Source organism: Chelonia mydas, chromosome 1 (genome assembly GCF_015237465.2).
Source record: "Chelonia mydas isolate rCheMyd1 chromosome 1, rCheMyd1.pri.v2, whole genome shotgun sequence".
Lineage (NCBI taxonomy): Eukaryota > Metazoa > Chordata > Testudines > Cheloniidae > Chelonia > Chelonia mydas.
Window position 1 is genome coordinate 292,119,933 of NC_057849.1, and position 243,793 is coordinate 292,363,725.

General features: G+C 41.1%; 1 protein-coding gene across 1 annotated transcript; it reads left to right on the forward strand.

Annotated features, from left to right (window-relative positions):
* The first annotated feature begins 15,640 nt into the window (after nt 1–15,640).
* NELL2 (neural EGFL like 2) lies at nt 15,641–243,378 on the forward strand. Its single transcript, XM_037887796.2, is given in 21 exon segments — nt 15,641–16,200; nt 16,632–16,760; nt 44,916–45,066; nt 69,559–69,732; nt 69,846–69,942; nt 75,328–75,400; nt 75,574–75,656; nt 77,891–78,019; nt 79,371–79,473; nt 106,672–106,763; nt 109,862–109,964; nt 115,078–115,206; nt 141,289–141,414; nt 187,754–187,876; nt 189,216–189,232; nt 189,235–189,308; nt 223,638–223,783; nt 231,037–231,230; nt 232,224–232,400; nt 239,277–239,501; nt 242,606–243,378. Coding segments are annotated over 21 exon segments (2,451 nt in total). The 5' UTR covers nt 15,641–16,145; the 3' UTR covers nt 242,657–243,378.
* The last annotated feature ends 415 nt before the right edge of the window (nt 243,379–243,793 follow it).

The window sequence follows — 243,793 nt, forward strand, 5'->3', positions numbered from 1 at the left end:
GCTCTTTTCAAGATATAACCAAGTAATTCCTTTGTCAGAAATCTATATACTCTTATTGTGCTGCCTATGGTATGGTAACTTGTCTTTTTTAAATGATTTACTGAAAGTTATTAAGTATCAAAGTGGACAAAACAAAATAGATATCTTAATACTTGCCTCTGAGCCCAAACATAATTGGTAGTACAAAGGCTTTGGCATTAAATGGTCCCATCCTTCTACCACAAATTTGCTTTATTATTGAGGTACCATAGGCCAGTAAAGGTATTGTCGCTATTAAGGTGATGTGTTCAAGCATAGCTAGTGCTTCTCAGAATATCTTAATGTGTCTAATAAATACTCCACCTGTGTGAGGAGGATAACGTAAACATGGCAGATGAATATACATGATTTGCTACCAAAGTTGCATCCATGGTAACCATTTTAAGCAGCATGTCACAGATTAAGTTATGAGCTGCAGCACCACTTCAGGAGCTTGGGGAGAGAGTCCTTTGGGATGATGAAGGTTGGTGTGACTGCTGTGGTTGGTGTGACTGAAGTTTGGTGAGTGTCGCCCCCCCCGCCCTCCGCCTCTTTGGAATGCCAGGCACCCCCCTGGGGCAATCTGAGGGAAGAGTCTCTGCAGTCCAGAGCACAGGGACTCCAATTGCAAAAGGCTTTTTGTGTGCTGTCTCCCCCTTCTCCCACTACACATCTTCAGTGGCCTGTCTCAATCTGGTCCTCTTTCCCTCCACTTACCACAGTACTGACAACCTCAAGCAATCAAAAATCATGAGTCAGACCCCAAAACCATGAAATTGGCTTAAGAATCGTGCACATTTAAAGATAATACATTCTGGGTTCTCTTTATTTGTCTTCTGGTCTCTGACCCGGGTCACATGTTCAAGTTTTTATTCACTTTTTTTTAAATGAAAGCTGAGATTCTTTGCAATTGCTTGACTCCAGCAACTGGGGCTTTAAGAATAATACCATATATTGCAAGACACACAGTAAAATTGCTGATGTTGGTAATACCATCAAATTCCTTTGCCATTCCAGTTTTTAGAATGGAGATGCATTTCCACAGAGGTCAGTACATGTTTGTGTAGAGAATTAGGTGTACAATGGATAGAGATTATCTGTTAGACAGAAGGCACATGTGGTGGAATCTCTGATGTGCTTCATCCAGAGTCATAAAGAGTGAGTATGAGCCAGTGGGACAGCTCATTGGCTGGGCAAGAAATACGGTTCCCAGCAACAGTAGCAGAATTTCAATCCCTTTCTCTGGAATGGGTTTATTTCTTAAACCAAAACAGTTTTGGCCTCTTTCCTAGGGCCTATAGGCCTTAGCTAAGGACCAGATGATCAGCAGATCGCCTGATCCCTATTGGCAGCCCATCACCTGGGAGGCAGCTAATTAGTCACAGGAGGGGCTAAACCTACTCTTTTTAAAGACCCACCCTTCAAGTTTCAAGTGATTTACCACAGCTGTCAGCACAGAGTAACCTGTACGCCACACAACAAGGAGTTTTGAGCTCTATATACCACATTAGCATTCTTTTCCTGGCTTTTATGGATTGGGGTCTTGATGGCTTGGGCTTCTCTGAGGAATGAAGGTTTGGCTGTGTTTGAACCAGCTGAAATAGAGCATACAAGCCATGGAAATTCCTAGACTTATAGGAAATAGTCATCCAACATAGACCACAGCTGGATGCTTCAGAACTGACTGCTCTGAGTATGGGGCCTATCCCTTCCCCTACATTCATAAACACATTTGGTTCAACTGGAGTTTCCTTTGCCTGCTGCTGCTCCTGGGTATGCACTGCAGGGAATTCCACTCAGAAGTTGATATAGTTTTAAACAGTATTTGCTTCTGAGAAATTGAGGGGGAGACTATGGGCCTGATTCTGCTCTCACTTATACCAGTTTTACACCAGAGTAATGTTGTTGACTTCAGTGGAGTCGCTCCTGATTTACACCAATATAAGTGAAGGGAGGATTAGGCCCAATGTAAGTTTAACTTGTTCCCCCTATACCAGAGGCCTGGTTCTGAGCTTTTTCTTTCCTTCCTCTTCCCCCTTCATGGCTCCCTGGCCTCACCCAGGATCAGAGGAAGGAGATGAAATGCTGTTATGGTTGTCTCACCCCACCTTCCATCCAGAAGCACCCCTCTGCACATGGATATCTGGAGATGGGAGGGCTTCTTTCTGGTCACTCTCTGGCCCATGTCTGTGTTTTTTATGAAGGCATCTGAGAACTCTCCACAGCAGGAGCCATCTGGGTGTGCGTAAAGGAAGGCCAGGCTCATTAGTTGGCCCACTGTTCAGAATTGTTTCCCTGCTGAGACTTCATAAATATTACGGGAGCCAAACACTTTGCAGCCCCTATTGCTAGGAATGGCAAATGATCATATTAACTGTCCATCACTAATATTTTATGAAGTATTAAAATAAAATGAAAGTCAATATTTTAAAAATAGATGAACAGAATACATGATGCCTTCTTTGTGTGTTTTTTTTTGTTCACTAATTAATAGCTTGGAAAGTGATTAAATTTTGTTAATGTGAATTAGCAAGATTCTACTGTAATTTACTCCAAATCCAGTAATGTATACAAGTAGTTTAAATAGTTTGTTCTATAGCTATTACACTGAATTTGGCTACATTGAATTTCATTTGCCACCCCGTTGCCAGTTTTGTTACATCATCCAGGAGTTAGTTTTGTCCAATTTAAATAGTTTTGTGTTGTCAGCAGTTTTGCCACCTCATTATTCATCCTCTCTCCCCAGTCATTAACAAATATATGGGGCTAGAGGGAGGGGTGAAATTGATCCCAATACTGATCCTGTAGTACTCCTTGTGTCATCCCACTATTAACTTCTTTCCATACTGAGCACTGGCCATTTATCCCTGTCCTTTTCCCTTTCCCTTTAATCCATAACAAAGACTATCTCTTACCCCCCTAGTCACCAAGTTTCCTTAAAAGCCTCTTGTGAATGATATTATTGAATACCTTTTGAAATGTCTCTCTAAACGTACATCCACTGATTCTTTTTTCAATATTTTGTTAACTCTTTTAAATAAAATTTTAGCAGGTTTTGGAGGCACAATTTATCCTCATGGATAAGCATATCCGCTTATCTGCGGTGACTTGCAATTTACCCATACTGAATTTCTCTCTCTCTCATACTTATCTATTGTGGGTGTTTCATAATTACCTTCAATGATTTACTCAACTGTTTTTCCTGTTACTGAATTAAGCCTCTCTGATCTTCACTTCCCAGGGTCAGCCTTAAGAGCTATTTTAAAGATTGGTACAATGTTGGCCACCTTCCACTTATCCAGGAGAATGTCTGTTGTAATGATAAATTACATGTCTTTAGTGATAAATTATAGTATGCCAGCTATTGTGTTTCATTCTTTAGTTCCTTCAGAACCTCAGATAAATATAATCTGATCCTGTGATTGATTACAACTGAAATTCCTTAAGTTGTACCATCACTAATATTTTTAATAGCTCTTTATCCATTAGGGCTTCAGCATCACTAGCTGTAACTTGAGTAACTTCAGGGTAAAAATTCATCCCAACTTCCTGTAGTGAAGACAGCCAAATAAATCATTTAGCTTCATTGAAGTCTCTTTATGCTGTTTGCTTGCCCCCTTATCACTTAGCAGTGTAGCAGATCTGCTTACTGTAGCTAGCTTCCTATGTATGATTTACTTAAAAATTTTTCTTAAATTTCTTCTTCATATCTTTGACTTTTTGTTCTTTGTATGTCCTCTTAGCTTCCTTTTAATCTCTGTGTTAGATGTCTGCCAAATGTTCCATTCTATTAGGATTGCTGTAGCTGGGTTTCCATTTCTGAGGACCCAGATGAATTCCTGTACCTTGCCATTTAATCATACTGTTTTTTTCCTTCCTTTTTTGGTTTTTTTCCTGAAATATACAGACCTTCTTCTGTGACCCTTCTTTGAGAGACTTTTGTGAGATTTCCTTGTTGAAATTATAGATAATTTCCTAACTTTCCCTTTCATTCCAAATATTTTTTTCAGTTAAAGAAAAAAATCCTCCTTTGAAACATAGTGAGAAAATACTGCCTCTCAATATGACAGGTTTCAGAGTAACAGCCGTGTTAGTCTGTATTCGCAAAAAGAAAAGGAGTATTTGTGGCAGCTTAGAGATGAACCAATTTATTTGAGCATAAGCTTTGGTGAGCTACAGCTCACTTCATCGGATGCATACTGTGGAAAGTGTAGAAGATCTTTTTATATACACACAAAGCATGAAAACATACCTCCTCCCACCCCACTCTCCTGCTGGTAATAGCTTATCTAAAGTGACCACTCTCCTTACAATGTGTATGATAATCAAGGTGGGCCATTTCCAAGACAAATCCAGGGTTTAACAAGAACGTCTGGGCGGGGGGGGGGGGGGGGGGGGGGGGGCGCTAGGAAAAAACAAGGGGACATTGTAACATTGTAAGGAGAGTGATCACTTTAGATAAGCTATTACCAGCAGGAGAGTGGGGTGGGAGGAGGTATTTTTTCATGCTTTGTGTGTATATAAAAAGATCTTCTACACTTTCCACAGTATGCATCCGATGAAGTGAGCTGTAGCTCACGAAAGCTTATGCTCAAATAAATTGGTTAGTCTCTAAGGTGCCACAAGTACTCCTTTTCTTTTTGCCTCTCAATATGTAAACCTAACTATATAATGCCAGATTGTGATCCCCTTTACTCATATATTGGTAATACCATTAACTTCAATGGGACTACTCATTTAAATTAGGGGATCAAAATCTAGCTCATTTTGATCATTGCTACAGCATTGTAACCACACTAACTACTTCCTGAATCAATTACTTTCATTGTTGTGCTAATGGATTTTGTTCCACCTGATCCATCTCAGCACTATATCGCTTGTTTTGATCCAGAGGTCTATAGTATGCTTTCAATTTTGCATTTTTTTTTTTTTGGCTCTGGAATGTGTACAATAACAGATTTGTCAGTCTCGCTCTCTAAAAGGCTATCTACATTACTCATGAGATCTGACACTTTGTTCCTACTAGACATATTACCATAGGTTACTCATGGTCATCCTACACCCAGATATCTATATTCCTGAATTCCCAACCTCCACAACTGGCTTGCTTAGCACAGTTCAGTTCAACCTTCACGCTAAAAGACTTTCTTGCTGTCAGAAGAATGATCAGCTATACCATCTATTGCTGAAAGGGGTTTCCTTCTAAGGAAAATTACCCATTCATTCTTCCTTGATCTTTTTGCAATGTAATACTGGCTTTCTTACCCTGAGTAAGCCCGTTCCACTCTATCTGTACATCTTTCTGTTTCTTACTCATCTGTGGTTCAGCAACTCAAACGGTACTTAGTTTCTGAACATATGGCTGTATGGCAAGTAACCATGCATTGTGTATTCACTCTGTCACATCCATCCGCAGTCTTTTCATCCCTCACCCGAAGAAGAAGAAACTGCTATTTTTTAGATCTATAAATTATTTATTATTATTTATTATTTATTATTTATTATTTATTTATTATTTATTTATTTAGAGGTTGTGTTGTCTTTAGCTATTTAAGTTAGGGATGTGAAGAATACCCAGCTTCTATTTGAATTTGTACAGCAACCATCTGATATTGAAGATTGGGTAACAATACAGATATTGATTAGCCTTCTGTGCCATTACGATTCTAAGCCCCATGACTGAATATGCAGCACTGAAGCAGACAATCGGGTAGGTGTGAGAGTCTCCATTGGTTGGGACACAATAAGTAACAAGTAATATGTCATGGTTAGAGCTGGTTGAAAACAGGATGTAATTTTTGTGGAAATATTTCTCTTTAACTGAAATTTGAAATTTTGATACAAAGCATTCTCAACCTTTGACACTTTTTACTAGCTCTGCTCAGGGTCTAATGCTAAGAGCATGAAGCTGGGATCCAAGAACTCCCGGGATTTAGTTCTGATTCTGTCACTGATTTGCTGTGGGACTTTTGGGTAAGTCACTCGGGATCTTTTCCTAAGCTACTGGAGTCAATGACAGATGCTGGGTGCTCAGCGCTTTTGAAAATCAGTCCACTTATTTAAATGCCTAAATATAGACTGAAGAGCCTAACCATAGACATTTGTTTTTAAAATCGGGGCCACAATCTTCCTTGGTTTTGTTTTTCCCCCCTCTGTCTGAAAAAGGAGATTAATGGCTATCATGCTTGGTGGTAAACTCACTATTCTAGGTCGTGGAGTTTTGTGGTGATGTGGCTTTGAAAGCACAGCCAAGATAATACTATTTTTAAAATGCATAATGGATCTTTGTAATCTAGGATTGGTAGCTGATTAAGTTTAATACCAGTTTTTTGGTACTGGGGAGCAGAGCTGTGTCAGATCCAGAGGGACCAGAAAAGCAGCCCAGAGAAAGCAGACCCTGTCCTGGGAGCAGAGCTGCAGTCCCAAAGCCAGAGGCACAGCCCAGAGAGAGCAGACTTGCCCTGGGAACAGAGCTGCAGCAACCAGAGCCAGAGGGGCCAGAAAAGCAGTCCACGCAGCAGGTCAGTGTTGGGAGCAGAGTCACAGAAGCAGCCTGCAGAGCAGACCTGTCCTGGGAGCAGAGCTGCAGCAACCAGAGCTAGAGGGGCCAAAGAAGCAGCCCAGGGAGCTGGCGGCAGAGCAGCAGCAGCAGTGCAGAGACAGAGTGGTGGAGCTGGGGCTGGAGCAGTCCGTAGCTGGGTGCGGTGAGCAGCTGGGGAGACCGAGGGGGACCCTGGGCAGCAGGCCCAGCACAGAGAGACACCTCAGCCAAGAGGCTCTGCAGGCTTGGATCGTAACCCCAACAGGACAGGGGCGACACTGGGAAGAAGAGTCCTACCGCTTAGAGCCTGAGAGCGTGTGGCTACCACCAGAGCAAGTGTCCAACCCACAGCATCCCTGCAGCAAAGACAGGTCCTGAGAAGGCGGCCTGGGACTTACAAGGAACAGACTGTGAATTGCCCTGACATTCCAGAGACACTGTTTTTGATGTTCCCTGCCACAGAGCGGGTTGATGTTTCCTTTAACCTTTCCCATTTTTCCTTTATTCTTTTTAAAATTAATTATTGATTAAATAACTTGCATTTGCTTTAAATTGTATGTAATGGTCAGTGGGTCAGAGAAGTGCCCAGTGCAGAGAGAGAGTACCCTGTAGTGGAGACACCCTAGCCCCCCCAGGAATCGTTGGGGTTACGAGGACTCTGCCAGACAGAGTGGAAGGGGAGTCCTCAAGGGCAGGGAGGCCACTGGGTAAAGGAAGTGGGAGCGAGGACTCAGATCCTTTCGCTAGCCCACTTCACCGGGGTAGTACAGAAGCCAGGAAAGTTCCCCACAATAGCGGGTCTATTCCCCCGCTTACATAATCTAACAAATGTCTTAGGATCTACAAATTCTGCATATCAAGTTTGAAAAGCCTATTTGTTATCCAGAGCATAACAGATCCTGTGATATGTTCTTTTCCAATGTTGCAGAAGTAATTAGACCACAGCAGAAAGTGTTAAATTTCAGCCTTTGAGTTATGTGAGGTCAAAACCACATTTTAAACCTTTTTTTTTTTTCTTGTATAATACAAGAGCCAAAATCTGGCTCTGCTAAATTGCCACACAAATGGATGCATACCATTGCTGCAAAACTAGCTTTAATGTGTACTCTGTGTATTCTGGAGAGCCACAGCCCTCTACACAGATTATTTTTGTCAGGCATAATCTGCATGAGGTCTTGAAGACTCTGTGTTAGGGTTTGTACATATTCTGGGGGGAAAATGGACCCCTGACTACGTGTCTTTGCCACTCTTTGGCTCCAAATAAGGAAGGGCTAGAGAATGAACTGTTGCAAGGTTTGTATGGGATCCAAAATTGGGGTGTGATCCAAAGTCAAGTGGAGTCTTTCAGTTAAATTAATGGGCTTTTCAGTTCATAGATTCATAAACGTTAAGGCCAGAAAGGACATGCCAAAGGCAGTGGAAGCTCATTTTTGAATGTTGGGCGGCAGAGTGGAGGTTCTCTGCCAGGGGAGCAGGAGGAGTCAGAGTTAGGGTAGAGGGGAGGTTGGGTGGGTACTCAGCATGGGAAGTGAGAGGAGCTACTGAGACTCTGCAGGGGTGGGGTTAGGTGTGTTTCACTACATGCTCCTGGGCTCACAGCAACTGTTCCAGCCCTCTGGGGCCTGCTCTTGCCTCCCCTTCTCACTTCACATGTGTTTGTGCAGTTTAGAGGGAACTGCATGCAGGGGAAGAAACACAGATCAGCCCCCACAATGTTTCCACTGTATGGGCACTAGCCCCCACTGCTCCCCCGGTTCTGCCACCCCTGGCACAGTCTTCAGAATTTCACCCAACAATTTCTGCTTCAAGCCATAACTTCTAGTTGACCTAGAGTATATCTTTTAGAAAGACGTTCAGTCTTGCTATCAAATCTTCGAGCAGTGAAGAATCCATCACATCCTTAGGTAAGTTGTTCCAATGGTTAATTCCTCACTGTTAAAAAAAATTGTGCCTTATTTCCAGCCTGAATTTGTCTTGCTTCTGTTTCCAGACATTAGATCCTGTAATGCCTTTGTCTGCTAGATTAAAGAACTCTCTACTGTCAGAAATCTTCTCCCCATATGGGTACTGCAGACAATGATTGAGTTCCCTCATTGGATCAGGAAGTTGGAGTAGAAAAATGTCACCTGCCTTCTATTATTGACTTAACCACCAGACCATATTTGGCTCCAAGAATGATCATATAGATTTTTTTTTCCTTAAGTACAAAATGTTAAATACATCCCAGCAGAGTAGATATTTTATATACCAAGGTTATAATACCATGGGAAACATTTAGGATAGAAATGCTGACTCCTCTTTAACTATAATGTTTCAGACAGCAAAATTATAATACAGTAGAACAGATGTATACTTTCATTAAGTTAATTTTCTAGATAGGTTTTTACAGTGTGCTCGTCACCATAGTATCTGAGTGCCTATTCCTTCTGCAAGTGTTATTTTGAAACGAAGTCTGGACTTTGAAAATGTTAACAAAACTGAAATAATTAAATCCTGATCATAAACCTGTTTGAACCATCCCTGTTTGGTACAGTTGTACATATGGAGTATAATGTCAAATCTCCTAACTAGATACAGTAGCTGACCTTTTCTAAAAATAGAAATTTTAGGCACCATAATGTGTAAACTTTACCAGCAGGATGGCCTTTCTACTGTATCTATCAAATGTAGCCTGGCTAAGTTTGCTTTAAGAAAATAAAGCACAGTGGAATGGAGCAAGCTAGGTTAGTATGGTCACCTTTCACCTCTGGAGATCAGGGTTCAAATCTGAGGAAAAATAAAACCTAGCCTGAACCTTCAGCCTTTCCCTATTGGCCCTGAATCAAACAAGAACCTATGTAAATACATCCTGAAAATATCTTCATCTCCCCCTTTTAGTTTTTAAATTACCCCAGTTCTGCTTTCTATATTCTGATGAATCCACCTGTGCTGATTTAGGAACTCCCATGTATCTATTCCCACATGCTTCTTTTTCCACCTGTGACTATACCAAGCTCTAAATTTAGGCTGTAGCATGTGTCATGTCCCAAAATGAGGGACACACAAAAAAGTTAGGAAGCTTAAAGAGATGTGAGATTTATTCATTTGCTGTAAATATCTATAATTGGAGTTTCATGAATCTTTATTTCTGATATAAATAATTTTCCATGTTAAAAGTGAAGGTAAATGTGTGTGGAACGTAGGTAACTTTAGAACTAAAATAAGAAATGCCCCTCAAGTTGATGTACATTTGAGAGGTGTGCCTCTGATGCCTAACAGACCTTCTAACAGGGCTGATGTCTCAAATCTTAGCCAGTCTGACAGTCTCTGCTGGGCCCAGGCCAAGAGCTCTGTTTAAATCTTGAGTTCTCTGGGGCTTCCCTGGTCAAAGCCACACAATGCATTCTTGAGGAGGGAACCCTGCTGCATGCAAGATTGAAATCTAGCTGCCAGCCTTGACCCAGCAGAGACTGAGAGTCTGACACCTTGCAAAGGAATATCAGCAAAAGTGTGTGTGTGTGTGTGTGTGTGTGTGTGTGAGGTTGTTAAAGAGCACGAAGCAGTTGGGGAGTTAGGAAGAAAAGGATGTCTGAGGGAAAATTGAGAGTGATACAAGGAAATGCATGCAACTAGGGTACTATAGGGGTGGTGAGAGGAAGCCAACTGATTGTACATATATGTACAAATATAGGTAGGAGAGAGGGTGCCAAAGGTTTATGGATCAATCTGATCGGGAAGTTGGAGGGAGGCATAGTGAAGAAGACCTCACAAAGAGTGGATAAGCATCTAAACATTTTGAGGCTAATCCAAACAGAACAGAAGAGCACCTGTGATTTTGCTCCTCTCTAGCTGAAACCCTGGTTTAGAAAACAAGTGAAAATGGGTTTGGTGGTTTCACCTTAGTCCCATATGACATTTTTCCACATCGCAAAACATTCTCACAATTTGCACATGTGGCAGTTTCTGTGCAGGGGACTTGGGGGAGTCCTCAGCTATAATAGCAGAGGTAGTAAAGGTCCAGATTGAGATGTATGAGAAGAAGCTCCCAGAGCACAATCCATCTGCCGTTTCCTTAACTTGATCCCATAAAGACCCTCACCTTCAGCAGCATCAAATTCACACCAAATTAAAAAACTGCTGCTCTTTGACAATAGACTACGTGCCACATTCCACTTCAAACTATGTAGTATCATGTTTTACAGATCCTTTTCTGTATAAATGCTGCATTAAAACATTCCAGTTTACAGTGTTGAATACACAACTGTGTATGCTTTGCAACATTAGAGGCACAGTTTCTTAGCTTGCACTTTTTTTTAAGAATCTAAGGCATATCACTGTTTTATAAGTAGGTCAGTGAAAACTCTACATATTTCTTAAACTCATATGGACTCTCCAGGTTTGGGGTAGGAATACGTGGCTGTAATTACAGTGAATAAAATATTTGTTTTTCTTTAAAAATAGACTCAGTTGAGCTGCTTTCCTACTAAAATGTAGTGCTTTCCTAATGCAATGTTGTCATCTGCATGCTTTGAGCTTTTTTCAATTCATCTTATTAGTATATCACAATTAATGAGTTCCTTTTTGCAGTGAAGTTGTTCATGAGTCTGATGCTTGTAAAGTTTCTCTAACTTTAATTTTTCATGCAAACTGAGAACTTAAAACACATTTCATGGTCTGTTTATTTCTCAGTACATTCTAAAAAATTCTAGATCTAATAGTTACTGGTCAATATTTATCTTGACATTTTCCTTTATCCAGAAGGCCTCATAAAAAGGCAACATTAACTTGCCAGAAATCTGTCCTCAATTAGTCATGTTACAGAGCACCCATTTTAGTGTAAGTTAGGCTGAATTACTCCCCTCCATCTCTGCCAACTGGAGGGGAAGAAAGTAGAAGAGCTGGATCTGTGACATGATTCTATTAGTGCTTGTGGAAGTGCTACCATAGGAGCTCTGCAGATGTAGGCCTCTGTGGGTTGCGTGGGAGCATGGCACGGGTAATAGGTATTCTCTTCACCATCAACACTTCTGTGGTGGTCTTCTCAGTAAGGTACAGAGAGCATGTGCAAACTGTCACAGCTCACAATTTACACCATCTGGGAATCTGTCCCCTTGTATTCAACACTTTTTAAAAATTATTTTCATTTAAACATAGTAGAGCACAGTGTCCAGAGTGGGCTGTCTGTAGTTTCCAGCAGTCTGGTCTAGAGCCCACCTTCCAAGATGGATGATGACTTTTAGTCTCTGTAGCCACATCCTTACTCCACACACAGTCTTTACCCAGCTCATGGGTCCAACTGGCTCAAGATAGCACTTACTGAATCAGCATTCCCTTGAATGGCTTCTCCTCTCCTCCATGACCTCTTCTTTGTGAGGACTAGGAGAGGGAGTTCTGGTGGCAACAACTGGGAGGTGCACTGATATGGGACTGTAGAGCCAGTGTGAAGGCACATGGCCTCTCACTGGTGGCCCTGATCTCTTATAGATCCCTGAGTTATGCAAAGCATTATGGTCAGCATGTTACGAGTGCTGAACCCCCCCTGCTCCTTCTGCAGTAGGTCAAATTATGTTTCTTTTCCCCTTCCTTAACAGAAGGAAGAGGAAACTGTGTATACGCAAACTCAGGAAAGTTTCCAGTCACCTACTCTGGGACAACCTTCATGAAGAGCATCTTAGGTACTTACACCGTGTCCATTACTGTGGTATCAGAGTGCTTTCTTCATGAGAGCTATTCCAGGCTATTCTTAATGGGTTGACAATCTGGAAAGGGTTTAGCAAAGAGAAGGATTTTACGTATACTTCAGTTTTAGGCATGTTGGCTTGATCAGACCTAGCAAGGTTGTGTCTACCAAAGCTGGAAATTGCATCTCTGACTCCCATGCAGACATATCCTAAGAGAAGGTAAAGGGGTGACTTGATCACAGTTTAGAAGTACCTGCACAAGGAAAAAATATTTGATAATGGGATCTTCAGTATAGCAGCAAACGTATACCAAGAACCAATGGCTGGAAGTTAAAACTAGACAAATTCAGACTGGAAATAAAGTATGCATTTTTAACAGTGAGGGTAATTAACCACTGGAACAATTTACCAAGAGTTGTGGTTGATTCTCCATCATTGGCAATTTTTAAAATCAGTACTGGATGTTTTTGTAAAAGATAGGCTCTAGTTGAAACAGAAGTTATTTCAGGGAGGTTCTATGGCCTATGTTTTACAGGAGGGCAGACTAGATGATCACAGTGGTTTCTTCGGGCTTTAGAATCTCTGTATATTCAGAAAACCTATTTACTCAGGCTTCATGGAAGAAGAGTGGATTTCCCTTGAGGTCGGCAGTTCTCATTACTTTACTTTTTTTCACTGCTTTGGATCTGATCTCAATGGGAGTTCTGCCATTGACTTCCATGGTGACCTTTGAGCAAAAGGGAAACCCCCAGATACTCTTGGGTGCTATTTTGTGATTGATAAAAGGCTGGTATTTTAGGCACAAAAAAAAAGTCACAAGATGACTGTAAAATACCATACACATGAATGTGACATTTGCAGCAATCATAAAATAGTGGTAAATTTCTAAGATTTGATAAACTAATATTTTGTACTTTTTTTTTCTTTCACTGATAATTTTACACAGGCAAATAACTGTTCGTACCCCCACTTAGAGATGTGGCAACAAAGGTGTGGAAATGTAAATATCTTGCACAAGGGAAGTTTGTTTCAGAGCTGGAAACAGAACCTTTGTATGAGTTTAAGGTTCATCCTTCTACAGGCAGTGGCCAACAGAAACCCTGTTGTCACAAGTTGCAGCCCTCATCACCAGACTGGCGCCTCTTCCTGGTCGTGCTGGGGATTAGCCTGAGGCTGACACCCACGTCCATGAGCTGCGCACCAGCATTCTCTCTGCTCCTGCCTATGGCCCCTCTCTCAGCTCCCAGAACTTCAGTGTCCTCTTTGCAACTCAATTCTCCAGCTAGGTCATCATCTGTGTTTCCCCTTGCCAGGTGGGGGGTGTATCTTTGTCCAACAGTCCAGCCACTTCCCCAGTGGCAAGTGAGGGAAGGGGGCCAGGCCCGCCCACTACTCTGGGCCCCAATCCAGGGACCCTGTCAATAGCAGCCTTCTGCTGCTTCTCTGTAACCCCTGTCAATGCTGCTATATTTCCCTGGGCCACTTCACCCTCACCTCAAGGCACTCAGCTGCTCAGTTCCAGCAGCCAACCACTTCCTGTCCAAGGTGCTTATGGTTCTCTCTGCCCTCTAACTGACCTACTCTGCCCTGCAGGTCCCTTTTATGTGAGCTTGCCAGGCCCGGATTGGTTGCTTCCTGCAACTCCTCCATGATTGGCTGTGCTTCACGCAGATTCTTTGGGCTGTTCGGAGGACTCACCTCCATTGCTTCTTCTGGGGCAGGGCATGATTAACCCCTCTGTGGCTCTGTGGGGTAGGCACTCCATCATACCTATTTTCATGATTTTCAAAATGTCCTCTCTAAAAATCTTCCATTTTCCTACAAAAATGCCCAATAGGCAAACTTAATTTTCACCCATTCTTAAGAGTAAAAAATATTTTTGGTAGTTATTAGACAAAATAGATGTGGGCTGTCCCGTTTCTCATCTCAATTCAGTGAAATAGTGTGTGGAAGTTTTGTTGGGGGAGCATATGTAATATACTCATCTGTAATATTACACTGGCAATCCAGTTTGGATTCCAGTTTACCCCTTACACTGAAAGATCACTGCACTAGCTGATGTGCCACTTCATATGTAAGTTTTATTTAATTACTGGAGATGTCTGATTTTTATTATTATTATTTGTGCTAAAAGATCAATTCGAGACTTCCCCGAGCCTAGAAAATGATATATTGGAATAGCACTTAGGGTTCTTACTTTAATATTTTGACACTGATTCCCAACAAGAACATGAAGATAAAGTGGTAAAGCAGCATCACTATCAAACAGTAAGTGGTACAAGGGCTTATTAAAAGATCAGCAGCCCCCGTCCAATGGGGAAATGACAGTTTGTTACTCACCAGCATTCTCACACCTCGGAGGCTTTTCAATAGGTTGTTTTAACAGGAAAGTTCCACGCGATTTTCCCTGGAGGCATGTGGCGTATATGCCTCACCCCCTCTGTAACCTGAGGCAGAGGGATGCTGAGCCCACCGCCCACTCCCCCCCCCGCCCCCAGTGTCCCTCTGATACTGCAGCAGCCCTCCTCCGAAGCGGCTTCGCTTCTCTGGAAGGGTTCCCATTAAAAATGTTCAAATGGACTTTTCTGAATCTTGCAAGCTGTCATAGGAAGGGCATGTCAGCGCCTCACCCATCCTGCCCGTCATACAGGATGAACCCGCACTTTCTTTCTCAGGGCTCGCACTCACACCCCCATGCCACCTGCTATTTCCAGAGCCCCCAGGAAGTTGAAATCCCACTCTTCCTGCAGGCAGGGCTGCCTGCCACCTTGCCCTTAGCTAGAGGCCCAGTGGGATGGGCACGGGAAAGCTGGGCCCTGCCCTACACACCATGGTCCAGGGGCTAGAGGGGCCCACACAGGCTCCCCCTTAATGAGGTGCATGGAGATCATCCCGATGTTCCCTATATTGTTGGGATCCCTCATCCCACATCACTTCCCCTTAGCTCCTTGGCCAGTGAGTTGCACAGTGGGGAGCTGGGGAGGGTGCTGTGGACCCCCCAATCCCTTGGCCCATTAGCCCCTAGGTGGGGGGTGTGTGCTGAGGGGTAATTGGGGCTCCCCATCCCTCTGCCCATTAGCTGCTAGGTTGGGGGGGGTATTCTGAGGGGTAACTGAGGCTCCCATCCGTCTGCCCATTAGCCCCTCTCTGATGATGAGAGCTGGGGCTCCCAGCCCTTGGACAGGGGGAATCCTGTCCTGCTAAGGGGGTGGGTGGGGCAGCTGGGAGGGCCCCCATCTAAGGCAGCACCCCGGAAGACTGGGCCTCCCCGCTGTAACCCAGCACGGTACTTGGAGGTGCCGAGACGCCGGGCGGGAGGAGCGAGAGGAGGCGGGCGTTGTTGGACAGCCCCCATTGCCTGCAGCTATTGGCCCCAGGCCGCCCCCTGCCCCACGAGTGTCCCCCCTCCGAGCTCGGGGAGGAGACTGGAGCTCCAGCGGGAGCCCGCGAGGGGGAGGCGGCGGCGCCAGCTGCTCCTGAGCCCGGGAGCTGCGCTTGGTAACGGCGGGGAGGCTTGGCGACAGAGCCCGGGGGAGCAAGGGCCACGGGAGCGTCTCATCCTCCTCCCCCGCCCCAGAGGAGCAATTTATTCTCTCGCAGCCCGCTAGGCTCTCCATTGTCTCTGCCCGGCGGCGGGACCGGGCTGCGCTCCTCACTCCGCCGGCTCGCTCCATTGGTCGGCTGCGGCTGGCTTGTGTGCTCGGGCGTCGGCACCTGGCTCGTGGGGCGCGGAGGCTCCGGGCTGGGGCGGCGGCTGCTCCGCGTTCAGGAATGATGTGCGCAGCGGGGAGGCTAAGTGGCTCGCTCGCCTGTTGGGTCCGAGCTTTCTATTGACAGAGGAGGCGGCTCGGGTGCGCGGCTCTGAGATTTTGCTCCCCACAGCTTTCAAAGGGGCGGTGGGGATATGGACTGACTAGCTCTGTACCATGGAGTCCGCGAGTTGGTTAAGCACCTTCTGCTTTCTCTTCTGTGTGAGACCAGGTAAGTGGACGCCCAGAATTTTGAAAAGCAGCATGAAGAAAGCGAGAGATTGAGGGAGGAAAAACCAGCCAACCTCCCCCGCCCCCCATCTCCCAAATCCCACAGCTCGCCCCAAAATCTGGGAAGAGACAGATGGAATAAGCCAGGGCGATCTCTCTCTTCACAGCAGTCTGGGAGGGGGACTCGCATGAATTTTCTGGCGGAAACTCGTGTGGCTTTTTGAGTCAAAATGGAACTTCATGGCGAGATGTATGTTAAAGTAGGTCATGCCAGTCGGGCAGAGTGCTTGTCTCTCCCAGGCGCTGCTGATGACAGGTACTAGGCTGAGAAGGAGCTAGGGGATTAGTCGACTTTGTTCTCTTTGTTGTTTCTTCACGCTGTCGAAAAGTTAAATGCTCGGCAAATGGAGTAACTAATCATTTCTGGGTCAGTTTTAGGGTTTGGTGTGGACCCCTCGCTGCAGATTGACGTGCTGTCAGAATTGCAGCTGGGAAATTCCATAGCCGGAGTGCTGCAGGTCCAAGGGCTGCACAATGGGAGCAGAGCATTTCTCTTCCAAGGTATCGAGCATCTTTCCTATACTCCAGGCTGGGGTCAACCAAGGCCATTTGAATAATTTCTGAACTTGCCGGCAAATGTGTTTGACTGAACTTTTGCATTAGCTTGATGGCTGACACTATTCCTGAGGGATGATGCACAGATGATCCATTTTTAACAGCAAGGTTGCGTCCTGCTCTTTAAGCGTCATGTTTTTTTTCCCCCTCTCCCTGCCTACTTTTCTTTCACTCTCTTGCCCATTTTTTTTTGATTGATGGAAACTTAATTAATGTACAGCAGGGACAATGATGGCAGATGGCTTATTTTGTGAGTCGTGGGGAGCAATGAATAATAACAACACACTCTTCTGAGCTGGAGGCAATTGATTTAGCTGGAAAACGCTAAACTAAGCTCCAGTTCTAGCTAAGAAAATACTCACTGAAAGTTTTATGTGAATAGACCAAAATGCTGAAATGAACTGTCCAGAGACTTGAGGCATGGGGCTAAAAACGTGAATATTTGCAGGGAACAAAAGAGTCCCTTCTGAACTGTAATGTTGCACCCATTATATGAGAGAAAGAGTGAATGAATTTTGGCCATGTCTTAAAACATCTGATTATTTCTCATGCCAGCCAAAGGACAGAAGCAGTAGTCTTGTCACTGTTTGAATAAATAAATTTCAGGTCTTAATTCCAAAATAATAAAACCCTCGTATAATCTAGGTCTCATTCTTAATGAAATAATAATGATAAAAAGATCATTTGAACTCATTGGGTTGGGTTATTTTGTCTGTACCTGTTAATTTTCAAATTAAAAGTTTAATTATAATTTTAAAATGTCATGGGATTTTAAATCAAGCTGCTGACAAGAATTAAATTCCGAGGAAAAGAAATTGCAGGCTTCATTAAAAAAAAAATCCTGAAAGGTGGATGTTTGAAAGTAGATCTGTCATCTGAAAGCAGCTACAATGTGCTTTTTAAATGTGGCTAAACAGGAGCAGGGAAGATGGTTCAACCTATGGAGTGAGAATAAAGCCCTGCATCACTCTGCAGTTTTAAAACAGAGAGGATTGATTGTTCACATCATTTGTTGGGTAGGAGTTTTTACTCTGTTCTGAAATGATTTCTGGTGCAACAGGCAAGAGGTAGTGCTACCCAGAGAGAGCAGTTGTAATTTGAGAGAGGTATAATGTGGGAATAGAAATTCTTTGTCACTTTTGCATTAATGATCCAAAAGCGAATAGTCACTAAAGGTCCTTTTAAAGGGGAATCTCCATAGTGGTGTGTTTCCCTGCTACAGCCAGCATGTGTCACTATGATCATTAACATTGAAGCATCGGCATATGCCTTCAAAAAGGAGCCAATTGACACATGCTGTATTTAAACAGAAATGGGCTCATTATTTCAGAGCTTCGACTTCTACAAGAATGGATAATTCTTAGAATAGCAACACGTTTGTGTGGCTCTGTAGTTTGAGTTCCAAAATAGTTTAAATGTATACCTAGTTGTTCCAGTTTAAGGCCCCATGCTGTTTTTATTGGGGGGGGGGGGAGTCAAAACTCACATTAACTTCAATGGACTATTCTTGAAAATGACCAGTCCCATTACCATTTTATTGTATATTTCTCTAGTGTTGACTTAAAAATCACTGGAGGTTTTTTAACTACTGCCTTTCTCCTTGTGTAACTGCTGTGTCGTTCTCGGATGCATTGCCAATCTAATCAGATACAATGCTTCTGTTAAAGGTCAAGGACCTCAAACAAATGGAACTGATAGGACCTTAAACTCTCAGGCCTTTTTTTATTGTGGTTCTTCTCCCTGGTCCCCTTATTATATCTAATAAAAATACTTTTGTCTAAAGTGGTTGCTGAGGGCACTCAGCATCTCTTGGGAAGCCTTCCTCACATTGCAGGATTGGATGCTTTTCTCCTATTGCTATATGGCTAAATGACTGATTTCTTACAATAAAGACAGTCTTCTCTGGATGGACAGACTTGTATTTTTCTTACTTGCATTTAGGAATATAGGCATTGCCATACTGTATCAGACCAGTGCTCTATTTAATCATTTTCATTCTGGTCTTCCACAATAAAGCACCGGGCGAACGAGACCATCTTTACTTCCTGTATATGAATTTGCTGAATGCAAAATTATTGATTTTATTTTTCCTCACCCTTGCCAGGGCTGTAGTCAGAGACATAAATCCTTAGTCATATTCTGAAAGAACCAGATAACAGAAGTAGTTGAAATGAACAGACCGGAGATATCCTGGATTCTTTACTAGCTCTGTGGGGTCTCTCTTCCCTCTCTTCTCTTCATATAGCTTAACTACATGAGATTTTGCGATTTTTTTTTTTCTATCAAGAGTGTCTTTGGGCTACACCCTCAGCTGGTGTAAATCAATGTGGCTTCTATTGATTATTTGTTAATTGTGTTGCTCTTCCCATGGAAGTTCTTGGCGAAATTGAATGGGAGCAGAATTAGGCCCCTAATTCAATCCTATTCACAACAAATATTCTTGATACAGCTATTTAAAAAGCATAAAAGAACTGAATGCAGAATGTATCATTATCTTTAAACATTTCAGAACAGTGGAGGCATGAACAGCTAACCGTCACAGGACAATTAAAGAAACAAAAGGGAGAAGTGAATGTAAAATAGTGGTCTCTCTCCTGCAGTCCTTACCTGGAGAAAAAGTCATTTTGATGTAAGTGGGAGTTTTGCCTGAGAAGAGACTGCAGAATTGGGTCTTGTACCATTTTGTAACACTGGATTTTTTTTTTGCCTAATTAGGTATTCAGATAAAATTGTCCTTTCAGAATTAATTCTCATAGGAACCTATATTCCCAGGAGATATAATTAACTAATGGGTTATGAATTTAGTTTCACTCTTTCATGGTTCCTTCAGTAGAATCTAGATTGCTTCATACGCAGTTTCAGGTTCAAAAATAATTTGACATTCCAAAGTCACAGCCACTAAGACCCTCTTATTCTGTGTCAGACTGATCCTGCACTATTAAAGTCATTGGTACTTTTGCCATTGACTTCAAAAGGATCAAGATCAAGCACTATGTAGCTACAAGGGTTTCCATCACTGCAGAGATGTAATTGCACCATAATTGTAAGTACTTCAGTGTTGCTGATGGAAGAACACATTTTTAAATAGAAAATGGGGGGAAGTCGTCTTCTAAAAAGGATGATGTTGCTAAATATGGATATATACCAGTCACCAAGCAACCACAAACACAAGTATGGCAAGAACTCTTTTAGAGAAACTGTCCGAATCTTGTAAACCTCGGGATTTCATACAGATTGACTTGAAAGGCCCACAACCAAAACACCAACTGGAAATCAGTATTTGCTGGTTATGTATGACACCTCGAAGTATATGGTGGTGCTAGGGTGACCAGATGTTCCGATTTTACAGGGACAGTCCCAATTTTTGGGTCTTTTTCTTATATAGGCTCCTACTACCCCCCCACCCCCTATCCCGATTTTTCACACTTGCTGTCTGGTTACCCTAGGTGGTGCAGTCACTGAAGGATAAAAGGACTGAGATTATTACGGCTGCACTGAGGAAACATGTAGTATTGCAGTTCAGCCCACCAAGTTGCACCTGGTATAAAGGAGTCACCCTGAGGTTGGGAATTAACAGTCATACCTTTAAGGAAACTCCACTGTCTGTTTTCACAATTGTAACCACAGGGATGTGCTGGCTACCGCTTCCTGCAGCTCCCATTGGCTGGCAATGGGGAACTGTGGCCACTGGGAGGTGTGGAGAGCCGGCTCTGCGGACGGTAAATGTAAACAAAATGTCTCGCGGCCCGCCTTTGGATTACCCTGATGGGACCACGTGCCAAAGGTTGCTGACACCTGTGCTAAACTAAGGGACCATTCAAGGTGAAGTGGCCTGTTAACACCCCTGTAGTCACAGGACAAAAAGGGGGGTTAGTGAGTTACAGATTGTTGTAATAAACCATAAATCCAATGCCTTTATAAAGACAATGATTTTTAGTGTCTAGCTAAGGTATGAATTTTAAGCTCCCAGGCTCCTTTTTTGAAAGTGTTATGCAGGTTTCCTTTGAGAATGAGGGCTGATAGATCAGATATAGAGTGATCACTTTGTGAAAAGTGTTCACCCACAAGTGATAGGATGTTTTTTTCTCTTATCATATTCCTGAGTGAGTTAATTCAAGAGCTTAGTGATTGGTTTCACCCACATAGTTGTTGTTGTGGCATTTAGTGCACAAATGTTTGCATGACAGTGTATAAGATCCATGATCCACACTAGGAATCTGCTGGTAAAAGGCTTTGACATCACCAACTAAAACACTAAGTACTATGACAGGTTTCAGAGTAACAGCCGTGTTAGTCTGTATTCGCAAAAAGAAAAGGAGTACTTGTGGCACCTTAGAGACTAACCGATTTATTTGAGCATAAGCTTTCGTGAGTTACAGCTCACTTCATAAGTACTATGCTGTTTTCTTATCAGTGCACGTGATCACAGTGATCGTTAGCTCAAAGTCTATCAAGTACTTGCGGATTCCAGTCTCATCTGCATGACCAGTAAATTGCTTCTCAGGCAAAAGTGCTTTTGCCATGTTGAAGTATCAGTTGTTATACTTGCTTATAGCAACCAAAGGACATATTTGGACACTGCAAGGAACAACTCTGGTACCCCAGGCAGGACTATATACAGACTATGTTTCTCAGGAGTATGAAAAATCCACACCCTTGAACTACATAATGACAGGTTTCAGAGTAACAGCCGTGTTAGTCTGTATTCGCAAAAAGAAAAGGAGTACTAGTGGCACCTTAGAGACTAACCGATTTATTTGAGCATAAGCTTTCGTGAGCTACAGCTCCGATGAAGTGAGCTGTAGATCACGAAAGCTTATGCTCAAATAAATTGGTTAGTCTCTAAGGTGCCACAAATACTCCTTTTCTTTTTATGACTGCAAGAGTATTTGTTGCATTTTGAACTGCCCTTCTTTATTTCAGGAGTTTCATGGACAACTACAGCATGGATTAGAGACTAATGAAAAGTTTGAACATTATTGGTTTGATCCTGCCAAATGCTGATCTTGTCAGAGTCCAGTAAAATATTTACACACGTATATAATCCCATTTAAATAAATTGTTTAACTGCTAATAGAAAATTGTGTTCTCAGATTTTAGCACCAAAATAAGGACAGTAGGTGTAACTTAGTTTCTTTAAACCACTACTGTGAGTAATACTTTTGTATCATTCTGTCTCTGAAGTTAAGGCTCTGTATCTTTTATACTCTGGTGGTGTCCAAAAGCCCCAGTCCCTTTGATCTGGGTGCTGCACAAACACAAATGATCAGACAGTCCATCATGAACTCCTCTTGCATCAAGTTACAGGAGACGTAGAGTGGGTGAACAGATCATTCTACAGCATGTAAAAATAGGCATATAAAAAAGAGTATCAAGGAATGGTGCTGCATGATGTTTGTGTTATTATTGGATGGAAGTCTAAGGAAAGTATATATCCATCAAAGGAAAGAGAAAATAAGAGGACTGACAGAAAAGTGTAGTCAGACAGTTAATAAATACTGGAATATTTTTGGCTGTAGTGACTTTACATAAGATAAATGTAAAAAGAATATGAAAGAGTAGAGACTTGTCTATGCTACAGGGGAATTTCCACCTAAGCTACGCAATTTGAGTTACATGAATAGCGTAACTCAAATCGACGTAGCTTAGATCTACTTACCGCGGGGTTCAAACTATGTGATGTCGACAGGAGACGCTCTCCCGTCGACTCCCCCTACTTTTCTTGATCTGGTGGAGTACAGGAGTCGATGGGAGAGCAATCTGCAATTGATTTAGTGGGTCTTCACTGGACCCACTAAATCGACTGCCGATGCATCGATCGCCGCACATTGATTCCCCGGTAAGTGTAGACAAGCCCTAAGAAATCTTATGATTGGAATGCTGGATTTTGGAGCTCGTTCAGAAAAGCAACTAGTTTCTTCAGTTGAAATATTTAGCATTTAAGTGTTTATAGACAAAGCCCAGATATAGCTGACGAGCAGAAATGGTCCTGGTGGCAGTATATGGTAGGTTCCAATGAAGAATGACATGTGGTATAAAACACAAAAGAGCAGATTTAATCTGTCAGTATGAATTATGAAATGACTTTAGTACTACTGGCTTTTGAATTGGCACAAACTACTGCCAAAAAATAAAACTAAAATAGGCCAGTTTGTACAATGGTTCATCATGACTATATGGACAGCTAGCTCAGTATATATAAAGGTTAGTAGTACACTGTTGCAGTTTATATGCACTTATTATGTGTCCCTGGGTTTCCCGTCAGAAGGAGCATTCATTGTGTTTTGGTCTGTAATTATAGCTCCTCTCAGTGCCAAATAAATGAGTTAGAAAGAAACTTTAAAACTTTTTAAAATGAAATAAGCTTTCATGTATCTGGAATAGGTTTCATGAAGATTTGATTCTGGCTTTGCACTTCACAAGGTTGTACTTGCAGTGTCATTCCCTTTCTAGTTTTGGAGAGATTGTGGTTTGTCTCTATGGAAGTAGCAGGGGTTTGGCTCTCCCTGGAGGCTACGGCTGTAAGCGTGACGGCTATGTGCCTTTGTACTAACTCCTGGCTCTCCCTGGACCCTTCCAGTTCCTTAACAGCATGGTTCCTGCAGGAAGACACTGTATGTGGGAGGAAAGGTAGGGTTCATGCAGCGTAGGGGGAGAAAGCAGATAAGTCTATGCTGACATGGACACAATAGTTTACCTGCCAAAATCTTGTGCGATTAGGGTGGGCTGGGGAGGTATGATGCCAAAGAGAGTAGCTATCCCTTTGTGGTTTCCACAGCTTTGAGGAAGCGGGAGATGATGCAGTAGGACTGGCACTTCGCTCTTTTTTTACCTCTGCCTGTAATTCAATGGAGTTCATTTCCAATGTCTGTGGAGAGGGTGCGGATAGGATGGTCAATGTAGCTTAGAATCTGGTAATTAATTCAATTTCAGTTACTTCTCCTACCCCTGCTGTTGAATTGTATACCTATAGGTAACAGGCATTGTTGAATTCTAGGAATACTTACAATACAAAAGTGAGGGTGCCATAGTACTATATCAGTTCACTTAATAATCATTTGGGATATGATTCTGCCAGAATGAGTAATACCTAATTCTGCAAGTAATCCTATTGATTTTAATAGGACTACTCATGGAGAAAGGTACTGTTCACATAAGAATGTGAGAATGGGACCCTTCTAATTTTAAGAATATGAGCAGAAATCTGTGCGACTCAGGTTACAATCTGGGCAAACCTTCTTTTGTCTAAGAACTGCTTTTTCCATAGCAATTCTGTTAGCTGGTTTAATGCAAATAATTACACACCATTTACACAATAACTGTTGGCTAAAGCTATTCACTTATAGCTATAAAATAATCATAATTGCTATTGTACATCACTTTCCTGTTCTTGAAGAAGGCCCACATGCCAACTTAATAGAATCTCAAGAAGAAAATTCCTAACTTGGCTGATTGTATCTCTAAACACGTAGGGCTCAATTCAGTATATTTGTGTGAAAACCAGAGAGATTAATATGGCGCATAGCTCCAAAGTATGCACTGTAGGAAAATACGTGCACTCAGTACCAGTATATTCGAATGGGAGTGTAAATTCTTGCTTAAATTGATGAGGGAGACTATTGAGTAAGTCAGAAAAATGAAGGCCAGCAAGTGGAATGGGCATCTGTTTGCATGTGACAGGACACCTAGGCAGCTGGTCAGTAGCAGATAAGCATAGATGGCAGTCACCAAACAACCTCTGTTGAAAGTATAGCAAGACACAATGGACTCTGCTGAAGTAAAATATCTTATGTTTTACATATGGTATAGTGCATAGCATTTTGATCCACTATGTAGAATGAGATACAGGGGATAGGGACTTCTGCACATCTGGTACCCGTCAAACGTGTTGCCTCCACATTGCTGCTCAATACTCCCAGAGCAAAGAGATGGCAACGAGTGGGTGAGGTGTTGCTACTCTGTATGTAATTGTTTTTCTGTAATCTGTCTCTGATGGGACACGTGGTCACCAGAGAACAGCTATGACCAGCTACATAAGGGTTTTTTGGGGTTTTTCACAGCAATGGTCTTAGAACATAGGAATTTCCTGCACAGTACCTGATACTCCGGGTCAGTGCCTGAATGTATTTTTCTTCCCCTTACCCACACCCAACTCCAGTGTCTGCTGTGTGTGAAAGCACAGGTATGATATAAGGAACAGGGTGCCTGAACGTTCCTGTGGTCCAGTCCTGCCTACCCACTTTTAACTCATGTTGTCCAGAGCCCATAGAAGTGGGATGGAAAGATAACTGTAGAACTGCTTGCTGAATATAGAGTCTGTCACAGTTTAAGGCTGACTGCACTTATAATCCTCCTTTATGGTCTACTTTAGGAGTGTCCAGTCAGGTCTCAGACCTCCAGCCCTCACCTATCTCTGGGCAGGGACCCATATCCCACTCCCTTCTGAGCAGGGGTTTTAAGGTTGCACAGCCCCTTGTCTTACTTTGTGCTATCCCAGCAAGCCAGTCTGCCTAATGGCCAGCACCTGGGCTTTGCTTTCTCTCTGAGGGCTGTGATTTGATTTGTGATTTACCAGTAATCCAAACAGCTCTTTCTTAAGCAAGCACATTTATTCAAAGAAGGAAGAAGAAGTGGGACCGCTAAACACTGAGGATGGAGTGGAGGTCAAAGATAATCTAGGCATGGCCCAATATCTAAACAAATACTTTGCCTCAGTCTTTAATAAGGCTAAAGAGGATCTTAGGAATAATGGTAGCATGACAAATGGGAATGAGGATATGGAGGTAGATATTACCATATCTGAGGTAGAAGCGAAACACGAACAGCTTAATGGGACTAAGTCGGGGGGCCCAGATAATCTTCATCCAAGAATATTAAAGGAATTGGCACATGAAATTGCAAGCCCATTAGCAAGAATTTTTAATGAATCTGTAAACTTAGGGGTTGTACCGTATGATTGGAGAATTGATAACATAGTTCCTATTTTTAAGAAAGGAAAAAAAAGTGATCCGGGTAACTGCAGGCCTGTTAGTTTGACAGCTGTAGTATGCAAGGTCTTGGAAAAACTTTTGAAGGAGAAAGTAGTTAAGGACATTGAGGTCAATGGTAAATGGGACAAAATACAACAAGGTTTTACAAAAGGCAGATCGTGCCAAACCAACCTTATCTCCTTCCTTCAGAAAGTAACAGATTTTTTAGACAAAGGAAATGCAGTGGATCTAATTTACCTAGATTTCAGTAAGGCGTTTGATACTCTGCCACATAGGGAATTATTAGTTAAATTGGAAAAGATGGGGATCAATATGAAAATTGAAAGGTGGATAAGGAATTGGTTAACAGGGAGACTACAGCGGGTCCTACTGAAAGGTGAACTGTCAGGCTGGAGGGAGGTTACCAGTGGAGTTCCTCAGGGATCAGTTTTGGGACCAATCTTATTTAATCTTTTTATTACTGACCTCAGCACAAAAAGTGGGAGTGTGCTAATAAAGTTTGCGGATGACACAAAGCTAGGAGGTATTGCCAATTTAGAGAAGGACCGGGAAATCATACAGGAAGATTTGGATGACCTTGTAAACTGGAGTAATAGTAATAGGATGAAATTTAATAATGAGAAGTGTAAGGTTATGCATTTAGGGATTAATAACAAGAATTTTAGTTGTAAGCTGGGGACGCATCAATTAGAAGTAACGGAGGAGAAGGACCTTGGAATATTGGTTGATCATAGGATGACTATGAGCCACCAATGTGATATGGCTGTGAAAAAAGCTAGTGCGGTCTTGGGATGCATCAGGCGAGGTATTTCCTGTAGAAATCAGGAGGTTTTAGTTCCGTTATACAAGGCACTGGTGAGACCTCACCTGGAATACTGTGTGCAGTTCTGGTCTCCCGTGTTTAAGAAGGATGAATTCAAACTGGAACAGGTACAGAGAAGGGCTACTAGGATGATCCGAGGAATGGAAAACCTGTCTTATGAAAGGAGACTCAAGGAGCTTGGCTTGTTTAGCCTAACTAAAAGAAGGTTGAGGGGAGATATGATTGCTCTCTATAAATATATCAGAGGGATAAATACCGGAGAGGGAGAGGAATTATTTAAGCTCAGTATCAATGTGGACACAAGAACAAATGGATATAAGCTGGTCATTGGGAGTTTAGACTTGAAATTAGACGAAGGTTTCTAACCATCAGAGGAGTGAAGTTTTGGAATAGCCTTCCAAGGGAAGCAGTGGGGGCAAAAGACCTATCTGGCTTTAAGATTAAACTCGATAAGTTAATGGAGGAGATGGTATGATGGGATAACATGATTTTGGTAATTAATTGATGTTTAAATATTCATGGTAAATAGGTCCAACGGCCTGTGATGGGATGTTAGATGGGGTAGGATCTCAGTTACTACAGAAAATTCTTTCTTGGGTATCTGGCTGGTGAATCTTGCCCATATGCTCAGGGTTTAGCTGATCGCCATATTTAGGGTCGGGAAGGAATTTTCCTTCAGGGCAGATTGGAAGAGGCCCTGGAGGTTTTTCGCCTTCCTCTGTAGCATGGGTCATGGGTCACTTGCTGGAGGATTCTCTGGTCCTTGAAGTCTTTAAGCCACGATTTGAGGACTTCAATAGCTCAGACATAGGTGAGAGGTTTTTTGCATAAGTGGGTGGGTGAGATTCTGTGGCCTGCGTTGTGCTGGAGGTCAGACTAGATGATAGTAATGGTCCCTTCTGACCTTAGTATCTATGAATCTATTCATAGGGAAAAAGCAACAAGACAAAACATTAAAAAACCCAGTAAACCAATTTAAATGCACACTAAACATACCAGGAGTCACCCATCAATCTTACGGGGCCCTGGTATCCCAAAGTCCTTCCAGTCCTTCAACAGGATTTAAGCCCCTTTGGACAAAAGGTCATGTCCATTTGCTGGCTTAGAAAGAAAGCCCTGTGCCAGTTCAAGCTCAGCTTTTTATATCAAAATCCCTTTCTTTGTGTGAGTCTATGGAATACCCAGTTTGAACCAGTATATGCAAACCTCTGCAGTGTTTCATTAGCAAAGAGTGAAGCTGAATGCAGGTTAAGTTGAACAAGTAGAACTTTGATGTGGACGCAGTGGAAGAATGAGGACAGATTCATGCACAGAATTAAGCGGCAGGCCACAACTTTTTGGTAAATCTGAACACAGAGGAGGGGTGCTACCCACCCATCACACATACTCTCCTATACCAGTGTGTGGATTACAGGGCTCCTTACTGTATAACCTATAACTCAGGGTAGGCTTTGCTCAGCCCATTCCTCCCAGGACTTAGCTCTCTCTGGGTCTGAGTACCCTACTCCCCATGAGGGGACAGAGAGGTGGAGACCATGGCCTACAAGGGCCACAAGGACTCACCTTGACCTGCAAGGGCCACAAGATCTGACCCTATCCCATAAGCCTGAGATCCATCATCAAAATTCCAGGTCTTCTCTTCTCTTAACTCAGCCCCCCATGGTTGGTTAGATCCTGAGAGCTGGGGAATGCTGGCCAATCAGCATGCCTCCCCCCACAGCCAATAGGTGCCAGAGACTCCTGAGGGGAGGATCTACCTAGTGTCCCATAGTGAGTGTCTCCCTCCCTTGCTGCTGGGACTGTCCCCCTTTCACCGCCAGCCCCATCAAGTTCCCTCACCTGTTGAGACAGTTGCATGGCATTTATTAACCCTGTGCATTGCTTTCTCCATGTGGCCTAGCTCCCAGCATTCCCTGTTCCACTGGTGTCCATTCAATAACGGTCCTTCCAGGGAACCTGGATCCTCTGACTCCAGTTCCATTGATCATGATACATGCTGGGGGAGGTACCTTTCTGGAGTTGTTTGGTCTCAGTGACTCGTCTTAATAACCCGCTGTTTTTAGTTCCTGGAGGATTTGTGGTAACCCTCCCACATGGAGCAGAACACAATTGTACATAAACCATTCATAAACTTAATACAGCGGTCCCCAAATATACTGCATGTGGTTGCAATATATGTCAGAGTGTTTTACTTCACACAGGCCAGATATTTTCCATGTGGAAGTGTTACACAGTGGTGGTCCTTAAGAATTTGGCTGTCTCCTGTGTGTCTCAAGCAGGTAAAGAGTTGAGTGCATAATGTATTTAAAGCCAGTATATAAGAGTTTGATATTATATTTGGCTGTCATGGGAAACTCCTCTTTCATGTGGTTACTCTTTAGCTCCCTATGGTTTGTCATGTTTCAATATCTCTCAGGTTTCAAATTCAGCACAGCATCCAATTCTGTCATGTTAAAAGCTCAAGGGAGAGTTGTGTATGTGATGAAGCACTAGAAAATATTTCAGTGCCCTGATCTGAAAGTGAGTCCTTGTCACTTCTCCAGGGTCCATCTGTTTTATCTAAATCCTTCTTTAGCTTTATCTCAAGCTCTAAGGTACGCTAATATGCCCATCACTATGGTATCTAATGGTTTTGCCCTAGAAAAAATAGACTTAATATGATGTAAAACGGGCTCCAATATTATAGTGGAACCCTTTGGTTAGAGGTAGCAAGAGTTACATTGCTTTTCCATTATAAATGCTTATTTGGATAGTTCAGGTAATTATAACTTAGCCCTAAAAATAATAAAACAAATTTGTTGCTAACATAACATGATTAAGGTTAAGCCAGGGAATATGTTTATTTTTATTAAACCTGAAAAAAAATCAATGTAGCTATTTTTAATTTACAGTCTTTCAGATAAAAAATAGAAAGTGGTTTCAAATGTTGTTTTGTACTCCTGTAATTCAAAAATGTCTTTTCTGGTTCAGCAATGCCCCTCTGTAGTTTCCTCAGGTTCACCAAACAGTTGGGTGATAGCTGTGTAATATGACTTTAGAAAAGTGGATTCTGTACCCAACCAGCAACTCTTGACAGATGCTAGCCTTAAAAGAAGGCTAGAGATGGGCACATGAATAGAATAGAACAGAACTCTGAAAACAATGTTCATGAGGGTTTTAGCATATAGATGGAACATACATTTGCAGCAGCAAAATATTGAGGGACGACTGTCATTCTTCAAAAGGAGCTATTACAATCCGTATTGTTAGTGATCCATAAACTGTGGACTCTTCTAGTGAAATTTGACCTGATTGGACCACAGTGGCTATGGTTTATGGTCGCAAGAATCCTTTTCATAAAGAAGACTCATGTCAGCCTTGACAACATAGATTGCATTGTAAGAGTCCCTAAAGGCAAATAGTAAACCAGAAACGTTCCAAAGGAACTTTTGTGGCTTTGAGGTAAAAAATCTGTGTTTTAATAACTCTCTAAACATGTATTTGCATAATGGACCATTCAAGGCAGCCCTTATAATCACTATCTCTGGAACTAGTATCATTGGACTTTAAACATCATCACCTGTAAAAGTCTTAAGGGCCCAACAGGAATAAGTAAGTTCTCTGGTCAATAATCCTCTTTAAATTTTCTCTAAATACATTTTTTTAAAATGTTGGGGTATAAATAGATTAATCCAATGGACCACGTGGGGTTTGGGGGGAGGGGGTTTGCTGCAAAGGCAGAGGCAGCCAGTCATGGAGCAGGAATTTGATAGTTGGCTTTACTGAGACCACACCTGCAATTTGCATTTGTTTCTGGGCTCATCCATCTCAAAATGACATTGATTGAAAGCAAGGAGTTCAGAGGACAACAATAAAAATGATTATATAGCAAGGAGGATTGACTTACTAAGAAAGATTAAAGGAACTAAATATATATAGCTTGTCTAAGCAATGACTATGATGTAAGATGATAACAGTCTACAAGTTTTAGAAGGCTGTAAACCCTAAGAAGGAAGGAATTATTTAGTATTCTGAAAGGTGAAACTAAGAATAATGTAATGATATTAAGAAAGAAAATTTCAAGTAACAATCAGAAAAATCTTCCTGACAGTGAGCTATATTATATTGTGGCTTAGTCACTGAAAGGAAATGATGGAAGTTCCCATCACTTTGCTCTTGTAAAGGCAGAGTGGAAAAATTCTAGAAAATTATAAGCTAGGTTACAGTCATATTTTAATGCATTGGGTGGGGACTGACTGGCTGACCTAATTAGCATTTTTCAGCTCTATTTTATATAAATCTATGGTGATGAAGGATCAGTTAGAGCATAGTGTGTGTGTGTGCATGTGTGTGTGCGTGTGAGGGGAACTAGAGAGGCAGATTTTTAAAGGTATAAAGGGGAATTAAATACCCAACACCAGTTAAGATTAAAGGGTTTTCCTTTATGCCTTTGAAAATCATTCCCATAGTTTTCACATATTTTAGAGTTTACTTTAAAAGTGTTTTACATAAAACTGACATAATGAACTAAAACATACAAATGCAAAGAAAATCAAAGTTCAAGCTGCTGTTCTAACCTTTGTTCATCCTAGCATTGTAGATTGGGCATTACTTTTAGTACCTATGATAGTATTCACTGGGACTCGTAAAAAAAATTTAAAATAAAATATTTTCCTAGAAAAAGGGTATTTATTGAAATCTGATTTGGGCACAATTTTCCATTAGAAAAAAATCAAAACTAAATAGTTTGTGCTGGGTCAATATTAATCTCTAGTGTGGTGTCTCATGGGACCTGTAGTTCTGGTTCCCTCATGTCCCCATTCTTCCCATGGCCTGTGCTCCCTAGCTGGACTACATCTCCCATCACACATGGAAATCTCTCCTTCTGCATTCATAATCAAAATTTTTTAAGAACTTCTTTCCACAAAAAGATTTTATATTTCAACTTTTTATCCCTGTTTGGCATTAAAACAAATGTTGAAATGGCAGAATTTCCCTTGGGAGGGGGAAATTCTGGTTTTTGATCACCTCCAAGTCAATAGCTACTGACCCGCCTTAATTTTTAGTAATTATAAGCCATGTCGTGTTTGGGGCCAGGAAATAAAGATCAGTCTCTATTAACACTTTATTCACCAATTTAGACGAAAGAGTAAAACTTTAGCCCTAGCATCTAACAAGCTTGTGGAACAGTCAATTAACCTTGAAATAGTTACAAAAGAACTATACACCAGGAAATCAGCACACAACAGATACTATAACAATAACCGCCATTGCAAATGTGAGGGATTAGCTTGCAAACAGAAAGTAGCTGTCAACCTATCAAAATAACAGCTATACCATCCTCTCTAGTGTCATACATCATAACTATATATGAAGGTCAGTACTATAGAAAGAACAGAAGACATCTGCAGAAAACCAGAGAACACAGACTTTCTTTAGGATATTCAGAATGCTACTGACAGAAGTAACACGTGCCCACATGGTCGCTGACAATGAAAAAACACCAAGAGCAGCAAACAAGCTTCAGGTGTTAAATCCACCTCGGCAGCCAAATAGGCCTCAACAGAAGAAATGGTTAGGTGAACAAGAAGTGACTGGGTGATCAGAAACCATTAGTCTCTGAATTTTATTGACGCTTGTACAATAACTCGTCATAATCCTCTCATCTCTTTGGAGACCTTGAATTTAGATTTTCCTGTTTGTGCAGTGTAATAATTGGCTTTATTAGTTTTGTTTGTTTTCTTTCTTTCTTTCTTATACCAACGCCTGCCATGTGATGGATATAGCCTTTTGTAACCGTGATCTGTGTTATGGAACTCAGGCTAGGAAATAAGATAAATTTTTTAACAACTGTCCTGTGTGTTGTGCCCTTTTATGGTACTAGTTGTGCTGGAAGACAGTGGGATATTTTCCTTGCTGTTTTCAGTTTGTGTGTCCGCCTTAGCGGCATTGCTCAGTGTGATATTTTTGTTGGCTGTTAGGCCAGCGTGGTACATTGTGTGCATGTGGCAGTACACAGCAGAGCATACCAAAGTGCATATGCTGCTAGCAGCAGCAGCACAAACCAAGACAAGCTTGATTTTTCTCCACAGGTTTAAGGTTTTCCAAAACAGTTTTCTAGACGATTTCAAGAGTTAAAAATTATCTATACTGGTCACAAGCTCCAAATGGAATTGGAGGATGATTATAACAAACAGAAATCCTGCTCTTCACTGATACTTCTAAGTCCTTGTTCCAGAATAATGGCTGGACTTTTGGGTTGGCATCAGCCCCAGACAACTCACGAACAAGCTTACTGGCCAGGTATTGCAGGAAATATGGCAGATGTTCTGTATTATCTAATGAGGAGAGCAAACAAAAGAAAGCATCTTCCAAATTTGCACTAGCTATTAATAAGACTGTCAGAACATAGACTGTGGGGCCATGGAAAACTGGTAATTAAAATAAAAATCATAGTGCAATGTATGTGGGTGAGTTAGGTGGCCTAGTGATGAGCACACTTAGTGCCACATCCCAGTGACTGGGTCCTGCAATTCAGGCCCTCCTTTAAATGGAGGTACAATGAGGTCAGCAGGTGGCTTGGGTCCCTCCTGTAGTAGGGGCAGTGGTAGGGGAGCCCAGGCCTGCCGTCTCCACTGGGCTCTAACAGCACCTGGCAAGGTGCCTGCCGAGTTGCCCTCCCTGGGTCACTTTCTACTGCCTAATTTTCTCTACCAGCTTCCATTCCAAAACAAGATAAAAAGAAGGTTAAAAAGGTGCCAATGTATGTTGACTGAGTCTTTATTTCCTTTGACTCTTTGGTAGGATTTAGTAGTTGCAATAAAAGTGTGGAAGGTTAATGTCTGTAATGTCCATTAAGCATAGTCAGCCTTTAGAGCCCTGGAAGCTGAGGCCACCTACTTCTATTTTGGAGACTGAGAAATATAAAGGACAATCACAGTTTTGACCTTTTTCTAAAAGTATGTTTCTCACTGTTTACTTGCAAAGAGCCTTGAAAGTATATATGTATATGAAAATATCCTGATGTAAACCAGTCACTAGGGCTGGATGTTCCATTCTGATATATATACATATATGTAACTTACAAATGTAGGTTTTTTTTGTTACATAACTACACTCAAAAACAAAACAATGTAAAACTTTAGAGCCGGCAAGTCCACTCAGTCCTACTTGTTCAGCCAATCACTAAGAAAGTAAATTTGTTTACATTTACAGTGTCACCTGAAAATGAGAACAGGCGTTCACATGGCAGTTTTGTAGCCAGCATTGCAAGGTATTTACATGCCATATATGCTAAACATTTGTATGCCCCTTCATGCTTTGGCCACCATTCCAGAGGACCTGTTCTCACATTCAGGTGACATTGTAAACGAGAAGTGGGCAGCATTGTCTCCTGCAAATGTAAACAAACTTGTTTGTCTGAGTGATTGGCTGAACAAGAAGTAGGACTGAGTAGACTTGTAGGCTCTAAAGTTTTACCTTGTTTTATTTTTAAGTGGAGTTATTTTTTGTATACAGTTCTACATTTGTAAGTTCAACTTTCATGTTAAAGAGATTGCCCTACAGTACTTGTATTAGGGGAACTGAAAAATACTATTTCTTTTGTTTTTTACAGTGCAAATATTTGTAATAAAAAATAAATATAAAGTGAGCACTGTACACTTTGTATTCTGTGTGGTAATTGAAATCAATGTATTTGAAAATGTAGAAAACATCCAAAAATATTTAAATAAAAGCTATTCTATTATTATTTAACAGTGGAATGAATCACAAATAATTTTTTTTAATTGCTTGACATCCCTAATACATAGGTTGTTGGGACGCATGAAACCTATGGTCATGAATTGTTTTTCTGAGAGAATGAAAGCCAATTTGCAGTTGTGTGGGATAGGCTGTCTCATATGCTGTCAAGGGCTCTAAGCTGTAGCCTCACCAGTATAAACTCTTCTCACATCAAAGTGACATTTGGCCAAAGGGAGGATGGGGGTATTTTAGTAATCACAGTGTGGTCTGGTACTGAATTACACCTGAAATGGGTAACAGAGGACTCTTTAATACTAATCCTGACACTTAAATGTACTCTTTTTGTGGCCTGAGCCAAGACAATTAACCTTTCAGCCTGTGTTTCCCCTGTCTCTAAAATGGGGATGCTAATATGTAGCGACCAGACAGAGGCATTTGTGAAGTGCAGTGTATATGCTGAAGTTCACTAGAAGGCACACAGCATTCCCCTGACCTGCAGTTTACTTGGGGAATTATCCCTGGCAATGGCTGTTTAAATGCTGGCAACTGCTCAAAATCAGTTGGCCTTCACTTCTGCAGCAGGTGGCTAGGGGTAGAGAAACAGACTCACCTTCCTACATGTATATAAAAAGAGTTAGTTTAATACAGATATGCTCCAAAGAGTCATTTAAATGACCCTATCCAAAATTGTAAGGCTACCCCTGAAGTATGATCATGGTTGAGAGGACTCAGTATATTTCAAGGTGTAGGTGCTGAAAAATTGTTTTGCAGGCTCACAAAAAATGCTAAGGATGGTTATTTTAAGTACACACTCACGGATCGGGTTTGAGAAAAGGCCCTACACAAACTCTCAGCTTAGCATGACTTTCCTCAGGCTTCTAGAAAAATCCAGTTCACAGTGGGCATGTTTAGAGGCTGAACACTGCATAGTCATTCTCACCCTCATATTTTATCACCTGTTTTGCAGCATGCTCCAGCATAGATATGAAACGCTATTATTGATTAACATTGAATGCCTAACGTACCAACAGCTCTGATTTACCCAGGACAGTCTCAGGTTTGCAAACCCTGTCCTGATGAACTGTAACTGCTTGTTGTCCCAAGGTTGCGTGGTTGTTCCCAGTCAACTATCATATTGTACTATATTGTCTAGTGTTTTTTTATTCTTTTGTTTTATTGTGTCACAGGACAATTTGTCTCTTAAACTATTGTGATAGACCCAGGCCAGTTGGGTACAGCAGAGTAGTAGAAGGCAGATATACTGGATAAGCAGTTTTCTGTTCCCTGAGTGACCAGAGCAGGGGCTGCGCTAGAGCAGTGAGGAACCTGCAAGAACGAATTAAGACAGGCAAGCTAATTAAGACACCTGGAGCCAATTAAGAACATACTAGAATCAATTATGGAAGGCTGCTGTGAATCTCTGAGGCGAGCAAATCTGCCTATGAGCGCAGGATCCACTTTGTCACACTATGTATAAAATTAATAGAAAGGAAAACTAATAAATCAAGCTAAAATTGTCGGTCCCCAGGCAACAGAATACAAAGCATTATATACAGAGTGCTTTGAAAGAAATCATGAATACTTATGCAAATACAAACTACTCAGGTTAGGCATGCAAGTTAGGCGCTTAATGCGGGGTTTTTTGAATCCACCTACATTGCAGCCCGAAAGCGATGTCCATTCTCTCAATGCTCCCAGATTGGTTTTGTGCACACAGCAGCTTCTGTTGAGATGCCAACTGTAGAAAAGGTTAGTGTATCCATTGTGACCCATTTTAGGGGTGCAATTGTCAGGTTTTACACATGCAGCATAAATGGATATTTTTTCCAAATGTAGACCATCAACTTTTACCTACAAGTATCAGAGTAAAGTGAAGTTGTTTTAAATTAGAGGATATCCCTTTGTGGCCTACACATCAAGAACGTGATTGACATTCAGACTAGAGAAAGCTGCAAAGCAAGGATGATTGGAATTTCACCAGTTGCTGCAGAACAAACTGAAATTTTCCCCTTGCTTTTATCTGATGTAATGATTTGGTTTCAGGTCACTTTGTTTGTTTAGTTTTGCTTTCTTTTTAATTTTTTTTTGTTATTGATGCCTAAATTTTCACTTGTGTCTCTGGTTAAAAATGGAGGTAATCAAAATCAGTGGACGCTTTTGAAGAAGAATGAAATCCTAGTCCCATTGAAGTAAATGGGAGTTTTGCTATTGACTTTAATGAGGTCAGAAGGTCATTCTATATGAATTAGGCTCATAGACTTTAAGGTGAGATGGGACCATCATGATCATCTAGTCTGACCTGCACATTGCAGGCTACAGAACCTCCCCTATTCAGTCCTGAAATAGACCCCTAACCTCTGGCTGAGATACTGACAATCTGAAATCATGATTTAAAGACTTCAACTTACAGAGAATCCACTATTTACACTAGTTTAAACCTGCAAATGACCCATGCCCCAATATGCAGAGGAAGGTGAAAACCCCCCAGGTTCTCTGCCAATCTGACCCAGGGGAAAATTTCTTTCCCCATCTCAAATATGGCAATCAGTTAAACCCTGAGCATCTCCGCAAAAACCACCAGCCAGATATCTGGGAAAGAATTCTCTGTAGTAACTCCAAGCCCTCCCCATCTAGTGTCCCATCAACAGCCATTGGAGATATTTGCTGCTAGCAGTTGCAGATCAGCTATATGCCATTGTAGGCAGTCTCATCGTACCATGCCCTCCATAAACGTATCCAGATCAGTCTCGAAGCCAGTTAGGTTTTTTTGCCCCCTCTATTCCCCTTCCAGAACTTCACTCCTCTGATGGTTAGAAACTTTCACCTAATTTCAAGCCTAAACTTGCTGAGGGTTAGTTTATATCCATTTGTTCTTATGCCCACATGGGCACTTAACTTCAGTATTCCTCTCTCTCTCCCTGGTATTTATCCCTCTAATGTATTTATAGAGAGCAAACCTATCTCCCCTCAGCCTTCATTTGGTGAGGCTTAACAAGCCAAGCTCCTTGAGTCTCCTCTCATACGATAGGTTTTCCATTCCCCAAGTCATCCTGGCACCTGTTCTAGTTTGAATCATCTTTCTTAAACATGGGAAACTAGCATTGCACACAGTATTCCAGATAAGGTCTCACCAGAGCCTTGTATGGTGGTACTAACACTTCCCTGTCTCTACTGGAAATACCTTGCCTGATGGGACTGCATTAGCTTTTTTTCACAGTCGCATCACATTAGTGGTTCATAGTGATCCTTTGATCAACCAGATCTTTCTCCTCTGTCACTTTCAACTGATACATCCCCAGTTTATAGCAAAAATTCTCTTTGTTAGTCCCTAAGTGCATGACCTTGAACTATGCACTATTAAATCTCATTCCATTTCTATTACTCCAGTTTCAAGGTCCTCCAGATCTTCTGTATGATATACTTGTCCTCCTCCGTATTGGCAATATCTCCCAACTTTGTCATCCGCAAATTTTATCACGCTCCCACTTTTTAAATAATAAAAATGTGAAATAAGATTGGTCCCAAGACTGATCCCTGAGGAACCCCACTAGTAGCCTCCCTCCAGATTGACAATTCACCTTTCAGTATGACCTGTTGTAGTCTCCCCTTAACCAGTTCCTTATTCACCTTTCAATTCTCATATTAATCCCCATCTTCTCCAATTTAACTAATAATGTCCTGTGGAAATGTGGAACCATATCGAATACCTTACTGAAATCCAGGTAGGTTAGATCTACTGCATTTCCTTTGTCTAAAAAAATCAGTAATCTTCTCAAAGAAGGAGATCAGGTTGGTCTGACGTGATCTACCTTTTGTAAAACCATGTTGTATTTTAACCCAATTACCGTTCACCCCTATATCTTTAACTATTTTCTCTTTCAAAAATTGTTCCAGGATTAGTATATTAGTATACAATAATGTATATTAGTACATTAGTATATTTCAGATGGGATAAAACTGGAACCAGTTCTCCAAATCCCTTACTTGTAGATGAAATAGGTTTTTGAGCTGTACTTCCCCTGGCTTTGGTTTTGAAAAATTAAAGTAGGCTCAAGTGTTTTTGAAAAATTACACCCTCTCTAGTTTTTGCCTTTCTATATGACACATTTTTACATGCCAGACATTTGGGAACATATTAGTAGAGGTTGGGAGAGGATGGCGGGGGAAGGAAAAATTGTAAAAGACAGGTAGCTCATGCTGCATTACAAGTTAGTATCTCATGTATCAATTCAAATAAAAATTCAAGTTTTTAAAAAATAAAGCATTCCCAGTGCAGAATCAAATAAGCATCGTAATATTGCAGGCTTTTATTGTAATAAAGTTGGTTCATTTTGTTCCATTTTTGGGTTTCATTACAATCATTGATACAGGAATGAGATTCATGAATTTGAATGCACAGTATTACACCTGAGAGTGTGTGCTGTTGTTTCAACTTTGTAAAGATTCTGCATGTTGATTGGCTTGCCATTCTATCTCATTTACCAAAAGAACCTGACCCTGCAAATCAGCTAGTTAGGTTAAAGAACAGAGTAAAGTAAATGTAGTGCTGGTTACCTGTGTCCTTTGCAGACAGAAGGATTAAAAATCCTCGGTCAAAGCGTTCTTAGTCAAAGACTGTAATTGGAAGAGGAAATGACACAATGTGAATATATGTTTATGTTACTGATTCCACCAAGGACTGGAAAATGGTACAAAATCAAACTAGCCTTATTACATTCTCTGTACTGTTATACCTTGCAGCCCTCCTCCTTCCCTTACAAGCCACTAGAATTTAATTCAGATAGTTCAGCAAATTTTCACTTATGTGCAGAATTGATTTATAGCTATTAAAAGCTGATTGTATGCACATTACACTGAAAACACAGAGCTTGATTCATTAGCAAGTGTTCCTTAAAGGACTTTTTTGCAAGAATTCTCTTTCAGCAGTTAGGTGCATGTTGTAAGTTTAGCTCCAAATGGGGAAAAAAAACAACAACCCCAAACAATTGAAGACATACCATCTGTTAGGTGCAGCTACCTATTTATTTTAATAACTATCTATTTTTATTTTAGCCAAGAAAGCATCTACAGTAGGTTATTAGTCCTTAAACATTTTGTATGCAGTTTCATGGCATTACTGAGGGTTGGTCAGCTGGGCTTCAATACTTCAGTTATAGAGCAGAAAATAACATCTCTACATCTCATGGGCCTGATCCTAACAGACCCTGAGCACCCCATGTGAAGAATAGAGTCCTCCACTTTAATATTTGTCTTCAGTGGGAGCTAAGGCTGCTCAGCACCTTGCAGGATTGGGCCATAATAGTAATATGGTACTTGGTCCCAACTTTATATTACAAGTGGTTTGCGGAAAAAAGCATTAAACTACCCATACAGTTAATGAATTGGCATCCTTATTGACCAGGATTAATATTGCATATTTAAAAAAAATCTCTGCTAACGGCATCATTTTTCGGTACTTTTGACAACTGGGCTATCTCAAATCTAGTAATAGATCTTTCTCCATGGGCATTATTTTACTATAGGACATTTTCATTCTGTAGCCGCTAAATGGAACAATCTGAGACACGTAGCAGACTATGAAATTGAATCCTTTGGTGTGTTTTTTTTTTTCTCATTGTCACTATAGAGTTTATTCTTGTAGAAATTGAAAACCGCGTGTTGTTAACACATATGGATTTATGAATTGTTATGAGGGGTCCAAATCTCTCTCAAATGCAATTGTAGTATTATAATAAAGTTAAACCCTTTATTCAGGTATCTCTATCAGAAGTAATTTTCTCATACAAACTGATAGCTCTTACAGTTTACATACTTTGGGGCCCTAGACTCCAGTGATTTATACCTCTGCTTTAAGTAGATTTTTGTGAACTACAGTAAAAATGTGTGCAGCATAAATCTCCTATGTAAATTACATGAAATCACAAATTATTAATCTGGATTACATGAGAGAGTTCATTTTTCTATGGTTTTCAATGGACAGTGGTTTTCAAACTTTTTCATTTGCAGATCCCAAAAAATTTTTGAATGGAGATACAGACCCTTTTGGAGATCTTAGACACAGTCTGCGGACAGCCAGCAGTCTGTGGACTATGGGTTGAAAACCACTGCTCGAAGATATTTGGGGATTGTGAACATGTCTGAAAAGGTGCATATAATAAGGGGTTTTCATTAATTCATAAAAATTTACCTACCATGTTGAATAAATGTTGGTACACAGTTAATTTTGACACCTGACAAAGTAATCTATCAAGTACTGACTTTCAGATTTTAAGGATAATCTAAATAAAAGATTCGCCTTATTTTATTAGAGCACTGTTCCAGTTGGGTCCAATATCCTGACTCCCTTAGGAGCACTATGAAAACTCCACTAGCTAATTTTGCCATATTGTCCATGGAATGGCAGTCCTCCTTGACCCCTGCACTGCTAAGCCTACACTGTGTTTTGTGAGACTTGATTACTTATATATTAGTTTCAAAAGAACAGACAGTTTCTCCAGTATAATCAGCACAAACAGACCTGCCCAGAATAATGGTGCTTGGTGACCAGGAGATTGGCAGTTTCATATTCTGGGAGTTAAATTTAATTTTTGTGTCTTTAACATGTTGGGATTCAGAGCGTCCTAATATGATCAAAAATGTGTAATAGCACAAAGGTCCAAAGGAGAATCCCTTTGCCTATATTTGAGATTCAAGTATAAAGCTGTGATGAAAGCCTATAGAGGCTGGGCGTAACTCTTGTTCAGGAATGTGCCAGAATCATGTTTTGCAAATGAAAGGAGGCCAGAAACTGATTCACACTAGAGTCCCTTTGCCTTACTCAGGCAGCGCACAGGGGAGTCGTACCACTGCCTTAAATAGGCAACTGAGGATTCCCACACTGTTCGGCATAGAGCTGGTAATATGTGCTCAGTGCCTTACCCTCCCAACATAGGTTGCGCATCCTGGGTAGAAGGGCATGTGGTCAGAGCATGGGAGCAGGCAGTTACACTCAGTGCCCATGGTTTGTTTATTTACAAAAGGCCTGATCATCTGGAGCAATGGGTGTGTGAAGCTTCTTGTAACCCCAATGGGAGTTGTGGACACACGTGTGGAGGCAATCAGTTGTGTGTATAAACATGCACGTATAGCATTGGGAGTTTTGGTCTCAAAATACTTTTTCCCCATCCATAATATATTCTCTCCTAATGTGCACATTATATTGATTTCACCAATATTTTTCTTCCTTTTATTAAAAGTTTTTTTTTTAAATGTCAACTGTATAGACTATTTGCCCCTCTCTGCATGTGTAGAATACCCATTTGTGTAGAATGCCCATTTACACTAATAGGTTTTCCTAGTTATTGTGCATTCAAACATCCCAAAGCAACAATAGACCCCTATGCAACCCCTGTCTAAAACAGAGCAATACGGAAAAGCCTGGAACACTGTCAGTCAACCAGAGTTAATATTGGACAGCACAAGCATCCTACTAGGATTTGCATGTTGTTCTATATCTTATTATTGTAATTATACACAAAAATATCAATTCAGATTTAGAATGACTGATCATACTTCCATTGAAGTCAATAGCAAAATTTCCAGTGAGCAAAACCAGGCCCATAAACTTTGCAGGAAGTCTATAGAATTGCTAGAGGCAAGAGACAAGCAACATTACTTCAGTTGGTTTAATACATTAAATTTAGATACCTAGGAAAATTTCCATCCACTCCAGGTTAATAGAACAATTATTCTCTGGTCTGAACACACTCAGGGCTTGCTTCTGCCACCCACATTGAGTTGCAGCTTACTCCATTACTTTGAGACTTCTTGTAAGCTTTTCAGGGCAGAGATTCTTGTTTGTTATTTGTATTGCCTAGGAACTCCAGTCATGGACCAGGATCCCATTGTGCTCGGCATTATAGAAATACAGAACAAAATGTGTCTGTATGACATGTGGCACTAAATAGGCCCCGATCCTAATTGGAATATATTTGTAGTATTAATGCTAAAATAATGGACCCCTAAGCATAAAAACTGCTGGCCTGACTGTCAGAGCTTCTGAGAACTGACAGCTGCCGTTAACTGCAGATAGGGTGGTGTGTGCCTTCCCCTTCTGAAAACTCTCACTGCTTGTATTTTTGTGCATCTTGATAGATGATTCTGTTGGTTTAACCTTAGGCTGGGGTTTTGTTTTTAGTTCTTCAGTCTTATCCTGCATTTCCTGTGTATCCTCCACTCCCAGTGCATTCAGTAGGAATTTTGAGTGCATTAAGAATTCGTGATTGTGGATGGAGAAGATTTCCCATGTGTGTCTTTCCTTTTCCCCTCTCTATCTGTTGGAAATAAATTGTTTATATTGCTAGAAACTGTTAATGCAGTTAAGCCATCTTGTAGATGCAAACCTATGTCACTCCATTCTGCTAGTGTCTCAAGGCTAAAAATGAACATTTTGATGTAATTTCATTTGAGTTGCTTCATAATTTATTAATAGTTTCATTAAAATACCATGGATGTCTGCTACATACAGGGTGTTATATAAGCCACAATAGAAAAGACAAGAAATCATAAAAAAGGCATTTTAAAGGAAACTTTTTGCCTCTTGGATACACCATGTTAAAGAAAAATGGACCAAATTTTAGCCTGGTATGAAAACCTGGATAAGTTTGGCTCAGATTTCTGTGAGTTATAAATTTCTGCATCTCCTCTATCCACATTTACAAAATATTTATTTTCAAAACAATAAACGTGTTTGTTTAGGGATGCAGAGTACAACTTTTATAGGTACCTCTTAAAGCTTAAAAACATGTTTCCAGAATAATGAGGCAAGCTTTTTGTAAGATTCCAGTATTGCCAACTGAGAAGTCAGCATTTACATTCCAGTTGGTTGTCTACTGCTGATGTCATTGCATTAGTGCTGGCTGGTCAAATTGCAAAGACAGGAAGCTTATGAATTGATTTAGATTTTACATGGTTGATGGCACACTCTGATGAATTCATTCTTTATATAAAATACATATCTTAAATATTTTCCTACTAAAATGCATTATGAAAAACCTGCAAATTGTTGCCTCATTTTGATCATGTGACATCTTGTTCTCTAAATTTGGCTCTGTAGGACTCAAAGTTGGGCTATTTGTACTCTGCTAACATTATGTGCAAATTAGAATGAAGATCTACTCCACACTGTACTGTTGTTGTTTGTGTTTGGATTTTTAACAATTTCATTTTTACAGTTAGTTTCTGGCAAGCATACACTCACATACGTGTGTGTGTATATCAGCAAAATGCCCAACACTCGTTTTGGCGATCTTTACAAATTTTATATTGAGAGGTTTCGAAAGTTGTGTTTTAATCCATTGATAGTAAACCTTTTCAATTAAAAAAAAAACCCCAAAACCCGAGGAGTACTTGTGGCACCTTAGAGACTAACAAATGTATTTGGGCATAAGCTTTCGTAGGCTAAAACCCACTTCATCGGATGCATGCAGTGGAAAATACAGTAGGAAGATATATACACACACACAGAGAACATGAAAAAATGGGTGTTGCCATGTCAATGGTAACAAGACCAATCAATTAAGGTGGGCTATTATCAGCAGGAGAAAATAAACTTTTGTAGTGATGATCAGGATGGCCCATTTCAAGCAGTTGACAAGACGGTGTGAGTAACAGTAAATGAAAAATTAGCATGGGGAAATAGTTTTTACTTAAGACTGGGAGTGGATCGGTCATTACACAAAGTAAAAACTATTTCCCCATGCTAATTTTTCACCTACTGTTACTCACACCTTCTTGCCAACTGTTTGAAATGGGCCATCCTGATCATCACTACAAAATATTTTTTTCTCCTGCTGATAATAGCCCACCTCAATTGATTAGTCCTGTTGCAGTTGGCATGGCAACACCCATTTTTTCATGTTCTCTGTGTGTGTGTATCTTCCTACTTTATTTTCCATGGCATGCATCCGATGAAGTGGGTTTTAGCCCACAAAAGCTTATAGCCAAATACATTTGTTAGTCTCTAAGGTGCCACAAGTATTCCTCGTTTTTTTTGCTGATACAGACTAGCATGGCTGCCACTCTGAAACCTTTTAAATTGAGTAAACCTTCTGTAAAGAGCCGCTCTTTTTAAACAAAATTAATTGTCCTTTGATACCATGCAAGCTCATTTTTATAGAAGCCATAAGACCAGGGTTCAGGTCTCACAAGACAGCTTAGGCTCATATCCAGTGTTGACATTTTATGTGGTAAAGTTCAGGAGAGCTGCATTGTTAGGGGTGCCATACTTTGGATGAGATATTAAAGGTACCATCTGTCCATCTATGGAGAGGTAAAAGAGCCTAAGGTACTTACTTAAAAAGAACAGAGGATAGCACTTGTGTCCTAGAAAATATATCCTCTTTCATTAAAACAGGCTCTGATGTCCAGAGCTGTGTGTAAGCTATTATTGACCATAATATTATGGCTGTTCTTGCCTATTTGTCACAGTACTACTAATATGTAACTAGTTATTTTGTAAGGTCTTTGGATTTAGAGTGCTCTTTAAAACCAGAGTCTATTCTCAATGATTTTCTGTTTCTTTTTTAGATACTTCAAGAAATGTAAAAGCATCCCCAGAGACAGCTGAAGTCTTTTTTCAGAAGTTAAGAAATAAATATGAATTCACAGTTTTGGTGACTCTAAAACAAGCCCATTTAAATTCAGGTGTTATTCTTTCTGTTCATCATTTAGATCATAGGTAAGTACTGCCACCTGTATTTCCTGTATTATTCAAATACTACTAAATACAAATGCATGCCTTAATTAAATCAGAAAAATAAGCTCAAGAAAATGACGGTAAGGTTTGTTGTGCAGAAGATCACTTTGAAGCAGCTATAGTGTAAGGAAACACGCACTATGCAAATTCATAGATATTCACAAATCTAAATCTGCCAACAGAATGTGGAACAACTGTCACTCTTTAAATGTCTCCTGCTGCTAAGGGCATAAAAAGCCATTTCGCTGTTGTTGGTCATAACATTATATGCCAGATACCCAGATGGTGTAAATAAGCATTGCTCCATTGTAGTCAATAGAGCTATACCAATTTACACCAGCTCTGGATCTGCCCTATAACTGTAATAGTTAACTAGCTGGCTCATAAGTTTCTAAAGATAGTAAAAATTTCCTCTGGGTTATGGACATACACCTATAAAAACTGGCACAGTAGTTTGTAAAGAACACGTTTTAGGTTTGAAAGACATGAAGCATTTGAGATTTAATTCTTTCTGACAGTATAATCATTGTTTGAGATACAGAAGGGATATTCTCTGTTTTCTGTAGCAGCTATAGCTACTGAAGCTAGCCAGCCTCTGGTTCTATGAAAGGGTAAGAAGGAATTTTAAAAACCTGTAATTTTTTTCTGAATAAATTAGTCATCACCCCGGCAACAGACCTTCTCTCCCTCCAGTGTGTGAACCATTACTTTTTTTTCTGATATATTACTGTAACGCTTCCCTACTTGATAGTTGTGCTATTAAATGAAACAGTCATGTGTATATATATATGATTGTAAAGAGGCTGATTATAAAGGAAACACTTTCATAATAGGATTACTGTTACTGGAAAACCGGTATATTACTAAATACAAGGGATCAGATTTCAATATCATAGGGGCAATTCTGCTTCCGTTTCTTTTCCAAACAGTCCCAAAACTTGGAACTAATTTGAGGTTTACATTTTTTTTTTATTAACTACCCATCTCCCCCGTTGTAGCAGGACCAGCTGTCGCCTGAGTGCTTCCTCATGGTCTGGGGTCGCTCTGTGGTGCTCTGCCTTAATTTTCCCTCTCAGGTAACCCAAGGACTGTATGCTAGGCTCTTTTGCTTCAATAATATGCCTCCTGTTCTCTCCCCCACCCTTCAGTTTTATTACCTCCTCGTGTATCATGTCCATCATTTGTTTGCAAAATTTCTCTGGATAGCAATCATGTCTTATGTTTGTTTCGGGAGGTGCCTAGCACACCTTTGGATAATTAAATAATAATGATAATGAAAAGGATGTGTGTGTTCATCTAGGCCAATGAAGGATAATAATGTTATAAACAACAGTCAGCACAGATTTGTCAAGAACAAATTTTGTCAAACAAACCTGATAGCTTTCTTTGACAGGGTAACAAGCCTTGTGGATGGGGGAAGTGGTAGATGTGTTATATCTTGACTTTAGTAAGGCTTTGGATACTGTCTCACTTGAAATACAACCTAGATTGAGCTACTATAAGGTGTGTGTATAACTGGTTGGAAAACGGTTCCCAGAGAGTAGTTATTGGTGATTCACAGTCAAGCTGGAAGGGCATATCAAGTGGGGACCCAAAGGGATCAATTCTGGTCCGGTTCTGTTCAATATCTTCATCAATGATTTAGATAATGGCATAGAGAGTACACTTACAAAGTTTGCGGATGATACCAAGCTGGGAGGGGTTCCAAGTGCTTTGGAGGATAGGATTAAAATTCAAAATGAGCTGGAGAAATGGTCTTAAATAAGTAGTATGAAATTCAATAAGGACAAATGCAAAGTACACCACTTAGGAAGGAACAATGAGGTGCACATATGCAAAATGGGAAATGACTGCCTAGGAAGCAATACTGCAGAAAGGGATCTGGGGGTCATAGTGGATCACAAGGTAAAGATGAGTCAACAGTGTAACACTGTTGCAAAAATAAGCAAACATTCTGGGATGTATTAGCAAGAGTGTTGTAAGCAAGCCACAAGAAGTAATTCTTCCATTCTACTCCACACTGATTAGGCTTAAACTGGAGTACTGTGTCCAGTTCTGTGTGCCATATTTCAGGAAGGATGTGGACAAATTGGAAAAAGTCCAGAGAACAGCAACAAAAATGATCAAAGGTTTAGAATACATGACCTATGAGGGAAGATTGAAAAAATTGGGTTGGTTTAGTCTGGAGAAAACAGTTTTTATGTACATAAGAAGTTGTTACAAGAAGGAAGGAGAAAAATTGTCTCCTTAACCTTTGAGGATAGGGCAAGAAGCAATGAGCTTAAATTGCAGCAAGGGGGTTTCAGCTGGACATTAGGAAAAACTTCTAACTGTCAGGGTGGTTAAGCACTGGACTAAATTTCCCAAGGAGATTGTGGAATCTCCATCATTGGAGATTTTTTTAGAACAGGTTAGACAAACACCAGTCAGGGATGGTCTAGGTAATACTTAGTCCTGCCCTGAGTGCAGGGGACTGGACTGGATGACCTCTTGATGTCCCTTCCAGTCCTATGATCCTATGATTCTACGATTGTTCCATACATTATATCTTCAATTGCTTTGTCCAGTCTAGTTTTAAATATTTCAACACTTCACTTGGGAGAATATTCTACAGCCTAATAGATCTTTCTGTCAGGAAGCTATAACAATGGATTCTTAAATGATGGGACCTAATTCAATGGCCACTAAAGTCAATGGGAGTCTTTCCTTTGACTGCAATGGGCATAGGATTGGGCTCAGCGCAAGCATACACAAGTAGAATTTGTGAACATAAAATTGGATGTTTGCTAAAGCTTATAATATATATTGTTCACAATATTAGGAAGTAAAAATATTATCAATGCATCTTAGTGATATTTGACTTGTTTAATTATACTGAAGTGAGGAATGACTTAATTTAGTACAGTATTGATGAAATTGAGATTAAGGCTAGCACCTTTAAATCTCATTAAGTATCTTTTTTGGTTTTGATTTTTTTTATGAATGACAATAAAGATAATTGAATGTATGAGTTAAAAGGAAACATTTATTCTTGATAAATGTAGACTACTGCTTCTTCACTATCAGATTTTAATTTCTCTTTGCAGCCCCCTCCTCTTCCAGAGACTTGTCTTTAACAGGCCATAAATTCTTAAACAACTTTTAGCGAACTCTCTCTATCATACAAATGTTCACAGTTGGAAGGAGAAGTAACCATGTAAGACATGATTCTCCACTCCACTTCATCAGCTTTACATTGCAGATTATGATTATGATTATTAATTATTAGTTATATTATCAGCGCCTAGGAGTCCCAGTCGTGGACCAGGACTCTATTGTGCTAGGTGCTGTAAAAAGATGGTTATTGAAGTCAAAAGAATTAAACTGGCATCAAACCGGGGCAGAGGAGAATCAGTCCCAGACTGTTTTCATTTTTTACAAAATTCTGTACCATCACTCACCTCTTTGCAGAGATCAGAGTGGAACACCTGCAGGCTGGCAAGGGAGAATGGAGTTGGAGACGGCCAAGGGAAATAAATAATCCGTTAATCAACAGGAGTGGCTTTGTCCATTTTTTTAAAATTTATACAACAATTCTGTTTGTTAATAAACTTTTTCCTTTCATTGAGATGGCAAATGAAAAGAGAATTTGAAGAAACAGAGAGAGGCATGTTTTCTGTATTAATAATTTAGGAAAGATGTTTAGATATCTTTTCTAAACATAAACCACACTAACACACACAGGTCCAGAGCCTCCACTGGGGTAAATCAGTGCATCCACAGTGACCTGCTGATTTACACTGACTGTGGATCTGCCCCAATTGTTTATTACCATTTGATTTTGATTTATTTTTTCTTTAGACATTTTAGATAGTTTTCTTGATTTATTCCATCCTATCCAGTCCAGTGTTGTTTTTCAACTTTTTCTTTTCTCTTTTGCCAGTACTATTTTGTAGGACACCACTTCTTAGGACTTCTAGAGTGGGTCCAGTCCTACAAGGTTCTACATGCTTCCTGAGAGATGCTGACTGCCCTCATCTACTATTGAACACTATGGAAACTAAGGGCACTCAGCACCAGACAGGATCATTCCCACTGTGATCTCACTCTTGCACCTGCATCCTGCATTTGGATTCATGTGGCTGAATCCTTAAGCCTGTACAATCCCATTGACATCAGTGGGGCTTCATATAAACACAAGCCTCTGCCTGTGTGGATCTGAATGCAAGATCAGAGCTACTTGATGTAGCTGTCCTTTGTGGGTGTCGCCATGTAAGCTTCTAATCACAGCTTTCAGAGGGATGTATTAGGCATATAGTCATCTTCTGTTGTTTTGTCAGCTAAAGGGAATGACACACTTTCATTTTTCTTTTAGCTGGCAATTAAAGTTCTCAGTGTTTACATTTCTTCCTTCCTTCCCCTTCTATGGTGACTATGTTTTGTCTGATATTTACTACTTTCAAATTGGTTTAAACTGATTTAAAAGCTGAAGTATCTAAAAATATCTGTTAGCTGTTACTTTCTAATCTCCCTACTTGCACCCATGATTAGTCTTTTTTTCCCACTGACCTGAAATGACTGGAGAGTTCAGAAAATGGCAATCTTCGATGCAGTTCAGAGGTGTACTTTAGGAAAAAAGCTATTTTAGTGTCAGTAAATCAGAATTTCAGAACTATAATCATAGAGCTGAGTGGCAGGCAGCTAAATACCTGTCTTTGGGAACATTCATGTACTGTTATAGGTATCTGAGACATTTCAGTTACAAATGCTGCCTTTAACTGAGGAAATCATCTGGACTGTACATGCACTGCTGAAAACTGATTTTATTTTACAATAAGACTAAATATTTTGAATGATGTTACCAAAGTTGTCATCTTCTTTCACATAGCAGCTTGGAAAGCAACATTAAGGTTGATGTCCAAGCTTGTAATTCATTCTATGGTTTCTGGTGACGTGAAATGAATCAAGGCTGTCCCTCCAGAGAAGGATCTTAGAGGGCCAGCGGTTCACTAGATATTCCATGATTTGGATGTCTTCTCCACATTCTCATATTGGGCTACTCTTCATTTTTCATTTGTGTAGTAGGTAATTGCAACACCCGTATTAAGTTCTGATGACATTCGCTGTGATCCAGATGTTAAGTGGCATGATGAAGCTGGGTGGTTGGTCTGTGGGATCCATAATCAGGTCTTGATTCTTGACCCTGTTGTTTCCCCACAGCCTCCACTACTTGTCTTTTAGTGATAGTCCAAAGGTATTAAGAACTTTGGTTAGTAACCAAAAGGAGTTCTAAATTAAAGCGGCATCTTGGGGGGAGGGGTTGGAGATTGTCATAGATGGGCAAGTCTGGGCTTATTATCACACAGTTGTATTCTTGTATTATTGCTGGTTATCTTTGGAGGGGATGGAGGTAAGATATGCCTGTGAGAATTCCCATAGGAGCATTCAACCGCATGTTAAAAAGTTTCATATGTACACTACCAACCCTTGCCAGTACAAAGTATTCAGCTGTTGAGAATATGAGCGCCAAGGTGGCTGCCAACAATGGGTGAGCAGCTGATCCTGACTAGTTTGTGGATTATTTTGTTCCTAGCCTTTATCTTTGCAGCGGTCTTTGTCAGATATTGGTGATATGTGGGGCTGTGAGCCAGAACCGCACAAAAATCTTTCAGAAAATCCTCATGCTTGAGTTTGATGTCACAGAAGGTGACATTGAGGTATTTCTTTGCATGGTGGGTGCTCAGATGGAATGTGAAGACAGCTATTTTTTGAGGGTTTAGTCAGTTTCCATAACCAGTAGTACTCCACTACTTTTGTCATATCTGTGAGAATGCATCCCAGTTGGGTGAAAGTGCTTGCTTGGATGGTGAGCACAAGATCATCTGCATATCCAAATGTCCATGACTGGGCCATTGGCATGTCACTAATATAAATATTAGAGTGCCAAGATAGATCCCTGTGGGAGCCAGTTGTTCTGTAAGCGAGCTCTGCTGGTTTGTTCCATTAGATGTACACATCATGTAAAGGTTGCCATCTTCCTCCCCTGAACCAAGTGATCCCTTAAATCTGAGTCCAAGAGAAAACAGGCACTGTTAAACATTGATTGCTGAGCTCTTGCTGTCTGCCTCTTCACCTGACTTTTGAATTAATCTTTCAGCTTCTTCCTGAATGAATCAGCAATTTGATCATTTTAATCAGTGTCAGGATTCTATTATATGTTAGGTCCCAATGCTCCATCATAGGTTTTCATTTAATTGGCCACAATGAGAAGGCGTAATAAGCCTTTTCCTCACTTTATGGCTATATGGACAAATGCTACAAATGTATTCATTTATCTCATTTTTGCATATTGAAGGCCTTAACGGATAGAATCATTTGATTTTAGTTTAATCATTCTTTTCTTCATTTAATGTTTTTAATGCCATGAGATGAAGCACTGAAATCAATGGAATAGTGAAGCCAGGCATTCCTGAAGCTTCAGTGTGTATATCTGCCAATGTATTTCGTTCCTGCCTTAAACAACTTTTTGTTTTCACAGTTGTTGGCCTCTCCAGACCATATACTGCCACATGTACTGAATTGTGCCATGATATGATTGGAGAATTGCTAACATAGTTCCTATTTTTAAGAAAGGAAAAAAAAGTGATCTGGGTAACTACAGGCCTGTTAGTTTGACATCTGTAGTATGCAAGGTCTTGGAAAAAATTTTGAAGGAGAAAGTAGTTAAGGACATTGAAGTCAATGGTAAATAGGACAAAATACAACATAGTTTTACAAAAGGTAGATCGTGCCAAACCAACCTGATCTCCTTCTTTCAGAAAGTAACAGATTTTTTAGACAAATGAAATGCAGTGGATCTAATTTACTTAGATTTCAGTAAGGCGTTTGATACCATGCCACATGGGGAATTATTAGTTAAATTGGAAAAGATGGGGATCAATATGAAAATTGAAAGGTGATAAGGAATTGGTTAACAGGGAGACTACAGCGGGTCCTTCTGAAAGGTGAACTGTCAGGCTGGAGGGAGGTTACCAGCGGAGTTCCTCAGGGATCAGTTTTGGGACCAATCTTATTTAATCTTTTTATTACTGACCTCAGCACAAAAAGTGGGAGTGTGCTAATAAAGTTTGCGGATGACACAAAGCTAGGAGGTATTGCCAATTTAGAGAAGGACCGGGATATCGTACAGGAGGATTTGGATGACCTTGTAAACTGGAGTAATAGTAATAGGATGAAATTTAATAATGAGAAGTGTAAGGTTATGCATTTAAGGATTAATAACAAGAATTTTAGTTATAAACTGGGGCCACATCAATTAGAAGTAACGGAGGAGGAGAAGGACCTTGGAGTATTGGTTGATCATAGGATGACTATGAGCCACCAATGTGATATGGCCGTGAAAAAAGCTAATGCGGTCTTAGGATGCATCAGGCGAGGTATATCCAGTAGAGATCAGGAGGTTTTAGTACCGTTATACAAGGCACTGGTGAGACCTCACCTGGAATACTGTGTGCAGTTCTGGTCTCCCATGTTTAAGAAGGATGAATTCAAACTGGAACAGGTACAGAGAAGGGCTACTAGGATGATCCGAGGAATGGAAAATCTGTCTTATGAAAGGAGACTCAAGGAGCTTGGCTTGTTTAGCCTAACTAAAAGAAGGCTGAGGGAAGATATGATTGCTCTCTATAAATATATAAGAGGGATAAATACCGGAGAGGGAGAGGAATTATTTAAGCTCAGTATCAATGTGGACACAAGAACAAATGGATATAAACTGGTCATTGGGAAGTTTAGACTTGAAATTAGATGAAGGTTTCTAACCATCAGAGGAGTGAAGTTTTGGAATAGCCTTCCAAGGGAAGCAGTGGGGGCAAAAGACCTATCTGGCTTTAAGATTAAACTCGATAAGTTAATGGAGGAGATGGTATGATGGGATAACATGATTTTCGTAATTAATTGATCTTTAAATATTCATGGTAAATAGGTCCAATGGCCTGTGATGGGATGTTAGATGGGGTGGGATCTGAGTTACCCAGGAAAGAATTTTCTGTAGTATCTGGCTGGTGAATCTTGCCCATATGCTCAGGGTTTAGCTGATTGCCATATTTGGGGTCGGGAAGGAATTTTCCTCGAGGGCAGATTGGAAGAGGCCCTGGAGGTTTTTCGCCTTCCTCTGTAGCATGGGTCATGGGTCACTTGCTGGAGGATTCTCTGGTCTTTGAAGTCTTTAAGCCACGATTTGAGGACTTCAGTAGCTCAGACATAGGTGAGAGGTTTTTTGCATAAGTGGGTGGGTGAGATTCTGTGGCCTGCATTGTGCAGGAGGTCAGACTAGATGATAATAATGGTCCCTTCTGACCTTAGTATCTATGAATCTATGATATGTAGTGTTTTTAGGCCTGTTTCAGTGTCCACCAGGGAATTGTCTGAAACCATGAAAGTGATTTCACCTGTGGATTAATCCATATTTGGACACAGGTTGCCAGAAGTGAACCCAGAGCATTAAGCCAGAGACTCCATCCAGCAGGGGCAGAAGCAGCCAAAGAAGGGATTGCTGCACTTTTGACTGGACTTTCTCTGTCCTGCACTGTGATTGGCTGTTTGCTCCAACCATCCCTCTTCCCCTTCCTCACACTTTCTTCACCTTTGCTTCACTCCACACCTGCTCCTCTGATCCTCCCCTCCTCTGCCTTGTTCCGCTCTTCCAATTCTCTACATTTTTCTTTCCATTTAACTTGTCCTATCTGAAGTAAATGCACTCCCCAAAAACCATGGAACTCACACGACATTTGCTACTGTTGTGTAGTTCGTGCTGCTTGTGTGTTGTATCTCTTCCACCACCCTGTGTCTGTCTTGTCTAATTAAATTGTAAACTCTTTGGGGCAGGGCCTGTCTGTTACGCGGTGTTTTGTATGGTGTGTAGCACAATAGGCTTGATCTTTAGGCACTACCATAATAAATATGATTAATAATAAAATAATTAAGTCACTGTATCATTGAGCCCTCTGTAACATGGTTCCTTGTTTTTCCAGTGTGATACTGCCTATATTTCTAAATCACAGTGTGTAGTGTCTTTTCTTCTGTGATGATCATGCCATCACAGAGACATTGGCTTCCACTGAAAGAGAAAAGCTCTCAAGATTCAACATTTGCACCATCGTGTTTTTCTTTGTTTTTATTCTTTCACTCTAAAAGATTCCAGGGTAGGCACTGAATAAACTTATTCCTTTAAATATTAAAGCCATTTGTTAGTTACCCCATGCCAACAAGGACCAGTCCATTTCTGTTCTCCAAACCAATGTATGTTGCTAGCCTTTGGCATATTGGTATTCTTTACTAAAATACATGAATGTTGTATTGTACCATAATTATTTTGGCAGTAGATCTCAATTGCTGTCCATGTACTGTAAGTGTGAAGCCTTCAAACTGTTGTGTTCAAAAGCTATCTGTTGCTTTTGCATTGGTTTCACCTAGAAATTTAGAATCCGATTGGGGCCAACCATGATTTCTTTTTGATTGGGTTTGTATATCTCTTTAAAAGCATAATTTCTTTGCTTTTTTCATTCATACTGATTCTTATTTTTGTAGTGCTGAAGAAGATCCTGTGAGCAAAAAAATTTCTACTATGGACACTGTCAGTTTGGATGAGTTCCTTCTACCCATTAATGAATGAGCACCTTGTTTTTCTTGGTTTCAGAGATTGTCTATGCTTAAATCTTTTAATCGTGTTTGCATCCATAGTTGGGTGAAAATGTTTTTTAAGTCAGTTGAAAGATTCTTGGTTTATATTCTGTTTGTCAAGTTAGGAGTGACCTTATCCTTTAACTGTTGGTTGTAAAGGATGTTATTAAATTGACTGATGACCTGTCACTATTGCCTATTTTCCCTTGCAGTCTAACTTTCGGTTAGTTTATACTTCTTGAAAATGGAAAAAATGAATTTTGACAACAGGATGTAAATTATTCTAGGTGGTGAATGCAACCTCATTATAAACAGCTTCCTAGCAACTTCAGTTTAATTGACTGGGACAGACCATCTGTTGATGTAAATTGGGATAGTTCCATCTAAGCCAATGGAGATATGTTGATTTACATCAGCTGAGAATCTGTCCCACAGTGTTTATATGAGGCCAGATCCTTTAGTCCTTAGTCATTCCTTAAAATCAAGCAAAACTATCTTGACTTTAATGGGACGGTTTGCCTGAATAAGAGTTGAAAGATTTATCCCATGTTGTCTGGAACTCTGAGAAATTTTATACATGAGGTAGGATGGTTGAAGTGAGTGTTTTGACAGCTTTCACTATTCCTTTACTGTCAGTTAGAAAATACTGCTGTAAACATACAAAATTTGTGTGTCACAGCAAGGAGAAGGAGAATGTCAGAGGGCAATTTGTATGCAGTGTTGTAGCCATGTTGGTCTAAGGATATTAGAGAGACAAGGTGGGTGAGTTAATATCCTTTATTGGACCAACTTCTGTTCGTGAGAGAGATAAGCTTTCGAGCTATACAGAGCTCTTCTTCAGGACTGGGAAAGGTACTCAGAGTGTCAGAGCTAAATACAAGATTGAATAGATAGTTTAGCATAAGTACTCAGCACATATTTAAAGGACCATTCAAAGTGTAGGGGCCCATCACCACCCCATAGGACAAGAAGGGGAGTTAGTGGTTTACAGGTGTTATAATAAATCATAAATCCAGTGTCTTTATTAAGACCGTGATTTTTAGTGTCCAGCAAAGTTATGAATTTAAGCTCCTAGGCTCATCTTTTGAAAGTGTTGTGAAGATTTCCTTTGAGGATGAGAATTGATAGGACAGATATAGAGTGATTGCTTTGTGAAAAGTTTTCACTCACCAGCAATATGTGATTTTGTCTTTTATCATTTTCCTGTGTGAGTTCATGGGAGAGTGTAGTGATTGGTCTCACACACACAGTTGTTGTTGGGGAATTTAGTGCACTGGATGAGGTCATGTGGAGTCATGTGTAGGGCCCATTGATTTTGAAAGGTGTGTTTTGGAGGGGTGTTGATCATTGTAGGAGTGGAGATATGTCTGCAGGGTTTGCATCTTCTGTTCTGGCAGGGTCTGGTGCTGCTCTGAGTTGGTGTGTCCTGGTCTGTAGAGAGCTTGCTTCTGATGATGATCTTGAAGAGGGTGGGGGGTTATTTGAAGGCCAGAAGAGGGGATTTGGGAAAGATTTCTTTCAGGATGGGGTGCCCATCAAATATGGGTTGTAGTTGTTTGATGATACCCCATATGGGTTCCAGTGTGGGGTGGTAGATGACAACTAGGGGTGTGCAGTTGGAGAGGGTTTTACTTCTCTATTGAAGCAGCTTCTCATTGGTGGTCTGTTCTATGATACAATCAACTTCTCTGGTGGAGTGTCCTTGTTTGGTAAGGCAGTTTTGTATGTGGTAAGGTGTACATATCCCAAACTTTCTCTTTGGGGCATATTCTGTGATCTGATTACCTGGTTGTAGACAACCGATTTCTTGGTGTGTTTTGGGGGTGGTTACTGGTTCTGTGAAGGTAGGTGTGGTGATCTGTGGGTTTCTTGTGTACATAGTTGTCTGTAGGGTTCAATTGCTGACGCTGATGATGGTATCCAGGAAGTTGATGCTAGTGTGGGAGTGTTTCAGAGAGATTTTAATGGTGGTGGTAGTGGAGGTTGAATTCGTGGGGAAATCTATTATGTTTAAGTTGTCTGTCCAGAGGATGAAAATATCATCAATGTATCTCAGCTATATCCTTGGTTTTGTGGTGCATTTGTCCAGAAATTCTTCTTTAAGGTGGCCCATGAAGATGTTGGTATATTGGGGAGCCATCCTAGTACCCATGGCTGTTCCCATGGTTTGCACAAAATGTTTGTTGTTGAATGTAAAATTGTTATGGGGGAGGATGAAATGGATGAGTCTGGTGATGTGTTTGGGATGGATATTTGAGGGTTGTCCAGTGTCTTGTAACTATTTGAGGCAGGCAGTTATGCTGTCATTATGAGGGATGTTGGTGTATAGGGAGGTGACATTCCTGGTGGCAAGGATGGTGTTCTGAGGGAGTTGTTAATATTCAAGTTTCTGGAGGAAATCTATTGTGTTCTGGAGGAAACTGGCCCTTTGTGTGGTCAGTGGTTTGAGGATCATTTCTGTGAGACCCGATATTCCTTCAGCAAGAGTGCCGTGGTCAGATAAGATGGGCCTGCCTGGGTTCCCTTGTGTGTGTGTCTTGGGAAGCATGTAGAAGGTTCCTGGAGTGAGTTCATGGGGGATGAGTTTGTAGAGTTTCTCTTGGAGTTGTTTGCGGAAGGATTTAATGATATCCTTAAATTCCTGGGTATATTGTGGTGTTGAGTCTTCTTTGCGTTCTTTATAGTAGATGGTTTTGGAGAGTTGTTGGTCAGCCTCGTTTAAGTAGTCATCACAGTTGAGGACTACAATAGTGCCCCCTTTGTCTGTTGATTTGATCACTATCTGCTCATTAGATTTCAGGGATTGTATAGCTGTCATCTCGGTAGTGGAGAGATTGTGGTGGATGTGATGTTCATTAAGGATTTTACAGTCAAGTAATGATCCAGAATGTGGTTTCATCTGCTATGTGGTGTCCAATCAGATTTTCTTTTTTCTTATGATTGTTGATGTGGTAATTTGGCTTTTTGCTTCCTCTAATCTCTGTCTCACAATGGGGAAAAGTTGGCATGGGAAGGCCGTCACAGAGAGTAGAAGAGTTTATATTTGTTGTACATTGTTTTTCTACTTTTAAAAAATTTGATACGATAAATGTAATAATTCTCTTCCCTTCACCCTATAATTTTGGAAGGTAAGACAGGGTAGATGGCATTAGGAAGGAAACATTTGAGCCAGTGGGACTGCAATAGTAAAAATACACAGAGAGGAAAAACATCTTGGTAAATGGGGTGAGTGGGGAGGAATGAGAAGAAAAGGAATGAAACACTCAAAGGTCCCTCAGTCTTCAAGTTCCCTTGATTAAAAATGCCATAACCAAGGGGTAGGTGCAGAAAACGAATTGGTTGTCATTCCTTCCATTGCACTTGCATTAGGTGTTATGAAATTATCCATTAAGGCTAAGGCCATTATTATATTCTTCTCTGTCTTGCTGAACTGTCAGTCATTTCTTCACTGTAAGTAATTTCTTCCCTGGATAGTGCTCTAGGCAGGACAAGGAAAAGGGCAAAGCCATTGAATCGAAGTGACAGTGTAGAGAGAGATGAGTACAAGGGCTTTAATGAGATATTACTTATATACTTGGCATTTAGAATTTAGACTATGAGGATGTTTTGATTATATGCATTATCTGTTTTAGGGGAGGGGGCAGGTGAGAGAAGCCCATATTTAATCCTTCATAACACTTAAAGTGCCAGCTACTAATTGGAAAATAGGGTTTGTCATCCTTAATGTCTCATTATCATGCCACATGTATCATCATGGAATACAATGAACTAATGTACTTAGCCAACTGTGCAGTGCTGAATGTGGTGGTGTGGATTCCTTCTAGAACCTCACAAGCAACCTATGCCTGGAATAATAAGATTTGCTTACTCTTATTATTACCTTAGTTTGCATAATAACAGATCTCAATAGTCACAATCCCACCCATTTCAAAATCTAGTTGGAATATTTCAGTAATGTAGATCAGTATTTCAGTTTATTTATTCTATACTTACTGCCTTTCATTTAATTGAGTATTGTCCTTTTCTTCATATTACAGGACAGAGGCAAAAGGTAAATTGATTGATTTTAACATTGTGTATGTATATGAATAATTTATGGAAATCCCTGGTATGAATCTATGCACGATAGACTTAATTTTTTTCAGTGTGGCTAGAACTCAGGAATTTTAAGCTTTCAGAATATTTGTCTAAAGTGTTTTGAGCTAAAGTAGAATTTTTATTAATTGTCTGTAATCATAGTATAGCTATTATCCTTTGTGGATCACCTGCTAGAGGGTGTCAGAGCAAGACTTGCCTTAGTTAGTAGATAACATGCTGTTAACAATTTAAAAAACCCTCATCCCCAGCATTTTTCCTTTTCCAGACTATCTAATCCTAGTTTTTAAATATCTTTAAGTCTCACCATAACTCTAACCATCTCCATTTCCCTCTCTCTGAATCTTTTCAATCTCCTTTGTAACACCGTAAGATAAGGCGCCCTCCCATGGACGCAGTTAGCCAGAATGGAGAGACACAGTGTAAGGCTGAGTATTATTATAGTATTTTCCCAATTTTAAATCTCCCATTTTAAAATGCATACAAGCCTGCTGTTGGCTTTTATAACTTCTACCATACACTCAGCTTCCTGTGGTGGTAAGTCTTCCCAGAGGGACTCTACAATGCCACTGAAAGCTTCCTGCTAGAGCCTGCTACCACCTAATGAGTTTTTCTCAAAAAGCTACAATCCCACAATTGAGACAGAAGACCATGCATTTTAATAAACGATTGTGGTTTACAGGAGAAGTGAAGGCAGCTGTAAATCATAGAATCATAGAATATCAGGGTTGGGAGGGACCTCAGGAGGTCATCTAGTCCAACCCCCTGCTCAAAGCAGGACGTAATCCCCAACTAAATCATCTCAGCCAGGGCTTTGTCAAGCCTGACCTTAAAAACCTCTAAGGAAGGAGATTCCACCACCTCCCTTGGTAACCCATTCCAGTGTTTCACCACCCTCCTAGTGAAAAAGTTTTTCCTAATATCCAACCTAAAACTCGCCCACTGCAACTTGAGACCATTACTCCTTGTTCTGTTATGTGATACCACTGAGAACAGTCTAGATCCATCCTCTTTGGAACCCCCTTTCAGGTAGTTGAAACCAGCTATCAAATCCCACCTCGTTCTTATCTTCTGCAGACTAAATAATCCCAGTTCCCTCAGCCTCTCCTCATAAGTCATGTGCTCCAGCCCCCTAATCATTTTTGTTTCCCTCCGCTGGACTCTTTCCAATTTTTCCACATCCTTCTTGTAGTGTGGGGCCCAAAACTGGACACAATACTCCAGATGAGGCCTCACCAGTGCCGAATAGAGAGGAATGATCACGTCTCTCAGTCTGCTGGCAATGCTCCTACTTATACAGCCCAAAATGCCGTTAGCCTTCTTGGCAACAAGGGCACACTGTTGACTCATATCCAGCTTCTTGTCACCTGTAACCCCTAGGTCCTTTTCTGCAGAACTGCTGCTTAGCCACTTGGTCACTAGTCAGTAGCAGTGCATGGGATTCTTCCATCCTAAGTGCAAGACTCTGCACTTGTCCTTGTTGAACCTCATCAGATTTCTTTTGGCCCAATCCTCTAATTTGTCTAGGTCCTTTTGTATCCTATCCCTACCCTCCAGCATATCTACCACTCCTCCCAGTTTAGTGTCATCTTCGAATTTTCTGAGGGTGCAAGCCACGCCATCCTCCAGATCATTAATGAAGATATTAAACAAAACCGGCCCCAGGACCGACCCTTGGGGCATTCCTCTTGATATTGGCTGCCAACTAGACATGGAGCCTTTGATCACAACCCGTTGAGCCTGACGATCTAGCCAGCTTTCTATCCACCTTATAGTCCATTCATCCAGCCCATACTTCTTTAGCTTTCTGGGAAGAATACCTTGGGAGAACATATCAAAAGTCTTTCCAAAGTCGAGGAATAACATGTCCACTGCTTTCCCCTCATCCACAGAGCCAGTTATCTCGTCATAGAAAGCAATCAGGCATGACTTGCCCTTGGTGAATCCATGCTGACTGTTCCTGATCACAACAAATGGAAGAAAGGGGAAGTTGATAGTAATGAATATAAAGAAGTTAGTAATTGTAGAAAATTGATAAGGGAAGCCAAGAGATACAGGTGGAAATCTACAGCCAGCAGAATTAAGAACAATAAGGAGGAATTTTAAAAACATAGTAGTAACAAAAAGAATCCTAACAATGGTATTGGTCCATTACTAGGTGGAAATGGTAGAATTATCGATAATAATGCAGAAAAGGCAGAAATGTTCAATAAATATTTGTTCTGTATTTTGGGGAAAAACAGATGATATAGTCTCATCATATGGCCATGATGAACCTCTTTTCATTCTCTGGAGGATGTTAAACAGAAGCTACTAAATTTAGACATTTTAAAATCAGCAGGGCCAGATAACTTCCATCCAAGTGGTTTAAAAGAGCTGGCTGAGGAGCTTTCTAAACCATTAATGTTGGTTTTTCAATACATCTTGGCGCACTGTGCAAGTTCCAGAAGACTGGAAGTAAGCTAATGTTGTTGTGCCAATTTTTAAAAAGAGTAAACGGGATGAGCTCAGCAATTATAGGCCTGTCAGTCTGACAATGATCTCAGGCAAGATAATGTAGCAGCTGATGTGGGACTTGATTAATAAAGAATTAAAGGAGAGTAATCTAATTAATGCAAATAATTGCGAGTTTATGCAAAATAGAGCCTGTCAAACTAATTATATATTTATTTATGAGATTACAAGTCTGGCTGATAAAGGTAATAGTGTTGATGTAATATACTTAGATTTCTGTAAGGTATTTGACTTGGTACCTCACGACATTTTGATTAAAAAAAAACTAGACTGTTGTAAAATTAACATGGCACACACTAAAAACTGGCTAACGTATAGATCTCAAAATGTAATTATAAATGGGAAATCGTCATCAATGGGTGTGTTTCCAGTGGGGTCCTGTATGGATCAGTTCTTGGTTCTATGCTGTTTAACATTTTTCTCAGTGATCTGAAGAAAACATAAAATCATCACTGAGAAAGTTTGCAGAAGTCACAAACATCTGAGGAGTGATAAATAATGAAGAGGACAGGTAAGGTCATCGATGCAAAGCAATGTAAATGGATTTTAATATGTCCAAAATATAAATCTATACATATAGGACCAAAGAATGTAGGCCACAGTTACAGAATACAGGTCTTGCTCCCGGGAAGCAGGGACTCTGAAAAAGATTTGGGGGTTTTGGTGGATAGTCAGCTGAACATGACCTCCCATTGAGCTACAAACGCACCATCAGAGACCCTTCTGTGTTTGCAGTGGAGACTGAACAGAACATGCCTTTTGCAAAGCATGCTGCTTCATGGTCACAGGAGCACACTGATTTTGGTAACTCTCTAGTGCAAGGCCAGCAAAACTGTGGACTTTATTAAGAGTACCAGCAATGATCATGCATACTAGCAAATAGCGAAGATGCTGGCAGCTATGCAAATGTACTGGACTGGTAACCAGTGCAGGGAGCAGATTAAGTGGCTCAGGGGTGAGTATTGGAAAACCCAAGACCAGAACTGCACCTCAGGTAACTCACCAAAATCATGCCTATTTTATGAGGAATTTGACTGTGTGCTGGTCACTGGCAAGGAGCCAACAGTGGTGTATGATGACCTAGTCAGCCAGGATGGTGACCTACTGGCCCCAGAATCCAGCATGGGACCGATGGGAGCCAGCAGCAGGCACTAAATCTGGACAATTAAGTCACTCTGTTGCTGAAAGCAGTTCCAGAACAGGCTTTGGAGCAGCAGCACATTCTGGATCCATACTCAGAGGAGCTGATGCACCCCACTGAGAAACAGCCTGCTGTGGAGCCTGCAGCAGACACAGATGGGAGAGAAGCTACCCCTAAAGTCTGTGTCTGGCTCCATTTTGATGTGTATTAATATAGTAATGGGAGGGATTTCTGCTCTATGAACCAATGCAAAAGATATGAGAAGCCCAGCTAGCAGGGTGCATCCATTAATGACAGATTTAATCCCCGCCCCCTCCAAAAAGGTGACTGGGCTATGCAAACAGTAAAGAGGCACCTTTAAAGTGTATTTTTAGTGGAAAGGCTGATTTCTGCTAGGGCCATTCCTGTCTCTTACAAGTAATAGCCTTACATTGCCATGCCTGTAAGTATGCTGCTGTGTAACCATTCTATGGTCTATCGAGCCACCTGAAAACAATTAAACTCTGTGTGTATGTTTGGGGAAGTGTGTTCCATTCCCAAATCTAGTCCATTTCAGTTAGAGGCAGTCCATGTAATCCATAGGTGACAAAATCATTTGTCCCAAATGAGACTGGGGTTTGACATTTTGTTCAGAAATGTGCTGGTGGTGCGACAGTAATTCCATCGATAATGTCACTTGGTGTGAATAGTGTCCCAGCCTGTCCATGAATGTAGACTCCTGATTGGTGGAAACCCCTGGCATCATGAACCTTTTCAATGCAATCCACGTTGATGTTCATAGATTGCCCTCTGTGGTCCACGCGTAACAATGGAGTTGTGCCCTTTGTGGTTTATGTGCTCCCTGAGGAGGATAAACGAGTCCCATCAATGTCCCCAGCAGTTTGGAAACCCTGTTCTCTCAAAGCCAGCAATTACTTCAGCAATATTTTTTATGCCTACCACTTTGGGGTAAACCACATGCCTGATTCCCTCAGAAACCTCTGGGACCACTTTAACCATAGTTGACTTTCCAACACCAAACTGGTTTGCAATGGATCTGGGGTAGCAGTCTGGGGTAGCCAACTTCCACATGGCTATAGCAACCTGCTTCTGGACTGGTGGAGTGGCCTCATATGTGTGACTTTATGTTGGAAGGTTGGGACATGCTGCTCACAAAGCTCCAGAAATGTGGCTTTCTTCATGTGAAAGTTCTGGACCCACTGCTGGTCATCCCAGATCTGCATGACAATGTGATCCCTCCAGTCTGTACTTGTGTCCCTGCACCAGAAGTTTGAGTCTGCCATGCCTGGGTACTCCTCCTCCTCCTCCTCCTCCTGCTCCATCATAAGCTGTGTCAGGTGCCTTTGATGGGCCAGAAAACTGAAATGAAATGTCCACCAGCACCTTACGAAAGCTCTGCACATTTCCTGACACAGAAGTTAAAGCGCAAGGAAGAGAAGTGCCTCCTCCATGTTGGTGGCTCAGGTAGCTGGGAGTGCACTGACCAAAATGACTGCTTGGCAGGATCTGTTTGCTGGCTGTTCAGACTTCCTGTAATGTGCAGGATGGACAGTCAAGTTTTCCCACAGTGCACCACAGTCAAAGGGCTAGACTGACCACATTTCAGGTGGGCACTAAGGAGCCTGGGACTGCGTGCTGCAGGGTAGACGTCTGAGCCGCAGGTTCGAGCCTGGGTTAGAAAATTGTTAAGCTAAGGTTAACAATCAATGTAGATGCTCAAGCTCTGGATTCTCTAACCCAGGGTCAGCTAACTTGAGTCCCACTAACCCTGGGCTTACATTGCAGTGTAGACATAACCTAAGTACCTACATGGGGAACAAATATTTAGTAATGGACTGCTCAATCTCGCAGAGAAAGGTATAACAAGATCTAATGGCTGGAAGTTGAAGCTAGACAAATTCAGATTGGAAATAAGGTGTAAATCATTAAAGGTGAGGGTAATTAATCATTGGAACAATGGGTCGTGGTGGATTCTCTATTGCTGACCATTTTTAAACCAAGATTGAATGTTTTTCTGAAAGATCTACTCTAGGAATTATTTGGGGGCAGTTCTATGGCCTGTGCTAGACAAGAGGTCAAACCAGATGATCACAATGGTCACTTTAGGCCAGGGGTTCTCAAACTGGGGGTTGTGACCCCTCAAGGGGTCACAAGGATATTGCATGGGGGGGATTGCGAGCTGTCAGACTCCACCCCCAAAACCTGCTTCGCCTCCAGCATTTACAATAGTGTTAAATATTAAAGTGTTTTTAATTTATAAGGGGGGTTTTGCACTCAGAGGCTTGCTGTGTGAAAGGGGTCACCAGTACAAAAGTTTGAGATCCACGGCTTTAGGCCTTAGAATCTATGAATCTGGGCAGTGGGTGCAGGAAAAAGGATGCACTAGTTCAGCTGATGAAGCTCCTTCAGCAGAACCCCTGGGAGAGGCCAACAGTACAAACCACCTCTTGCTCTCCCTGGAAGTAAATCTTCCTTGGAGAACAGCTGGCTCCCAGAATGGAAATGTAAACCCCCTTATCAGCAGTCATTTTCCACGCCTACACATTTAGAACTCCTTAGCACAGCAGAGACATTTAGAATATTTTTGTCACTGTGTTACCCGTTATCCAAGTTGATTTGCTAAGGTTTAGTTTACTTTTCTATAGGCGTGGGAGAGCATCTGTGAGAATCACAGCCCAAATCTGCCATCGCTTATTCACATGGGCTCCCTCTGAAGTTAACAGAAGTTACTGTGGTTTCTTTCTGTGCAAAATTTGGCCTTAGATTTCCATCACTAAGTATATTTACCCATCTTGAGCTTGGCATCATTTTCTAAGGGTTAAAGGGAGGGCAGCCCCCCACCCCCCCAACCTTGGTATGACTTTGCCCCCCTGACTTTTCATAGAGCTATATGCTCCATTGTGTCTTACACTCTTCCCCCTCCCTCCCCACCACAACTTTGCAGGATATAATATGGTGTTCTTTATGCTGACACAACTGGCCCCCACTTCCCAGGCTCCCTGAATTTTTCTGAAACGATGACCCTGATCTTGAGGACACTCTATCCCTTTTATACTTTAGAGAAAATCAGCTGATGTAGATCAGCATAGGTCTATTGAATCAATGGCGTTAAGTCAGCTTATACCAACTGAGGATCTGGCCCATTCTGTGGTGAATCTGATATGAAATGAAAATGATTAACGCCCCAATCCCTCCCCTGTGTCTGTTTCATAACATTAGTTCATGCTTACGGTGGTGCTGTTTCAGCTGCTTCTGTCACTGTGTTTCCCTGATGCCTCTATACATTGTTTGTGAACAATAAACTATTATTCCCTTAGTGGTGCTTGGGGTTTTTTTTGTTTTGTTTTTAATTTTTTAACTTTTAAGATAAGCTGTGTGATAATGACAAGATGGAGGAGGAGGACAGTGGCTCCCTGCTCTCATGTTGAGTGCCATGACTCACCCTCGTAAATTAATAATCATTTGTACGGCTGGTCTTTCCCCTTGCTGAAGGCATGTTTTATTTCCAGCTGAATTATAAACTGAGTTTTTAAAGTTACATTATCATTACTGGTCAGTGTTTACTCACTGGAAGACTTTGCTTGGACCTTTATTATTTTTGTAGTCGTGAAAATAACAGCAAGATGGTGGAAACTGGTAATCATCTACATTTAGATACAGCAGCACACTTTTTGTTTAACAATCACCAAGAGCTTTTAAAAACACTAATTAGGCCCTGCTGTGAGGCAGATAAATAGTGGTTTGCTCTTGTTATGGATTAATAAACAGAGTTTTTTACCTAGAGTTCACACAGTGAATTAGTGACAGAACTGGAAATAGAACCAGGAGTCCTGAACTGCAGTTCATGTTTTATCCAGAAGGCCGCACATCCAAATTCCAGCTTCATGGTTTATCCCATCAAAGTTCTTGCTTTAATGCTGTGGGCTGACCCCATGTTTCCTTCTTTTCTCTGCCAGACTCCATCATTTGCCAAAAATTTCACATAAGTTCCGAGACCCAAATATTCCCCAGCAAACCCTCTTCTAGCCCATCTATGTAAGTGTTATGTTCACAGCATACACACAAAGAAGTTAGATTAAAAAACATAAACACTGTTTATGTTTACTGGCAGTTGCAATGTAAAGCTACTTTATTTCTTAAAATTCAGCATGATAACACACAAGAACCCAAAAACTGAGAGAGAGGAAACTGGTTGACTCCCAAGGCTCTATGGCACAACTCAGCCCACCTTGCTTTAAGCTGGCCCTTTCCAGACTGACGGCTGCTAGGCCCAGATTGCGTATTTCCCTACAGAGCCCCCTAGCCTGCAAGCAGGGCCAGGAAACCCTCTCACTCTTAAGGTAACTGTACACTGCACACCACTGGCAGCAGCATGCAGGGTATGTGGGTACATGCCACAGTGAAAAATGTCCACATTGCGGTATGTAGCAACACATGGCAGTGTAAGGCTCTGGCAGTGGGGAAAGGCTTCAGCAGGAGGGAGGCAGCAGAACAATGCTATTTTTAGCAGTGTAGACAGGAGAGGCACTGCTTGGGCATGTAGAGAGACGTGTAGGGTACATACCCTAAGGTTGTGGCATGTCTATTCTACTTGCCTAAGCAGTGCTTCTTTACTGTCTACACTGCTGCTTATACCCGTGCTTGGGTGCCATGCTGTGTATGTACTCTACTTGTCGCCATAAGGAGGGTGCAGTGTAGACATACCCTTAAAGTGATAGCTTGCAATGCCAGTGTAGTCCTCAATACACCAAAGAGCAAAATAGTTGTTTATTTTACAACTAATATACTTATTTTTTCATTTTTTAAAAGTTCCTATGCACTTGGCCTGCTCCTCCTTCCATGGAAGTCCATTTTCCCATCGACTTCCAAGGGAGCAGGATCAAACGCTTGTCTATTCTAAGAGATGATCTTTTAACCTATTCCTATCTCTCTTGCTCAGGTTTAGATCTATGATCAGTTGCGGAAAGAGCTGTACAATATGTTCATCCTCTTTGTTTGATCAGGAGTGACCTTATTTTTATCCTTTAAGCATGAGTTATGAAGGAGGTTGTTAAGTTGACTGATGCCCTGTCACTATTGCCCATTTTCTTTGCAGCCGAGCCTTCAGTTAGTTTACGTTTCTTGCCAATGAAAAAATGATTGTTGGGCCACAAGGAGGTAAATTATTGTAGAGTGTAAATTTGATTGCTGATGTCAGTTAACTGCTTTGTTAATGCAGAGATTAGAACATGCTGAAATACTCTTTATGGGGAGGAAGGGGAACATGCCTTTTGCCATTTTGAGAGAGTTAACTGTTTTGGTGCTATTGCAGGGCTCATTTAATTAAAATAAAAGCTAAAAGAAAGGAGCGATGTGATTTGAGCCCCTCCCTTGAAACGGGTCATAAAAGTTTATTTTTACTCACTTATCTTGTCTCCTCTCACCCACCTTGCAAACTTAATTCCTTATCCTGCCGGTACTTTAGAAAAACACGTGTACTATTAGAACAAAACAAACAAACAAAACCACACACATGGTATCAAACTACAACCATTCCATCAATCTTGTGCAGAAAAAAAGGGAGCTTGCCAGCTCTTGCCATCTTATTGCGACTCTCATGATATTTAGTGATTTTTCTCTTAAAGCGACAGCTCCTGCATTTATGTGATTATTGGAGAATCCCAGATTTTGTTTAAAAAAGTTTCTAGATCTCATGGTTTCAGAGAAAAGCTTGAAAATGTGAACAGTAAAGATTCAAAACCCAGAAAACAAATTAATTCCACGTTTTATTCTTTTAAAAAAATCTCATGATGTTTAAACCAATCTTTAAACCTGGATTTTTGAATGCGTGGGGCAGGCAATACTGATTGATGAGTTTAGGAAGGTTTTCCTGGGTCTTCTCTTACTCCTACTGCTGGTGGTGTGGTCTATGCCAGCCAGTAGCTGTGGATCTGCAGCAGGTATTAAAGGGGTCATACATTTGCATAGGTTTGGTAATGGATATTTGTCTGGGTTTTGTAAGATCAGTTACTTCTGACTTGGAAATGAAATAAATACTTGACTCCCACACTGCTGCATAAAACACATGTGTTGGTGGTACAGCACACACAGAATCTCTTTTCAGGCTTTGATTGTCCCTTCCCACTATTACCATCATTCCACCCTTAGCTCCCTTTTGCAGGGTGTAGCAATAAGGGGCTTCGTAGGACCTGAGCAAGGAGTGAGCAAGCCCTGTCCTTCCCAGGATGATTTGTCAGGCAGTTGCATGCTTACTAGAAGAGGCCTAGTTCTCAGGATAGGCAGGGTGTAACTCTGTCTATCCTGGTATGGGTTGGACCATGAGGCGCTTTTAAATCCACCTACCGCTGCATCTCCAGCTTGTCTGTGCTCAAATTCACCCAACTTTGGTATACATATAATGCTGTTTTATACCAAGTGTATATGAGTTCAGAAGGGCCTAGCATTTCTTCACCTCCAGTTCTTTGGCAAAAACTATGATTATGAATAATGCAAAGGTATGTTACAGTATATCATAAAGCAAGAGGGCAAATCCAGTCTCAGTTCTTGCTTGCTTATTACTACCCCAGTAGTCCTAATGATGGGTAATAGTTCCACTCACAGCAGTTGGTGTTGTCTTCATTGTATTTAGTGTGTCTGTACGTCTCCAGGATACTCTGCCCACTTTCTGAGGGTAGTGCGCTGGATTTTGTGTGGTTCTGGATCAGATTATTTTAATAATAGAAAGAATTGCATTTCTAAGGGTACTATGTTAAGGAACACATTGGTGTTTAAAGAGCAACAGAAGAGATCTAATTTGATGATATTAGTGGAATTCTTATTAGCTTGGGATCTGACACACTTGCATGAAGGCTGCATTCTGCTCCTAAAAGAGTTATTTAAAAGGTAAATAAGAGACCAACATTGCACAGCTTCTATTTGCACTCTGACTGAGGGCCTCCTTCTCTTGATTTCTTCCTCTTGTTAATCGTTCATATATGATAATCAGGCACCACATTATATGCAATGTTGCATTCTCCTATCCTGATATGAATGCTTAATGACTCAATGCTGTGTTTTTGGTGTAGGTACTTGGAACTGGAGAGCAGTGGACATCGAAATGAAATCAGGTTGCATTACCGTTCAGGCGGCCATCGCTCACACACAGAAGTGTTTCCGTACATTTTGGCAGATGATAAGTGGCACAGGCTTTCCTTAGCAATCAGTGCCTCACACTTGATTTTACATGTGGACTGCAATAGGTAAGTGAAGAGTGATATTTCATACTAATAAATAGTAGTCTGGAGCATTCCAGCTCAGTAATAAATGAAATGATAATGATTTGAGGTTTATTTCTTCTATTGTTTCTTAACAGAATTTATGAAAGGGTTGTGGAGAAGCCCTACATGGATTTACCTTTGGGTACAGCATTTTGGTTGGGACAGAGGAATAATGCACATGGTTATTTTAAGGTAGGCTTTCCCTGAGAGGAAAAGACTGAACATAAAAATGGCAATAGTGTTCCCTCTATATCTGCAGCAGTGGAAATATTTTAAATACTGTGGTACATAAAGGTTTTATCATGTGAGGTTGCTGTTGGTCCAGTTCCCCTAAGCAGAGCATACTCCTTGGCATAGGGGCAGGCAAATTTCATCCTCCAGCACCAGTGTGGGCAGCTGTCTTCCAGAGGGATTCACCGTTATGGGAGGTGAGAGGATCCTTGCTCCACCACCTTCCTCCCAGGGGTTTGCTTGAGATAAGTAAGGTTTATCTTGCTATCAGGAGTCTGTAAGAGGTTCCACAGAGGAGAATGCCTGGACCATGTGCTGAATCAGCTGGTGGGGTTACTCATCTGAAATGAAACTGCTGTGATCAGCAAGGAATTGTCATCAGGAGCCAATCTTTATTAGTTAGAGTTGAAAATAAGTTACCACAACCATCATGCATTCTGTCACACACTTCCTCACACCAAATTGAGATCCACAGCATGTGACAGGAGCCACAACACCCCATGAGCAAAGAAATCTGAGTTCAGTTGGGTGGCTGTCAAATTATGGTGTACTGTGAATAAGTAAGGCTAGAGAGCAAGATAGCCATTTAAGAGGGGCATGATCAGTGACCAAGGTAAAAGGGGATCCCCGGAGATAATGGAATAGGGATTGTATTGCCTTTTGCACAGTTAGATGTATGTTTTCTGTCTCAGAATATTTTTCACCAGAGGAAAGAGCTATCTACTCCAATACAATACATGGTGCTCAATGCCATTATTCTTCTATTGCGTTTAGGTTCTTAAACTACACCTCTCACCACGGTCTCTGAGCATCTTCCAGGGTTAAAAATTAACGAGGTGACTAACATCAGTAAAGAGAGAGAAGTTTCCTCCCCCGGGAGAATAGTTACAAGTGTTTTAGTTTGCATTTTAACTTTACAATGACTATATTACTACATGTTGCTATATGGGAAAGCAAGGTTGAAGAAGTAAGATTTTGCATTTGGACTAGAAAATGGTAAGATTTATGGTCATGCTTAGTTCCTATTTGATGAATCCTTGGCCATACTCCTTGTCCATGGTTTGACCTCACCCATTTTGGGGCTGTCTCGGGGGTCCTTGCAGCACTGCAGCCCTGTCTCCACAAGGATGTTTTGGTACTTGAGGCCCTGAAGGCTAGGGTTCTTTGGATGCTGGGCCCTGTGGCCTGGCTGAATCTGCCTTGCTAATTTTTAAATCTTGGCTAAAACACTGATTTTAATTTTCAATGCAAGTCCTGCCTTTGGTGCTGAAATCAGCATTAGATGTGTAAACACATGTTTTCCATGCCCAAGTACAGATTTAAATCCCAAGTGGGTGTGAGATATGGAATGGATGTCCCATCAGGCACTCTGTTTTGAAAACTGAGCCCTGTATCTGTTTTTTAAATTCAGTATATTTTTCCTTCTCTATATTAAATGCCAGTCTCCTTGTTAAATGGCTGAGAGGTGATCAAGCCTACACAGGCAGAATCCACTGAAAAGTGGCATTCTTGACTTAAACAAAATAATTAAAAATTAGAAAATAATTAAAGATTACTGTGATGGGGCTTAACCCCCATCCCCTGCAAGGCTAATGAAGGCACCCAACTGGTCATGCTTTGCACCTGGAGTGGTGAGTCGCTAACTGGCTCCCAGCCATAGGGGGCGGAACTAAGCCGTAATACGTAAACTGAAGGAGCTTAATTTGGGGGAGAGACAGCAGAGAAGACAGGTCTCTCTGTCTGGGAGAAGCCCAGGGTTAAAGTACACAGACAGAGAGAACGGGGGCTGCACACTACAGGGACAGTGTAGGCTCCTGCAAAGGAAGCCTTGAGATAAGATTTGTAAATAGAGTAGAAAAGACTAAAGTAGCCCAATAGCGTAGGAGAACTAATCAGTTTCATTTGGATTTGTGGTGTGTTTCGGCTGTATTCAACCAGGTCACAAAATAAAGGACTGCCCTTTCATGGAGCATAGCTATTTGGATTGTTACAACAGGAAAGTCTGCGGTTTGGCATGTTTCCTCAGTAGTGGGCATGCTCCAGCTTACCAAAACTGCTGGTGTGTCTAGATGTGAAATGAGAGGACTGATTGACTCCAGGTGCGGGTGGACACTGGTTTGAGGGAGTAGACTCCCATCTGCAAAAACAGATTGGCATCTGCAGGTGTACATCTCGTGCATGCACAGAGAGACCGAGTCTACCCGACAGCAGAGATAGAAATAGAAATGCAAGATCAGAGGTACAAGCTGAGAGCTGATATATTAAGAAACCTCCCCTCACCTGTAATTGTAGGGTGAAACTGGCCTAATTTCCCAGTCCTATTACAAGAAAGGGTATCACATGAACAAATTAACCATAAGGCAACTCTCATCTGGACACAGGCTGTTGGGCCGGGTGGCCTAGAGACAGGGCCAAGTACTCAATGGACTGGGGAAATGTAATTGAGAGAGTCGAACAAGAAATGCCAAGCCAGCTACAGGCCCTAGAAACACAATTGCACAAGGCAAACCAAGAGCTGGAAGAGGTGAAAGTCTTATGACAGATAGGGTTGCCAATGCTCCAGGATTATCCCGGAGTCTCCAAGAATTCAAGATTTATCTTTAGTTAAAGATTGTCATGTGATTGACACCTCCAGGAATACATCCAAACAAAACTGGCAACTCTAATGACAGAAAATAATAGAGGAGGCCACATAACAAGAGCAAGAACAGATTTGGACAAGACTAGAGCTGGCATATGAAAAGAATTGTTGGCAGCAACACAAATGGGAGCTGGCTGCACTGAGAACCATGGAAGTACATGGCAAGGGTGCCCCAACCTCTAGAAGCCAAGAACAGTCCCCTGCAGAAAAGGAAATGGATTGGGTGAGTTCATGGGGAATGGATGCTCTGAATGAGGAGAGAGGAGAAGTTGCCTCAATCATGGACCCTGACCGAGCACCCAAAGGGCAATCATACAAGGCTGGCCTGTCCATGGAGAGTAAACAGATCTGGGACTTTCAAGAGAGATTAACTGCTGCAAAAGAGGCCCTGCAGATACACATCCAAGCTAGAGAATATTAGAAGGAATTTTCTGAAGACATGCTAGGTTATAAAAATTGATTGTTTATCTGAGTACTATTTAGAGGAAGCAACTGCAGGGCCCCGTACAGTGATGGGGAGAGACAGTCCTGATGGGCATTATCTTGAGAGATGTGCGTAATGGGGCTTAACCCCATCACCTGCAAGGCTGGCAAAAGTGCCCAATTAGTCAGGCTTTGCACCTGGGGAGGAGAGTAGCTAATTGGCTCCCGACCAGAGGGGGTGATGGAGCTAGTCGTAATAAGTAGACTGAAGGAGCTACTTGTGGGGAGAGATGGCAGAGAAGACCAGTCTCTCTGGCTGAGCGAAGCCCAGGGTTAGGTTACATAGAGAGAATGGGGACGTGCTGGGGCAATGTAGGCTTCTGCAAGGGAAGCCTTGAGACAGGATTTGTAAGTAGAGAAGAAAGGACCACAGTAGCCCAAGAGGGTAGGAGAAGTATTCAGTTTGGATTTTGTGAGGGCTTGTTTATGATACCCCAGAAGGGGTCTGAATTTAGCTGTTGTGGCCGGAGGGCTGAGCCACAAGACCTGGGGCCAGAGGCAGCTGACCAGCAGGGGGTGCTGGAGCCAAAGATAGTGGCAACAGCCCACACTGACTCAAGGGGTTGCTCCAAGGGTGAGTGAGCCCTTCCACAATTGCTTATACTGCTCCAAACCTCATTTAATTTGCTGTATTTGCTTATGACTAATACCATTTTTAGATTAACATGTAGTTATTTCTGTCTTTTCAAGCCTTACTTTACATGATACTCATCCTTTTTCTGAAATGTCTGGGACTGTGATGGAACATGCACACGCATTAAGGTGTAAAATGAAAGACACCATTTGTAGCTGCTTTTTGGTTTATTTTAGTTGTTTGTCAAGAAAATCTAGAGGAGTCAAAATACCATGAGACTTTTTTCTTACTGAGAAAAGCCAAATTAAATGAAATTCAGCAAGGAATCGTAGCACCAATCCATCCAAAATACATTGATCTTATTGGTTGTTCAATATATGATATTACAAATAGTTACACTGAAAACAAAAGAATTGAACATAGTGTTGTGGACTGTACATCTCTTCAGACTTGTAGCCCAAGATTTTAATAAATGACTAGTGGTTTTGGGTGCCTTGGGGCTTGGTTTTCTAAAGGTGTATTCCCAGCACTTTCTGAAAATCAGGCCCTTTTAAGGTCTCACATTGGATAGCCAAAAAAATGAGGCCCACAAAATCATGACTCTCTTGTGAAAATCCTGGTCTAGGGTTTATTTGGTTTTGAACCTAAACTTGCTCCCGCTGAATCAGTGTGGGATTTGGCCTTTAATTAGGATTGAACCCACAGTGTTTTGATACCTTTACTTCATAGCGCTATAAATCCATTTGAAATTCATTGCCAGTTCATTGCATTTCTTTTAAGAATTAGTTCTGAAGATCAGTGTAAGTCCATGGAAGGAAGGGTAGATGAAAGGGACATCTGCAGTGTGTGTGATAGGATGGTTCATTTCTAAATTGCTGTTTGGCCTTTGCTTTAGGAGAGTAGCAAAGTGGCTGGCTGCTAATTATATCTTAATGACTAAGGATGTATGTGAATTCTGGCTGTAAACATGTGATCTGTCCCTCTGGGTAAAACGGGTCATTTCCAGCTGGCATATTTGAATTTTATGCTAAACGTACTGTTCTCCTAAATTGTCAACATGCTCCTCTGTAGCTGTGTAATAGATATGTTGCTTCTCTGAGTTAGGTATGCTGTATGACAAGATCCATATCAAAATCATGAAATGGCTGTCTGAATCTGTTTTTCATGATTCAAGTTTCTTTAATCTTCACTTCTGTTTGACAACAGTAGTTCAGTGAAAATTTGCATTTTATGTAAAACAGTGTTTCAAAGACCCTGAAATGGAAAATTATTTTTTAAGTTGCTTTAAAGGTCATTTTCAAGCTTTTCTTCAATGGGTAACTAAAAATAACAATGAATTCAAAACAACCAGACTCTTGTCATTTAATTACATCTTGACATTTAATCATATGCCTTTAAAAATGATTCAGTATGTGTGTACATGTACAGCTATCTATTTTATTTACTCTTTGCTCTCCCATCACCACAGTGGATGCAAATAAGAAGTACTGTATTCATAAATAGTGGTTTTTTCATGCAGTTTTTCTTTTCATGCAGTTTTTCTGTGTGAACTCTAATGTTTTATGTGGTGAACATTGCTGTGGAATATTATTTTGACAGTAAAAATAATGCACGCTCTTCTTTCTTTTCTATCCGTACTTGCACACAGGGCATAATGCAAGATGTGCAGCTACTTGTCATGCCTCAAGGATTTATTTCTCAGTGCCCAGATCTTAATCGCAGTAAGTCTATTAGTTCTTACACCATAGAATCAAAGGTTTGCTTCTTGCTTCATTTTTTGTCCTGCAAGCTCTCTTAAAACCTTGAGCTCCAATATACTGATTGTCAGCTGTGACTTGTGTAGATTGAACCTATTGTATATACAATTTGACAAATGTGGTGTTTGTAATTCCAGCCTGCCCAACTTGTAATGACTTCCATGGACTTGTACAGAAAATCATGGAGCTGCAGGACATTTTAGCCAAAACATCAGCTAAGGTAACAGTTACTCAGAGACATGGTGTGGGGCATAGGGAATTTTCAGGCTTCAATTCAGATCTCTCTCAAAAAATACAGATGTTCTGTTCAAAGAGCTTTCTTACATTTCAATGTTTTCATGGCATTGTACATTGTCATAGTAAATAGCATCAAAATTCCTGGACAAGGGTTTACAAATATGCAAGCTCTATCTGTCAGACTAAGGATTCAGTAAAACTGGAATGAAACAGGTTACCATGTTTACAGTGCTTGTTGCAGCAGGATTTTTTTGGTTTAAGACTTTTCTAAACCCGAGCTGTTCAAAAAACAGATCAAAAATATGAAAGTACTGGGGCTGAGGACTTTCAAGCAGTATCTACATTTACTATCTGATGATCACATCAAAAACATACCCAATTACCAATGGGCATACATCAGTTTACACCATTGTTTAAAAAAGGCCAGTGCTTTAAATGTCTGTAGCAGTACTATTGGCACACTGGTCTGATACTGGGTGTGACAGGTTGGGTCACAGAAACCGTCTTGGGAACTGCTACCTGATGTGCTGGGACTACTTCTGAGCCCATTTTCCCTGGCAGCCTGGGACTTCAGTACCTTACCTGGTTGTGCCAGACATGCCAGCCTGCTGCAAACACAGACCCAGGTCTGAACCACATCCCCCAAAAGCTGCAGGCTTAACTGAAAACAGCTTAAGAAGTGCTCCTGTCTCCCACCCAGAAGTGCTCCAACACCCAGGTACCCAACTCCCAATGGGATCCAAACCCCAAATAAATCTGTTTTACTCTGTATAAAGCTTATACAGGGTAAACTTATAAATTGTTCGCCCTCTATAACACTGATAGAGAGATATGCACAGCTGTTTGCTCCCCGAGGTATTAGTAGTTGCTCTGGGTTAATTAATAAGTTAAAAAGTGATTTTATTAAATATAAAAAATAGGATTTAAGTGGTTCCAAGTAATAACAGACAGAACAAATTAAATTACCAAGCAAAATAAAACAAAAACACTCAAGTCTAAGCCTAATACAGTAAGAAACTAAATGCAGGTAAAACTCACCCTCAGAGATGTTCCAATAAGCTTCTTTTGCAGACTAGACTTCCTCCTAGTCTGGATCCAGCAATAACTTACACCCCTATAGTTACTGTCCTTTGTTCCAGTTTCTTTCAGGCATCTGTTTGGGGGTGAAGACGCTATCTTTTGAGCCAGCTGAAGACAAAATGGTGGGGTTTCTAGGGGCTTATATAGCCTCTCTCTTGTAGGTGGAAACCCCTTTCTTCCCTCTGTGTAGAATCACAGCTACAAGATGGAGCTTTGGAGTCACATGGGCAAGTCACATGTCCAGGCATGACTCAGTTCTCTACAGGCCGATGCCATTGCCCACATGTTCTCAGGAAAGCTCAAAAGTGGATTGGCGTCTGTCAAGGTCCACTGTGAGCCAAGTACTCCCAATTACTTGAATAACCCCTTCACACTAAGTTGACCAAATCTGTCTTAGGTGCTTTCTACAGCAAACACTTTAAACACAAGCATAGAGCCAACGCTTATAACTTCAGCTATAAAAATGATACATGCATACGAATAGGATGAATACATGCAGTAGAACATAACCTTTGCAAAGATATGTTACATGGCATATCTAGCATAAAACACATTCCAGTTATGTCATATTTACATTCATAAGCGTATTTCTATAAAGCATTCTGGGGTGCAACATCACACTGGGTTCTGTAATGTTACACTGCACTGGTTTACAATAGAGCACAAAATTACAGAAATATCCTGGTTCAAGTGCAGGAATAAGTGTTATACATGTAAAATGTGAGCTTTACTGCAATCAGCAAGAACTCTTGCCTCCCCATCTCTCAAGTTCATCTGTTCTGCATGTGATCTGATAATTACCTGAAAGTAGTTTGGGTATTGCAAAATGGATGCTTCACAGAGTATAAAGATGATAAGCCACTGGCCAGATCCTTCTTGCCCGACTCACATCCGTAGTCCCATGATATCATTGGATAAAGTTAGCAGCAGCATGTCTCAGCTTCCAATTTTTCTGCTGTAATGGCTGAACACTTAATCATTTAATATTTCACAATAACCACTTAGTCCTCACCTGACTGCATTTTCACACATGTACTTTTTCACTGTGCAATCCTGGATGGTAGAGGGCAGTTAGATCATTAGTTATATGGAAACTGTTTACCAATGAAATAACCTTTCTTTGTGAAACGTGTACAGCTGTCCCGAGCTGAGCAGAGGATGACTAAATTGGATCAGTGCTATTGTGAAAGAACCTGCACCATGAAGGGCACCACCTACAGAGAATTTGAATCCTGGACAGACGGCTGTAAGAACTGCACTTGCATGGTATGGCTACAATTTGAGTAGAGACTCAGGGACCCTAGTGTCCTCTTTATTTACAGTTTTAATGAAACAATATAATGATGAAACTTTCACAGTTTCCTCAAGGTAGCAACAATCAAGTGCTAGCAAACCTCTTTTCTAAGAACCACAGTGTATTAAAAATGTATTAAAAATTTTTTCAGCAGGACCAGTATATGTAGTTTTGCCCCATTTTTCTTGCATGCCTAGGAGGATGCTAGGTAAAGTAAGAACTATACTGGAAGCAATATATTTACCCATCAAGTTTTTCCCAAGTACTGTATTACAGACTGTTTCTCTGGAAAATTAATTCCCTGGTTCTTTCTTATACTATAAATACAGCTTTGTTCTTAGCAGATGATTTAATGGACCCCTTGTGCCTGATTCCATTAAGGCTCCTTTGGTTACATCTAGATCAACATGTAATAAAATGTAAAATGTCAGTGCTGTATGCATGTTCTATTATACCACAAATAAAAAAGGGTTTGTTGTAAGGTGGATGAAAGACCCCCTCAGGTACCAAAATTCCAGAATTAATTGCATGTATCTTTGCAAGTACCAAATTATAATGTCTTGGTTAATGCACATCCATTTTAAAACTCTCATTAAATGCCTGATCCAAAGCCCATTAGAAATCAATGGAAAGACTTCCATTGACTGCCGTGCATTTTGGAGTAGGCCCAAAAGCCCTAGATAGATGTGCTGCAGTCTTTAATACCTTGAACTGTTTTTCTTAGGCTTATTGTCTTTTTGTTCCACAAATTTCTGGGGGTGGGAAATTACCAGTTCAACTTTTAACAGTTTATTGTTAGGTAGTAGAAGTTGTAAGTAGAAGGAACTACGCGTAACAAACCGAGTCTGATATAGTCAGATAAAATGCCTGTGGTTGAGATAAAGTGTTAAATGCATGGTATGTTTTTGTCTCAGATTTTTCATACAGCTGTGGTGATATTATCTTTTTTAAAATTAATGTAGTCTTTCATGTGAAAATTGTAAGGCACAGTATTGTTCTATGAGGCTTTTATACTTCACACTAATCTACCAATTTGCAATTGATTGGCAGAATGTCTATGCTCCAAATGATTTAAGATTTCTTTTTACCAAGCAAAACTGTTTTCATCTTAATGAACACATCAGACTCATAAAAAGCCTACTTGGAGTAATAATTTTTTAAAGACCTAGGGTTGAATCTTTCTTTATACTAATAATTAAGAGAAACATTGTAAATATGACTTAATTTGGTATTGCTGAGGAGTTTTTCACATTTAAGAAGCAACTTTTAAATTCATGTATTTCACAAAAACTTTATATGAAAACATCTTTTTTTTCTTCCCAGAATGGTACTGTGCAATGTGAAGCACTGATTTGCCCATTTTCTGATTGCCTACTGAATTCTGCTCCTGCATATGTGGATGGCAAATGCTGTAAAGAATGCCAATGTAAGTTTTATTGTGTGGTGCTTCTTTCTGTCAAATAGTATATTTGAAATCTGAAAGGAAGATGTATGTACCTTTCAAAAGAGATGTCACCAACAGAGCTGGTTGCAGAATGGTTTGTTTGGGGCCTTTTGTGGAAAATTTCAACTTTGTTGGAAAACAGCGAATTTTTTAGCCACTGACATTTTTTCAGTTTTTAGCCAAAAAATGTTGGTTTTGGAGGTTTCAGTTTTCTGGCAAAAAAGCAGACTTTTCTGTGAAAATTTTCATTTAAATAAAAATCTTATTTTCCATTAAAAAGAAAGTTGACAAAAATTGTGTCAACAAGCCTTAGTCACCACTATCCCCATCTTTGAATGCAGTCTTATTTGATTGGTTGGCTGGCTGGACATGCAGATACATCAGGTCACAGAGTTTAAGGCCAGAAGGGACCACCAGATCTTCTAATCTGACCTTTCGTATATCACAGGCCACCAGTACCATCCAGCACACACACACTAAATGCAACAATGGAAATGAGACCAAAGTAAATGAGACCCACAGGAGACTAGATTATTATGTACCACGGACAGAGGCTAGGACAGACTGAGGTGCACCTGTGCCCAAGGCCCCCCAGGAAAATGATTAAATGGGACATACCCAGATAATCTTGGCAAGTGACCCACACACTATGAGGAAGGTGAAACCCCCCCAGCGTCAAGCCAATCTGACATGGAGGAAAATCCCTCCTGGCCCCACATATGACGATAGTTATTTGAGCAAGAACCAGTCAGCCAAGCACCTGAGAGAAAAAATGCTCAGAATATTTGTGCCTTGAACTTGCTTTTCAGCACTATTCCAGTCTAGAAGAATATACTTCCAAAATAACATTACAGCATTAGAAATAGTGATCTGCTTTATGAATCTTGTTCTGCAATTAAGGAAACAGTAGACCTTGGCTTAAACAACCACCCAAGAGACCAGAAAAAATCGATAGCTAGAGGTGTTCTTTCACAAAAGGTCATACAAAAATCTACTGGATACTGCATGGGGATAATTTAAAGTGATCACTTAAGATAGGGGTTTGCATGTGGTTTCACTGTATTTTGGTGCTGATTGCAGTCACGATTGTGGAGGAGAATTTTTAAGTTAATCAAATCCATGGGAGGGCTGATATAGTACTTGAGGTTGATTATGATCCATGGTGGACACATATACAGTATTTTATACTAAGCAATGGCAGAACCTTTTTCTTAAGTTTCTGTGCATTAAATTGTGCGTGTATTTCTTCTAGAATTTTTGAGGGTGTCCTGTGTGGTGGTGTGTATAATTTTTTCTTACCCAGTATGCAAGAACTCACAGCTGATTAGAATGACGTGTTGTAAGGAAAATTCAAGAAGACATTTTGTACTCCATTGATTTTACTCACACAGTTCATTTATATTTAATTTTGTTAGAAGTTACACAAAGACCATCCTATTTTATGAAGCCTTATTACCTTATTCTAGTAGATTAAATCTAATTGAGAGGAAATTGGAATTCAAATATACTTTTTACCAGGAACATAGAATTTCTGTGAGGAATAGATGGCTCAGGGAATTGGTAATAGGATATGAGACTTGTCAACTCTAAGTCCCTATTTCAAATTTTGCCCATGTTGACAGAGACTGAAAGATGTTTGAAATCCATTTGGTCAGCTACAATATCTGAAATGAGTTGTTGATCTCCTATGGACAAGTGTCCATGTCACAGTTGGTATTTTTGTTGGCAGGCTCAGTAGAGAGGGCAAGAGCTGAATGGGCATGATGAACACTCAGCCTGTCTTACAGAAAGTGGGACCTTTTGGTAATGGTTGAAATGCATTGGTACCACAGTATGATGAAACTTGCATCATCATTACCTTTTTGTGTGTATTTAATATAATAGATGACTTCATTTTACGGGGTTGTTAATCCAGCATCTCTTGCACCATTAATTCCGTTGTTCAGTCAGTGTGTCATCCAAATACACACACATATGCAATTTCTAATAAAGTAGCAGAAATAAATGGTCAGAGCATAAAATGATCCCTTATTTCATCTTGGTTTTTAAAGTTAATAATTCATTTTTCAATTTATTTCATGAAAGGCAGAAATGTAGACTGTGGGGATATGAACGTATAACTATAGGTTCCATTTTGTTTGCTGTATTCTCATTTTCACTTTTTAAAATTCCTTTTTATTAGTTAATCTTTATTTATTATTAAGCTGATAATCTTCATCAAGAGAAATTTTCATATGTACAGGGAAAAGTAAAGTAATATTAACACTTACATTGCTTTATGAAACAGTACCAAAGAAAAATGATATCATGGAACTTACTGTATATCAAAGTTGGATGAAATCCTTGGCTAAGTTTGTGACCTTAATCATCATAAGACTGAACAAGCCAGAGTGCCAGAGGTCAGATTGTTCCTGGTGATGGTAGACCCCAGGGAATAGGGAGGGAGGGTAAGGACACCTATGGAATATGTATTTGCTTCACAGGCATGTTTTGTGGAGTTGCTTGTGGTGTTGGCAGACTCATGCAAATACTAAGTAGACTGTGTCCCTGTTTCTTTCCTGCACCTTCAACTCGTGCCTGGAGGTTATTGAAGCTCTAGTGCCCTGTAGTCACTGTGCTTGGTCATGTGGTGGTGGGAAGGGCAAGAGTGGAGTGCTTTTGTTTTGTTTCTGTGGGGGAGTGGAGCAGGGCACCTATTGCAGCCTTGCTTCCCATTCTGTCACACACCAGGCAGGGTTCTTCCATCCACTACTTCATTAGCATAGTTTTCCATCCCTTATGACCTACTGAAACTGTACAAGGGGTGTGAGCAGGGGCCAGGATCTGGCTTAATGCTACCTGACATATGTGAAGTCTGGAGATGTACAGGATTTAAGATGACAGGCTTCCAAGTGTTTTACAGGTTTGTGAACTATTTCAGTGACTCTAGTGGGGAATCTGATGGATTAGGAATAGGACTGGGAGTTACCGGGTTCTGACACTAATTGCTGTGTAATCTTGGCTATGTCATCTGTCTAATAGTGATAAGAAATTTACCTACCTCGCAAATAAATGTTTCTAAAATGCTATTTGTGTGCAAAAATATTGCTTAGCCTTGACAGTAGGAGAGGTGGGAATTTAGGACCAGCCCTGTACTTAACCTATTAGGCCACATAGCTTTGTGGAAAGGAGGCAGGTGGGGCTTCTTCTTTGGGAACACTTTTTAAAATGTACAAGTTTGGATTTTTCAATAAAAGCAGCTTTTCAGTTTTTCTTAAACTTCCAATTCATGAAGAATTAAATGCATGAAATCTTGCTGAAAATTTTCATTAAATTGGTTTCATTTTGTGGACACTTTACCAACTCTAAAACAGCTCTAGTTCTGATGGAATAGCACCAGAGGTAAATGTGGTCTTTTGATGGACTGCAGTAGGTCTTGGATCAGGCCATTGGTGAGACAGTGAATAGATCGAAAATATGGAGAAGCTGCATTGGGTCAAATGTTTGTTTTCTGGTCTGTTGTTTCTCTGGTAGTGGTGCTACAGTCATTCAAATGTTGTGGGTTTTACAAAATATGGATGTTGTAGAAAGTCAGGGACATTAAGCTTTTCAGCCATTGCAGAGGATCAGCTGCTCTTCAGTCATAAATCTTTATACTTGTCCTTTTAAGATACCAATGTAAACAGAGAAGAAATTCTACTGTTCTGGTATGAGTCTCTGAAAAAATAGAGAAGTTGGACACTACTTTCAAAGTATCAGCAAAAGAGTGTTAGACATAACAGTCACTAGATTGTTCAATGGAACAATTGGACTCCTGCTTTCGGTGTGCATACTTTCTGAATGCTACTTAGCATTTTTGGAAAGTATTGTCCCTACAGCTTTAGCTCTCCTGTTCTGAAATGGCTCTGGTGACCTGATTCCTCAAGCCTTTGAATAACATACAATGATAGTACTACGTGATAATGACAGAAATAAATGCCTTATGTACCAGGTTGTCCTACAGAGATGAATTACACTGTCACAACATACTCTACTGGATATTTACCCAGGTTGTACTAGTGTTCTGTAATATTGTGTCTTGAGTTTTAGTGTCTCAAGCAAAATGGAATTGTTCTTAATTTAGGAATAGTACGAATTACTAAAAACAAACAAACAAAAAGAAACAAATTTGAGGGAAAATATTGCTGCATCTATGTTGATCAGTGAAATCAATGGAGTAACTCCAGATTTACAGGGGTGTAACTTGAAAATAGAACTTGGTCCTCGATATTTATTCCTCTTCATGTAACTGTCCCCATGATTTTTCACAAATGTTTGCTGGAGCCTTTAAAATTCAACTACCCTAAAAAGGTACTGTATGTCTAATATGCAACTGACCCAAAGTCTATTAAAGTGAATAGACAGATGCCACTGGATTTCAGTGGGCTTTGGATCAATTCCTATGTGCATGGAGAATAAAGGTATAACGGTATAAAGAAGCATATGGCCCTAACTCCTCCATTCTTGCTTTGATTTTCTTGTCTTAAGATTCTGGCATGGTTTATTAATCTAGGGCAGTAGCAACTTCTATATTTTGCGTCAATCATGTTTTGTTTCCATTGCCAAACACTCTAGAGGACCACTTGGGGCTTGGCTTGTGCTTCAATGAGCACTACTTTTTGAATTTATAAAATAGATGAGTTCCTTGCATCAGGAAAGCAATGCTACAGTCTCTCATCTACTAGCTACTCAACAGTTTCCTCCTGAGAAGGAAACCCATTGCTAGTTAGTCTCCTGCACCCTGAAGGCAACTTTCTGGAAAGTAAAACATAATTTACTTACAGTTACTGGAATTCTCAGAATAGATTGCTTCCACACACTCCAGCTCTCCCTTCCTCATTCCTCTGTCCCCTTTTAATCGGAGTCTGAGTCCTGAACAAGCATGAACTGAGCAAGTAAATGCATTGTGCCTCTCTATAAGCTTTCATGCATCAGAGTTTGTGGCTCCCTCCTTGGATAATTGTTTTTTAATGGTTATGGGGGATCTGCACATAATGGCACTCAATTGGAAGACTGTAGATCTGGGGGCAATGTATCACTGTGTTAGGAGAATTCCAGTTAATGGTAAGTAACCTAATTTTAGTCTCTTTGCCTAAGGAATGAATGATAAAATAAAGTAAATTTAAGCATATTGCTATTCGTTAAAATATCTTTGCATTCATGTACAGCAATCCTATGTGTCCTAAGAACAAACTGAAATACAATATTGGTAATATTACCATTAGAGAATTTAAAATATTTTCACATTGAAAAGTAGCTGTAGGCATCTTTTTCCCTTATAACCTATTCTTGTGTAGAACTTTAGCTCTTTTCCTTTCCTTTTCATTACATTCTCCCCAGGGAGTTCACAAAATATAAAATTCCTGCAGCAAATTTTTTTTTTTATTTCCAGTGCAAATAAAATCGAACGTATGTTAGATATGAATATTTTGGCATTCATACTACTGGGAGTAGGCATTTCGACAGTGTTCCAATCTTTCCAGCATGTCACTACTTCTACTTCAATAGCTGTCATCTTGTAAGTAGTAAGAAAAATATGGTTCACTCTATATGTAGGAAAATCACATTTTGTGTGTGTAGTGATTTCAAGATGCTCATTCTTGCTGGTAATGAGTTAAAGCACTCTACACTTGTCCTATTTGATTTTTTTTTAAGTTATATTTCAGGGAGTGCATGGCCAATTCAGAAACCTGTACTAGATATTCTAGCACATGCTTGAAAGTTTGTATTTTGGAGTACAATGCCTGTGATACCAGCAACAGTGATCTGTAGAGGACTGTGTGCTCTTATAAAGGACGAGTCTGGTTGTACCTGAAAATCCAAGAACTGAAAGGCTTGAAAAGATCCATTAAGGTCACAAAGGAATAACAAAGTGCAGCATGAGAGCACATCACAGCATCTGATGGGCTAGACTGTCAAAACAGATTTAGGACTCGGTGGGAGCTATGTACTTTGTGCAAAAAAAAAAAAAAGAGCACAATGGCAGTTTCAGGCCTTTTTGATGGCAGAAGTGCTACACTGGACAGGGCGATCTTGGAGGAAGGGAGAGGAGCATAGAAGGGGAGGTACTGCAAAAAGGCAAGGTGTCATTGTCAAAAGAGCCATATGTTCAGTGTCCCAACAGCTCTTAAAAAATAGAAGGAATGGGGAGAATAAAACTAAATTGAAAAATAAAACACAACAGAGTGTGATCTTACCCATGTGACATTATAAGAGAAGGTTGAAAAATTAAGTGGGAAAATGGGTAACATAGGGTTAAACAAAGAATAATATAATTTTTTTTAAAAAGATACTGATATAAACAATACCGCCAGGAGCATCTAATGATGAGTTTAGTAAGAAATCCAAGATTTCTTGCATTTGAATTAGATGGGGCTCTTTTCACAGGTCAGACATTTTGTCATTGCTTTATTATCCTACGTCTCATTATATTAACAGTCTAATAAGGCACCCCAAAATTCTAACTGGGGCAACCTTAGAACATATGACACATGTGCTTGTAATTAAATAAAAATTTAAACCTGTAACACGATTAGGATATTTAGTGACAATCCTGTCATATATTCCTCTGTTCTATTTGTGTCTGTTCCCTTCAAAAAGATCTTTCTCTTCTTACCCCTGTACTTAAAAACTCTCGTGACCTATCTGATGTACCCTGCCACCATATTTGCTTTTTTCACTGCAATTGGGCATTGGGCTGAAGGCTACAATAATTCCCAAATTTCTTCTCTCATCATTATTCTGCACCTCTAACCATTTAGAAGTCATTTTGATGTGTCCTTTTTGTCTTGCCTTCTGTATTTATTTGCATTAAGAGGAAAGTGCTATCCACTTGTGTAGAAAATTATGCAACAGCTTAAAATAGCTGACTAGAATTTTCTTTTATATACTGTTTCTATCAAATTTACTACTTGTTTATCTGGAAAATGTGTTTGCATAAATTTTGACTATAAGTTTGAGCTCCTAGTGATAATTCTGGCAGTAACCCCCCACTGGTTTCCATCTTGGAAAGAGTATACTGTATTGAAATTTTTAATTCTGGTTTCCTAAATTGCATGTTAGCCAGTTATTTAATTGGTGGAATTTTGTGAAACTCTCTTAATTTTTTTTGTTAAACATAACTTTTCTTAATGGATGAATCAAATATCAAAATATCATTTACTGATTTTTTTTGTTTTGTTTTTGTTTTACATTGTTAATCATCATGGCAAATGGGGGGATAAAGTGAGAGGATTTTGTGCTAGGGCTGGTAAATTTTCATAGCTGGCTTGTGGTGATTGCTGTATCCTACTTATGTATCTATCTTGGCATTAAAACTGTGCTACAATGGACATCATTGCCTGATGTAATAAAACGGGGATGAAAACCTTGATGTCTGTTAGCAGGGGAAGTTTCTACCCTGTTCTGAACCTGAAAATAAGATTTTTTTTTCTAGCTTGTTCTGAAAAAGGTACCCAAATAGTTATTATTGTAGCAAGTGGAATTTTGCGCTCTCCGTAGGTAGGGAATGATGAACTACTTTGATTCACCCTATATCATCTCTCCCTTGAGAAAGTCATCTAAACTCTAGCTTCAGTTCCTTAAGCTGCCTCTTTAAAGTTAGGCTCACATTTCCCTTTCTCAGATATGTGTTTTGTGTCTGACATTTTATATTCAGGTTTGCCCCCATAACAAAGACAGATTTCTGGTTGTAGATGTTTGTTCTAGTTTTGAGCAGATTACTTCCATGCATTCCTGAAATTGTAGCATCCTCTACTAATCCGATTTTACAGACTTATAGAATGGTAGGTTGTATTATCAAGGTGCTCTGCGCTGTTCTGTCCACAGAAATGACTTTGAATGAATCCTTTGTACATCTAAATCAGCAGAAAGTCAATTCCTAGTATAAACTGTGACAGGGTCAGGCCAGATGGCTATAGGAGAGTAATAGAAGGCAGATATATTAGCCCCAGGCTAAGTAGGTCCCTTTTCCCTGGGTAAGGTAACAGGGAAGGTTCCAGAACAATCAGGAACCTTCTGGAGACAATTAAGACTGGCTGATTAGAACACCTGCAGCCAGTCAAGAAACTGCTAGAATTAATTAAGGCAGGCTAATCAGGGCACCTGGGTTTAAAAAAGGAGCTCACTTCAGTTTGTGGTGTGCGTGTGAGGAGCTGGGAGCAAGAGGCACTAGGAGCTGAGAGCGAGAACGCGGACTGTTGGAGGACTGAGGAGTACAAGCATTATCAGATACCAGGAGGAAGGTCCTATGGTGAGGATAAAGAAGGTGTTGGGAGGAGGCCATGGGGAAGTAGCCGAGGGAGTTGTAGCTATCGCACAGCTGTTCCAAGAGGCACTCTAGACAGCTGCATTCCACAGGGTCCTGGGCTGGAACCCAGAGTAGAGGGCGGACCCGGGTTCCCCCCAAATCCTGGTCAGACACAGGAGGAGTTGACCTGGACTGTGGGTTCAGAAAAACGGCCAAGCTGAGGGCTGCCGTGAAGCTCCAAGGCGAGCAAATCCACCAATAAGGGCAAGACCCACCAAGGTAGAGCAGGAACTTTGTCACAAAACACAGAGGTAATGTCAACTTTTGCGTACGGTATGCTGCACTATACAGTTGCAGGCCTTTAACCAGGGTAGGAAATCATAAAATTATAAAAATCATTATAGACTTAAACATTGGCCATTAGGTCTTTACCTCCATATATACAGAGTTGTTAGTCAGGGAAGGATGCATATTCAAAAACTTCTCATGTTATTGAGTTTTGGGTTAATAAGTGTTATTGGTTAATAAAGGAATCACATGCTAGTTTCCAATCATTTCTTCCCGTCATTACAAAACCCTGCCAAATTGTGACAGGTTCCCCGGGGTGAAAACTGAAGCTGGGGTACAGCTGAGCCCTCTGTCTTACCAACCTGGATTCCCTCTTACACTGTGATGCTGTGGCAAGCTGCAAACCCCTCCAGGTACTGCACTTACACAGACATCCATGGCAGGGACACACCCAACTGAGTTACATGAATTCTTTTGCCAGCCACTCATGAACCAATGATAGAGAGGCTTCAGCCAATTCCCACAACTCCCCAGCCTAGGACTCCAGAGCTGTACTGTCTTGCCCTGGTCAGAAGCCTGACCAGTGTAATTTTATTACCCAGTCTGCCCCTCCTTCACTGTGGAGAGGACATGCACTAGCGCTTCCCTTTGCACTTCAACCAAAACTCACTGTTTTAGGTAAAATGTAAAAAAGATTTATTAACTACAAAAATATAGATTTTAAGTGATTATAAGTAGTAAGTGTACATATCAAAGTTCGTTATCTAAAAAAAAAAAAAAGTAAAATCGCAATCTGAGTTCTGTAAACTAGACAGGATTTGAATCAAGCAGTCTCACCCTGATGGTACAGTTCCTTAATACACAAGCTGGGATTCTCCTCTTCAGCCTGTGACAACCTCCCCCATTCAAAGTGTTTGTTCTCCAGACATGTTCCCAGGTGTTGAGTTGTGAGGGGAGTGAGGACAAATGATGAAGTCACTTCCCCACTTTTATAGGTTCTTCCAGCTTGCTGAAAAGATCTTTTGCTATGAGGTGAGTCAAGCAGTGTCCATTGTCTGTGCAACCTCTAAGAAGTCTTCATTGTATAGTCCTTGGTAGCGTGGATTCCCCTTAATGGGCCAGTCACGCTGTCTGGCTTCTCCATTGTTGTACCTGAAAGGCTGGTTGTAGGTGTTTCCAATCTTACAACATATTTCAGTAACACACACATAGCAAAACTTCATAACTTTGCATACAATTATAGCATATATAATCCAACAGGATATTAATGTTCAACAGATCAAGACTTTTAAAATGATACCTCACAAGGCATACTTTGTGCAAACATATCATAATTATATGACCGTGGTAAATATAGGGGTGCCAAGGTGTTGCTTTGGGATACAGAGCATCACACAAACCTTCTTCCTTTTATCCGTTCCACATAGTTAAGCCTAGCTCTCTGTCCATGTTCCTGACATGAATCCTTGAACATTATTCCGTGGGAGTCTGATGGGGTGTTCACACCACACAGCTGTAGAAGGGATTAACCGTGCCCTGCCCTACAGTGGAGCAATGGAGGTGAGTCCTCCACAGGGCCTAGAGAGGCTACAAGGGAAACAGCCAAAGAGAGAGAGGCTGAAAGGAGCAGCCAATCAGGGCCCAGAGGCCTCACATAAAAGGAGCTGCAGGGCCAGAGGTAGTCAGTGGCTGCTAGGCACTTAGGGAGTGAGGACTGTGTCTCAGGGGGGCTGAGAGAACTGTAAGTGCCTTGGACAGAGCAGCTGCTAGCAGGGATCAGGGGAGCAAGAGGGAACTCCTGGCTGTCTACTGAGACTGGACAGCTGAAGGCCCTGAGGTGATGGCGAAGAAGGTACTGATGCTGTGGGGAAGAGGCCCAAGGAATTGTAGCAGTGTGTAGAGATGTTAGAGATGTAGCAGGAGGCTGCCATCTATAGAGTCCCTGGGCTGGGATCTGGAGTAGTGGGTGGGTCTGGGTCCCCTCCACCAGCCACTGGGGAAGTGGCTAGCCTAAGGACAGTGATACCCACCCCTGGAAGGGGAAAACACAGTTGGTGACATGGCTGGAGCTATGAAGAGGACACAGAGGTTTCTGGAGTGACACGGGTCTACAGAAAGACAATGTCAGGAGAGGCACCACCAAAAGAGGCACCACTGGTGGAGCTAATCCTTAGGGCAGCCAGTAGGATGTGCCCCTGTGGTGATGTGCCATATTATATGGAGCTTTTTGCCTGAGTAAAAACTGCAGGACTGAGTCTTAAAAGCATGAGCAAATAAATAAAAATAACCCCCCCGGTTTCTGTTCCCTTGCTCTTAAATGTCCGTTATGTGGTGCACAACATTTTTTTTCTCTCATGTGGGTGGAAAGCTTTTTACCAGGGCTGTTTAAATTTAATCCCAATCAGTCTTCCCTCTTGCTGACAATTGATCGTAGGTTGCAAAAGCCCTGTCCTTCCTTCTTTTTTCGTAAAACTTCACATTTTTCTAGTCTAATCTTATCTAAGTGTATTTGAACAGAGCTCAAGATGCTTTGTTTGTTAAATAAAACGTTTAAAGAAAAAGAAGAGTTCCTCACCCTTGAAGAATGAAGGCTCTGTGCTTATTCCTTGTTCTGGAGACTGAAGGTCATATTGCAAAACAAATACACAGATTTGTTGCTTTCAGAGAGCAACGTTCAGCATTCCAGGGTTGATCTGGAACCAAACAGATGTATCATCAGGTCTTTAAGTTGAAAAATGTCATTCAAGGACAAATGGGTTCATTTGAACAATATTTGTATTTGTCATATTATTGATATTGTGGTAGCATGTTGGAGCCTCAGACTACACCAGGACCTTTTTACAGGAGTGGTCTATCCCTTTAAAGGTAGTAGGAGTCAGCCAACCTCCTATTCCATGGCATGGTCCTTTAAAGTTTTGGGAGTTTGGATATACACAAGCCCTAGGAAGGGACAGAGGCAGATGCTGGGAGGGAGAAAGTGATCCCAGGGAGTGGTCTCAATTAGTGCTTTGGGGAGGGGGGGAATTGGACTCATGCTACCATTCCTCTAAGAGCCCAGACCAGGAGCTTTGGAGTGCAGGGGGAGCAAGGCTCCCCTCTGTCCCAGACTCCTGGCCATCCTTAGGATTTATGGGGCCCTACACAGTATTATTAAACTGATACCCCTATGCTCTACTGAAGGTGGTCCCCAGCCAGCGCCGCTGATCCCAGTGTGTCGAGGGGGCACAGCCACCACCCAGGACCCCCAGAACCCTCCCCCCCCATTGCTGACACATACCAAGCTTCGTACACAGCAGATGCTGCGGCAGTGGCTCAAGGCAGGCTTCGCGCTGTCACATGGGGGCTGCATCTTGCCAGAGCCCACGGCCCTCCTGCAGCCCCTTGCCACTCCTGGCTCACCACAAGCATTTTGACAGGAAGTACCAAGCAGTAGTAACAACAACAATAATACGTGTATGTGTGCACGTGTGTGTGTGAGAGAAAGAGCCCAACAAAGAGCCAGTGTGCGTGTGGCTGTGTGTTGGGAGACTGTGTGACAGAGTGTGAGGCTGTGTGTATGACAATCTGTACTGGGGGACTGTGACTTGTGAGAGGCAGAGTGTATGTGGGGGTGAGAGCCAGTCTGTGTGTGAGGGAGACAGTATATGTTAGAGACAGTGTGAGAGACGGTGAGCGCACTGTCACTTTAAGTCTCCCTCTTCCTCCCGCCCCCTCTCAGCCCAACTCTCCTTCCCCCCACTCCCCTACCCCCTGCTGACTCATGTGGAAGTTTCGCTCCTCCTGGCCTGGCCCGGCCCCTGCTGGAGATCGAGCGGCGCAGGCAGGCGGGGTCTAGGGAGGGACTCTGCTTTGGGCGGTGGTGGTCCTGGTCACCGCACTGCCAGTGACCTGCTGCACTGCTCTGGGCTCCCTGGGGCTGGGGCAGCAGAGCCAGAGGCTGGAGATGAGACTGAGGAGCGAGTGAGGGAGGGGATGGGGTTGGGGAGAAGCTCACCGGCCCAGCATGGGGGAGGGCCATAGAAGAGAGGATTCCAGCCGCGGCCAGCGAGGAGAATGGTGCCCCAAATTTTCGAGTGTCCTACGCAGCCGTGTATGCTGCATATGCCTAAGGACGGCCCTGCCCAGACTATCAGGAGGAGCTCTGGGAAGGAGGGCAGCATATATGCTGTTTTCTCCAGCATGAGGGAGACTAGCAGCACCAGGAGGACTGCTGACCTCTCCAAACTGACAGGTGAAAGGACTGAGTAAAAAGGAGTCAGTTTGAGAGAAGTTGATGGAGGACTGCACCTGGCCTGAATTGTAATCCAGCTCCAGGAGGAGGGCCGTGGTCTCCTGATTTAAGGAGAGTGAGACTGTTTGAATTATAACCTAGCTCCAGGAGGAGTGTTGGAGACTCCTGAACTTGGGCACAGATGCTTGTTGGCACTAGAAGAAGGGTTGGACTTGGGGGCTATTTTTGTCCATTCTGACCACATGACTGAAGAGTATGCAATGCTGCTTTTGAATATAATGAGTGACTGAAGCAAGGGCAGATCTCTGAGAGATTGACAAATATTTACTTTATGTTCAGGATTTGTTGTGGACCATGCATATGGAATGCCTCTAACTGCTCCAAGTCCTCCTGTAAGAGGGTCCAGGTTTCTCACCCATATAGTAATATAGGTAGAACACAGGTTTGATAGATCCTGAATTCTGTCTCAGTGCAAAGACATTTTTTGCAGCCATAGGTAGGATATGAACTTCATGCAGGAGGTGGTGAGACATATTCATCAAAGAATGTCTGGTTTGCTGTGACCATTGGAACCTGCTTGCAGCCTAGGTAAATAAACTTGTCAGTGCTCTCCATGATACTCGATCCCACCTGAACCAGGGGTTTTGGTGGCTCAGCTCCAGAGTTCTAGACCTTGATCTTCTGCCATGAGACATTCAACCCCATAATGCGGGTTGTAACTGGGAGAGCTTGGAGGGTGGGGACTGAAATTCTCTGACTTCTCCACAAGCAAGGCAGCATCGTCAGTGTAGACTTGGTTGGTGAACACTTTTGTCTAACCTGGATTCCAATGTGTGGTGCAGCAAGTCCTAATATCCAACTGATAGCTTGACAGAATATTGCCAGGGTCAGAATAAATCCTTGGCGCACACCTGAGGTTTTGTAAAAATGCAACAAAAGCCATGAATTAATATGGACTCTTGTACTGTGAAGAGTGGGTAAAAATCATCAACTCACATATTCAGTGTTGGGGTTGGGAAACTGTACTTTCTGTCTTCTGCAGGTTTAACATTAATAGACCACAGTTAGAATATGCTTTGTGTATCTCGACCTCTGTAGAAAGGTAGTTCAGAGTGAGAAAAGGAGGGCACAAATATATTTCTTGGGGGAAAAATAATAAGCTGGCTGTCATACATCAATAAGAAAAAGTAGTGCCACTCTCCCATGGACAAGCATACACTATAACCCCAGTTATAGTGCAGACAGGCTCAACTTTACATATGTGAATGGTCTCATTGAACTCAATGGGAGTACTAATGTAGCTAAGGTGCATATGTGTAATTGTTTGCAGTACCAGGGACTATAAGGCATTGCTCACCGAAATATGCCTACCATTGCAAATGAGGAAGGATTATTGTCATTAACAGACTTTTTTTTTTAATTCCAGTTTATTGTGTTTTTGTAGTTGAGCCAGATTCTCAGCTGATGCACACAGGTGTAGTTTTACTTAGGAGTCTGGAACTACTCCAATATACAGCTTGTGAGGATCTGGCCCAATGTCTTTTACCCATTTAAGGATTTCAAATCCTCAACTGGCTTACCATTTACATGTGATTTGTAGGTACTGAAGTGACAGGAGAAAGCTAATATTTTGGAAAGTACTCTTGTCAAGTTTCCTTCCCCACTCTGAACTCTAGGGTACAGATGTGGGGACCTGCATGAAAACCTCCTAAGCTTACTTTTACCAGCTTAGCTTAAAACTTCCCCAAGGTACAAACTATTTTACCTTTTGCCGTTGGACTTTCGCTGCTACCACCAAACGTCTAACCGGTTTTATTTTATTAGGAAAGAGCCCGTTTGGAAACGTCTTTCCCCCCAAAATCCTCACCAAAACCTTGCACGCCCCTTCCTGGGGAAGGCTTGATAAAAATCCTCACCAATTTGCATAAGTGACCACAGACCCAAACCCTTGGATCATAAGAACAATGAAAAAGCGTTCAGTTTCTTAAAAGAAGGATTTTAATAGAAGAAAAAGCAAAAAGAATCACCTCTGTAAAATCAGGATGGTAAATACCTTACAGGGTAATTAGATTCAAAACACAGAGAATCCCTCTAGGCAAAACCTTAAGTTACAAAAAGACACAAAGACAGGAATATCCATTCCATTCAGCACAGCTTATTTTCTCAGCCATTTAAAGAAATCAGAATCTAACGCATATCTAGCTAGATTACTTACTAAGTTCTAAGACTCCATTCCTGTTCTGTCCCCGGCGAAAGCAGCATACAGACAGACACAGACCCTTTGTTTTTCTCCCTCCTCCCAGCTTTTGAAAGTATCTTGTCTCCTCATTGGTCATTGTGGTCAGGTGCCAGCGAGGTTATCCTAGCTTCTTAACCCTTTACAGGTGAAAGGGCTTTTCCTCTGGCCAGGAGGGATTTTAAAGGGGTTTACCCTTCCCTTTATATTTATGACAACTCTAAATGACACTGGTTTCTAACTTCTTGCAATCATGAGAACTAGGGGCTTAGAATTAGAGCTAAATAAAACCCTATATAATGTCTTTGCTTTTTAAAAGTCTGATTCTGTTGGTGGTGTCTGATTTTGATTTCCTCTTGCTTATGTGCTATTTGATAATGAATGTTGAAATGTAATATAGAATTAATTTGGGTAGTTTTGCATAACTGAATTGTTAATCAGGATTGACAAAGCATGTGTTTACCTTGTTTTCAGTTTTACAAGACTTCCTAAAATTAAATGGAAAACTACTCTCTATTAAAGTAATGCTTACAGTTTGCTTAAGGAACATTCAGTAGGGTTGTCTGCAGAGTTTATGATCATGCCAATTACTCTTGTTATTTCAGTTTAGGGTAAGGAGAGAAGAAGAGGAAGGAATTCAAATAGGGGAAAGAGAGAAGGGGTGAAGAGATAGGGATGGGGGAGCAAAGTGCTAGTCAATTTCCTTTTGTATCCAGGCCCATGGGTAAAGTGCTTTGGAGAAACCATGACCTAGCCGCAACTTTTGATGTGCTACCCAATCTGTGCCTAAATCCAGCCTTTCTGATAGCTTCCAGATATATTGAATGGGATCTCTCCCCATGGAAGAGGGCAACAGCCACCAACAATTGCAGTTTCATTGGCTTCTAGGGGGCTCTGTCCTCCTAGACCACCTACTAAGGAAATAACCCATATAGAAGATGCGGCATCCTCTCTCTATGGATTGCTTATCCTCTGTAATCATTTTCATGTCTCTGCACCATCAGCTGAGACATGAGAATGAAGAAAACTTTGTTTTCTTTTAAATAATTTAATGATGAGACATGATCATTATTTTATTTATCTTATACTTTCCCTTTAAAATAATAAAAAGTATACAAGTTTTTAAGCAGTCCTTTATTATTTTCACAACTCAATTGAACACTTACTCCTAATAGCTGCCTTAAACTGTTCCTATTGCTAATGAATTCTCGCATTGGAGGCTTCCTACCTGAAATGATGTATTTGTGTGTTAAACAAGTGAGGAACTGATAAGATATGCTAGTGAGATGTGCATTATTGTTTTGCCTTTACACCACTTCTCCATCCACAAAATTCCCCAGAGAGGCTCTGTCAAGGTTCCTTCCCCACTCTGAACTCTAGGGTACAGATGTGGGGACCTGCATGAAAGACCCCCTAAGCTTATTCTTACCAGCTTAGGTTAAAAACTTCCTCAAGGTACAAACTTTGCCTTGTCCTTGAACCCTATGCTGCCACCACCAAGCGTGTTAAACAAAGAACAGGGAAAGAGCCCACTTGGAGACGTCTTCCCCCAAAAGATCCCCCCAAGCCCTACACCCCCTTTCCTGGGGAAGGCTTGATAAAAATCCTCACCAATTTGCATAGGTGAACACAGACCCAAACCCTTGGATCTTAAGAACAATGAAAAAACAATCAGGTTCTTAAAAGAAGAATTTTAATTAAAGAAAAAGTAAAAGAATCACCTCTGTAAAATCAGGATGGTAAATACCTTACAGGGTAATCAGATTCAAAACATAGAGAATCCCTCTAGGCAAAACCTTAAGTTACAAAAAGACACAAAAACAGGAATATACATTCCATTCAGCACAACCTATTTTACCAGCCATGTAACAAAAGGAAATGTAATGCATTTCTAGCTAGATTGCTTACTAACTTTTTACAGGAGTTCTGAAGAGCATTCCTGATCTGTTCCCAGCAAAAGCATCACACAGACAGACAGATCTTTTGTTCCCCCCAACTCCAGCTTTGAAAGTAACTTGTCTCCTCATTGGTCATTTTGGTCAGGTGCCAGCGAGGTTATCTTAACTTCTTAACCCTTTACAGGTGAAAGGGTTTTGCCTCTGGCCAGGAGGGATTTTATAGCATTGTAGACAGAAAGGTGGTTACCTTTCCCTTTATATTTATGACAGGCTCCTTCTGCAATTCCCCTCAGCAATACCTGCTGCGAGTAGCGGGAATTGAAATAACCAGAAAATCCCCTGCAGCCAGTAGGTGTCAAACTCTGATCCAATACTCAGTGCCACTGCTGATAAAGTACAACCAAGTCAGCTATTTTTGAGGGTCTCCCCCACTAAAATGGCTAATTCCGTCATGTGGGACTTAAGCATGCATGAAATAATATTAGTGTAATGATATCTCTATCAGTGCTCAGTTGGCCTTGCTAGCTGTTGTATTATTCATGAGCCCTTGCATGTATACCAGAATACAATAGTTTATAAAATGGAATTAATTGTTTCTTTTCTCTTGGTAGCCTCTAACGTTCTTCTTTGGTATTGGATTTCATTGTCTGAATGCTCAACTGTGAAAGTTGCTTTGAGGATTGGATAACCAAGGCAATGTATTTGGCAATTGACATTTTGATTGGATTAGCCATGCCCAAGCTTTCAAAATCCTGGTTTTACAGGCCAAAAAAAATCCCAGTACTGTTTGAGCAAGTACAATACGGTATAATCTCCTAAAGCCAATCAGAGTCATGCATGTCTGTCAATATCCAATCTTTTGGATGAGGTTTTCAACTCACATTATAGTTGCCATGTGGATAATAGCAACCTAATGTTTTTACAGAGAAGATATCAAATGCTTTCTTCAAATTCCCTTTGTAAAGATAGTGTTTTCTTTTGCAAAGGCAACATTTATGAGCTAGTGCTGCCTTATCAACAGATATGAGGAGCATATATAATTTTGAGGTTTTATTATTTGTTGAATGCTGTCAGTATTCTTGGTGCTATACAGAAGAGGATATGTTTCCTCGAGCATTTTAATCATTACAGGCAACTCTTGCTCATGTTGAATAGCATTTGTTTGAGAGACCCAGTGGGACTAATTGTCCAAGCAATGATTAGAGTATGTTTTGTCATAACTTTTTGTTTTAAAAAAAATGGGGCTTTCTGGCTAAAATAAAAATGTATACAGAAAACTTTTGATTAAACTTTTATTTACATATTTGGTAATGCAAAAAACCAAAAGGAAATTTTTTTTTCTGTTAACTACTTTTGAATGACATTTTTTTTCCTTTTTGGTTTTTTCATTGAGAACATAATTTTCAGGGGAAATTTTGAAAAAACAGAACATTTTTAAAATTTCCCCACTATCTAGTAACTGCTACTCTTTGTGAATAAAGGCTGCAGAATCAGGCTTTTAGGAAATGAACAAAGAGGATGAGTTAGTGTATTGTGATTTCTCACTGTGAATGGACATTAGATAAACAAAGTGTGCCACATATAATGCAAACATTTTCAAAAGCAAATAGTTCCCCTTTCCTATTGCTGTGAACCTCTTACACATACCAGTCTTTTTGTATGAGGATATTGGAATAGTCTCTTGATGTGAGCTGTCCCAGTTTAACTAGGTTGACAGTTTGAAGTACCACTGTGTGTGTGAAGTGGTGGGAGGAATCCTTTTCAATCTCCCACTTATGATAGTGTTGAATTCAGATAACACTATACCTGTTACTGCGGGTTACCATAGCACAACTATTGTTACTTCTCTTACAAGGCCTCACGCCTCCACTGAAGGCTTCTTTGGAAGCTTTCACAAAAATTATTTCCCTTTGCTGGAGAGACAGGTATATATTCCTGTTGGCTTTTCATACTGTTGTGACATGTCTTAATAAAATATGTTTTAACTGAAAGGAAGGCTATAAGAATTTACATGTTTCGTGGCTTACTTTTATTTTTAAGATCTTTTTATCCTGTTTCAGTAGAGGCTTATTTGTTGACATAAATAAACTTTGCCATTTTAGTGGGCTCTAACTTACTGTCCTTTCAACTCCAGTGTGCATATTTGGCTGTGGAATCTGTGGCACAGAGGTACTGTGGTGGTTGATGCTATATAAGTACCATAGATAGACTCACTATATTGCTGGAATATGATCTGGCTCTGCCTCTGCCTCTTGCTAGCTATACTTCTATCTGATTAGTCAGGTGCCTTTAGCCACTACTTTTCTGTCATTGATAGCCCAGGTCTCTGTTTAACTACAGGCAGCCACACATTCACTTTACTTCATGAGATCTCCAAATTGGCTTCATACGATTACAAACTCTCTCTCAAACTCTGTATCCTGCTGTCCAATGTAAAAGTTTTACTTCATCTGTCAGATCCATCTGTCTTCACTTTGCTGGTTCCAACAGTACTTTCTAGACTGCCAGCCCAGTTGACATTTCTGCAAGCATCTCCTTTACAGATAACGGTATAATTGTTTTTTGGTTTGTGAAAGGTGACACAAAGAATACTTAGATGAGCCTTCAGTTTGGGGGTAAGAGGAATGGCTTAGGAGCCTTCGCTTAGGAACAGGTGGGCAAGATAAATTATATAATTTCCCCATAGTAGGCAAGGACCATGAAAATATAAGAAACATTTGTGTAATGATATCTGTATTATTTTAAATTGACTCATCATCAGTGTGACTAAACCGCCTATTAGCATTGTTAGATATGGCTCGCATTGCAGATACTTACAGGTGTTCATAAAAATACTCTAGACCAACCACTTTGCATTTTCAGAATAATGGAGAAAGTCTCTCCTGTTTTGCAACTAATCAGAAGCAAGATATAAATAGTATTTAATTTCTGATCCTTAGGAAATTTCAAATCAGATTTTCTCTACTGAAGTTGCTGAAGCCTACTTCCACTGTTGTCCAACAATGATTAACTTGAAGAGCTAGCAGCAAATTTTCCATCTTGAAATCTGGAATCACTTTAAGTTGTTGAAGGAGATGGCATAGAATAATAATGGAAAAAGTTCATTATTCACTAGCTACTCTGACAAAGCATCATATACCCAGGAAGTGAGCAAAGAAGACCCTGTATGAAACACTGCCAGGGATAAATGAGAGAAGGAAGTGCATATTAATTTAATAGTGACTCGGCATTAGACAGATAGAAATTCACAAAGGATGAAATGGACCCCTGTGTAAATTCCCAGGGATAAAGGCCAGCACAAAGGGTAGGCACCACTTAAGTCCTCCAAATAGGGTTTAAGTTGGACTTATGTAGGGCATAAACCTTGTGCAGGGTGACTGCACAGTGAAGAATGTCACCAAGAAGAGGCCAAACAGGACATCCTAAAATTGGCAGAGAAGAACCAGGTGAAATTTTGTGGCAAACAGAAGATGTGGCAGGTAGGAAGATTCCAAGATTTAAAGTACATGTCAAAATTATTGAAATCTTTCTCAAATTTTCAAATCAGTTTTGTTGCTCATCAGCTGACTAGGATGATGATTCAATAAGATGGATGGAACAGTTCAGTGACATCCTGAATTGCCCTCTGTCACTTGGTGATAAGTTTGAAACAGAATTAGCTCAGGCACTACAGGGAGATGTACACACGTACCTCACAGCAATAAGTAAGTGACCGGAATAGCAAAGATAGCAAGAGTTAGTTGGATTGCTTGTTCTGTCACCAAAGAACAGCGTGCTAAAAAGCACATGAAGGGATAGCATCATCTTGAGGCCAATAGGAGGGAAAAGGTATTATGGAGGACAGATGATGGCTTGACAATGACCTATCAATAACATACTGAATGTGACCTGGTATGAGGTACAAACAGAAATGGAGGAATCCCTAATAGACTTCATAGAATCCCTGCTCTTCTGCCTTTCTAGAAAGCTGTGCTTGAAGTAGTTTTGTTTTAGATAGGGGCTTGGGGAGGTTGGTGGGGAGAGGATGTGGTTAATGCTGTGAAATAGTGGGACAAATTAATCTGTGGTATAATTGTTCGGGACTGGATAGCTATTGTATGTGTGGGATTCCATCTGTGATAGAATCCCACACAATGACAGATGGAATCTCACACAGACAATAGCTATCAAGTCTCAGAACAATCAGCCATCAGGTAATTTACTGACTGTGATACAATAGTCCTTTGGAATAGGAGGAGTTAAGAAGATGAACTATGATATGGTCCAAAGAGTTACCAATGACAAACTAATCATTCATCCCCTTCTGGGAAGTGTTTAGCCAGGTAGAAGTTAAATCTTCACTGGACTTTGCAGTTACAGAATTATGGTCCAGATGTTCATGTTCTTGGACTTCTTAAGCTAAATAGAAATACAAAGTCCCCATCATCATGGGACACGTACAAGCTTGTGACATCTGCTGGCAGGAGGAAGAAAAAACAAGCTGTGACGCTGAACTGACAAGGAAGTAGGGTCCAAGTGCCTTCTGAGGAAAGTGGGGAGTGGGAAGTCTGGCACCATCACATTTTTCTGAGTGTGGACAGTGCTCACCTAAGGGGACAAGCCTTTGGGGTTTCATGAAGTATGATGACAAACTGGCAAGAATTTACCCTGTTGGGTCACTCCTGACACACCCAGAATGCTGCTTCTTTTGGGCTCCTGGGTGGCCAGCCAAAGGATAGAGAAAGAGGACTGATAGGAGGAAGAAAGGGAAGGAGATGGAAGCTTTTGTGGAGGGAGTGGGCGGGAAGACTATTCACTGGCAAATTGGCATAGTAGCCAATGTCTCTGATATCAGCCTTGACAAAGTGGCACTGAGACAGTGGAACTGGTACCTCTGAAGTGCATGTAAGTTGTTGCTGTGGAAGCCCTGTTGGCTGAATTATCTTGGATGAGAGAAACAGGAATCTAGGTGCTGGTGCTCTGCACAAGAACGTCCTCACCTTCTTCCTCCTCAGGTGTATGTTCTCATTGAAGGGAACTGTCCAAATATTGTGGAACCTTTTTGTGCCTCAACATTTCATGTGACAACTCACCAGGCACCCTCAATTACCAAAGAACCTTGAAGGCCCAACATTTCATCCAATGAACCCCATCTCTCTGCACCGAATCCCTCAGATGCTGTTTAACTAGCAGGGGGAAGGAGAATGTTAACCACAATGTCCCCTTTTTCTTAATCTTCCCCTTATTCCCCAAATCCCCTCTTTTCTCTCTTGTGGGCCATTAAGGGGGAGGAAAGGGAATATAACAAGCTCTACAGGCTTTCTTTCAACTCTAGACATAAGAACGACCATAGTGGATCAGACCAATGGTCTCTCTAGCCCAGTATCTGATGCCAGTATCAGATGCTTCAGAGGGAGTGAACAGAACAGGCAATTTATCGAGTGATCCATCCTGTGTCATGCAGCCCCAGCTTCTAGCCGTCAGAGGTTTGCATGAGTCCATGAAATATCCTCTTACCTTTTGTGTTTTACCCAGTATGGGAAATGGAGGAAACAAATTCTACAACCAATTTTTTTAGTATTCAGCAGGTTTCAGAGGAAATCTACAATATATGTTCATTTTGAATGTAGTGAGTGAGACATTAGATATGCAGCCCCCAGGGACTTCAATGGGAGAAATTTTTTGCAGCTAACTCCTTGGGTACGGTGCTGAAAATGAACCTCTGAATGTGAACATTAGGCTTTGAGCATATGTCTTGGGTATGTTTCTTTGACAGTGATTGTCATTCAGACATGTGATGGCTCAGTAAGCGTGCAATTTTTTGCAATTATATGTTATATCAAATTATTATCCTAAAATAAATATTCCCTGGGCTATTATTAACACAAAAGAAAACGTTAGAAATTGATGTGATTAATTTTCAATTCCATATTATCTTTAACACTGAAGATCATATTTCTTAGTGTGAAAGTTAAATTAAAAATGTATAATCAATACAAATGGACACATACATTAAACAGCCTTCAGCAGATTTTAACAGATATTACATATTTTTTAAAATTAATCCTGACATTTCTTTGGAAACTTCTTATGTATGTCTAATTAGTTCTTTGACATTTCTAACTGCTGTATTTCAACAGAAAAGAAAGCACATAAAAATCAGTTATTTTAAGTTGGTAATCCAACAAAAGAAGTTTAAATGATGAGATTTCAATTTTCAGTCTTCCGTGATAAAGTGTATTCATCTGCAAATAAACATTTAGAAAGACTTTACAACAACATTATTTTAATAATTGTCTAATTTACATTAATGCACTTATACATACAAAGGGCAGTCACCTTTTCTTTAGTATATTTCACATATCCTTGTGTTAGATGGATCAGTAACACAACTATGAAATTTCTTATAAATGTATGCTAATCCAACATCAAGCTTGAGATTTTATAGCACCAAAGTGAGTAGACTGACATGTGGATGTTGTAGGGTGACCAGATGACAAGAACAAAATACCGGGACACGTGCGGGGGCAGCTACAGGCTCTCCCCCCAGCCAGAGCCAGCTTTGGTTTTTGCCGCCCCCAAGTGCAAAAAAAAAAAAGCTGGAATGCCGCCAAAGCAAAATATTGGGACAAATGGCGTCCCGACCGTACATCGGTCGGGACGCGGAACAAACAACTAAAATCGGGACAGTCCCAATTTTATCGGGATATCTGGTCATCTTAGGATGTTGTGAGCTCAATCCTGTTTTTGTTGGAATGGTCAAAATCCTATGGGATGAAATCCTGGCCCTACTGAAGCCAATGGGAGTTTTGCTATTGACTTCAGTGGGGCCGAATTTCACCCTCTGACTTTGGAAGGCCTAGAGCAGGCCCTATAATATGATAAGTATATAATATGTAAAAATAAAATAATTATAATTTAGATTATATAGCACCCAAAATGCGATATAGTGCTTAAGGTTTACACACTCTAGACCTGTTTAATGGACTGCTACAATTGTGTGTGCTTATTTCTGAGTTGCCTTTGAGGGATTCTTCTTAGACAACACCTATGTGTAGAAGTGGGCGAAATGGTATTTTGTTTTGCTTTTAAACTGTTTAAGTATTTGCATGGAACACACACCACAGATGGAGAGAAATTATTTGGGGTTGTAAGGAATCTAAATATCTGTGGGATGGGATGGCATTAAGAAAAGGAACATTTAAGATGGAAAGCAAGGAAACTACCTCACAGTAAAATCTATTAGGGGAGATTATTCCACTAACAAATGCTGGAAGCACCCTCAAGCAAGTCATTTAAAGAGGACTGGACAAAGCATTGTAAAATATTCTGTATGTAACAATTCTGCACTGTCAAAGAGATGGATTAGATGATTTAAGGCCTAATTCAGAACCCACTGAAGCTAATGGGAAACTTCCTATCGATTTCAGTGGGCTTTGGATCAGGCCCCTAAATGGCTCTCTTACATCTTATTCTAATATGCCCTGGTTATTTTTAAAAAATAAGTCAATAATTAGAAGGATTTGAATCAGGCTAATTGCAGGATTCTAGCAGACATACCACATAAATATATGGAACACCACTGGGATACTAGCACAATCACTGGGATCACAAGGAGCACTCTGTTCATTCACATCCTGTGTCCTGTGATACTAGCACTTAATAAGGCATTCATGATGCTGATCTTGCCTCCTTCGTACATAAATATGTAAGATGGGTAGACTTGTATTTAATTAGAATTAATCTCTTAGCCATTAGGAAAGCTCTCAGTATCCCTCTCCGTTTCTCTCAACTAATCATCAATTAACCTATGAGTAAATAAGCAACAAAAAAATGGATTTCATCCAACAATACTATTAACTATTATTTTTGCCATCTAGTTATGGTGTTCCACAAATCTGTAAGTTTAGAACAGTCCCATAAATATGTATTGTGCACCATTACCCACCTTAAACTTAGTCCTCGGTGAATGTAAAAAGGCTTGATTCACTTTGGAAAAGCATCTGCGTGTTTGCAACATATACAAAGTTAACTGAGATAAATATATCTTCTGAAGGGACCCCTCAACCTGACACCCTTGATCCATTTCTGCCTTCTTATTTCCCTATAGCAGAAGCAACAGCGTTCTCTCTGGAAATGCACTTTGCCCTCCACCCATTTATAAGTGTCTTCATTGGGGATCCACAGCCTTCCTCCCACTGTCAGGAGTCACTACAGGGCAGCCCCCATCTCCATGAGGCTCTGCATCTATCCTTTGCACTGTTTGTGGGGGAGGTTTTGTACCTTCACTCAGATTGCAGTTGATACTCTACTGCCTTCCTTCTTGTACTAGCAACAGGCAGCAGTACAGGGCTCTTTGCTATTCCTTTTGAATTTCCCAACTTCCTTGTTAAAGACACACCACCTCCCCAAAATTTGCATCACTCCCAAGATTTGGGGGAACTTCTTGGAAGTTCCACTCAGCAGCAGCAGATTTAGATCATGCCACCAGTAGGAGGTGAGTTGTGAGACTTAACCAATTGGTTTGGGTCAAGTTTTGCGTGAATGTTAGGACTGGTTTTTATTTTCATCAATCTTTTGCCTTTCCCTACTTACAAAGCCAAGTAAGACTTGGGTTCGTTTTGATTGCATACTGACTGGCATGCCTTGCAGAGTCTTACTAGTTAAGGTACCCAGTTTACAAAGGAGCCCTTAAAGGACTGCATTTGGTATCTGTAGGCAAGTTTCACTTGGATAAAGGCAGTCCGTACTTTAAAAAGTGAAGGTAACATTTTAGAAATTAAATTAAAATAAAAGTTGTTTTAGTCTGCTTTCCCATGTTCCTTCCCCCCACCAACATACACATATAAAGTTGGTTGGTAATTTTCCAAAAATATAAATACAAATTTTGCAAAAATGTTTATAGTCTGATAGTGAAAAGAGTAAAGGAAAAACTAAACACTATAATGATGATGATGATGATGATGATAATGATAATAATAATAATTAATAAAAACAACAAGGAGTACTTGTGGCACCTTAGAGACTAAACAATTTGTTTGGGCATAAGTTTTTGTGGGCTAAAGGCTACCACTCTGAAACCAGTAATAATAATGGTAGTGAAATGGAAAATAATGTATTTTTAGATTTGCCCATAAATTGTAAACTCAATTTAAATGGGATAGATAATTCCATCTGTAAATGAATTCTAGGGCAACTGATTTAAATCATCTCAGTGATATCTAGAATTGTTGTTTTTGCATCGATGATTAGTAAATTAGACCTTTCTCATTTAATCTAGAATTTTAAAGCCTTTATCTATTCCTGTCTGACTATTGTTGTTTAAGTTCTGACAGTGTCCTAAGCAACACAGATATATCAGATTTTCTGCTTCTGGCATTTGCACTATTCAATCTTTATGCTTTTCCACATAATAATTGCAATAGCTATCTCCTTTTAAAAGGAAAAAAATTATGTGAAAATATTTTACGTGCTATTTTAAAATTTTAAATGCTAAAAATATAGTCAGTGAGCAAACTGGTATAAACATGTTTCAGTGTGATGCAGTAAACCTCACAATGTATGGCTGGCATATATCCATACTATTTGAGAATTGTAGGCCGGATCCTGCTTGCAGTGCAAGTAACTTGTGCAATGAAGATATGCTCTTAAATTATAAAATATAATTTAAAGATAAAACTTAATAATGAGAATAATTGAGGTACTAGAACTGAACTTTTAAATACCTACCTGGAGTAGTTAAACATCAGAGCACTATGATAACATATAACATATTCAACTTCAGGGATTACCCATCATGCAGTAGCATCCCCATCCTCAGGAAACTGACTTTCCATCCACCTGTTCCACTACTATCATATCATCCTTCAGATGGGCACTTTAGACTGCCTACCTTGATTTGCCTTCCACTAAATCTCCTCTGGCCTGGTTTCCACCTTCTGCACTTGGCTGAAACTGCTCCTACTATGGTCATCAGTGATTTGTTCCTAGTCAAGACTTGCAGCCTCTATTTTGTCCTGTGTTCTCTCGCAAGCTTCCCATGCTCTGTTTTTCCTTGACACCTTCTCCTCCCTTAGCTTTTGAGGCCTTCTCCTCTCTTGGCTCTCCTCTTCAGCTCTTTTTTGCTCTTGTCCAAACTCCTGTGTCCTGGATTGGAATATGCTTGTTGTTGAATTGATCACTTAATTTTGAAATATGCTTAGCTTTAAGAAAATAAGCCAATTTTATAGCCAGAGTACTGAAAACTTTCTTACCCAAATTGTTGTTTTGTTTTATCCTAAAGCGGTGTGCGTATTTGAAGGCAGAACCTACTTCGAAGGACAGAGAGAAACTGTGTATTCAAATTCAGGGGACTGTGTTCTTTTTGAGTGCAAGGTAAGAACACCATTGATGGGACACTTTTCTTTCAATAAATCTGTTTAAAATGTCATATAAGGTCCTGATGAATAAAAATGTGTACGTATCTTCTGTGACAAGTGACTTTTAAAAGGGCATCAAGGGGTTTCCATGCTTACTGTGTCCAGCTGATTTCCACATCAAATTTTACAAATCAAATATTTTTTCTAATTGCCAACCCTGAAAATTCAACCTGGGATCTCTCAGTTGAGCTGGGTTCTTTTTTTTATTTCTTATACATTATCATCAATAATAAATATCCTGCAGGCCACATTATGCTCTCTTTTATATCTGTGCAGCCCTATTTTCTCCAGCTTATGTGGTCAGCTACAAGGGGGTTACACAAATGTAAATGAGACCAGAATTTGGCCCACAGGATATTTCTTGCTGGCAATGGTGTATGAGAAGGAAAGAATGCCACTTGACTGTCAAATCTCAGGTTGTGTTTGGATGGTTGGCAGTTTGGTAATCTATCATTCTACTTGTAAATGGAGCATACTCGATATTGAGTCAGACTCACTAAACATTGAGCCTTACAATATTATTTTAACCCAGTCACTTTTCAGAGCAGAAATGCAATTTAAGGGCAAAATGCTGCAGTGTGCTTCTACATGTGGAAAGTGCACAGAGAGATACCGAGGTGGAATGCTACTCTGCTTCCCTAGGTGTGGAGCTTGCTATCAGGTAGAGAAATGCATGCTTCAGTGTGGAGCTGAAGAATTGGGTGTGCATTTCTAGTGGGGGAAAGAGAGGCAAGACCTGTCTGCTTATTGCAATGTTGTCTCAGAGTGCAACTGCCGTATGCAAAAGAATATACATTCCACAAGGTCTGAGCTGGAAGAAACTGTGCTGTCAAACAGAATGGGAGCAAAGGCTCTCCCAACTCCAGCCCCTTAAAGCTGTGGTTGTCAGGCAAATGTGGCAGATAATACTCCAGCCTCAGTGCCAGGGCTGGCGCTTCCCCTGAATCTAGCAGATCCTTTCCCCCTCTATTGGAAAGAGTGCATCTGTCCTTGGACCTCGCTGTCACCTCCTCCAATAGGATATTGTGCCAGAGCTGCTTTCTGAGCCACTTTACTGTAGCTTTATGAACTGGTGATTATAATTTGTCAATAAATCTATTTCAGAAATTAGGCCTATAGAGCAAGGGATACATGCTGATGGCCTTAGTCATTTGTGAGTAGTACCTTATCTCCCTACTAGTTACATTGAAATCAAGGGGCTGAGGGAGGGTGCAAAATCAGCTGCTTGAGAAATAAGGTCTGAAGTAATTCTGGAAATGCAGCTTAATCTGCCCTATGCTTTTAAGGGCTGTGAATTGCTATTTTCAACACAATTCCTATTGGTGATCAATCTGTATATGAATAACAGTCATCAAAGTCTGCACGGTGCTGCCTTATATTTATTGCAGTTAGAAATTATGAGGGCACATTAGTGAACATAGTGAGCCAGAACACCCGGCTTGACCCTACCTGCCTATTGGTAATGGGTACATATTTGGCCACCTTACTTGTCTCTCACTGTGCTTTTAGAAATGTTTTATGGCAACTTTGGTGATAAAAATTCAGAATCTCAAGCACTGAACTACTTATTGCTGCCAAGAAAGCAACACTAGAAATGACATTTCAGAGCAACAAATCTACATACTGTCAGATGTGTAGATAAAATGAGTACCCATAGGCAGATGCTATTTTATTACCTACATATTTCTACATATAATAGAATCTAGTTAAAGACCTCTGCTCAAGAGAGACTTGAGAGTTATGGCATAGGTCATGATTTCTTGCTTGTAGGCCAGTGTTGATGTTATCAGGGCAGTTTAGGGAATTTCTCCTTCTGGATTTTGTTGTGCATAAACATGGAAAATCACTTTTCTTTTTTTTCTTGGTTGCTGCAGTTAGGCACATTTTCCCATTCAAATCTGAAAAAAACAAAGAAACTCTGCAACATTTCAGTCATGTTTAGCAATAGACCACATTGTTATAATGGCCAGTCTTCAGCATGCACACTTACATAAATGTGTTCACTTTTAGATGGTTTTTGAGTGTTTTGTGTGACATACAGTATAGTTCACGCTCTAGTTTAGTTTGTTACAGGTTCAGGTTTCATTCTGGGTGTGTGCCATGGAGTCTGGGAAGATCAGTCAGTGAAGACTGTTCTTTTTTTTTTTGGTCTCATCCTCATCTTTTTCCTGGGATAATAATTTTAAATGAAACACCAACTATATAATAATGGTATATGCAAAGTGTTAGGCACTTTCCACACACAGAGCTTTATATGCTAAGAAAAATTCTGAATTTCAAAAAAGACTCTGGGGCTTTTCAGGAAGGTGTTGTGCTGCCGTGATTTGTACCTTTGTGTCTCCAAGACTACATCATTGCAATGCACTCTACTTGGGGCCATTTGGAAACTAAAGCTGGAGTACAATGTAGCAGCCTGCTCATTAAACTGGGTATCTTACTATGAGCATATTACATTTATTCTCTCTGATCTCCACTGGCAGCTTGTGGATATACAGGTGGGGTTTAACATACTGGTTTTGACCTCTGAAGTGCTAAATGTCCTGGCACCAATCTATCTGAGAAACCTCTCTCCTCATGAGATACCACTGCCTCTCCCTTGGGCCATACAGCCACAGTTGAGATCCGACAAGTTACTCAGACTAGAGATCCCTTAAGGTAAAAGAAAGGAAGCTGCTAGCATGGCATTATTTGTGCAGTCCCCCTAGCTTTGATCCCCTGCAGTCCGTAAGAGAACTAATTTGTTGACCTTCTAGGCATGATTTCTGGAGAAGCTTTTGAGGACAGGGAAGCTGCGTGTGGATAATTTTGGGGAAGGATGAGGAATGTTTCCTTATTTTTCATTTACTAAACAAGTGTGGTTTCTGCTATATAGTGGAGGTGTCTGCTGGTTTTGTTAAGTTTAGTTGTGATTTCAAATTGTCAAAGGTACCTGGAGTTTGAGATAGGCACCCTTTGCTGTCTGTCTGTTATAAATCTAAATGCATAAATAAAATAAAGGCATTATTCATCTGCATTTGTTATCTACAGTATTGAATAATTACCTTAATTTAATAGGACCACAAAATGCAGCGCACTACAAAATCAGACTGCCCAACCTTGAACTGCCCAGATTCTCAACAAATCTCCTTGTCTCACAGCTGCTGCAAAGTTTGTAAAGGTAAGAAAGTAGCACGATCTGCCTGTGCTCAGTGTAATGTGCAGTATTTATCATTTATTAATTTTTTATAGTTTTGGAGTAAAACATCTTTTTTGTCACTGGAGATACTGTAAAACTGAATAGATAATGTACACATCAAGGAGTCTGAAAACTGTGTGAATCAGGTGTAATAATGTAAATTTTGCTGAATGGGGCCGGCAGCATTCATGTATTACATACAAAAGAGAAATCCTAAGGGATTATACATGATTGATGTCACCATTTTAAAGTGCTTCATTTATGCATGCACACACACACATCCCTAAAGGCCCTTCTGCAGTGGACATGTGCTTTGCAGATTTATAGAAAATTAGAGTAAATTTGTATCATTTCCCCCTCTTAGCACTTTTAGATTGCCTTCTGAATATAGAATCAAAAGCTTTGGGAATTATAGTGTACTGTACTTCTCAAATTTTTACACATAGGCCAAACAGATGGAATGTGCCTGGACTTTCAGTGCAAGGATAGAGATGTAAGGAACTGCCAAGGGCTCTTTGACGTACTGTTAAAATACTGGGTAATATTGGTACCCTCCCAGCTGTGAGCAGCTGCATCTTCAAAGCAGAAAGTCTGTTCCTATTTCTCCAATAGTTAAACTGTGATAAACTGAGTTCTGGCAGGAAACAAGCCATCACAGTCTTTGGCTTGGGTTAGATATACATTGATTTGGGGAATACTGGAGACATGCAAGTCGTCCGCTACAGAGACACAAACGATACGATTAATGACATCCAGAAGAGAGATAAGACTAAGATGGAAGAAAATAACTTAACAGAAGTGTGTGAAGGTCTTGAAGTCTATCACAGTCAAAAGGGATTTTTTTTTCATGGTAAAAACTTACAGTGAAATCTTAAAAACAAACAAAAAAACTTCACTCACTGAAGCTCAATAAATCTAATAGTTGGCAGCAGTAGTGCTTGTTTCTGAACGTTTTCAGTCCTGAATGAATCATCCTAGCCTTGTCTCTCATGAGCTATGGATCTTATTCTTAAAATCGTACGTTGATACAGTGTTAATCTGCAGCACATGTTCTCCTATATTGCTTTGTAGTTTGTGGCGATCTATTGATCAGTGGAAAATTGTACACTTACTATTCTGTAATGCTAAGGTTCTGATACAAACTGATAAAAGCCAGGAAATCAAAAACTAAAGGCTGACACTTTGTCCTTATTTCAGGCTTCTGTGAGGAAAAAAAAAGTAGGACAAAGGGTGGCCTTTGCCATTTGTCAGCTATAGGGCCAAATACTGGTCTTGATGTGCACAGCACTCCATCAGCATCAATGGGAGTCGTGAAATGTGCTGAGAGCAACAAATGGCCCTTAATGTTGTTTAAAATGTAGGGATTTTTGCTCCTGAATCTCCTGTTTCACATAATAGCAGTGTGGTAGTATTTTAAAAAAATAAAAATGAATGGGAAGTTGAGAAATGCATGTACACTACTGCAACAAACCATGCCATGGAGGGTATTATTGTAGTACTTTAAAAGAAGTGTGCCTGAGTTACCATGGTAGGGACATGAAGTTAGTGTCATGATCATATCAGCAGTTCAAAATTCTCTCTGCCTGTTTTGTTGATCCTGGTCTGCCTGGTTCTTACGCCTTCAGACTGGGCTCATGCATGCAGAGACACTCCATCCCCCCAGGCCAAAACAGCAATGACCCCGACACCTCTGACTATGCCTTCCAAGCAGATTCTGATTTTTTCTCTATTTTAATGCAAACATAAACATTACTGAAAAGTTGAAGAAGATGGGGGATATTTCATTGACAAGAAATGATGAAGCAGGAAAGTGGAGTTGTAGGGAAAGAGATCTTTATTGAGCATGCATATAGATCTTTGCTACATAATGACAGGTTTGGGTTTATCCTGGTGGCAGCCTCACCCCAGCTCGTACTACTCAGCCACTCCTGTCATACCAAACTAGGTCCCTCCTGAACCCTGATCAGTTCTGTTCATTGTACTATAGGAGCCTTGTGCAAGGAAGCAGGAACTGAAAAAAGGATGGTGAAAGATTACTGTTTGGCTAATCCTAATACTGATTTTTTTAAACAAGTCTAGAGCAATTAAATCACTGGAAATAATAATAAAAAGTAGAGCTGTTGATTAATCTCCGTTAACTCACGAGATTAACTCAAAAAAATTAATCGCGATTTTAAAAATTAATCACGATAAATCACACTGTTAAACAATAGAATGCCAATTGAAATGTATTAAATATTTTGGATGTTTTTGTACATTTTCAAATATATTGATTTCAATACAGACTACAAAGTGTATAGTGCTTGCATTATATTTTTTATTACAAATATTTGCACTGTCAAAATGATAAACAAAGAAATAGTATTTTTCAATTCACCTCATACAAGTACCGAAGTGCAACCTCTTTATCGTGAAAGTGCAGCTTACAAATATAGATTTTTTTTTTGTTTGTTTGTTTTTTGGTTACATAACTGCACTCAAAAATGACACAATGTAAAACTTTAGAGCCTACAAGTCCACACAGTCCTACTTCTTATTCAGTCAATAGCTAAGACAAACAAGTTTATTTACATTAACATTTACATTTGTTTACATAATGCTGCCTGCTTCTTATTTACAATGTCACCTGACAGTGAGAACAGGCGTTTGCATGGGACTTTTGTAGCTGGCATTGCAAGGTATTTACATGCCAGCTATGCTAAACATTCATATGCCCCTTCACGCTTCGGCCACCATTCCAGAGGACGTGTTTCCATGCTGATGACACTCATTCTAAAAAAATGTGTTAATTACACTTGTGACTGAACTCCTTGGGAGAGAATTGTATGTCTCCTGATCTGTTTTACCCGCCTTCTGTCATATATTTCATGTTATAGCAATCTTGGATGATGACCCGGTACGTGTTCGTTTTACGAACACTGTCACTGCAGATTTGACAAAATGCAAAGAGGGTACCAATGTGAGATTTCTGAAGAAAGCTACAGCACTCGACCCAAGGTTTAAGAATCTGAAGTACCTTCCAAAATCTGAGAGGGATGATGTGTGGAGCGTGCTTTCAGAAGACTTAAAAGAGCAACACTCTGATACAGAAACTATAGAAATCAGTCTTCTGCTGGTGGCATCTGACTCAGATGATGAAAATGAATATGCATCAGTCTGCACTGCTTTGGATCATTATTGAGCAGAACCCATCATCAGCATGGACGCATGTCCTCTGGAATGGTGGTTGAAGCATGAAGGGACATATGAATCTTTAGCGCATTTGGCATGTAAATATTTTGTGATGCCAGCTACAACAGTGCCATGCTAACGCCTGTTCTCACGTTCAGGTGACATTGAAAACAAGAAGCGGGCAGCATTATCTCCTGCAAATGTAAACAAACTTGTTTGTCTGAGCAATTGGCTAAATAAGAAGTAGCGCTGAGTGGACTTGTAGGCTCTAAAGTTTTATGTTATTTTATTTTTGGGTGCAATTATTTTTTGTGTATAATTCTACATTTATAAGTTCAACTTTCATGATAAAGAGATTGCACTACATTATTTGTATTAGGTGAATTGAAAAATACTATTTGTTTTGTTTTTTACAGCGCAAATATTTGTAATAAAAAATAATATGAAGTGAGCACTGTCCACTTTGTATTCTGTGTGGTATTTGAAATCAATATATTTGAAAATGTAGAAAACATCCAAAATATTTAAATAAATGGTATTCTGTTATTCTTTAACAGTGTGATTAGTCATGATTTATTTTTTTAATCTCTTGACAACCCTAATAAAAAGATGGAAAAAGTGGTGCAGCCCAACTGTACAAAATATTGATGTAGTGTGTGAAAATTATATGGCAGCTTAAAATTACCCATAACCTGTTTGAATTCATCACAGTAAAGAACAGATTCACCAAGTATAGCAATACAATGGTGCTGGATTTCAAAAAAGCAAATTTGGGAAATTAAGAAATCTACTGAGTGAATGGGAAGACTCATTTAAAATCCGCTATTTGGGAGAAAGCTAAAAATACATTAAAAATCTCTCTTAAAAAGAGGAATGCAAGAAACAAAGAGCCAATGTGGCTTCAAGAGGAGCTGCTAACAATAAGATTAAAAAGAAAACATCACTGAAATATCAGAGGTAGCACTTATACAAGTATATTCAGTCAGTTAGCGCTTGAAGGGAAAAGAGAAGGGCAACAAAAAAGTAAAATAAGTTAATGTTAGCCAAAGCTTTCAGGGAATATGAAAGGTTTTACAAATATACCTGGGGAACAATAAGTGCTTGGAGGAAAGAAATCCCATTAATAAATGGGCTGCTGAGTTACTGAACAACCTCCATAAATTCCAACTTTAATAGGAAAAATGAAAAAAGTTGAAGATCCTGTAAAAATAACCATTGACAAAAAGAAGGTAAAGAGATTTAAATATGCCACCTAACAGACATCAGATGATAAAAGCTTCTTTTCGTCACTGACCTGGAGTTGAACTTGAGACCAAGAGAGACAGGCTCTGTAGCTATCCTACTCCCCTTGAGATGCTGCACTCCTAATATCAAGGTAAACTGTGTGTCTCCTAAGAAAAATAGTTTCCTGAATAGGATTCTGTAGCCTAACTGAGAAAACATTGGAATGTATTCAACAGAGAAGATGTTTTATCTTTGGATTCATTTTAACTAGGCTTGAGAATTTGACTTTTTTTTTTTTATAATTTTGACGGATTATGTAGATGTTTATTTTTAAGCATTCTGAGAGTTCTTTGTTTTAAATTTTTAAGTTGTGTGAAATTATAGGGGTGTGTGTATGTGTGTGTGTTTGTCAGACAATAAATATTTAATGACAGACATCTAGATTTAAAAACTTAAAGCTACCTAATGGGAGCTCTGCTCCAGCTACACTATCTGCCATTGTATACACATTAAGGTAGGACTCTAATAAGTTCTCAAGCTGCATTTTTCTTACTTTGCCTGCCTGTAAATTTTGATGATTATAGATGAAAATATTTTTTCATCAGTTTGGGCGTGTATGGTGAAATCGATGTTTACTGACAGTGGTAAAAATCTAATCCTTTCAAGCCTATTTTTAACTATCACTTTTGTTTTCATGCAGGCCATAACTTTTGTTCTGAAGGACATAACTGCATGGAGCATTCTGTCTGCAGAAACCTAGAGGACAGGGCTGTGTGTAGCTGCCGAGATGGTTTCAGAGCCCTTCGAGAGGACAATGCCTACTGTGAAGGTAACCCGTTGTGAAGATGCTCAGCTGTATAAAGTACTGTGGATTACTGCATGAAGAATGTATTAATTCACAAGTTTTCAAAGTGATGGGACCATTAAATGCAGCAAATTTAATCAGCTAAAATAATTATCTCTCAAATTAAGAATTTTTTAAAAATCCCTGATCAGTGTCAGTTATAAGTTAATATGGCTAAGTTCTTGAATTTGAAGCAATACTTCCACGCAAAATCTGTTCTCTTTTCATTAATCAGATAATCTAAAAGTCACACATTAGAATAGCTTTTAGTTGGTACACATTTTAATGTAGCTTTTAATCAGGACTTTATTTTGCCACTAGTCTCCTCCCCCAAAATATAGTAAATAGACAGTAGGGACCAGATTCTAATACCTTTATTCACATTGTGTAAAAACTTACTATTTTAACAGTCCCACTGATTTAAAACCAATGCCCCATTTACCAGATAGAGGCAGTTTCTATAGTTCAAATTTTAACATGCTCATAAAATTCTAATAAAAACATCGCAGCTATAGCCAGATATGTGCCAAATATCACTCTGCTTTTATGTTGCCTCCCTCTCTCCTGCCATCCACCTGTGCCTTTCTCATGAAGGCCTTGATTCTGTGAACACTTACAACATAAATAACTTTCAGTGGGACCAGTCATATAAGTAAGGCATAAGTGCTTGTAGGATTAGGGCCCTCAGGTTGTAAGGATTTGGGGGTTGATTCCTTTGGCTTAACTTTGCAAACAATAATACATATAATTTTATTTTAATGAAATAAATAGTCCCATTGGCTTTAGTGGGACTATTCACGTGTAAAATTAATAATGTGCATAAGAATCTGCGTGACTAGACTGCAATTCCATTTCACAGAGACCTCTGTTTAATGTTTACTCTAAGACTAGCACAGCATTTTTGACTTACTGTCTTGAGTAGAGCTTTAAGTCACCCAGGAGCAAGTCCTGCACCTCTCTCCATGGCCTTGCAGAGATTTGGCTGCAGGATAACCCAAATAGCCCTTTTATGTAGGCGGGAAATGATGCTGGGACATAGCACACACACAGTCTTTGGAGGTTAGGTAGGAGTTGGGGTCCTGGATCTGCAACTACAGTAACCCCTCACTTAAAGTCATCCTGGTTAACTTTGTTTCGTTGTTACATTGCTGATCAATTGGGGAACATGCTCGTTTAAAGTTGTGCAATGCTCCACTCTTACGTTGTTTAGTTGCCTGCTTTCTCCGCAGCTGGCAGCCTCCCTGTGCCCCGCCCCTCCTCCCCACAGCGCCTCCTGCCCGCTGGCAGACCCTGCAGATCAGCACCTTCCCTCTCCTCCCCCCGCCTCCTGCCCGCAGCAATCAGATGGCTTGCAGCATTTTGGAGACAGGAGGGAGCAGGGAGGAGTGAGGACTTGGTGTGCAGGCTCCCCTTCCCTCCCCTGTCTCCCAAAAGTGACAAGCCAGCTGATTGCCCCAGGCAGGAGGGAGGGGGGAGGAACGAGGACTCAGCATGTGAAGTAAAGGGGGAGGAGGTGAGGGGAGAAGAGGCGGGTCAAGGATGGGGACTTGGAGGGAGTGGGCGGGCTGAGGGTTGAGCCCTCCCCCACCCCTGATGCTTGCAGAGTAGGGGAAGCTGCCGCTGCTGCGCAACATGCTTCTCCTAGCCTACAGCACCTTCAGCCTCTTTGCCTGCCTCATCTCTAGTGCCAGTGGGCTGTGCCTGTGTAGGGTAAGACAGGGGCACCTCCTCTGTTTAAAACATATACCTGTATTAAATTGCTTGTTTAACATTGTTTAAAATGTATATAATGCCTTTTGTCTGGCAAAAAAAAAAATTCCCTGGAACCTAACCCACCCCATTTACATTAATTCTTATGGGGAAATTGGATTTGCTTACATGGTTTCACTTAAAGTCGCATTTTTCAGGAATATAACTACAACGTTAAGTGAGGAGTTACTGTATATGGATCCACCAGCTATTTCCCAGTTGAAAGGACAGTGCAGAAGCTGTGGGGAATACTGTTGACCTGAGACTTTAATAATGGTTTGCTCTACTCTACAGCCTGTAAGGGAGAGAAGGAATCCTGATCTCTGTGGATCTCCCCAGCACACAGTCCAGTTAGAGCCTGTTATATTTAGCAGTCGCTCCTCACACAATATGTGAAAAATGAGACCCTTATCCATGATCCCTTTAGTGAAATGGTTTGGATGAGGGAACAGCAGGTTTTCATAGCTAGGGCCACAGGCAACCTTAATTCTGGTATTTCCTAGCTTTTGAGTGCTTGACTTCGCAACCTTAATAATCTATATGTGATTTTAAAAAAAAATTAATTGTGTATGCAGTTTAGTTTTGTCTGTGTCCATCTCAGGATATTAGAGAAACAAGGTGGGTGCGGTAATATCTTTTATTGGACCAACTTCTGTTGGAGAGACAGACAAATAAAAGATATTACCTCACCCACCTTGTCTCTCTAATTCTTTGTATTGTATGTTATTAGCTGTTTCTTAAAGTCAACTTAAATCATGAACATTGTTTCTCATACCAACTTCTTGCAAATGCATCAGTATTTTTCAAGTATCATGACTGCTTTTCTTGAATACCATTTTTTAATATTTTTATTGTGCCTTTGTAATAATATATAGTAATAATTGTAGTTGTAAAAATCAAATAATACTTCATATACAAGTTACAGGTTCTGTCTGTAAGTAGGCTCCTAGATGTTGTGTCCCAAAAATGGAACATAATTGAGCTTCTTAAGTCAGAAAAGAACACGTCCATTTTTAGATTTTAGAATTCTTGAGGTAAAAAGAAATGTAGCCAGGAATGATAGTCTAAGAACAATATAAAACAAGATAAGATTATTTTTAACGTTCAGGAAGCAATGATGAATCAGGAATGTCAGCATGTGAATCTAGTTCATAATTTTCAGAAAAATTTTTTTTGTTATTGTTATTAAGAAACAATACAAGGAATTTGGTTTTGTTAAAGAAAATATAGAACTTCATCTTTTATTAATTAAAATGTATTGTGAAAATAATACTGAGGTCTGGATTAGGAGCGAGGGAGGGAAGGATTGGGAGGTCAGGTGGGAGGATGTGTATATGTTCCGGGAGCAGTGAGGGAAATTAGGGATGGGAGGTGTCTGTCAGCCCCACATTCTCCCCTCACATTTGAAGCCACCACCCCTTCCCCCGCTCCCCTTGTCATGGCCAGGCCATGTGATAGGGAGTGATGCCTCCCATTCATAGCCTCATTTCTCAGGGCAACATTTGCGGGCTGGAAGGGGATGTGCCTCACACAAAGAGGGAAGGGAGAGAATGAGAAAGCAGGGACACTTACAATGTGTGAGCTGGGGTCTGTGGGGCCTTGCCCCTCTATGGAGGATTTGAGCCCCTCCCTTGACACTTCATTCCCTGGTTGTGAGCTGGGACCTTAGAGGGTGGGGCTGTCTCTCTGGGGTGGTCTGATCCCCTCTCCCTGCCCCCCTTTGTGTGAGGTGGGATACTAAATGGGAATGAGAATAAGACAGTGAGCTGAATGGAGCAGTTCACTCCTCTCAGAGCTGTTGTTTCAGGCTGCATTCATCTCCAAGGGGTGTTGTCATTCAACTGTGCATATCTCATTGAGATGAATGGGCCATTTCACAGCTCTCTGAGCCTCCTCAGATGGATGTATAAAGCCCTGTCCTCACATATGAGGCCTAGATTTGGAGTAGGGACTCTACATCTCCACTCTCCTGTCCCTTCCTGCCTCCAGCCAGCACATGTTCTCCTCAGAGCCCACCTCCTCATGGCCCCTCCAGGCTTACCAAGGGCGTGGAATGGCAAGGAGGACTGTGGAGCTGGTGTGGGGCCTCAGACCAGCGGGGGGCAATCAGAGCAATAGATGAGACAGGTGGAATGTCAGAGGAGTTAGAACAGTTTCAGAGCAGTTGGAGGAAATATAAGGGGTTGGAACAGTGATTGGAAATGTGGGAGGGTGTTGGAACAGTGCAGGGAAGAGTGAGATGGAAAGGAGGGGGTAAGAGATGTGAATTGAGGGATGTTGGAGGGGCTTTATTTCTATCCCTCAAAACACCCCATGTCTGTGCCCCCAATACTGGTCCCCCCCTTTCAAAAAATGACCACATTACTCCAGGTTAGTCTCTACTCTTCCTGTATCCTCTCCCCAGATCCTCCATCTGCAAGGTCCATGCTGATGCTGCCCATCTTTTCATGGGGAGAAGTTCTGAGGAGGGAGAATTGAGCTGTCCTGAACAGCCAGACAGATGGGGGATGATGCAGGGGCAGTGAAGAAACCAACATGCAGCCAGTGCATTCTGTAGCCAGGGTAATCATTGCCAAGGAGCCAGAGGGAGTGGAAGGGGAAAGCTGCGCTGTGGTACATAAAGACGTTGAGAAATTATTTATATTTTTTAAAATGAAGGAAATGAAATGCCCCAGAACTTCATTAACAGAGAGGTCAGGTGGCTCAGTGGTACCTCATGCCCTTCCAGAATGTAGAAAGTGTGTAACTTATACCTCGAACAACCAGGAAATGCAAAGTTACGGATACGCCAGCTCTGCAATGTAACCTTATCTCTCCCCTCTTAGCAATGCCCCAACATGCCAATTACACATACTAACACTCTATCCTCAGAGATGCTGCAGAGCACATGACTACTGTAGGACAAAGTCTAACATGTTCTCTGCTACAGTGAAACTTTGGTTTTGTCAGGCATAACAAACGAGCTACCTACATATGGCCTATACTTAATACTAAGCCTTTTCCTCAAAACCACCCCAGATTTGCTAGATAGCACCATTCTTTCACCAGAAGATTAACTAGAGGATTCCTCTCAGATATCGCCTTCTCTAACCCTCGACTAAGCCTTGAAGACCACTGTCATGTCTGCCACCACACTGTTCACAAACCCCATGGCAAGAAGACACCATTATGCACCTCCACGAGCACAACCTACAAAACTCTGTGCTGAAATGAGGAATACTTGATCCTTCAAGGTCCACATGCACCTCTTCATATCATAGTCGCAATTCTTTCAAACTGCTCCAGCTAATCTGTCCACCATGCAATACAGCTATACCTAACACAGTGAAGGCAGCTGGAGCGCATGCAGATAAATGCTGGAATTCAAATCTGTAGAACACAATACAAACAATGGCACATTTTAAAAGTACTTCATATCTAATTATTGTACAATCATAGATTTTAAGGTCAGAAGAGACCATTAGATCATCTAGTCTTACCTCCATCACATGCCAGAGAATTTTGTCCAGTTACTCCTGTATTGAATCTAATAAGTTATGAGTAACAAAAACCTCTTTCAGTAAGGCATCCAGTCTTGATTTGAAGACACCAAAAGATGGAGAATCCCTCACTTCCCCTGGTAGTTTAACCGTTGCACAGCTTATTGAACAATTCCCAGCAGCTATTGCTAGGGATGAGGCAGGGTGGGGGAGGGAGCAGAGTTAAGGTTATATTTCTGGGGTTTTGTGAACTTTAACTTTGTATTTCCTGGTTTTCAATGGTTTAAATATAGTTGTTGTTCACATGCTGGAAGGGCACAAGGCAACCTGAACTCTGTATTAGCCAAGTTTTGTGCCATTTTAATATTAATACATAGGCTTAAATGAAAATATAGTCTTCTGATTCCAGATATCAAGGGACATTTTCTGATCTTAGTTGCTCCATGTAAGGGCAGGTCTACACTTTGGGGTTAAGTCGACCTAAGTTACGCAACTCCAGCTACATGAATAACGTAGTTGGAGTCGATGTCACTTAGATTGACTTATTGCAGTGTCTCTCCCATCCACTTACTTTACACTTCTCGTTCCGGTGGAATACCGGAGTTGACGGAAGAGCGATCTGCGGTCGATTTAGCAGGTCTTCACTGGAACCGCAAAATCAACCCCCGGTGGATCGATGGCCGCAGTGTTGATCCCCGGTAAGTGTAGACATACCCTAGGTCTGTCCGTGTTTCAACCTCAGTTTCTGAAATGAGTTTGAACACTGATTGCCATTGTCTACAGTACAACTAATGTTTGGCACTGGTTCAGATGCAACTGTTGCTGACACCCATTGATTCATATGGAGAAATTTTCCAGTGTAGACAGGCCTTAGGAGTGTTGTGGTTCAATATCTAAGTCCATTGAAACCTTCAGATCTTCTTTCTATCTGGTGAGAATGCCAAGAAAGGTGCCAATTATTGCCAGCTGTAGCAATGATTTTGTAATGTGGATAGGGTCACCAGATGTCCCGATTTTATAGGGACAGTCCCGATATATGGGGCTTTTTCTTATATAGGCACCTATTACCTCCCACCGCGTCCTGATTTTTCACATTTTCTATCTGGTCACCCCAAATGTGGGTTTGTGAATGTGTTCTGTTAATGGGAGCTAGAATGAAAGTGAGACAGCCTAATAATTTCACATAGTCCATTCAACAAAACTATAATCTGCTATTTCTCTGGATGCTCAATCAAGTTTTTCCCACCATCTTCAGTATTCTCACATTTTAGTGTTCTACATTGTCATTCTGGCTTAAAGTTTAAGCAACAGTTACTACATCTCATTTCTATTCTGGGTATAAGGTGTAAAATACAAACATGTTGTAAAAAACACATTTCCTCATTTTAACTTTGTATAATCTAATGCTATTAATCATCTTACTTAACTATTGACAAGCCAAATAAAAGAGAAATTAAATTTTGTGAAAGATAGTAATTAATGCTAATTATTTCTGGAATGCTAACCCGTTATAGGAACAGGCTTTTAAGGATTGTGGCATGAAGGGGCAATTCTGCAGAAGACAGAAGAAGTCTGATTGCAATAGAATATCTGTAACATTTATATGTGCCTAGACATGCAATCAATGCAAAGTATACAAAAACACTCTGTATAGCGAACTGCAATATTAAAAGACTGAGAAGAGTCAGAATGAATAATTTTAGCATGTGTTCCTAGCTGTATGAAATTGCAGATTCCTTCAGAAAGCCCAAGAACTGGTAGAGTAGCAGAAAGGAAAATATTGGCAAAATTTTCATCAATTTTTTTCCTCTTTTTTTTTTTTGAGAAAAGATTTAATTGAAAAATGTCAATACAGAAAATTCTGACCAGCACTAGCGAACTCTGTGCTTGGATCAGTAGGGATGTACAGGACTGCTTCATTCAACAGCGAAAAATTGTCAGGTTGAATTTCAGATCTTTCTGTATATTAGACCAGTGGCTCTCAAACTGGGGTCTGCGGACCACTCGGGGTCCACAGGCGTACTCCAGGGGATCCACGAGTCATGTTCAGAGCCGCCGGCCCCGCTGATCAACTCCTTCCCTTCCCTCCCAGTGCCTCCTGCACGCTGCTGTTTAGAAGCATGCAGGAGGCACTGGGAGGGAGCGGGAGGAGCAGAGATGCAGCACACTGGGGGGAGGGCAGGAAAAGAAGGGGCAGGGGTGGAGAGGGAAGAGGCAGGGCAGGGGTGGAGCCTTGGGCGAAGAGGTAGAGTGGGGGCGGGGCCTGGGTCTCGGCGGGGGTTGAGCACCCTTGGGGAAAATTAGAAGCCAATTAAAAATGGGGGTCCTCGGGCTGCTAAAGTGTGAGAACCACTGTATTAGACTATCAACTGATTGGAAAAAAGCAGGCTCTTTTTTTTTAAACTCTGGGATAGAATCAAATGGAGACATTTGAATAGCCTAAAAGAATCAGGTATCTAAATATGTTAAATACTACAAGTCATTATTAAAGACTGTGGTACTTGCTACCATGCATAGTTCTACTGACATTAAGTATCGTACTCCACAGGAGGTGTCAAGGTTCCTTCCCCACTCTGAACTCTAGGGTACAGATGTGGGGACCTGCATGAAAACCTCCTAAGCTTACTTTTACCAGCTTAGGTTAAAACTTCCCCAAGGTACAAATTAATTTTACCCTTTGCCCTTGGATTTCCACTGCCACCACCAAACTTTATCTGGGTTTATTGGGAAACGTAGTTTGGACACATCTTTCCCCCCAAAATCTTCCCAACCCTTGCACCCCACTCCCTGGGGAAGGTTTGGTAAAAATCCTCACCAATTTGAATAGGTGACCACAGACCCAAACCCTTGGATCTTAGAACAATGAAAAAGCATTCAGTTTTCTTACAAGAAGACTTTTAATAGAAGTAAAGGAATCACCTCTGTAAAATCAGGATGGTAGATACCTTACAGGGTAATTAGATTCAAAACATAGAGAATCCCTCTAGGCAAAACCTTAAGTTACAAAAAAGACACACAGACAGGAATAGTCATTCTATTTAGCACAGCTCTTTTCTCAGCCATTTAAAGAAATCATAATCTAACACATACCTAGCTAGATTACTTACTAAAAGTTCTAAGACTCCTTTCCTGTTCTGTCCCCAGCAAAAGCAGCATACAGACAGACACAGACCCTTTGTTTTTCTCCCTCCTCCCAGCTTTTGAAAGTATCTTGTCTCCTCATTGGTCATTTTGGTCAGGTGCCAGCGAGGTTACCTTTAGCTTCTTAACCTTTTACAGGTGAGAGGATTTTTCCTCTGGCCAGGAGGGATTTTAAAGGGGTTTACCCTTCCCTTTATATTTATGACAGGAGGGTAGGTAGAACCCGGTCCTACTAGGAGCTTTGAAATTATAAAGATTGTCAGTCTGCAGTTGAACCCAGGAGGATTGGTTACACCAATTCCATTTTGTAAGGGGGATGCTGCATTGAAATTGCTTGTAACTAAGGAAGTGAGATTTCTATCTCCATTAACTGGCAGTGTTTGAGTGATTATCTTGTCAGGTTGGTCTGGAAAATTAATCTAGTTGAAAAGCTTTCTTTCCAGGAGGGCAGAACATGATTTCAAAATCTATATTAAAAAGTAATTAAACATAAAGAAAGGAAACTGCATTTATTTTTCTGAACAAAGGCAATAAATGCCAGTTTATTTTCATCATTATAATACTGGGAATTAGTGGGCTAATCTTAATATGGCAATGTGGTTTACAAAGGCTAGGCCAAATCCTGTTCTTCCCTGAGGCTGAAGTCTGGCAAGGCACTACATCATGTTCCTAACTATAAGCATGTGAGTTGTCTCATTGACTAAAAGTTAGGTATGTACCTAAAAGCTCTGCTCACTTGAAGTCCAAATGAATAGTCTCATTGTCTTTATTGATGGATCAATTTGAGCGGGTGTGGATTGCAGAATCATACCTATGGTGTTTGATTTTCAGACTGACTTCTATCATCTCTCTCCAGCCTTGGCTGACATTGCAGTTATTATTAGGATGAAAAAAATCTGGCTAATTATATGAATGGAACCAACTGGAAACGTTCAAACTCTCAAGCCGCTGCCATTAATGAGACATGCTAATGCCTTAAATGGAAGAGCTTCCCCTTATTGGAGAAACAAAGACTTTTGTAGGCTCTATGAAGGCTCTAAATGAAGATCTTATTTCCCATATAAACTACCTAAAACTGAAACATAATAATATTTGAACATGAAAAACCTTGGTTTGATCCCAGTTATCAACTATGAGACTGGAGTTTTCAAAGGTGCCTAAGGGATTTAGGTTCCTGCATGATGTTGAGATTCAATAGAAGTAGAGTACCCAACTCCCTTAGGCTTATTTGAAAATCCCAGTGTATTACAATAGTTTTAAAATCATTGTTATGCAATGGCTGGGTCCCCAGGAGCTGAAAAGATGACACAAGTGCCAGATGTTAAACCAAAGGGAAGTCAAAATTAAGATCCCAGCATAAAATATGACAGGTTTCAGAGTAACAGCCGTGTTAGTCTGTATTCGCAAAAAGAAAAGGAGTACTTGTGGCACCTTAGAGACTAACCAATTTATTTGAGCATAAGCTTTCGTGAGCTACAGCTCACTTCATCGGATGCATACTGTGGAAAATACAGAAGATGTTTGTTTTTATACACACAAATCATGAAAAAATGGGTGTTTATCACTACAAAAGGTTTTCTCTCCCCCCACCCCACTCTCCTGCTGGTAATAGCTTATGTAAAGTCATCAGTCTCCTTACAATGTGTATGATAATCAAGGTGGGCCATTTCCAGCACAAATCCAGGTTTTCTCCACCTTGATTATCATACACATTGTAAGGAGAGTGATCACTTTACATAAGCTATTACCAGCAGGAGAGTGGGGTGGGGGGAGAGAAAACCTTTTGTAGTGATAAACACCCATTTTTTCATGATTTGTGTGTATAAAAACAAACATCTTCTGTATTTTCCACAGTATGCATCCGATGAAGTGAGCTGTAGCTCACGAAAGCTTATGCTCAAATAAATTGGTTAGTCTCTAAGGTGCCACAAGTACTCCTTTTCTTTTTACATAAAATATGTAAAGCAGTGATAGCTATATAGACGTATATATTATATCATTCTTTAACCATAAGAGTGGCATTGTTTCAGAGACTGGATGTAATTCGGACTGATCTGAGATAGCATCAGCAATACCTGTAGAATAGGCAGTAATATTACATTTTATAGCTTCCAAAAGTGTGCTGGGTTCTTTAGTTGTACAATAAAACAAAGCCCTGCCCAATCTAATGGACAATTGATGCAAACCGACCCCCATATATGGGTCCTATTCCAGATTGGAGATCCACTGAAGTAGCACTGGATTATGTACACAATATACAGACAATGGAGTGTTGGAACAGATGAAGCATAATTAATATTTATTATATTTGCCTAGATAGAATCTGGTATATTTTATATATAAAATCCTCTGTCCTCTTTTCTGTTCATTTTTTTAACCCTTGCCTATTTGTCTGTATTTATCATTGTTTCTGTAGCTCATAATTAGGAAGTTCCAAGAAATACTATCACGTTTAAAAAATTACTCAATTTTTAATTCAATTCTTAAATTTTCTATCCTAGCACAATGTCAAAAAAGATATTAACTGTTGTTGCAGTAAGGTGCTCTGACTGGTGTAATTCACTAATTAACGATATATAACTGCCCTTTCTATTCGCAGTATGCAGTGACATCAGACTACTTACTTTATGTGTAAGGAAAGCCTCCTGCGATGCTGTCATGTTTGACAGATAACAGTTTATAATTACATGTTTTATCATGTATACCTAGTGTATGAATTAATGATAAGATATTAAATAATAAGCAGATGTGGTTTGCAAAGTAGAACATTAAATGATGGCAAGCAATGTTTGTGTGCACAGACTTCCTGTGTGGGATACTTGAGTGAATTTCAACTAGGTGGAGTCTGTGTGATCCAGAGATACTTATTCTGTCTGGACTAAATATTTCATTTGTTGAAACAGTGCCACTTTACACACAGAGCTAGTAGCTGTTGAACAGTGTCACCCAATGAACCATCAGTGGAGATTTTTAAGAGCAGGTTAGACAACACTTGTCAAGCCTAGATGATATTTGGTCCTGCCATGAGTGTAGGAAGCTGGACTAGATGATCTCTTGAGGTCCCTTCTAGTCCTATGATTCTATAAGGCAGTATTTGAAGAGATAGATGGGGTCAAGAGAGTTCTGAGATTGGGGGGAACCAGTCTGTGCTTGTGTTGTGAAGGGAGGGAACCAGAGGGGAGTGAGACATTGAGGAGGGCAAAGGATGTGCTGACAGTTAGGGTAAGAGAGATCTAGAGGTGGGAGGGTGTGTCACTATGGCAGGTGGAGAGGGGGTTAAAGGAGAAAAGCAGCTGAGAAACCTTGGCATCAGATATGTGGGGAGGAGGAGATGGTATTGAGGGAAGGGAAGGGAATATGTCAAAAGTAGAAAAGTAGTGCTGTTTGTCAAGGAGTAAGGCAGTTCTGGAGAAGAGAATCTGTCTAAAGTGGAGGAAGTCTGCAAGTGTTCAGCAACACAGGAACAAGAACAGATGCAGTGGAGAGCAATGTAGAGCACGGAGCAGGGGTGTAATCAGCCATTGTCTGTTTATCTATGATACAAAGCAGGTGGAGTACTGCATGTTGAACCATATTTTGACACTAAACTGTGAGGAGAGGTAGATACGCTGGAGGGTAGGGATAGTATACAGAGGGACCTAGACAAATTAGAGGATTGGGCCAAAAGAAATCTGATGAGGTTCAACAAGGACAAGTGCAGAGTCCTGCACTTAGGACGGAAGAATCCCATGCACCGCTACAGACTAGGGACCGAATGGCTCGGCAGCAGTTCTGCAGAAAAGGACCTAGGGGTTACAGTGGACGAGAAGCTGGGTATGAGTCAACAGTGTGCCCTTGATGCCAAGAAGGCCAATGGCATTTTGGGATGTATATGTAGGGGCATTGCCAGCACGTCGGGGAACGTTATTGTTCCCCTCTATTCGACATTGGTGAGGCCTCATCTGGAGTACTGTGTCCAGTTTTGGGCCCCACACTACAAGAAGGATGTGGAAAAATTGGAAAGAGTCCAGTGGAGGGCAGCAAAAATGATTAGGGGACTGGAACACGTGACTTATGAGGAGAGGCTGAGGGAACTGGGATTGTTTAGTCTGCGGAAGAGAAGAATGAGGGGGGATTTGATAGCTGCTTTCAACTACCTGAAAGGGGGTTCCAAAGAGGGTGGCTCTAGACTGTTCTCAGTCTTAGCTGATGACAGAACAAGGAGTAATGGTCTCCAGTTGCAGTGGGGGAGATTTAGGTGGATATTAAGAAAAACTCTTTCAGTAGGAGGGTGGTGAAACACTGGAATGCGTTACCTAGGGAGGTGGTGGAATCTCCTTCCTTGGAAGTTTTTAAGGTCAGGCTTGACAAAGCCCTGGCTGGGATGATTTAGTTGGGGATTGGTCCTGCTTTGAGCAGGGGGTTGGACTAGATGACCTCCTGAGGTCCCTTCCAACCCAGATATTCTATGATTCTATGATAAGTAATAGATCAGTGACCTTCTGAGTCTGTCTAAATTACCCTCCTTTTCTGATTGCATTTGCAGTAATCAGTTGTATTTACTCTTCACCATCATGTTCCTGTGATTCTAACAAGGGAAGGGAAGGCCAGTAATGATTGATACAATTAATAGGTGAATAACAAAATTTATGATGCTCTAAGATTCAAAATATCCTTTTTCCTTTTTAGGTGACTGGTAGTGGAATATACAGTACAGCTTTTCTAAGCTAGTTTGCCTGTTTAAATATGAGCCAGGATAACATCTGAAACAAGCAAAAAATAACATCTGATGATTACTCGGTACTATACATGTAAAGAATGTTGTGCTGTTGTAACATCGACAGACCTCGGTTGTTGCCAGGCGGGATTGAACCTGGGACCTCTGGAGCTTAGTGCATGAGCCTCTACCACATGAGCTAAAAGCCAACTGGCTCTTAGCTAAGGCTGTAGACTAAACTTATTAATCTGTCTCTTCCCTCCCCCCCAGATGGGACAGGAGTTGTGTGGGTTACGCTGTCACTTAACTTCCTAATCATCTTACTTCGGTTTCCAATTGACCAGTGTATATATCACATACACTGCCACTGGAAATGGTGTTAACTGGTAACTTTATTTGGCAGTCTGAGCAGAGACACCAAAGACTGCATAGAAGTGGTAAGTGAATTACACCCTTAACCTAGAGGCAGTTCCTCCAGGTCAAGATTGAGACTTGTTGATGAGGCTCTGTGGGAGAGCTATCCCATTCTGTTCCTGTTCAGTGGATAAATATAGAGCTTGGCTTTCCAGGGCTGTCAAGTCAAAACCTTTCACAAGCACTAAAATTCACACAGTTACTTTAAAAAGAATAATAGCTCTACCTTCCCATTCAATTCTGAAAAGGGTTATTTTGGTGTCAGCATGATTACTGCAGTTTTGGGGGTTATTGCTTCACATTAGTACACATGCCATATGTTGAGTTGTTGGACTACATTCTAATACATGCTAATTCTAAAAGTTTGGTAATATTTGAATTCATTTATATGAAAAGTTTTCTTCTTGATCAGGCTAATTTATACTGCATCTTTACTTTAGATGCTATTCAAGGAAATATCTTCGAAGCACTTGCAAAAAATAAATGTTTTTCGGATCTCAAAAGCATGGTTTTTTGTTAATGCTATTCTCAAGGTTCCTTTCCCACTCTGAACTCTAGGGTACAGATGTGGGGACCTGCATGAAAGACCCCCTGTCATAAATATAAAGGGAAGGGTAAACACCTTTAAATCCCACCTGGCCAGAGGAAAAACCCTTTCACCTGTAAAGGGTTAAGAAGCTAGGATAACCTCGCTGGCACCTGACCACAATGACGAATGAGGAGACAAGATACTTTCAAAGCTGGGGATGGGGGAGAAACAAAGGCTCTGTCTGTCTGTGTGATGCTTTTGCCAGGAACAGAAAAGGAATGGAGTCTTAGAACTTAGTAAGTAATCTACCTAGATATGCGTTAGATTCTGTTTTGTTTAAATGGCTGATAAAATAAGCTGTGCTGGAGGGAATGTATATTCCTGTTTTTGTGTCTTTTTGTAACTTAAGGTTTTGCCTAGAGGGATTCTCTATGTTTTGAATCTGATTACCCTGTAAAGTATTTACCATCCTGATTTTACAGAGGTGATTCTTTTACTTTTTTTCTTCAATTAAAATTCTTCTTTTAAGAACCTGGTTGCTTTTTCATTGTTCTTAAGATCCAAGGGTTTGGGTCTGTGTTCATCTATGCTAATTGGTGAGGATTTTTATCAAGCCTTCCCCAGGAAAGGGGGTATAGGGTTTGGGGAGGATTTTGGGGGGAAAGACGTTTCCAGGCGGGGTCTTTCCCTGTTATATATTTGTTAGATGGTTGGTGGTGGCAGCGATAAAGTCCAAGGGCAAAAGGTAAACTAGTTTGTACCTTGGGGAAGTTTTAACCTAAGCTGGTAAAAATAAGCTTAGGGCGTTTTCATGCAGGTCCCCACATCTGTACCCTAGAGTTCAGAGTGGGGAAGCAACCTTGACACCCCCTAAGCTTATTCTTACCAGCTTAGGTTAAAAACTTCCCCAGGGTACAAACTTTGCCTTGTCCTTGAACAGTATGCTGCCACCACCAAACGTTTTAAACAAAGAATAGGGAAAGAGACCACTTGGAGATGTCTTCCCCCAAAATATCCCCCCAAGCCCTAAACACCCTTTCCCGGGGAAGGCTTGATAATAATATCCTCACCAAATGGTACAGGTGAACACAGACCCAAACCCTTGGATCTTAAGGACGACGAAAAATCAATCAGGTTCTTAAAAGAATAATTTTATTTAAAGAAAAGGTAAAAGAATCACCTCTGTAAAATCAGGATGGTAAATACTTTACAGGGTAATCCGATTTAAAACATAGATAATCTCTCTAGACAAAACCTTAAATTACAAAGAGAAGACACAAAAACAGGAATACACATTCCCTCCAACACAGCTTATTTTACAAGCCATTAAACAAAAGAAAATCTAATTCATTTTCTAGCTAGATTACTTACTAACTTTACAGGAGTTGGAAGGCTTGCATTCCTGATCTGTTCCCAGCAAAAGCATCGCACAGACAGCCCAAACCCTTTGTCTCTCCCCCCCACCCTCCAGATTTGAAAGAATCTTGTCCCCTCATTGGCCATTTTGGGTCAGGTGCCAGTGGGGTTACCTTAGCTTCTTAACCCTTTACAGGTCAAAGGATTTTGCCTCTGGTCAGGAGGGATTTTATAGCACTGTATATAGAAAGGTGGTTACCCTTTCCTTTATATTTATGACAACTATTATTTTCTGTTCTTCTGTGGACTACTATTCTGGTCCAGCCTGTTCTTCCCCATTTGTAGGTTACCCGTTGCTAAAATCCTGAGAGAGCATCTCTCTCCCTAGGAGATGCTTCTGCAGTAGTGAATAGTGGAGGCCTTGAGCTAGATCCCCACTGGTTTAAAAGGGAGGCACGGCATTATCCATGAAGGATCCTCAATTCTGGAAATAATTTCATTTCCCAGACCTTCAAATCCCAGATTCACTGTAGACAGGTGCAAGGCTCATCTGTTTTGTCTGACCCGTGTGAGGGCAAGGGAATTGAAAGCTAGAGAAGCCTCAAGAGGGTCTTTGTTTGTTAACGGGGTGGTTATGATGATGGTTTGATCAGGACTGAATTATAGAGCAAGGCTCAAATTCTACTGTTATTTATGGGGTGGCATGGTGTAAGTGACTGCAGAATTTGGCCCTAAGGAGGCAAATCTAACGGGGTCTGGGAGATTTTTGCTCTGATTTGTATATGTTTATATAATTTTTGTACAAGCACCCTAGAATAGCTGGGTTAAGTGCTTTTTATAAAGTGAATAAAAAGATAGAAGTACTTATTTCAGCTACTTCCCCTCTTACCAGTTTTTCCGGAATTTCCCTTTGTCTCTTCCTTTCGGACTCAGGCATGTTGATCTCCATGACAACACTGTCTTGTTATATCAGAGTATCTAGTATATCAGAACTGCTAGCCCAGGGTCCAATTGCAGACCTAAAGCATGCTAGTTTGGATTGTTCTCAAGAATGTAGAACTGTTGGTGTGATACATTCATCCTATTGAACTGATTGACTTCAGGATCTTACTGGCTAAGCAATAAGACATGAATGCCCATTAATATGCCAATAGGGCCTTTTGATGGGACAAAATTAAGATAAATTCTGTAGACTTTCTTACATTTCAAAATGCTTTGGGCTTTCCATTGTATTACATGAGTCTGTAGCTAAAGATGACTAAAGGGCTAAACCAGTGTTTCAATTAATAACGGAGATAAAAAGACTTATTTTGGTGGCTTCTAAAGTGAGCTTTCTTCTTCTCTGACAAAATAGTTTGATTTCATTTGTAGCCCCCAAAAGAGGTATAAATTAATGCCCCATATAGTATGCTAGATTGGGAGCTGATTTATTTGATTGGATTTTTTTGTCACAGTACCTCGGTAATTGATATTGTGCAACTGCTGGTTGTCATTTGACAGTTGTCTTGTCCTTTCCCTCTCTCTCTCCCTCCTGCTTGTCTGTTGTATCCCCCATTGTAGCTTATCAGATGCTAAGACTGTAAGTTCTTCGTGAAAGGGACTTTTTAATCAGATATGCATATAATGCCTAGCTACAGTAGGGCTTTGATCTCTAATTGGATCTCTAGGTTCTACAGCACTACAAACAAATAAATATTTCCCAGTGTTCTTAAAGGGGTGGGTAAGAAACAATTGAAAAACTATGGAAGATACCCTGGACCTGCTGGATCTTGTGAGGTAACAGAGAAACGTATGGGACATACATGTGGATGGCAGCTCAGCCCAACCTGTAAGAAAATCAAGCTTCCCCACAAACAGGAAGGACGACAGATTATTCTTGCTGGAGAGTCAATACTCAGAAGAATCAAATGAACATTCTACCAGGGACAGGTGGACAACAGTCCTTCCCAGAGCCAAAACATGAGACGTCACTCTATTAGATAGGCTTCTGAAGTCAATGGGCCAGGATCTATTGCCGATGGTTCACATTGGCAGTAATGACAGTGCATTGCAAGATATTTTGCAGATACTAAATGACTTCAGGGAACTTGGAAGCGTGCTGAAGAGGAAGAATGTCCAATTGATCTTCTGTGAGATCTTTCTCGTCCCATAAGTGAAAGAAGACAGAAGGCAGAAGATTTCAGAAGTGAACTGGTGGCTAGGTAAACGGTGTAGGCACAGGTGTAGTGGAGCCAGAATGCCTTGGAACAGCGTTCCAACAGTTTTGCTGCATGGAGAATGCTGTTTTGCTCTCAAAATGGCATCCTTTTCTCCCTGTGACCTTGCACATATATGTGCTAGTTCACATCACGTGGAGGATCCCATTTCTGTAGAGCAAAATGGCATCCTCTGTACAGCATGTCGTTGCATGCGTGTGTGAGGTCACACTGACGGGGACATTCCAGTAGTGTACAGCCCAGTCAGGACTACCCCACTGGGTGGAGGATTTTGGTTTTGTGGAACAAGGAGGTGGATCAATGAGGAGAGGGGCTGTATTGTTTGGATGGCCTCCCCTCAGTAGAAGGGGAACCAGTCTCGGGAACAGGCTGGCTAGAGTAATCAGGAGACTAATAGAAAATGGAGAGGGTAAAAATAAGGAAGATATGAACACTCAGTTAGTAAAAACTTAGATGTTGAGAATGAAATTAATCGAGGAAACAAAGGGCACGAAGAGAAGAAATTCTTGGATTGCCTGTACACCACTTCTAGGAGCCTAGGTAACAAACAGGAGGAATTGAAATTGCTTATTTATGTGCATATATTCTATCTACACCTCTACCCCTATATAACACTGTCATAAATATAAAGGGAAGGGTAAACCCCTTTAAAATCCCTCATGGCCAGAGGAAAAATCCTCTCACCTGTAAAGGGTTAAGAAGCTAGGATAACCTCGCTGGCACCTGACCACAATGACCAATGAGGAGAAAAGATACTTTCAAAAGCTGGGGGGAGGAAAAAACAAAGGGTCTGTCTGGGTGATGCTTTTGCCGGGGACAGAACAGGAATGGAGTCTTAGAACTTAGTAAGTAATTGAGCTAGATATGCGTTAGATTCTGATTTATTTAAATGGCTGAGAAATTAAGTTGTGCTGAATAGAATGACTATTCCTGTCTGTGTGTCTTTTTTGTAACTTAAGGTTTTGCCTAGAGGGATTCTCTGTGTTTTGAATCTAATTACCCTGTAAGGTATTTACCATCCTGATTTTACAGAGGTGTTTCTTTTTACTGTTTCTTCTATTAAAATGTTTCTTTTCAAGAACTGAATGCTTTTTTCATTGTTCTTAAGATGCAAGGGTTTGGGTCTGTGGTCACCTATTCAAATTGGTGAGGATTTTTACCAAACCTTCCCCAGGAAGTGGGGTGCAAGGGTTGGGAGGATTTTGGAGGGAAAGATGTTTCCAAACAGCGCTTTCCCAATAAACCCAGATAAACGTTTGGTGGTGGAAGTCCAAGGGCAAAGGGTAAAATAGTTTGTACCTTGGGGAAGTTTTAACCTAAGCTGGTAAAAGTAAGCTTGGGGGGTTTTCATGCAGGTCCCCACATCTGTACCCTAGAGTTCAGAGTGGGGAAGGAACCTGGACAAACACGACCTGATATAATGCGGGTTCGCATACAACATGGTAAAGCTCCGACACACTGCTCTGAGCAGCGTGTTAAGGGTGCCAGGCGGGGGCCGAGGGGTTGGGCAGGGGGGGCTGGGAGGTGTTCAGGGGCTCCCCCCCAATAGGGTCTGGGAGGCAGGAGCTGGGGGGCACTTTTGGGGGCCCCACAGTCCCAGAGTGGCCCAGGTGATTAGCGGGGGGCCGGGAGCAGCCTGCTCTGCTTTCCTCGCCCTGGCCCCAGCCGTGTCACTCTGGGGAAGGGATCCCACCCCCATGCACTCAGCGGCAGCGGTGGAAGCGGAGCAGCCTGGCTCCAGCCCGCTCCACTCCGCCAGCTCCCAGCCACGATGCTCCGCTTCCCGCTGCCGGTGAGTGTGGGACCTTTCCCCAAACCCCACCCCAGTGACACGGCTGGGGCTGGGGCAAGGAAAGCGGAGTGGGCTGGGGCTGCGTCGCTCCGCTTCCCGCCGCCGGTGAGTGCAGAGGGCATCCTTTCCCCAACCTCCCTGCACTCACTGGCAGCAGGAAGCGGAGCCCCGCAGCTGGGAGATAGCAGAGTGGAGTGGGCTGGGGCTGCGTTGCTTCACTTCCCACCACTGCCGATGAGTGCCTGTCAGGGGGTGGGGGTGTGGATAGGGGTCAGAGCAGTCAGGAGACAGGGAGCAGGGGTGTTTGGTAGGGGGTGGGGTCTTGGGGGTGATTAGGGATGGGGGTCTCTGGAGGGGGCGGTCAGGGAACAAGGAACAGGGGATGCCCAGCTCCTTATGCACATATCTATAATATGTAGGATAAAAGCTGTATGATCATGGGGGACTTCAATTTGAGTGACATATGCTAGAGATTTCATACTGCCGGTACTAAAACATCCTTGGACTTTTTGAGCATTATAGATGACTGTTTTGTAAGTTAAAGTGTTGCAGCCAACATTGGGGAAATCTTTTTTTAGACCTTATCTTAACAGATAAAGAGGAACTGATCACAGAACTAAAAATTAATGGTAGCTTAGGTACAAGTAATCATGACTTGATAACATTTATAATATGCAAGCAGAATGAAGTCCATACCAATATATATTTGGTGCTTTAATAGGTCCAATTTTACAAAGCTAAAAACAATTATGAGCCAATTCAGCTGGGAGGAAGAATTTAATCAGAAAAATGTGAATAATAATTGGGAATTATTTGACAACAATTTACTAGATGCCCAAAAACCACAATCCCACAATTGAAGAAGAAGGTCATACTGGTTTAAAAAAATGACCTGGTTTAGAGGGAAGTGAAGGTACCTATAAAATCTTATATATATATATTGAATTGAGGTGAAGAGAGGTGAAGTTGATTGTAATGAAAATAAATCAGAAATTAGGAATTGTAGAAAATTGATAAGGAAAGCAAAGGGACATAAGGAGAAATTTATGGCCAGCAAAATTAAGGACAATAAGAAGGAGTTTTAAAAAAGTAGTAGGGACAAAAAAAATCCTGATAATGGTATTGGTCCATTGCTAGATGGAAGTGGCAGGATTATTAGTAATAATGCAGAAAAGGCAGAAATATTAAATACATATTTCTTTTCTGTATTTGTAGGAAAAACAGATGATATCATCATCATATGACGAGGCTATAACATTCTTTCCATTCCACTAGTATCACTGGAGGATGTTAAACAGAAGCTACTAAAGTCAGACATTTTTAAATCAGCAAGTCCATATAACTTGCATCCAAGAGTTTAAAAAGAACTGGCATAAAAGCTCACTGGGCCATTACTGTTGAGTCTCAATAATTATTGTATCACAGGGCAACATCCAGAAGACTGGAAGAAAGCCAATGTTTTTGTACCAATATTTAAAAAGAGTAAACGGGATGACCTGGTTACCTATAGACCTGTCAGCCTGACATCGATCCCAGGCAAGATAATGGAGCAGCTGATATGGGATTCAATTAATAAAGAATTAAAGGAGGGTAATTAATGCAAATCAACATGTGTTTATGGAAGATAGATCCAGTCAAACTAACTTGATATCTTTTTATGATGAGAATACAAGTTTGGATGATAAAGATAATATTAACACAATATACTTAGACTTCTGTAATGTTTTGACTTGGTATTGCATGACATTTTGATTTAAAAAACTAACAAATATAAAATTAATATGCATACATTATATGGATTAAAAACAGGCTAACTATTAAGTCTCAACATGTAATTGTAAATGGGGAATTGTCATCAAGCAGATAGTTTCCAGTGGGGTCCTTTAAGGGTCAGTTCTTTACCCTATGCTATTTAACATTTTTATCAGTGATCCAGAAGAAAACATAAAGTCATCACTGATAAAGTTTGCAGATATCACAAAAATCAGGGGAGTGGTAAAGAATGGAGAGGACAGGTCACTGAGTCAGAGCAATATGGATCGCTTGGTAAACTGGGCGGAAACAAAAAATATGCATTTTAATACAGCTAAATATATACATCTAGAAACAAAGAATGTAGGTCATACTTACAGGATGGTGGACTCTATCTTGGGAAGCCGCGACTCTCAAAAAGATTTGGGGGTTATAGTGGGATAATCAGCTGAACATGAGCTCGCAGTGTGATGTGGTGGCCAAAAGAGCAAATGCAATCCTTGGCTGCATAAACAGAGTAATCTTGAGTAGAAGCAGAGGTTATTTTACCTCTATCTTTGGCAATGGTGTGACTGCTGCTGGAATATCATGTCCGTTTCTGGTGCCCACAGTTCAAGAAGTACGTTGGTAAATTGAAGAGGGTTCAGAGAAGAGTCACGAGAATAAGTAAAGGATTTGAAAACATGCCTTTTAGTGATAGACTTAAAGGGTATGTCTACAAGGCATTGTAAGCTGAGGGTTTGAACTCAGGCTTAAGCCTAACCCCGCTTCCATCTACACACAAATTGCACTAACCCAGGGCTCCGATGAGTTACATCGTTTGCTGCAGTACTTGTGGTGTGAGCAGCTCTTTCTTATTTCCTTTATATTCCTGTGACTGTGTTTTTCTGCTGGAGACAGCTTGCCATTTTGTTCTCAGTTCAGGTGCTGAGGAGATGCATCCGCTGTGCTCTCGTGGAGACTTCTCTTTTGTTCTTTTCTTATTTAGTTTTAGTAAACCATATTGCCTGAAAGTGCTGATTGTAAGTATAGGTTGCACTTTGTATGAAAATACATAAAAATAGCGACTGCTGCCCTACAGCAGTGCCACAGTATTGCTAATGGTTCTCTCCCTCCAGCAGCAGAGCTCCTAGGGAAGGGAAAGAAAAGCAATCTGAGTATCACAGTCAGGAATGTTGGGAGCACTGGGTTTGTGAAGAACAGCCCATTGTCACTAACACTCAGCACTGACAGTGAAGGCCTGCATACTTTGGCAAGTAAGATCTAACTTCTGCAACAGAGTTCCCAGATTTCTGTGACACTCAGAACTGGAAAAATCTATGGCAGCTTCAGAAAAAATAAAGAATAGAGGATTTTTTTCAATTAAATATGAAAATGGCAACACAGAATCAGTGCAGAATCCATGTGGCATTTATTTGATTTATTCTGCTTCTAAATGTTCAGTGTGCTGACAGACCTTTGTACTGACAATGCAAAACTGTATTTTGGAGTTGTAGGCGGAAAGGAGATGGTGGTTGCTGGGTAGCAGACAGTTGATGCTTTTGCCAGCAGGAAAGGTGTAGAAGGTGTTGTGGGATGAGTATATTAGCTGGATGTTAGTGCTATAAGGATCAGCAGTAAGGTACAGTAGCTATCATTGCTGACATTTAATTTTTCATCACTAGCAAATCAACACCAGTTGATTTTGTAACTCCTGTCTATATTTTGACCTGTCAGCAGGAACACAACAGTGCATGAGTTCACACTCTGTTCTCTGTTTGGTGGGTTGTTGTTTTTTGTAGCCATGAGGTCATAAGCACAATTAAAAAACAAACAAAACCCCAACCCTTAGTTTCTAGGGTGCAATTTTGTAGCAAGGTTGGATTCTATGGCAAATTCCGTGGTCATGGAATTGTGGAAAATATATGGGGTTCTGCTTGCTAATATAACTAGAGGTCCATATGTGCACTGAACAGCTCAGTGATACTTCTCGGTGCACTGGTATCATGGGGGCAGTGTGTCACCATGCCTCAGTGGGTCACAAATTCAGGACAAGCTCCTGGGAAAAAGGGCAGACACACCCAAAACTGGTGGTTATTCTTCCATAAGATATACCAATCCAGCAACAAAAGTAAACTTCTGTCTCACCACACTGGCTAAGAAGTCAGAAATGCATCCTCGTAAGGTGTTCCAGTTCTGTATTCAACACCCAGACACTAGACTTAATGATGAGTGGTTATTTAAAACCAATTTAATCAACCAAAGGGTTCTTCTGATCCCAAAGGACCAGCCGCATACCCAGGCCAACATATAACTCAGATCTTACCCAATAATCATGCTGTTGCCAATCCATTAGTATCTAATATCTAAAGGTTTATTTATAAAAAAGAAAGAAAGGTGAGTTAAAATTGGTTAAAGGAATCCAATACATACAACAATTGCGAAGTTCTTGGATCAGGCTTGTAGCAGTGATAGAATAAATTGCTGGCTGGTTAAGTCTCTGGTTTCTTCCAAATCATTGGAAGGTCCTCAGTCCTTTGGTTAGAATGCTCCCATTAGTATAAGTTCATAGTCCAGAGATTTGAGCAGGAAAGAGGCAAAATAGAGATGTTTCTAGGGCCTTTTATAGCTTCTGCCAAATGAAGAGAAACCCTTTTTTCCAGTTTGTGGAAAATTACAGGTAACAAGATGCAGTTTGGAGTCATGTGAGCAAGTCATGTCTATGCATGCTTCGCTTAGTCATAGCAGAAGCCATTACCCATACTCTAATTAGAATGTCCTTAGGGAAGTCCATTAAGTGTAGATAAAAACAACGAGGAGTCTTTGTGGCACCTTAGAGATTAACAAATTTATTTGGGCATAAGCTTTTGTGGGCTAAAACCCACTTCACTGGATGCATGGAGTGAAAAATACAGTAAAATACATTCTCACAGACCTTGGGAGACAGGGCAGTCCTTGCTTACAGACAGCCCCCCAACCTGAAGCAAATACACACCAGCAACTACACACCACACAACAAAAACACTAACTCAGGAACCAATCCCTGCAATAAACCCAGTTGCTAACTCTGTCCGCATATTTATTCAAGGGACACCATCATAGGACCTAATCACATCAGCCACACCATCACGGGCTCATTCCCCTGCACATCTACCAATGTGATATATGCCATCATGTGCCAGCAATGCCCCTCTGCTATGTATTGGCCAAACTGGACAGTCTCTGCACAAAAGAATAAATGGACACAAATCAGACATCAAGAACTGTAACATTCAAAAACCAGTAGGAGAGCACTTCGGTCTCCCTGGACACTCAATAACAAATTTTAAAGTGGCAATACATCAACAAAAAAAACTTCAAAAACAGACTTCAATGAGAAACTGCAGAACTGGAATTAATTTGCAAACTTGACACCATCAATTAGGCCTGAATAAAGACTGGGCGTGACTGGGTCACTACAAAAAATAATTTTCCCTCTGTTGATACTCACACCTTCTTGTCAACTGTTCAGAATAGGCTACATCCACCCTGTTTGAATTAGCCTTGTTAACACTGAACCCCCATTTGGTAAGGCAACTCCCATCTTTTCATGTGCTGTAATATATATACCTGCCTATTGTATTTTTCACTCCATGCATCTGATGAAGTGGGTTTTAGTCCGCAAAAGCTTATGCCCAAATAATTGCATTAGTCTCTAAGGTGCCACAAAGACTCCTTGTTGTTTTTGCTGATACAGACTAAAACGGCTACCCCTTCTGATATCCACCTCTTCCATGGTCCATTGTGAGTTAAGTGTTCTTTGATGGGTCATTCAACTTGAATAGTCTCTTCACAATGTGCTGGCTAAATACCTTTTGGGTGTTACCCAGAAACAAACACATATGAATACAGGTACATCGTTAATATTCATAACTTCAGATACAAAAATGATACATGCACAAAAATGGCATAATCTTATTCAGCAAATCATAACTTTTCCATAGACATCTTACATGCCACACTTTGTACAAGATTTGTTGCAGTTATATAACAGTGGTAGCAAAATGATCTACATGGTCATATTTAACCTGATAGCATTACACAGTGTGCTACTAACCACTCCCAAATTAGTATAATCCTTTTTTGAAGCAGCAGCAAACACCATAAAATAATGTGCAGAAGTTGCTGTGTACATATATGCCTGTGCTACATATTCTCTTTTTTCCATTATATCATGCCACCAGAAATGAAACTAATATTGTGTACTTAGTGAGCCACAGATTAGTCAAGATCCATGTCTACAATAGTTTGTACCAGGAACTTGCTCTATAAATTAACATTGCAGCAGGTGTTCAATCTGTTGTGAGATTTTACCAGGGTATGAATTTCTCCATCATGTAAGATCTCCACATAAATAAGTTCTTTTCAGGCTCATATGTAAGGTTCACAGCTTTGACTAAGTATTTACCCACATATTTAATAAACTACCAATTGGTGACTTCATGTTTCTCGGAAAAACTTTTAATGAGTTCCAGTATCTGTTAAGAACTTGCCACTGGCCTCCCTATGGTAAAGAAACAAAGGATACCTATTGGATCAAAGGTAGAATATATAGCGATTAATGACACTGCAGTGCTGGTGCAGTCAATCTGGTCTTCGAGCCCTTAGATATGTGCTGGTTTATTTAAATCAGAGCTATAACAACACAGACATTTCAAAAGGAGTTAGGCAAGATCTAAGCTGATGTAATCTTCTTTGTACCTCCACTAACAGCTGTTCCCAAAAAGCTCACACTGCTCCTGTTGTTTGAACACTTCAAACAGTTATTTCAGAAGAGAGAACCTAACAACTTTCCAAAATGCTTTGCTGTTCAAGCAACTTTTTATTCCTGCTAAATACTGATGGAAGCAAATAGGGCAATATATTGAGTGGTTCTGAAGAGCTCAGCACCATTTGATCAGTTGACCCCGCTGCTTTGTTCACAGATATTGACGAGTGTGCTGAAGGACGGCATTATTGTCGTGAGAATACTATGTGTGTAAATACACCAGGATCTTTCATGTGCATCTGCAGAACAGGATACATACGAATTGATGATTACTCCTGCACAGGTAAGAGCTGATTATTTATCAAAGAAATATAACTGATAGTCATCTCAATACTGTCAAATACTATTCTAAAATTTGTTCTAGTTAACTTGTTATTTTATATGAAAATTCTATACAACAAAAGAAGCACCAGAATAATTACAGAAGTACAGTTTTCAGAAAAGCTAGTGCATATTGCAAGTCATATACATGTTGCATCATTTCCTCAATATAGAGGCCAAGTCAGCTTGCTGTATTAAATACACACTTTTTATCTTCAAAAAGAACAGGAGTACTGTAATTTATTAGAGCATAAGCTTTCGTGGGCTACAGCTCACTTCATCGGATGCATAGAATGGAACATATAGTAAGATATATATATAGATATATATACACACACATACAGATGTTCCATTCTATGCATCCGACGAAGTGAGTTGTAGCTCACGAAAGCTTATGCTCTAATAAATTTGTTAGTCTCTAAGGTGCCACAAGTACTCCTGTTCTTTTTGCGGATACAGACCAATACGGCTGCTACTCTGAAACCTGTCACTTTTTATCTTGCATTTGTAGGGAAAAGGGGATTGGATGAGAGAGCCTGACAAGGGAAAGAAACACTATGGTAATCCTATAGGGCCAGATGGTGCCCAGCTTCCACATAGGACACAATATGGGGTGCTTTGGGGGGTTGTGCACCCCTGGACACAGGGGCAGGGCACAACTGCAGTCCTTGTGTCTCCTGCATGCAAGGTTTATGGGAGGCTAGCAACAGTGTTGGCACTAGTCTCCAAAATATGGAGGGAAGGTGTGGGGAATGGGGCCTTTCCACTAGCCTGCAGAGCTTGCCAGGCACGGAGGTGAGTGTTCATTGTGTAGCATGATGGCTACACTCACCCTACACTCCTTAGAGTACTGGGAGTCCCTGTGAAGGAGTCACCCTTTTGGGTGGTGCACCTTCCGTACCACTTCCAACAAAGGACTATGCCTGCAGCCTTTCTGTATCATTATCTAGTATCAGAGGGGTAGCCGTGTTAGTCTGTATCCACAAAAACAATGAGGAGTCCGGTGGCATCTTAAAGACTAACAGATTTATTTGGGCATAAGCTTTCGTGGGTAAAAAAACTCCTTCAAAAGCTTATGCCCAAATAAATCTGTTAGTCTTTCAGGTGCCACCGGACTCCTCATTGTTTTTGTATCATTATCCGCCATCTAAATGGAGCTTGCATGACCTCTCACAGAGCTAAACATACTGTGTGTTAGATACATGTTTTTCTCTCCTTTTGGGATTCTCCTATATCAGGGAGTCCGCAACTGCACTCCCAGGGCAGCACTCCGTTCCCCTTTGTGTCACTGAAGTGCAGGATCTGGCCCTTCTCTACAACTTCCATTCTTGCTTCTTTGCCACTAGCTTCCTCTCGGGATAGACTCAGCTCCATGTGGGCTTTCTCCAGTACAGCTCTGTTCTCACCTTCTTCTGTTTTATTACAAACCAATTTGGGGTATAAAATGCTCATTTAAAATCTAATATAGCAACATTTTAAAAGGTATTACTTCTCCCAGACATGCTGACTGCTGCAGCTCCTTGGAGGGGCCTGTTCATTTCCACATTAGACAGATAGGGCAGATGCTATTCAAAGGTGTGGGACATTCATTTGGTGGAGAAAAATGTGTGTGGGAAAAAATTATATTTTATTTACCATGTGGAATCCTTTTGTTCTTTATGCAAAAGAAAATATTTGTGCTGTAAAACCTTCTTGGAGTTCATTTGCTCTACATTGATATAGCCTGTAAATGGAAGTTAGTGTTTGGAATGAATATATCTAGTACACTGGTCCCTTTAATTTATTCTGTCCCTGAAATCACTCTTGTAAGTTCATGCATATAGAGTGTTGAAACCTGAGAATATCTTGCAGCTAGGATTCTCTGTATGCCCCAGATTTGCTGAAATGCATAGCTGTAAAATGCAATATAATTTAAAAAACCTAAATGCCTCTACCAAATTTTAAAACTGGCTAGAAGTTCATTAGACATTGCCTTTCTCAGCGTCTCCAAACCAAGCTCTGCCCCACATCCTGAAATAAGTATAATAGAATTTCTAATGGAATCAACCACGCTTTTTGAAATAACAAGACGCATTATTTCCTCTCTCCATCCCTCTCCCATCCCCACTCTACACTTTCTGCCCATCCTGATCAAAGAAGAAAACTCCAAAACAGGAGGAAGTGGATTGAACAGGGCTCCCCAAACATCTTTAGGTTGAGAGGAACCTTAGATAGTATGACTGCTTGTGACACACCCATGTCTGAACAGCAGTGCAGCTTGCAATGTTTTGGAAATATTTCCTAAAAGCACCCACCCTGGGACAAGAGGTTCTTTGACAGTGAATTTGCCTCACTGGATAGGTTTGTTTGGTGCTATGATATTACCCTGAGAAGGCAGTGTCTCTTGACAGTGGAATTTCTGCTAATGACAACTAGAGAAGCTATTAGGAATACATTCTATGGAGGTACTATATGTTCTTCTAGTCTTTCAATTACTTCTGAGCATTTCCAGTGCAGCCATTAGTAGTTAATTGAAATATGCAGAACTATGAGGCTCCTCCATTGCATTTCAATCAACTATGAAGTATTCTAAAAGTGAATGATTGAAAAGATAATTATTTTAAAACATCTGTGTGATACATAGATTACTTTTTAAGTCAACTGCTTTGATCCGTAAAAAGCACTTTATGCTTTTATTAGCCTGTATTTCTGACACAGAAAGCATTTTCACTGCAGCAATTTGTTTAAGCAGGTAGAAGGACCATAAATCTGCATATAAGATTGCTGTAGCCTGACCATAGTGATGGGAGCATGAATTTATCTCTGCAGTGGGTTTGCCATCTATTCCTTTAATAATGTGCTTCAGATACTAACTTTTAATTTTTGAGGCATTCACGTGAACTGCTTCCCCCAGTTATAAATCTGATAGGTATTGTGAACATAAATAATGAAGGTACGTCATCATTACTTTAACATGTACTTTGAGGAGATTTTCCTTGATATCCACTGTTAAGGTACTTAACACTGACTGCCTTGAAGAAATTCATTGTGTTCTAAGAACCTATGGGGGTTCTAAATAGCAAAAACACTGGTTCAGGTTATGTTGCAGCAAGATGTGTTTAACACAGCTGTGCTGAATAATGCTGGGAGAGAGCTAGCACTTGCTGAAAAGAAATAATAATGTTCTATAAACAGTCCAATAGATTTAGTCTGGGTTATTATGTTTAGATACAGCAGACTCTTCAGAAACACTGTATCCCGGCATAGCAGGCAGTAATACTTTTTAAATGTGCAATTTATAGAAAAACCCATTATACTTCCATATATTGTGTTCTGTATTTTAAAGAGAACTTTAATGGCATCTAGCTAGTCAAATGATGTTTAGATTTTGAGAAATAAAATGTTTATAAAACAAAAATTTGTTTACAGTAGAAAAGCACTGAAGTGTTTGATATAGAGTCACAGTCTTAAAAATAAGCTCTTTTCGCTCCTTATAAGTACATCACTGTCATCTGTCCATTACGACTGTGAAGAGGAGCAAGTCAAAGATTTCACCTTTGAGCACCCAGACAATTTCCAACTGCTCTAGGTGCAGCAGCTCTCATGGTTAGTGTACCTATAAGGTTATGCCCTGAACAAGATCATTCACTGCATCATGAAATAATTTTGAATGGGATCTGTTTTTTTTTTCTTGTGATGCTAGTGGTTCTTGAGGTAAAAAAGGGCAGCCAAGATTTGCTATTCTGACAGAAAAGAAGTGTGGGAAGAAGAAAAGTATTCATTGCAGAGCGGAGAACCTGGTATACATGTAATCACTATTTTTGAAAGATCCTGTTAGGACTATAGTATTGAACTTGCTGTGTTTATGGGAGTAAGGCCAAGCATATTCCTTGAAGAATTTTCAACTTTTCCTTAATTTAATTTCACCCTAATAACCAGCCTTGTTGTTGCAATTTTAGTGACTCTCTAGTACCTCGCAGTGTGAGTACAGAGACCTTGCATTTGCCTGTACAGATGAGTGGGAAGTGGGAAAGATGAACTGTAAATGGAATTGCAATTTTAATATTAATTTAGACATTGCTACTAAAAGTATTTTTACAATCCATTAAGATCAGCTGGACTTTATTATACATGATCCATTTCCTGTAATTACTGCAGTGGGCAGGTGTTGGTGGATCTCAGTCCTCTGCATTGTGACAAGTCACTGTCATGTTTCTTCCTAAAGGTAGCTGAAAGCATCAGTGAGGTTAATCTAAACTTAAAGATTGTTCTAAACTGTATTGGTGACCAACAACTGTACCAACCTCCAACCTGTTCCAGCAGCCAAAGGGTATCCAGGTGTCCTGGTCACAAACCCCTTTCCTATGTAGTGCCAGGTTTAGGGCAGCTTGATGTTGCTAGAATTATGCAACCAAAGATCTGGCTGTAAGGTAGGATTGCCAACTTTCTAATAGCAGAAAGCTGAATACCCTTGCCCCGCCCCCTTCCCCAAGGCCCAGCCCTTCTCCAAGGCCCCACCAGCTGCTCACTCCATTCCCCCCCTTCTTTGCTCGCTCTCCCCCACTCTTGCTCACTCGCTCATTTTTATTGGGCTAGGGCAGGGGTTGGGGAGTAGGAGGGAGTGAGGGCTCTGGTTGGGGTGTGGTCTCTGGGGTGGAGCTGGGGATGAGGGGTTTGGGGTGTAGGTGGGGACTTCGGGCAGGGCAATGGTTAGGGTGCAGGAGGGGATGTGGGCTCCAGGAGGGAGTTTGGGTGTGAGAGGGGGCTTAGGGCTGGGGCAAGGGTAAGGGGTGCGGGCTCTGGGCAGAGTTTACCTCAGGCAGCTCCCGGGAAGTGGCCAGCATGTCCAGCTCCTAGGCAGAGGCACAGGCAGGGGGCTCCATGCATTGCCTCCCACCCCCGCCACTCCCATTGGCTGCCATTCCGGGCCAGTGGGAGCTATGGAGCTGGAGCTCAGGGCGGGGTCAGTGTGTGGAGCACCCATGGCCGCCCCTGAGCTGGAGGGATGTGCCGGCCACTTCTTGGGAGCTGTGCGGAGCCAGGCACAGAACCTGCCAGCCCCACACCAACTGGACTTCTAACAGCCCAGTCAGTGGTGCTGACCAGAGCCACCAGAGTCTCTTTTTGAGCAGGTGTTCTGATTGAAAACCAGACGCCTGGCAACCCTATCCTACAAGAGTTACAAGAGTAAAGTTGGTGTGGCTGCATAATAGTTTGGTTATATTATATGTAATCCTGTCCTGGCTTCTCAATGCTTGTGCTTATAGCAAATGTAATAAGAATTCTTTACACTAGTACACTTTTTTCGTTGGATTTACCATGCTGTACAACTGAATCTGTTATTCAGCCCTACTTTACTTTCTCAAGTAGCTAACCCTTTTGCCATGTTTCCATTCATGCTGTGGGAGATTCTTGTTGCTTGCTGAAGCACCTCTGAAACCGATAAAGAAAACAAAGAAGTGAAAGGCAGACATTCGGGAATGTTAGGAATATGGGAAATAAGCAGCAACTGACCTCCCCCCCCGCCCCAACTGCACTCCGGATTCACAAATGTAAACTTCAGCAAGTCTATTTTAGCTTGCACCATCTATTGTAGCATTGTGTGAGCAAATCCATTTGTGGCATTTCATTATATAATGATGATTGATAATTTTGGTTATATAAAAACTGACTTGTGTCTATATCAGGGGTGGGCAAACTTTTTGGCCCGAGGACCAGATCAGGGAATAGAAATTGTATGGTGGGCCATGAATCATAGAATCATAGAATATCAGGGTTGGAAGGGACCTCAGGAGGTCATCTAGTCCAACCCCCTGCTCAAAGCATGACCAATCCCCAACTAAATCATCCCAGCCAGGGCTTTGTCAAGCCTGACCTTAAAAATTTCTAAGGAAGGAGATTCCACCAGCTCCCTAGGTAATGCATTCCAGTGTTTCACCACCCTCCTAGTGAAAAAGTTTTTCCTAATATCCAACCTAAACCTCCCCCACTGCAACTGGAGACCATTACTCCTTGTTCTGTCATCAGCTAAGACTGAGAACAGTCTAGATCCATCCTCTTTGGAACCCCCTTTCAGGTAGTTGAAAGCAGCTATCAAATCCCCCCTCATTCTTCTCTTCCGTAGACTAAACAATCCCAGTTCCCTCAGCCTCTCCTCATAAGTCATGTGTTCCAGTCCCCTATCCATTTTTGTTGCCCTCCGCTGGACTCTTTCCAATTTTTCCACATCCTTCTTGTAGTGTGGGGCCCAAAATTGGACACAGTACTCCAGGTGTGGCCTCACCAATGTCGAATAGAGGGGAACGATCACGTCCCTCGATCTGCTGGCAGTTCCCCTCCTTATACATCCCAAAATGCCATTTGCCTTCTTGGCAACAACAGCACACTCTTGACTCATATCCAGCTTCTCGTCACCTGTAACCCCTACGTCCTTTTCTGCAGAACTGCTGCCTAGCCATTCAGTCCCTAGTCTGTAGCGGTGCATGGGATTCTTCCGTCCTAAGTGCAGGATTCTGCACTTGTCCTTGTTGAACCTCATCAGATTTCTTTTGGCCCAATCCTCTAATTTGTCTAGGGCCCTCTGTATCCTATCCCTACCCTCCAGCATATCTACCTCTCCTCCCAGTTTAGTGTCATCTGCAAACTTGCTGAGGGTGCAATCCACACCATCCTCCAGATCATTTATGAAGATATTGAACAAAACCGGCCCGGGGACCGACCCTTGGGGCACTCCACTTGATACCGGCTGCCAACTAGACATGGAGCCATTGATCACTACCCATTGAGCCCGACAATCTAGCCAACTTTCTAACAAAATTGGGGGTTGGGGTGTGGGCTCTGGGGTGGGACTGAGGATGAGGAGTTTGAGGTGTAGAAGGGTGCTCTGGGCTGGGACTGAGGGTTTCGGAGGGCATGAGGGGAATCAGGCCTGGGGCAGGGGTGCGGGAAGGGGTGCAGGTTCTGGGTGGGGGTGTGGGCTATGGGGTGGGGCTCAAGATGAGAGGTTTGGGGTGCAGGAGGGTTCTCCAGGCTGGGATAGAGGGGTTTGGAGGGCGGGAGGGGTTCAGGGGTGGGGCAGGGGGTTGTGGTGTGGGGAGAGGCTCAGTGGGTGCACGCTCTGAGCGGCACTTTCCTCAAGTGGCTCCCGGAAGCAGTGGCATGTCCCTTCTCCGGCTCCTATGTGCAGATGTGGCCAGGTGGTTCTGCAGGCTACCCCATCCACAGGCATTACCCCTGCAGCTCCCATTGGAGTGCATAGGAGGCGGAGCGGGGCCATTCCACAGCTTCTGGGAGCCGTGTGGTGCGGCCACAAGCCAGTGGCCCGAATGGAGCGGGGCCAAGCCGTGTGGTCTGGCTCACTAGCCGGCTTAATACGGCTCGCAGGATGTAGTTTGCCCACCCGTGATCTATATAATAGCTGACTTACTGTGAGTTGAACACAAAACTGTTTGTGGCCCATAATTAGGAATGTTAGTAAACTATATGGAAGAAAAGATTCCACAGTTTGACATTAATATGTCATTATTTGCACATGGTGGCTGCAGCAGAGGTATGAATCTTGATAAAATGAGTAAGTTATCTCAGTTCTGTTTGTTAGCAGACTAATGTAAAATGTTGTACTCTCTCCACTCTGAAACTTACATGCGCACACACACAACTCAGCAGTCATTGCTCATAACAGAACGGGTGCATAGAAGCAAGGAGACTGAATTTATTTTTTCTTAGATGAAAAACCTAAAAATAAATCAGTACTATCTGTCTCTGTCAGAGTTCTGTGCACAAAAGAAACAATTTAGCTATAACAGTCTCCAAAGCAGCCCAAATTTCTTCATGGCATATTTATGGAAATGTTACATTATATCTGTATCCATTTTGATTTTCACAACAGGAGAGGTAGTGATCGCATACATGTAAGATTTTTGTTATTTGCAGTTCTTGTCTTAGTAGTGAGTTTTATATAGATTGGATCCATCAAAAAACGTATTCACCCCAGAATCTATTGCTCAGGGACTATTTTTCTATTCAGAGACTAAGCTTGAAAGTCCCTGTGCAGTTTGGATGGGAGATGAGTGCTGATCTTCACGCAAATGCTCAAGAGGTTCACAGGCAGTAAATGCAAGACATAAAAAATGTGTCCCATCCTTAGCACATTGAGCAAGTACCTGTGTTTTCTCACCCTCTTTCACAGGGCTGGACAGGACCTAAAAGATACTATGTTGGGGGGCAGAGAAAAGGTATGGCTATCTATGGTGCCCCATCACAGTAGTATCTGAGTGCCTTAATATCCTTCTGGGGCAGTAGTGTTGAGCCCTTTAGCACACTATGGAACTGAAAAGGGCACCAGCCATTTTTCTGAAAAAATGGTATCCCTGCTAAATACAAGAATTCAGCCAGTGACACCTCAAACCACACAGGATGCTGAATAACTCCACATCCAGATGAGCAGTCCTGTCAGTCTAGTGCCTCTCCTGTCTCCTTCCTCCACCATGCAGGATCAGCCCTTAATTTGTAGATGGAAAATGAAGCATATGAAGGATTCAGATATAAAACAAAGTGTGAAGAATAGAGGTTCTGTCATAGAGAAGTGCTAGCAATAGACACAAAAAAAACTTCAGGAGGGAAATAGGGGAACAAACTCTAAGATTCTCACTGTAGAATTTTCCTTGGGTCATTCAGGTGGAGGGTTTTGCCCACCCATGGAGGAGACAGGTGGATTTCCTGAGATCTGCTGCAGGCACAAGCCCATCTGTGTGAGGCACTGTGCCATTGGGCCACCTGGTGCCCTTCCCAGTTTCTAGTCAGCATGATATGGTGAAGCCATGCTGGCAAGGTTTCTCCTGCCAGTAGTTACCTCCAAATCTCCTCTTTAAGGGAGGCTGCTCTGCATGCTCAGAATTTAAAACAGCCTCTGGTTGCTTGATTTATGACTGGATTCCTTAGGGGGCTGTTGTGGGTATAATGTTTGGTAGTGTTGGTGAGTGGGGCATCAGGACTCTCCATGGGGTGCTGGACAGAAGATGCGGAGACACTGCCATGGAGGCATCTTACTCTCTGTTTTCCTTCCATTCATGTGGCCATGGGAGGTTGACAAGGGAGGTACCCCTCTTCACAGAGACCCAAGGGGCATGATCTGGGGTGTGATTATTGCATTTAGACTGTTAGAGGGAATATAGGTTTTACTTTCTGTATTCTTTTCTCATATTTCTCATGAGTTCGATGAAAACAGGTTAGTTCTTGCTTCGGAGTTCGTCAGTCCATGACTTTGTTGCTTCGTCAAAGCAATAATCTCCCGGTTTGACCTCTTAATTAGTTGTTTTGGAGATGGATATAATGTCACAGATTCAGGATTGTGAATCCACAGGCATCAGGAAAAGATGAACTCTTAAGCAATAATATTTTATTTACATGCAAATATAATGAAAATGTAATAAAAATGAAAGAACATAAAAACAGAAATGAAATATGGGCAGAATTGCCTCTGTATAGATTATTCTCCATAGTCTGTCTTTCCAAATGATATTTGAGCTTGTCCTACTCTATGGCATTAAGCAGAATATCTTTTAAATGCTTATCTGCACCAACATAGAGGAGTGATCAACAAGATTGTACCCATGCATCAGTGAGGGTGTAAAATTACATTGTGCTTTTGAGACAAATACATTTGAAATCTTAACTGATTAATTATTAAATTTAGCTGTGTCTGTTGCAAACTGTGGCCCTCAAAAACGCCTAATCACATGACTAGTGCTTTCATGGATTGGTAACTGGTAAAAGATAGGAAACAAAGGGTAGGTATAAATGGTCAGTACTCAGAATGGAGAGAGGTAAATAGTGGTGTCCCTCAGGGGTCTGTTCTGGGACCAGTCCTAGTCAACATATTCATAAATGATCTGAAAAAAGGGGTAAACAGTGAGGTGGCAAAACGTGCAGATGATACAAAATTACTAGAGATAGTTAAGATCCAGGCAAACTGCAAAGAGCTACAAAAGGATCTCTCAAAACTGGGTGACTGGGCAACAAAATGGCAGATGAAATTTAATGTTGATAAATGCAAAGTAATGCACATTGGAAAGCATAATCCCTACTATATGTATAAAATGATGGGGTCTAAATTAGCTGTTACCACTCAAGAAAGAGATCTTGGAGTCACTGTGGATAGGTCTCTGAAAACATCCACTGAATGTGCAGTGGCAATCAAAAAAGCAAACAGAATGCTGGGAATAATTAAGAAAGGGATAGATAATAAGGGATAGATAGGACAGAAAATATCATGTTGCCTCTCTATAAATCCATGGTACACCCACATCTTGAATACTGTGTGCAGATGTGGTCGCCCCATCTCAAAAAAGATATATTAGAATTGGAAAAGGTTCAGAAAAGGGCAACAAAAATCATTAGGGGTATAGAACAGCTTCCATATGAGGAGAGATTAATAAGACTGGGACTTTTCAGCTTGAAAAAGAGATGGCGAATGGGAGATATGATAGAGATGTATAAAATCATGACTGGTGTAGAGAAAGTAGATAAGGAAGTGTTGTTTACTACTTCTCATAACGCAAGAACTAGAGGTCACCAAATGAAATTAATAGGCAGAAGGTTTAAAACAAATAAAAGGAAGTATTTCTTCACGCAACGCACAGTCGACCTGTGGAACACCTTGCTAGAGGATGTTGTGAAGGCCAAGACCATAACAGGGTTAAAAAAATAACTAGATAAATTCATGGAGGATAGGTCCATCAACCATAGCTATTAGCTAGGATGGGCAGGAATGGTGTCCCTAGCCTCTGTTTGCCAGAAGCTGGGAATGAGCGACCGGGGATGGATCACTTGATGATTACCTGTTCCGTTCATTCCCTCTGGGGCACCTGGCGCTGGACACTGTCGGAGGACAAGATACTGGGCTAGATGGACCTTTCGTCTGATCCAGAAGGGCCATTCTTTTGTTCTTATGACTAACTTAATCCTTGTGAGTAGGTACATTGAGCTCAATGGGACTACACATGTGTAAGGTTATTTGCCAAAATATTAGCAAAATTGGCGCCTTTTTTCATAACCTTTGCTAAGCATCTTCCAGAGAGTTTTGTCTTCTTTTTCTGTTTGAACTTCGTCAAGTGGCACTTAAATTTCTGGTGCAACTTTCATTTTTACAAGGAAAAAATTTGGAGGTCAAATGAAATGGCAAAATAGGGCTAACACATGCTAAGAGGCTACGTGAACATTATTATGTGTTATTAATAAGTACTATCATGCCTCTATTCCTCTGACCCACTTTTGTTTCAGTCTTTCAAGAAACTAGTGAAAAATTGTATATAAAATTATCCTTCAAGTGCCAACTTTTGATACAAGGTAGTTTTGAGTAGGCTATGTACTGCAATTGTTTTTCTGATATGTGAAACTTCATTGTAAAGAGCTCCTCTAAAAAGTATTCAGAGTTTGTCTTCCAACAAGTATTGAACATTATTATGTAAAATGAATGAATTACTTTTTAAAGTCACTGTGATGATGAGTTTTCTAACCTATTAACAATTGCATACTTTTTTGTATAGATATGCTCAGGAGACGATAGAGTTCTCCACTTCAAAAAATACTGTTTTTAAACACTTTTGCAAAGATTCCCATTTATGTCAACAGAAACTTGATGCAGCAAATGCAAAATATTTTAACTAGACATTATATTCCTGATGAAGTCAGTATTTTGGAAATTACCTATTCAGAAAATGTTTAATGTGGCTGCCAAAAACAAGGCTCACAGGTGATTAAATGGTCAGATTCTGCCCTTTCAGTGGCATTATGAGGGAGGGTAGCCAAATCTGGCACTAAACAAAGTAAAGGGATGGCCCTCACATATTCAAGGAATGAACATGGTAGATGCATAGCCGTGATCTTCAATTCTTTTATAGGATCTCAGCCATACAGGACCTGATCCAAAGTCTACTTAAGTCAATGAAAGGTCTATCATTTACTTGAATGGGCTTTGGATCAGGCCAATACAGCATATGAGTCATGTAAATGGCTCAAAATTCCCCAATGACATTTGCCATAATGCTATGGCTAAATTCAGGAGTATTTCATATTTTTCTGAATAACCTGAGACTGAAGTCTAATAATTGTTTCCAAGTTAATTGTCTAGAACAGTTTATTAGCAAATTTGAATGACACATGAAATGTTAGTTCTCTGCAATTTTGGAAGCTATGCATATTTGTTAAATTAAATTAAACCACAAATCTGTTGGCATATTGGAAGGAATTCTGATAACAGCAGTAAAATAATTGAGGGTCTGGAGAGATTGACTTGACATATGGGAAAGATTTAAAGAGAGAAATTTTCATTCTGTAGCTTATCTACATGATAAGAATGTGTGGAAAGCTGAGACTGTGATAATAGTCAATAATACTAATTCATAATTTGAAGAATGAAAACAGCAAGGTAGAGGAAAGGCCTGCAACACTCCACCAAATTGTATTGTATATCCTGGACCTTATTTTATTGCATATCCCTCACCCTCTTTGCTCCACCAAGGATGCCAGCCTCGATGCTTGTTTATCTCCTACTCCCACTCCTGTCTTGGGCCTACATCCACAAAGGGACACACAGGCACCTAAGTCCCAATTTTAGGCAACACTGCGATCCACAAAACCCCTGCTCAGCTGCCACCTAACCCTGTAGGTGCTGATCCTTACTCAGCAGGTAAATTTTTCTGTAAAAGTTCCCTAGGCACCTTTATTTCTGCCTCCAGGAATGTGTACTGCTGTCTCCCTCTAGTTGTCCAGACACCTTGCTCACCGAAGCCCCAGTGCGATCCACAAACCAAGGGAAGATAGGCATTTGTCCACTAACTTGCCCGTGAGGCCAATTCCATTAGGTGTATTCAGAACAAGCCTACCATATTGGGCCCAATTCAAAACTGGCTGGAGGATATTCTGGTGTGGGTCTCCCTCAGTGTCTCCTGTTGAAGCTGTTCCATCTTAGGAAAATACTTACATTGTCATTGGGCCAGAGAGAAAGAGTAAGAATGACTCTATAGCCTAATGGTTAGAGTACTCACCTCAGAGGTGGAAGACCTAGGCTCCCTGCTCCAATGATTCCTTAATTATGTATCTGAACTGGAACAGGAGAGATTGCGGGAGACCGACATCAGAGTATCCCATAGCTCAGTGGTTAAAGCCATCTCCTGAAAAGTGGGAGATACCTGTTCAAATCCTTTCTCTGCAGAGGGTGGGAGTTGAACCTGGGTCTCAGGTATGTATCCTAACCACTGGGCTAATAGTTATAATATGAGCATCACCTCCCTTTCCTCTGGCCATTTTGTGTGGAGTTAGGCAGGCTCAAGAAACAGCTTATTCAGTTAACTCCAGAAGAGGACTTCCCAACTATGGATCGCAGTCAGAGATAGGCATCTTCTTGCAGCCCAGAGCTGAGCATTTTTGAAAAGTGACCCAGAACTGCTGACTGGGCTGTTAAAAGTCCAGTCGGTGGCACAGCAGGTCTAAGGCAGGCTCCCTACCTGCCCTGACTCTGCACAGCTCCCTGGAAGCAACCGGCATGTCCAGCCCCAAGCCTCAGGGGTGATCAGGGAAGCTCCACGTGCTGCCCCCAGTGCTGGCTCCACAGCTCCCATTGTCCAGGAACCATAGCCAATGGGAGCTCAGGGGGTGGCACCTTGCGGGCATGGGCAACATGCAGAGCCCTCTGGCCCCTCCACCTAAGGGCCGGACATGCAGGCCTCTTCAGGGAGCAGTGTGGAGCCAGGGCAGGCAGGGAGCCTGCCTTAGCCCTGCTGCACCACCTGAGGTAAGTACCACCCAGCCGGAGCCCACACCCCAAACCCCCTGCCCCAGTTCAGACCCCCCCAACCCTAACTCCCTCCCAGAGCCTGCATCCACTCCCATACCCCAACCCTCTACCCTAGCCCTGAGCCCCCTCCTAGAGCCTGCACCACCTCCCGCACTCCTGCCCCAGCCGTGAGCCCCCTCCAGCAATCCAAACCCCTCAGCCCCAGCCCAGAGCCCCCTCCTCGACCCCAACCTCCCCAGCCCCACCCCAGAGCCTGCACCCCCAGCTAGAGCCCTCAACCCTTCCCGCACCCCAACCCCCTGCCCCAGCCCAGTAAAGTGAGTGAGGGTAGGAGAAAGCAAGCGACGGAGGGAGAGGGGCTGAAGTGAGTAGGGGCAGGGTCTCAGAGATGGGGCGGGGCAGGGGCAAGGGTGTTCAGTTTTGTGCAATTAGAAAGTTGGCAATTCTAGTTGAGCACTGAACCCCATGTCAGGGTCAGGGCTTAGGACACACCTCTCTTGTTGGCATCTCCCATTTGCTAGCTTATGTGGCTCTCCACCTAGTGTTCTGGCTTTTGTAGATTGTTTGTGGTGCCTGTCTCTCCTCAGGCCTTGTATCAGCAGTCTGAGCACATAACTCAGGCTTTGTGGATTCCATGCGTTTTCTAGGTACCTCATGGTCATTGCAATGCCTAAATTCCTTTGTGGATCCGGGCCTTTGTTTCTTCTGCAACACAGCCACCACTTTCTCTTCATTCAGTTCACTCTGTTTTTCTGGCAGACTATATTATTGATTATTTGATTTACTTTACACCAATCTTACATCCACAGTTTTCAATATAGTGGCCCCTAAAAAGCCGTCTCACATGGTTGCATCCTCACAGATAGCTGTGGTTTAAAGATAACCTGCATAAGAAGATGGGAGATGTGAGACACCAGCTGATGGTGAAAGATTTCTTTGCGTTCACCATAGTGTCTCCACACAGTGGAACTGTTCCTGTTGATGGTGAACTTGGCTAATCCAGGGTGACTCCACTTGGATAGAATTGATTTTTTTTTTTAAAGAATTTTTGTTTGAATGTAATCGCTTGGATTTGGGTGAAGCTGTCTGCTGCTTTGGTTTCTGTGTAATATCATGAGAATACAATAACAATGTCCACTCTACTTGGGTTTCAGCTCGTATGGTTTGACAATCTTCTGGAACTGTTGGGAGAGTACTTCAGGTCACTATTTGTATGTTGGACATGTGCCCACGCTGGTTCATTAAGGCCAGCAAAGTGACATTATTCCTACTGCTAATGGAGATGGTCAGTCTCAAAGAGGCCCTGTGAATCTTCTACTTAGGGAATAATATGTTGATTGTTCTTGCCAGCTATTGACCTGTGTCTAATCTCCATTTCTGGCAAAGGTTATTGAGAAGGTTGTATAGTAACAACTCAGGAATTCTCATATTTAATTTGTCCCAGTGAATCTGGATATGGGAGAGAATTTGAGCAACGATTGGGAAATGATCCTCTCCAAGCCCTGGAGGATGATTATTCGTCCATGCCATTTCTTTTAGAACATGCCTTGTTGACATGTTTATAGTTCCTCATGGAAGTGAATAGAGTTAAACTTCAGTGGCTCCACTCTCTTTTTAGAAAAGGGGTCTTAGTATTTTTTTTGCATTTATTTTTCTGCCCCCAAAGTTTCTGTCTTATCTCCCCTCCTAGTGTATAATATATAAGAGGCCTCTGGGAGGGTTCATAAGAAAGTATAGCTCTGGCGATGACACCTGTCTTTGTGTGTGTGTGTGTGTGTGTGTATGTGTGTGTGTGTGTCTGTTTGTTCTCCCACAACTGATGTGGTGGGAACAAATAAGCCAGTGGCTAGAGGAGTTTGGAGCTTGGATGACGAATACCTGGCTGTGACTCCATTAAGATAAAATAGAGCTAATATTGGATGACTGGAAAACAGAACTAGCAATAACACCCCTGATTGAGGGAGTGGTGACTACCATTTGTGACACAGGTTCACAGATTAGGAGTCTTGTTAAATCCCAAAACTGCTGTTCGATTCAGCTACACCCTGTTGCTTTGAGTACTTTTCACCATCTGCTCCTGGAGAGACAAATATAGCTATTTCTTTTGGATGTGGCTCTTGCTACCTTTATTTATGTTTTGTCACTTTGGAGTGAGATAACTATAACACTGCTCAGGAACTCAAGCTGATGCAGAATGCAGCTGCACATGGGCTTCCAAGTAGAGTTCAAGGTGTTGCTTTTCACTTAAGTCGCTAAATGGGTTGAGATATTACAGCTGGAGAGGTGACTTCTTTCCCTGTGCCATTCTGCAACAGGTGCATAATAATGGTGCTGAAGCTCAAGTTTTCTTGGTTTACTTGTGAGAAAGCTGACGGCAAGGTGTGCATTCTTGGTCCCACTGAGCCCAGATCAGTTAAATTTCCAGAAATGCTGCAAAGTCCATCTTTTCTCCCAGGCATTCAAGAAGAAGGTGTATTAAGGGTTCTGGAATGTGACTGAGAGTTTTATTTGAATGTGAGTAGTTTAACTGAGTTGTGTTTTGTTAGTTCTTCTTTGAGTGATGGTCCCTATATGTATTCCAACCGTGGGGGTGTGCATACGTGCTATATGCCAGAGTCAGAAGGTTTACCCTAGCAGTGTCTGTTGATCCACAACGTGACATGCATCTCCTCATCTCCCAGATGAGGTTATAAAAGTCTGTGTGGGTTGCGACCTCTCCAGTTCCCTCTTAGCACTGCATGGCCCGAGTCGGAATCACTGTTCCTTTGTGCTTTTGGTCTTTTGGCTAAGAGAGTGATCTAGTCCATTTCTTCCTAGTTCTTATTTGTTGTTCTTGTGTAGATAGTTGTATATAGTAGTTGTTAGTTCTTCATTGGCTACCAATAGTTTACCCCTTTTGGGGTCCACTCCCCCCACCCCTAGGGACCATGCCACATTCTGGAATTTAAAAACTATGTTTCATGCCCATGCTTGTTCTTGATGAGCAACAAGCACCAGCACTGCCTGTATTGCCTTGGGGAAGCTCATATCGCTGCTTGTTGTGCAATCTGTAAATCTTTCCCACCCTGGACTCAGGAGGTGCGAGAACTTTGCCTCAGGAAATATCTCATGGAGGAAGCCATGAGACCATGTGCCCACTTGGATCCTGGAACTGGCGGTGCAGCATCCATCACCGACAGTGAGCGCTCCTCCCAACACTTTTCATGCCTCAGATCCGGCAGTCCTGGACAAGCCTAATCATGAGAGTAGGAAGCGCTCTTGTAGGCATAGAAGCAAGTCCCCATTGAGGACTGCTTCTAAGGGCAGCGTTTCTTTCCCGAGCAATGACAGGTCAGGTGAGATATTGTGTGCTGACACTGCCACACTGGCGTCCAAGCTTCCCCACTTACAGGATAAAGTGAAATGCAAAAGAGATTCAGCGGTACCACTGGTAGCCCCCGTACCTGTCTGTGTGGAGCCATCCCCTGCACACACAGTGCCCATCCCATCACCACCTTTGTGCCCTTCGGTCCAGCCAGCCCTGTGGACTCCATCTCAGTCTTCAGGCATCTCCAAGGACACTCCCCAGACTCCTGGCTGCTTGGAGCCCCTTCTGTGAATGGAGGAACTGGAGCTGTCCTACTCAACCTCACTGCTGCTCTCCAGACCCCCTTTTACTGTGAAGTCCCCACTCCAACGGACGAACTGCTCCTGCAGGAGAGGCCCCTGCTGAGTCTGCAGTGTGGCCCGCCCATTCCGCCAGCTTTGCTGGAGGGATTTTCGGACTTGGACAGACTTTCTGATCTGGAGCCGACCTTCTCCCCCATGTCTAGGCACAGCTCAGACTCCCATCCATGATCGTCTTATCCTCCAGCTTACGACCTGGCATTACTAGTGTGGGACTGGTACCTCTGCGGCCTGACACACCCCGATGCCCTGACCCCTTGACCACACTGAGCACTCTAGGAGCACTTTGGTACCCACACTCCCAAGCTTCATACCTCTCTGTCCCTGCTCATCCACAGGCACTGACGGCTCCAAGGAAGAGGCGGAGGTGGAGCCGATACCACTAGTTTCCACAGCCACTTTCTCCTCACTGGATGAGGTGCTCATTCCTCCCTCCTTATCACCTTCGGATGATCACAGGCAATATCAAGACCTATTACGGATGGTGGCAGCAGACCTGGGCATACCACTGGAGGAGGTTCAGGACTAGCAGCACCAGGTCCTGGACATACTCCAGCTTCAGGGACCATTCAGGGTGGTTTTACCAATTAATGATGCTATCCTTCAGCCCGCATGAGCAGCATGGCACACGCCTGCCTTCTGTACCCCCACACTGAAACGTGGACCATCGTTACTTCATACCAGCTAAGGGAGCAGACTTCCTTTTTTCCCACCCACCCCCCAGCTCTCTGGTGGTGCACACAGCAGTGGAATGGGTGCGCCAGCACACTCAAAAGTCCACCCCTCCAGACTGGGATGCTTAGACCTTTTGAGAGGAAGGTCTACTCCTCAGTGGTGATGCAATTTTGCATCACCAATTATCAGGTGCTGCTAGTCAAATACAACTTTAATAACTATGCTAGGTTAGCAGAGTTCAGAGACAAGCTACCACCAGACCAGCAACAGCAATTCCAAGCACTGGTGGAGGAAGGGTGACTTGTCGCCAAGGTGGGGCTCCAAGCGGCAGTAGACATGGTTGACACGTCCTCACACTCCCTCATGACAGGCATTGTCATGTGGCATGACTCCTGGCTGCAGTCCTCAGGCTTTCCTCGAAAGGCCCAAACAACTATAGAGGACCTCCCCTTTGAGGACAAGTTATTTTACTGCAAGACTGATGAGTCCCTTCACATGTTGAAGGATTCTAGAGCCTCATTGTGATCCTTGGGGATCTATACCCTGGCCCCAAGTCGCAAGCAGCAGTGCCAGCAATTCTGCTCCCAGCAGTATGCGCCCTATCCTAACCCCCATGCGGGTGACATTGGTTCCAACGACAACGATCCAGGGCCTCTGCCACTGACACCTCCTTGATCCTCACCCAACAGCATCCCAAGGCACATTTTTGATGTGTTGGTTGAGGTTTGCAAACCCTCCCTGTTGCCACTCGTGGCCCCCTATGTCATCTTTGGGGTCTGTCTTGTCCTATTCACCCACAGTTGGGGCAAGATCATCACAGACCATTGGGTACTGGAGATCATCCATCACAGATACTCCATAGAATTCTTTCTTTCCCCCCACACTGACCGCCTCCCCGGATGGCTCCAGGGGACCTTCCTATACGTGCCTTCTACAACATGAGGCAGATGTTGTACTCACAAAAGGCACCATAGAGTGCGTGACACCATCTATGGGGGAAGAGGCTTCTATTCCCCATGCTGCCTCATCTCCAAGAAGGGTGGAGTACACCACCTCATCCTTGATCTTCATCTACTCAACACCTTTATCAAAAAGTCCAAATTCCATATGGTGACACTGGCATCTATTATCCCCTCCCTCAGAGGGCCTGGTTCACAGCTCTTTACATGAAGGATGCCTACTTCCACGTCAACATTCACACCTCTCACTGGAAATTTCTCTGTTTCCACGTAGGGCCACACCACTACCAATTCAGAGTCCTCCCCTTTGGTATCATGACAGCTCAGCAAGTCTTCACAAAGGTCTTCACAGTCATGGCAGCACACATACACCATCTTAGCTACTCAGTGTACCCATACCTGGATGACTGGCTCCTTGTTGCACTCACCCAACAAGAGCTTACCTCTGCCATCCTCATCCTTCGCACTCTTGTGACCTCTCTGGGTGTCTGCATCAACAAGGAGAAGTCAGTCCTTGTGTCTACGCAGATGATCAACTTCATCAGGGCACGGTTCAACTCGGTTGTGGCACAGGCCTTCTTTCTAGCGGACCCCTTTGCAATGCTGACAGCCATAGTGATGGACCTATGCCACAATCCTTGCACCACGGTCTACCATTGCCTCTCCATCTTCAGACATATGGTGGCCCGCACCTATGCGACACCTCATGCATGTCTACACATGCGTTGCCTCCAATTTTGGCTCCTCTCTCTTTACAGACCCCACAAAGACCATCTGGAGATCAGAGTCATTGTCCCCTGAACAGTTCTGGCCTCCCTCACCTGGTGGACTGATATTTTCATGGTTATGTCGGTACCCACTTTGCCTCCCCCATCCCACAGGCTAATATCACAATGGGCACCCCCTTGCTGGATAGGGGGCCCACCTAGACCATCATACTGCCCAAGGTGTTTGGACACAGTGAGAGGCCAGAATGCACATAAACATCCTAGAACTTGCATGCAGTTCGTTTAGCATGCCAGGCATTTCTTCTTCTGATCCAATCACAGCATGTTCAACTACTCTCAGACAATATTGCAGCTGGTGTCTATATCAACAAACAGGGTGGCGCCAAGTCTCCATCCCTCTTTTCAAAGTCCACCTTTGAATTGGTGCATCAAACACCACATGATGCTCCAAGCCACATATCTCCCGGGCACACAAAGTTCCCTGGCTGACATGCTCAGCAGGACTTCCTACCTCAACCACAATTGGGAACTCTGCAATGCCACTCTCCACTGCTTTTTCCACACACGGGACACCCTGCTATGGGATTTCTTTGCCACTTGCAAGAATGGCAAGTTATCTCTTTATTGTTCCGGGGAAATCATGGGGAAGGACTTGCAGGATGACGTGCTTCTCCTATCCTGGACATGTGACCTCTGCTATGCCTTTCCCCCATTCCCCTCCTCCCACAAGTCTTATGCAAGATTTTCCAGGACCAAGTTACCATAATACTCATAGCCCTGTTCTGGCCCCATCAGTTTTGATTTACTGACCTCCTTAGACTCTTTGCCTGCACACCACTCCGCCTCAGAACATTCCCAGATCTCCTCACGCAAGATCAAGGCAGAGTCCGTCATCCCAGTCCAGGCCCTCTTCACCTCCTGGCTTGGTTTTTGGCTAGGGCTCATGGATAGACAAAGCATACTCCATCCCGGTGTGACACATCCTTAGCCAAAGCAGGAGAGCATCCACCCGGGCCTGCTACCGAGCTAAATGGGAACATTTCAGTGCTTGGGCTTATTGACCACACTATCAACTGAGTGACATCTCCATACCTATCATCCTCGATTACCTCCTTGAGCTCAAAACATTGGGCCTTGCCCTCAGCTCTATACAGGTCCACTGGGCACCTTGGTGTTTAGGCACCCTATCACCACCCGTTTTCTGAAAGGTTTCCTCAATACCTTCCTCCCAGGACTCAAGCCTCCACCCTCATGAAGCCACCCTTTGAGCCAATGGCAATGTGTTCCCTCTCCCATTTCTCCACAAAAGTGATATTATTGATAGCTATTACCTCAGCTAGATGGGTCAGCAAACTGGCAGCCAGGATGGCTGTCCCCACCCCTCTTACACCATGTTCCACAAGGATAAAGTTTCCTTATAGCTTCACCCTAAGTTCCTCCTGAAGGTGGTGTCAGAGTTCCATCTCAATCTGTTCACCTCCTTGTCTTCTAACCCAAACCTCAAGCCTTCCATGCAGACGGGATCCTTCACTCCCCTGATGTCCATCGTGCATTAACCTTCTACTTCCATAGGACTTGTGCCTTTCTAGCATCCATGAAACTCTTTATAGCCATTGCCGACTGGTGCAAGGGCCAAGTCCTCTCCTTCCAGTGAATCTCCAAATGGGTTTCCGGATGCATCCAGAAATGCTACATGCTATCCAACGTGCCACTGCCTGTATGAGTTACAGTACACTCTACATGAGTGCAAGCAGCCAGATCCACGTGCCTAACAGACATCTCATGGTAAGACATCTGTCGTGCAGCAACATGGTGCTCAGTTCACACCTTCACTATGCCATCGCCCAAAGGGCGGCTGAGGATGCTACAATGGACTGTGCCATACTACAGACTGCATTTTCTCTTGAATCCTGGCACATACCTCCACATCACTTACTGCTTGCTACTCACCCACGTATGGAATACATATAGGGACCGTCACTTGAAGAAGAGAAGGAGGTTATTTACCTGTAACTTGAGGTTCTTTGAGATGTGTGGTCCCTATTTGTGTTCCAATACCTGCCCTCTATCCCTTCTGCTGCAGACTGCACTACTCAACAGTAAGAGGGTCCCTGAGAGGTGTTGACCCGCATGGCCTATTATAACCTTGGCTGGGAGCTCGAGGAGATGCACGTTGCATGTGCGGGTCAATGGACACTGCTAGGGAAAACCTGCTGGCTCTAGTGCATGGCGTGCATGCACTCCCCCACAACTGGAATACAAATCGGGACCACACATCTCAAAGGACCTCCAGTTACAGGTAAGTAATGTCCGCTTATGTATATTCTGGCTGTGTATATTAATTGCTTTAAATTATTTCAGAGCAATTAAATGGGATCTTATTTTCTCAATTTATAAATAGAAAAAACCCACAATTAATTTGCACATGAGAAATAACAGTTTGAGGCCCCGATTCAACATCACACCGCTCCAGTCTTATGCTGGAGTAAATGAGTTGATTTCAGTGGAGCAAAGTTGGTGGAAGAATGGAGTAAGACTGGTTTGAATCAGGCTCTCAGACTTGTGTGCCTGAAGTTAGGCACTTAAATCCATAGAGGTGCATGAACATACACAACATAATCTGACATTAATAGAAAGTGCTGGTGCTCAGTACCTTTTGAAAATCAGGCCACTTTTTACTAGATGCCTAAATATGGACACAAGACTCTAACTTTAAACATTCATCATTGCCATTTACTCGTTACAATTATGAAAAGGAACAAGTCAAAAATTATACCTCTGAGAACCCAGATAATTTTTATCTGTTCTAACTGTAGCAGCCCTCCTTGTTAATAGCATATTTGAAAATTTTGGCCTCATTTAATAATAGTAATAAATACTTGAGCTACTTCCCTCCTGTCATGAATGTCATTTCTCTTCTGGGACTGTTTATAAAACTGCTAACTTTTCAAAATGTCTTAATTTTTCTGTTTGTGAGTTGAGCATATTGTCTGCATTTAAATAATAAATTACTAATAATAATTGTACGGGGCAGGATGACTAAGAGTAATGAAATACAACTAAACAAAGGATATAATCAGAGTGAATATGGGGAAAATTTCCAAGCAGAGAGTTCTGCTAGACCACAGAAGCAGTGAAGTGCCATGGTTTAAGTAATATCCGATTCAGCAAACCACCTGAGAAAATGCGATGGGGAGCAATTCTGCATTGGCAATGATATGGCCAAGATGGACCATCTGTCTCTTCCAGCTCTGATTTCTTCCAGAATTAGAAATTATAATAAAAATAATATAAAACCACATGTAATTTAAAAACTGTATAAAACCCTATGTAAACTAAAACAAGCTAAAATAGTGAGGGTTGGCTGTGGTTACAGGATTGCTGTTAATAATAAACACTCCAAAAGCCAGCTTATGGGCACAAAGCATTATAATTCAAAACCAATTTGATTCTGGTTTGCTTCACTTGACACCATTTTTATTGTATTTTATGTTATTTTAATCCACATGAAGCGCTCTAACCTCTTTCAGGATAAATTATCTCATAATCTGTTGCACAATGTCCACTTTCTAACCCTAAAATAATTCACAAAGCTAGAAGTGCAGTGATCCTTCTGAGTGAGTATATTTGTTGCTATGCTACTACATTACTAAAATAGCAGCAAAAGTCGATATTATATACCTGCTAGATCCTCCTCACAAGAGCTTATATTTCTGCTTCATTTGGATCCTCTTGGGTTATTGGTGAGGTTCTTAGTTCAGACCTTTTTATTTTATTTTGTTGGATGTTGTTCCGGTTCCATTTCTTCCTCACTATAAACCTTGCTCAGAGCAACTGTTCATCCAGCTATCCAATTATAGCCGGATCTGTTTCTCTGTTTCTTTCACTAACCCACCTGCTCTCCTGACTCTTACTTATTAATTAAGTTGATCTGGAACCCAGATGTTGTCTTGTTTGCTGCCACAGCCATCTTTAACGCTACCTCAGGCCTCTGAGGACTTTCATCCAGTGTTTGCCAAAGATGCATCCCATAAATCTGCTCATGTTAAGAACGTGCTGAGAGGCATAGAAACCTCCAGCTTTGCCTAAATGAAGCAGTGAAAGGAGCTGAGAGCAGCAGCTGAAGCTAGGGAGGATTAATATGGAGGCAGAGGGTTGGTTTTCTGTATGGCTAACACAGCCAGCATTGTGGAAAGGAGAGGAATAGGTTCAGAAAAAGTTGTCTGAGGAAGGTACTCAAAAGGCAACCCTGTTAAAGGACTGTTCTGTTGAAATGTGATTTGGGCTGTTAAACAGAACATATATTCATACGACAGGCAGGAATATATGATTTCTTACGTTTTGCAGATTAGAAGCTTATCAATTTAAAAAGATTGTTTTTTTTTTAACAGACGTATAAAAGGGTATCATTGGCCAGTGAAATGGCACAGGAGATAACACCATACATTGAATGACATGGTAGATGTGTGTTCACTGGTGGCCCTAAGATTCTCATTTCTCAGGCTGAGTAATTAATGTCTTGCACTCCTTGAGTAATCTGCAATGGAGAGATGAAGAAGGTGCTACTTATGCTCATGTCTCCATCTATTCTGCAATTCCAGAACTGCCCTATATGCACAGAATCCACATCTTGCCACAGAACTGGAATCCAGAATCCATGCATCAGTGCTTTTCGTTTTACATGAAATACATTTCTAGGCTTTTCTATAGCAAAGAAAACCTTCCAACTATGAACCGAGCATAAAAGGACACATTAAGGCTACAGATCATTTGAAGCAATAGTTCTGGAAAGAGTGAGTGCCTCCATTCATCTTAATTCCCCTTTAACTCTGAAACCTATTGATGATCATTATATATGTCAACATTGCTCAACATTTCTCTAATAGAGTCAGTACAAATATCCAGATAAGCTATTTATCCCACACATTCCTGGGTGCTAAAAGCCCCAGCTGTCAAAACCTCCAGCTTCTGCTTGACAACTTCTACAAAGCTATTATGTGTTGTCACTACAAAAATGTATGGCACATTGCAAATTAAATGTGAAGGAGCAGAGTGAAATAAATGGAATATATTAGCAAAATAAACAAGATAAGGAATACTGCGCTGATTGCATTATTCATTTTAATATTTAATTCAATGAAATCCTCATCTTAGAATGTAGTTAAAGCTGGTAGAGTTTCTAGCTCACTGCACTGAAGTGCTACAGAAACTAGGAGTTTTTGGTGAAGAATTCCGGTCCTGCATGCCACAGAATTCATGGGATCCTGCTGTACTCCTCACTTCATGGCTTTGTGATGTTAACTCAGAAGTAGCTGTGGGAGAGCCAGTGAAAAGATAATGAGTTAGTATGATGGTATAAAAGAACAAATTAAAGGAGGGACAAAGGTTGACGCACGTTATAGGGTTGTTGTGTGGGAGTCATCTCTTGGTCTGGTCAACTTTATACCTGTTGTTAGGGAAAGGTGAGAGTCCCTTGGAAAAAATCCATTTTAGAGTCCATGCAGTCAGATGTTTGGAGCCCATCTACCAACATTAAGTGTTTTATTCATAGGACCATACTTTCTTCTCCACCAAGATCTGTTTGGTGCAGGAGAGAAGAGCTGGGTGGATGGTGCATCAGAAAGCCACTTACAGCTCCCTGATTCTCCAGCCAGAGCTGCTCTGGCCCCCACAGATCTGGAGTAAGTTAGAGTGGCCTTGAGACTGCTCTAATTTATGTGAGCTGCCATTAGGGACTATAGACCACCTGAAAATTAACAGAGCAAAGCTCCACCTCCCCCCAGAATGCCCTTTCCCGCTCCCCACATACTTATTATGTTTGGGTTAGGGGCATATGTGAAAGGAGTCAATTTGAGACTTTGCCAGGCTGCCAGTTAGATTTTAAAGCTGGAATCTAACAAACTAGGTGTGCCAGTATGTAATAGAATCTAATAGGATAACCCCCTTTTATTGAGTTCAGAGAGCATTAGCTCACTAGTTGAACACTGGGTTTTTTTCAGGTCAATTTTTAACTTGAACAGTATTTCTCAAATTGGGACACTTGCTTATTCTTAACCTACCAACAATTTATTAATTCTCCCAGAACCACGTTAATATATAATCAACAGTTCACCACTCAAATGCAGACACAACCAGTCGTGTGTACCACACACACAATACAGTCTTGCAAGCAGTTATCACAGACTGGAGTTCAGGCTCAGCAGTTATTTCAAAGAACAATGCAAATTATCAAGATTTCTTATTACATTTACTTATGATCAGCAGTTCTCAATTCTTTAGTACCTAACACATTTATCACACTTCCAAGGGTGCACTTGTCTTTATGGCACTTTGAAGAGTGTGGTTACTTCTTTTTGAATAGATTGGTCTAAAAGGGACAAGTTTCCTGGCCCCAGATCCATTCCCTAGCTGCGGCCCCAGCCTTGCGCCCCTGGCCACATTTGCCCCCTCCCGCCCCCGGAGCCGCAGGCCCCACTCCTGGCCCTGGCTCTGGGAGGGCAGAGGGGTGCAGACAGGAGGAAGAGGGGTACATTCCTCAAAAGTTTGGGTACCACTGCCCTACTGTCAATTGGAATTCCCACTTCTAAGCAATTTCTCTTAATATTCCAAAGTTATACCCTGGTTTATATCTTTTAATGTTTCTCTTTCTTTGTCCCAGACAATTCCTATTACTTCTAGACAGGCCGCCCGGGGGAGGGAGGGCAAGTGAGACAATTTGCCCCAGGCCCCGGGCCTTGCAGGGGCCCCGATGAGAGTTTGCTGCGGCACTTCAGCAGCAGGTCCTTCAGTGCCGCTGAACACAGCCTGAGTGAAGTGCCGCCACCACTTCTTCTGCTCTGGGTCTTCGGCGGCAATTCGGCGGTGGTGGGGTCCTTCTGCTCCTGTCTTCGGTGAAGTGCCCCGAAGACCCAGAGCGGAAGGACCCGTGCCACCGAAGACCCCTGGCCCCCTGAATCCTCTGGGCGGCCCTCTTCTAGAGTGCAACAATTATTTACAATGAAAACCAACAAGATCCTTATAATCGTCTAAATTTGCAGGACATACTCCAGACAGTCTTTGCTTATACATAAGCATTTCACCAAATTTCACCAAATTCAGGATTTACAATAGAACAAGAGACATTTTTCCCATATGGAAGGATGTAGATCTGACTCACAAAGCAAACAAATAGGCAGATTCTGATTTGGGCTGAAAGATTATTCACTATATATTCAATTTACAAGGAACACAATACAGAGGTTATAGTTTAGGCTGAAAATATGGTGAAGTAGGTAAGCAGGGTGTAACTCTTGCTTGGTAACTTGGAGTTCTTTTTAGCTAGGCTGAAGGAAGAAAGAGGATTATACATAGGCAAATAATGAAAGATTCTTGCCTAGGTAATTAAAATACCCTCATTTAGCCATTTTAGTTTCTATAGTTGAGAAGGGGAATGCCCAACCTTGGCTGATCTGTGGGTCCTTAGACAAAGTGTCTCACACGATGTTAATAATTTTCCTCCTGTCTTTGTAGGTGGATCCCATTCTGGGATGAACAGAGGCGGATAGCTTTTCTAATTAGTTGAGGGTCAGAAGGAATCATTAGCTATTAATCATTCAAGGAGTATCTGTTCGATATATCTCTTATAAGGGCAGTTAGCATTCTCAGAAGAGCACCTGTTTCCAGACTCTGGATCCTCTTTGCTTCGGCTGCACATTGGGGCCAGAACAGGAAGATGCTCTTACCCATTGTATTGCTTTCTATATTTGGTTGCCTGCTCAAAAATATATTCTTTTAATTGCTCAGTAACATTTTATAAGTGCAGATCAAATAATGCTAAATACAAAGAAATTTGTATGGAATTAAACATTACAGCTCATGAATATCAAGCAGTTTCTAAATGATTGATGTTATTAAACTGAATGCCCAAGGAAGCTATAATTACTTGCCATTTATTAGACACTGGCACCAATTAACAGCTAGTCACTTACAGTAAGTTGTCTTAGTTCTCTTTATTGCAAGCTTTATTTTAAGAAAATAAAACCATGTAGACTTGCTTGCATACAGAGAAATCTATGGCCAGATTCTCCCCCTGGGTAGGCAGCTTTTGCTAGCATTGCCCAGGGTACAGGGCTCCCAGAATCTATCTGTAGTAAAGCTGTGGTAATATAAGACACCCAGAATTCCTTCCCTAGCAAGCGTCACCCCAAGAGTGCATGGCATTGGCCTGGGATGGGGGCATGACCAAGTAATGTGCTGCTTCACTACACTCCTCAGTAGTCTTTCTGTAGAGCCCCAACCACAATTTAAGGTGGCCACCCTGTGGATCAGCCCATGGGATAGATGGCTGTGGAAAAAATACCTGGATTTTTTTCAAGGGTGATTTCCTTCTGGGTTGCAGTGATCCTGCTCGTTCAGGAAGAGGAAATCTGCAACTATCTCCCTGAGCTAGCAGGGAGTGAATTGAGTTTGATGGAAGGAGGTTAGAAAGCTCTTACCTAGGGGCTAAATTATGGCATATTGAATACAGTTTTATTTTTATGGTATAGGCTGTATCCCCTACTTTTTTACTGCATCACCTAACGCAATTAAAACTCAGTCTTGCTCAGCTTACAAATACAAAACTCCTATTTACATCAATTTACATTTTTTGAGTGAAGAAAGCCCTTACAGACTTAAATTTAAAAAGTGAAAAGAAGATTAGTGGTAAGGCAAGATAAGGGAAGAAGATATCGTTCCACTGCAAGTGAGGTGAGAATCAGTTAATCAGGGAGATAAATTAGGTCTCTTCCAGACGTCAGGAGTTCCAGAAAAGCAGGCTCTGTCACCAAGAAGAGTATGATATTGTAGAGGAGAGAAAACACGCTAGAGCTAGATGAGCAGCAATGGGTTTAGGGCAAGACAAGGACCTGGAACCTCAGCTGCAACTACTATCCACAAAGGAGACAGCTGCTGCTCCCTGATCCTGGGGCTGGTTTTCTACCAACCTGGGCCCTGACCCCATTCAAAGCAGCTTCAAAGCTGCTCTAACCTATGTCCACTAGTTATGGATCCTGGGGGCTCCAGACACATTCCCTTCCCCCAGCTCCAACTTGACAACATCCCCAAAGCATCTACAATGCTGAGGCTACGAGTAGAGGTTGTGGCGGGGAAGGCAGCTGTATTAGCTCTGTGCCAGTTAGGAATTTCCTCATGCTGGAGGAATCCTCAGGTGAGCAGATCTGCTGGCCTGATGTGGGAGAAAATCTAGCCCAACATGCATGAGAGAAGCTGGGGCAAAGAGGGCAGCTTTTAAACAGAAACAGTCAGGTTGTTGGAGGTTAGGCTGTTATGCTTTTTTTTAAACCCAGGCAGCAGCTTTCTGCACATACACAATAAAAATAAAAGCTACTATAATTAGAACAGAAACCATAACAAAGTAGCCCAATTTCTGATGATGTAAAGTGTTGCTGCCTGAATGCAGATAATTTAGCAACCAACATTTTCAGTCTGAATGTTAGACAGTTGCAAGATTATTGATGAAAAATATTTCCTATCTCAAAGTAATAACACAGTCATAACAAGAAAAAAAAATAAGAAAAATAACCATCTGCCCCTGGAGACTCACAAAAGGCACTGTACCATTGTTTGGTTTTACCCATGCCTGCAGAGACTTTTCCCCTTGGTATTATAATCAAAAAGGCTTCATTTCAATAAAAATGGCTGTAGCTTCCTTCAAAAGATAGGAATCTCTGAATTACTTCTGGGAAGAACATCCATGACTATGGAGGATTTTTAATTCTTTATCCTTTGACTGTTTTGAACAGCATACTCTGTGTGAGTCCAGTGAAAAAGTGCTCTTGCAGCAACTTGGGACAGTTGTCTATGTACTTTGTCTTTTGCAACATCTTTATAAGGAGTAAACTTGACCTAAGCTATTTGACAAACTTGTTTCTTTTACTGTGTCTTCACACCACCACCCAGTATTGGATAATCTTATTATTTTTAATCCTGTCTGGTAGATTATCCTATCTGTAGGATAAATCTTATCACTAAGATTTCCCTCACTAGATCTTCTGGTCAGATAATGTTTGATTCACTTATTTAAATAGATTGCACTTAAATCTTGTATCAAACTGTTTCTTTAAATTAAAGGTGATTGGTCACTGCAGCAGACAAAATGATTCACAAATGTTTTCCCACATTTGAAAAGTCACATCTTGGATTAGTGGCCTTACTTGCTTTGCCCATGTGGTGCATCCCACTAACAGCAGCAGGAGTTGCACACTTGCTGGTACTTCCTTGCACATCACATTAGGCTGAAAGTTTTGCTGAAATAGGTTTATTTTGTGAGCCAAGCCATCAGGCTTATCCGCTTCACCAACTCACTCCTCATTCAGTATCTGCACTCCCACATGTAATTCCAAAATGCAAGTATTTTTAGTTCTGCATGTTAGTATTCACACTGAAATTAGTAGATGAGCCAGGGCCAGATTGTGCCCGCTCCTGTATGGATACATAAGAGAAGATAGGGGAAACCTCTCTTGCCCTTGCACTCCTGCACAGGGACTAGCTACAGTTCTGTAGCTTGTCCTCCCTGAGCACAGAAGCTACCAAAAGGAGCAAGAAAGAGGACAGGGTTAGGGCAGAGCCCTGGACTCATTCCCCCTCCATGCCACCTAGAGGAACTAGGTGGCAAGGAGGAATCAGTGTTGCCTGCTGTGAAAGTATTGGAGCCCATCTGTGGCATGTACAGTGCTGTTGCCCTGAGGATTCCTGGCTGAGTCAACAGAATCTCTTTGGAGAGTCCCACTTTGCTCTTTGCAGAGCATCTATTCACCAACCCATATAAAATGTGGCTTACTAACCACAGTATAGAGCAGGGGTGGCCAAACTTACTGACTCTCCAAGCCGCATCTGACAGTCTTCAGAAGTTTGAGAGCTGGGGCACACCTGCCGGGGCTCAGGGTTTCAACCATGTGGGAGGTGCCAGACGGGGCTCAGGCTTCAGCCCTGCACCTTCTGAAGCCCTGAGCCTGGGCAGGTGTGGCCCACAGGGCAGAAGTGCCGAGACCTCCCTCCCCACTGGGCAGAAGTCCCTACCCTAGCACCCTGCTGCAAGGCAGAGGTCCTGAGCTCCCCCGCTTCCATCTGGTATGTGGAGAATGGGAGGGAGGGGCATGGGGGGCTCCGTGAGCCACATTTTAAGAGTAAAAGAGCTGCATGTGACTCGCGAGCCACAGTTTGGCCACCCCTGATATAGGGAGACAAGGTGGGTGGTATCTTTTATTGGACCAATTTCTGTTGGTGAGAGAGACAAGATTTTGAACTTACAGAGAGCTCTTCTTCAGGTTCCAGAAAATTTACTCAGCGTGTCACAGCTAAATACAAGGTGGAACAGATTGTTCAGCAAAAGTAGTTAACACATATTTCAAGGGACCATTCAAGGTGAAGTGGCCTCCAGTCATAGGAAGGAAAGGAAGGGGAGTTGTTAGTGGGTTATAGTGAAGTGGCCTCCAGTCATAGGAAGGAAAGGAAGGGGAGTTGTTAGTGGGTTATAGTTAAGCCACAAATCCAGTGTCTGTTCAGTCCATGATTTTTAGTGTCTAATAGAATAATGAATTTAAGCTCCCAGGCTCGTCTTTGGAAAATATTGTACAGATTTTCTTTGAGGATGAGGACTGAGAGGTCCGATATAGAGTGATTGCTTTGTGAAAAGTATTCACCCACAACTTGATGTGGTGTTTTTGTCTCTTATCATTTTTTTGTGTGAGTTCATGTGAGAGCGTAGTGATTGTCTGGTTTCACCCACATAGTTGTTGTTGGGGCATTTAGTCCATTGGATGAGGTACACCACACCTTGAGATAGGCATGTGTAGGGCCCATAGATCTTGAAAGGTGTGTTGTGGAGGGGTGTTGATCACTGTAGCAGTGGAGATATGTCTCCATGTTTTCCATCTGTTGTTCTGACAGGGTTGGATGCCACTGTGAGTTGGTGTGGCCTGGTCTGTGGGGAGCTTGCTTCTGGTGATGAGCTTGGAGAGGTTTGGGAATTGTTTGAAAGCCAGAAGTGGGGGTTCAGGAAAGATTTCTTTCTAGCCAGAGTCCCCATTGAGTATGGGTTGTAGTTGTTTGATGATGGGGTCCAGTGTGGAGTGATATGTAACCCCTAGGGGTGTGCAGTCAGAGGGTGTTTTATTTCTATATTGAAGCAGGTTTTCTTGGGGTATTTGGGTGGCCAGTTCCATGACATGATTTGGTACAATATAGTCCTGAATAGGGAGGACTATCAGTCACGTAAATGGCAGAGATATAATGCAAAGGGACACAGAGATTAGTGATGGGAAGGAAAAAAAGTAAGATGCAAATGGGGAAAATGCAGCTAATGCATTTAGGAATGATAATCTGAAATCCAGATGTTCAGTGGGAAGGAGAAACCTGAAACACAGGAATGCTAATAGAGACCTAGTGATAATAGGGGACAACAGATTAGACAGGAGTTTGCAATGTGACATGCCAGCAAGAAAGGCCAGTAAAAGTATGTTAAATAAAAGCCTCTCTCTCTCTACAAAAAGAAAAGGAGTACTTGTGGCACCTTAGAGACTAACAAATTTATTTGAGCATAAGCTTTCGTGAGCTACAGCTCACTTCGTCAGATGCATTCAGTGGAAAATACAGTGGGGAGATTTATATACACAGAGAACATGAAACAATGGGTGTTACCATACACACTGTAAGGAGAGTGATCAGGTAAGGTGAGCTATTACCAGCAGGAGAGCGGGGGTGGAGGGAGGGAACTACCTTTCTTTTCTTTTCACTACAAAAGGTTCCCCGCCGCCTCCCTGCTGGTAATAGCTCACCTTACCTGATCACTCTCCTTACAATGTGTATGGTAACACCCATTGTTTCATGTTCTCTGAGTATATAAATCTCCCCACTGTATTTTCCACTGAATGCATCCAACGAAGTGAGCTGTAGCTCACGAAAGCTCATGCTCAAATAAATTTGTTAGTCTCTAAGGTGCCACAAGTACTCCTTTTCTTTTTGCGGATACAGACTAACACGGCTGCTACTCTGAAATCTCTCTCTACAGGTCTTCTGAAACCACACCTGGAATATTGCCTTCAATGTTAGGCTCCTATTTACCTGAAAGATGCAGATAAATTGAGAGGAGTAAAGAGATGAGTAACTAAAATAATTAAAGAGCTAGAGGAACTGATGTATGAGGAAAGATTAAGAGCCAAACACTGCCTCACTTCTGCAGTGAAAACTATTAGATTTTGGAATAGCATCCCAAAGGAAGCTCTATCCCTGGAGACATTTAAAACCCATCCAGGCAAACCATTATAAGATATACTGTTCTGAATAATCCTGCATGGGCCCTTGTTGGAGTGTCCCATCACAAGTGAGGAGGCCAGAATGACTCAATATGCCTTGTTCATCTCTAACGTCTATAAATATCCCTGCTGTAATTCTACCATGCATACTGTTCCTGAATCTGGGACTCAGACTAGCTTAAATACATTGAAAAAGCCCAGACTTTTCATATATTAATTTAGGGGACCATTTAATAACCTGGAAGAAGTGTTAACTTGTCCTGTTAAGATATAAAATGTATTGGAAGCCCCACTGTATGTACAATGCAATTAAGATTCTGTTGCATGAAGTCTGATCTGACAAGTTAAGCTGTAAATTGTGGGAGAATGCTTCTGAAACCAGCGTGTCCAAATATTGGATTTATGTGAGACTACTTTAATAATATAAAGGTACTAAAATCTTTTTTTAAAATTACTAGTGAGTTTTGGGTGCCCAAAAATGAATTTTTGGTGGCTTTTCTTGCCAAAATGAAAAACCAATTTTTTTTATTTTAGATCAAAAAATATCTGAAATGAAACAAAGACCTGAAATGACACTTTTTTTTTATCAGGTTTTAGTTAAATTTCAGGATGTTCCTTGAGCCAAAACACTTTTCTTTTGGTGTGTGTTTTTTGGGTGGTGTTCCACCTTTTAAAATACATTTCTCAACAAAACATTTAGAAACAAAGTCGAAATGTTTATTTTTGAAATGACTGAAATGAACAGTTTTTACTTCTTGACAAAGTATATATTTCTTTCATTCAAGACTATTCATCAAATAATTCATGAATAATCTTGGTGAGCCCCAGAAAGCATTTTTTGGCAAATTTACTATTTGTGAAAAAAAATTCACACAGTTCCATTAGCTACTGTGAAAACCTTAGCTTATGTGTTAAGAATTGGCATTGTGGGGAACAGCTTTTCTAATAAGAGGAAGCTATTTTACCTACCAGGCTTCAGTGAATTTTTTTCAAGATTCTGACAAGCCACCTGTAACCCGTGGGAGACTATGGCTCTTTGCCAGACCTGGAAGCAGCAAACTATTACACTCTCCATATGTCTACATAAGTACTGTCATACATTCATGGATGAAATGCAACAAGAATTTAGCCTGTCATTTACACTGGTCTAAATCAGGAGTAACTCTATTGAAGTCAATAGAGTTATACTGTAGGAGTGAGAGGATAATCAGGAAGAGAATACCTTAATCTATGTGGCTGTATTTTTTTTAATCAGGTTTTACTTTTGTAAATGAAATTTTTTTTTGAATGTTTTTATTTATGCATCTCATGACCAGAGCCAGATTTCCAATTAGGCACAGTAGGCACATGCCTCAGGGTGCTGGCATTCTCGGGGCGCCTAAAAGTAAAAAGTTTCATTTTTTTATGGGAAACACGAAGGTCAGCTGTAGGTGGGGGGACGGGGGTTAGGGTAGGGGCACTAAAGATGCTGTGCCTAAGGGCGCGTAAAGTGTAAATCCGGCCCTGCTTATGACCCATTCCCCTGCACATTTCTTCCAATGTATTCATAAAATCAGTGACCACAGAATTTGAATGGAAAACATATTTTCATTATGAATACTTGCTTTGTAATGCAAAGCATTAAAATTATAGGCTATTTAACCATGCAAAAATGTATTCACACTATTTTCATCATTCTAAATATCCATCTCTATAGATATTGGAATTAATTCTTAAATATTCTGGTAGTTAATGTCTGCATCACATGCAAACTAAGGTTTGGATTGGACTCTCAAGATAAGCAGCTCTGAATCTCCTAGAGAAATCACTAGGGAAAATATATTGTCAGCAACAGTAATTACAGCAGGTAATTGTGCCATTTACCCTGTTACAGACCACTGAATGTGACGAACATGGGACATACCAGCTGTCACACATTGTTAGCTTTGACGTTCAGGAGTCTGGAAAACTGTACAATGTCTTAGTGATGGTGCATTTAAAAACATAATGAAGATGAAGGTTTTAAAGTGGTAGATTGTGCATAACTGGACAGCTTTCGAGTTAGGAGGATTGATTTCTTGGATTTTTACACTCCAGTATTTCCAAACTTATTAAAAGCACAGGAAGAAATCTGAAGCACCAATATTCTTGATGGGCTTCATCAAGAATATTGGTGCTTCAGATTTTTTCCTGTGCTTTTAATAAGTTTGGAAATACTGGAGTGTAAAAATGTTTGGTAAGAAGAATTTATTACTTAGCCCCTGGTTGTAGAGGAGGGAAGCATGGTGGTTTGATTTAGCAGTAATGTCTGAATTCTATGTAATTTCTACCTCCATAGCTTTTTTTGATGTTTGGGATAAGACGTGAACATAATTATCTGAAATGGCTAGTCTTAACAGGGTTACCATTCTGGTATGGTTTCAGAGATATGATATAATGTAAACACTAATTTACGCCACAATCCTAAACTCAGTGGGTTCAGTGTCAGTGCAGTTTCTTCTGGAGCAGAGCAGCTTGCAGGATCAGGACCTAAGTCTTACGTTTGGAATTTAAACAGCAAGAGTAGGCAAAAGCAAAGAAGGAGCTCTGATTACAGAGCCAAACACATCCTGGGATGTGAGTAGAGCTAAAGTAAATACTTCACAGGGAAAATGGTTTTGGTTTGTTTTTAGCTTGTTTCTTAACTGTAAGGATTGATCGTGAACACTTTGAGTATTTGAGACCAAACAATACTTTGTAACTTAAGTTTTGGTCCTGTTTAATGGAGCTTTTCATAGTATTAGGTAACGATATTTTTGTTTAACTGACTTTTATTGTACGTTTTCTCTGTATTTTTATAATTCTCCAATAAAATCTGCTTTTGTGTGTGTGTGTATGTGTTACCAAATATAGAAATGTGTGTGTGTGTGTGCGCGCACGCGCGTCTCTGTGTGTGTAAAAATAACCCACATGGTCCTGGATTTTGTTGTTTAGGGACAATCACTAGTGAGTTCCTTAAGGAAACTGCATCTAACGGTGGTCTCAGGGGATGTAGAGCCAGGAGTAATAACGTGAATGCAAAGCCAAGGGTGATTATGAGACTGTGATCTCTTTCTCTAAGCAGTGCATCAACAGGCTGTGGAGTCCTGGTTTAAAGACTGTATGACGATAACTGTTCTTTTTCTTTGAGTAGGTGTCTTTCTGGATCCCTGAAAGGTATTCTGCAGGTATTCATGTGTGCAAGATCAGATTTTTGAAATCGTGTCTGGGGCTGTGTGTATGCCCTGAGCCTCCTCACATATGAGAGAATTGGGAGGGGGATGACACCCCTCAGTTTCCTCAGCAAAACAATTTGGCGAGTGTCTGACTCACTAGTTCTTAGCTTTGGCTAAACCTTCTCAAAAGTCTTCTACAAACTTTTAGAACTCTTCTAATCCTTTGACATATGACTGCCGTGATCTATATTCGCCCATCTGAAATGAGTATTGACTGTCAGACCCCCGCCATATACCTGCTGACCCTGCACAGAACCCACTCCTGTATAGAGCTACTTAATAAAGCAGACTCAAAACCTGCAGGTTTCAAACCCTGACCATGTTGTGATGGACTGATTTGTCTATTCTGTTCAGAAGAATCAGATATACTGAGCTGATATTAGTTGTACCTATCAACTTCTGCAAGAACACACAAATCACAAGACATGATGTTGAAGTGCCATCTTCTGAAACAGTCCATGAAGGACTCATCAGACGCTGAGGAAATGAGCTCCAGAATCGGGCTAGCAGACAAGCCAGCCTCATTTAATGCCCGGTCTGCCAGAAACTACCAACACCCACAGCTCTGAAGCAGATCCCAAAATCAGCACGAAAGCTGGCACCAACACCTCTGAACCCAGGCAAAGAGTCCTGGTGGAACTCAGTGTCCTCCCATAAGGCCAGACCACTTAAAGCCTCCAGAGGTATAGCCACCAGCTCTCTCGCAGCATTGATGGCTGCTGATAAGGAGTAGCCTAAGATGCAAAGGCAGCCTCCTGCAGCACTAACCCTGGCTCTGGCAGCACATCTCTTGGCATCAATGCCTACTATTGAATTTTTTAGGGTGATAGCTAGTCCAGGACTAGAAGATGATTCACAGGGGTACTTGAGTAATGTGACCATTCCTTCCAGTGAGCTGCAATAATCTTGAGCTACTTGTTTGGGTGTCATTTAAATGGAGAAGGTGAGCACAAACTTTGCGTACGTAGGGATTTGGGAGGGTTGACATTAGGTGGAGGCATCTCGGTCATTACCCCAACCAACTGTTGTGGGGTGAGATAAGGAACACTTTAGAGCTCTCCTGTTCTCCAGGAAGTCATAAAACTGGCTCATGAATGGGGAGACACCACAGAATGCTTACACACCAGGTCCTCTGGCAACCACCAGGTTACATTGGGGGCTCAAGAGAAAACAAAGAGTATGCCCTAAGCCCATCTCATGTGACTGAGCAAGGATGGTGTGATGGGTTCCCCCTGGGGTGCCACCTGCAACTGGTGTACCACTGAGCCCCCCTAACCCACCATCCTGGGCTCCCTCTCACACTGTGGTGCTATGATAAGTTGCCAAGCTCTCCAAACTTGCTCTTTCACCAGCATACACACAGGTAGGTACACACCCAGCTGCAGAATTTACAGGCTGCTGTGATCAGCTTTGCATGGGGAGGCTACAGCTAAGGAACTGCCCAGCTGCTCAAGAGCACACCCCGCTCTGGAGTGTAAACCCAAAATTATACCATCTTGCGCTGCACAGAGATGTGTACAGCGTAAGCTCATGAAATTCACCCCCTCCCTCAATGTAGAGAGAGAATATACAACAGCTTTTTGCCCCAAGTTATAACTCCCACACACTGGTGTGTAATATAGCAAAAGCAAATTTATTAACTACAAAAGATAGATTTTAAGTTATTATAAGGGATAGCAAACAAATCAAAGCAGGTTACCTCGCAAATAAACAAAAACGCAGTCTAAGCTTAATATATTATAGCGATTGCATTTGAGTAGCAAATTCTCACCCTAAATCATAATTTAAGCTGGTTGCAGAGATTCTTAAGAAGCCAGCTGTTCTTGCTTGCAGCTTAAAAACCCCAGGTATTCCTTTCACAGGCTAGAAACCCTCTAGCCGGGGTCCAGCACTTCCCCCCAGTTCAGTCCCTGTTACTTAGGTATTTCCAAGAGTCTCCTTTGCGTGGGGAGTCAGTGAAGAACCCACAATAATGTCACTCCCCTGCCTTAAATAGCTTTTGCATATGACAGGAGCCCTTTGGTTTCCACACCTTTCAGTTGAAAAACACGGAAATTCCAAGATGGAGTCCAATACCAGGTAATCTGGTCACATGCCCCTGTAGTGTCATAGCAGCCTTGACTCGGAGGCTATTTGTAGCGTCCTCAGGAAAGCTCCCTGGTGGGAGATTAGCTTCTTCTAAGACCTATTGTTCTCCCAAATGGTCCATTGACTTGAATGGGCCATTCCCAGCCAGCCATCTAGACTGACAGTCTTTTGCCTAGTGGGCATTCCCCAGGTGTAAACACATTTGAAATAGATACATAGACAATATTCCTAACTTCAGATACCAAAATGATACATGCATACAACTGGATAATCATATTCAGTAAATCATAACCTTTTCAATTATATCTTACAGAACCTGTCTTGCATAAAATATATCATTATGCCATACTCATGTCATAATATTACTATAAAGAATATGGGGTGTAGTGTAACAGATGGTATGTGAGGGATCCTAACCTGAGTAAGAAGGTGAACCTACACACTAGCTGTCCAGTGTTTCGGAGGAGGCTGGAAAATATCCTGCTCTCACTGTGCCATAAAATCCATAATTAGAGTCACTAAGGCATGATCCAAAGAGACTCCTAGATGAGGATTATCTATTTCTCCAATTTGTGAGACACAAAACAGTGAGAAGGTGAACAAATCCTTCTGCTGCAGCAGGCCTTGTGGTCTGTGAAGCCACCCCTGTCTTTTCTCTGAGTGTGAGAGTTCATAGTGAAACAAGACATTTTACCAGAAAATCTGTGGAGAGTTTCTTAGACTACATTCTCAAAGAGCACAGTTCAGGAGGATTTGGATTTAGATTTCATATGGAAAGGCTGTATTTGAAGATAATACTGAAACGTTTCTTTTAGGTTTAGCTGGCTTAAGAGGTTTTCTTATCTTTTCGTGGAGGTAGAAAGCAAAGCAGGCTTTCCTAGTGAGAAAGGATCATGTGGGGTTAGAGACGGGAGATATTTTAGCAGGGGGTTTCACTACTAGACCAAAAGCTTTAGGATTTCTCTTCACTTCAGACAAAGAATGTCAGTGGGCAGATAAAGATTTATCATGTTGATAGCTAAAGATATTATTAATGTTACTGATGTGCACGCATGGCAGGCAGCAGGGCTGGAAGTTCCCCGTCAGTGAGGTTAAAAATGGCACTTGGGTAGCGTCAGTATATAGAGCAATTATTTAAAATTTATGAGGACAGGAATGAGTGGTCCACTGCATTTCTGTATTTATAAATTCCCCTTCCATGCTGGTGCTCCATATGGTTCTCCCCCACCCCCAATACTGGCCCTGAACTGTATTGATGCCTCTCAGCCAAGGTGTTGTCAATTTCAGGGCTATGCAGCAGATCAATTTCTGTTGTTAGAGAAACCAAGGTTACAGAATTCATAATTCATTTACGATATGTACATGAGTTTTGTTAACCTCAACTGAGATAGGACAAGCTGTACATGGGCAACTCATGAAACCCCCTCTCAGTTAATATTGCCAGCCACCAAGAATAGCTGCCTTGTCATTGCCCCTCCCAGTCTCCAATCACCCTCCCACTGCCCTTTGTTGACCTGTTATTGCTCAGCCTATTGATTGCTCTTTAATCTACGGCTTTCATTTGGTGATATGTTCTCCCCTTCTGTTCTTCTCATTAGTACTGAGTTTTGTGAACTCCTGAATCTTTCTGATAATGGATGTGAAAATGGCTGCTGATTTTTTACAGTGTCCAGTGATAGGGTTTTTCTCCAGAAGTTTTGCTAGTGGCTCCTATACTAGGTGTTTTGTTGGTGTTATATTGACTCCAAATGTAGAATAAGTAAGTAAACCAATAAATAAAAACGAAGAGACACAGACATCTGGATGAGCAGAATGGCACCTGTTCTCCCTGAAGAACAATGATGGACTGAGTAATTACAGACAAATGGCATTTCAGAGATCAGAATGGTCTCTAAATGGCTACAAAGAAAAAAACCATTTCAGGCACACACCATGCCAGAATCACTTATTACTATTACTATTATTTATGCTGCAAAGACATTATGGTGGCCCTCGTCATGATGCCATAGTTGAGAGTGATTTCATGTTGCACTTAAAGCAGGGGGGTCAACTGCTTATGCATAAAAAATACAGGACTGTATATCATCCTCAAACTTACTGCCCTCTTTGAGTATAGAATGCATTTTCTGCGCATTTATTAGTAAAACTGTTAATTAATTTGAGTTAAAATTAATTAAAACTGAGTCCTTTAAGAAATGTAACGTCTGTCTTTTCCGAAATGATCCTAATTCCGGAAAGTTTGAAGAGACTGTGTTATTCCGTTTAATTAAAATTAATTTAAATCTTATGTATGAGCTATACAAGAAGGAATTAGCTTGTAATGAAGCTAAATTATTAGTGATTATTTTGATTACACAGGCTACAGACCAGCTTGGGTCAAACAGTTCAGGCGACACTCAAACAGTATCATTATTAGAGCTGGGTGACGTTTGTCAGCTGAAACTTGTTGGCAAAAAATGCAGATTCAGTGACACCAAAATGTTGCATACATTCATATCAGTTTTACTGAATTGTTCGTGTTAAAAAATTCCAAAGAAATCCAAAGAATGTTTCAGTTTTTCATTTCAAAGTGACTGTTTCAAAATTTCCTTCAGTTTTATTTTAAAAATGTAAAAACATTAAATACTTGAAATCACCAAACATTTTGTTTTGGGTCAAACAACATTGAAATCAATCCGAAATGGCATTTTTTTCAACTTTTCAGTTCACAGAAAATTTCATTTTTGGTTCAAAATAAAAAAAAAAGGGGGGGGGCGGGGGAGGAGAAAGGAATTGCCAGTAAACTGAAAAATCTATTATTTACACAGGTCTGTCATTATGACATCAAAGGTAACTCAGCCAATCCTGAACATTCTATTGATTGTGTGTCAGTGGTATGAGGGAGATTGGATGTGGTAGATTACTTGGCCCAGCTATCACTGCCCTTTAAAGATTCCTCATTCTAGTTGGGCATCAGGGCGTGAAAGGCTTTTCATGGCCCTATTGTCCTGAGCTCCACTGTGAGGCACATGTGGAACTCTTAAAGCACAGACATTTAGGATTTTGTGACGTCGATAAAGAGGGAAAATATGAAAAAAAACTCGAAAAAAACCCTAATGTCTTTTAAAACCATTTTCATAATCTGGGCCCAGAAGCACAAATGCCTTAATAGTTACTGTGGGCATCACTACAGGGCAGAATTAAGGCTATGTGTGTGCCTCGTTTATGCATTTCCATTCCTTAACACATTTGGATTTCTTTTAGTATGACTTTAAATCGAATTTACTGGATTGGTAATATTGTACTTGGTTCGGGGATAATTATAATATCCTAGTAATGTGTTTTACCCTTAAGTTACTGCTGTACTCTCAATCTTAACCTCCTGTTTATATATAGTTACTCTCACACTTCCACCATCTTGAATAATGGGTCAATGTCCTAAAGAATCTAAATACAGAAAGGAGAAGTAGGGAGATGGAAAAGGGTCACATCACATAAGCAGTGTGATGAGTGACAAATGCCATATTAGTCTCATATTTCTTTTTAATTGTTTTAAATATTTATTAGTGGAGTATGGAGTAAGGGGAACGATGAAGAAGTTGAGTCAACAGGAGCATGGGAGTAGGAAAAGAAGGGAAGGGTGAAACGTCTCTTATGTATATAGAACACTGGATTTTACTACCTTCATTTTTCAGAACTCTCCATGCCACTTGAGACAATTGGTGTAAATTGTCCTAGCTTCATTGAAGTCACTGCTGCTAGGACAATTTACACCAGCTGGGGATCTATCCCTATGAGGAAGTGCTTTTGCCCTTGCAACTCCTGCTGTTTACCTCCACAATCAGGAGTCACTATCAGCTTTATTTATGTTCAGGACTTTGTAGTCTGTCTTTTGGAGCAAAGTAATAACATTTTGTCAAAGAGAAGCCATTCTGAAATACAGTGCTGAGTACTGTTAAAGATGTAAAATGAAATAAAGTGTATCAGTAAAGGTGGCCCAGCTGTGCAGTTAACTTATGTAAACATAGGGAAACAACTTGCATAGTCACACTTTTATATTTCTTTAACTAAGGCATCTGTTTTCTGAAGGATTTAAATGGAACATACATATGCACTTACTGGCACTGTGAAGTAATAGCAAAAGCTTGCTGAATTCTGGAGCTAAAATGGTTCTTGTCTCTGTAGAGTCCATTACTCTAGGAACAGCTTAATCAACATGAATACCATATTTAAAGCTTCTGTTGATTCCCAAAGCAGAGATATTACGAATGTTAATGCACTTGAGCACAGAATTCTGGCCAGTGTTAAATGGATTTTAGATGTATTAGATAATATAGCTTTAGAAGTAATCACTGAAACCAGTGCATTTGCTCTTTATGGAAAGTGCATTTATGCAAATTCAGATTTGTAAATCATTAAAATCTCTTTGCAAAAGTAATTTTATTTCCTTGACTCTTTATTACTGTTGTAAATGGCATGACCATGCCATCATCATAATGATGTGTAGTGAAGTGAAGTATTAGTTTTTGTTAAATCTGCCACATTATTTCTAAAGGTGCTTGAAATAAATGGCCTAAATATTAACTCCTGGTATACATCTTCCATAAGAAATAACATGTTTGTTCTGTATTTACAGTTCTAATTTGTGTAGAATTTGTTATACTTACCAAATGGAAGAAACTGTATTAAAGATGAGCTGCAAAGTATTTTTTTAAAGTTTATTTTGCTTCGTGATGTACGTTCACATCAGCTGTTTGCAACATATGGTTTGTTATGTGTGTGAGATCCCTCACCTAAATCCCTCTAATGTCTTTCTTTATTTAAATTGAACATTTTTAGAAAAAGAAACCAAAATAACGGACATGAGAATTCATTAGCTTTTAAGCAACAAAATGCCATTACAGTCCTTCATAAATATGCATGTATTCAGTTTTTAAAACGTGTATTATCTGATAGTCCTTATCTTATATGTCAGGCTATATTATGATCTATATATAAATATAGGTAGACAACTTTGACATTAGTTTTATTATAGACAGATTCAATTTTTAAAAAATGCATACAAACCCTCCTTTTTATGAGATTTTTACCACTCTCCCCCCAAATAATTTATTTAATGCACCATGCACCAAAGTCATGACAAAGCCATGTACAACCAATTAGAACTTCCACTCTTTAGCATGGAGCATATAGACATGTCAACGAGCCTTAAATTTAAACAGTTTTAAAAATAATATACTTGCACTAAATGTAGATCAAAGAAAGTCAGAAATCTAGATGGAATATAAAACATGAAAACCCATTTTCCCCCACACTTTTCAAAATGTCTCTTTCTGTAACTGAATCTAAAATCTTCCTGTTGCTCTTACACATTTTTTTCTAAACTAGCAATATCTCGGCTGGTCTACACTACGGTGGTAAATCGATCTAACTTATGCAACTTCAGTTACGTGAATAACATGAATAACGTAACTGAAGTAGATGTTGTTAGATCCACTTACAATGGTGGCTATACTGCGCTGTGTCAACAGAATAGCGTCTCCCATCGACTTCCCTTATGTGCCTCCAGGAGGTGGCGTACACAAATCAATGGGAGAGTGCTCTCCCAGGGATTTAGCAGGTCATCGACACTCACTGCATCGATTGCAGCAGTACCGATCTACCGGCAAATGTAGACATACCCTTAAGCCTCATTCTGAAAATCATTTATAAGAATAGTGTATTATATTAGTTGAAAAGAGAAAAATCTAGCACAATTTTGGGTAATTTAGCCACAGATCTGGGAGAAATAATGGCCATTTTGACATGAACTTTCTCACTTTGAATGAGTCAGAAAAAGACAAGGCAAAAAAATAATCTTTTTTTATCCAAACTTTATTACTTATAGTATTTATTTAATCTATAACCGTGGATTTAAAGGAAAATACCACTTTTAAGAGTCCACATACTATACAGTACCATTATAATGTAATCTCTGGGCTAAACAACATTCAAAAGTACGGTAGTTTTCTATTTCTTTGTAGGACATACATCATACCAGGTACTCTGAGGCCCCAATTAGTTTCTTAAATGCATGAATTACCCTATTGATTTCAGTGGGAATACTTAAATATTTAAGTAGTTGGAGTTTAGGGCCAAGTCTTCTTGGCCTGGAAACCACAACAGCTCCATGACTCAGCAGCTGTGGATGCCGCCACAACCTCTTGGAGCTCTCCCCAACAGCTGCTTTGTACTACCCTTTCTAGATCTGCAACCTGTGACTTGCCCTTTTTCTCCAGTATACGTTTGTCTGTATTCTAGGGTAGTGGTGGGTGTTCGAATGATATCAAAGGTATTTGGCCTACCCCACCATTTCCAAGGAACAGTGCAGATGGGCACACTTCCTGGCTGAATGTGATAGATAACTTGTAAAATTCAGTACATTGCAATGAAAACCCCAGTAATTGTGAAGTATTGCTGTACATCTCCTACAACCCAAGAGACCATCATAATGGCATGGAAAGATATTTTTGTGCATCAAGTAAATAATACGTTTCTTACAGGTCCATAGTTGTTACTCTGTTTTGTTGTATGGAATGAAAAAAATAAGGAACTTAAATTATATTTAAATAACATTAAGATAATGACAAAAAGCCAGGATATCAGTACAGCACAACTGATACTTGTGTGCCTAATTTGCATAGTTGTGACATTTTTTCTTTTTTATAATGGACTGATCCCACATAAATATTACGGCACCCAGCATGAGATTAGCTTGTGGAATTCACTGTTGCAGGAGGTCAGTCGAATACTGTAACTGGATTTTTAAAAGAGCCAGATCATTTTATGAATAACCTTTTTAATTATCCATGCTGTGATCAGGGCCATTAAATCTCATGCCTCAAGACTCGTGCCTGCAGTCCTTACTCATTACACTCAGTGGGAGGCTCAACTCAGTGAAGATTGCAGGATTGGGGTCTCAGCTTGTATTCTACCTAGGGTTATTATTTGTACTCTGCTAGTACCGAGAGCCCTGCTCAGGAGTAGGGTCCGTCATGGTAGATGCTTACAAACAGAAGATGAGTTCTCTCCCACTCCTCTGCCCATACAGTATTGTACAATTGGCTAGTTGAATCACAGATGCTTTAACTGTCATTTGAAGCAAAAATTTTGTCATTACAGGAGGCAGAATTACAGACTTGATGGGTCAGAGGTCTGAGCCAGTAAAACAAATTCTGTATACCCATAATTTTATATCTAGTAAAGAAATTGCTAGTTATAATAACTAGCACTTCAGTGCTTTGCAAACTCTAATGGGATTAATTCTCATAACAGCCCTGTGAAGTAGATAACTATTAGCCCTGTCTGACAAATTGGGAACCTAGGCTTTGTGATGTTACCAAGACTGCAGAAGAAAGTGTCTGAGTCCAAATTAAAATTTCAGGAGTTCGTGGGTCCCAGTTCCATGCTGAGGCCATTAGAACATGCCTGAAGCAGAAGTTGGTTTTATATTGGACAGCCAGAGCCAGGCATATGGTATATAAATAAAAATGTATTAAACAGTGACCAAATTTGCTAGAAGCAACGTGGAAGCATAAGCAGCAGCCTAGCTTGTGTGTGCTGATCGGCAAAACCAAGAACAGCATAAGGTAAAAGGTCCCATTTCCCTGAAAGAGGAGAGACACCTTGTTTTCAAGCTACTCTTTTTTTCCCGAACAGAGATCAGAACTGAGTGCGATGTGAATAACAAAGGAAAGCAATATGTCAAATTTCAGGGTGTTGCCCACTGCTTAACCCACTTCTGGGCAATATGCAAATCCTGGTTAGTAACTGCTGAGTTTATGGTTTATTTACATGGAAATATAGTTAAAGCTTGTATATTGCTGTAGTGTCACAATGCAATAACATTCATTTGTTTCACTTCTCAGAGCACGACGAATGCATCACAAATCAGCACAGCTGTGATGAAAACGCACTCTGCTTCAACACTGTGGGTGGGCACAACTGTGTCTGCAAGCCAGGTTATACAGGAAATGGTACCGTGTGTAAAGGTAAATTATCAGAAACCCTGGGCTGTAACATGCACTGTCTTTGGACTTGATAATGTTTATCTTGTCATGGTTAACACAAATCTGTTGGTGTACCTTGAAGATGACACTGTAGAACATTAGCATTTAAGCCCTGATCCCACAAAGAGGATTGCATGGGCCGATATCCATTGACTTTGTCTTTTACAAAGTTCCAAGTAGTTTGAGAATTTAGCATTTATAAATTGCAAGCTCTGAAATGGTGGAGAAAATACTTTTAGTATCTATCCCAAGATAATTTTGTTTTCATATAGAGTAGCCCATTCAAGATAACCACAGTAACCAGCAACATTACAGCTAGGAAAACCTATTACCAAATGCAATTTATTCACCATCAATCACTTGCTATTGTACCTGAATGAACTACAGATTGAATTGCATATTGTTGCGTATGTAATGTTCTTTTGTAAGTGGAGAAAAAAGAGAAGTAGATGTTGCCCCTGAAACCTTTACTCTCCAGGAGAAGCTTACAGCCACTGTCAGACCCTACTTAAACATTACAGATTATATTGCTACTTTACAAAGAAGCTGAATTTACAGAGCTGCAAAGCTGCTTTAGACTGTCTAGTGCTGCATTTCACAGAAGTTACTGAGATGTGAGGGCGTTGGGTCCCATACTGGTGGTGGTACCATATTTCAGATAGATGCAAAGCCAAGGTGCAGGCCACTTGTAACTATCTAAGAACCCCCAGAGTCCTGGCAGAATTCCAATACTTGTATCTGGAGAAAGTGATCCTTGAATGAATGGATGCAGCTTCATTGGCATCAGTGTGAGGCGCAAGTGCAAATGTGAGACAGATTTTGGACAATAATTGGTAAAGCCAGTTTTTAAAAGCACTTTATCCCTTGCGGTGATATTACCATTTTTATAGTTTGGATCTAATAGCTGAATACAAAGAATCAAATAGCTAATTGATTTAGTGCTCAGTTGTGTCTAATAGGCACAGACCTGTATTGGGGGGCAGTGTAGAGTCGCAAAGCCCTCAGGAGGGTTTCTGCCTCTAGGGGACAATTCCTTGTGAAGTAGGAGGCAATGCACAGGCTGAAATGTCTCGGATGGTACAATCTAGTCCCCTTTCTGCACCCTGCCAGCTCATCTGGTTAGTGTGGTAGGGGGCCATAACTCAGCTTCCTCCCTGAACCTTTTGGAGCCTCTGAATTAAGAAAAGCTGCAGGGATTGCATATGTGTCTGGCTGCTGCATCGGGGTGGGCTGGGGGGCTACAAACACCTGCACAGTTACTGAATACAATCCTGGCCCTTAGCTAATAGGTTCTGATACATTCTACTTTTACTGTTTCAAGCATTTTGTAAAAGATGGTTTGTAGGAATGGAGGAGCCTGCATTGCTTCCAATGTCTGTGCCTGTCCACAGGGCTTCACTGGACCCAACTGTGAAAAACTGGTAAGATGATAACTTCATTTATTATAAAAATCTTTATGCCAATTCCAAGAAAAATTTTTTTAGTGGTGCCTCCTAAAAGAGGGAGCTGCTGCTGGAAAGTACTAAGATATGCAGTTAGATAAACTCAATGACTCACTTTTCTCATATACCTCCCAAAGCATGTACTGTAACATTTGAACTAGCAGCCTATGACATCTGACTAGCTTACCTTCTGTCGCTCCCTAAATTAACATAATTATTCACTCACTTTTTCATAGCAAACAGTTTTCAGTAGCTCCCACTGACGGTATATCATATGACTGTAGAAATAAACGCGAATGGTTGTTCATGACCTTATTGTCAACCTGTGATTATAGTTCACTAATCCACCTTCCCATTCATCCTCATTGAGGACTTTTTGATCAACTCACAGTAAAACAGGATTCAATGCTTCCCACTGTTTTACTTTCTCTCACAACCTTTCTTCATACTTGATATCTCTTGGGGATGACAGATACCACAAAACCTCGTTTAAAAACTTTCTTTTAAAATTTGGGTCTATGTAAATTACACTAGCAGGGATGCTTTACCAAACAAAAGTATCTGATTGCTCATATTTAGCACCTTGAGCGCTTGTCAATAATTTTCTAATTAAAATAATTTCAAACATTTTATTGGCTACTGAATTTTTAAATGGATTCTAAACAGTAATGGCCTCAGGGTAGAAGGGAAAGATTTTTTAATTGATTAGCCTCCCTATTCCTACTAAAAGGACAATCTGCCACCCTGTGATTGGACTATTGTTGCCGTTCTATATTGTCTTCAATAAATGTTCAGCATGGGATCGAGGAGGTAGTTTTAGAGCACTGCCTCTGTTATACTTACAAACATTGTCCAATTTAGTAAAAATTCAGACTTTTATACAAAAACGGTTCTGGTTCATTTGAGAGGTGAAAAATTTGCCTGTTGTCATTCTGTGTCACAGTACTAGAATGGATATTGCTGTTCTGCACAGGAGGGGCGCTGTGTGAAGATAGCTGCAGCCCCCGGTAGTTGATATCTTCTCTAGGAATGTCAAACATTCTTGACCGTTGTATTTGCTGTGCAGTGTTGGAAGTGATGTGGGGCAAAATATAAAGGTCTCTTTCATGTAGCTGTTTCATGGTTTTGGTTTCATGGTGTCTTTACTTTTAGTGGTTTATATGCTAAAATAATGCTTTAGATATAAGATGGCTTATAATGTTGTTGATATTTTTCCTTTTATAGGACATACAGTTTGCAGCGTTTCAGTGTTATCAGCAAAAACATACTGCACGGTTACAGTTAATGAAACACTAAAAGTGGGAGGATTCACAAGCCTTAGCATTGGCCTTCTCACTCCCTTAAGCCAATGGGAAATTTTGAGAGCATAGTTTGAGTGAGCGCTGAGTGCTTTTGAAAATCCACTGTACATTTCCTAATATGCTTTACCAAATGTTTAACTTGAGTTTAGTAAGATAATTAATGATCCATAATTAAGGTCGATATAAGTGTGGTGATCTGCACATGGACACCCCCTAAGCCATGGACCATCATGGGAGGTGGTGTAGGAGCCACTATGGCAGCCCAGACCACTGAAAGATTTGACTTTGCAGGGAGAAGTGTCTTCCATTGCCCAGCGACTTCCAGAAAGGAGTCACAGACTTCAGTGCTAGTAGAAGAATAACCTGGAACAGTAGGGGTCAGTTAGAAGGATCCAAGGAGATTGGTCACCTGGTTTGACTATTAACATTGACAACAAATGCTGCTATGTACATGTCGATAGCCCAGCTGCACTTTGCACCTCCTTTCAAGCTCTGGAACAGGATCCCAGTTAACTTATATGTCACTTGGAAACACAGTGGATGCTATTCCATCCAAAATACCTTCAAAGCACCAACAGTAGAGCAAGCCTGTTCCATAACAGGCAAGATCTGGCTGATTCAGACATAGAACTGTCATGGACAGAGAGCCCTCCGTAGTGAAAATCTGAGTCCAACAGCACACTCCTTTTGAATATAGAATACAGCTTCCAAGAGTCATGTCCTGTTGGTATGAAAGGTCAGGACATCCATATCACAAATAATTCATATTGGAAAGTTGTCACTTCATTCATTTGTGTGTTCTCACTTTATCCCTCAAGGTGCAATGACACCTCCCTCACCACTACTGTTTGGCTGTGCTCTCACTGAGAGGAATAAGGATAGATTTAAGCTGCCAAGGGCAGTTTTAAATTGCACACTTCTTATTTTATTATGGTTTTACTTTACAATACTATATTTAAGAAGTGTCTACCCATAGGTTATAGGAGTCTTTGCAGTATTAAAACATACAATCACATACCAATTGACCAGCTGTTGCTCCTCACCCCGTAACTATAAACGGTTACCAGAGATTAAATCAAACCTATATAATAACCCAGCATCCACAATCACCAGCCTTTTGTGTCCTCCCTCCCTAGAAGCCTGGATAAATAGGTGATTTGTATCATGCTGCAAGGTCAACAAATTCACACTATTTTGACCATGGTGTAGAGGTAAAGGGCAGAGAAACTTCACAAGCTCCCTTACTCTAAATCAGGTGGGTTCCAGCTCAAACACCACATCTGATCACAGCTGCTCGCTTTTTTTTTTTTTTTTTTGCATGGGTGGGCTGTGTTGCTGGGAGGAAATGAAGTCCTATAACCAACCATTTGCAGAGGCATAGGAATTCTCTGAATACTTCTTATCCTCCCGCAATCATGTCAAGGTCAGTGAAGTGCTGACCATAATTTTAACAAGGAGCTCCACCAAAAGCCCCTCACTGAGCCTTTGATAACCCAGGCGCTGACTAGAGGAGGGGGAGGGAATGGAAAATGTGTTGATTGCTTTCCATTTAAGCAAAACCATTTCTCCATGCTAAAAGAGGAGACGCACCATTTAGCAACCAACTATATTCATTGCTCTTGAAAATTGATAGTATAGCACAGTGTTAGTAGTGTAATAAGAGGGATTTAGACATTTATGGGAAGTCTGGGGATATCTGTGCCCAAGAAATTTTTTGAAATACCTGCCAGTGTCAGACTTTTTCATTCCAAACCCACAAAATTTGCTCATTGGAAATATTTGAGAGTCCAGAGTAATTCTATCTGAGGGACATTTACTAATATCCAAGATTGGGGTGCTCTGTAAGAGGCAGAGAAATTGCCACAACTCTGCTTTTTATTTGTTTCCAAAATTTTAACAGTGGGCTCCCAGGCATCCTGAGAATTTCATCCCAAATAGCAATAGTGCATACTCCAAGGTTATTACTGCACTTTTGCTGTTCCCTGATTCCTCTCACAGGCCACACCCCTTTTTGTGCTTTTGTGAGCATTTCTCGGACCATTTTTGTGTTGCTATGGCACAATCAAGTAGGAGGATTTGGTCTGTGTGTGTAGGATTGTGGGGCAGTTTTTGTAAGCAACAGATGGGAACATATAGCATTTGGGGGGAGGATTAGGTATAATTTCCGTTCCGTAACTGCATCTACATCAGACAAGAGAATCAGCTCTGTGCTGTCAATTATTTATAGAGTAATAATCTCAATAAATCAGTCATGACAATCTACTGAAAATAAATTATCATACAAACAGTCATTTAAGTTAAATTGTTCAGATGCAGTTTAACATAACTCCAAATCATTACACTGTATTCTGTAACAGCTCACTTAAATTAATGTAGAACTAAAATTTATGATAAAATAGCTTAAAAGCATCCAAAGCCATGTCCAGAAGAATGCTCACTAATATCATACAGTGTAGGCAGAGTTCAGGGAAATGCACTGGTTTGACTTCTTCCCATGTGGGGTTTTTATCCAAGTAAGTGTTATAGTGTGTTGAAACTCACACAAATAAAATACGTTTTGTGAATACTTAGTGGTCTAGGAAAATGCAAAATATATTTGATATTTATAACTAATTTTTAAAGCTCTCTTCTAATATCTATAGTTTGGAAGATTAAAATTCAACTCAGGTCAGTGATTTGCCTAGGTAATTGCTATAGATAAGATCTCTCTAGAGTGTGTGCCGCTTCTATAGAACTAATATTTAGCATGTGTGACTGTTGCTCTTTACTGCAACTTAAAATTAATTTATTAAGGTGCATTGACCATGATAATAGAAAGATTCAGATTATTATTATTCCCAGGGGATAGTGAGAAAATCCTTTATTCCAGTATTCATAGCTTGTAGAAAAAGATAGTTGTACGTACAGAAATATAATTTGTTTTCATATTTTTTTTTTTTTTTTTTTTTTTTTTTTTTTCTTTTTTTTTGCTACTACAAAGCCTGTTAAGTTTGCTTGTATTGCTAAACCTGGTGGAATATTTTAGCACCTTTAGCATCACAAGAGAACTGTTTTGATTTAATCTCTTGTTCCTGGTGTTCAGCTAGAGGAACCACAGCTAGCCTCTGGCCAGGTAGGTCCTAAATCTAACAAACTATGACACAAATGGTAATTGAAACCTGTAGAGTACTGAACTCTTTCTGAAAGAACTGGAATGGCTGGTTGCAGAAACATTAAAAGTTCTAGATACCAAATTGTATTAGAAACTCACAATAAACTTTTCCAATGTCACATTTAGAACTCATGACATTTTAGAAAAACAGTTTTCTTTGGAAATTTCTCAAAATGAAATATATTTTACTAGCTAAACTGATTAAGACTACCCTTTCACAAGAAAATGCAAAAAAGTCAACCACCAGAAATGGGCTTGCATTCTTGGTGAACCCCAACAAACTGTCTGGCAGATTGATGTTTTAAGGGTTTGCAATTATTAATATTATTATGTGTTTGTCTTACAGTAGTGTTTAGGCACTAGTTGAGAACACAGCCTCTTTGTGCTAGGCACTGTACAAACAGATTAGGAGACAGCCCATGACCCAAAGAATTTAAAATCCAAATAGACAAGACCGTTGTGGGATGTGGGCAAGAAGTGTAATGCACAAGCAGCACGAGCAGAGTGACTGTTTGCAAAGAGTACGTTAGTGCCACAATTTTTTTTGTTTATTAAATCCTTTGAGGTGGATTTTGTGGGAGGGGAGTAGCTAAGCAGATGGACGAAGGGTGGGCTGGGTTGGAGTGAACTAATCCCCAATCAGCTCAGGGGATGGAATGTTTAAAGGTGAAAACTGAAGCAATCTGATTACGCCATTTCTCTGTGGCATTTCAGCGGCGACGCTTCTTCCCGCTGCCGCCTTTTGGCGGCAGCATTTCGGCGGCGGGGTGTCTGGCACCCACCAGTCTTCTGGGAATAGCAATATGCTATTCTCACAAGAAAGGTTGGGGACCACTGGATTACACCATCAGTGTTCCTTAGGCCACATCTACACTACCCGCAGGATCGGCGGGTAGTGATCGATCTATTGGGGATCGATTTATCTCGTCTAGTGTAGATGCGATAAATCGATCCCCAATCGCTCTGCCGTCAACTCCGGAACTCCACCACTGCAAGAGGCGGAAGCAGAGTCTACAGGGGAGCAGTGGCCGTCAATCCTGAGCTGCGAGGACGCGAAGTAAGTGATTCTAAGTTGATCTAAGATACGTCAACTTCAGCTACGCTATTCTCATAGCTGAAGTTGCATATCTTAGATCGATCCCCACCCCCAGTGTAGACCAGGCCTTAGTCCCTGCTTGAACTACAGCTGCTCTGCTAGTTTCAGTCTCTGGTTGGCTACTCCCTGTAGCTTCTTTCCACAAGGCCACAAGGCTGGGGGGGAGGGGAAGGGAAGAATGCATGGGTCCTAGTGCCCCCCTGAGGGAAGTCCCCTATCTGCAGTTCTTGGTCTGAGGGGTATGGGGTAATATTTTTAATAGCATCAGAGGCCCAATGTCAATACAGAGAGGCACAAACAAAAAGTTCTGAATAAGTGCAGATTCAGGAAGATCCTCTGCTCAAGATTTGGAAAATGACTAATGATTTGGGTTGCCTGACTTGAGACACCTTAAAGGACCTGATTTTCAGAGGGTGAGGTTGTTCTCCAACCATTACTAAAAATCAGCCTCTTTTTAGGGATCTCAAATCCAGCACCAACAATCACTTAGTCACTTTTTAAAATCTTGGCCTCTGGGTCTAATTGCTCCCTGTGATGAAACTAAAACAAACAACAAACAATGTTATAGGTCCGGTTTAAATGTCAAATGATCATTTCAATCGGAATTTTCTTTTTTTAATTTAAGGTGTTTTAAACTTTTGACATTGCTTTCAGTATTTCAGAATACATTTTCTACCCTTGGTCCATGCCCAGAACTGACTGCAGTCAATGGAAACTTTCACAAGTACGAAAAATGAATATGGCATCACCCAGTGTTTGTGGTTGAATGTCCTTTATTTTACATTAAATTTTAAAAAGAATCCCTAAATAATAAACTTCCTAGTAATTGCATACATTGCTATAGTGACCCTCTAGTAGAGTCCTCTGTGGGCCAGGTGGCTTAATGGTTAGCACATCCCGTTTCCAGTCTCTTGCCTCCAAAGTGGAAGGGCACTAAGTCCAGTTTCTAACCCTTGTACATGGCTTATCCTCACCTCAGGATTTCACTGTCCTTATCCTCCCCTTACTGGAGGAGGGCGGTGAAAATGAGATTTATGCCTCTCATGCAGCAAGGGCAGTTGGTGGGGGAGCCTGGGCTCTATGAGAGACAACAATGTAGGGAAACAATGAGGCTTCTTCAGTACCCTTGTTCAGCAGCCCTCAGGGTAGGTCCCTCTTCCACTCCAGCCTCCTCCCTTCTGAGCTGAGTGACTCGCTTTTAAGCTTTCTCTCCACCGGGAGCGGCAAGGCTATCTTGGCCCAGTATTGTCCTTTAACCCCTTCTGGCCCAGTGTGGGGTTTGTAAACCCCATCGCAGTCCTTCAGAACAAAGAAGAGACAGGACTTTGGTGTAAAACACAAATGGGTTTTTTTCCTGAAACCGCTGGGATACAGAGCCCATATAACTGAGGAATACAGCATATGGGGCATAGTATCACCACATGTCTGCCTAAATCCTGCCCTGATATATGGAGTGAAATGGATTGCTGACTACACTACAGTCAGGCCTTCTTAAAGCTGGTCACTTTGAATGTAACTTACTGGTTTAGTAGAACAGAATAACTTCCTTGGAGCTGTCATGGTCTCTCCGTTCAGTGTATGTAATAGGCCTACTCAGTCTCTATAAATATTCTATATGGAAAACCGTTGGAAAAGTTCATTTAAATGAAAGTGCAGTAGGGAAAGCAGATAGTGTACAGTTATGTGCACACTCATGGGGAAGTACAGAGCCATCAAGTTTAAGTCTTTCATTGAGGATAATGGGTAATTCCACTTTGAAATGAATAGTATTATGTCTCATAGATTTTAAGGTCAGAAGGGACCATCATGATCATCTAGTCTGACCTCCTGCACATTGCAGGCCACCCACCCACTCCTGTAATAGACTCTAACCTCTGGCTGAGTTACTGAAGTCCTCATATCATGGTTTAAAGATGTCAAGTTACAGGGAATCCCCTGCACAATTTTTTTTAAACACTTTGGCGTCTGAAAGATCTTTTATATTACTCACATGTACTTTCTCTTTTGCTCTCTTATAATTCAAGAATAATTGTGCCATTTTAAAAACATCTGTATAAATGATTTTGATGACATTAGTAGATTTTAGTAGACATCAGGTGTACAAGAAGTTTCCCTTCAGGCTCTGCCAGTATATTGATCAGACACAAAATAACCTGGCTTTTCAGAGTCTGTATCTCTTAGTAGTTGGAGTCTTGAAGTCATTCCAAATGGTGAGGTGGCTTATGGGAAGTATGTGACAGATATGGCAATATCCTAGACAAACTTTATTGAATTAAGTATCTTAGCAGTTCATTATATTCCAAATATAAATGCTTATATATTATTGCGGGATTATACGTAAAGTCTGTAGGGAGGAGACCTGGCTAATGTAAACCTTGAGAAGTGTTCTGAGCTACAAAGGACTATTTGAAACAATGTGAACTTTTAAAGTTAAGTGAGTTTCCTAGGAAATCTGTAGGGGGAGTATATGCAAATGTAACTCCTCAGGTTACGCAAAAACCCAGCCTTTGAAGCTAGGTCCTGGGGAGAGACCCATTGTCTATGAATTACTTATTTCCAGTTCAAAGACCTAACTTCTAGGAAGGAGGAACTACATTTTTCATGACTGTGCTTGTTCTGAACCAGGATGGTTATGAACTTGTAACCACACTTATAAACCCTTTGGTGGGGTTTGAAGGACTGTTCACCTGCCAGAGCCCTTGTGGAAACTGGGCTGATCTCTGGTAAATGTATTAGCATGTATGTCCTTTCATTCTTTTTAATGTTGTCTTTTTGCAATGCTTCTGCTTTAAGAATAAATGTGCTTGTATAGAAAGAGCTGTGTGGTAACTTAACAGTGGGCAATTACGCTGTTATTAGCCTTTGAAGAGAAAAGCAAAGCAGGCTTGCTGAGCCAAGTCTGACTTGCTGACTTCATAGTGTAGGCTACCTGGAATTATCTCCATCAGGGTGGATAGAGACTCATGTCTCTGCCCAAAAAAGTTGATGGGTGGGGAGCTGGAAGTGTGAGAGCAGGTACCCTTGGTGGACCATAGAGGGGGAACTGTGACAGTGTGGACAAACATTTTTGGGGGAATAGATTGAAATCACCAAATTCGTCGTCACTGGTTTATCTAGGTTTCATGTTGATGGAGGTAAAAGCTACCGGATGTATCTACTGTGCTAGGTTAGGGCATGAAGAGCCTAATAACAGTGACCCAGATCCTGAGCTATCTTAGTTTATATCAGCTGAGGATCAGTCCCAATATTTTTTCAGATTTGATACAAATTTAATAGTGGCTTGGAGTTGTAAGTTTCCATAATACCATAATGTTACGATGAAATTAGAATTCAGAAAAAGGGGCGTGAATTCCCTCTTACTTTCACTAATATTACACCACTGTAATTCCACTGACTTCAGAAAACTGGCCAGAAACCTTCAGATCCTTCATGCAAGGTAGAAATCTTAAATTTGGCATTCTGATATCCTGCCCATCTTGCCTTATGCAGCACCAGAGCAGTGTGAGTTGTTGGCAGGGCCCTCAAGCCTTCTTTACACTTGGGGAGGGCTTTCATTCAGTTTCTTCTTCTTGGCTGTACTCCAGTTCAAGAAAGTACCTTTAGGAAATAATGAATACATACATCTGAAGCTCTGTTTGGGGCACTTTTAATACTCTCAGGTTGCTTTATTCAGAATTGCTTTAGTCCCTCTATATATCGGCAGTTAACATCCATCATATCCTAACCATTTTATAATTATCTGTTGTTGTGACATGTGGCTAATTAACTTGGATTTTATGCAAAAACATTCAGTGTAATACAAGGTGACCAGCTAGCCCAGCAGGAGCAGGACAAACCCGGACTGTGCAATGTCACGTCCTAGACACCAATTAAGGTCTGCCAAAATCTTGTTTGGCTGATCTAGAATGGAGAATGCAAAGTAACTTTCAATCCTCTGCTTTCTCTCTCACTCCCAGGATATTATATTTTGCATAAAACAACAGGGTCTGGAGCTATTTTCTGCATAGCCTTGTTTCGAGTGCACAGCTTCTATTTATATGGGATGCTTGCTGTGAGTACAGTCACTGCAAAGTGCAACAGCAAAGTAAGGGCCTGATCTTGTGAGGTACTGAGCACCTTCAACTCCCACTGAGGTCAAACAGAGATGAGCCTTTTCAACATCATACCGGTTGAGGCTCTTAGAGCATTAAGAGGTACGCAGGGTTGTGTGCGGGGTTTTTTTGGTTTTTGTTTAGTTCTTTTATAAAGTTCTGGCCTCTGCTGGTCAGCTCAAGATTCACATTTGAAGCAACCAGTCTTTACTTTTTTTAACATTAAACATCTCCAATCTGTTTCAGAATATGTAGCAAAAATTAAAAACAAACAAAACAAATTGCTGTCTGTCAATCTTTTCTAATGATTCAGAAACATCCATTCATCTTCTATTGTTTTTTTTCCCTTTTGTTAAAATCAAATATCTGTTGTGTCTTCTGTTTTACTTCTTGTCAAATTTGGAAAAAAGTAATCTCCCCCTCCCTCAGTCTCTGAAAAAACTGGACCCAGATCCCAGTTGGCATAATTGATGTAGCTCCACCAAAGTCAGTGATGCTATGCTTGCTTACACTAGCTAAGAATGAGGCCAATTGTAATGGTGCAAGACTCACCACTGTGGCGCCTCCTGCTGGTCATTCTGGGAATTAGCACAGTCTTTTCACAGAGTGACCTCTTCCGGTGGTGTCTTGCCTCCATCACTTCTGCTCTGGACCTGCGTCGCCTCAAGGATCGCGGCACCCTCCTCAAGACACAGCCCTCCGGCTGTGCCCCATTCCATTCTTGGAACAGCAGTCCTCTGTCCAGCCACTTGCCTCCATGGCCGACTGCAGCCCAAGGTTCTAGCCACTTGCCTCAGTGGCAAACTTCAGCCCTTCACTGGCCACACCCCTCCGTGGTGGGGGTTGGGAGACCCAGCCCTGCCCACTACTCCAAGTCCTGACCCAGGGACCCTCTAGGTGGCAGTGACATGCTGCATCTCCTTCAACCCCCACCATTCGTTTCCCTGGGCCGCTTATCTGTAGCCCTAGCACCTTCTCTGCCCCTTTATCAGGGCTTCAGTCTTTCAGACAATCAGGCTGAAGCTCCTGCTCGCTCCCCTGACCCAGCACTGCTCTGTCCAGGGTGCGGGCGGTTCCCTCAGCCCTTCAGGGACCCAATCCCTTCTCCCTGAGCACCCAAGAGGGAACTGCCCCCTCTGCCCCGCAGCTCTCTTTATATATGGGCCTGCTCTGCCCTGATTGCTGCTCATTGCAATCCCTCTCTCATTGGTCGGCTGCTGTGGAGCCTCCCCAGGGCTGCTTTTAACCCTTTCTCCACCAGTGTGGGGCAGACGCCCCATCACACCCATAATCTTTAGATATTATCCCTCTGTTTCTCCAAATTATTTTTTATTAAGAAATAAATTCCAATAAGAGCTGTCCTAAAAAATAATTGTATGGCTTAATGTGGTTTAACGACAACTCAACTATCAATGTCTGTCAGGATTATTTTGATATTTTTAACCAGCAATAAGAAAAACTGGGACCCAGAAAGCATGTTGCTGCTTACAGCTCAACGTTGTAAAATGTTTCTGTAGATCAGGACTTGGATGAGGCAGGAATTCTATTAAGCTAGAGTCTGGGTGAAGGAGCTGTAACATTCAGTGCAACATGTTCAGAGCTTTACTCCCATAAATCACCTTCCTTTTTAGTGTTCAAGACAAATGGATGCCCAGTTCTGCACGTATAAAGATAAAACAGGTGACCATTAATGTCTGCACCCTTCATCAAGTAAGAAATATACCAAGATTTAATAAAAGTCAAACTAGGGTCAATTACAATGGATGCTTTGTGATATCAGGATATCCAGGGCAATACATTTTTCTAAGCCATTTAGCTGTCTGTACAAAAAAAATCCCGAATTTTCCTGTCTACAAAGTCACCCTGCGGAGCACTTAGTAGACTACATCCTAAAGAACGCTGAGCAGTGTGGGAACAAATTCTGCAGCCTCTATTCAGGCAAAACTTCCATTAACTGAAGGCTAAGTATTCCCCTCTACTCAGATAGAGAGGAGCAGAAACTGGTAGAAATCAGGGAGAGGCTTCCCCCCTTTCCCAAGATAAATGGAAGCTAACAGGTTGGGAGGGTTAAAGAATGGGTGGAGCTTAAGAGCTAGCTCTCTTCTGGGTGTACTCCTGTTCTAATCTGCATGAGAGTTAATGATGCTTTCATTCAAGTAAAGAGGAAGGGCTGGGACCAGGTGCAGAAATATGAAACAGTGGCAGCATAACTTCTGAGCAGAGCTGTCTGGAAAAGGGCATTTCACTCCTGCAAATAATTTAAAGTTTTTGAAAAAGAAAATGTGCCCTGAATCAGGACAAAGGGTCAACAGTTCAAATTTCTCATGGGAGGAAAAATTATTAAAAAATAATCCATTTTGGGAGAACAGGAAAAAAACATGTTTTATCTTGCTTCCCAGGCAGCTGCCTGATTAGGGCCAGGTGGGCAACCAGGCAGGGGGAGAGGTTGGCCAGAATGCTGACCTGTCCCATCCACCCTAGCAATATGGCTGAGACTAGCCCTGTTGATTCATGGGAATAATGTTGTCATGTTCTTGTACCAGATATAGACTGGCTACAGAACTTGTTTTCAACATAAGATTCTTTAATGTTCTGCCAGGTATGTCTGAGATTAGCTTCAGTGAGGTATGTTGCACACAGCACTACGTAATGGCTGAATAGTATAATAGAGTTTAGCATTCCATTACATCTTCCCCCTTTTAAGTTCTACATTCTTAGCATTTAAAAATTTTTCACTATCACACTCTTTGAAGTTCAGTACAGATCAGTCTGTCTCTAAATCATACTGTTTTTCTTATTGCAGAACTCAAATGCATAACAGCTTGGTCATCTGGCTGTCCATTAGGTGAAATGGCTGGCTAGTCAGACTAGAATCCTTGAGTCATCTTCTTCTTGTGCTGCATCTGGCATCTGTCGAGTTTGCTCTTTCTGAGGAGCAAACTGATGGTTTCTGTAGAACTCTTCCCTGTTGGCCTCAATCACATATGATCTAGGTGCTGAATTCTTTTTCTTTACGACAGCTGCAGTTGTCCATTCTATTACAAATGTACTCCGGCTCTAGTTTCCAGGCCAAGCTCACCTCTCCCTCCCAGTGAATTCAGAAAATCCTTTCCAGGAATTAAAAAGCAAGAGATTTGCTGTGCATTGCTTCCAGTGACTCTCCTCTCAGTCATTTCCCCCACCAAACGTTTCACAAGTGGGCATACTTTGGCCTTAAAAAGGGTCTGCAGGATTTAGACCATAGACTAGCTCCAGGACTTGTGGCACTTGATCCTGGTAGTTTAACAGTATCATAAAGTTTGAAGAGGTTTGTCACCTTAAGGAACAATAATACTGCATATCCCACATTGCAGATTAAATTTAGTAGACAGTTAATAAATTGGCTGAATTGTTAGTGTAAGGCACGGTACTGTCAAACTTCAGCTGACTGACTGACTGACAGCAAAAGTAGCAATTGTCCATTAGATTTACAGTTACTTTCATATTTACTAACAGGAAATTGAAAAAAAGATTGTCAGTCACAGAAATTGTTTCTGAAATTATATGGAGGGCTGGTTAGGGGACGCTGTGCCTCTCCAAACAGCCAGGCATGTCCTGGCCCCCACCCCCTATCTGACCCCCCCCCCTGCTTCTCGCCCCCTGACAGCCCCCTGGGACTCCTGCCCCATTCAACTCCCCCAGTTCCCTGTCCCTGATGGCCCCCCTGGGACTCCTGCCCCATCCACCCCCCCCCCCCCCGCTCCCTGTCCCCTGACCACCTCGGACCCCCCGCCCCATCCAATCCTTCCTCTCATTCGTGACTGCCCCCCCGGGACCCGTGCCCCATCCAATCACCCCTTCTCCCTGTCCCCTGACCACCCCCCGGAACCCCTGCCCCTGACTGCCCCCCGCCACCCCATCCAACCCCCCCTTTCCTTCCTGACTGCCCCCCCAGGACTCCTGCCCCCATTCAACCCCTCTGTTCCTCGCCCTCTGACCACCCTGACCCCTATCCATTTCCAGAAATGGCCCACCTTGATTATCATACACATTGTAAGGAGAGTGATCACTTTAGATAAGCTATTACCAACAGGAGAGTGGGTTTGTGGGGGGCAGGGGGTAGGGAGAAAACCTGGATTTGTGCTGAAAATGGCCCAACTTGATTATCATACACATTGTAAGGAGAGTGATCGCTTTAGATAAGCTATTACCAGCAGGAGAGTGGGGTAGGGGGAGAGAAAACCTTTTGTAGTGGTAAACACCCATTTTTTCATGGTTTGTGTGTATAAAAAGATCTTCTGTACTTTCCACTGAATGCATCTGATGAAGTGAGCTGTAGCTCACAAAAGCTTATGCTCAAATAAATTGGTTAGTCTCTGAGGTGCCACAAGTACTCCTTTTCTTTTTGCAAATACAGACTAACACGGCTGTTACTCTGAAACCAATCCTACAGTTGTGATCTCCACTGTGCAAACAGAAATACAAAACCTAAATTGGTACTGATCAGCACAACCTCTTTAAATTTTCCAGATTAGATCTGGTTTAAATAAGGTTAACTGAGGATGGCCTATGAACCCATCAGATATCTGGGGTTTTCAGAAAACACAGAGCTATGATTTCTTAATTTCTTTACCCTCAAATTTACAAGCCCTACAGTTAGTTGCATAACTAACAGTTAGTTGCATAACTAAGAATGCATAACTAAGAACAGTTAGTTGCATAACCTTGTGCTATGATTCCCTCTCTGCTTTGGTGACAGTTTTAATTGCACGGCACCTTGCATTTCAGTTTCCATCAATAGTGTATGGACATGCTTCTCCACCACACAATAGCAATGCAATCATCCAAATGTATAATAATAAAACTTACATTTCCCATTCCAAATAATGTAGCACCTCTTTCTTGTGCTTGAGACAATCTAGCAGTAGGTAACGTAATAAAGTTTGTGTCTGGATTGCAGTAATCTTCTCTGTGTGTGATTTAAGATATTAAATTAAATTCCAAAATGTAACTGTATAATTTCTGCAAAATGCTATTTTGTCCCATAAATTAAACATTATTTTAGATAAGACAAATTAATTCATCAAACTTCAAGCAGCTCTGAGGCTGAGTTTCCAAGAGTCATGTGTTGCCTACAAAACCCAATACTACTATCTATCATTTTTCAGCCATAAAGCTCACATCATTTCAAAAAACGTTTGTAAGCATTTTACAGTGTAGGAAATGAGGCATAGGGAACCTAAGTGAACACCAAGAGTCAGATGGGAAGTCAGGGGCAGAAAGTCAAGCAGAATATATAGCCTCCTGACTTCCGTTCCTCTAGCTACTGGACCATGCTTATTACTACTGAAAAGAGATGTGCTCTTGTTTTAAAGCATATTCTAAATGGAATCACTAGCAACTAGTCATATTGCTAGAAAATGTATCTTTTTATAGAAGTTTTGAAAGTACTGATTAACCAATTCTAAAATAGCTAATGAATAAAACTGCAGAAAAAGTCTTCCATGCTAATCAACAAATTAGCTATGAGATAAGCAAATGGGAAAGCTATATTTCTCTGAATTAGCTAGTTTCTGGTTGGCTGCAGTGTCCTCTGGGAGGCTGGACTAATCATAGTCACCATCTGTATTTTCTCTCAATAAGAAGAGAAACAACAGCTGGTGGCTTTAGACGCTTTGAAAGTTTTATTTTGCTTTAAAATGCTCTTTTCAATTGTATTTGCTCATACGATTTTTCAGAACCAAATGAAACTTTCTAAAGTGGTCTCAGGGAACTTGATTACAGCTGCCATCTTGGATTCTCTCATTGTGAAAGCAGAGGGGAATGAGCTACAGTTTTAGAAGCTTTAAAGACTTTGTATTGTGCTGCAGAAATGTCTGTAACACTTCAAAAAATAAATGTCATTTGTCATTTGTCATCATGTCGTCTTCATCCACCATCAGTATTGACCATTGTAGAAACAGAAAAAAAACCAAACCCTTTCTAGTAACATACTTAAGTAATTCCTGAAACTATTTTCAAATTTTGTTTGAGCTGCTTGTGTCAAGTTTCTCCAATGTCATAGTTCTCCTTCAGTTTTGTAATGTGTTGGGTGTGTGTGGATGTTTGGTCAGTTTCATATGTTTTCTTTCTTTCTTTCCTTCCTTTTTCTTTTTCTCTGAGGCAACATGGTCTAGTGGACTGAGACAGGGACTAGATGAAATCAACTCCTCAGTTCTATTCCTGGCTCTACCACAGAGCTAGGGCAAGTGACACAATCTATCTGTGAACGTTCCTCTTCTGTACAGCGAGGGGTAGTAACGCATACCTGCTATGCAAGAAGTTGTGAGGATTGGCTATTTAACACTTGCACAGTGCTTGGAAAATAGAAAGTGCCATATACATTTTAAGTATTATTATTTTCTTTATTAATTGCCTTTAATTCCCCAATTTTCTGTTACTGAGGGATTGAGAGATCCATTTACCAGTGCCAGGTGGAAAACTTTCTCTGATGTGTGTGTATGAGAGGGGGAGGGGTGTCTTTGCCTTTACCTTTTGCAGAATTTAAGCTTAATTTAAGATCCCATTACTTATAGTTGCAAAGATAAAATTCAAAATATGGACCAAATATAGACAAATACAGTGTCCTCTTCCCGAGTGTGTAAACATACAACCTCCATAACGAATATTTCTTGATTTCAGTGGTGGGAATACAGTAACTGTGCCCCCTTGTTCATACACTTGAATATTAAATGGATTGATATAGTCTAAATACGCATTTAATTAGTCATTTAATGAGAAACTTCTTAAATTATTGATTTTTCTACTACAGGTCTTTTCCAAATAGTTTCTCTAAGCCTCCAGTGTCTCTGATAGTTATAAACCTTTGTCTTCATAGAGTTGTAATATAAACCTCTTGGCACCCACTTTTGCAAGCCTTGGCAAAGGTAGGCTACTAAATCCTTAGTTATGAACCTAAACAAGGACCAAAGATCTTGCAAAGTCTTGCACAGATGTTTTACTTTAGGCACATGAATAGACCCTTTGACTTCAGCAGGACCGCTTGTATGCTGAAAGCTAATCCTTCACATAAGTCTTTGTAGGACTGGGACCACAGTAACCTGATTTTCAAGTTAAGAGTACACCTTAGCTCTTACTGAGATCATTTATTTTAGAGCCTAACTAAGGGATTTAGAACCTAATTTTAGGCAACCTTTTTTTAAATCCTTGCCTGCCTAATTTTTCACTGACCAATAAGTGGTAAATATAGCAGGACAATTGTGATTGTAGTATTACTGCTATTAGCGATGTATGGCCATTTGTGTCTGTGTTAAAAACTGTTTGCTGCAAGAGTGAACAGCTTTTGAAGGCCCAGAGAATTCTGTGGAATTCTGCAGGAATCTCTTTTGCAACCCAAATGCAAAAGAAAGAGAATTAGCTCACAGGAACTTAGAAATTGCCATACAGATCAGAGCAGTGTTCCATCTACTTCAGTATCCTGTCTCTGATAGTGGACATTTATGGCATAACTTTAGACCCCATTGCTTAGTGTTTGGCTTAGGTCCTGATGCATAAGCATCATATACATATATATATATATTTCTGTGTAATGTAACTGTGTGTGTTCTCATTATCTGTAGAAATATTTAATCATTTCTTGAATCCTGCTAAGCTCTTGGCCTAAATGATATCCTGGGGAGATCCAGAGCACTAAGATCATTGCCAAGGAGGCCATCAGTAACATTTCAAAATTGGGGGAAGCAAAAGTAGCCTGTCCCAAAAGTACTAAGTGTATTTCTATATTTTTCAAAATGGGGACTGGGGATGAGGAAAAACAAACTGAAAGAGGGACTATCGCACAGGGCTGAAATGGGGGCATTCCACTTCCATGTACATAAAGGATAAAGAAACTGAGAATTATACTCTCATAAACAGCATATGTGGATGAACCATGATTCCTTCAGGCATGAACCATACTTACCTCATCTCCTCTCTCTCTTCCTGTATAGTGGCCTGCACTGCTTGCTTTTATTTGGGTCTTTTTTTCTCTCCGGTTTCTCTCTCTGAGTTATACTCTGACTGACTTCTATATTTTTTCTCTGCTTTCCTCAGAGTATTTGTGAAATAACAAAAGATTTTTTTCTACTCCAAGGCTGAAAATGCTAAAAGCCAAATTTTATCCAGGTTTACTTTTTTTAGAGGGCTTGGGGGAGAAGGGAAGTGTTTTGTTTGGCGTGAGCAGGTCTATACTCTCTCATGTGTAGGAGATCAGAAAAAGTAACTTTAGGCAAAAATGTTTGAGGAGAAAGACAGTTCTAATATTTTATTAAAATATGCCTGTGGAGGATGTTTTGAAGTGTCCAAATATTTATTATTTTGTTCTGGGAAATCACATGATTCGTTTATTAAAAGAAATAAAAGCAAACATTTGAAGTATTAGGTTCTTAAAATGGCATAATGGAACATGTACAATGCAGCTGGACAGTACCATAATAGAATTTCTTGCCATATATGAAGGAAATAAGGAATGACCTTCATAACTCATTCTAAGCTCTTTCTTTTATGAATTATGAGACATTCTACTATTAGTGGAAATAAGGTCTATAATGCTTCCATCCTTATATCTTTTTTCTCTCTCTCTTGCTTGTCATTGCGTGGGTATCTATATGCACCAAATATATTCCTAAGGCTTCAGTCTCCAGTTGAAATAGATATTTATTATTTATCATTGAAAACCTGCCAAAATTAATTTGCAAACTTGTATTTTTAGGAGTAAGCCAAGAAAAACAAAATTGTACAGTACGTTCACTCCTTTTCTACAGTTCCTCAGTTTTGTGCCACATCGAGTTGATTTCACACTAAAGAATAGCAGTGCAGGCTGAGGGTCCAGAGTATGTTGGCTGTTTAGGAAATGCTGATTTACTGAATTCTGTAAACATGTTTAAAAATTCTCAATTTTTAATCAAATCATTTCTGCCTGGTGGTGTTGGCAGCAAAAAAATCTGGATTCAAATATCCAGAAGTTCCTCTTAAAATTAACAAACAGTACTGGCTTGAGCACCCCTCCACTCCCTCCCCCCCCCCCGAAACTTGGTGTAACCCCCTTTTGATTCATAGATTCATAGATATTTAGGTCAGAAGGGACCACTAGTCTGACCTCCTGCACAACGCAGCCCACAGAATTTCACCCACCACTCCTACAAAAAAACCTCACACCTATATCTGTGCTATTGAAGTCCTCAAATCGTAGTTTAAAGACTTCAAGAAGCAGAGAATCCTCCAGCAAGTGACCCGTGCCCCATGCTACAGAGGAAGGCGAAAAACCTCCAGGGCCTTCCAATCTGCCCTGGAGGAAAATTCCTTCCCGACCCCAAATATGGCGATCAGCTAAACCCTGAGCATATGGGCAAGATTCATCAGCCAGATACTACAGAAAATTCTTTCCCGGGTAACTCGGATCTTACCCCATCTAATAACCCATCACAGGCCATTGGGCCTATTTACCATGAATATTTTTGACCTACGTGTTTAGCCAAACTTAAAGTTTGGAGCCCTTTGAGTTCTTTCTGTTAGGAGGAGAAATGAACAACAATGGAGTCAGGTCTCTGATGCAATTCCATGCATGTACAAAGAATGTACAAACTCCTGTTTCCCTGAACACAGGAGGAATCAAACCACAGGAATTAGTTTCTTGCTCCAACGTCCAAGGTCCTTTCAGGAAGCACGCAGCTCAAAAGCACTTTCTCTAGGCTTTTCTCAGGGCTAGGCTCTCAGTGCTTATTCAGGCAGAGTCTGGCTATTTGCTCTACCTCTGTGTGTGTTTCGATGTGATTCTCCTGTTTCTCTCTCACATGCACATACACACCTCTAGCAAAAACAATACTCAACCAAGCCCCTTTCTCATATAGTTCAAATTCCTGAGAGGTCTCACATGAGTCAGTGATTTGGGTGGAGCCTGCTGTTGTTTCATAAAGAAGCTTAACTGTTTCTTAGAGCTATCTTAAATGAAAGGCTGCACACGCACCAGGTTCAATGATGTTTCAATCAGTCACCAACACGAGAAAATTTAAACACCTTCCCTGCATGCCCTTGACAGGCAATACTTGCCCTCTCACAAGCTGTGAGTCTGTGTATAAAACAAGGAAAGGTTTATTGAAGGGGAAAACACAACAACAATATATCAACAATATTTTATACAAATAATAAAACACCCACCCCATACTGTCTTTGACAGTAGTCCTTTGCCTCAGTTTCCCCATCTGCTTGTGTGAACATCCAATGAGTAAATATCCCTTTAACACACCATTTTCTCCTTTTCCACTTGGCTGCATCCCACTCATGGTTTGCTGTTGGTAGTTAGTGAAGTCCTAGAGTCTGTTAGTGCACTCGGCCAAGGACAAACATTAAAGGTGGAAGCACTGCCTGGTTTCCATGAAGAGACACCTTATGCCTCTTGCCACAATGCCTTCTTTGTACCAGGCCCAGTCCAGACGTGCCACAATCTAACCCAGCTCTCGTAGTGCTGGGAAGAAGGGCCCTGACTAGAGTTCACGCAGCTCAATTTTTGCACAGTGGAAGGGGGTTCAATGTCATATATGATCCTTAAGCAGAGACCTTGCCACAACGAATTCATTCCTAGCCAAAAGTAGGAGCTCTCCTCTCTTTCTATCTGTCCAAGTTCAACTACCTAGCGATGCAAGACTAAGACTTTGGTTAGGGTGACTCTCACTCGGGGCCTATTAAGTACAGTTCTGTTACCCTTTTGTCACACAGTAAGGATAACAACATTTCGTTATCCCTACACTCAGAGCATAAATGTAATTTAACTAAACTATTTGCACTGAGATGGCAGGAAACAAACTTGCAAATAAGATCCGGCTTATTCTGTCTCTTCCTCTGGTTCACCTATAGATGGTAGCAGAAAGCACTTTCCCTGTAGAGATTCAGACCATGGGTTTACATCCATGTCACTCAAGTGGACATCTCAATATTAATTAATAATGTCAATGAGACTATGTAAGTGAGTAAGTGCTTGCCAGCATGAGTACCATTCCACAATTGGGCTCTATTGGAAGACACACATTAACGTCAATCACACCCCTTGACACCTTGGCATTGCCACTCAATGTTTCCTTTCATGGAGGAATATGGACAAGTATCTGAAGGGCTTTAAAATGATCCGAAACTTCTGCCTTGCATTCCTCCAGCTTGAACTAAAGGCCATTGGAGTTGATGGAAAGACACAAAAGCTTCAGTGGGGTTTGGCCCTACTATTGGAAGCAAGATTTCTAGCATGTGCCACTGTATGCTGTAGCCAGAATCTGACCTGAAATGTTTGGGATCAAGCATATTGTATAAAAACTCAGGGAGACATACTTCATCCACACATGGAATTCACATTCTTTTCAATAAGGGCTCTACTATGTGGATTGAAGACAGAGGATAGCCCTTTTGAAATGAGACTCAGACAGTAGCTTGCAAAATGAAATCCTTTCTCTTTGGACATAATGTACCTATGCAAGTTCTTTAGGCTTCAGGTCCCAATAGCCGCTAATTGACAGCATTTTAAGAAAGTACTGCAAGTAAATTTGTCCTCTTACTGACATTTGCAAATGAAGCAATATAAATCCCAAAGACAAGTTTGTAGCCAAAAATGGCTATTTCCATATACTTTGAAAGGGAAAATGTTTTTTTCTCTCAGGAAAATCGTTTACTTTTTTTTGAGGAAAGGTTAACAGTGAAGCAGAAGCATGCAATTATTTTTGAAGATTGGTTGCTGCATTACAGAATATACACAAACTGAAAGCAAAACTGTATCTTAATCAACATCTAAAAATAGAACGTCAGTACTATCAATTAGTCTAACTCTTTAATGGACACTGACGTAACCAATTTCACAGATCCTACTGGAAAAATATATTACCTGATTTTTTTAAACAATTCAAGCATGCATCCAATTCATCATGCCTAATTAGATGTTCTGAATTATCATCTTCAATTGTTGCAAGTGTCTTATCCTTTGATGGTATTGGCTGCATAATGAGAAACTGTCATAGTCTCAGTTGTCTGTGAGTCTGTGATTGATCAATTTTTGACAACAAAGAAATGTGAACAGGGCTGCATGGTGAAGCAGTAACTGGAAAAATCCCTTTCATAATGTTTCTATCTAATTTTGGAGCGCTGCCACTGCCACACATGAAATAACAACACGATTGAATTTCCTTTTGCTGGCATTTAGCAGGACCTATGGGGGTGTGCAGAAATCAATGGGGGATCAGGAGTCTGGAAAATTACACACTTGAAGAATTAATGAACTATAATTCTGTATTACATCCTCAATCACATTTTGGTTTTTTTTCATTAATGGAACTAAATTAGTTTTCCATGGACAGGATACTTTAAAAATGCAATCATGCTTGTGCTATGGTAAAAAAACTGACCTGTTTTAAGAGTAGGTTTATTCTTTCATGCAACATGACAGTAGGAAATTTATGGTGAAGAACAAACCTACAGTATTAATTCAGCCTGTTGAAGTAGATTTGAAAATTACTTTTGTATTCTTTGATCTAACTAATTTCCTACCCCTTGGGCTAGATTATGGCTTTAAGTTGACTCAACCAGAATTTCTGCTGGAGCTCTGGGAAGGATACACAGAAGCAGCAATTCCACCACTCTTTCAAGGACTTCAAAGGTGCACTTCCTCCTGCACTGGCCGAGTTCCCCAGTGTGGTGCTGGGGGAGGAGCCATAGCTCTACCTTCAATCCCTTCCTTCAACTCTTCTTTTACTTGGCTAGTACCTGTCGTGCTATAGTGAAGAACCCTTGTGTTCAGGGTTTGTGCTGAGCTATGGCACAAGGTGAGAATGCATAACTCTCTTTCTTCTTCTTCTTTTGTATCTCACAGGCCAGCCATAATCTGATCTTTTATATTTAAAATAAATAAATTAAACTTTCAGTGGGCTGTGGAAGTCCACATATAGTAACACTCAAGAAAATCCTGTGGTTCAGTGGAACCTTTGTTTGGAGATCCTATATGGTGAACGAAATTCTGGTTGTACTCAGAATGTGATGTCAGATCTTTTAACATTCATAGCAAACTGGATAAACAGAATAAGATTCCAGAAGAAAACAGGCTGTAGAATTTTTAATAACTAAGAAGGGAAGTTATTTTGGGTACAAGCAGCAGCATTAGAAGAAAAGAGTTGATTTGGCCTTTATAAAAACAAATTTAAGAGGCATTCAGAATAACTTTGGTTTTCTTCTAAAACTGAAATCTTCCTGACTTAGTTCAGCTACCTCAGCTCTGTATTCTTCTGTTTTTCACCCCTCTGTATGATGTTTATATTCTAACAATATGTAGCAGTAGTTCAATGGGATGGAAATCCCAAATGCTGATACCGTGTTTTAAAAGAGATAGCTGCTGTATATTGAACTAGTTTCAGGCTATTTAGTTTCCCCACTGGGGGCAGAGATCCAAGTCAGATCTCACATCATAGGTCCAATTGAACAGCAGGATCTCTTCAAGTATTCGAACTCTGTTGTTACATGAAAACCGCAAAAACAATTTTCTATTTTTAAATATAAAAGATGGTGAATTAGAACTTGCTGCAGGGAAAATGAAACATTTCCCCAGGTATTCTAAAAGATTGAGTTAATGGAGCAGGTATATTATTCAATGGATTTCGAGTGTATTGAACGCTGCATGGGACAAAGTCCTTTCCTTATTGCACTCAGTGTTGTCTGAGTCTTCATGAGCCAAACAAGTTGTCAAACAAGCCTAAGCTGGGTATTGTGTTTTCCATGTAGAACTTGCTATCTGCTGTGAGAATCTTCACTGTCTTCTGTGTCCTCTGCAGAAAAAACACCTTTTTAAGTGGATTGATGTATCTATGGGGATGTTAATATTTGGGTGAGCCAAAGGACACTGGAAGGTAACGACCATTTCAGGTTCACCTTCTACTATTTTTAAGTATCTCTAGAGTTGCTGTATCTCCTTATTCTGTGATCTGTATTGAAATGGATTTCCCTTTTCAGTGTCTTCACCAGATGAACCTCATTTACAGTACTGTATGTTAGTGGCTGGAGACTGTGTGGCTCTGGGAATTAGCACTGGGGTGGAAAGACTTTCACCTCTGAGTTGCTATTTCACATTTAGCCCAGGTCACTAGTGACTAAAAGTTATTAGCACCTACTGGCTGTTCATAAGCTTGTGTGAAACATTTAGTAGTGTCTATCCAGCTACCAGTGGACTGGTTACCATGTCTCTACTAATTGGCAGTGTCAGCTGACAGCCGAAGAATGTAGGGTGTCCTGCTACCCTTCCCTGGAAAAACGTTCAGAATGGAAAAAAATTAAGTTGAAATATCCTGCAGATATCTGGAGATATTTTCTCCTTGAGGGAAAATGATTGCCAGACCTTCAGTTTGTATCGAGATGAACAAGTTGTTTACAAATAGAAGAATTTTAGGGCTGAATTCTGCTCTGTTACACCTGTGATGTCCGTGTGTGTCTCTGAGAGCAGAATTTGGTGCTTAATGTTAAATATGAATAACTCCACTAAATACGGGCCTGATCCAGCAACCACTGAAGTAAGAGGAATGCAAATCCATCTTTGCTCCCCTCCGCCCACATCTTGTGCTGAGCATAGATTGACCAGACAAGAGGCCTATAGTTGGATGAAAGAATTAGCCTGCCTTTAAAAAAGCAATTTGATTCCATTGTGAGTCTTCAAAGGCTCTTATATACGGACATTCTCGAATCATATTAATCAGGCTACCAGCTACTCCATTTCCTTTACTGCAGCAATGGTATGTAGTATCAGTCGATAATTTGCAAAGGTTTGTATTTTACCTTGATTTTATCAGTTATCGACATAGACTGTTACATTCCAGCTCTCCAAGAAGCAAAATTTTCTTAGTCTTCCCAAAAGCAAGGGATACAATAGAGAAGAGTTACAGCAGGCTATCGCCACAGTTCAGGAAACAAGTGCTTGTGAGGCATAAATATAGATGATTTAGAAGATGCAAGGGGTTTTTTTATGCTAAAGGAAGTTAGATGTATGTGGTACTTCATTCCAAAATGCCAGGCATAGTAGCTACCTGTGTATTTTATTAGAATAGCTTCAGTTTGCAAGATTTTGGAAGCATTTTTTCATCCAAAAGAATAAATTAATGTAAGGAAGTACAGAAATGAATTGTTTGGCTTACTTTAGTTTTTAAAATCACAGGTAGGTTCAATTTGTATTTTTTAAACAAAATGGTGTTTGGGGGCAAATCGCCACATTTTGTGACAGTAGAGCCAATGTGGTACTGCTTCATGGGGGCTGAGTATTTAGGAAGCACTGGGCAGAGCCTTAACCCCCCCACCCCACATACACACATATTTAGCTGAATCCAGCCCCACTGGAGCAACACGTCGTAGGGGCAGGGGAGTGATGGCTTTCAGAAAAGCAGGAGTTTCAGTGACAGATCTGTCACTGTGCAGATCCCACTGACACAGGTGCTGGAACTAGGGGTGCTGCTGCACCCTCTGGCTTAAAGGGGTTGCCATTAAATACAGGGTTTACAGGTTGGTTCAATGGCGCTCAGCACCCCCACAATACAAATTGCTCCAGCACCCCTGCCCATTGAGCTGGACTGCCGCAGGAGCAGGGGCTGCTGCGGCCTTGGACTACAGTAGCAGTTGTGGGCTTTGTGTTCCTCTCATCCTGAAGATGAAGATTGCTTTCACTAGCTGCCACATAATTCCACACACAAAGCCTGGCCGGATGGAGGATTTGGTACATGTTGTACTGTGTAAATGACAAAGGAAAAAGATATAGGGTGAAATCCCAGCTCCACGTAAGTCAAAGGGAGTTTTGCCATTGATTTCAGTGTGGCCAGGATTTCAGCTATAGGCCCAAAGAGCCAAAGGGTGTGTCCTATCACGTTGTAGATTCTAAATGCTGTCTTCTCCCATGAGGGTTGCCAAGCCTCACGGATTGGCCTGGAGTGTCCAGGAATTGAAGACTAATCTTTAATTAAAGATTATATCATGTGATGAAATCTCCAGAAATGCATCCAACCAAAACTGGCAATCCTATTTCCCACACATGTTGGATTGTAGATTTTTCTCTTTAAGCCATCCCCGCACTCCATGATTTCTCATGCCACCATCCAAACATTTTGTTGAGCAAAGTGAAAGACGTGGAATTAAATATTCTTTAAAATGTCTCACTGATTATACAAGGAACTCCTCAAAACAAAACCAACAGTCTCTTCAGCATAGACACAAGAGGAATTTGTCTGCCGTGTTAGAATAAGATACAGTTTGATCATTCTTGCTAAAATAAATTGGCTCTGAGCAGCACTTTTCCTTGTCTATTTTGCCTACCTGCCTTCAGATGTCACCAGCCCCCTCTGAACAAAGCACATGCCAAGCATAGCCCTTCATTGAATTATACCATTCTTTGTAAGTGGGATTTTTTTTAAATAAAAGAAGTAGGATAATGTCTGTTTTGGTAACCTTCTTATATGAGTAGCATTCAGTTTTCTTGTGCCTAACCAGTACAGCATAAAACAGGAGCTCATTAGAGCTGTTAATGCTGCACAAAACTCACTGATCTACCATAGCCACTGGCCAGGCAAAACTTTTCAATCAGTTCTTCTGCCTTTGTCAACTCATACCTCTCAGTGAGGAGCTGCAAGATGATTCACCTGAGAACATTTCACTACGGCAGAGAGAAAAATTTCTTCTGGCTGCTTTTCCTTTGCTAAGAAGATCATGTTAGTTGTAGATCTTTTCACAGTCCTTCCTGAGCCATCTTTTGCCCATTTGAAAATAGAAATCCTTTTATCCAACTGTCAAGAAGAATTTCTGTGAAATAAGCAGTTCAACTCTTCTAAATGCTTTCCTTCTACATTTTCTACTTGTTTCACGGAGTTGTGGTGGTTGTATTTTGTCCTGCTGCAGTGAGACTCATTATTGTAATTAATGTTTAAAATTGTTAGTTTCTTAGGAACTGATTTCATACTTAAAGAAATCTATGTTTTATAAGCCACAAGAAGACATATTGGAATTTTTTTCCATAAAAGGTTAGTTGTGGGGAGAAACTTTTGTTTGCTGCAAAACCATTTAAAGGACAATGGATTGTTCAACACTGATGCAGGCATTGGTTAAAATGAAATGATTTGAAGGCAAACAATCAGTCGAGAATATGATATCTCCTAAAGACCAACAGAGTGCTTCCATCAGTACATTTCATGTTAGGGATCATACATAACTCCACTCAACATCTTGTATTCAGCCATAAGGAACCTGGGAGAATGTATTTCGTTGCTTATTGACATCTGTAAAAGCATTTCATCCCAAGTAATATTTTTTATGATATAGGTTTTGTCAGTTAGTTTGCAAATAAATACAGAATAGCTACTTTGGCTGTCAATTTACCAAACTGACATGTCATTCAAGGCTTGTTTTTCCTGAATAATCAGTAAGTGATCTCATCAAGATTCATAAAACCTGTGCCTGCAATGCTGTATTCATAATTAGAAAGCATACAGCTCCACAAATAAATTGCTCTGAAGAGAGGAACACAGGCCTCTTTTAATTCGTCTGTGTTACTTTGGCCTTAATCACCCTCTTTCCTCTCCATCATCCCCAATAAGTAAATTCAACTTTTCAATGGGAGAAATGTGCTATCAAGTCATTTTAATGCATGTTATTTAGAGCAGCTATAAAGATTTGCATCAAGTCAGAACAACAACTATCTACCTCCTCCACCTTTTAGCCCTGGTCTACACTACGAGTGTAGGTCGAATTTAGCATCATTAGGTCGATTTAACCCTGCACCTGTCCACATGATCAAGCCTGTTTTCTTGACTTAAAGGGCTCTTAAAATCGATTTCTGTACTCCTCCCCGGTGAGGGGTTTAGCACTAAAATTGACCTCGCTGGGTCGAATTTGGGGTCATGTGGACGCAATTCGACGGTATTAGCCTCTGGGAGCTATCCCAGAGTGCTCCATTGTGACCGCTCTGAATAGCACTCTCAACTCAGATGCACTGGCCAGGTAGACAGGAAAAGACCCGGGAACTTTTGAATTTCATTTCCTGTTTGGCCAGCATGGCCAGCTGATCAGCACAGGTGACCATGCAGAGCTCATCAGCACAGGTGACCATGGAGTCCCAGAATCGCAAAAGAGCTCCAGCATGGACCAAATGGGAGGTATTGGATCTGATCGCTGTATGGGGAGAACTCTGTTCCAAAAGACGAAATGCCAATATATTTGCAAAAATCTCCAAGGGCATGATGGACAGAGGCTACAACAGAGGACACAACAGGGGCACACAGTAGTGCCGCATGAAAGTTAAGGAGCTGAGGCAAGCCTACCAAAAAACAAAGGATGCAAACAGTGGCTCCGGGTCAGAGCCCCATACATGCCACTTCTATGATGAGCTGCATGCAATTCTAGGGGGGGCCCCTACCACTATCCCACCACTGTCCGTGGACACCTGCAAGCGGGGAGTCTCACGCAACAGGGATGAGGATTTTGTGGATGAGGAAGATGAAGAGGAGGAGGAGGTTGAGGATAGCGCACAGCAGGCAAGTGGAGAATCCCTTCTCCTTCGCAACCAGGAACTGTTCATCACCCTAGAGCCAATACCCGCCCAACCCTCCCAAGGCGGGATCCCGGACCATGAAGCCAGAGAAGGCATCTCTGGTGAGTGTTACTTAGTAAATATAATACAGGGTTTAAAAGCAAGCGAGTTTAATAATTAATTTGCCCTGAAGACTTGGGATGCATTTGCAGCCAGTATAGCTATTGGAAAAGTATGTTAACGTGTCTGGGGATGGAGATGTCCCTGGAGGATTTCTGTTCCATGAAGCTCTCGTGGAGGTACTCTAAAAGCCTTTGCCACACGGTAGGGGGAGGCCCATTCATGCTGAGTTGTTCGTGTTTGGCTGAGACGGATCTTCCCTGATACTAGCCACGCGGTGGAGGGGCAGGGGGTGAAGCACATGTGCTATGTAATGTGAATCACTTGATTCAGTGTGAAATAGTCTTCCCTTTGTTCTCTAAAATGTATCTTTTTAAATACTACTCTCCCTTTTTTTCCTCCTGCAGCTGCAAATGTTTCCACGCTCGCCCTATCATCTCCGTCCCAGAGGCTAGGGCAGATTAGAAGATGAAAAAAACGCACTCACAATGACATGTTCTCAGAGCTCATGTAGTCCTCCTGCATTGAAAGAGCTCAGCAGAATGCATGGAGGCAAACAATGGCAGAGTCCAGGAAAGCGTTAAATGAACGCGATGAGAGGAGGGAGGAGCACACTGAGAGGAGGCAGGATGCAATGCTAAGCCTAATGGGGGAGCATAACTGACATGCTCAGGCGTCTGGTGGAGCTGCAGGAAAGGCAGCAGGAGCACAGACCGCCGCTGCAGCCCCTGTATAACCGCCTGCCCTCCTCCCCAAGTTCCATATCCTCCTCACCCAGATGCCCAAGAACGCGGTGGGGGAGAGGCTACGGGCACCCAGCCACTCCACCCCAGAGGATTGCCCAAGCAACAGAAGGCTGGCATTCAATAAGTTTTGAACTGTAGTGTGACCTTGTCCTTCCCTCCTCCCCTCATCCACTACCCCACCCAGTGCTTCCCTCCTCACCCACCCCTCCCGGGCTACCTTGCAAGTTTTCCCCCTATTTGTGTGATGAATTAGTAAAGAATGCATGATTTTGAAACAATAATGACTTTATTGCCTCTGAAAATGGTGATCGAAGTGGGGAGGTCAGTTGGCTTACAGGGAAGTAGAGTCAACCAAGAGAACGGGTTTTCATCAAGGAGAAACAAACAGAACAGTCACACCATAGCCTGGCCAGTCATGAAACTGGTTTTCAAAGTTTCCCTGATGCGCAGGACACCCAGCTGTGCTCTTCTAATTGCCCTGGTATCTGGCTGCGTGTAATCGGCCGCACCTCAACCTCCCACCCCCCATAAACGTCTCCCCTTTACTCTCACAGACATTGTGGAGCACACAGCAAGCAGCAATAACAATGGGAATATTGGTTTTGCTGAGGTCTAACCTAGTCAGTAAACTGCACCAGCCATCTTTTAAACATCCAAATGCACATTCTACCACCATTCTGCACTTGCTCAGCCTATAGTTGAACTGCTCCTTACTACTGTCCAGGGTGCCTGTGTATGGCTTCATGAGCCATGGCATTAAGGGGTAGTCTGGGGCCCCAAGGATAACTATAGGCATTTCAACATCCCCAACGGTAATTTTCTGGTCTGGGAAGTAAGTCCCTTCCTGCAGCTGTTCAAACAGACCTGAAGATGCGAGCATCATGCACCTTTCCCGGCCATCCCACGTTGATGTCAGTGAAACGTCCCTTGTGATCCACTAGTGCTTGCAGCACCATGGAAAAGTACCCCTTGTGGTTTACGTACTGGCTGCCAAGGTGGTCCGGTCCCAAGATAGAGATATGTGTTCCGTCTATTGCTCCACCGCAGTTAAGGAACCCTATTGCAGCAACCCTTGATAGCAGCAGCTCAGTGATTGCGTTGGCTACTTGGATCACAGCAGCCCCCACAGTAGATTTACCCACTCCAAATTGATTCCCGACTGACCGGTAGCTGTCTGGCTTCCAGAGGGCTATCACCACTCACTTCTCAACTGTGAGGGCTGCTCTCATCTTGGTATTCTTGCACTTCTGTTGTGAGCATTGCAAACACCTCGTGATCGTGCTGTCATCACCTCCTCGCCTGCTTTTGCAGGTTCTGCACATACTGCAGGATAATGTGCGAGGTGTTTGAGCAGCGGTGAGCTGAGCGGGCTCCATGCTTGCCATGGTATGGCGTCTGCAGGAGAGCAGAGTTGCAGTGGAAGCGGTGGCTGACGTTGGATGCCACAAGAATAGATATTTATAAAGAATGACTAGAGGACCTGCGAAGTGGATTCATGAGAGCAGGAGAGCAGAGTTGCAGTGGAAGCGGTGGAGGACGACAATTAGCACCACGCACATTTCCCAAGGAAGAACACAAGTACCTGGGAGCACATGACAGACAACATGAAGAAATTCACTACTGAGACAAGAGCAGCAGAGCAGAATTGCAGTGGAAGCGGTGGATGACGACAATGGTTAGCAGTCCTACTGTACCATCTGCTGACAGCAGTATGGCATCTGCTAGGAAAAAAGGCGCAAAATGATTGTCTGCCGTTGCTTTTATGGAGGGAGGGGCGACTGACGACATGTACCCAAAACCACCCACAAAAAGGTTTTTGCCCCATCAGGCATTGGGAGCTCAACCCAGAATTCCAATGGGCAGTGGAGACTGTGGAAACTGTGGGATAGCTACCGACAGTGCAATGCTCCAAAAGTCTACGCTAGCCACGGTACTGTGGACGCACTCCGCTGACTTAATGTGCTTAGTGGGGACCACACACAATCAATTGTATAAAGTTGCTTCCTAAAAATCGACTTCTATAAATTTGACCTAATTTCGTAGTGTAAACATACCCTTAGACTGCGTGCTTAATTGATTCAGTGGGGTTTGCACCTTCAGCCCACCCCAACAAGCTGTCGTGTATTGGACATATGATCCCCAGCCTTTAGCACAATGACTTAGACCTTGTCTGCACTACAGGGAAAAGTCAATCTAAGCTACACAATTTGAGTTACATGAATAGCGCAACTCAAGTTGACGTGGCTTAGATCTACTTACCGCGGGGCCCACACTGCGTGATGTCGACGGGAGTTTCTCCGTCGACTCCCCTTATTCTTCTTGATCCGGTGGAGTACAGGAGTCGACGGGAGATGCATTGATCACGGCTCATTGATCCCCCAGTAAGTGTAGACAAGCCCTTAGATCATGGACTGGCAAGCAAGCTAGCTCTCAAACTGCACATTCCCCAGTGACGTGGGAAGTTCCAAGGTTTCAGACCTTTTTTTTTTTATGGTCTGCCAGTATCTGAGTGAACACCGGTGACGTAAGGCGCAGACTACAAACCAGCTTTTTCTCACTTAAGCAATAGAATTCTTGTTGATCTTTCTCTGATCTCTTGAACTCTCCTGAAGTTTTGCTGTCTCCTGTCTGCTCATTATAAAGGAGGTTTGTAGTGGTCGAGAGCTAGACAAACTGAACAGCTGAAAGTTGTTTCTGAATACTATGGCGGGGCTTATTGTATTGGTGTGTTAGGACAGCAGTTCTCAACCAGGAGTCCAGGGCCTCCTGGGGGCCACAAGCAGGTTTCAGAGAGAGCAGGGCCAGCATTAGACTCACTGGGGCCCAGGGCAGAAAGCCAAATCCCAAGCCCTGCTGCCCGAGGCTGAAGCTGAAGCCTGAGCAACTTAGTTTTGCGGGGGCCCCTGTGGCATGGGCCCCTGGGCAATTGCTCTGCTGGCTACTCCCTAATGCTGGCCTCAGCTTTTAATTTACTGAAAAACCATTGTTGTGGCACAGGTAGGCCATGGAATTTTTATAACATGTTGGGGAGGGGGCCTTAAAGAAAAAGGTTGAGAATCCCTGTCTTGGGATATGCTTCAGAGTTGAATGTTCTGGTTTTTGAACCCAAGGATATTTCCTCCTAAGTCCCTAATAGACAGGGTGGCCACCATCTTTTTAAGACAAAGGCAAAAGCATTTCTGAATGAGACTCATTACAGTAGAGTTTGATTCTGTTAGTGAGCACCAAAGTAGAGTAACTAGAGAGAGTTTTGACAGAGTGTGTGCTATAATCAGGGAGAGATGTATTAATGAGAAGAAATAGAGGCGCTATGATTAATTATAACCCATTTTAAAGTCAATATGGTGGTAATTTGACTATGTAAATAACTGTAAAAAGTAACTATGTCAACCCTTTAATACAAAAGGGTAGATCTGCGTCTATTTCATATGTAAATAAAACACCCAACAGCATGAATAGAAAAAATGCAACAAGAAGGATGAATGTGGTTGGCTAAATTAGGACTATGCAATGAAGTTCTCAGGTGTCCCTGAAATATTGTACTACTTCAGCTCCTCCAAACTGACAGTGGTGGTGTATAGGGATGAGGAAACTTTGATTTGTAACTTTACTTTTCGAAGGGTAGTTTTCATAAGAGGGTAGAGTGGTGATATGTACTCATGTTACTGGGAGATGATACTTATTACATCTCATAGTTAGCTCCTTCAACAAGAGTAGGCTGTCCTCTCTGGAAATAACAGATCACATTAATGTGAACCAACAGGGTTTGAGGGCAGGATTTTGACCCACTGTATGTGACCCACTGCTCAGTGTGTTACGTGTCCCCCTTTGTGACCAATTGACAGAAGATACTAGGTCCATTACAGCTGCACACTTCACATCCTTGCTCTGTAGCTCAAACTATAACTTATACTTCTAGCACTGAAGGTCCCCAGTTCAATCACTAGCATTGGCCAAGAGGTCAGTCATTGCAGACTTGGACTCACTCTGCTGGTTTCCAGAACTTTATGCCGCATGTGCTGTAAAACACAGTTCCTTCCAGATTTCAAGAAACTTATGTTGGGATTTGGTAATGAAGGTCATATTTTATATCCCTGTTTGTTTCCACTGCCCTACTACGTGCCGTTCATTAACATCATTTAGCCACATCACTGAGAATGGGTGCTACTTTGTAATAGTCTGTATTGGGAATGGGGTTGCACAGGTGTGGAAGGGTAGAATTTGGCCTGCCGGATGTAATGTAAGGTACAGCTTGATGCACCTAGTTTATAAAATCAGCTCACATACTGAGCTTTTAGAATTCAATAGGGCAGGCCTTGCTGTACACTGGACCTAATTAAGGTGTCCAGAAATCATTCAAGGGTGGGGTCTTTGGAAGAAGTCTAGTCAGTGGAAGGCTAACTTTTAAGAGATCCACATCAGGAGGAGAAAAGTAAGTTGCACTGTGTCAGTAAGAACTCACCATGTTTTGTGATAGAAGGCTGATTCTGCTCTTACTTACACTCAGAGCAGGAGTAACTGCTGTCAATTAGGAGTATCTCCATTGAGGATAATGGCATTTCACCAGCGTAAAGCTGGTATAAGTGGAAACATAATCAAGTCCAGAAGATGTCCTTTTCTTCTTGGGGAAGAAAAAAATGGAAGGAAGGAAATCTGGTCTGGTTTGGAAAACATACTACTTAAAACAAGAACCAAGAGTAAAATATCTAATTTCCCTTTTTCCTCCCCTGGCTACAGGTACTCTTTTTAATGCAGCCAGATTGCACCAGTAGTTTTGTCCAATATTTTAGAAGAGCATTACTTCTCTGATAGTGAGAGTAGGGATTTGTTGTCTTGATATGCTAGTGAAATACATAATGTTAGTTATGTCGGACAGTCTGGATAGATCAAGGAGTTAATAGTTGGAAATATAGTATTTATTCCTTGAATTGGGACCCTTTTCTTTCTTAGTGCTTTGGGAGGTTTACATAGATAACAGACTGCTTACAGTTTGTTGTGATTCAATTAATTATTAATGTTTAACAATAGAGAAGGCTTCTAGATAGTCCTTTGCATTCATTAGTATGGCCTTACTATTATTCTACCGCTTTTATTGGAAGAGGTTCAAAAATTCAATCTCTTTTTTGATTTACTGCTAACCATTATGGGGGTCCAATAATATTGATTAAAACCATTTTAGTAATGCAGCAGATACTGTATTGTCAGCAGACTAATGTAACGGATTCAGCTGTGTGACTTCCTGTTTTCTTTTTTGGTTGCTGAACAGACATTGATGAATGCTCAGATGGCTTTGTTCAATGTGACAGCCGTGCTAACTGCATTAACCTGCCTGGCTGGTACCACTGTGAGTGCAGGGACGGCTACCATGACAATGGGATGTTTTCACCGAGTGGAGAATCATGTGAAGGTCAGTACCCAATAAAGGGGCAAATGTCTAATAGGTCACATATTATTACTGTATTATGAATGATAATGTGCAGAGTCTCCAGCTGATATTGGGGATCCATTGTGTTAGGCACTGTCTAGACATAGAGTGAGAGACGGTCCCTGCCCCAAAGACCTTAGAGCAGAAATAGATAAGACAAAAACAGGAGAAAGGAGGTATTATTTTCCCTACTGCGCAGATGGGGAACTGAAGAGCACAGGGAGATTCAGCGACTAGTCCAAGGTCACATATGAAGTCTGCGGCTGAGCCAGGAACAGAATCTCTTTGGCCTCATACCTGCTTGTGTGCAGTAATAATCGGGGCCAGATTGAGCAGCCCTTCTCCCATCCTCTTTGCCCAGCCAGTATAAGCCAGGCAGAATTGCAGTCCCTGCTCTTGGGAAGCCAGGATCTTATCTCTACTTACTCTCCAACCCAAAGAGAGCAAAGAGATGGTTCCAGCCTCTCTGTGGACTGGCTTTCTTCACTAGCTGGCTGTAAAGGGGAGTAACAGAGAAGAAAGATAGTCCAGTGGTTAGGGAGAGATTTTCCAAAATGAAATGCTACTGAACAGGTGACCCCTGTATATGCTAGCAGGCTGTAAAGATCACCACATTCTCTCATCAGTGACATCACAGAGGGGGTGAAGTAGACTGAGGAAATTATTTTTTTACATGCAGAAATGAAGCTTATCCAGCCAGTTCCTCCTCTCCAATTACCTTGTACACTAAAATATTCCTCTTTAAGAAACTTGTCCTATTGCAAAGAATGATTCAGGGGGTCTAATAGGCCACTGCTCACTCCCAGGGTACTATGATGTTGCTTTTACTGCTCATAGAATTACTGCCTTTAGAAAGCGGCAGTTTGCAGAATAACATTAGAAGCTTGGAAACACTGGAGGTGGCGGATGGGGGGTTGGTGCTGTGTAGAATCATTCCAGAGGCTCTAGCAAATGGGAACAGCAAGTTAGTGGGTACACAGTTATTTAAAGATGCAGCTCTCCTAGTATGAAGCACTTAGTCTTGAAGCATTTATGAGCCTCTACTCTAAAGGCTATTTTAAGACAAACAAGGCTGCGTGTTCCGTTCTGGTTTGTTTAGACCAAAATTGTGCATATTCCTTCATATTTGGTCATTATAAACTTGGAACGCTCCCACAGCGTGAGTTGCTCAGCTTTGTTTAAGCTCAGGTCTGTAGGCAGTGTCGATCCCAAAGGGAAGGAATGGAATTAATCTCAGTGATGCAGACTCAAAGAATGCTTTCCACTGAGAGCAAGGGTCACCTTTTCAGTATCCCTCTGACCACTTCTTCAGAGTATTTTTACCACATTTGAAAGCCTGTACTCCCAGGTGGATTAGCTACGTGGCTACTGCCTTTGTAAAGTTGAGCTTCTCCATCAAGAACTGGCTAAATTTCAATGCTGGTCAGACAGATTTTAGAATATGCCAAATAGTTTTGGAAAAATCTGTCTGTACACAAGTGATGCACTAACTAATTGTCCATGAAAATATTTAGTCGGTAACCATCCAACACAAGGTTTTATCTGTGACTGTCATACTGTATTTGCCTTCTAGCTTTAACATTGTGATTTGGTGCTGTCTACTAGACATTTGGTTGTTCAACCAACTTAAAACTCAGATATACTAAATTTTTTGCAGTGTGTCCATCATTAAAGATGAGCATTTAAACTTCTTCTAAGCAACAATGATCCCATTTCTATAAAAGTGAGAAGCCAAGGAAAAAGAAATACAGAATTGCTGCTAAATAGAAAGCTTTTTAGGATTTTCTACAAGGCATCAACAACTCGTTAGTAAATATATACAGAAAGGGACAAGTGATTAGACTTAATTCAGGAAAATACCTGCATGCTGTTGATAACCCCAGTCACTAACAATGGAACACTTTCAGATTGACTGTTTGCTACTCTAAACTTTAGAATATGAAACAGCACAAGGGAGGTTAGATATTCTGTTGTTATCACACTGCATTATATTTTGTTGGACTGAAGCTATGGCATTGTGTCTCAAATAGGACATAAAGTCAGAACAAAGTGTGATGATATGACACAGCCTAATTTATTGAATTCAGAAAGCTGAACATCTTGGGGCCAATATTAGTTAGACAGACTTGCTCAGATAAACTAAGAACCAAGGTAAACCTCCAACCAGAACTCTAACTGAACCAAAGCTTTTCTGAAGTTCAAAAAGATTTATAAACTTTTTTTAAAAAAATTCCTCACTTCTGATGCCTCTTCACTTTGCGGGTTTATGTCAGGACCAGGAGTGGAAGCTCCCAAATGCAGCAAAAGAATACTATGCCTGACCTGTGCAGAAAAAGAAAGCAAGAGAAATGTCACAAAAGTACAAGATTTCTAGACCAACTCTTAGACCCAAAGGGTTTTTATAAATCTAGATAAGCATCCACGTTTATCTGAACGTAAGCAAAACCATTCATTTTGAGGTTTTGCCCATGTCTGAGCAGTTTGGGGCAAATTCATCTCTGGTGTAAGTCAACTGATGAGCCTTTACAAGAAAGGATTTGCAAAATAAAGAGAGTTGGCCCAAAGCTCAAGGCCATTTTTGTCCAGAAACATTTGAATAAGAACTTCCCCTGTTGCTGAAATATCTTTGGATTTCAGCACATCTGGCAATTTCTGCTGGACTGGCTCCTGTCTTCCAGGTTTCTAATTTAGGAGCTCTCTGCTGTATCAAGGGACCAATGTGTTTGGAGGTTTCTCTGACCTGGGCAAGGCCTGGAATTTACAAAATTTGTATAAAGGAACCAGCCAAAGTCCAAAAGAGAGGGTGTTCCAGCCTTGATTCCTTTCTCAATGAAATAGAAAGACAGGAGGCCTCTGGAGCAGGAGAATGGTGTTGGGGGAGGGGAAATTGGGCAGTGTTATGGTCATGTGATGTGATTGGGTTGGGAGGTGCGGGATAGGAGGAGGGAGAAGGAAGACCTTAAAAATGTACATCTTATCGAACATGGGTTAGGTAAGCAAAATTTGGCCCTCAGTTAAGCTCTGGGTAGCTATTCACATTTTGTAGGATTTATCCAACACACTCCTCCAAATCTTTTGAGGCTCACACATCCCTATCTATACCATTCAAACTACTAGCTTCCTAAACACTGTTGTAAGCTGGCTGCAGTGTTTGTGTTTTTGGAAGATGACATGGGAGTGATAATAGTGATATAACACCTAGGTCTGAGATTGCTGGAAATTTGCAGCCTGGATTATTTTCCTCACATTCATTGTGTTCAGCAGTAACAGCTACCGAGTTCAGTTCCCAGCAGCCTCAGTAGTTTATGGTGTTTGGTGCCCCGGTTATGGCCGTAAACAAAATGTCAGCAACGTAATTCATGGTTTATGGTGGTTTGTTCCAAGTCCAAAATCAAAACGCTGAAGTAAGCTTTTGTCAGGGAAGGATGATTTGTGCTTAAGCACTTTGCAGATAAAGAATGAAGTTTGATGCTGATGAATAATGCAGATATGAATTTCACGTATGCAAGTTTGTTTTTCTGTCTCTGCATTTTGAGCATGTTGCTGTTTCAGAGTGGATTAGAATCACAATATGGACGCCCACTGATTTGGGCTGAGGATATTTAACCTGTCTTGTGCAGGGTATTCATTTTTCTGAGTTCAGCAAGCTGAAAGTTCAGAAGCAGAAGGGTGGGAATGTCAGAAGCTTTCAGTGTTGTCCAGACTCTGCTCCCATTGAAGTTGGAATGTCAGTGGTAAAGCTCCCATTGACTTCTGTGGAAGCAGAGTTAAACTGTCATTGAAACCTTTGGAAAATTCCACCCCAATGAATAAGTTGTGAAATGTGCCTGAATATGAAGGGCTAAATTCAGACCTGGTGTAAATGGGCACAGCTCCACTTGCTGTAATGGAGATGTTCTCATTTACACAGATATGAATTTCACCCAAAATTTCTCATTAAATGTGGTAGTTTTGAGTCAAATGAAGGTAGTCACCAACTTGCTTGAGAAGTGTGGGAGCTCTGTGTGTGAAAATATTTTAAACAAGAAAGTCCCTCCATAAAAATGGCTTAACAATAATAAAGAGAATTCCAGTGTTAGAAATTAATCATTTTGTTTAAAATATTAAACATTTACTTTTTTTTTCTTATTGTGGTAGCCAATGTTGCAGGAGATTGGAAATTGGTTTACAGAGTAGTTAGACAATTCCAAAATGCCAGTTTTGGTTCTTTTTTATAATAGGTTCACGATGTGTCATGATTTACTCACTTAGGAACATAGGAATTGCCACACTAGATTACATCCATGGTCCAGTTTATCCAGTATCCTGTTGCTGACAGTGACCAGCATCAGCACAAAATGCTTCAGAGGGAGGTACAAGAAATCTTGCTTTAAGCAGTGGGTGGAATAATCACATTAAGTGTCCTCCTATCCCTAATACTTAGACACTAGTCTACATACACCCTGAAGCATGACATTTAATATCTCTTCCAAAATCTGTTAGCATTAAGTATTGCAACTCCGGATATTCTTGTTATCCATATAAATGTACAATCGCATATTGGATCTTGCTAAATTTTTGGCTTCAACAACATCCTGTGGCAACAAATTCCACTATTTATGTGTTCTCTGAAAAAGTATTTCCTTTTATCAGATTTGAATTTGCCACCTTTCAATTTTATTGCACACCCCCTGTCATAAATACAAAGGGAAGGGTAACCACCTTTCTGTATACAATGCTATAAAATCCCTCCTGACCAGAGGCAAAATCCTTTCACCTGTAAAGGGTTAAGAAGGTAAGGTAAGCCCACTGGCACCTGACCCAAAATGGCCAATGAGGGGACAAGATTCTTTCAAATCTGGAGGGGGGACAAAGGGTTTTGTCTGTCTGTGTGATACCTTTGCCGGGAACAGATCAGGGATGCAAGCCTTCCAACTTCTGTAAAGTTAGTAAGTAATCTAGCTAGAAAATGCGTTAGATTTTCTTTTGTTTAATGGCTTGTAAAATAAACTGTGCTGGAAGGAATGTGTATTCCTGTTTTTGTGTCTTCTTTTTGTAACTTAAGGTTTTGCCTAGAGGGATTCTCTATGTTTTAAATCTGATTACCCTGTAAAGTATTTACCATCCTGATTTTACAGAGGTGATTTTTACCTTTTCTTTAAATAAAATTATTCTTTTAAGAACCTGATTGATTTTTCATTGTCCTTAAGATCCAAGGGCTTGGGTCTGTGTTCACCTGTACCAATTGGTGAGAATATTATTATCAAGCCTTCCCCAGGAAAGGGGGTATAGGGCTTGGGGGGATATTTTGGGGAAAGACATCTCCAAGTGGTCTCTTTCCCTGTTCTTTGTTTAAAACGCTTGGTGGTGGCAGCATACTGTTCAAGGACAAAGAAAAGTTTGTACCTTGGAGAAGTTTTTAACCTAAACTGGTAAGAATAAGCTTAGGGAGTCTTTCGTGCAGGTCCCCACATTGGTACCCTAGAGTTCAGAGTGGGGAAGGAAACTTGACACCCCTTATTCTTATGTCATGAGATAGATCAGGAGGTTCTGTTCTCCCAAACTTCTCTAGGTCCATTCATTATTTGATATACTTTTATCCTCTCCCCTTATTTGTCTCCTTTGTAAGATAAATAATTCTAGTCTTTTCAATCTCTCTTCATATGAGAGTTTTTCCAGGCCCCTAATCATTTTCGTCACCCTTGTCTGAACCCCCTTTAATTCTTCAGTATCCCTTCTTGAGATGGGGTTACTACAGTAGGTGAAGCCACACCATTGATTCAGATAATGGTATTATATAACTTTCCATGTTTTTCTCCATCTTATTTCTCATGAATCCTAACACCTTGTTACTTTTTTGACTGTAGCTGCACAATGAGCCGAAGTTTTAATTGAGCTGTTTTGCTTTAAGTGTTGGGTTTAAGACTGGTCTGGAGAAGGTTCCCTTTCCATCTTTGAAGCCAAAAGTAGTTGAGTATTGTCTGAGGCTTTGAGACTGATTGTGAAAGATACACGTCTATGTTGATTTTTTTATTGGTCTGCTGTCCAGTAAGTATCACAAATATCACTTTTTTGTGCAATCTGTAATTAAAAACATGGGGCCAGATTGTCATAAAGTTTTGATTTATGATTAAAGTCAATGGAGCTACCCAGATTTGCACAGCCAAGGATGTGGCCTTTGATTTTTCAGATACATTCCAAAATGTATTTATATTGAGTAGTGCTATTTATCATATGCTCTTTCAGAATCCTAAAATGAGAGAAATGGGTGGGATTTTCTCTCTAGGAGGAGACAGCTCGAAAAGCTAAATAAAATCATTGAAATGCAAGGCAGTGTATGCCGTTAGTTTGTCTTTGCGAAAGATGTGTGTGTACGCATTAATGAAATGTGTCTCTAAAGTACTCTGAAATCTTTGAAATGTAATATTGTGTCAAAGTTGTTCAGCTTAATCCCCGTTGAGATTTATTTTGTTCTTATATTAGACACAAAGATCATGGATGCCTCTGTAACTCGAATAACTAATTTGCTCTGTTGGTACCTTAGATAAACCATGTGATCCCTTATTACTGAATGAAACTACAGGTCAGACTTCACCTTTCATGTTAACTTTTCAGTAGATGTGTAGGTGACTCAAAAGCACTAGGCAAAGCAAAAGAGTTTGGAAGCAAATTCAGTTGTCGGTTGCTTTGCTTGTTAAGTTTCAGAGTAGCAGCCGTGTTAGTCTGTATTCGCAAAAAGAAAAGGAGTACTTGTGGCACCTTAGAGACTAACAAATTTATTTGAGCATAAGCTTTTGTGAGCTACAGCTCACTTCATCGGATGTAGCTCACGAAAGCTTATGCTCAAATAAATTTGTTAGTCTCTAAGGTGCCACAAGTACTCCTTTTCTTTTCGCTTGTTAAGTATCCTTTTACTTCTCATGGATGCAGGCTTCCATAGACTAATGGTCTTTCTGGGGCTTAGTATTATCTCTGCTTTTGTGCCTCTTGTCTAGAAGTTGTGGTTGCCTTGTTCTTGCTCAACAACTTTCACTTAGAAAAATTCAAATGATAAAGGTTTTTTTCTTTTAAAACAGAGAAGCGGTTTTTCAAAGACATTGTGTGAACTTGTGAGTTATTTCTCCCTATTCTGGTGGAGTGCAAATTAATTTTCAGCCGAAGGCTTTAATGGCTGAGAATCATTTATACTGGCTGTAGCAAGGCCATTTTTGTTAATTGAATGTGGTCTAAAAGCCTTACGCGGCATGTTTTCACAGACATTGATGAATGTGGGACTGGAAGGCACAGCTGTGCCAATGACACTGTTTGCTTTAACTTGGATGGTGGGTATGACTGTCGATGTCCTCATGGGAAAAACTGCACAGGAGACTGTATCCATGATGACAAAATCAAACACAATGGGCAGATTTGGGTTCTGGAGAACGACCGGTGCTCCGTCTGCTCATGCCAGGTTAGTATAAAGTTCACTGTTTTTTTAATTACTCGTGGGGAAAAGGGAGAGATTGCTAGGGTGGAAGAAAATGCTATGATTCCAGTGAAATTACTCTTTTACTGCTTTTCTTAGGCCCCCTCCACCATGGAGGTGATGTCACAGAAAAGGTGATTTCCACAGGACCATTTGGGATCAGTGTGTTTCCATGTACCCAACACCGAGCACCCTATCCCAGTCCTACTCAATCCTGGCCATTTCCCATTGGATGGATAATAGTTCCTTGGAGGCTTTGCTGTGCAACCCTGAAAAAAGAAAGACAGAGCCATCAGAGACACCCATCTCCCTTAGCCATGTGGGAGCGGTGAAATTAGTGCACAGAAGATTTCCCCTGTGCATTGATCTTTGAGATGTAGTTGGACCCAGAATTAGATTGGCTAGAATTGATGAAATGTGAAGGGAAAAAGCTGTCTTCCCCCACCCGCCCGGCCTCTCATATACCCCAAGGTAATATTGTCCATCCTCCTCAGATATTAATGTGAAGCTGTTCTTTCCCCTAAACTCATGCTTAGTGCTGAAAATGTTGAAGCAGAACCCGGGCCAAATTTGCTGCTGGCAAAAACAGGGACAACTCCCTGAAAGCTAAGGTTTCACCACCATTTAAGTTGAACTCTGGCTATGTTTAGTCTTTCTAATATGAACACCTTACAATAGGTGTAGGAGAGATGGATTGGTCTTGAAGTTTCTATCAACACTTACTAACAGACATACAAAAGTTAGTATAATCTTAGTAAAATCTGCTAATCTGACTGTCTCAGGAAAACCAATATATTTCATCACCTCAGGAGAGGGCTGCTTGAAGAATTGCTGTTATGAAGGATATACACAAGAAATTAAAGACATGCAAATTAACTATGTGATTTAGAATTAAGCCAACATGCCTAATTTTGTATAGTGACCAGAGTTATGCAAATTTCTATTATCACTATGTGCTGTTCGGTCTTGGAACAACAGAGTGGCTATGTGATGTGTCGGCGGATGGTCTGTGACTGTGAGAACCCTACTGTTGACCTGTTTTGTTGCCCTGAATGTGACTCAAGGCTCAGCAGTCAATGTCTACATCAAAGTGGGGAGCTCTCATACAACAGTGGAGATACCTGGGTGCAGAACTGTCAGCAGTGTCGATGCTTGGTAAGTCTTCCTACAACAGCAGAGTCTATAGTAAGGCCAGGTCTACACTACCACTTACTTCAGCATAACTTACATCACTATGGGGTGTGAATAAACCTCTCACCTGAGTGACGTAAGTTACACCAACCTAAGCCCAAGTGTGGACAACACTATGTCGGTGAGCTTCTCCCACCTCTCTAACTACCGCCTTTCACAGAGGTGGATTTATTATGCCAAAGGGAAAGTGTCTTCACCAGATGCGCTACAACACTTGTAGCACTTATAGTGTAGAATAGAACTAAGAAAAATGAACTCCAAGCATTTTGGCAACATCTAAATGGGATTTCACTTTGAATGTATTTTTGAATTAATCCTTTTCTGTTTCCATTTTTGTGTAAACAAAGTTTGGTTTGCACAAATGTTTTCAAACAGCAAATTTCAGGCCTATGGCCAAGATTCATTTAATCGCTAAATGAAATTTGTTTAATTGTGAAATAAAATTGTTTTGAGTGGAGAGTGGCGGTCATCTAGTTAAAGAACCTAAATAATGGCTTAAGTGGCCAATCACATCCTGAAAAGCGAATTCTGAATATTGAATTTTTAAATGAGTATCACAACAAGCAATTTCTGATCAGTGCATAGCCTGAAATTTATTTGTTAAACTATTTGTGGAACAATTTCAAATAGAAGACAAGTTGGTAGAAACTCAGTCTGTTCACGACCAATTCACAAACGTGAAAAAAGATTAAATTTCCTGAATACATTATTTCTAGAGAATTGTTCACCAAGCTGCACTTTACTGCATTGGTTTGAAATAATGTCCCTTGCAAGTTTTAAGAGGCAACAGTTCTTATGTCTTTTAGACATAATGCAGTGCAATTAGATCTCAAAATGTAGTTGTTAATGGGGAGACATCAATTGGTGAGGCCGTTTCTAGTGGCGTAGTCCAGGGATATGTTCTTGGTCCAATGCTATTCAGTATTTTTATCAGATGACAAAAAAATTGATTGGGTAGTAAATAATGAGGAGGATAGATATCTGTTATGGAGAAGTCTGAATCCCTGGGTTAGATGGACACAATTCAACAAAATGTATTTTAATACAAGGTAGTACATCTGGTCACAACGACTGCAGGCTATAGCTACAGGATGGGAGATTCTGTCTCAGAAAGCAGCGACTCAGAAAAGAACTTAGGGATCATCAAAGGTAACCACCCCAACATGAGGCCTCAGTGCAGTGATGTGGCAAAAAGGGCTAATTTGATCTTTGGATAAATAAAAGGGGAAATATTAAATAGAAGCAGGAAAGTGATCTTGCCTTTCTACACAGCATTTTTAAGACAGCTGCTAGAATACTGTTCCAGTTCTGATGTCCAGGCTTCAAGAAGGATGTAGAAATACTGGAGAGAGTTCAAAGGAGGCCCACAAAAATGATCCAGAGACTGGAAAGCCAGCCTTACAATGTGAAGCTAAAGGAGGCTAAAGGAGCTCAACTTAACTTATCAAGGAGAGCGTTGAGAGATTAATTGATCACTCTGTATAATAATTGTATAGGAAAAAGATATCAGAGAGCTTTTCAATTTTGTTGACAAAGCATAACAAAATCCAGTTGCTGGAAGTTGAAGCTAGACAAATTCAATCTTAAAATAATACTCAATTTCCTACCAGTGAGGGTAATTAAACACTGGAACATCTCACCAGGGGAGGTGGAGGACTCACCATCACTTGGAGTCTTTAAAACGAGATTCAATGTCTTTCTAAAGAAGCTTTAATCCAGCTTCTTGGAGAAATCCTACAGCTTGTGTGTGCAGAGGATAAGGCTGAATGGTTACAGTGCTCTCTTCTCGTCTTAGAGTCTGTGAATCTATGAATCCCGTTGTTTATTCCCTTCCTTCATAGGGCACAGAGAGAGCAAGAAGCGCTGCATTGCCCTCAACTTCACAATAAAACACTTTCAGCTCTGCATCAAGACAATGATTGTAATTAAATCTCATCCTTCAGGGCTTCAACCAGTCACCTTTAAGGGTCAGGAAGGAATATTTTCCCCCAATAAACTATTGGCCAGATGTATTCTGGATTTCTTTTTGGCTAGTTCTGAAACACCAGGGGTTGTCCACAGCTGAAGATGGGTCATCTAATAGGGTGGACCTGTGCTTTGAGGTAGTACAGAGGTGCCTGGCTGGTGTGTCTTCCTCACATGCTTAGGGTGAAACTGAGTGCCATTTTTGGGGTCAGGAAGGGTTTTTTCCTCAGGTCAGATTGGCAAGGATTTGGGGGATTGTTTTCCTTTTTCTGCGGCATGGAAGATGGCATATCTGCAAGGATCATCTGAGCATATTGTAGCTAATCAATTCCTTGCTGGTGCAGGGTTTTCAGGCATTTGTGCCATCCTGATTTGTCCTGTTCTCTGTCTGTGGCACACAATAGTTTAGTCTCCTTATGACTGACATAAATTTAGTCTAACTGAAAACATTGGGTTCAGTATAGATATAACTTCCCTGTCACAAACAATCCCCAGATGAAAACGAATGGTGTTTTACCTTGGTTTCATCTACGGAAGTAAATCCTGGTCCATCCAGTGGCTTTCTCTGGTCTGACAGTCATGAATAATAATAGGAAGGAACAAATTCCAAATGGACAAACTTTTGTAGGTTTCAAGTTCACTCTTGCTACAATGCAATAAAATAGGTCCCCATGTGATTCGTTAAATGCCTTAAAAATAAAACCCTATAGTTTGTAACGTTCATACAATTACCAGATGGATGTTTTAGGTGACATCTCTTTTATTTACTCTTTGTACTTTCATTCAATCCAAGAAAATCAATTGAAATGGCAAGGTCAGTCACTGTTTCTTAAGATTACTTTCATTCCCAGCATCATGTGATTCTAAAGAACATGGGAAATTTGAACCAGATGGGAATTGTATAAAAACAGTAACTTTCTAATATTTTTTCCAGGGGAAAAAGTAAAGCGAAAGCTATAGCAAATTCCTAGATGATCTTTCTCAACTCCATGCTCTGGGGGCCACTTAAACCACCACTGTTTAATGCATTATATGTGATTTTTGTAAACAAAATACTTTCTTAGGGCCCAATGCTGGTTTCTCCATATAAATCCTGAATAGATCAACCAGGCTCAAGGGACCTACACAGGTATTGGATCAGGGATGGAATCCTGCTCCAAAACCCAAACCTAGTGATACAGGTAGGACAAGCAAGCAGCTCTGGCCTCTGTGAAGTCCAGTGTTGGATAGTATACTGATCCCTTGGCCACACTCCAGCCTCAAACACCCATGGCCCCAGTGAACAGCATGTAATTGAGCGCTAATATTCTAGGCATCTTATGACTTTTATGCAAAATTATAAATAGAAAAATATACCCAGAAGAATCTTCAGACGGTAAACAAATAAAATTCCCTGCTTTGGGTTACTCCTGCCCTGTTTCAGTGCAACCCCTCTGGGGAAGCTTAGGAAAACAGACTTGGGAAATCAACTAATCTGGTCCTTGGGTCAGACCAAAAGGGCAGTAAGCTCCAGAGTTGAGGACCCTTCACTGAAAATTCTGTGACGTCAGCCTCTTCCATTTTATACTTGGGAGAGTTAGCTTTACTGCCTGTGTTGATTGTATCTGCTCAATATCATACCAAAAGCAGATTTCTAGTGTAGCCAGATGCTAAACAGTTTAGGGCTTTATAGGGCAAAACCATCAGTTTGCACTATAATCAGAAACAAATTGAAACACCAGTAGACTACCAAGTACTTGTATAATGTAGTCTGTTGTGGCTTATGTCACTGTCAAAAGTGTGATTTACTAAGCAAGTAGCCACATTCTACACCAGATGAAGTTTCCAAGTGGTCATTGGTTGAAACTCAATGTAGAGTGCTTTGGAGTAATCTAGTCTTGAGATGGCAAGGGCCAGCTCATTGTGATGAGGTCCACATCCAAGCACAGATGAAAAAAGATCATAAACAGCTGAAGATAACACCCGCTGTAAATATATAAGTATAATATATAATAAGTATAAAATATAATTAACAAGGCTAGCACACTTAATTGATAGAAATGATAAAATCTCCACCATATCTTCAGTTCTTTCCCCAAACCTGCAGCATCGTCTTGGTTTTAGCCATGCCTCATCCAGCTAATGCTCATCCAAGCCCCATTGTTGGATAGACATTGGACAAGAAGCTCAACTGTACTATGGTCCAGCGAAATTGATATATAGGCTGTCATCTACACAGTGGAGGCATCAAAGCCTATAGCACTTTGCTAACTCCCCTAATGGGCACTTCCCTAATGTGTAAGAACATAAGAATGGCCATACTGGGTTATGCCAAAGGTCCACATAACACAGTATCTTCTCTTCCAACAGTGGCTGGTGCCAGATGCTTCAGAGGGAGTGAACAGAACAGGACAACTTATCGAGTGATCCATCCCCTGTCATCCAGTCCCAGTTTCTAGCAGTCAGAGGTTTAGGGACACCTCAAGCATGGGGTTCTGTCCCTGAGCAGCTTGGCTAATAGCCATTTGTGGACCTATCTTCCATGAACTTATCTAATTCTTTTTTTTTAATTCAGTTATGCTTTTGGCCTTCACAACTTCCTCTGGCAATAAGTTCCACAGGTTGACTGTGTGTTGTGTGAAGAAGTACTTCCTCATGTTTGTTTTAAACTTGCCGACTATTAATTTCATTGGGTGACCCCTGGTTCCTGTGTTCTGTGAAGGGGAAATAACACTTCCCCAATCACTTTCTCCACACCATCCATGATTTTATAGACCTCTATCATATCCCCCATCTCTTTTTCCAAGATGAACATTCCCAGTCTTTTTATTCTCTCCTCAGATGGAACCTGTTCCATACCCCTAATCATTTTTGTTGCCCTCCTCTGTACTTTTGTTAAAGGGATGGGTGTACTATGAATTTATATGGTGGCATTATGATATTTTCTGTCTTATAGTATATCCCTTTCCTAATGGTTCCTGACATTCTGTTAGTTTTTTTGACAGCTGCTGCCCATTGAGTGCATGTTTTCAGAGAACTATCTATGATGATACCAAGATCTTGTTCTTGAGTTGTAACAGCTAATGTAGACACCATCATTTTATACGTACAGCTGGGATTGTTTTCCCATGTGCATTCTTTTGCACTTACCAGCACTGAATTTCATCTGCCATTTTCTTGTTCAGTCACATTGAATGTTAGAACAGAACCCTGTAGAGCCTTGCATGAGAAAACCCTGAAGGCAAATGAGCGATCACCTGGCACTACCCAGTGAGGTCCCTCAAAAGAAAAGAAGGGGGTAACTCTAGATCAAGCCTTTATACGCTGTTAGGATCCAGTGTGGCTCAACAATACCTCATAGTCAATGATATCAAGGACAGCTTTACATACTTGTGGCATGATTATCCTTGTACTTACCCTGACATAAATCAGAACTATTTCCTTTGCAATCTCTGTCCATATTTCAACACTTTACCCCCTTTCATGGCTTCTTGGCATTCCAGATCTCCTATGCAGCCAAAATACATTTGGCTGCACATTGAGCTTGTAAATCCACAGCATGTCTGCGTAGCATTTTCTCCCTAATACAGCAGGGACAGAATAAGATGTTTGAATGAAACGGGAATGGGGAGGCAGAAAGATGTCCATTTACTAGAGCGGATAAAAACTGATCGTTTAAAAAAATTAAAAATTGGATTTTTTTAACTTAAATAATTGTTTTAATTTAAATCAAACCTATTTAAAGTTAAGTTTGAAATAATGACAACCTATGTAAAGCTTTTACAACCTATTAAAATCATTTAAATTAAATTCAAGAAATAATATTAAGTAGTACATGTTTGCAGCCAAATTTTAAAGAAAGTCAAACCACTGAACTGGCCAGGGGAGGGATAGCTCAGTGGTTTGAGCATTGGCCTGCTTAAACCCAGGGTTGTGAGTTCAATCCTTGAGGGGGCCATTTAGGGATCTGGGGCAAAAATTGGGGATTGGTCCTGCTTTGAGCAGGGGGTTGAACTAGATGATCTCGTGAGGTCCCTTCCAACCCTGATAGTCTATATTCTATGAAGTCCCTGGCTAACCATCTGGAACTAGAGATTGTTGAAGTAAACCAGCTTTTGATGGCAATAGCCTCTTCTGCAGGTGCAGAGAGAATATTTTCTTCATTCCAGTTTATTCAACTGGTGCAATCCTTCAAAATTAAGAAACCAATTGGGAGTTGAAAAAGCAGGAAAACTCCTTTTCCTCTTCCAATCTATGAATAAAAACTAGGTGTGCGAGGATGAAATCAAGCAGTTCTAAAATCTTGAAGGACATGGTGACCAGAAACAAGCATTTCAATTCACTAACTACAGATACTTCCTTTATTTAATAAATCAGTTTTTTTTCTTATGTATCCAGTGCATTTAAGGTAGTTTTATTTATACATTTATTTATTTATAAATAAATAAAATTCTGTTTTGGTTCATTTATAATTGAATTTGAATTTCCATCCAACTAGAGCTGGAAAGAAATCACAAGTAAAAAATTAATCATCTAGTAAATAAGAAATGTATCCTTATTTAAATCAAGTTTCCTGATTGCTGATTTCAATTGATTACATTCAGTGATTTAAGTTGCTTTGATTTAAATCAATCCACCCTTCCATTTACCACCAACACCACCCCTCCAGAATGACACATTGATTTTTAAAACACATACACTTTCTATGTAACTTCTGGCATTGTCAATAAGAAATGAGCATCAGAATTCTTTTCACTGTCTTTTAAATACAGCCACATGGGAGAATCAGCCAGCAGAAAGAGACAACACATTGAGTCATAGAAACATGTTATAATACATCAGAAACAACACAGAATAACTAAAGTGATCTCTCTTTGTTCCTTTTTTTTTGAATAGCAAGGTGAAGTTGACTGTTGGCCTTTGCCTTGTCCAGAGGTGGAATGTGAATTCAGTGTACTCCCCAAGAGTGAGTGTTGTCCGCGCTGCGTCACTGACCCCTGCCAGGCAGACACCATTCGTAATGACATCACTAAGACGTGTCTGGATGAAACTAATGTAGTTCGCTTCACTGGATCTTCTTGGATTAAACACGGCACAGAGTGCACCCTCTGCCAATGCAAGGTAAAGAGCATAAAAATCAAGCCAAGATGCCTCCTTACCAGGTGGTTCTGTGGCTTATAAATATTAATTCATTTAGTCTGGTCAGTGGGAAGTCAGTTTCTACACTTGCTGTTCAAAGGTTGCAATATGAAATGTTCACCTTTAACTGCAGTCTCTCCTGTCAGTGGTGCAGAGCTTTCAAGAACGAGATGATGATTTTAATGTGCCAGCAGGACAGAAATCTCACAGCATCATAGCCCATGTTGTATCTCACCTTGAGCAAGTGAACAAACATATCCTTTCCACAGAAACATCTTGCTTTGACTGTGATGGCAGATCTTACTCCTGCCAGCCCCTTGCTATTTTGCAGATACTTATAGGGTCAAATAATTTCCAAAGGTCCGTATGATCTGACCTCATACAGGAAATATATATTGTAGAGTGAGCATCAAATTACCAGAAATGCTATTTTCTCCTTTAGGATTGTGTTGATCAAATATTTTAAGCTTTGTAATGGCAAAAATGGAAATTCTGCTCTTCCTTGGTTTAAAAATGACAGCAGAATCCACATAATTTGGGCCTTTTATATTCCTCAGGGGTGAGGCACAAATTATCTCAAGAAGAAAGGTTCATGGTGAAAAGCTTCTGTGAATTCCGCTGCCTCTTCTAAAAGAAGTTAAAAAAAAAAGGGATGTTAGAATAAAGTATTTCCATTAGATAGATAGATAGATAGATAGATAGATAGATAGATAGATAGATAGATAGATAGATAGATAGATAGATAGATGTGAGGGGAACTGTATTTTGTATTGTGTATAACTGAAGAATGACCAGTAGCAGTTCCCCAACAGAGGTGATCAGCCGGGAGGAAGGCGGGAGAGAGGGAGAGCAGGATCCATTGGGATGGAGATCTATAACCCTCCCAAATAATTTCAGATCTCATCCCATGTCCTTCCCATAGGGCTATATAATAACACCTAAGGCTCCACTTGGAAGAAGAAACAGGATCAGAATCCCATTCTGTTGAGATGCCTGGGAGTGTAGAAGGAGCTTATTTGTATAAATTCCACTGGCTGTCAGTTGTGGAACATGTCCCATCTATTCTACCCTCTTGTGCTCCAAGACTGGTCTCTCTTTTTCACAACCAGTTTATACAGAGCTATGGGCTACTGGTACCAATTGTTGCCTTGTAAATTCAGATCATGATATGACCCTATATGAGTAATACAGATCCTATGCCAAGCTCCATGGGCTCCCGATGCGTCATGTCAGAATCCATTCTAAGATCTACAGAGGAAACCAGTGCAGCTAGTATACTCCACATAATTTCAATGACCAGATGGACATTAGTGTAATCCTTTTCTTTAGGATAGTCAGAAACAGAAATGCCAAATAGTCATTGTGCCTGTTTAAACTAGATTCACCATTTATCCTTAGGTTTTCCATGACAGAACAAGGAGCAGTGGTCTCAAGTTGCAGTGCGGGAGGTCGAGGTTGGATATTAGGAAAAACTATTTCACTAGGAAGGTGGTGAAGCACTGGAATGGGTTACCTAGGGAAGTGTTGAAATCTCCATTCTTAAAGGTTTTTAAGGTCCAGCTTGAGGAAGCCCTGGTTGGGATGATTTAGTTGGGGTTGGTCCTGCTTTGAGCAGGGGGTTGGACTAGATGACCTCCTGAGGTCTCTTCCAACCCTAATCTTCTATGATTCTATAATTCTATGTTATGAATTTTCAAGTATCACAAGGCATAACAGTATAATTAGAGCCTGAGACTCTTAATAATTAACATGTACCATTTGTTCCGCAAAGAACAAAACCTATTTTGTTTCTTTCCAACACTATGTTCTTTTTTGACATGTACTGTAAGTATTTTAGCTTTGTTTTCCATCCAAGCAGCCTAATCCAAGCAAACAAGGCAAATACCATAGTACAGCTTGTATAGTTTTGATTCTGTATCACAAAATATAAATACCATACCACTATGTGTCTCATTTGTACTGCTTCATTTCACTGTTTTCTAGCAGTACATCACATGGCAGGTCAAAGCTTTAGGATAAGCTTCTCTAACCAAGCTATTGCAAAATAGGTTTACATGAAATCCTTTAAGAATTCAGAAAGCCAGGCATCAGCTAAAGCTGACTTAGCCACAAAACCATTTCAAATCACAAGTAAAGAAGGTGAACTCTAGGATTGCTGGCATGGTTGTCTAGTCTCCTGCCACATACAGTCAAGAAAATGAATGAATGATTCTTACATCCCTGATCTTTAACCACACTTCAATCGACTAAATGTATTTACAGTAATTTAAAAATTATAGGTTTCAGAGTAGCAGCCGTGTTAGTCTGTATTCGCAAAAAGAAAAGGAGTACTTGTGGCACCTTAGAGACTAACCAATTTATTTGAGCATAAGCATAAGGTGCATTTGATGAAGTGAGCTGTAGCTCATGAAAGCTTATGCTCAAATAAATTGGTTAGTCTCTAAGGTGCCACTAGTACTCCTTTTCTTTTTAAAAATTATATGCACTATCTGCATTAAGAGTCATACTGAGAAGAAGAGGTAGAAATGCAACATATATCTTTTCTTCAATACTTCAATCGCTTTTCTAGGCATCCTGTGCCATTAATTGCTAATGTTTATAGAAATATGTCTATACTAAGATCTGGAGGAGAAACTTCAAAGATTAACCTTTGACAGCGTTACAGCTTGAAAGTATTAACTTGAGATATTCAATGCTAAATAAAACTCATGGTTCCCTGTGTCAAATCTAAATAAAACTCCTAATGCCTTGTCTTCTTTGTCATCTTTACTGCACACATTGGGCCAAATCCTGATCCATGTGAAATAAATAGCATATTGCCAAATGACTTCAATTCTATGTCTTAGTTTTATGGTATGGATCACAACAGTGATTAGTGAGTGAAATCATTAGATTCCTTTTACATAGAGTATGGGACTGAAGTGAAGATAGAAAGAACTAAAAAATAAACAGTTTATACATTTATTTAGAAATGTTCTTCTACTGGGCAGGTATTTGCAGGTGGTCATTCTGATTGTTAATTTGACTTTACAAAATACTAACCATTTAAATATCTCTCTTCTTTTCCCCTTCCTCCCTGCACACAGAATGGTCACGTTTGTTGCTCAGTGGATCCACAGTGCCTTCAGGAACTGTGAAGCTAACAACCGTGTCTCACAAGCAGTTTCTGGTTACAGAATTTTCCTTCACAAAAAGACCTTTAGACCAAAAATTGTATAAAGCCAAAACTGAAATCATATCAGTTTTGTCCATCTAAAGTGCAGAAATGTTCTGAACTGAGTGAGCTTTCAATTACCTGAGTCAGAATGAAATCTATGGAACCGGAGAAAAGCTCAGATGTGTAAACCTTTCTTTGAGGTCAGGCTCAACTTCTGGCTATTTATGTGTCTGGCATCATTATGCAGAATATTAGGTTAGTGGTAAAGTGACACATTGTAACATTGTACCTAACGATGTCAAGATCGAGAGACAAATAGAAGTGATCATTGAGCCTACTGAAGCTTTGAAAGTCCAACACTTCAATAGGCACAGAGATTTTTACTTAATAATATTTGAATCTGCACAAATTTTGTTTGATTGCTCCCTGCAGACTCTAGCAGAAATTTGAATAAAGGGAGGATGTCTTCAGGAACAAAGAATATAGCAGCTAAGATGTGTTATGTACAGTACATGCTCTGAAAAAAGATATAAGTTATTGTAAAAAAAGTGATGCACAGGCATGGCTACTTAATGTTTTCTGATGGGGAAAGTCATCTATATTTCCTTGTTTTACTGCACTTATTATTTCTTGATTGAATTTGTTCAGTATAAGCTCGTTCTTGTGCAAAATTAAAATAAATATTTCTCTTACCTTATAATATTTCTGGCTTTGAGTCTCCTTCACTGTTACAGGTGATACTTTTATATATTATAGATGACTGTTTCTCCTTTGTGAGTAGGGTTGAATATAGATGTTTCTATCTGGCACAAAGTTGTGACATTATTTCATATTTGTGCTAGTCTTTAAGGGATTGATCTTGCAAATGCTTATGCATGTGAGTAAGTTTACTCCTGTCAGTAGTCCCATTGAGTTTGATAGGACTATTCATGTGCATAAAGGTTTGAAGGATCAAATTCTAAATGTTGATAGGATACTGCCAAACTGGTTAGACGCAACATTTGACCTTCCTTAAAGCTGTTCTAACTGGTGGAAAATTCTCTCCAGATTCGAAGCCCCATTTTTGTTGCTGTTAAACTCCACAACTTTGGTGATTTCAGAGGTGCTGGCACTCAGA